Genomic DNA, 253,532 nt, shown 5'->3' on the forward strand with positions numbered 1-253,532 from the left:
CCAGCAGTGTGACTAACAGAGCAAGCAGGGCTGTGTCTAAGGCAGAAGACGAAGGGCCTTATGGGTTAGTGTTTAAAAAAAAAGAAGAGAGAGCGAGAGAGAGGACCCGCTGTCTCCGCAGGGTGGAGAGGAAACGCCAGGACGGAGGGCAGGTAAGAAAGGGTGTTTTTTTTTTTTTTTTTTTTTTTTTTAATTTTTTTTTTTTCAACGTTTATTTATTTTTGGGACAGAGAGAGACAGAGCATGAACGGGGGAGGGGCAGAGAGAGAGGGAGACACAGAATCGGAAACAGGCTCCAGGCTCTGAGCCATCAGCCCAGAGCCTGACGCGGGGCTCGAACTCACGGACCGCGAGATCGTGACCTGGCTGAAGTCGGACGCTTAACCGACTGCGCCACCCAGGCGCCCCAGAAAGGGTGTTTTAAAGGTGGTGCGGGGGTCACATAAATGGTAGGGAACCGTGGAGAATGTGTCATGGGAGGAGGTAGAAACGGGCTGTCCTGTTGCTTCTTGCCAGATGCCAGGCACAGAATAAGTGCACAATAAGTACTTGTTAGAGGAAAGAGAGACTATAGGGAAGTCAGGGAGCATATCAGCTCAGGAAGCTCTAAAGCTGTCTGCCTGAATCAAAATCTGGCTTCTCCCGGTCCTACCGTGCCACTGTGGGTGAGTTATTGTACCTTTCAAGGCTCAGTTTGCTTGTCTATAGAATGGGTAGTATGCTAAGAGCTCCCACCTCCCCCGGTGGATATCAGGGCTAATAAGAAAATATGGTGGGCCGCCTGGGTGGCTCAGTCGGTTAGGTTTCGGCTCAGGTCAAGATCTCATGGTTTTGAGGTTCAAGCCCCACGTCAGGCTCTGTGCTGACAGCTCAGAGCCTGGAGCCAGCTTTGGATTCTGTGTCTCCCTCTATCTCTATGTCCCTCTCCCACTTGTGCTCTCTCTCTCTCTCTCAAAAGTAAATAAGCAAACATTTTTTAAAAATTAAAAAAAAAAGAAAATATGGTGCACTGGAAGCCACTCCATAAATATTATCTCCAACTCCCTCTCTTCCTCTTTGCCCTTCTCTTCTTCCTCTGATAACGATGATAAATGTGATCCAAGTTCAGTTAGAGAGGCACAGCTTAGAATCCCATCTGCCTCTGTTCAGCTGTGTGACCTTGGGCAAGTTACTTAACTCTCTCTGGGCCTCAGTGTAATCATCGTAAACTGGGGATAATAATACCTCTCCATAAAGTTGTTGGAGGATACAGTTGCTGATGAAGTGAGGGGCGTAGCATAGTGCCTGGCGCTGAAGTAGGTGCTCAGTAAATGGTGTTATCGTCATGTTTGCCGATGTTGTTGTCTGACAAGGCTCCTTCTACACTGGAGAGGCAAAAAGGAGCTCCGTGGATCTGGATGACAAGGAAATGGGGTTTATAATCATGCTTTTCCAGGAAGGGTCCTTTTCCCAGGAGGAAGGGTCAGGTTGAAGGTGCAGACTTTTTTCTAGAAGTTCTGTGAATCACTCCATGGTTTGTATTTGCCAAGAGTTCCCAGAATGGAGTGTCAGGAGATTGGATTATATTGCTGCTTAAGGTTATTTCTAGCCACCTCAGGTTCAATGTCCCCAGAGATAAACCCAGGCTGATGCAATGCTAGTCATTAATAGGGTCATTTCTAGAAAGAACACTCCTTATTCATAGGAAAAGGAGTAAGGGCTGGGTAAGATTTCTGTATTTTTACAAATGCCAGACAAACAAGTTCCATATTCTATGGCATTTGATTCAGGGTGGGTATCATTTAAATAGAAGAGCAGAAAGCCCTATTTCTGAAAATAGGAGAAACAAAAATTGGAGATCCAGAGTTGCAGTTCCTAATCTTTCATCTATTAGCACCCCCCTCCCCCCCGCCAATAAATGAAAAATCATGGCTCTCCAAATGAGAGGTGGACATTTTTCCTGTGGCAGACACTTGACTTATAAATTGTACAATCAGAGGGAAGCCCTTAACATGAGGAGGTAGATGGAAATCCCAGGAAGATGGTTTAAGTTGCCCCCAGAACTGCCATTCCTGGGTTGGTTCATGAAATGCCTGCATTGCAGGGTCCTGCCTGCCAGTCTCTGTGGAGCCAAGTCAAATTGGAGCAAAAGATACAAATCAGTAATCCTGAGCCTGTCTTTATTGAAAATGTTGATATTTTTTGTTCACCATGTATTTCCTTTTTTAAAAATATTACACTAAGTTATTATTTATCTAGGTTACTGGGATTTTGGGTACTCTCCCTTAAATCTGTGTCCAGGCAGACTCTTCACTTCACCCTGCTCTTGGCCATGCTACAAACAGCACTGAATCTAGAAACTTCCCAAGCTTAACATCATGCCTACCCAGCATGGGCAAAAAGATGGCTGATCTCAAGATGTGAATGTTAAGCAAATGAGTTTAAAAAGGGAAAATTTGCTTCCTTGAAAGGAAAGGGCATTTATGATGCTGTATTCCACTCCTTCCTGGCTGTGTTCCCTGGCCAGGTTACTGAACCTCTCTGTGCCTCAGTATCTCCCTAAGTAAAATGAGGATAATAACAGCACCCATCAATAAGACTGTGGTAAGAATCTAATGAGTTAATACCCGTCAAGTTCTCATAACAGTGTCTGGCACATACATATTCATTGTTTTGTTATTGGTTTCTGCTTCTTTTTCTTTTTTAATTTTTTTTTCAACGTTTTTTATTTATTTTTGGGACAGAGCGAGACAGAGCATGAACGGGGGAGGGGCAGAGAGAGAGGGAGACACAAAATCGGAAACAGGCTCCAGGCTCTGAGCCATCAGCCCAGAGCCCGACGCGGGGCTCGAACCCACGGACCGTGAGATTGTGACCTGGCTGAAGTCGGACGCTTAACCGACTGCGCCACCCAGGCGCCCCTGCTTCTGTTTTTCTTTATGCAGATCTGGAACCATAATGCTTATGATGTTCTATTATATAATGTTTGTTTAAATAGGCATTATAAGGATTATTATAAGGATCTGAATTAGTCTGGTTAAGAACTAAGCTTCTAGGGGTGCTTGGGTGGCTCGTTAGTTAAGCATCTGACTCTTGATTTCAGCTCAGGTCATGATCTCACAGTTCATGAGTTCGAGCTCCGCATAGGGCTCTGCGCTGACAGCGTGGAGCCTGTTTGTGATTGTCTCTCTCCCTCTCTCTCCCTCTCTCTCTCTGTCTGTCCCCTGGTGTCTCTCTCTTTCGCTGTCAAAATAATATATAGGGGCACCCAGGTGTCTCAGTCAGTTAAGCGTCTGACTTCAGCTCAGGTCATCATCTTGTGGTCAGTGGGTTCGAGCCCTGTGCTGACAGCTCAGAGCCTGGAGCCTGCTTCAGATTCTGTTGTCTCCCTCCCCCTCTGCCTCTCCCTGCCTCACGCGTGTGCTGTCTCTCTTTCTCTCTCAAAAATAAATGAACACTGGAGCGCCTGGGTGGCTCGGTCGGTTAAGCATCTGACTTTGGCTCAGGTCATGATCTCATAGATCGTGAGTTCAAGCCCCGCATCGGGCTCTTTGTTGACAGCTCAGAGCCTGGAGCCTGCTTCAGACTCTGTGTCTCCTTTGCTCGCTGCCCCTCCCCCACTTGTGCTCTGTCTCTCAAAAATAAATAAATGTAAAAAAATAAATAAATAAATAAAATTTTTAAATTTTTTATTTTTTATTTTTATTTTTTTTTTAATTTTTTTTTTCAACGTTTATTTATTTTTTTTTTGGAACAGAGAGAGACAGAGCATGAACGGGGGAGGGGCAGAGAGAGAGGGAGACACAGAATCGGAAACAGGCTCCAGGCTCCGAGCCATCAGCCCAGAGCCCGACGCGGGGCTCGAACTCACGGACCGCGAGATCGTGACCTGGCTGAAGTCGGACGCTTAACCGACTGCGCCACCCAGGCGCCCCATAAAATTTTTAAATTTTTTAAAAAAATAAATGAACATTAAATGAACATATATGTAAACTTAAAAAAAATAAAAAATAAAAAGAACTAAACTTCTAGTCCCAGAGACGGAACCCGAAGGGAGTTCATTTTCCTCTCAAAGAGAGAGGCTTGCCACAGACCTAGAATCACAGGGTATGGATAAAGCCTAACCTGGCTTTACTGTCTCCTGCCTTTCTGAGCTTCAGTGGTCTAGAAAGCGTTAGAGGGTACTAGCCACAGGGGACATTAAGGTCTCTCATGTTCCACTGCTCCTGCTAGGATTCTGAGCAACACATATGGTGGCAAAGGGGATGAGGAGGGGCTTCCATAGCCTATAGGTCTCCAGGAAGTGAGATCTTTGTTGGGTCACAGAGGAGGCTACTCCTTCTAGCAGGTGTCAGTGGGTGCGTGAGCTGTTACATGTGTCTCGCATTGTCTCTGGCTCTCCGAGAGAGGGGCCCTTGTCCTTCTGGGACAGGCTGGAGTAGTTCAGCCATGCAAGAAATCACTGAGCTGCCAAGGCACAACAACCCAGCACCCTTCCCCTCCCACCTCCCTCTGCCTGCTCTTGGCAGCCTCCATTAACTGGCCACTCTGCCGTTGATTCTTCAACCTTGCTACACAGAAGAATCTCCTGGGAAATCTGATAAAACGGCCAATTACCAGGTCCCACCCCAGACCCACTGAATGAAAACTTCTGAGAGTGGGACCCAAGCTAAAGTAGTTTTCCCAGGACTGGAGGTCTCCCAGGATATGGAACTTCCAGTGCTAAAACCAAGAAAGTTCTGGGTGGAGCGCCTGGGTGGCTCAGTCGGTTGAGCATCCGACTTCCGCTCAGGTCATGATCTCACAGTTGGTGAGTTTGAGCCCCGCTTCGGGCTCTGTGCTGACAGCTCAGAGCCTAGAGCCTGGAGCCTGTTTCAGATTCTGTGTCCCCCTGTCTCTTCCTCCCGTGCTCGTGTTCTGTCTCTGTCTCTCGAAAGTGAATAAACACTAAAAAATAAAATTTCTTAAAAAAAAGAAAGCACTGGGCAAACTGGGACTAGTTGGCCACCTAATGATCCACAGGCATCCATCTCCAGCAAGCTCCCAAGTGAGTCTCATGGGCTCCCCCAGTGTGATCCTCTTTGATGTGCTGTGATCAGCCAAGCTTTAAATATTGGAATTTCCTTTAGGCTTTATTCTTCTCTAGACTTGCCCTGCAAATATGGCAGTCCCATAGCCACTTATAGCTATTTACATTAAAATTAATTAAAAGCAAACAAAATTACAAATTCAGTTCCTCACTTGCACTAGCCACATTTTAAGTACTCAGTATATACATGTGGCTAGTGGCTGCTGTATTGGACAGCATAGTATAGAATGATTCCATCATCATCAGAGAAAGTTCTGTTGGACAGTATTGCCCTAGACGATCTCCTCTAGAATGGAGTTTCTCAGGGCACCTGGGTGGCTCAGTCGATTAACTGTCTGACTTCAGCTCAGGTCATGATCTCGCGATTCGTGAGTTTGAGCCCCGAGTCGGGCTGCTTACAGCTCAGAGCCAGGACCCTCCTTTGAATTCTGTGTGTGTGTGTCTCTCTCTCTGCCCCTCCCCCTGCTGTCTCTGTCTCTGTCTCTCAAAAATGAATAAACGTTAAAAAAAAATTTAGAATGGGGCTTCTCAACTTCACCACTATTAACATTTTGGGTCAGATAATTCTCTGTTTTGGGAGACTGATGTTCAGCAGTTCTCTAGTCTCTACCTACTAGATGCCAATATCAGACCCCAACTTGTGACAACAAAAAAGGCTTCCAGACGCTGTGAAATGTGTTATCTGGGGGCAAAATTACACTGATGGAGAATCACTGCCCTAGACGTATGGCTTCCACCAATCACTTTCTTTTTCTTTTCTTTTTTGTAAGTTTATTTTTGAGAGAGCAAGAGCACAAGTGGGGGAGGGGTAGAGAGAGGCAGAGCAGAGCGCGACACGGGTCTGAAACCCGAAATCAAGCGTCAGATGCTTGGGATGCCTGGATGGCTCAGTTGGTTAAGCAACCAACTCTTGATTTCGGCTCAGGTCACGATCTCACACTTTGTGAGATCAAACCCTGAATTGGGCTCTGTGCTGTGAGCATGAACCCTGTTTGGGATTCTCTTCCTCTTTCTCTGCCCCTCCCCTACTTGTGTGCGCGCTCTGTCTCTCTCTCTCTCAAAATGAATTAATAAATATTAAAAAAAAAAAGTCAGATGCTTAACTGACTGAGCCATCTATGTGTCCTTTCACCCATGTCTTTCTAAAAGAAGAAAATCCAACCATACACCCTGTACTTCAAACAGAGTACTGGCACCTGAATGCATGCGCCATCTGGCCCTTGCCCTTGCATGGGTCTGCTTTTCATCTAAAGCCTATGGGCTTCATCTACTTCGGTAACAGTCTTACATACGTGAAAGTCTTGTTACAGAATGTCACGTGCATGGAGAGGGGTTCTGGTTATAGTTAGAGTGAGACTCCTGGAAAGAATTTGCAGGGTTCTGGGAAAGTCTAGAGACTGCTCATCAAGAATGGACTATAGGGCGCACCTAGGTGGCTCAGTTGGTTAAATGTCCAACTTCAGCTCAGGTCATGATCTCATGTTCCTGGGTTCTAGCCCGCATTGGGCTCTTTGCAGTCAGCACACAGTCTGCTTTGGATCCTCTGTCTCTTTCTCTCTCTGTCCCTCCCCTGCTCCTGCTCTCTGTCTCTCTCTCTCTTTCAAAAACAAATAAACATTAAAAAATTTTGGGGGGGGGGTGCTTCTGGGTGGCTCAGTCGGTTGAATGTCCAACTTCGGCCCAGATCATGATCTTGCAGTTCTTGGGTTTGAGCCCCGTGTCGGGCTCTGTGCTGACAGCTCAGAGCCTGGAGCCTACTTTGGATTCTGTGTCTCCCTCTCTCTCTGCCCCTCAGCTGCTCATGTTCTGTCTCTCTGTCTGTCTGTCTCTCTCTGAAAAATAAACATTAAAAAAAAATTTTTAATGGATTGTGGTAAAAAAGGAAGTATTTTAGCCAGTGTAATGAAATTTGAGGGGCTTCAAAACATCCATGTAAATAAAAGATTTATCCCATCCTTGCTTTTTCTTGAATTTTCCTCTGAAGATTAATTGGTGACATTTGCTAGCTCTATCATCCCAAGTTTTCCAAAGTATTTAAAAAAATATGTTAGCATCGTCTTAATTTGGCATTTTAAAAAGCATTTACTATCTCAATGGTAAGTGTAGCACGTTAGACCATTCTCTGGATGGATTTTTCTAGGTGATTTTCCTTCGTGAGATTAAAGTTCATGTTCATTTTCCAGCCTCTAACTCTTTCTTACATATTCAGCAAGCTAGAAACCTTATATTCTTTTTCCATTCATAAAATATAATTACCTTTCTTTAGGAACTAAATAAATGTCTTAAAAATGAAGCAAATTTTTTGGAGAGGAAACATAAAGAACAGAAAGATGTACCCACTTAGTTCTATTTAAATTTTCCCCTCCTGTTCATAGCTTCGATATTGCTCTTTTGCAAGCACAGACCTTATTTTGTGAAGGATCCAAATGTTTGGCTACGACTGCACCTGGGTCAAAGGCGGAAACAGTCTCTGAAAAGTCCTGTAGGGCATGAACTAACATGCCTAGTGACGGGAGGAGGCTTTTTGTTAAATGGGTGATTGAAGGTTTTACCCTCACACGCTTATAACACACTATTTAAGTTGCCTTTGTTTCCGTGTTCTGAACGTTACACACCACAGATAAAAGATTCTAAGGCATTTGTTTGTAGTAGTGTGGATGATGATAGCCACAGTAATCATTAAACTAACATGGCAACAAAGAAGAGCTTGCAAACAAAAGAAATCTACCTCTCGTGGCCCTTGCTCTTTGTGCTGGAATTGTCTTTCCATGATCAGGTGCCTGAGGAAGGAATCAAAGCTTCTAGAACTGCACTCAGGAAAGCCTGGTTGGAATGAGATGCCTGGGAATAGACTGTTTCTTCTTTTAAAATTCTTTTTCCTTCCCTTTCAGGAATTCGTAGAATTACAGACTGGTATTTTGGGTGTGTGAGTAGGGGGTAAGAGGGTAGGATGCAATTATATCATTATATATCTAATGTCTGTTATATCCCGGAATTTAGGCATTTGTGTCCCACCTTCATGATTTTTCCCCTTTTCTTACCACGCATACAAATATTTACCTATTCTTTTTACTTAACAGATTTATTTTAGAAGGAAACATGTCATTATTGTAAATGGAAAATTTCTATCACTTGCTTGTAACTATAGATGACTATATATTTATATATGTACATACATACATATGTATATACATATATAAAACCAAATCGTGTTATTACTAGCTAGATTATGCTGAGTAAAAGCAGTCCGTCTCAAAGGGCTACATTCTGTGTGATTCTATTTATATGACATTTTGGGAAGGGCAAAGCTAGAGGGACAGAGAATAGGCCAGTGGTGGGCAGAGGGTGGTAGGAGGGGTTGATTACAGAGGGGTGGCACAAGGGAGTTTGGGGTGGCGGAACTGGTCTGTATCCTGATGGTGGTGGTGGTTATGCATGTGTTCAAACTTACAGACCTATACACCAAAGATATTTTATTGTATGCTAACTGCAGAAGTAAAGTCTAATCATGAAGGTTGTGAGCTTAGAGCTTTGCTCTGTCTTTGTTGAAAAAGAGACTATGGTAAATTCAGACAGGTGTTAAAGACTTATTAGCATCAATGGAGACTTTACCTAGTTGTTAGTTAGAAATACTGAATGGGAATTAAGAAGGAAGGAATGGTCGCCAGGAGATTCCTTATTATTTTCCACAGGGGAGGTGATCCTTTCAAGAATCCCTGAACTGCTCCAAAACTCTAAATTTATAAGTGGGATATATTTGTGCCAAAAATGGACCCACGCATGAGAAATGCTAGTCTGTATGGACCCTCCCCTCCCCGGCCCAGAATAGTCTGGGTGATCCCAATATAGGTTTGTTTTACCTCCCACTGGTTGAGGGTGGTCATCACCATGATGGACTCCAGGTGACAGATGAGATGAATGAGAACTTTGTAGGACAATATTCATTTATTCAACATCTTTTTTTTTTATATGAGAGAGAGAGAGAGAGCACACAAGCAAGGGAGAGGGGAGAAGGAGAGAGAATCTTAAGCAGGCACCATGCTCAATGCAGAGCCTGACACGGGGCTTGATCCCATGACCCTGGGATCATGACCTGAGCTGAAATCAAGGGTCAGATGCTCAACCTACTGAGCCACACTGGTGCACCCAGTCAACAAATACTAATTGAGTTCCAGGCATGGTGCTAGATGCTGGGGATATAGTGAGCAAAATAGTATAACCTCTGCCATCATAGAGTTTCAGTCCAGTGGAAGACAAATATTGAACAATATAAGACACAAAATTAATATATAATTGCAAACTGGTAAGTCCCATGGGCAGAAAGGTGGCATGCTGTGATAGAGGCTCATGGGGAACTATTTGCATGTGGAGGAATAAAGGAGACCTCTCTGCGAAAGCAGCATTTCAGCTGATACCTTAAGGATGAAGGGTTAGCCTGGCCAAGAGTAGAGGGACAAGCATTCTAGGCAGAAGGAACAGCATGTGCAAAGACCATAACCCAGAAAAACAGGCCAGTGTGTTTAGTCCAGTGCTTGGCAAACTATGCCCCTCAGTTCAGATATGGCCTGTCAACTAAGGATGGTTTTTATATTTTCAAATTGCTGAAAAAAATCAAAAGAATTATTCATGGCATATAAAAATTATATGACATTCAAATTTTGGTGTCCATAAATTGGAACACAGGCACACCTCTTCAATTATATATTGTCTAGGGCTGACTTTGTGACAGAGTTGAGCAGTTGCTACAGAGTTTTTATGATCCACAAAACTTAAAATATTTCCTATCTGGCTCTCTACAGAGGAAGTGTGTCAACCCTTGATTTAGACGATGAAAAACAGGGGAGAGGTGGGCAGGGGCCAGCTCATGGATACTTTTCACGCCATAGTAAGGAGTTTAGATGTTATTCTCCATTCAGTGAAAAGCTATTGAGCAGGGTTGGCATGGAGGTGGGGGAAATATTGAGAGTCTCTCTCTCTCTCTTTTAATTTATTTATTCGTTTTTGAGAAAGAGAAAGAGAGATCGTTTGCACGGGTGGGGCAGAAAGAGAAAGAGAAAGAGAGAATCCCAAGCGGGCTCTGCACCCTCAGTGCAGAGTCCAGCTTGGAGCTCGACGAACCAGGAGCTCATGACCTGAGCTGAAACTGAGAGTCAGAAGCTTAACTAACTGATCCACGCAGGCTCCCCTCTCTTTCTGTGTTGTATTAACTTTGTCTTGTGGTCTAGTTTTTCTGGAGCCCCGGGAAGGCGCCTTCCTCTATATAAGTGAGGGAATCCCCCCACTGTTCTGTGCACCCCCAGGCTTTTCTTCTCCTTTGCTCCTGAGAGTGTCACGTTTGTCAGCTGTCAAGTGCAGGTGGGACTGCAAATGTGTTCAGGATTGTTGGCTTTTCAATTTCCTTGTATTGCTGTGATGAATGCTGTGTTCAACCCTTCAGTGATGATTTTATTGTGCTTATTTTGAGGCTTGAAGTAAGTGGCCCAGATCAAAACCTCAATATGCATTGATTGTAGTTGATTTTGATTTATTTTATTTTTTAATTTTTTTTAACGTTTATTTATTTTTGAGACAGAGAGAGACAGAGCATGAACGGGGGAGGGGCAGAGAGAGAGGGAGACACAGAACCTGAAGCAGGCTCCAGGCTCTGAGCCATCAGCCCAGAGCCCGACGCGGGGCTTGAACTCACAGACCGCGAGATTGTGACCTGAGCTGAAGTCGGATGCTTAACCGACTGAGCCACCCAGGCACCCCGATTTTGATTTATTTTAAAGCTTCTGTGGCTTATTTGGAAACTGGGGGGAAAGAGTCTTCACGCAGTCAGCTTATTCCAGTAATTTCTCTCCTGTTTTCTCTTGGACACAGCGCTTTAGTGTTTTACTTTTTTTTAAAAATGGGTTTTTGTTTTGAAATGACCGATTTGGAGAAATTCTTGCTTCCTTTTTTTTTTTTGGTCTTTATTATTCTTTTTCTTAAATTATGACAAAATACATACAATATTAAATTTATCATCTTAACCTTTATCTATCTATTTATTTATTTATTTATTTATTTATTTATTAATTAACATTTATTCATTTTTGACAGTGAGAGAGACAGAGAGCATGAGCAGGGGAGGGGCAGAGAGAGAGAGGGAGACACAGAATCCAAAACAGGCTCCAGGCTCTGAGCTATTAGCACAGAGCCCGGCACAGGGCTCAAACCCACGGACTGTGAGATCATGACCTGAGCTGAAGTCAGACACTTAACCGACTGAGCCACCCAGGCGCCACATATCATCTTAACCATTTTTAAAGTATCCAGGTCACTAGTGCTAAATGCATTCACATTGCTGTGCACCCCATCCAGAACTTTTCATCTTGCAAGACTGAAACTCCATACCCATAACACAGCAAATTATAATCCCCCCTTTCCTTCTTCTCCCAGCCCCTGGCAACCACTATTCTGCTGCCTATTTCTGTTTCTGTGAGTTTGACTATTCTAGATACTCTCATAACTGGAGTCACATACAATATTTGTCTTTTTGTGACTGGCTTGGTTTACTTAGCATGATGTCCTCAAGTCCCATCCATTTTTTAAAATTTATTTATTTATTTTGAGAGAGAGAGAGAGAGAGAGAACGAGCAGGGGAAGGGCAGAGAGAGAGAGAGAGAGAGAGAGAGAGAGAGAGAATCCCAAGCAGGCTGCACACTGTCAGAGCAGAGCCCAACACGGGGCTGGAACCCATGAACCATGAGATCATGACCTGAGCCGAAACCAAGAGTCCGATGCTTAACCAACTGAGCCACCCAGGCGGCCCCATCCATGTTTGTTTTTTTAATGTTTTGTGGGTTTTTTTTTTTAACTTATTTTGAGGGAGAGAGGTGGGGGGTGGGGAGGGACAGGAGGGCAGAGAGAGAGAGAGAGAGAGAGAGAGAGAGAGAGAGAGACTCCCAAGAAGGGTCCATACTCAGCATGGAGTCCGATGCAGGGCTGGATTTTATGACCTGAGCTGAAATCAAGAATTGAATGCTGGGGTGCCTGGGGGCACTCAGTGCGTTAAACACCCGACTTTGGCTCAGGTCATGGTCTCACAGTTTGTGAGTTCAAACCTCACATTGGGCTCTCTGCTGTCAGCACACAGCCTGCTTCAGATCCTCTGTCCCCCTCTCTCTCTGCCCCTCCCCTGCTCATGTGCTCTCTCTCTCTTTCTCTCTTAACAATAAACATTAAAAACAAAAAAAGTCAGACACTTAACCGACTGAGCCACCCAGGCACCCCAAGGTCCATCCATGTTATAGCATGTGTCAGAATTTCCTTGCTCTTTACAGCAGAATAATATTCCAATTCCAGTGCATGGATACATCAAATTTTGTTTATCCCTTCATCCATTGCTGGATACAGATTGCTTCCACCTTTTCACTTTTGTGAATAATGCTGCTGTGAATATGGGTGTATCTATCTATCTATCTGTCTATCTTTGAGACCCTGCTTTCAATTCTTTTCGATATATGCCCAGCAGTAGAATTACTGGATCAGATGGTAATTTTGTTTTTAATTTTGTAAGGAACTGCCATACTGTCTTCTTTAAATTCTTTTTTTTAAGTTTATTTATTTACTTAGAGAGAGATAGAGAGATAGAGTGGGGGAGGGGCAGAGGAGAGAAGGAGGGAATCCCAAGTAGGCTCCACACTGTCAGTGCTTAACCTGATACGGGGCTCAAACTCACAAACTGTGAGATCATGACCTCAATCTGATAGTAAGAGTCGAAATCAAGAGTCGGATGCTTAACTGACTGAGCCCCCCAGGTGCCCCTGCCATACTGTCTTCTATAATGGCTGCATCATTTTACATTCCCACCAGCAGTGCACAAGGGTTGCAGTTTCTTCACATTCTCATCACCACTTGCTATTTTCTGGGCTTTTGTTTGTTTGTTTGTTTTTTAAAAGTGGCCATCCTAATGGAAAAGAGGTGACGTCGCCCTGTGGTTTTGATTTTCATTTCTCCTGTGACTACTGATGTTGAACATCTTTTCATGTGCTCATGGGCTATTTTGTATATATTTTTTGGAGAGATGTCTGCTTAAGCCCTTTGTTTATTTTTAAAGTCTAGTTCTTTGTTTTGTTGTTGAATTGTGGTAGTTTTTTAATATATTCTGGCTATTAACCCTTTGTCAGAGATATGATTTGTAAATATTCTCTCCTGTTCCGTGGGTGCCTTTTCACTCTTTGGGTTGTGCCTTTGGATGCACAGAAGTTTTTTGTTTTGATGTAGGCCAGTTGATCTATTTTAATTTTTGTTGCCTGTGCTTTTGGTATCACATCCAAGAAATGCTTGCCAAGTCCCATGACATGAAGCGTTTCTCCTATGCTTTCTTCTAAGAGTCTTATAGTCTTAGGTCCTACTTTTGGGTCATTGATACATTCTGAGCGAATTTTTGTATGGTATAAGGTAAGGGTTCAACTTTATTCTTTTGCAGGTCGCTATCCAGTTTCTCAAACACCACTTGTTGATGGGGCATTTGGGTGGCACAGTTGGTTAAGCGTCCAACTCTGGATCTCAGCTCAGGTCATGATCTTAGAGTCATGAGTTCAAGCCCCATATTGGGCTCTGCACTGGGCTTGAAGCCTACTTAAAATAACACCATTTTTTGAAAAGAGTGTCCTTTCCTCATTGAGTGATTTTGGTACCCTGGTCAAAAATCATTTGACCTTATATGCATATGACCTTATATATTTCCTCTGCTTTCCATTCTGTTCCATTGGTCTGTATGTCTGACTTTATGCCAATTCTTGCCTCCTTTTATTGAACTTGTTTACTATTTTCCTTTCTGCAAAGAAGGCTTCTTTTCACCTGGATCGGAATCGAGTTGTTTTTATTTTCTATCTTTAGTAGGGGGAGAAACTGTGCCTCTATTTCCCTTTCTGCTTCAGCAATCTTCCTTGATTGTTGCAAATATGTAAGTAATTTTTTTAAGTTTATTTATTTATTTTGGGAGAGACAGAGAGAACACGAGTGGGAGAGAAGCAGAGAGAGGAGAGAGCGAATCCCAAATAGGCTCTGTGCCATTAGTGCAGAGCCCGATGTGGGGCTTAATTTCACAAAGTGTGAGATCATGACCTGAGCCAAAATCAAGAGTCAGGTGCTTAACTGACTGAGCCGTCCAGATGCCCCTCCGAATATGTAAACAATTAAGTAAATTAAAAAGTGACAAAGCCCGTGTATGTAGGAAGTGGTCAAGTGTAGTAAAGGAACATGTATTCAAATCCCCGTCCCCACTTACTATCTGTGAAAATTCGGAGAAGTTACCAAGGTCTTCTGAGCCTCAATTTCCTCATCTTTAAATAGGAACAGGGAGAGTCCCCATGCTGAATTGAATGAAGATTAAAGGTTTTGCTAATGTTTATTTATTTTTGACAGACAGAGTGATGTGGGGGAGGGGCAGACAGAGAGGGAGACACAGAGTCTGATGCAGGCTCTAGGCTCTGAGCTATCAGCACCTGACATGGGGCTTGAACCCATGAACTGTGAGATCATGAACTGAGCTGAAGTCAGACACTTAACTGACTGAGCCACCCAGGTGCCCCCACTTCTTTCTCTTGAATGACAAAGTCTCTCTTTGTTTTGCATCCTTTTTCCCCCCCTATAATCTTTTCTTCACATCAGTGATTTAAAGAAGTGGAAAAGCCTTTTTAGATTTTCCCACATTAATATCAGTTTAACCCAGCCATTCTCAAATGCAGGGGTGGGGTGGTGGGAGTAGTGATTTGCCCCCAGAGGAGATTTGGCAATGCCTGAGACACTTCTGGTTGTCACAGCTGGGGGAGGTGCTACTGACATCTAGTGGGTAGAGGTCAGGGATCCTGCTGAACACCTTAGGATGCACAGGACAGGTGCCCAACAATGAAGAATTTTCTAGCCTCCGGTAGGAATAGTGCAAAGATTGAAAAAACCTAGTTTAACTGAGGCTAATCCTACTGTTCTTGTTTTTCTATCTTCACATCTTGCACTTGACTTTTTGCAAGCTGCATATGGTCAGACTGGGTGTAATACAGGGAAAGGGAAGAAAGGTCAATTTGGGGAATATTCCCAGTGGTCCATCTCAGGTGACAGTGTGCAGGTGAAAAGGCTACCTACCCACAGTTGTTGGAAATTAGTGCAACTATTTGGGGACTGTCACCAGTGAAATTCAAAACACTCAAGCCAAATGGTTGGTGGCTCTTTAGAACTATTTAAGAATTTCCACAGGATTGGTGCACCTGGGTGGTTCAGTCGGTTAAGCGTCTGACTTCAGCTCAGGCCATGATCTCTCGGTCTGTGGGTTCAAGCCCCGCATTGGGCTCTGTGCCGACAGCTCAGAGCCTGGAGTCTGCTTCAGATTCTGTGTTTCCCTTCTCTCTGCCCCCACCCCCACTCATGCTCTCTGTCTTTCAAATCTGAATAAACGTTAAAGAAATTTTTTTAAATATAAAATAAAAAAAAATAAAAGAAAGAACTTCTAAAGGATTACTTTGGTAATTTTGACTGTGGCTCTTAATATACATGTATCTTATATCATTTATTGGAATGTAGCTAACATAGGCAATATTGATTTCATTTAGGTTGAAAGCTTTACCCTGTCACTTGTTGGCATGACAAAGTTCATCTCTTTAAAAAGATAAAACGTGGGGCACCTGGATGGCTTGTTCAATTGAGAGCCCAACTCAATTTTGGCTCATCGTATGATTCCACAGCTCATGAGTTTAAGCCCCGCATCAGGTTCTGTGCTGACAGTGCAGAGGCAGTTTGGGATTCTCTCTCTTCCTCTCTCTCTGCCCCTCCCCTGCCTGCTCGCTCTCCCTCTTTCAAAACAAATAAACTTAAAAATATTTTTTAAAAAAAGACAAAACATACAGGTGTGGAACACCTTGCTGACTCCGTTGGTTAAGCATCTGACTCTTGACCTCAGCTCAAGTCTTGATCTCACGGTCACAGTTTACCCTCTGCGTTGGGGGCATTGGGCCTGGCACTGGGTGTGAAGCCAAGCTAAAAAATAAATAAATAAATAAATGGTAAAATGTACAGCTGAAATTAGAATTCTTGGTCTGGCTTTACCTCTTATGGGGTGATGTTCTGCATTTGGTGGTAGTCAGATCTGCTGTTTTACAAGGCCCTGGCTTCTCTTTCCTTTTCTTTCAGGTAATAACTGACCTCAATTAGCAAAAGTAACCTTTGCACAGTGATTCACTTCTGCATGGCTACGATTCTAGCCTGGGGCAGGACACAGAAAAAGGAGATTAGAGAGAGGAGCCATACATACTAAGCTATCTTCTCCTTCGTGTAGATCTCAACATTCTTTTCTATAGCTCCATGATATTCCATTGTGCAGATGCGCTGTTACTGACTTGGCCCATCCTCTCTTCATGGTTTCTGGACTGTTTCCAGTTTTTTGTCATCACACTCCAAATTTGGCCTGACAATACTAATGGCTCCATGTCCCTATGATTTGAGGGCCACGTGGTGGCTGCAGAACCAAGCTTGTGGGTGGCTTGCCTTGGCTTAGAGAGTCCTAAGTGTAGAAAGGCCAAGAGGCAGCCGAGATGCAGATAAACAGCCTGAATGAGACTTCATCAAGACTGTAGGATGTAATTCATCCCCCAACATTCGTGGACTAGCTGAATGACAAATGCAGGATTGTTAGGGTCTCCCGTTCAAACCAGGAGCCTTGCAAGATCAAACAGGGAGTCCAGTGCCTAACAGATTTAGAAGGCATCTGCTTTGCTCGGGGATGTGATTGAAAACCGTTGGAACAGTAAAGTGGGAAACCCCATGGGATGATGTCAAGGATGAAATGGATGTCAATGGGATGTCAAAAGGAGGACTCAGAACAGATAGTTCAATAGCCTTTATTGGAAAGTTAGGAGAGCAATACAATTTGGAGGGGGGAAAAGTATCTTAGTGCTGTCCCAAGGCACAAAGCAAAATTATTCTTTTGAAAGGACAGGATCGTTGTTTCTCTAAGAGGTAACAGGAAACCATAAGTAAGGTTCTCAGAAGATTAACTCCCACTTCATTTGACAATCAATACAAGACTATTTCCTTGTGGTTATTTCTTCCTCCCACCTCCTTTCCAGTCCTTATCTGTGGGCTTAGCCTTTTGTTTAGGAATTTGTCTGGGTACAGTTGGTAGTGGTTAGAGCACCATTTGTGCCCGGGCTGTGAAAAACATGTGGAGTAAGTAACCTCTTGTCAGGTGATATTAGTGGAACATAGAACTGTACCAACAAACTTGGAACTAATTGGTGGCTGATCACATATAAAATCTATGTATCTACCTACCTATCATCTACCTACCTACCTACCTATCTATCTTATATGAACATATAATATGTTGTTTAACTCATAAAATTTATTTCTTGCTCATGAAGAACCGTTGTGGGGGGAGGCGCTTGGGTGGCTCAGTTGGTTAAACATCTGACTTCAGTTCAGGTCATGATCTCGCAGTTTGTGGGTTTGAGCCCCGCGGCAGGCTCTGTGCTGACAGCTCAGAGCCAGGAGCCTGCTTCGGATTCTGTGTCTCCCTCTCTCTCAGCCCCTCCCCTGCTCATGCTGTGTCTCTCTGTCTCTGTCTCTCTCTCTCATAAATAAATAAACTTAAAAAAAAAGCTTCCATAAGAGCTATTGTGGGTTGGTGGACGTGAGCGGTGCCCTGCGTAGTCATGCAGGAACCCAGGCTGATGAATGGGGTCCCCATGTGAAATGATAGTGCCATTGCAGGAAAAATGGAGCTAGAAAGTGTGTTTTGGTTATTAAATGCCTTGGCTTGGAAGTGGCACAGTCACTTTTGTTCACAACCCATTGCCTAAAAATAGCTGTGTGCTGCTGCCTTTCTGCAAGGGGCCACTGATCGCCTTACGGTGACCTCCCTCCACCCCCCCGCAACTCAGTGTGTATTCGCTAGAGCTTCTGAGCTCTTTGCTGGTGACTGTGAACCCTGGCTTTATTATGTGGTTATCTGATCCCTTTGGAAACATTCTTATGACACATTCTTTTCAGAAATTCATCCTGGGAGAGAAGTGTGGCCCTCTTGAAAAACTGGTATACTTCCTCTTTTTCACACGTAGTAAATATTAGATAACCTGTCATGATTCCCTTTCAGTCTGGGCTAATAAGAAGCTCACAGCAAAATCTAGTTCATTAGAGTCACTACATCAGCCCAGGAATTACACAGAGTTCTCCTCCCTGTACTTTGTTATAAAACATGGTCTATTTTTTTAGTCAGGTCCTGGTTGAGTGTGTGACTTTGTCCACCAACTCCCCTCTCTGTTGGAAGTTGCCAAGGTTTATATTACACATAAATACAAATAATGGTAGATAATAGCTTCTTTTCAGTGCATGCTTCCTTGGTGCCAACGGCTTTATGTGACTTATCTCGTTCATTCTTTATAATAGCCTTATGAGATATTCTTGTCAGGATTGGGTGGCTGAGATACAGACTCAGAGAGGTTGAATGGCTTGCCCAATTCTGCACAGCCAGCAGATGGCAACTAAATACAGTTATATCTGATGTCAAGGGCTGGGTTCCTGACCACTTTCATTTCACAGCAGTACGTAGATAGATGATTCAATCCAGATAGTGTGTCCTGTCCTTACCTAGCTTTCATTTTCATTAATTCAGATTTTCTGTGGTATATACATATAAGAAAATTGGAAATGTTTGTGAGCCAGATTATTCTTTTTTTATTTTTTTCCTTTCCCCCAACTGCTTTATAACCCTGTGGGAAAACAGAGGGTTTTGTGTTATGGCTTCTGGTTTAGGTCTTTTTCATTTTCCTTTTTAAAATTAAGGACAAATACATTTACAGAGATGTGCACAGTTCCTTTTTTTAATGTTTATTTATTTATTTACTTATTTTGAGAGAGAGTGCAAGCGTGAGTGGGGGAGGGGCAGAGAGAGAAAGAGAGAGAATCCCAAGCAGGTTTCACACTATCGGCCTGGAGCCGGACACGGGGCTCAAACTCACACACCATGACATCGTGACCTGAGCTGAAATCCAGAGTCGGACACTTAACCTACTGAGCCACCCAGGGCCCCAAGATGTGCACAATTCTTAAGTGTCTTTGATGAATTTTCACACACACACGCACACACACACACACACACACACATCACACCATCACACACATGTAACCATCACCCAGATCAACATATGGAACATTCCAGCACCCAGAGGCCCCCTCATGTTATTTCCCATCTCCTCCCTTCCCCAGGGTAATCAGTATTCTGACTTCTGTCATCATTTACTAGTTTGCCTATTCCTGGGCTTTGGATAAGTGTCACGCAGTCTGTCCTTTTTTTGTGTTTGAGCCTTCTAGTCATCCTTATGTTTGTGAGCTACAACTATGTCTTTGTAGTAGAGAAGTTCAGTCCTGTTATTTCTGTGTCGTATTTCATTGTATGAATATGCTACAGTTTATTGACTTCTCTTGCTGTTGAATGACATTTGGTTGTTTCAATTTCTGGCATTTATGGACAAGAAGCAGCTGTGAACACTCTGACTTTTGGCGGACACACTCATTTCTCTTCAGGTGGCATTGTATCAGTTTTCATTTTCTTGAATTTAGAAGGCATCAGTTAGCTTGTTAGATGTAAGAGCTGGGGTTTTGGTAGGCTGTGGGAATCCTAGATCATAAATATATTTCCTCGTGCTCTTACATATAAGCAAATGAATGGGTTCATTTTCCATGTTATGAGAAATAATTTGCATTATCATATAGCGTTTAGTTTTCATTGCCCTCACAAGTGTAGATGTTTCTGTTTGCAAAACTAGACATATTAGTCAAAACTTTTCTCTTTCATTTGCAAATTACAGAAACCCAACTTAGACTAACTTAAGTCTAAAGGGAATGTAATGAGGGGCACCGGGGTGGCTCAGTCGGTTAAGCATCTCACCCTTGATTTCAGCTCACATCATGATCTCACAGTTTGTGAGATTGAACCCAGCCTTGGGCTCTGCTCTGATAGCACGGAGCCTGCTTGGGATTCTCTCTCTCCCTCTCTGCCCCTCCCCTGCTTGTGTACATGCACGTGCACGTGTTCTCTCTCAAAATAAATAAATAAACTAAAAAAAAAAATAAAGGGAATGTAATTATTCAAGTACCCAGTATGAAGCAGGCATGGCTGGATTCAGGTGCTGAAACACTGTCATCCACATTTGATCTTTCTTTTGTTTATCTCTTGGCTCTTCACTCTTCCCTGTCGACATCACTCTCAGACAGGCCTCCTCCACTGATGACCCCTGGCAGCCTCAGTCTTATAGCTTCCTAACTCCATATCCAGCCAAAATAGAGAGCCTCTCTCTTCCCAGCATTTCTGACAAAACTCCCAGAATTGAATCTCATTGACTTTGATGGGATTATGTTCCCTGACCCAATGTCTGTGGCCAGAAAGAAGAGAATTCTGACTGGGTCATAAGTCCACACCTGGCCCACATGGACTGAGAGGGGGAAGAGGTATTACTCAAGGGAAAATATTATCATAAAAGAGAGAAATGGCTGCTAGGCAGGGACAAAATAATGAATAATTGACTTCCACTATGCTGAGGGATATGGAATTGAGTTGGTGAGTGCATATTCTAAGACTACAGGTAATGGCAGAAGATTAATTCTTCAGCTCTGATTACTCAACAGAGTCTAACCTTTTTCGTTTGTATAGAGATAAACTTGTAAACATTGGCTGAACTTTAAAAATGGTCTTACTTCCTTCTTTCAAAGACATCACTACTTATCTAATCACGGTGGCTTGAAACCATGGAGCTGTTTTTGTCTTTTCATTTCCTTACCCTTCACCATTCCCGTATCTGGTTAGTCCACAAATCCTACTGATTTTTCCTTTAAATTTTCTCCTGTACTTATTTTCTTCTCTGTTCCTATAGACACGACACCATTGGTTCTAGGCTTACATTCCATCACCTTGGCAACTTAGTGAAATAAGAGGTCATCTTTCCCAGTTAGTCCAGTCAAGCTCCTGGAGGACGGATCTGGGTTATATACCCATTCCTGAACCAAATCCTGGGTTATATACCCATTCCTGATTGGCTAAGCCTAGGTCATGTGACCGTCCTTGGAGTCAGGAATGGGGAGGGGCAGGTGCCCAGATGAAAACCAGGGCATTGCTGCCAAAAGAAGGGAAAAGGAGTAATAGGCAAGTAAACACAACAGATATCCAGCACACTCAGAAATTAAAATCCCATTATTTCTGATTTGAAAGTATACCCTGTCTATAGATTAGAGCTCAGAGAACTCACAAAAACACAGTTTCAAACTGGAAGGGATGGTAGCAATTGTCTTCCTACCCAAGTCCTCTAGTTACCATTAAGTGTTCTTCTCTTGTGCACTGATACTAATTTATGCTTTAAACCCTACAACCACAAGTGCAATCGAAATGTTCACAAGGTCCTTGTTTCTTCCAGTCTTTTGGTTTATTGTTCTGCTCCCCCCACAACCAAGGGAATATAGTGGTTAGGATGGAAGTTTGGCCACATGTGTCAGAGACCCCCCCAAAAACCGTGGTTTACAGGAGACAAAGGCTTATTTCTTTTATATAAAAGCCCTCGCTGATATGCTGGCACTAATCTGTGATGTCATCAGCAACCCAGGCTTCTTCCATCTTTCGTGCTGCTATGCCTGGGGTGGGTGCCATCTTCGTGTACATGGCCCAAGATGGCACACCATCATTTCCACCTTCCAGCCTATGGGAGGTAAGAAGACTGACAAAGGGAGGAGTGCCCCTTGCCTTAAACAGCACAACCCTGGGAGTTATATATATTGCTTCTGTTCACATCCCACTGACCACTGTCATGGTCACATGTTGGGGCACAGGAGGCTGGGATACATAGTTCTGATTCTGGGCAGCTGTGTACCCAACCATGAAAGAAAGGAGAATAGATAATAATGGAAGATAACCAGCAATCTCTACAGGGAAGAAAAAAAAAAATCTGACCTTTTTTTTTGCTTGTTTTTCAGGTAAAAAAAAAAAAAAAAAAAAGATCCCTGAGTAACTACAAATGCAGGAACATTTTAACATTCCACGGTAAAGAAGCTTTACCAGCATGTCTGCCTACTACAGGAACTATGGCTATGAGGAAGATCCAGATTACCCTGAATATTCAGGATCTCAGAACTGGACATGGGGGGATTTGAAAACTCAGGATTCTCCAGATTCTCCAGGTGTTCTGAACAACTCAGACTACCCTGGCATCAGGAACAACCCATACTCTGAAGACTCCGGAACAACTTCAGACTATCCCAGGTCTCTAGCAGACCCAGATTATCCTAGATCTTGGAGTAATCCAGATCAGCCTGGCACTAGAAGCACTCCATTCTCTACTGGTTCCAGACGAAGTTCAGAGTATCCTGGGTCTCTGGCAGAGCCAGATTATCCTGGATCTCAGAGTAATCCAGGCTACCCTGGCACCCAGAACAATCCATACTCTGCAGGCTCCAGAAGAAGTTCAGACTATCCCAAATTTCTGGCAGAGCCAGATTACATTGGATCTTTGAGTGAACCATACCATCCAGTCTCATTCAGAGAGCCAGACTACTCTAAATCCCAACAAAATTCTGACTTTGCAGGTTCCAGAAGCAGTAGAAACTATGCAGGCTCCAGAACAAATCCTGATTATCTGGACTCTTTGGGAGAACCAGACTACCCGGGAGCTCAGGTAAACTCTGACTACCCTGGCTCCAGAGCCACGTCCAACCATCCAGGCTCTAGAAGGAATCCAGAATTTGCCGGTTCCAGAATCAATCCATACATAGACACTCTAGGAGAGCCTGATTATCCAGGTGCTGAGAATCAACCTAATTCTCCAAACTTTTTTGGGGAACCAGACTATCCCAGGACTGAGGATTATCAGAAGAACTCTCCAAACTTTTGGGGGAAGCCTGATTACCCAGCTGCTGAGGATGGTCATGATTATGGCTCTTCTGAGACTTCAGAAACAACTAGAGAGTAAGTATAAGCATCTCCCTCCATTGGGGTCGGAGCTGCATGCTAGACCATCAGGCCAATGGAACCTGGTTGCTATTGTTCGGGTTAGGGACAATTAAGATGGTTTCTTTGACCAGAAGTTGTGGTGAAATTTTCATATCTGTCTGTAGATAGGGCCATGAACTTTCACCAGGGCCATGGGCTTTCACCAGGGCATGGACTTTCAGCCTGAGGTTTCAACCCCTCACCTGAACATAATCTTTCATCACCTCTTGCTTGGATAACACCCTCTCCAGTCTTCTCCCTCTTCCCATCTAATCCCTACAGGATATTTAGATTCTCACTGTTTTGACTCTGTTACTTTGCCAATAAAGTTAGGGTTAAGACTTGATAGTTATGAACCCAAACATTTTAACCAGAATTATATGCATAGGAATGCATTTTAACCAAGAAAATCTTTTGAAGATCTAACTCCACAAAGTCAATTTACTTCCTCAATTGTGTTTTGTTTTGTTTTTTTTTTAATTCAAGTTGATTCGGCCACTCCTGATTTTTTTCTACTTTCATTTTTATTTTACTCTAAAATTATTGTTTGATCATTTTTTATGTTTATGGCAGATTTGGCATATTGATCTTCTGCATTGGTGTTGTTTTCATCAGATTTTATCAATCATAGTTTCTCCCCATTGTTGGTATTTCTTTAAGCTCGTTCTAAAACACTAAGTCCCATTTTTCCTGGCTCAGGTTCTGTAGATTTAAATTTTGTCAAAAATAGTTTTAATCTTCTAGCAATTTTTGGTCATTGACAAATTTTATTAGGTACAGCTCTGGACATTGACAGTGTTAGTTTGGATGACTTAGTTCTACCAAATCTGACTTTTTTTTCTGGGTTAAGTTCCTGTTGCCAACAAGATGTTGATTGTATAGTCAGGTTATTTTTACTCTATACAAATTTTTACCCTGTGAAAGTTGAACCCTTAGGAGTCTAATTTGGCATGTACTAGTTCTACTAGTAATGTTTATAAATACAACAAAAACTAATGCTTGTATTTATCTTGAGGAATAAGGATATAAGATTTGGGTGCTCAGCAGGGTCACAATGTCTTCAAGATGTAAATAGGACGATTAATAGAACCAGATCAAAAGGGGCTTCTTTGTAGCACCTGGGAGGCTCAGTCGGTTGAGCTTCCGACTTCAGCTCGGGTCATGATCTCTCGGCTAGTGAAGTAATTTGCGCCCCACATCCAGCTCACTGGTGTTAGCACAGAGCCGGCTTCCGATCTCTGTCCCCCTCTCTCTGCCCCTCCCCCCGCTCATGCTGCCTCACTCACAGATAAATAAAACATTTAAAAAACAAAACCCAAAATGGCCTCCTTGGTCTTATCCCCGCCACTGCCTGATTCATCATTCCAAAATATACCTCTGATACTTTGACTCCTTTGTTTCTGCTCTTCCATGTTCTCCATAAGCTTTGGGAGAAAGGCCACATTGCTTTGCTTATGCAAACTTTTAAGAAGGAGGATGCACTGGTCTAATGTGTCAGCCAAAGACCTGCCTGACTGACTTCCTCCCATCTCCCCACCTCCCCTAACCCCTCCCTACCTCTAGTACAGTGGTTCTTGACCTGGACTGAACCTTAGAATCACCCTATTACCTGGAGAACTTTAAAAATAATACAGATGCCTGGGTCCAACCTTCAGACCTTCTGATGTCATTGTCTGGGCTGGGGCCTGGGAAGTGGCATGTGCATAACATTGAGAACATTGCTCCAGATTAATGAATTTTTGTAGTATTCCCTGTATATATTCAACACTTTTGTTTATCGTCTTCCACTTTTATCTATGCTGTTCTTCATCCTTGGAATTCCCTCCTTCTAACTCTTTATGTATGAATTTATCCTTCTAGTCCTACCTGGGATGTTTCTTTCCTTGTAGATATCCCTCCGAACTGCCAGCCAGAGTTCTTTTCTCTTTCCTCTGAACTCCCTGGGCCTGTCTTCTGGTACTCACCAGTTACTACCTGTATTATAATTGCTTAGCTGTATCTAAGAAGCTCTACCAGATTGGACTGAGAGTTCCTTGAGGGTAGACAGCCCATGTTTTTATCTTTGTGTTCTCACCCCCTAGACCATGCCTAACACATGGTTGGCATTCAGTAAGCATTTGTGGAATGAATGAATGGGTGGATGGATGATGAATGGAGGACTGTCCTTACTATGCTACTAGATGAATATTGATCCATCATTTTGGGATTTCAGGGTGTTCAGAACATCTTCAATCCAGCCCTCATTTCGTCGTAGGGGTGATAGCCCCTCGGGCATCCTTGGGAGAAAGAATGATGATTACCCTGAAAGCATTGCAATGAAATCCATGGAGACGGCAAATCCATATGACTCTGTGCCCGGGGCTCCTGGCAGTGGCTGTGGTAAGCATTTGTTGAGATGAAGATCATGTCCTGAGAAGAAAGTAAAATCGGTGGACTTAAGGGAGCAGTCATTAAAGAGTTCCAGGAAGAGAAGAATTGGTTTCTCCCTCCCCTGCCTTCAAACACCCACCATACAAAGGTTGAACACTAAGGGTCTAGAGAAGACCAGCAGTATCATCACTTGTCAAAGCAGGCTGGTTAGGTGTTATGAAAAATGGGGGTGTGTACACCCTGTGCCTACATGAGGTGACTGATGTTCAGATTTGGCCCATTGGGGTTATGCAGGAATGCAGGCTCAGTATGGCTAAATCCTCAGATGTTTCTTTTTTTTTTTTTATAATTATTGATTTTTCTTTTTAAAAATTTTTTAATGTTTGTTTTTGAGAGACAGAGACAGAGACAGCACAAGTGGAGGAGGGGCTGAGAGAGAGGGAGACACAGAATCTGAAGCAGGCTCCAGGCTGTGAGCTGTCAACACAGAGCCCGATGCGGGCCTCAAACTAACGAACCATGAGATCATGACCTGAGCCGAAGTCACATACTCAACTGACTGAGCCGCCCAGGTGCCCCAATCCTCAGATATTTCTAAAGAGGCAAGAAATCTGTTTTTTAAAAAAATGCTTATTTACTTATTTTGAGAGAGATAGAGATAGTGCAAGCAGGGGAGGGGCAGAGAGAGAGAGAGATGGAGAAAGAATCCTAAGCAGTCTCCATGCTGTCAGCACAGAGCCCAACATGGGGCTTGATCTCACGAATCGTGAGATCATGACATGAACACCAAGAGTCAGACACTTAACCAGCTGAGCTACCCAAGCACACCAAGAAATCTGCATTTTTATGTGAAACCTCCCAATTTTTACATGCTCCAAAAAATAAAAAAAAAAATTAAAGCACTGAACTGGGCAAACAAAATCACTTGTGGGCTAGATTTAGTTTATGTGGCTGTCACTGGCCAGCTTTAGTTTAGCACATCCTAAACTATTCAGACAGTCATCACTTGGGTATTCAGAACCTACTGGGGGAGCAAAGGGACGAAGAGGCAGCTCTGTCCTCAAGTTACTTAAAGCATAAGTGGGTGGGTGACACCATCCTGTCAAGACTACACACACACAAAATTAGCAAGCAGACTATGCAAACCCTCAGAATCTGCTATGTGTAAAGGTATAGCTCTGGGAAGCAAAGGAAACTCTAAATTTCTTATCTTTCAGGAGGAAGAGGGACTTGCTGTCTTGTGAAGGAAGCAAGGTCATTACACGAGAGTCAATGTTATAGAAATCTAGAGCCTATGGGGGCCTGAAAAGGGAAGGAGTATTCAGCCAAGAACAGAATGAGGGGCCCAAGTGCTGGTTGGTGCAGATGGAGAATTGCTTACACCTGAGAGGGTGATGGGGAAGAGTTTGAAGCTGGCAGAGAGGAGGGGATGGGATGCATTGTCATGCATTGGTGAGAAACTTGGACTGTTACACGTTTGCATAGAAAACATTCATTTGGGCTATTCCAAACCTTTATGCCATGCAGAATGCCATGCGTTCTCAATGGGGTGGAGGAAGACGATATAAATCCCAGGGGGGTAAAATTTATTCTTGAAAGGCCAGAAAAGTCTTCCTCTTTTTATGTATAAAGCACCGATATACATATATAAGCAGATACACTGTATATCTGTAGTATTAAAATGTCATGGGACAGGGCAATGGGGGAAGAGATGTCCAAATAGACTCCTTAGGGAGTCTTAGGGGGCCAATAATGAAAAAGATTTAGAAACACAGCCCTACCCCAAAGCAAATGTAGTTAATAACGACAAGCAGATTTTGAATGTTTTCTATGTCCTGAAGACTCTGTGAAACACTTTACTTTCATTGTCTTGTTTAAATCTGAACAACCAAATTTCACATAGCCACTACTGATCTCCCTGTTTATAGATGGGAAAACTGAGCAAAGAGGGAAAACTGAGGTTCAGAGGCTCAATGCAAGATCACCCAGCTGCTAAATTGAAAGAGCCAGTCTCTCTAACCCAAAACCTGACTCTTACTTATCCTATATTACTACTGGTTAGGATCAAGGCAAATGCGAAAAGATTCCTGACCACTCATGTTTAAAAAAAATTTTTAAAAGTAGTCAAGTGTGACTTCGTTTTCTGAACTCCTTTGTAGGACCAAGATTGTAGCCCTTGGCAATCACCTGCCCTGTACTGTGCCATCCTGATAGACTCAGGATCTTCATCTCTGTATTCTTTAAGGCTCTAGGTGATTTTCCTAGTGTCACGTTGCCTGGTCACAGTAGGTGCTTAAGCAGTGCAAACTGAATTAATAGTAGCAGTAATGGTAAGGGATGTATCAGTTAGCTATTGCCACAGTAATGCTGCATAACAAACACCTGAAAAGAAAACAGTGTTGTACAATAAAGAAACATATATTTCTTGCTCACACATCTGCGGGTTTGCTTCGAGTTTGATTGAACTAGGCTGTGCTTGACTCCAGGTCATGGATTCTGTATCTACAACCTAGTGCCCTTCTTGGACCAGGGAGCCACCTGGGGGCACTGTTGTCCCATGGCACAAGCTGGAAGTGCTCAAAGTGGTGAGCAAAGACAACACAACATCTCCAAGGTTTTCAGTTGGAACTGGCACACCTTCATTTCTACCCTGTTCCATAGATAAAATTCACATGACCAAGCCCGACTTCAATGGTGTTGTCCATGGGTGGTGGTGGTGTAATATTTGCTGAACAACAGTTGATCTACTACAACAGTTACTATATATATACATGTATACACACACACGTATAGTTTGGTATGTCTCAGGATTACTTTAAGCACATTACATGTGTTAACTGATTGAGTTCCCTCAACAATGCTATGTGAAGGGCCCATCAAAATTCCTGTTTTAAAGACCATGATATTGAAGCTCAGAGAGGTTAGGTAACATGCCTGAGGGCATCAACTGGAAACAAAGCTGGGCATTGATCCCCAGGAAAAGTTCAGAACTTCCTGAAATGTAATTTTGTGCATTGTTCACATCAAAATGTGTTCCATTTTCTCTGTTGAGTTTATCTTGTAATGTTTACTGTGGGTTGAACAAAAATATCCTGAAATATGACACTGTCGTGTAGATGCTGAGAGTAGACTTGGTCCTTAAGAAAATCATGCCATAGGGATGCCTGGGTGGCTCAGTCAGTTAAGCATCTAACTCTTGATTTTGTCTCAGATCATGGTCTCATGATTTGTGGGTTCGAGCCCCGCATTGGGCTCTGTGCTGACAGCACAGAGCCTGCTTGGATTCTCTCTCTCTTCCTCTCTCTCTGCCCCTCCTCCTGCTCAGTCTCTCTCTCTCAAAATAAGTAAATAAACATTAAAAAAATAAAAAGAAAATCATGTCATCTTTCAAATCTGTTCATGCCTCATCATAAAATGCTAGAAATAGAAAGAACTTCTGTGATTATCTGGACAAGTTTGTTTGTTTCATTTTTGTGTCTTAATTTTTCTTAGAGCAGTTTTAGGTTCGCAGTAAGATTGAGGGTAAGGTACAGAGATTTCCCATACAACTGCTTTCCCTGACGTGCATAGACTTCACCCATTATCAACATCTGCCACCAGAGTGGTACATGTCTTAAAACTGATGAACCTACGACACATCATTATCTCCTCGGGTCCACAGTTTATATCAGAGTTCACTCTTGGCACTGTAAATTCTGAGATTGGACAAATGTATAATGACACATGTCACCATTACAGTATCATATAGAATAATTTCAGTGCCCTAAACACCCTCTGCTCTGTCCGTTTGTCCCAACCCCCCAGACAAGTACTTTTCAAACTCTTGAGTTGTAACCCATTAACAAGTTGTGAAGTTAATCCTGAAAAATGAAATGAAAAAGAATGGACTGGAATGAGAATGTACTGGAGAGCCTTTTATGTAATCCAGCAAAGTATTGTTTAGTGAAACTTATTTTTCGGTCATATATGTGTAGGTATGTCTTGGATCTTAGTGTAATAATTTTTAAAAGTTTTATCAAGTTTAAAATTTTAATTCCACTATAGTTAACATATAGTGTTATTATTAGTTTCAGGTGTATAATATAGTGATTCAGCAATTCTATACATGACTCAGTGCTCATTGTGTTAGTTGTACTCTTAATCCCCATCACCTGTTTCACCTGCCCCCTGCCCCCCCCCCCCCCCGCCCCTGGTAACCATCAGTTTGTTCTGTAAAGTTAAGAGTCTCTTTTTTCATTTGTCTCTCTCCCTCTCTTATTTTCCTTTAATCGTTTGTTTCTTTCTTAAATTCATTCTGCATATGACTAGAACCATACAGTATTTGTCTTTCTCTGACTGACTTATTTTGCTTAGCTTTATACCCTCTAGATCCATCCACGTTGTTGCAAATAGCAAGATTTCATTCATTTTTATGGCTGAATAATATTCCATTGTAACAAGTATTTTTAACCATGGCTTGTACTTAAATGAGAACCACTGATCAAAGCTGTTTGTACTTAACAGCATTGATTCCATATTTATGTCGTCTTTTCCACCCAAGCACTCAATCGTTAGTCTGTCAGGATCTCGAGGTCAAGGTTGAGGTCTTACTGACCATCCTACTCAGTAATATCTAGTGTGGTGGGATTAATTGGTGATGTCTCCTGCCCCTTCATTCCAGTGAACCCTGCTTCTGTGGGTGAAAGTAACCCCCGCCCAGTTTATGGAAACCCACCATTGTCTGGATGTGACTGGCACAAGTCACCCCAAGGTAAGGCTTAAGTGAATAGTAACCAAAAAAATCAACCTTAGAGAGGAGTGTGTTCAAGGCAATACAGACATCACCATTTCCTTGTGGCCACTGGTGTGGCAACTGATGCAGTATTTGCTTAATTTACTATAACAGGGTTTCCTTTTTGATATGCAGACTTTTTTCTCTCCTGGATATCAAGGTACCTTCATCAGGACTCTTCTGGTTTCGTGTGACAGAAACCCAACTCACATGGGCCCAAAGTGTATGTACCAGCTTGTGTGGTGGGAAGGACAGGGAAGAAACAAAGAATCGAAGGTAGAATTACCTTCCAGGACCTAGTATAGAGCTTGGCGTATAGTAAATGCTCAGAGCTATTTGTCGAGTTAATTGGTGAATGAGTTACAGGAACAAGGGCCTCTGAGTCTGCATTGATCAAAATTTTTCTGAATAATCATATAATTATATATGATGCTAGAGTGTAGGAGCAGTAGGACTGGGGAAAGACAGAATGCTATGAAATCGGTTAGGAAGCTCTGTAAGGATCACTGTGTGCAGTGATGAAGGTCTGATCAGAGGCAGAGACTGAGAAACTAAAAGGAAACAAAAGAAGAGAGAGGCCAGGGAATGCTAAGAGGCAAATCTATGAACAACAAGGAGTAAACAGACCGATGGGATCCTCTGTACAACAATGTGAATTCAGGGACCTCATGACCTAAAACCATGTCTCACCTTCTGGCACCCTACCCTATATGGCAGCATTTAGCGTCGTTCTTTAGGAGCCTTCTCAAGGAGGGGTATATCTTCGAGGATTGAGTATGGCTACTTGGGAGGAAAACCATGGAGGTATAGACAATCACACTCTCCATTTGGTTCCCACTAGAGCAGAAAATGACTTTAACTACTGGGGAAAAGGAATAGCTTCTAACTTCACTGGCCTGCTCTTTCTAGCCAGCCTGAGGTTGGGGCCTCTGGTAAAAGAAGAGTCCCAGAAGGCAGAGAGAATTAAAGAAATAGAGGACCCAAAGATGAATCTGGTTTTCTTCATCATTTTGCTTTGCATTGGTTTGGATTCTCAAACCACATACAATTAGTTGGTGGACAGCCTCCTGATAAAACATCACTTTGATGGGTTATGCTTTGCACCCAGGAAGCACCCAGCATGTGGTAGGTACTCACAAATGTTCATTTATTTATAAACGAATAAATGACACATCAGCATCTTGTTACAGGAAGGGGCCAGGGCGAAGTGATTAAGACGCCCTGCTTTGGGTCTAGATGGACCTGGGTTTGACCTTCAGTTCTACTACTTGCTTGTTTTGTAACCTTAGGCAAATTACATCTTTGGGCTTCAGTTTTCTTAGCTATAAAAGGGGTTTATCGTTATATATACTGCATAGGGTGATTATGAAAATTAAATTATATACTCTAAGTACTGGGCCTACAGTAATGGCAGGTATTCTTACTGTTAATTATCATTGGTGGGGAGGAGGAATAGAGTTCCAGTCCAATTCTGTCATTTAATGAAAGTGTGATGAAGACGGCAGTCAGGGTGGGGGGTCAACTCATTTCTGTGCACCTCAGTTTCACCAACTATTAAATAAACAACTTGGCCGAGGTGATTTCCAAATCAGGTCTATCGGGTAGAAATCGTGTTCAAGTGCCTTGTTCTGACATAGCACGGCTTAGCAATTTTTTTTTTCATGTAACAAGAAGTGTGGAGGGAAGGGATTCACAGTTTGTGTGGCAGCTCTGTCAGGATGCTCTCAAGGACTGAGCTCTTTCTATACCTTCTTTCTCCACCATCCTTCTCAGGTGAGCATTTGTCCTCTTGTTTTCAAAATGGTGGCCTTTGGTGAGGAAGAAAGAAAAATGGTGAAAGGTGAAAGGTGAAACTAGGCAGACTGTCACCTTTTGAAAAGCATTCCTGGAGCTCTATGACTCACTGGCCAGAATGGGGTTACAAGTCCATCTTTAACCACAAAGGAAGCCAGGAGAATTTTAACTGAGCACAGTGCCTACACAGGAAAGGTGGCTTCTGGGGGTATGGGAAAAATGGAGGGCAGATATGAGGAGGCAGACAAATGGCAGGGTTGGCTACCCAAGGCAGTCAGGAGATAATAATTATATTACTATAAAATTTTTTTTTTCAACGTTTTTTATTTATTTTTGGGACAGAGAGAGACAGAGCATGAACAGGGGAGGGGCAGAGAGAGAGGGAGACACAGAATCGGAAACAGGCACCAGGCTCTGAGCCATCAGCCCAGAGCCCGACGCGGGGCTCGAACTCACGGACCGCGAGATCGTGACCTGGCTGATGTCGGACGCTTAACCGACTGCGCCACCCAGGCGCCCCTATAAAATTTTTTTTGAGAGAGAGTGCATGCATGAGCAGGGGAGAGGGGCAGAGAGAGAGAAAGAGAGAATCCCAAGCAGGCTCCATGCTCAGCACAGAGCCCCACACAGGGCTCAATTCCACAACCTGAGCAGAAATCAAGAGTCAGACACTCAAATGACTGAGCCACCCAGGTGCCCCATTAATTGTATTACTGTAAACCTGTCTGGATTTATATAGGCAGGTAAAATTATATACATATAAAATATAAGTTTTAGGCCGGGGCACCAAATTAAAAAAGGAAAATCTTGCCCTTTGATTATGAGTCACTTAGAAGAATCTCTGCCTTCTGTTTCTAGAACCCTGTTGTCTTTAATGAAGGATTCTGTTTCCAATTTCTTACCTAGTTACCAAGACAGAAGTCCTACAGGAAAACACACCTCTTCATGAGGAGACCCCTCTGTACAGATGTAGGGAGTTATGTTATGATTTGTGTAGGACTGGCTTTGGCAATCTCATCCTTGTCTTTTAAAAAGTGTGAATGGGGCATCCCTCTGTGATCATCATTTTTCCTGGTGGCTCCTGATGATGTCAGTGTGACTGCTCTATGAGGTCTTTGGAAGGCCACTTCAGGGGAGAACAAGCCTTGGAGGAGGCAAGAGATGCTTTCTGATGACCAACTGAATGAAATCATCGTCGAGGCAGAGAATGTTCCATCTTGGGTTGTTCTAGAAAAGACACCAGTGAACTCAAGCTTCAGTATGGTCTCATCCATTTCTGACATCGATGTGACAGACTCTCAGAGTTTTGGCAACCCAGATGACAAAAAGAGCAAGCAGTTGTTGAGGTTTTCCACATCTTTGAATGAATCATTTCTTCAGACCCTTCATCGTAGCCCAGGAAGTGTGGGCATAGACACTTCACATGAAAACATTCAAGGTGGTGAGACACTGGGGGAAAGGAGTTAGGAAAGGCATGAGGAAGGCCTCCAAGCTGTCCACAAGGTTTTTTACTTTTAAGACATGAAATAGATTGAAGTTTGGTGGATGATCTAAGCACGCTACGGATGGACCCAGGAAGGGGTCACTTTGGGAGCACCTAACACCTAAAAAGGAGTTTACCATGACCAAGCTCATTTTCTTTCTTCTTATTTTTTTTAAGTTTACTTATTTTTGAGAGATCACAAGTGGGGGAGAAGCAGAGAGAGGGGAACAGAGGATCCGAAGCTGGCTCCGTGCAGACAGCAACAAGCCCAATGTGGGACTCGAACTCAAGAACTGCAAGACCATGGCATAAGCTGAAGTCAGACGCTCAACTGACTGAGCCACTCAGGCAGCCCCCCCCCCTCTGCCCCCAAGCTCACTTTCTGTGCCTGGCAGTCTGCCAAGCACTTCCTTTTTTTTCCATCGAATTTAGTTTTACTTATTCCCCACACTTTGAGGCTGGCACATTTGTCGCTTCCATTTGCTTGATGAGGAATTAAATGACCTGGCAGAACCAGGGCCCAAATACAGGTCTGTCTGGCCTGATGCCTTAACTGCTGTCCTGCTTTAGTCCATTTCCTCCCCACCCTGGATTTGGCAACATAGGATGGCCCTTATTGCCAAGTCCGCCATGACACCAGGTCTTAGCTGATACTGTCTCCCTGCCTTTCTGCTCCTGAGGCCAAACAGTGGTTTGTCAGCTGCTTGTGTCTGTTTCATCTCATAATGCTCCAGTCATGAAGTCCAGGCATTGTCAGTGATTTCTAAGAGGGGAAAAAATCCATTCTCACTAAAGCATTTTGTGGGTTTAGCCCCTTTATTGAAGACTGGGGTGTCTCCTCTCTTGCTGCTGTCTCCCCACATCACTGTCTTCTTTCCTCCTCCTCCTAGTCCTTTCTTCCTCTCTGTCTAGCCCCCCATCCCTCTCAGGAGAGACACAAATTCCTTGTCTTCAGCAGAGTGAGTTGGTGGCCCTCATTTGGGGATTTCCTTTTCACCCCAACTAGGTCAATTGTGGAGTTCCAGCTCCATAACTCAACCAGGGTTCCAGACCATTCTGTTGTTACCCCAGTGGTAGTCCCCCAACTGGCTTCCTCATTGTTACAAGATGGTGACAGCAGTTCCAGGCTTCACATGTGGCCACAACAACATCCAGAGGAAGAAGAATCTGTCTTTTTCTTGTTTTTGTTTTTTCCTTTTTGAGAAGGAAGAAGCCTTTTCCAAGAAACTCCTCAGCAGACCGTGCATCGCAGAACATTGGCCAACATCTTGTTACATGCTCATGCCTAAATCAGTCACCTGCAACAATCAGTTTGGAATCATGGGACTCATGCCCTGTGTCTGAAGATGGGTCCCACCCTGCAGAAGCTCAGGGCCTTGGGACAGAGGGGGTAGATTCCCAAACAAAATCCGTATTCTTTTAAAAAGGAGAGATAACTTGGGTAGATGGCCAGCAGTATCTGATGATACTGAGAAGATGGGGGACTCGTTCCAGGAGGCAGAAGAGCATATATGACAAAGTCAAGAAATGTAAAGAAGATAATGCTCAGTCCATTAAGCGTCTGACTCCGGCTCTGGTCATGATCTCGACGTCCATGAGCCTGGGCCCCACAACGGGCTCTGTGCTGACAGCTCGGAGCCTGGAGCCTGCTTCACATTCTGTGTCTCCCTCCCTCTCTCTCTTTCTCTGCCCCTCTCCCTGCTCTTGTGCTCTCTCTCTCTCAAAAATGAAAAAACATTAAAAAAAATTTTTTTTAATGTAAATAAGATGCCTGGGCCTAGAATACAGGGGTCAAGAGAAAATGGTGCAGGCAATCAAGTGAGGGAGGACAGTGAGCCTGACCAGATGTGCAGGGACTTGTTGGCTTCATTGGATATTTCTTGTCATTGAAAAGAAGGAAAATATCAAATGTTGCATGCAAACATTATCATTTGCTTTGACTTTGAGAAATACGCCATGTTGCCATTTTGTTTTCATTTCTGGCTTTTGAGATCATTGAGTCCATATATTCTTTCCTTATGCCCTTATAAAAACATACTCTAAGTTCAGTGCTATCTTTTGAAATGCTGATATTCTGTGAAAGAAACAGACTGAAACTCCATTTATTTTCCTCCACAGGACAAAAGTTAATCGCATCTTTGATACCAATGACCTCTAGAGACAGAATTAAAGCCATCAGGAGTCAGCCAAGAACCATGGAAGAGAAAAGGAACCTTAAGTATGGACCCAAAGCTTTTCTTCTTTCCCAGATTTCATGTGAACCTCAGTCTTCTACTTTTGCCCCATCTCAGAAAGATAAGAAATAAATTCAAGAGAAAGGACAGTCTTGCTACAGAAGAATTCCAAATAATCTGTATAGATACTCCTCTGTCCTCTCAGCAGGAGAGCAGGCTATGCTTAGTGATGTGCTTTGAAAGGGTGGAGTATGAAAAGCAAGGGAGAGAAACGTTCCAGTGATGAGGTCTAGTTTGCACTCCCCTTCAGCCAGGCGATCAAGGTTAGCATTGCCAGAGATATGTGGTCAGAAGAGCACATTCCCTCTGTGGTATTCTCTCCTAAAGACTGTAACCCCAGTGTCACCAGAGGAAAAAATCAGGCAACCCCTAATAGAGGGACATTCTGCAAAATACCTGACCAGTATGCCTCAAAATTGTCAAGGTCATTAAAAATAAGGGAAGTCTGGGGCACCCCGGTGGCTCAGTCAATTAAGCATTTGACTCTACATTTCGACTCAGGTCATGATCTCATGGTTCATGAGTCTGAGCCCCTGCATCGGGCTCCACACTGTGTGGAGTCTGCTTGGAATTCTCTCTCTCTCTGCCCTTCCCCATCTCTCTTTGTCTCTCAAAGTAAATAAGTAAACTTAAAAAAAAAAAAAAAAGTACCCTCTGCCCTTCCCCCTGCTGTTTCCATTCCAGCCATCCTGGCCTCCTTGGGGGTCTCATGTTGGCTGTTCCCTCTGCCACGGAGCAGTCCCTTATCCATACAACTAACCCCTCCCCTCCTTCAAGATTTTGCTCAAATATCATGCTATTTCAAATTATAACACAGTCCCCATCCCAGTATTTCCCATCGCCTTATCCTGTTCTATTTCCCTTTTTCTTTCCATAGTATAAATCACCGTTTCTTTATTGTCTTTCCCTTCCAACTAGGATATCTTCTCCATGAGGCAGGGAAATCATTCTCTTTGTCTCACTACCTGGGTTGTGCCTAGTACACCATAGACACTCAGTAAATATTTGGGGAATGCAGCGATTACAGCATTGGTATCTCTCCCTTTCTTCTGGCATTCCCCACAGGAAAATGGTTGACAAAGAGAAAAGTAAGCAATCCCACCGTATCCTTGAGTTCAACTGCTGTGCTCAGTGTCTGAACTCCGTTTCACAGGTAAGAGGCCTTTATTGCAGTCAACAAAATGGGCATGATAAGGGGTAAAAAGGTACCCCTTGCAGAGTGGGATGAAAGGTACCCAAGGGGAAGAGGAACCAAAATTCAGGGCTGTTTCATTGAAAGCCATAGAAATTGGGTTGGTCTAGGTGCAGAGAAACCAGGTGGGCATGCAAAGGTGTATAAGAGGTTGCTGAGTTATTTGGACAGCATAGCTATTGTGAACGTCACCTTCAACAGCAAACCTGGGATATAGGATAATAATATAGGAGAATAATAATAGGAGAATAATAGCACTCACCTGGAAGAGTGGCCTGTCAGATTAAATGAGATAACGTTTGCAAACACACTGAGCGCGTGCCTGGCACGTTCTAACGCTCTGGAAATAGTGGCCGTTTTTGCTAGGATGGGACCTTCCTTCTCATAGGTGTTTGTTGAGTGACTGTCTACCACATGCTTGCCCCTACCCCAGGCTTACCGTAGATCTAAGAACAGCCTGTCAGAACTGCTCAGTTACATCAGCCTATGGCAGAAGACGTTCAAGGTCATTGGAGGCAAGTTTGGAACGAGTGTCCTCTCCTATTTTAACTTTCTGAGGTGGCTTTTGAAGTTCAACATTTTCTCGTTCATCGTGACCTTCAGCTTCATCATCATCCCTCAGTTTACTGTGCCTGAAAAGAACACCCTCCAATTCACCGGATTGGAATTTTTCACCGGGGCGGTAAGTTCTCCATTTCCCCCCACCTGGAAATCCACCACCTCAGAAACCCCCAGACATACCTTCCAGACCCCTCATTTTGCCTGGGAGTCAACTGATAGGCAAAGTGGGACTTTGAAATGTGTTTCTTTTTTTCCCTAAAAGTAACATATACACAACACAGGAGACTTTCTGTCTCTAGAGGTAATCATATTAATAGTTTGTGTTGTTCACCGTCTCCTTTTCTGTGCACACACGGACACATGTATACGTGTACATATATATCCCTTTCTTCTGTTTCCACTTTCTTTTGTTTTTTAACAAAAGATGAATCAATCACATATACCATCTATGACTCACTTTCTTTCATCTGCTCTGTGGAGGATATGTCATATTGGTGTTTGTAGAGCTACCTTTTTTTTCTTTTTTCTTTTTCTTTGTACAAAATACAATGCTCCTTTTGAAAAGTTCCTACTGTAAATTTTTTGAAAAATGTTTATTTATTTTTGAGAGACAGAGCAGGGGAGGGGCAGAGACAGAGGGGGAAAAGTTGCTACTGTAAAAGAAAATTAGGTGAAGGTCCACATTAGTCTTCTTCCCTTGTCTAATGGCCTAGCTTAGAGCCTATCTTTGTCCACTGTTTTTCTTCCTTCTTCTTTCCTAAAGAAAACAGGATACTACAGGTTTTTGCACATTTTTTTTGTTTTACTATGTATCTTGAGCATCTATATAGATCCACAGTACTCTTTTTTTTTTAATTTTTAAATATTTATTTATTTTTGAAAGAGAGAGCGTGAGTGGGGGAGGGGTAGAAGAGAGCGAAACACAGAATCCGGAGCAGGCTCCAGGCTCTGAGCTGTCAGCGCAGAGCTGGACTCAGGGCTCGAACTCACTAGTCGTGAGATCATGACCTGAGCAAAAGTCGGACACTTAACCGACTGAGCCACCCAGGCGTCCCAGTCCATAGTATTCTTTCTAACAGCAGCTATAATTTGTTTACCCATCTCCCTATCGACACTTATAGCCCCTGCCTTGTGAGTTTACCTTCTAGAAGAGATTTCTGCCACTAGCATTCTGTAGACCAGGGACTGACAAACTATAGCTGGGGCCAAATCTGGCCTGCCACCTAGTTTTGTACAGCCAATGAACTAAGATTGGTTTCTACATTTTTAAATGGTTGAAAAAAAGTCAAAACAGGGATGACATTTTGTGAAACATGAAAATTATACGTGAAATTCAAATTTGTGTCCATAAATAAAGTCCTTCTGGAACTCGGTCACATCCATTTGTTTAGGTGTCTGTGATGCCTTCCTACTACGGTGGCCGAGTGGAGTTGTTGCTATAGCTACCAAGCCAGATATTTATTATCTAGCTCTTCACAGAAAAAATTTGCCGACTCTTGAAGTAGAATGTTCAAAATCAAGTTCTCCCATTTATCTTTTTAAATTTCTTTTTCTGTTAAAAATTCTCCCTTGTGTTAAGTGCATTAAGTGAGAATTATTATTATGTAAATTTCTTCCTCATTTACTTTCATTCTCCTTGTTGTGATGTATATTTTTAATTTAATTAACTTATTTTTTAGGGCTTTGTTTTTATTTTTATTTTTATTTAAAAAAATTTTTTTTGGGGCGCCTGGGTGGCGCAGTCGGTTAAGCGTCCGACTTCAGCCAGGTCACGATCTCGCGGTCCGTGAGTTCGAGCCCCGCGTCAGGCTCTGGGCTGATGGCTCGGAGCCTGGAGCCTGTTTCCGATTCTGTGTCTCCCTCTCTCTCTGCCCCTCCCCCGTTCATGCTCTGTCTCTCTCTGTCCCAAAAATAAATAAACGTTGAAAAAAAAAAAAATTTAAAAAATTTTTTTTTAACATTTACTTATAATTGAGAGACAGAGAGACACAGAGCATGAGCGGGGGAGGGGCAGAGAGAGAGAGCGAGACACAGAATCTGAAGCAGGCTCCAGGCTCTGAGCTGTCAGCACAAAAGCTGATGCGGGGCTCGAACTCAAAAAATGCGAGATCATGACCTGAGCCGAAATCAGACGCTTAACCGACTGAGCCATCCAGGTGCCCCTAGGGCTTTATTTTTTAAAGTTTATTTACTTATTTTGAGATAAAGCACAAGCAGGTGAGGGGCAGAGAGAGAGAGAATCCCAAGCAAGGCTCCATGCTGTCAACACAGAGCTGGATGCAGGGCTCGAACCCATGAACCGTGAGATCATGACCTGAGCTGAGATCAAGAGTTGGACGTTTAACTGAGCCCCCCCAGGCACCCTGATCTATATTTTTTATATTTGTATATATGTAACATTTTATTATGAAAAATTTCAAACATACAGGAAATAAAGAGTAGTAAATGAACACTCATATGCCTACTATGCAGGTTTCTAAATTGTTAACGTTTAGCCACATTGTTTTATCTTACTATTTTTTGGAAGCATTTCACAGTAAATTAAAGACATTAGGACATTTTACTCCAAATTTCTTCAACATGCATCTTTGCAAAATAAGGACACTTTCTGCAGTTATCACACCTAGCAAAATTAAAAATATTAAAAATCCAGACTATATTCAAATCTTCCCAGTGGTCCCCAAAAATGTCTTTCATAGCTTGTTTGTTCAGACCAGGATCCAATTAAAGCCCCAGTTTGCATTCAGTTGCTTTTTCTCTGAATTTGCAATTAATCTAGAATGATCTCTCCGGGGGCGCCTGGGTGGCTCAGTCAGTTAAGCAGCCAACTTCAGCTCAGGTCATGATCTTACAGTCCATGAGTTTGAGCCCCGCATCAGGCTCTGTGCTGACAGCTTGGAGCCTGGAGCCTGCTTCAGATTCTGTGTCTCCCTCTGTCTCTGCCCCTCCCCTGCTCATGCTCTGTCTCTCTCTGTCTCAAAAATAAATAAAAACATTAAAAAAATTTTTTTAAATAAAAAATAAGAAAAAAAGAATGATCTCTCCAGACACAGCCCTCTCTTTTCTTGACATTGGCTTGTTGCAGAAACCAGGCCAGTTGTCATACAAACTCCAACATCCTACCTTGTGGAATCAATTGTTTCCTTATAGTCTCTCTGACTTGTTCCTCTGGCCCGTATTTCCTATAAATTGCAATTTAGACCTAACAGCTTGATTTGTTTCATATCAAACATGTTTGACTATAATACTTAACATGGTCATGTTAAGATGACAGAGGCCCATCATGGTTGGCTGTCCTGGTTTTAGTCATGCTTTGCTTGGTCACTGGGTTCAGGTGGTGACAGCTGGGTCCCTCCACTGTAAGGAGGGTTTGAGAGTACTTTCCCAACTCAAAGAGCCTAGTGATAAAATGACTATTTTTTTTTTAATGTTTATTTATTTTTGAGACAGAGGGAGACAGAGGGAGACAGAGCACGAGTCGGGGAGGGGCAGAGAGAGAGGGAGACCCAGAATCCGAAACAGGCTCCAGGCTCTGAGCTGTCAGCACAGAGCCCGATGCCGGGCTCGAACCCATGAGCTGTGAGATCATGACCGGAGCTGAAGTCAGACTCTTAACTGACTGAGCTACCCAGGTGCCCCCAAACGTCTATGTTCTCAGTGACCTTGGGTGCCCTGCCAACAAAATGTCAAAACTGACTGATGCAAGTTTCTTGCAGATGGAAAAGGTGAAGGGTGCTGACCATTGTCATTGTTTTCTCAAGAGACCCACCTGACCTCTGGCTTCTTGCCTCTTTCAGGGTTATTTTCAGGACACGGTGATGTACTATGGCTTTTACACCAACTCTACGGTCCAACATGGGAGCAGTGGGGCACCCTACAACATGCAGCTGGCCTATATCTTCACAATCGGAGCGTGTTTGATCGTCTGTTTTTTCAGTTTGCTATTTAGGTATGGAGTATCTGCATTTCTCGATCCTAAGCTCATTTTGGATTTAGGTAAAATTCAAGAGACTGAAATGTTCCCCAGGAAATAGTTTCTCTGCAATTTTGACTTTCTATTGCTGTCTGAGCATTCCCGTTTTATAACACAAACTGTAAGTTTGGGTAAAGAAGAGAGGTTTTTGTGTGCTTTCAAGGAAATTGGTCAGTCTGAAAATAGGGATGCAGTGACCCCACTAGTTATATGGAAGGAAGGGCATGGATAGGCAATTGTCCCTTGACAACTGTCAAAGAGGAGGTACAGATGTTCAACCTTTGTATTCGTTTTCCTAGGTCTTCCTAGGACCTTTCCTCGGTCTTCCATAACAACGTACCACAGACGGGGTTGCTTAAACAACAGAAATATATCTTCTCAAGTTCTGGAGGCTAGAAGTGTAAGATCAAGGTCCTGGCAGGGTTGGTTTCTCCCGAGGCCTCCCTGTGGCTTATAGATGCCTGCCTTCTCATCGTGACCTAACAGGGTCTTTCTCAGTGCATGTCTGAGTCCTAATCTTCTCTTCTTATAAAGACACCAGTCATATTGGATGAGGGCCCGCCTTGATGACCTCATTTTAACGTCATTGCCTCTATAAAGATCCTATCTACAAATACTGTTGCTTTCTGAAGGTTAGGGGGTTAGGAATTAGGCTCTCAGCATAGGAGTTTTTAGGGTGTATAGTTCAGCCTATAACAACCTCACTGCCAGCACACAGTTCAGAGTAAAATGAGATTTTGTTTTGTCCTATCAAACCAGGAAAAGTTCCTAAAGCTACTGTTAGTGGTGGCAAATTTTGGAAAGGTATTGACTCAGCACTTTTTACATGCCAGGCTCAGTGCTGAGTGCTTCCTCGGCTGATTTCACTGAGTCCTGCTGACGTCTCCATGATATTAGCATCTGCCTTTATCAAGTGCTTACTGTTCTAACCACTACCTTGATTCTTGTGGTTGGCTGAACAATTCCCCCCGCCTCCCAAAGATGTCCAAGTCCTAATCCCCAGAACCTGTGGATATCTTACTTTACCTGGCAAAAGGGACTTTGTAGATGAGACTGAGTTAAGGATCTTAAAATGGGCCAGTTAATCATAAGGGTCCTTGTAAGTGGGAGGCAGGAAGGTCAAGGTCAGACAGAATGGAAGCTGCAGCTCTCCTGGCTTTGAAGACAGGAGGGACCATCAGCCAAGGAATGCAGGCAGCCTCTAGAAGCTGGAAGAGGCAGGGAAACACATTTCCTGCTGAAGGATAGGAATGAACACAGCTCTGCTGACACCTTGATTTTAGAAACATTTTCTGATTTCTGACTTCCAGTAAGAGAATAAGTAGACATGTGTTGTTTTAAGCCACTTAAGTTTGGGACAGTTTGGTACAGCAGCTAGAGGAAACTAATACAACTCTCATATAAGCTCTGTGGGTGGGTACTATTATTATCCCCGTTATATAGATGTGGAAACTGAGGCTCATTGCAGTTAAAATAACAAAGATCTCCCAGCTGGCAATCCAGGATTATAAGACAGACCTATGAGATCTTGAAGCCAGTGCTCTTAACCATTATGTTTGTGATCGCACTGTTCCAGTAGAACCTGAGGTTGACTGTTCCATGTTGCCTGTCCCTGTTAATGGTAGGACTCCCCTTTGTTTAATTCCTGCACTCCCCAATGCCTGTTTCAATAACACTTGAGTATTTTGGTTTCTGCCTTCCCTAGCATGGCCAGGTATTTCCGAAATAACTTCATTAACCCTCACATCTACTCCAGAGGGATCACTAAACTTATTTTCTGCTGGGACTTCACCGTCACTCATGAAAGAGCTGTCAAGTTGAAACAGAAGAATCTTAGCATGGAGATAAGGGTAAGGCAGGCTTGCTTTATACAACACCTTCCCACAGCTAAGTTCCTTTACTATGTCTGTAACTTTTCTTTTTTTTTTTTAATTAAAAAATGTAATTTATGAAAGAGAGAGCACACATGCGAGCTGGGGAAGGACAGAGAGAGAGAGAGAGAGAGAGACAGAGGATCTGAAATGGGCTGTGTACAGACAGCAGAGAGCCTGATGCGGGACTTGAACCCATGAACCATGTGATCATGACCTGAGCCGAAGTTGGATGCTTAACCAGCTGAGCCACCCAGGCGCCCCTACAGTGCTTTTCAACTCATAACAGTTTTTGCCCCTCAGGGGACATATAGTAATATCTGGAGACTTTTTATTTTTTTTTAATGTTTATTTATTTTTGAGAGAGAGACGCACAGACCATGAGCGGGGGAGAGGCAGAGAGAGAGGGAGACACGGAATCTGCAGCAGGCTCCAGGCTCTGAGCTGTCAGCACAGAGCTTGATGTGAGGCTTGAACCCACACACTACAAGATCATGACCTGAGCTGAAGTCAGACGCCTAACTGATGGAGCCACCCAGGCACCCCATATCTAGAGACTTTTTCGATTGTCACAGTTAGGGGGAGGGTGCTACCGGATGTTGCTAAACATCCTGCTGTGCACAGGAGAGTTGTCACCATACAGAATTACTGGCTGAAAATGTTAATAATGCCGAGGGTGAGAAACCCTGGTCTATAGAAAAAAACTTACTAAAAAGAAAGAAAAGAGAGAGAGAAAATCAGAAACAAATATACCCAACCCCAGACTCTTAAATACAGAGGACAAACTGGATGTTGATAGAGGGGATGTGGGTGGAAGGATACGTAATAGGAAAAAAAAAAAAAAAAGAGGGAAAATAATTTGTAAGCAAAGAGGCTTTGACAAGAGGTTTGAAGATGTTAAATTCGTTGGTGTAGATACCCAGCCTTATTCTTCAAAAAAGAGTTTCTTGACACCTCAAAGTGCTTTCCTCAAGAGCACAGTCCCACTCTGTTGGGCCTGTTTCTCTAAGATGGAAAAGGTGTTTGGCACAGTGATAGAGGTTCTTGGTCCATTTGAGATTTCCCCATGAGTCTCTCATAGTCCACCTCCATCATGAACTTCCCCCTGTCTCTCTCCTGTGGATCTGGGGTGGGTTGTGTCTCAGAGTGGCCTAGATTCACCTGCTGAGTCTCTGCTAACAGGTGATAGGGTACTGTAGGCCGACCTGACTTCCTTGTGTGTATAGGAAAACCTGTCCGAAATCCGTCAGGAGAACGTCAAGTTAACGCTCAATCAGCAGCTGGTCCACGTGTCGGCCCACCTGGCAGCCTGGGTCGTCTCTACCGGAGTGGCCATTGCCTGCTGCGTAGCTGTTTATTACCTGGCTGAGAACAACTCAGAGGTAACCAGAAGGGCAGGGACACTGGGGGCCCGAGCACAAAACCAGGTGAAGGGATGAGATACTGGAGGGAGGCGGTACGGAGCTGCTACTGAACTCAGACTCTGTGGCGGGCAGCACTGGCATCAGCCGGAAGCTTGTGAAAAAATGCAGAATCTTGTGTCCCTGCCTGGGCTCACAGCCTCAGAATCTGTATCCTGACAATGCCCCCTGGTGATGTGTATGCACGCTTCAGAGTAAGAAGCTCTGGGTCCGTGGAGAGATGGGAACTTTGGGCAGCAGACGTGGGATTAAGTTTTGGTTCCTTCCTTTATTATTATATTCCTAACACCTCCCACTGCCCCTGGCACTGAGCAGACACTCTAAGTGTTGTGATCTGATGGACTCTGGTGAGCCATTTAACCTTTCTGAGCTCTGGATTCCTCCCTTGCAAACCAGGAATGATCGTACCTGGCTTTGTAGGTGTGTGGTCAGGACTAGAAAAAAGTTATGTGAAGAGTCTACTCCATGCCCAGTATTGTGACTAATAAAGGAATATTACCTTTTTTTTTTTTTTTTTGCAAATGATATAAACTCTGAGACTAATTAGCTGGATGGTCTGGGCAAAGTACTGTTTTTCTGTAGGTTTCAGCTTTTCCCCTGGAAATGGAACTAAGTGTAGCCAGTTTGCCGACCTCTAGAATTGTGGTACAGCTTGGTTGGATTATTTCACTTTCTTTAATGACTTCCTATTTTTACCCTCAATATAAATTTATCCTCCATGGCATGATCGACAGATCTTGTATGATCTGATCCCTGCCCACATCTCTAGCTTCAACACCCCACAACTACCCATATCCTACACTAGCAACACTAAATGGTGTGTCCACAGTTCCCTGAGCACACCATGTTTTTCCTTTTCTCTCAGTAGGAAAACATGCAGTTCATTCTCTATCCAACCTGCCCTAATTCCCTCATTGGGCAAATTCCTGCTCCTCCTCCTCCTCCTCCTCCTCCTCCTCCTCCTCCTCCTCCTCCAGACCTCAGCATGGTGCCGTTTCCTCAGCAAGTTTTCTCTCACCCCCACCACCCTCACTAGACTGTGTTGGGTGCTTCTGACTCTGCAAGCTTTCCCTGTGCTCTTGTCATGTGTGGTATTGAAAATACCTGTTTATGCAGGTATCTTTATGTATCTTCAAAAGATAGTAGCAGGGCTCCAGGCCCAATAAATGGATGACACATAGTAGGTGCACAACCAAATGGATGAACAAGTGAAGGAGAAGCCAGCAAGAAAATGGGTGTGGGATTATATAACACTAAGAGTTTGCCATTAACCATGTTGAGATGTGCCCTCAAATAGGGGAAATTAAGTCTCAGTGCTTAAGGGCCTGGCAATGCCTACCCAGGGTAGAAACTGTGACCAGGCAGCTGTAGGCATAAAGAAGCCTTCTGAGTTTCTTCTTCACCTGGAAGGTTTTCTCCACGCCCACCTGAAGTGCAGGAGGGCAGCTAAGGAGGTGAGGAGGCAGAAGTGGAGCCTATTGTTTGAACATCTGCTCTATGCCAGGCAGGAGCAACCCTTTGTACAACTCTAGGGGTCACATTCATGGGCAGCTACAATCTTCTGTGAATGATGTCTCACCTATGTTGTTGAGGGGCCAGACCTGGCCTTATTTGGTTTCATTCAATTCTTTTATTTTTATTTATTTACTTTAATGTTCATTTATTTTTGAGAGAGCGCAAGCGGGGGAGGGGCAGAGAGAGGGGGACAGAGGATCTGAAGCGGGCTCTGTGCTGACAGGCTGACAGCAGCAAGCCTGACGTGGGGCTCGAACTCGCAAACAGGAGATCATGACCTGAGCTGAAGTCTGCTGCTCAACTGAGTCACCCAGGCGCCTCAATTCTTTTATTGTTTTTAATTAGGGCATCAACTGAGAGAGAAACAGAGAAAGAGAGAGAAAGAACATGCACTTATGTGCGCATGAATAGGGGAGGGGAAGAAAGAGAGGGAGAGAGAGAATCCCAGGCAGGCTTCACGCTGTCAGTGCAGAGCCCGACTCTGAGCTTGATCTCATTCTCATGAACCATGAGATGATGACCTGAGCCAAAATCAAGTCAGAAGCTTAATCGACTGAGCTACCCAGGTGCCCCTCATTTAATTCTTGCAATGACTCTGTGGGTCACATGGTAATCTCCCCATCACACAGACAGGAAAAGAGGCCCAGGGAAGCTATGCATCTGGCTTCAGACCTTATAGCTCATAAGCATGGGAGAGGGGACAACATTTGAACCCAGGTTACCCTGGCTACAAAAATACTTCCAAAAGTGCAAGTGGGGCTTTCGAAACCACCCAGAGATAAAGGGAGGCAGGGTCAGGCCTAGGGGTGGGAAGGAGGTAGTGTGAGACCAGAAGATAAATCCACTGGAATCCCTGACTCCAAGGATTCCTGGCTGAGGGCAGCCTTCACCCCACCATTCACATGAAGGAAGGGGGTGCCTCTTTGGACCTCATACGAAGGTGTGCCATGGGCTAACAGAGGCTCCCTTTCCCCTGATTCAGCACCCAAGAAAAGCCTGGTGAAAATGAACAGGGCCACACAGGAGACAGGTGGAGAAAGTCTGCAGTGCTCAGTACCCTTGTGCTATAGCTTCCGTGGATTCAAGCTTTTGTTCCAACAGCCAGGAAACACGTTCTCATTGCTGCAGACCTCTTGCTAAGGACAGTAAAGTCACAGAATGGCTGTTTTGAGTTCAGGCCCCTGAGTCAGATGGACCCAGTTCAAATCTGCCTCAGTGACCCCACGCAAGCATTTTTACCTCTCTGAGCCTCCATTTGCCAGTCAGTCTATTAATACCCACCTGCTGGGCTGTAGTGAGAATTAAACGTGATCACGTCATCACGTGATCACGTGGGTAATGCTGGGCGCAGGGTAAGTGCTCAATAACCGGTAGCGTAAGAGCTAACCCCGGTGGAGCTACCACTGGGGTTTCCCCATTGTGTGGGGTCTTCTGCGTGAGGCAGAGAGGAGTTCCGTGCACGCTTGGCATCTCGATTCTCTCCCTGCATCCCCTGCAGTTCCTGAAGAACCACCAGAACCCTGGAGCAGTGCTGTTACTGCCTTTCCTCGTGTCCTGCATCAACCTGGCAACGCCACGCCTCTACTCCCTATTCAGGCTGGTGGAGAGGTATGAGACGCCGAGGCGCGAAGTCTACATCCTCCTCATCCGGTAGGTGTGTCTGCCACGCCCACCACCAGCCTGTATTTCCAGGGAGGGAAGTGAGGTGGGAGCTACAGAGGGTTATGCTCGAGTACCAGAGTTCTGTTTTCCAGAAAGGATTTCAAGAATAAAGTGTGTTTGTATGGGGTGGGTTAATAGCCATAAAATCCAAAACGCTCTCAGGTATACAATTAAGTACATCAGTCTTTTGCTCAGAGTAATAGCTTACCTTTCCAAATTGCTACCGGCCTGAGGATTTTCATAGTTTTTCTCAGTTATGAGATGTACAGATGTTCATGTTGTATACTGCAGAAGGGTGCCTGGTTGATGAGTTGTGTAGGGACTGAAATTCATCTAGCGTTTGCATTAGTCAAACGCTGTGAGCCTTGGTAGCCACTGCCTCAGCTGGGAGAAAGAGGTGCATTAAAAAAATTTTTTTAATGTTTACTTATTTTTGAGGTAGAGAGAGAGAGAGAGAGCACAAGTAGGGAGGGGCAGAGGGAGAGGGAGACACTGAATCTGAAGTAGCCTCCAGGCTCTGAGCTGTCAGCACAGAGCCCAACACGGGGCTTGAACTCGTGAACCACGAGATCATGACCTGAGTCGAAGTTGGACGCTTAACCGACTGAGCCACCCAGGAGCCCCAAGAGGTGCATTTTTGTAATTCAGACACCCAAATGGAGGTAGGGGGGTGCTTCTGGCAATTAGTTGGCTGGGAGGGGGTGCCTTTTTGTGCTAGAGGTGACCCCAAGGTTTCGGTAAACAAAGCATAAAACAACCCAAATTTTGTCCTTGCTCCTTCCTGGCCAGTTCCCTGACCAGTTCCTGTTTATGGTGTTTATGACAACAGGTCAGTACAATGTAGACTGAGTTTCTTTACTGATCAGTTCCAGAGCCTTTGCCTTCTATGGCCTGGGAGATCTGGCTCCTGGCCAGCTCTCCAACCTCATCTGGAGAGTTTGGATGAAGAGGTGGTTAGACATGTATGCTCCGTGGGCCATTTTGAACCAATAAGTTTGCTCTTTGTGTTTTTCTGATCATTTAAGAGTTTAGTTAATATACATCAGCCCTTTGTACAGCTTCAACAAAATATTCAAAATCTTTGCATGAAGAGAAAATGGGAACTCTCAGAAATACACGGTTTTTTTGATCTGAGATGAGATTTTTCTCAGCGTAGAAGAGTGTGTTTTCAAGTTTAACTTGAAGCTACACTGCAATAAAGGTCTCCTGATGCGTTAATCCAGTAGACAGTGAGGGTGTATCACAGGCTAGGCACTAGGCAAGAGATTGGGGATCTGGCACTGAGAAAGATCTAGTGCCCTTCCTTCATGGAACTTCAGAGTCTAACACAAAGGTTCTCAACCTTCAGCATACATCAGAATTACCTGAAGGCATTTCTTGGTCCTGTCTCCAGGGTTTCTGATTCAGTAGGTCTAGGGTGGGGCCTGAAAATTTGCCTTTCTAGCAGGTTTGCGGACGAGGCTGATGCTGCTGGTTCAGAGGACACACTTTGAGAACCCCTGGTCTAGTGGCACACAGTTCTTGGCACACCAGGGCTGAAGCCCTATTACAACCAGCAGCTATTGACTTTGGCAAAGTGACTAGGTTTAAGAGATGGCCCTCAGTTTCAGTCTTTGTCATGGCCCTCACAAGCTGTGTGCCCTTGGACACGTTGTGTCATCTCTGAACTTCAGTGTCCTCATCAGTAAGATAGACATAAAAATTCTATCTACCTGATGACAGAGTTGTAGAAAGTAAGAATGGCAGCAAAATTGTAAACATTAAGCTGTGAAGATTAAGGTGATTCAGTGAGGTTCTTAGCACAGTGTACTGCCCATGCTCAGCACCCAATTAAAAGTATGTACATTTATTATTATTACAATGAGAAGCGAAATCAGATAGTTTGGAATGCACTGAAAGAGGGTATATCAGTTGAAATAAGTTAGGTTATGCTGCAGTAACAAACATCCCCTATCTCCCTAATCTCAGTGGCTTCGAACACAAAGATTTAGTTCTTGCTCATATTATGTGTCCATTGTGGATGGCAGGTGGTTTTGGTCATGTCATTCGTTCAGGGATCCAGGCTGACAGCAGCAACCGTCTCAAATATTGCTGATGGCCATTCCAGATGGAAGACAGTGAGTTCCGGAGAGCCTCGCTAGCATTTCAGTGCTCCAGCCTAGAATGATGCAAAGTGACACACATCACTTCTGCTCACAAATTACTTGCCAGAACTAGCCATATTGGCCCCAGTCAAACCACACGGGAGCGGGAATTTCAGTCCTACCATGTGACCAAAAGGTATTATTAGCAAACAGTACTAATGACTGTCATGGAAGGTAACAATAGTTGTTTTATCTTCTGTTATTTAGAAACATCTTTCTGAAAATATCAATCATTGGAATTCTTTGTTACTATTGGCTCAACATTGTGGCCCAGGCTGGTGAAGAGGTGAGATTTCTGTGCTGTTCTGCCTTGAGTTTTTTTCTTAACCTTTGAATACAGGGAGGAAGTGAATTTCTCTGGTTTCTCAGAATTTCTAGTCATGATCTTAGAGTTGATATAATATTCTTCCTTCCTTCCATCCATCCATCCATCCATCCGTCCGTCCATCCATCCATCCTTGGGCTGTGCACTCAAAACATCCCTCTCCTCGTTCAACCAAATCTAAAAGCTCCCGGTCCATCAGTTCATAGCACTGACTTCCTGCAGAGGTAATTGATCACCAGTTTCATGAACTAAGTCAGCCTTCCAATTTGTGCCAGCCTGCTAAACCTCTAAGCCACTTTCTTAGTCAAATAAGTATTAACGGATTTCCATAAGGTTAATAAACAAAGAGTAAAGGCATTGTTGCCATTGATGCCTTCTGCTAGCCCTGGCTGAGAAATGGGCTCCAGAGGGCATAGGACAGGGATGAAAAGTTTTAAGAGGAGAGATAGTGAGAAGGGAAAGTTTGGGGTGCACGTGGAGGGCAAGCTTTAATGGGGGGAAAACAACACAGAAAGGGAATAAACACCCTTGAAAACAAACTCAACAAATTAATGGTGCGTCCCTGCCCAGAGTGGTCTGCTTTTCTGGATGTACAAGGACCCAGTCACATTGGACAGGACAGCAACCATGTCCTAATGAGTGTAGGGTGCCAGAAGGGCACTGGGCAGAACCAACAGCCCCTCCCCACATCCTGACTCTTGTTTACCTTACAGTGTTGGGAAACTCTCATTGGCCAGGAAATCTACCGGCTCCTTCTGATGGATTTTGTGTTCTCTTTAGCTGATTCCTTACTGGGGGAATTCCTGAGGAGGTAAATATTTATCAGCCTTGAGTCATTAGTACCTGATGTTGGAACCAGAGCCAGAGTCTTGGCTGAGCCGGAAGTATGGGTATCCCTTACGCTTACTATAGTTAGCACATAGGCGTCCCTTATTTATTTCAAGTATGCACTGTGACAAGTCTGCCTGTTGTTCTTTGGGACGTTGCTTGCTTCTGAAATTAACCAAAATTTCACTTTGACCTGACAGTCCTGTTGTCCAAGTTCATTCAGCTAACCCTTTACAAACCTCTCTTGAGATAAAGACATTACTGGATGCAAAACATAGAAAGTGAAAGTCTTTGAGGACTTTCCACCACAGATCATTTTAATTGTAGTGTATATTCTTCCAGATTTTTCTGTGCACATATTGCTTTGTGTGTGTGACTGTATTATATAGTTTCAAAGATAAAAATTGGGTCATGCTGAAAATCATTGTGGACTTTGCCCTTATTCTTTTTAACATTATGCTGTGGCATCTTTCTATGACGACACCTATAGATTTATCTCATGATCCATTTAATTGACTTTGATTCATGTGCTAATTGTGATTTTAGCCACCAGGTGTACAGAACTGAGACAGTGTTATCATTGGCCCATGTATAGTCCTCTTCTATTGATCTGTTCATTTATGTGTTAATAATATGATGAGCATCTCATATGATGAACATCTCATGTATAGACATGTACATATTTCTGTAAGCTGCCCCAGTGATAAGATAGCATAACAAAATAATGATTCTTTCCTCAGGGGGTAGGTTGCGTGCCCTATTTCTACACTCAGTCTGCCCAAACTCACTTTTATTACAGGCTCTGTCCAAGGTCTAGATGTAAAGGTTAGGTTTTTTGTTTTGTTTTTGTATCTTTGACGGCATTTTTTTCTTTTTATTATTAGCATCCTCTCTGTCTCAAGTTTCCTCAGGATAAATGGAGATCTTGGTTTCCTCTTGTGGATTTAGAAAATGGGGAAACCCTATTAATCTGATAGCAGTAACCAAACATGGGAAACTTTTCCATTTAGGGGGGTTAGGAAATGCTGAGTTACCTGGTCCTGAAAAACAGGTTTAACAAGCAAAGAGTGATAATAGGTAGGATAACTTTAATAATGATCTCATTTATATAATATCTATTGTTAAGTTATAGTTAACTATCTATTTAAATAATATATGGGATAACTTAAATAATGGTCTCTAGAATTTTTTAAAAAATCTTTATTTATTTTGGGAAAGAGAGAGAGAGAGCCCTCACGCAAGCAGGGAAGGGGCAGGGAGAGAGAGAGAGAGAGACAGAGAGAGAGAGAGAGAGAGAGAGAGAGAGAATGAGAATGAGAATGAGAATGAGAATCCCAAGCAGGCTCTGCACTGTCAGCACAGACCCTGACACCAGGCTCTTACTCACAAACTGTGAGATCATGATGTGAGCCGAAATCAAGAGTCAAACGTTAAACCAACTGAGCCACCCAGGCGGCCCTAGAATTTTGTAAACCACTTCAGCAGTACCTCTGCTTGAATGCATTGTGATAGTTCCATTTTCCCTCAATTCCTTCAGTTATTTCTTCAAAAATACACTTACACTTGGAACTTTTCAAAAATTTGCAAAAGAACTTATGACTTTATTCCAAACTGGTGATGCTCTACTTTGTTGATTGTGGGGAATCTTCTGAAGGAGAGGGTTGATGGTTGGGGCACTAAACTCAGCGATGTTTTCACAGACTCATTGGAATGCAGTTTCCAACGAGCCTTGGTTTACAGGAGTTTGACATCGCCAGGAACGTCCTAGAACTGATCTATGCACAAACTCTGGTGTGGTAAGTTTTGAGAATCTTCAGACTGACTCAGAAATATTTTCTAAGTGGGGATATTGTGGCTGTTTGTCACCCTTATGAGCACCTTTTAAAAATTGTGGTAAGAATATACATAATATAATATTTATCATCTTAACCATTTTTAAATGTATGGTTCAGTAGTGTTGAATACATTCACATAGCTGTGCCACAGATCTCCAGAACTCTTTTCATCTTGCAAAACTGAAACTCTATACCCATTAAACAAGAACTCCCCATTTCCTCCTTCCCCTACCCCGCTAGCAACCAGCATTCCATTTTCTGTCTTTCAGAGTTTGACTACTCTAGATACTTTATGTAAGTGGAATCACACACAATTTATCTTTTTGTGATTGGCTTATTTCATTTAGCATAATGTTCTTCAGGTTCATACATATTGTAGCATGTGTCAGCACTTCCTTCCTTTGCAAGGCTGAATAATATTCTGCTGTATGGATATACCACATGTTTATCCATTCACCCATGGGTGGACATTTGGGTTGCTTCTACCTCTTGGTTATTGTGAATAATGCAGCTATGATTATGGGTGTGCAAATATCTCTCTGAGACCCTGCTTTCAATTCTTTTTTTTTATGCTTATTTTTTAGAGACAGAGACAGAGTGCCAGTGGGGAAGGGGCAGAGAGAGAGGGAGACACAGAATCCAAAGCAGGCTCCAGGCTGTGAGCTGTCAGCACAGATCCCAACGTGGGGCTCGAACTCATAAACCACAAGATCATGACCTAAGCCAAAGTCAGATGCTTAACTGACTGAGCCACCCAGGCGCCCCTCAGTTCTTTTGGATATATACCCAGAAGTAGAATTGCTGGATTATACTGTACTTATGAGCACTCTTAAGTTTTTTGTTTTTTAATAAATGATGTGCATAAATCAGCTGATGTGGTAATAACAATATGGCTCCATTTATTGAGTGCTTACTTTGGCAGGTTTTTGAGCCCTAGAAACCAAGCCCTCATACTATTGACCATTAATGAAGGTTCCAAAGGGAAATGTTAGCAGCAAGGGGGAAAAAGTTGCAATCAGAGATGGCCATTATTACTTCTGGGTCTTTATGGTTTGTGTTAATAAATTGCAAATAAGCACAATTGAAAACACATGTGTCTTTTCTTTTCTCCATGGAAATTATAGATTTAACTTCTGTGGGTTTTAGGAGAATGTTGCCTTTGATGATGAGCTTTAAAAGAAGATAACAGGGGCGCCTGGGTGGCTCAGTCGGTTGGGCGGCCGACTTCTGCTCAGGTCATGATCTCTCGGTCTGTGAGTTTGAGCCCCACGTCGGCTCTGTGCTGACAGCTCAGAGCTTGGAGACTGTTTCGGATTCTGTGTCTCCCTCTCTCTGACCCTCCCCTGTTCATGCTCTGTCTCTCCCTGTCTCAAAAATAAATAAAACGTTAAAAAAATTTAAAAAATAAAAGAAGATAACAGGGTGACAGAAAGGCAATGTATGTTAGGGACAATGGTAGAGATGAGGTGAGGTAAGTGTGTCCCAAACTTCAGCCTTTTGCACACCAGCCTGCCTACTTTTTGGCTTATCTACATATCACCGGTACTGGTTTTTACTTAGTATTATCTTTTATATAGTTTGCCTTTTTAAAAATGTTTTATTTTTTATTTTTATTTTTTTTAATGGTTATTTATTTATTTTTGAGGGAGAGAGGTAGAGAGCACACAGGGGAGGAGTGGAGAGAGAGGAAGAATCCCAAGCAGGCTCCATGCTGTCGGCACAGAGCCTGGTGTGGGGCTCGAACCTATAAACCGTGCAATCATAACCTGAGCTGAAATTAAGAGTTAGATGCTTAACTGACCGAGCCACCCAGGTGCCCCTAAATACATTTTTAAAGGAGTCTTTATTTTACCACCAGAATGGAAAATCAGAGTCATTTGAGAGAAACTGCAAGTAACTTAAAAAATAAAACAAAACCCAGGGCACCTGGGTGGCTCAGTTGGTAGAGCATCTGACTCTTGATCTCTCTTGATCTTGGGGTCGTGAGTTTGAGGCCCATCTTGGGTGTAGAGATTACTTAAAGAAAAATGTCGGGGCGCCTGGGTGGCTCAGTCGGTTATGCGTCCGACTTCGGCTCAGGTCATGGTCTTGCGGTTCGTGAGTTCGAGCCCTGCATCAGGCTCTGTGCTGACAGCTCAGAGCCTGGAGCCACTTCGGATTCTGTGTCTCCCTCTCTCTCTGCCCTTCCCCTGTTCATGCTCTCTCTCTGTCTCAAAAATAAATAAAAAACATTAAAAAAAATTGTTAAAAAAAAAAAAGAAAAATGTCAGTCGCTTTAGAAAAATAAAATAAGGGGTGCCTGGGTGGCTCAGTTGGTTGAGTCTCTGACTCTTGGTTTCAGCTCAGGTCATGATCTCATGGTTCCAAGGGTTCAGTCCTGCATGGGGCTTTGCTCTGGCAGCATCATGGAGCCTGCTGGGGATTCTCTCTCTCTCTCTGTCCCTTCCCCACTCAAGCTGTCTCTGTCTCTCTCAAAATAAATAAACTTTAAAAAAATAAGAAAAATAAAATAAAATAAAACCAAGCCAATCACCAACAGTCATTAAATTCTAGCTGGATGCTCCCGTCTGCCAAGGCTCTCAGTTTAAAGCTTTACCTCCCCCCTCCCACCTTTCTCTTGGGAACAGAGGGAGGTTGGCAAGTGTTAGGACCACCAAAGTGAGATTTTCTTCTCTCGGCACTCAGGAGCATTGGGGAGAATTGAGAGAGAATGCCCTTCCCATCTGTAACTCAGTGCAGTTTAATGCCTCTCCCTGCGGGACCTCAGACCTTCTTGAATGCCATGGAGGAAGCAGGAGGACATGTCCCGCATTCGGGACACCTAGGTTAGGGCTTGCTGAAGACCATTTGGTGGTGTGTGGGTGGTGCTTTCTGCAAACTCTCTTTTCCAAAGCTGGGAAGGGAGCAGCCGGGTATACTGGGTGTGCTGGGAACGCTCCTGGTCTACAGCCATAGAGCACGCTCCCTCTGTATTAGTCTGCTAGAGCGTCCATAACAAATACCACAGACTGGGTGGCTGAAACGACAGAAATTTATTTTCTCACAGTTCTGGCGGCTAGAGGTCCAAGATCAAGGTGTTCGTAGTTGGTTCCTTCTGAGACCTCTGTCCTCGGCCTGTGGGATGGCACCTGCTTCCACAGTCTTCACATGGTCCCTCTGTGTGTATCTGGGTCCTAATCTCTTCTTTTAAGGACACCAGTTATATTGCATTAGGGCCCACCCTAGGGACCTCCTTTTACTTTAATTACCTCTTTAAAGGCCCCTTCTCCAAATAGTCACATTCTGCGGTACTAGAGGTACTAGGACTCCAACATACGCGTTTTGGAGAAGCACAGTTCAGCCTGTAACACCCTCTTTCCCTTCCCTCCACATCCCCTGTACCTGCCCTCCCCCCACCACATTCTCTGTCTTCATGTTTCCCCTGACTTTTGACACTCACCCTTTTTCCCTCATAGGATTGGAACCTTCTTCTGCCCTCTGCTGCCCTTTATCCAAATGATTACTCTTTTCATCATGTTTTATGTCAAAAACGTGAGTCAGCCTGAAGGTGGAACGAATTAGCTTCTCCCAGTCCCATGTGGCCCCGTGGTTGGAACTGAGTCGGGGGGCAGTGGGGAGGGGTGCTGGGAAGGGTTATTGGGAAGCCATTGCCTGGCTGGGGTCCCTCTGGCCTGTCCCTCTGGCCACAGATAGGAGGTGTCTGCTTCTCTCTCTTCAGATCAGCCTGATGATGAATTTCCAGCCTCCGAGCAAAGCGTGGCGAGCCTCACAGATGATGACTTTCTTCATCTTCTTGCTCTTTTTCCCATCCTTCACCGGGGTCCTGTGCACCCTGGCCATCACCATCTGGAGGTAGGAAACCATGGCTTGTGGAGAGGTCTTAGAGATGGGGTGAGTGAGTGTTTTAAAATGTAGGTTTTGGGACACCTGGGTGGCTCAGTCGGTAGAACATCAGACTCTTGATCTCAGGGTCATGAGTTCAAGCCCCACATTGGGTGTGTAGCCTACTTTAAAATAAATAAGTAAAATGTAGGTTTTATTATTATTAAGGTTTGGTGAGGCCAGCAGATCAGGAGATGAATGTCATTGGAAAGATGATTTATTTTGCTCAGATCTCAGTAGAAGTGGTAGTGGGGGTGGGGATGCCACACCACAGGGGGCCACATGAGGGAATCCCAGGGTTGGTCAGGACACAGCGGGAGTGAGGAGAAAGTGTGGGCAAGAACCTTTATTGTGGTGGGGGCACCTGGATGGCTCCTTTGGTTAAGCGTCTGACTTCAGCTCAGGTCATGATCTCTCAGTTTGTGAGTTGAGCCCCGCGTGGGGCTCTGTGCTGACAGCTCAGAGCCTGGAACCTTCTTTGGATTCTGTGACTCCTCCTCTCTCTGCCCCTCCCATGTTCATGCTCTGTCTCTCAATAATAAATAAACACTAAAAAATAATTAAAAAAAAAAAAGAACCTTTATTGTGGTTTCCCTGGGAAGGAAAGGGTGAGGGAGGATAGGCAGGTTTAGGATTGGCTCGTTTGAACAATTTCAGTGGCTTTGGGGGGCTGTCTGGATTTATCTGGTTACCTGGTCCTGTGGGGATCAGGGCAGGGGGAGAGTGACCCTGAGTGTGAGAGCCTGATGGAGGAGGTGGAGGGTGGGGTGTGGGCTCTGGGTTGGTTGTTTTGCATGGAAAAGACATACCATGTAGGGGAGCTCCCCGGAGGGGCTATCTCTCCAGGGTCTGTAAGGCCCCAGATGTCAAAACATCACAGTAAGAAGACGTGCTTAATACAGTATTGAACCCAAGTCCCCTTGGTAACCAGCAGACACAACATCCAAAGGAGCGAATGTGTCTTAGTTTGGTCATCACCCACCAGGTGATGGCAGGGCTTCCTCACTTCCTAGAGGCCTGCAGTTTCCCAGAATGGGGACTAAACTTCCACTAAATGAACCGAAATGCCCTGTCTGAGCTGGTTCCCTCCTTGCTCTCCAACCTCACCCCACGTTGGCTCCACCCTTCCTTCATCCTCATGACTCTTGCTCCATTCCTGGGACCCTGTGAGCCTCTCCCAACACAAGGTGGAGTCCTGTGTGTGTTCTCCCCACTCCCTCTGCCTGGCGGCCTTCTGTCCCCCACTCTGGGTCTCAGCTCAGAAGTCATCCTCAAGATCTAACCTTCATGACCATGCTTGCCTACTGTCTTTCCCACCTCTTCTCCCTCTAGGGGCACTTTCTTTTCTTCACTCCACCGTTCACAGTCAGAAATGCCTTCGCTTGAATCTTTGTTTAATCATTAGCTCATTAGTTGTCCATTTTTCTTACTAAAATGTAAACCTGAGAGGACAGAGACCATGTCTGTCTTGTAGCTATGGAATCCCCAAGGGCTTAGTATCTAGCACAGCACTTGGAACAGGTGAAATAAGCTTTTATAGAATGAATGAATGAAGCAAACAAACAAGAGTTGATTTTTTTTAAGTTTATTTATTTTGAGAGAGAGCAAGTGGGGGGAAGGGCAGAGAGAGAGAGAGAGAGAGAATCCCAGGCAGACTGTCAGTGCAGAGCCTGATGTGGGGTTTGAACTCACGAACCGCAAGATCATGACAGGAGCCAAAGTTGGACACTTAACCGACTGAACCACGCAGGTGCCCCAGGAGTTGATTTTTAGGATACAGATAGAACTGGAACCATCAGGAACTCAAGTGGCTTCAGGGCAGGCTACTCTGTTTTATGATGTCTTTGCTTCTCTCTTTTCTCTCTCTTCCTAACCAGTTCTTAGTTTCCTGCTAGATTCTGCTAATTCATAACAACTGACTGCATGTGGCCCTCATTGCCACAACCTCACCTTCCATAGATTGCAGGGTCCCTTCTTCATATGTCTTAGTTCAAGTTCCCAAGAAAAAGAATCTGATCACCCAGTTCATTTATTCAAGCCAGGATACCACAAAGTTCACTGCCACTCTTGGGATCGGCTACCATTAGATCAGATGATATAACCCTGTCTAGGAGCTGAGCCTCAGTGGGGTCACACAGACAAAACATACCTGTTGAGGCCGTGAGGGAGAGGGCTTCCTTGGGAGGGAGGGTATGGGTACATCAGGCAGGCATTGCTGCTTCCAGGTCCAGAACCCAGAAAGGACAGTTTGGTTTTAGAACAAGCTATACTAGAGACTCACGCTACAGATGTTTTCCTGTCTCCCGTTTTACCAGATTGAAACCTTCAGCTGATTGTGGCCCATTTCGAGGTCTGCCCTTCTTCATTCACTCCATCTACAGCTGGATCGATACCCTGAGTAAAAGGCCCGGCTACCTGTGGGTTGTTTGGATCTACCAGAACCTCATCGGAAGCGTGCACTTCTTTTTCATCCTCACCCTCATTGTGTTGTAAGTGGAGTGCTTTGGGAAACTGGTGGAGAAAACGTGTCATTAACAAGACACGTGGATAGTCTGGGGAATGTTTCCCAGGAGAGCAAACGGCTACAGTGTAGCTCAGTGTTGTGGATGCTCCTGACTTTGCCCTTGAATTTTTTTTTTTTAAATTTTTTTTAACGTTTTTATTTTTGAGACAGAGAGAGACAGAGCATGAATGGGGGAGGGTCAGAGAGAGAGAGGGAGACACAGAATCCGAAACAGGCTCCAGGCTCTGAGCTGTCAGCACAGAGCCCGACGCGGGGCTCAAACTCACGGACCGCGAGATCATGACCCGAGCCGAAGTCGGACGCTCAACCGACTGAGCCACCCAGGCGCCCCATGCCCTTGAATTTTTAAGAGTTGCTTACTATCATCTTGTCCCAGGTGTTTTCATTTTTTGTTTTTCGTGAGCTTTTTTTTTTTTCTTGCCTGTTTTATGAAGAAAGCAATACCTGCTGTGTCCCCTTTTAAGAAATAGCATGAAAACAAAATGAAAATTTGGGTTTGAGAATGCTTAGGAAAATTATATGTGTGATGCTTTCTAAGATTGGCATTGTGTTCAAATGGGTTGGGCATTGTTCATATGTGTGATAGCGTTCTTTTGTTTTCAAATAAAAAACAATTATTTCTGGCCCCACCGCCAGGGGTGGGTGCCAGACGCCTGAGGTGGAGCGGACTCCACGGTACTCTTTGGCTTTCTGTCTTTTACTCCTCTGCACCTGAAAAGATGCCGGAGTCATACATGTGACTCTAATTTTGATGAGCTATGTGAATTGCTACATCAAGAATTTAAAGCCATCAGATCTACAGGTTTCAGTATGGGGTGGAGATGTGGTTCTCAGCAAGCTCGAGTTAAAGGTAGATGTTCTGGATATAATGGAACAGGAATTGAAATTACCATTCACTTTTCTTTTTTTCTTTTTTTTTTTTTTTTAATGTTTATTTTTGGGAGAGAAACAGAGTATGAGTCAGGGAGGGGCAGAGAGGGAGACAGAATCTGAAGCAGGCTCCAGGCTCCGAGCTGTCAGCACAGGGCCCAACGCGGGGCTCAAACTCAGGAGCCGCGAGATCATGACCTGAGTTGAAGTCAGATGCTTAACTGACTGAGCCACCCAGGCACCCCAAAATGATCCTATTTTAAGAAGATACTTTGAGTTTCATATTACCCACTGGGCACATCTTTTTTTCCTTTTATGAAATTTTTGATTCCAAGCCTTTATTATCCAATTTAACTGATATAGTTTCTGGAGGTAAGGATATTCCATATGAGAATTTATGCTATATTCATTCTGTATTCTTGTGGGAATTTATTTTGTAAACTTAAAATACATGGGAGATTGATTTAGAAGTCTGTGAGATAGTTATATTACAGCCAAGTTTTATTTTACATTTATATTTGGCAATACTTGAATGATTCTTAATCATCATCTGTTCCTGGAATTTAATTTTTGTGTTTTTTTTATTAAAAAATTTTTTTGTTAAGGTTTATTTATTATTGAGAGACAGAGAGACACAGAGTATGAGCAGGGGAAGGGCCAAGAGATGGAGAGACACAGAATCCAAAGCAGCCTCCAGGCTCTGAGCTGTCAGCACAGAGCCCGACACAGGGCTCGAACTCACAAACTGCGAGATCATGACCTGAGCCGAAGTCGGATGCTTAACCAACTGGGCCACCCAGGCGCCCCTGGAATTTAATTTTTGAAGACAGGTCTGGATGTGGTTATACTACCAATGGAGTGCTCCATATTAAATAGAAAGAAAATAAGGGTGCGTGGATGGCTCAGTCGGTTGAACGTCTGGCTCTTGATTTCAGCTCAGGTCATGATCCCAGGGTCGTGGGATGGGGCCGGCATTGGGCTCGGCACGGACATGTGGAACCTGCTTGGGATTCTCTCTCTCTGCCCCTTCTCCAAGTGTTCTCTCTCTCTCTCTCAAAATAAAAACATAAACATAAAAAAAAAAATACTATTGTCTGGCCCTATGCCCAGAGATGCTAGTTAATTAATCTGAGGACAGGCCATGGAATGAGTCTTTTTTCCATCTTTCATGTGATTCCACGTGCAGCCAGGTTGCTCGGATGTATTGAACCTGCAATTCATCCAGACACAACTTTTCAGGAAAACTGTTGGGACAAAATCCACTTGCAAGAGAATATCTCAGTTCTTTTGAGACCAGTTGGAATTTGGGGCCTGCAAAATATTGGCACAGGTGTCTGTCATTCTTTCTTTTCTTCTCCAGAATCATCACCTATCTTTACTGGCAGATCACAGAGGGAAGGAAGATTATGATCAGATTGCTCCATGAACAGATTATTAATGTAAGTTCAGTTAGCTCCTCTGGTATCTTTTTTCTTTTTTTTAATATATATATATATTTTTAAGGTTTATTCAGTTTTCAGAGACAGAGAGAGACAAAGCTGTGAGCGGGGAAGGGGCAGAGAGAGAGAGAGAGGGAGACACAGAATCCGAAGCAGGCTCCAGGCTCTGAGCCATCAGTACAGAGTCCGACGCGGGGCTCGAACTCACAAACCGTGAGATCGTGACCTGAGCCGAAGTTGGACGCTCAACCGACTGAGCCACCCGGGCGCCCCATCCTCCCACTTTTCTGTAAACATTTTATAATGCAAACTTGCAGTTATACTCCAAAAGAGAATAGTACAACGAACTTACATCTGCCCCCCCACCCAGCACCAACTACCGTCAACATTTGTATACTCTTGGGGGAGCCTGGGTGGCTCAGTCGGTTGAGAGTCTGACTTTTGATTTCAGTTCAGTTCATGATCTCACAGTTTGAGAGATTGAGCCCCAAGTAGGGCTTTGCACTGACAGCACAGAGCCTGCTTAGGATTCTCTCTGTCTCTCCCTCTCTCTGTCCCCCTCCTGCTCATGCACACACTCTCTCTCTCTCAAAAATAAATAAATAAGCTTAAATTTTTTTTTGTATATTCTTATTTTATCTACACTAACCCTTCACTGCAAATATCTGGATTGTTTTAAAGCAAACCCTAGACTTTATATCATTTTATCTGTAAAAATTTCTAGGGGCGCCTGGGTGGCGCAGTCGGTTAAGCATCCGACTTCAGCCAGGTCACGATCTCGCGGTCCGTGAGTTCGAGCCCCGCGTCGGGCTCTGGGCTGGTGGCTCGGAGCCTGGAGCCTGTTTCCGATTCTGTGTCTCCCTCTCTCTCTGCCCCTCCCCCGTTCATGCTCTGTCTCTCTCTGTTCCAAAAAAAATAAATAAACGTTGAAAAAAAAATTAAAAAAAAAAATTTCTATGTGTCTGAGAGAGATTAAAAAAAACATAACCATAATACCCTCATCATACCTAAAAGAAAACTTGATAATTCCTTATTATCGTCTCACATGCAATCAAAGGTGAAATTGCCCCATTGGTCCCATGAAGTGTCTTTTTACAGTCAAGTTGTTCGAATCAGGGTCTGGGATAGTGCCACATGTTGCATTTGGTCCATATGTCTGTTGTTTCCTTTAATCTATAATTGTTCACCCCTCCCTTCTTCTTTGCCATTTATCGTTGAAGAAAACAGGTCCTTTGTCTTGTAGTAGTTCTCACATTCTGGATATATCTGATTTGCAGCCTTGTGGTGGTATTTGGTATGCTTCTTTTTATTTCCTGTACCCTGGCAATGAGATTTAAAAACCCGACTAAATCCATTTCAGTGTTTTAGCCAGATCACTTCATAGATGATGCTATGCACGTCTTACGGTATCCCCTTGAGACATAAAATGTCTACATGTCTCTTTTTGTGTGATGTGAAAAGTGATCAGTGGGTCCATGCTTTGTTAGCCTGACCCATCCATCAGAAAGCTCCCCACTCTCCTTTCACCTGATGGATTTTGCAGCCTTTGAGGAGTATTGCCTAGAAGACCCACTGATTTCGTTAGAAATGACAGAACAGTAGTACTCTAATCCTACCATTTCTTTTGCATTTATTAGCTAGAATTTTTCTATGAAAAAAATAATTTTTGCTCAACTATTTGATTACCTTGAAATATAGTTTATAGAGGAAAGAGAAATGCATGATTTTTTCCCCCTTCATTGACCAGTTTTTGAAATGCTGAGTTGATACCCTAGGGTATTCATTTCCTAAGGCCTGCCATGGCAAATAACCCCGAACTTGGTGGCTTAAAATAACAGAAAATTGTTACCTCATAGTTCTGGAGGCCAAAGTCCAAAATCAAGGTGTCAGGAAGTTGGTACCTTCTGGAGCTCTGAGAATCTGTTCCATGCCTCTCCTAGCTTATTCTGGTGGCCACTGGCTAACCTGGCTGTTCCTTGGCTTAGGGCTTCATAACTCCCATTCCTACCTCCATCTTCACAAATTCTTTTTCTCTGTGTGCCTGTTTCTCCTTCTCTTCTAAGGACTTGTCATTGAATTTAGGGTTCATCCTCATTCAGAATGATCTCATCCGACAATCTTTAATTATGTCTGCAAAGACCTTATTTCCAACAAGGCCATATTCACAGGTACTGGGGTTGGTTTAACTTGGACAAATATTTTTACAAAGGAGACTCTATTCAACCAACTACTCCTAGCAACCCCCAAATGTGGCCAGTGAGGATTTTTAAATTATCATTATGAATTCATAGATTTAAGTATACTTTGCTTCTTTCAATTGTAATAATTTGTTTATGCTTAAATGGCCTCATTGATTCATTGCTAATCAAATTCCTTTTGAATTAGTTCCCGGGTTCTTTTGACATGACCCCAGAAAGTCTTCGATAGTTTTATTGCTCTCTGAAAGGACAAGATGTTCCAGGCTCTTCTTGTTTATTACCTGTCCCAGAACACCAGTCAGACATTTATTCAAGGAGTCCTGGTGAGATGGTATTTAGAGACCACAGTCTGCGAATACGGATGCTCATTGATACTGGACTCGTTCTCTCTTCTAAATAGCAATGTAATTGTGACATGAACACTTACATCTAAGAACTTGGGGAAGAAGCAGGATTCCTCAGGGTTCTTTTGTTTTTTAAATGTTTATTTATTTATTTTGAAGGAGTGAAAGAGACTGCACCAAGTGCATATGTGAGTGAGCAGGAGAGGGACAGACAGAGAGAGGGAGAGAGAGAATCCCACGCAGGCTCCATGCCCAATGCAGATGGAGCCTGATTTGGGGCTCAATCTCATGACTATGAGGTCATGACCTGAGCCAAAATAAAGAGTCCAACGCTTAACCAACTGAGCCACCCAGGTGCCCAAGATTCCTCACGGTTCTAGCTGCTTGAACCTTTGGGTTTCAGATCATTTGAGTTGGTCTTTTAGATGGTGTAAAGAAAGGGCATGGTTTACTTATGATCTCCCCTGCTCGTCTCCAGAAGCATCACCTGTATTTTTCTGATGTAGCACTTTGAATTGTTTTGGGCAAGTCTTACGGAGATCTTACCAGGGGAGAGATTTGTTTCTAAAGCCTTCTATTGTAAGGGCAGTACCAGGTAAACTGGGGAGGAATTTAGATGGCATCATTTCAGGGAGGCACCAGAAGCATCACTGCAGGCCTGCATGCTTGGGAATCTTGTCCAGAGGATGCGCCACAAAGACAGGGACATTGTCTCCAGAGGAACCCAGCCTAAGGGGCTGGGAATAGGCTAATAACAGTCCTTCTCAAAGTGGGATCACCTACATCAGTAACTCTTGGATGCTTATTAAAAATGCAAATTCCAATTACCCTGATCTCCTCTAACCAGCAGTGGCAACAGATAACATTTGTTGAGCACTTACATGATGCCTGACATGTGCTAAATAATGAACAAAAATTCTGATTTAATTTTTATTACTCGCACTGGGACATATACATCTTTAATCCCTATTTTAAAATTAAGGATTCTAAGGTTTACAGAGCGAAGTGAGCTGCCCAAAGTCATGGGGCTAGTAAATGGTGGGATTTGAACCAGCTAACCCCAAAGTTTGTGCTTTTAACTAAAATGCAGGTTTATCTCCCTGAGTCAAGATGAGTTGGATAAATCCTGAGTTTGCATTTTTGCAGGCTCTCCAGGTAATTCTAATTGGCATGAAAGTATGGAAACAGCTGTTACAGACCAGCAATTTACAAACAGGTTGGCTATATCCAAGGCTGCTAGCAGACTTGCTTTAAAAAAAAAAAGTTTATTTTATTTTTGAGAGAGAGAGAGAGCACAAGCAGGGAAGGGGGAGAGAGAGAGAGAGAGAGAGAGAGAGAGAGAGAGAGAGAGAGAGAGAGAGACAGACACAGAATCTGAAGCGGGCTCCAGGCTCTGAGCTGTCAGCACAGAGCCTGACACAGAGCTCAAACCCACAAACTGTGAGATCATGACCTGAGGTGAAGTTAGACACTTAACCAACGTGAGCCACCCAGGTGCCCCTTGTGGAGTTGTTTAAAATGCCATTTCCCAAGGACAGCTCTTCTTTGCAGAATTCCAGTGAATAAAAGTAGAAAGAATGAGGGAAATAGAAAATTATTATGAAGCAAATACCACAGCATTAATTGTTGGATGCTAAATAATAATACTAGCTAATTGCTAAAATCAGTGACTGAAAGTTGAAGGAGAAACAAGGGTGTGAGAAATGGAATTGGTCTAGACCAGGCAGCCCATCAATGGTGCTTGCTAGCCCACTTCAACACTGGTGGATTATACCGCCCTCTCATCTGCAACAGATTCACAGGGAAGTGAGTCATGCTCCTGGGGAGGACATAGCCCTTTCCTTTGTTCCTCTTCCCAGTTTGGGAGGTGTTTATCTGGTCTACTCCATTAACACTGATAACTTTGCCAGGTGAAATATGTTTGATGTCCCTCGATGCAGAGCTATATAAGCTTTGACATTCTCAATGGGAAGACAGGGCCAGCCCAGGCAGTGCTGGGTGCCCAGACAGGGTTCTGAGACGGAGGGCATGCCGAGAAGGGGCTGCTATACACCATTTGTCCTGGGCCTTCAGACAGTCCTGGGCGTGTAAGTTACTTCTAGCTGCGGGATAGAGAAGGCTGCTACTTGAGCCTGCTGGAATTGCTTTAGTGGAGAATGTGCCAATTCAGGAAGGTATGGGTTAATTTGGCTTTGCTGGGAAATGTTCCTACTCTTTCATCAAGAGAAAACATGGTGGCAGTCTCTATCCTGTGTCTGGAACCCTACCGCCTAAAAAAAAAAAAAAAAAAATCAACCTTCTTTCCATCGTTTGCTCACACCAACCTCCACGTTTTTGTTCTTGTTTTTGCTTTCCTTCTTGGCAGGAGGGCAAAGATAAAATGTTCCTGATAGAAAAGTTGGCCAAGCTGCAGGATATGGAGAAGAGAGCAAACACCAGCTTGTTCACCATGGAAAGGAGGGATGTAGAGGTGAGAGTGAAGGTCGCCTTCGGATCCCTGTGACACAGACTTGCCTCCTTGGGAAAAGTGCATCAGGAAACTAGAATGACATGGGGCACTTCACTTTTTATGTTTAAACATTTCTCTATTTTTTATTTAACAAATAATACTCATTCTTTCAACCTGTCATGGTGAAGGCCCTCATGGAGTTTGCACACATCTTTTCTATAATCCAATCATACAGAAGTATATCCCACTGAGAAGGAAAATGCCCTCACCCCACCGTGTGAATGATTCAGTGTACATTCTTCCAGATCTTTTCCCCTGGGCATCCACAAATATACATGCATCTACTAACATTTTTTGTTTATTAGAAAACTGGGGCTTTACTATACACATAGTATCATAATCGCGTCCCTCATCACTTAGTACTGTATTTCAGACATTGTTTCGGTCTGTACATATATGGACATTTGGGTTGTTTTCAGTTTTTTTTAAATACTAAAAACTGTGTAGTGAAATATTTTTGTTTCAATTATTTTTATGTGAGTATTTTTGCCAAAGGGCGTGCACATAATGATGTTAATAGATAATTGCCATATCATGCTCTTAAAAAGATTTTACCAGTTTAATTCCTGTTCTAATTCCAAAGCCCTTGCTGGCATCCTTGGTGTCCTGGAAAATATGAATAAACAGTAAACCCATCTTTTTAAAAATATTTATTTGAGGGGCGCCTGGGTGGCTCAGTCGGTTAAGCGTCCGACTTCGGCTCAGGTCATGATCTCGTGGTTCATGAGTTCAAGCCCCGCGTCGGGCTCTGTGCTGACAGCTCAGAGCCTGGAGCCTGCTTCAGATTCTGTGTCTCCCTCTGTTTCTGCTTTCCCCCCACTCACACTCTGTCTCTCTCTCCTTCAAAAATAAATAAGCATTAAAAGAAATTAAAAAAAATATTTATTTGAGGGAGAGAGAGAGAGCACATGAGCATGGGAGGGGGCAGAGGGAAAGAGAGAGAGAAAAATCGTAAGCAGGCTCCACACTCAGCATGGAACCTGATGTGGGGCTCGATCCCATGACCCCAGGATTATGACCTGAGCTGAAATCAGGAGCCAGATGCTCAACTGACTGAGCCACCCAGGCACCCCAACCATAAACCCATCTTAATTCAAATGCCACTGATTTAAGAAGTTAGAACCTTGTCGGAAGAGACTGCCAGGCCATTCACTATCTGTACACATTGATATTGTCAGCACGAGGTAGTTATGGGATCTACAGGCCCTACTGCAAATCTTATGCAGGCAGAGTCTTGATCTGTACCCTGACAGCCCCAGGTCCTAATATATTACTTGGCATATTGTCGATGCTCAGTAAATGTCTGTAAATGAACTGATAAACTAATGGAATTACTGTCCCTAAAAGACCAAACCAAACCTTTTTGCTGTGTCTGTGGCTGAGCTTTGGTCTTCATCTGCCATATCTTAATTTTAAAATGGTGGGGGCTCACAAATCCCACCAACGAGGCAACAGGAGGTGGGCCTGTATTCTTTTCCAGTGATGAGGCCACTGCTTTTCTCTTTCAGCAAACAAGCCCTTTGCATGTCAGGGAACACAATGCTGCTCATGGTGAGTAAGGGTGTTGGCACTGAAGACCTCATTTAACCAAATGATGTATCTCAAGGTAGAGGGTCAGAACTGCTCATGTGTCAGTTACTCGTTCAATGAAAAGAACCCACCCAAGCTGGCTTCAGCAAAAATCCAAGAATAATTCTTGCTTGAGGTGCGGCCAGAAGCTGGGATGTAATATGTTACCAGAACCTGGTTTCTTTCTGTTCCATTCTTTTCCATGTTAGCTCCTTTCTCAAATAGGTTCTTCCTAACAATTGCAAGACCCTTTTGTCAGCCTCTTGTACCTTCTCAGGTTCAAGTCTAGTGGGAAGGAATGAGACACCCAGAATTCTCACTGTGTTTCATTGGATCCAACTGGGTGACATGTGCACCATGAACCAGTTGCTGTGGCCATGAAAATGTGATGATTTCATTTGCCAGATCAGAGATCTGTAAATAGAGGTGGTACAACCTAACAGACCACGAGGACTGAGAATGGGGAAGAGGGGCTTCCCAAAGAAAACCTGGAGCTGAGGCCAGAGGGGAATGAATACTGGGGAGGAACCAAACAAACCCATTCATCGTTTTGGGATCGCATTTACTGATGGCATCCAAATGATGGACGTTCCAGGGGAGAATTGAAGAAACTTAGCATGAGTAGGCAGGAGGCATGAGAAGCTGTGTGATTTTGAATTTTGTCTAACCTTGGAGATGTGAGGCAGGGTATATATCTGTGCTAACGACTCTTTTCTGTGTCCAACCCAGACCTGCGATTTAGGCGATCAGTTCAAGAAGAGAATCCAAAGGTGTAATGTTTATTGCGGCAGCCACACACCCATCAAATGAAAATACCAAGATGGAACAACTTCTTCCATGACCCCTGGGCCTTTTGGAGCTTCCCAGGAGAGAATTTAAATCATTAGCCAGGAGCAGAAACTGACCACAGTGTAAATGCTGAAGTAAATTTGGCCATTTCCTGATGGTTTTTTATACCTGGATTGCTGATTTCCCAAGATAAAATATTTGGGATTTTAAAATAAAGACTATTGTAACATTTAAACTGGTTCACAAAAACCTGGGAGAGATAGCCTGGGAATTATGCATTTAGTCTTCAAGAGATGTGCATATGAATTATTGGTTCTTAGAAATCTCTGCTCCCAGACCTGACAAAAGTTTGGAAACTGGTGCTCAAATAGTCCAGCCTGAATAAAAATGGGATCCTCAAACAGAAATGTGAAGTTTCTGAATTGGGGAACCTGCATTTGTTCATGGTTTTGAACAAAAACATCCCATGTTACCCAAAGGTAAAATACAACGAGAGGCCTTGTCTACAAACTTTATTGCGTATCAAGTACAAGTCTTTGTGGTTGGACTGGGGTGGGGGTGGGTGTGGACTGGGACTTAGCCCCTGTGAGGTTGACACATAAGTCAACATCTAAGTCTTGTTGAATCAAACATGAATCCAGCAGTGATGTGTGGAACATATGTTTGTGTGTGTGTCTGTGTATACACACACACACGCAGTATATATAGCATTCTTTTTTAAAAAATGTTTATGTTGAGAGAGAAAGGGAGTGCATGAGCAGAGGAAGGGCAGAGAGAGAGAGAGAGAGAGAGAGAGAATCCCAAGTGGGTTCTGTATTGTCAGTGCAGAGCCCAGCTCGGGGCTCGATGTTACAAACTGCAAAATCATGACTTGAGCTGAAATCAAGAGTCAGATGCTTAACTTGACTGAGCAACCCAGGCATCCCTAGCAGTCTTTTTTTTAATTTTTTTTTTTTTTATTTAAGTAATCTCTACACTCCATGTGGGGCTTGAACTCACAACTCCAAGATCAAGAATGGCATGCTCTTCTGACTGAGCCAGCAAGATGCCCCAATATATGGCATTTTTTTGCAGATTTGCCAAATGATTCACAAGGCATGTGACGGTACTTAGAACTGAAGCATCTAGCAGAAAGGTGCAATTTACCAAATTACTCAGGGGAGACATCCCCTCTTGAGTAATCACTACTGTGAAATCTTATTGGAACTGAATTTTGCAAACATTTAGCATACATTTGAAACACAAGCATCCAATCAGTGCTCAGTCACTGATTCACTTTTTCATTCACTTATTTATTCGTTAATTCATTTCATCAACAAAATTTCATCAACTGAGTTAAAATTTTTTGGTATCATCCCTGCTAGCAGTTGGTGGCAGTATTCATTCATTCATTCATTCATTCAACAAATATGTGCCAAGTGGTTATAAATAAGATGTTGAGCAAGTCAAGACACACTCTGCCCTCTTGTGCTTCATTTCTAGCAGATTAATTTAGACAATTTAATTACTATTGAACAGTAATTAAATGTAATTGTGACAGGTGCTGTGAAGGAGAAGCCCAGGACACTATGGGAGACTTATCTGTGGGGTTAGTGAAGGCAGCCCATTGAACTGATGTTTGAAGTAATTTTTTTTCCCTCTCAGTGTCATCTTAAAGCTGTTTTGTGCTTCTTTGGCTTCTGCATTGAAATATGGACTCGCTCCGAGAGCAACATTTTTGCTCACTTACCATATGCTAAGAGCCTCTATCTGGAATGCCTTTCCATGAACCTCCATTGCTTGTGTTAACTCCTGTTTCTACTGGATGTATAAACAAAGGAGAAAGATCTACTCTGTAGGTTTCACATGCATTCGGATATGAGGATGCTTTTGAAACTTGGGCTTGGGCCTGGGTAGTTCAGTCAGTTAAGCATCTGACTTTAGCTCCGGTCATGATCTCATGTTTTCATGAGTTCAAGCCCCATATGTGCTGACAGCACAGAGCCTGCTTGGGATTCTCTCTCTTCCTCTCTCTCCCTCTGCCACTCCCCCACTCAACTGTCTCTCAAAATAAATAAATAAACTAAAAAAACACCCCCAAAACAAAAAAACTTGGGCTTGAGATAGGGGATGTATTGGCCTGCCAAGTGTTGCCATAACCAAATACCACGGACTGGCTAGCTTAAACAACACAAATGCATTTTTCCACAGTTCTGGAGGCTGGAAGTCCAAGGTCATGGTCCTTGTCAGGGTCCACAGTTTTGGTTTCATTCTGATGCCTCCTTGGCTTGCAGATGGTCACCTTCTCACTGTGTCCTCACCTGGTCTTTGCTCTGTATGTACCTTTACGTGTCCAAATTTCCTCTACTTGATAAGGACACCGGGCAGATTTGATTAGGCCCCACCCTAATGGCTGTAATATAACTCACCTAATTAAAGGCCATATATCCAAATATGGTTACATTATGAGGTTTCGGGGGTTCAGATTTCCAGCATATGAATTTTGGGTCAATACAGTTCAGCCCTATAATAGAGGCCAACTCTCCTCCAGTCCTCTCAGGGCCTCCCGTTAGGCTTCCGGGTCAATGCTGGCTATGCTCAGAATCAGCGGGGGGAGCTGATCGACAACAGCCAGGGCCAGGCCCCAGTCTAGACCAACTAAATCAGGCTCCTGCACTTTTTCTTTAGAGCTCCCCAAATGGTCTCAGTGGAAAGCCAGGCTGAGATCCGAGCCAGGATCTAGAGAACCTTATCCATGGTTTCGCTTTTCGAAGTTTCAGTGATCCACAGTCAACTGCAGTCGGGAAGCAGATGACCCTCCTTGTGACCTTGTCAGGAGGTCAGAAGCAGCCTAGCGCTAGGTCACAACGCCTACATCACTCGTCCCACTTCATCTTGTTATGTAGGCATTTTATCGTCTCACGTCGTCACAAGAAGGTCAGTATGGGGCAATATTTTGAGAGAGATTACATTCCCATAACGTGTATTAAAGTATATTATTGTTGTGAATCTCTTACTGTGCTTGACTTCTAAAGTAAGCTTTGTCACAGGTGTGTATGATAGGAAAAACATGGTCTGTATAAGGTTCAGTACTATTCATGGTTTCAGGTGTCTGCCTGGGGATAAGGGACCACTGCTGTAGTTCTTCCCAAACTTGCCTGACCATAAAAGGCATCAGAGCGTGCCAATGAGGAGCATCAGAATATTCAGGGAATATTCCCCATCCTCCTCTTCAACTCTAATTTTAATTAGTCCGAAATGATAAAAGGAACATATGCTTTCCAACAGTTACTTGAAAGCTGGATAACCCCTATAGTTTTAAGTATAAAAAATAGGTAGCCGCTCTGAAATTTCTGCAGGATCAGATCCTTTATGTGGCTGCGGTGAATGGCTCAGTTCATTTTTGGGGCAATGAGATGATTTTGTGTGAAGTTCAATTGAAAAGGAGTGACTAAAATAGCACATGACTGATAATACGTTTTTATAATCTTTGAATTGAGGTCAGGTGGCAAGAAGTCAGCTCATTAATAATATGGATTGTCTCAGTACGGTAGCACTTCACAAATACCTTCCTAAATTCTCAAAGTTGGAACTTTTCAGAACATTTACATATCTGATCCACCATGAGATAGCATGAGATGGAGGAGCTCAGGTGTGGAGCAAGGGGGCCCCTCTGCTTGGCTCATTACTGCACCTGTCCCATACAAGTAATGCCTTACACCTGTGTAGATCGTTCTTCACCTTAACCACCTGGGCTCTTGATACGAAGCAGTTTCTAATTTGTGAGTTCAGGGATCGGGGCTGAGACTCTGCATTTCTGTCTAGAGCTCCTGGGTCTGAGCACCACACCCTGAGTAGTTTGGTGTTCGAGTGCCTCCACATTTTTTTATATGCTACACTGTTCACACATTTTTCAAATCACTTCCATATTTTCCCCTTCATTTGAACCTCATAACACTATTGCTATGAGACAATTGGTGCAAATATGGTCTCCATTTGACAGATGAAAAGTTGGGCACACCTAGGTTAAATGATTTGTCCGTCTCATAGCTAGTTAGTGGTAGGATTGAGGACTTCTGGATTTTTCTCTGGCTCAGGTGTTCTCAGACTTGAGCAAGTAACAGAACCACCTGGAGGACTTACTGAAACAGAGCCAGCCCAGAGTTTCAGCTTCAGTAGTTCTGGGATGGGCTTTGAGATGTGCATTTCTAACAAGGTCCTCCTTAGGCTGATACTAAATACAGGTCTCAAAGGACAGCGTCCTTTGAGGACCATTGTGCCTAGCTGATATCTGACCTCTTTGTAATACTTGGTAATACGGTAATACTCTGCTGATCAGATTGTGAGATTTTAGGCATAATTTAGCTTGATAAGAGAACATACAAGGTTATCAACCCTTAGTAGTTTTGATTAAAGAAACCAAATAACCTTGTACTGTGGTAACCATCACTCCATGCTAAAGGTTTGCCTGCATGTTTGCAACGTCATTAATTCATACCCTCATTTGTCCTGAGAGCTGTGGTTTATTGTCCCATTGAAGGACTATTCCCACTGTAGGAAATGGTAGGTATAATTTTATTTAGAAATTTGAATCTAATAAAAATAGAGTATTTGTTTTGGTGAAATTCTTATCAAAACAGGATTGCAGACACTGATCTCCAAATAAGAAAACGAGCATTGTTAAATCAGCAGTGGATTTCTTAAGTCTTTGGAGGTAGTCTTTCCATATTACCTGTCTGGGGCAGCCTGAGGACAGAGGGGCAGTTGAATGAACAGCGGAGGATGTAATTTTCATTTGTATTGACTTTCTTGGAAAGAATGCCATCTATCGTGACTTTAGATGACCCCCCGATCTGCTGAATTCTGAATCATTTATCTACAACTCCCACTGCACACTAGGTCTGCATCTCCAGTTTCCTCAAGAAGTTTCCACTTGGCTATCCCATAATTCATTCCTCCAGCAAACACTTACTGAGCATCCATTATGTGACAGGCACCATTATAGGGTTGGGAATGATTGTTCCTCATTAGGGAGTCCTTGCTATGGGCTGGACATGAGGATAGGCAGAGGTATGAAGTGTGAGCTCTGGAACTATATAACCGGGACCAAATCCTTACACTATTACTGTTGTGTGACTTTGGGCAAGTTACTTAACTTCCCTGTGCTTTGGTCTCCTTTACTATAATGTGGGATTGTGATGGTAGCAACCTTATGGTGGTGTTGCAGAGCAAACACATGGAAAGCATTTCAAACAGTGTCTAGTGTATGTTAGGGAGTTCGTAAATGTTAGTTATTTAATAAGCCTTTTACATGCACCCTGTCATTTAATCAGCCACTCCCTAGGGTGGTACCAATACTGCCCCTATCGTACAAATGAATCAAATAACTTGCCCAAGGTCATGTATTAGGTTGCTAAACATAAAATTGGATTTAGTTTTCTCTGATCCCAAATACTATGTTTTTAAGCCCTATACTAAGCCATCCAAGTGCTCAAGAGTAGTACTAACACTTTCTTTCTTCATCCAAATTCTCCAATCTTCAAGGACCTTAGCACTGGATCTAAATCCTTAATTGGGCCCGAGTCAAGGGCAAAATGGATTTGGGACAAAGGTCAAGAGGCTCTCAAGAAGTCTTCCCACAACAGAAGGGAGGTTAATGCTGTGCTGCCTCCAAGAGAATTCCTCCCTTGTTGGTTGCTGTGCAGTCTGTTTGCCAAAGTGGGGATTCAGTCTGCAGACGTTTTCTTTGGTCACCTCCTCCTCTTGACATTCTAGTCATGATGGGACATGAAAGGACATGCAGTTATTTGTTCCATTCATTGGATCTTTGTCCTGTTGTTGATCTTAAGATTCGAGAAAATGTCTTTGTAAATGTTGATGAAAACGTCCCCAGCCCCATCTATCATGCTCTTGCCAACACCAACCGTAGCAAAACTCGGTGTGCTTCTCTCTGCCATCTAGCTGTGCGGACTGGTGGTCTGGCTGCTGTGAATGTGAGGCTGGTGACCCACTGGGGCTCAGGAGGAAGTCATGACTAAGCTCAGGGCCTGTGGTCAAGACTGCAGATGGGGCTGGAAGGTGGGAATACGCAGCTATGGGAAACAGATGACTTTGCAATTTTTTAAAGACTCCAAATCGTCTTAAATATTGCCACTTAAGTTCACAGTTAAGACCACTAGAAGCTTACGTGGAGGAGCACAGAGCTGGGAATGAAGGGCTCTACGTTGTAAAGGCAGACAGGGCAAATGGTTAAGAGCAGGGGCTCTGGAGTTAGATTCACTTGGATTTGAATCTCAACTGCACTGAAGACTTGGACAGCTTGGGTAGGTGACTTTAAGTTTGCATTGCCTTGGTTTCCTCATCCATAAAAGGAAAATACCCCTGTAGGATTCTTCTGGGTTTTGAGATAGGCATATTAAACCATTAAAAAGTTTGTGGCAAATAGTTAAGAAATTTTAGTTTTAGGAGATCAGGCTCTGCTATGTCACCAGCTGGGTCATTTCTGAGGAAGACCTTTTCCTTCTACAGGTTTGAGTTTTCTCATTTGCCAAATGAGGGTAAGTCTAGATGTTCTTAGATGGTTCTTGCAGTTCTAGTGTCATGTTGTACAACAGCCCGAACGAGTGTAACTCAGCCCCCTAGTGGCTCATAGCTCTTATTTCAAGATACCATAAACAATCCCTCGGACTGGTATCAAGACTTACCTACGGTTTTCTTTGCTTCGCAATTAAGGCTCACCAGGGGCTGTTGCCTCTGGTCACTGGATTGCAGAGAGCGGCTTCCCTGAATTCCTAATGTCTTAGGACATTATGCTTGGTACACAGTTTTCCCTTAGTGCTCCTTTTAATGATTTTATTAGTATGGTCACAAGTTTGCTGTCTATAGTACATTGATAATGTAGCTGAATACAAATATTTTAAATAAGTAAATTACATAAGTGTGTCAAGTTTTAAAATGTCAACTTTTGAGTGATCATGCATTTCCCATGCATTTGCATCTGCAACCCCAAACTGCACAACTCAATCTGTGCTTATCCTCACTGGGTTTCGGTGTACCCATCAGCTAGGGCAGGAACTGTTGTGCCTTTTTTGCAGACCCAGATTTTCAAGAGCAACAGTGTTGAACTCAGGCATTCCATGGAACAAGGTGGCAAAACCAGGTTTTGCTTTGGTTCAGGTAAAAATGCAAATACCGACTATTGCTTGTATGAGCCACCTGATCCCCCAGGGCTTGGGCTAGCACAAAGGGTATTTTGATATCCCTGCTTAAGGCCAGCAGGCAGTTTCTGTACCTGGATTTCCTCCCTGGGGGAAAATTCTAGAACTGAGATGCACAGTCTTCCAACATGCTGTCAGTGATATAACTGGAACCAAGATGCGATTCGTAGTAACTTTTTTCATCAAAGGTATTAACAGTCCAAGCAACAACCTGAATGCCTTTAGCCGACCACTTCTTCAGGTAGTCCCTGGAGAAAGAGGACAAACCAATCCTGTCAGAACAATGACCAACTGTTCCTGGTATTCACTGAGTACTAACAGTGCCCAAAAAGAGCCTCGTAACTGGTGTCTGTGTGCAATCAGAGGGAGTGTTTCAAAACCCAGCACCAGAACCTCCTCCACGTTGTTCCAGCTTACACTTCAGTGACTTACTAAAGACACTCTACACCAAAATAGAAGTCATACTGGAGGCCATACTGGCTTGCCCCCACCCATCTCCTTGGCCTCATCTTACACCACGCTCCCCCTTTCCTTTTGGTGTCGCAGAATATGGATTTTCTTTCAAGTCCTTGAAAGAACTAGGCTCCTTCCTGCTGTACCACATTTTTGCATGTGTTTTCCCCTGTGACTTGGATCTCCACACTCCCATTCCTACTCACCCTTTTTGTTTTTAAAATGTGTATTTATTTATTTATTTGAAGAGAGAGAGGGGGGCAGAGAGAGAGGGAGAGAGAATCCCAAGCAGGCTCGGTGCTGTCGGTGCAGAGCCCGATGTGGGGCTCGATTTCGTAGACTGTGAGGGCGTGACCTGAGCCAAAACCAAGGGTCGGACACTTAATGGACTGAGCCACCCAGGCGCCCCCTACTCACCCTTCTGATCTTAGCTTAGTTGTCACCTCCCTGGGGGATGTTTTCCCATGATTAGGTCAAATTACACAGTAAATGGACACTGTTCTCTCCTACATAGCGTTTATCTTAATTGTAATTTTATGTTTATTGCATTTGATTTGATTAGCAACTTCTCTTTTACTTGACTATAAACTCCATGAAGGCACACCATGGCTTTCTTTACCACAGCATCTTCAGCTTCTTAGTAATACCTTGCAAATCTGTAGGCCTACATCAAATATTGACTGACTTGAATGCACACATACCTGAAATAACCCAAAACTAACAACTCTAATCAGCTGAAATACACAGCTATAATATTACCACAATAAAGGTCAGAGACTGCTAGTAGGTTAGGGAATGGAAAGTTTTCTGGGAAGCAATGGAGCAGAGCCTATAATGTAGAGCAGAGAAGGAAGGAAAGTGGGAGGGGTAAGGTAGGTGCTCACAGGATGTCTTCACTGGGGCTCTGCCCTGCATCTGTGTTGGTTTTCAAAGGGAGCCAATCACAAGGACTTATAATCTATCTCTCATCATAGTTTGGCAGGTTTATTTTTTATTAGGTTTTTCTTTAAAACTAAAAACTGAGAATATTTGATCAACTTATTTTGGAAACAGTGAAGTATGTCTGAACTCTTCCCACCTAAGAAGCCAGTGGCATTCCAACTTAATAAAGCTATGGTGGGCGGGAGCCTGGGTGGCTCAGTGGGTTAAGTGTCCACTGTTGATTTAGGCTCAGGTCATGATCCCAGGGTCATGGGATTGAGCCCTGAATAAGGCTCTGCACTGTGTGGAACCTGCTGAAGATTCTCTCCTCTTCTCTCTCTCTCTCTCTCTCTCTCTCTCTCTCTCTCTCTCCCCCTCTCTCCCTCCCTCCCTCCCTTCCTCTGCCCCTCCGCCCTGCTCACCCCCTCTCTCTAAAAAAATAAAATAAAAAAAAAAATATAAAGGCATGGCGGGCTTTGCGGGTGAAACCCAATTCAGGCTGTCCACTGTTAATCCTTCCTTTCCAAGAAGAGCATTCCAGGAAATTTGTCAGAAGAAGATTAAAAAAAAAACCTTTCAACTTACGGGGATACAAAATCCTTTTGTATGAGGAAAGCTGAAATTCCACACAGGTACCACAAGATATTATGCATGCTCCAATCGAGCAAAATGTCCATTACCACAAACATGGACTGTTTCCAGTAAGTATCATAGCGTGGTTTCCCATCTCCTGTATGGCTAAGGCTCCAAGGTCTATGAGTTAAAGCTGTCACTACATTCTGATCTGTTTGTCTCATCTGAAAAAGAATTTTGGAAATTAAAATAAGTATCATATCTAAAATCTAATACCTCTCATTTTTCTTTGGATTTAGCCAATCTACTCTTTCTGATGAGGTGGCCATAACGGCCCCCATGTCTACTAAATAGATATAAACCTTTTGAGTAAATAACGTAAGGGATGTAAAGCATTTACTATACAGTATACATAAGAACACTTCCTTCACAATCTCTACCTTTAAAATGAGTAAATTACAATCTCAGGGTCAAATTTTCATGTCACAAGAATAAACTTTCCGTTGGTTATCAATTTAAATTCTGGCCAGAGATAAGTAATTAGAACTTAGTGAGGATAGAACCATGATCATTTCCAGATGAGTTGGTTAGCTTTTGATTCTTTCTAGAGAAAATGGCTGAGAAAGAGTTGTGGGGGTGGGGAAGTGGGGTGAGAAAGAAGTGAGAAGGGAGAACAGAGAGAGAAGTAGGGGTGGGGGTTGGGGACGGACAAGGAGAAATGGGGAGATGCGGATGTAATTCTTTCTGTCTGTGTTCTGTGCTCCTCTGGACAATGTAGCTTACATTGTGAAGTCCTCTGTGGTCAAGTAAGATTGGGAAACACTGACCCAAATGTCTGAAAGCCCCATGACGCTATTCATCTCAATGATAGTTTGTATCTGGATAGGTTCCACTCTTCCTGTAAAACTTTATTATTTTTTTTTTTTAATTTTTTTTTCAACGTTTATTTATTTTTGGGACAGAGAGAGACAGAGCATGAACGGGGGAGGGGCAGAGAGAGAGGGAGACACAGAACCGGAAACAGGCTCCAGGCTCTGAGCCATCAGCCCAGAGCCTGACGCGGGGCTCGAACTCACGGACCGCGAGATCGTGACCTGGCTGAAGTCGGACGCTCAACCGACTGCGCCACCCAGGCGCCCCTCTTCCTGTAAAACTTTAAATGCATGCTCTGTTGGTCACTGTGAACAAGGCTACAGAACCAACTCAATATCTTGGAAACTGGTAAGTGAAGTTAAGGATTAAGCATTTAATTGCCAATTGCATAACTAAATAGTAGACGAGAATTTTTATAGAAGTATTCTAGCTAATATGTGAAGAAGTGATAGACTAAAATGAGAAGATTTTGCCAGTAAATGGAGAGCTGGCTGCTGGCATCAATAGCAGCTGTAAACAACAACAAAAGAGTCAATCAGATATTTTGTGCCTTCTGATGAAAAAACTACCCTCACCTTTGAGATTCTCTTGCCAAGAATAATTGAACCTCCACTGATCAAGTCTTTTGCTCTCACTACCAATTTATAGGAAATATATACAGGGGAGGAATGTGTTAAACTGTATCATGGCATAAGGAGCAAAATCTGGACTTGGGTAAACTCTACAAAACAACCTGGATTCTTCAATAAATACATGCAGGGAAAAGGAGAACTTACAGGTTCTAAGATTTTATATTACAGAATGTAGTCTTTATTTGGGTCCTGATTCAAATTAACAATTATAAACAACAAAAGCCATTTATAATATTTTTTAAGACAAATGAAAAATTATATATTCACTAGATATTTCCTGATCTTAAGGGCTAAATGGTTTTAGATAGGATAATGGTTGTATTGTGGCTGTATTTTTTAAAAAGGGGAATAACTTTTTAAAGATATTTAATGCAATTTTTATGGGTGAAATGATGTGTGGAATTTACTTTGAAATAATTCTGGGGTACATAAACGGGGGTATGGATGAAACAAGCTGGGTCAAGGTTAAAGGGGGGCTCGTTATACTACCATCTACTTTTGTGCATATTTTAAATTCTCCATCATTAAGAGTTTTTTAAAAAGTTTATTCTGTTACTTAGCGAGATGAAGAGGTACATAACTCCTTGTTCTGAGAGCACTTACTAAAGTAATCTGAATGAGCCTATGAACAACATAAAAGAAGGAACTTAAAGAGGAATCATGGTGTCTTAAAATAGGGTAGGAGTTCGTTCCCCTTTCTGAATTTCTCTTGTTAAAAGAGGAGTCTCTTAACTGAAATTCAGTTCAATTTCACAGGCATCTAGCTTATGCTTACTTGGGCCACTTCTATGATCACCATCAACTAACATAGTATTATGTACAATAAAAATCCTGAATTTACCTTATAGATGACTTCTGGCAAGAAAGAGCAGACGATACTATTATTGTATAGTTGAGGAAACTCCATATATATTTTCTTTAGAGCATCAGTAGCCTGTAAAGCAGAGAAATTCATGTATTTTAAATTTACTTAAATGCAACAGTCTCAGCTAATAACTATTACCTATGAAGTGCAACCCTACTGAATAAATTAGAACTTTACTAATATATGGGGATGTTGAAAGGAATATGGGTAGATTCCATTATCCATTAGGAAACATCTTAAACTCACACCTACAGCAGACAGAAGGGAAACTGAGGTACTGCTGCTTTACTATTTGTTGAGAAGCTCACCTCTTTGGTCATGCTTTTGGAAGGTATGGCAGTGGAGGCTGAAAGCAAAATTTTACACCTTTCCCTTATAACCTAGTTTAGGCACTAGGAAGAGTCCTTTTATACCCATAACTCTATCACCCTCTGCCTTTCCTAGCCTAAGCATGAGCCAACCAGCCTGGGTACTACTAAGAGTACATTTGCTTAGTCCAGGGGACTGAGAGGAAATGGCATTCATCACCAACATGGAGGCAGAAACAATGGGACAAGGAAGGAACTGTGAAGAGCTGAAAGTGTTCCAATTCTTCCCAAGATGAGCAGAAGTTTCTTTTTGTAGTTGCCAGATGAGTAAATGAAGAAGAAATGATGGAGCTAAAACACTCATACTTTGTAACCTCTAGTGAATTAATAGATTTGGCCACTGGCATCAATAGCAACTAACAACAGAGGTGACTAGGTGGAGTGTAATGTTGCTATATCATAATTCTTGAAATACCAATAAGTTCTGGAAAGTCACACATACCTATAACTAAATATAAGTAATAAAATGCATTCCAGAAAAGAAAAAAACATAGAAACTATTCATGTCATGTTTCCCCTTCACTAATGTGACAGAGTGTGAGTTATCCAGCCAAAGTTTTCTTGTTGTCTGAACTAATGTATGCTTTATGTGTAACGCTTCACCAACATTTATTTAATTCTCATAACAACCCTATGTAGTTGTTTCTTTTATTATTCCCATTTTATACATGAGGAAACTGAAGCATATCAAGGTTAAGGTTACATTTTAGTAAGTGACAGAGTTTAATCATGGTCTATTGGACTCCAAAGCCCATAATCTTGGCTCCTGGGCTCTACTAGCTCTAATTTACTACACCTGTTACTTTATACTCCCATTTTGTGAATTAGATCACTATGTTCTATCCATTGTTGACAAACCACCTGTGAGCACCAAATCTCAAATAGCTGAATTTAAAAAATATATGTTTTCTTCTCCCTCCCCCCACCCCTTATTTTAAGAGAATAAGCATGAAGGCCAGTACACCGTGGGTGAGATGTAGGACCTATCAGGGATCCCAATGTAGGCAATATCATCAACAAAACCTGAGGTACTCATTAAAAATACATGTTCCTTGACCCACGACCCCAGACATTTTCAGAATTTCTTCTCTAGGTGATATGGCCCAGCAATTAGTATTTTTAATAGGTATTCTTGGTGATTCAGATGTGGGCTGACTGGGACACTTACATGCATACAACTATCAGTAACATAATAATAAATGAGCCAGAGCACCATTTTCCTTTCTTCAAAAATGAGAGTCTACTGTGCTACAGTAAGGATATATACTTGGGCTCTTATTTCTGGTTTCAATGTTTCAACTATAGGCTGAAATTAAAAAAAAAAAAAAAAAAAGACATCATCAGAATGGTGGCCATTACTGATTATAGCTTTCAAGGGAGGAAAATACCTGTAAGTTGTCCAAATGCAGAAAAAAAGCATTTGTATTTGAAAAGCTGGTTGTAAGTGAACAAATGTAATCTAAATCATATTTTCCCATTGATTTTCCATTGCAATAATATATTTTTATGAATAAAAGTATATGTTATATAATATAAGCTAAATTTTACTTAGGAATGTCATACATATTTGAAGAAATTATAATAATTTTATCATAAAAGTTCATCAACTCAAATCATAAAATAACAAAACTATACATAAGAACAGAAATCATACAAGAAGGATAACTCTAAGTAAAAGATAAATATCCTATTAGCTATCAGAAACTTTATGTATAGGAGTTCTCTTGAAATTCAGTTGATAGTTATCCATCTAAAACCATTAACTTATCAGCCAGATGCAACTGGTCTTGTGTCTGACTCCTGAATTCTTTCTTACGAGGTTAGCCGAATGGTTTGTTCACGAAGTGCCTCTTTATGGTTCATCTTTTGTAAATGCTTTATGCAAGGAAGAGAAACCTATTTTGTGTTAGTTGTAGAATATCGGAGTTGTTAAAAGGTTCCATCAAAGGTTAAAAGTTCCATAATTTACTATTTCCCTAAAGATGTGGAGCTGTGCATTGCACACTTCCAATAAGCAAATATAATTTATAAAAATAAGAAGGATAAGTAACAAAATATATAGTTAATTTTGGAAGTGACTAGCGATTAAATTGTGAAGTCTATGGTATAAACTGTACCATATTTGCATGGCCCTTGACATCAAAGAAGATTGTGAGGTTATAGTTTAGGCACTCTGCAACGGCTTCTCTCAGGGTAGGGATCTTTTCATCAGGGAAATCATTCCTATAAGAGAGGGAAAAGGAATAGTGTATTGCAGGAAAAAGACAAAGATAAAAGTTTAGTGAAACAGACATTTGACAAATGTCTCCCAACCAACAGGAAAGTGTGTTTTCCCTGACTTCCTTTCTTTAACCATACCGAAGTCTAAGGATACTTTGCTTTAAGTCCTTAAACCAGACTAGATATTCTTGACCAAAGAACAGCAACAAGAACAAAAATCATTTAATTTTTATGAAATTACTAGTTTATGATATAATTAGTAACTCTACTCACCGAAGGGCAGAATATAATGCCACCTCTAGAGAACTTGAAACTTAAATTTAAGACTGTAATTGCCCTAATAGAACCTTATGCAGGAGAAATTCCCACGAATATATAAATCTGTTCACTGTATTGTACACTTATGTGCAACTGTTTAAAATAATCTTCTATACATAATTTTCTGATAAAAGAAAGTTAAGTGCCTGATATATAAGAAATCTGCTTTTCTCAGATAATGAAATTTCATTCTGCACGATTTAACTTATGTTTATTCGACCGTATCATTTCAACTGTAGTATCTTGGCTAAAAAAAAAAAAAAGATAATTTAAAGAGTATAGGCAATTCTGCCAGCCATTCTACTCAATGCCTATTCCATGGGAGTGAGAGAAGAGACATGAATTTGCTATTCCTTTGGCCAGTCTTAGTTTCCATGTCCCTTCTCACTATGAGCCTCTCACAGCATTGAGGACAATTCTAGAGAAAATACCTATTTTTCCTATAACATGGTCCCTAAACACAAGCCTATTACTTCATTTGGTGTTCAAACAAAGAAAATGCAACAAGTTCCAACTGTAGGATAAAGACTGGCTGAGTTAAAGACATTGAGATGGTATACTGACTCCAAGAGCGTACCTTTTTTCCCCTGAAGTTAGAAAGGTGTTTCATTAGTTCTTAGTGTCTGTTTTTCATTAGATTAGAAAAAAAAAACCCAAAAAACAAAAAAAACCAACTATGTACAGTGATGTAGTGTAATACAGTAATGGGGGATGGTTACCCAGAGGATATTTCTCATTTGATTTTCCTTTTCTGTCTAGAGGTTTTTTGTGAGTTAAAAATTTTTCACATATTCCTTTCTTTAGAACGCACTGGAGTATACGGAAAAGTGAACGTTTTTTAGGCATGTTAATGAATGAATAGTTTTCTACACATGTTCTGTTGTAATTCCATTAAATGAAAGCACTAAAACAAATTAGTATATTATTTAATGTGTATATTAATACAGTCAAGCCTATTAACATACAGAAAGTCAATTAGCAAATCAAGACTTAGAGCAATGCCTTAAAGGGGATTGTAAAACTTTTCTAAGGTTCCTCCCTGCATCCCCTCTCCCTCTGCCAAATCATTCAACTTCTCTAACTTGGAAAGTTTACAGAATTATGGAATATGATCATGAAGAATTTAGCCATTGGTCTTTTTTTTTTTTTTTTTTTACTAAACTTGTCGCCCTACATTTAGCCCCTTGTAATTATAGACATTCTCTAGAATCCAGAATTTGGATTTTATTTAAGGGTAGCAGCTTACATGATAGACTCCAACATTTTCAAACAGTGGTTTCTCTCCTCTATGGATTTCCAGAATCATTAAGGTAATTTTTGATGACTCTGGCTGAAAGTTTATCAATTTTGTTTATCTTTTCAAAGAATCCTCTTTTGGTTTCATTGATCTTTTCTATTTGTTTTTTTTGGTCTCTAGTTCATTTGTTTCTGCTCTGATGTTTATTATTTCCTTCCTTCTACTCACCTTGGGCTTTGTTTGTTCTTCTTTTGCTAGTTCCTTTAAGTGTAAGGCTTGATTGTTTGATATTTTTCTTTTTCTTGAGATAGACCTGTATTGCTATAAATTTCCCTCTTAGAACTGCTTTTGTTGTGTCCCAAAGATTTTGGACTGTTGTGTTTTCATCTGTCTCCATATATTTTTAAATTTCTTCCTTGATTTCTTTGTTGACTCATTAGTTGTTCAGTAGCATGTCATTTAGCCTCTACATGTCTGTGTATTTCCCAATTTTTTTCTTGTGACTGATTTCTAGTTTTATACCATTATGGTCAGAAAAGATGCATGATATGAATTCTTAAATGCATGATATGATCTTCTTAAATTTACCGAGGCTTGTTTTGTGGTCTAACGTGTGATCTATCCTAGAGAAGGCTCCATGGGCACTTGAAAGAATGTATATTCTGTTGTTTTGGATGTTATGTTCTGCATGTATCTCTTATATCCATCTGACCTAACGTGTTGTTCAAAGACTGTTTCCTTGATTTTCTGCCTGGATGATCTATCCACAATATCATACCTCCTTAAAGGATTTTAAAGGTGATGATGACCCTAAGCATTTTTTCCTTTAATTGTTGACTTTGAAGCCAACATCTTATTAGCTACAATGTCACTGCAGTATTAAAACCTGCCTTTCTCTTGCATATAGCAGAACAATGAAATAAAGAGCAATTCCAGAGCCTGCACTTAGAGCTTTCAACCATTAACAATATTCTTTCTTGATTAAGGTATAATTTCCTTTGTTTGACTTTTCTTTTTTTTTTTTTTTTTAATGTTTATTTATTTTTGAGAGAGAGAGAGAGACAGACAGAGTGCAAACAGGGGAGGGGCAGAAAGAGAGGGAGACACAGAATCAGAAGCAGGTTCCGGGCTCCTAGCTGTTAGCACAGAGCCTGATGTGAGGTTCGAACTCACAAACTGTGAGATCATAACCTGAGCCGAAGTTGGATGCTCAACTGACTGAGCCACTCTGGCGCCCCTATCTGTAATTTCTTTCAGATCCTAGGAAAATAAAGTCTAAATCTTTTATAGAGGACTATAACATAATCACTGGGTTGAATACTCAAGGAGTATTGATCATTGTCCAGAGAACTGATACAAGATGAGCAACAATGAGCACACATTTTGGGAGGGATTTAAATAACCACATTCCAAAGTTTATTACCCAGTATACTAATTCCAATGTGTTTATAGCTGTTAATGGTGGGAATGGTGTGTGTTCTGTGATCGTTCACTTTTGGGAAACATTAAATTGAAGGTAAGAATTGTTGATGTGGACTGTCTGTCCCCAAGGGGAACATCTAGAGTATAGTGCTTGATCTGAGTTAATCACAGAACCTTTTTCTTGTGGAATATCTTACAGGACTAGTTCTGATATATATATGTGTGTATACATATATATGTATATATATATTTATACATATATAAATATACAATTTTTTGTATATATATGTATATTTTATATATATAAAATTTATATGACAGTACAGAGTAATTGTCTAATGTTAGTAATGTTAGTGACTAGATAGAGTATTGTCTTGAGAATAATTCCAAAGCCAAATTTGGCCTCAGTGGGAAAAGATGAAAAACATCCATGCCTTATTTCTGTTGTTTCTGGCACCGTGCTCATTACTTGGGAAACCTGTATACAGTTCAAAACAAAACACAACGAAACAATTTTCCTGGAGAAGATGTGATTAGAAGGTGCCAGTGTCTTTCTGTGATCTCCAACAAAGCTGAAAGGTACATTTAAGTGACAACGAACCACTTACCTTAACCTGTGATTTGCTGCAGGATTAAGCTTCCTAATTTGTTCAAACGTCAAGTCACACAATCGACCAGTACCATCGGTCGTCCTATCAACTGTGTTATCATGCATTAAGACAGGAATCCCGTCGGAAGTAAACTCAATGTCCAACTCCACACCTGTTGCTCCATTCTTAGCTGCCTTAACAAAAACATCAACAATATTAATGGCAAGTGGCCAAGGTCACTTTACAATCTAAATGCTCCAGACAACCAACAGGGCTAGCTAAGGAGACAGCTTCTTTTACCGATTCCTTCCCCTTCCTGTAACAAATAGCAACCCATCCAGTTCCAGTTTCTACTTTTCCAGATGATATAACCTTCCTTCAACCTGCACACTTAGGGATTCCTCAAACGCTTCAAATTCCCCACCCATGGTAGTAGACGGAGAGGTTTCTGGAACTAAGTTTTCTTTGGTTGCTTTAACTCTTTGGGCCATTAATGGCTCACAATTACAAATATTTAGACAAATTCCATGTTTACCTACACTCTGTTTGGTACAGCATCTCTGATTACCCTGTGTTTGTTGATTAGCTGTATATTGCACTACTTCGGCATAAACAGGATGAGCCAGGGTTTTGTTGGTTTAACTCTACCTTCTGTATCAGAAACACCAGGCCTGCTTCTAGGGGACATTACATTTGTTTATGTGAGCAGCACTGGCTGTTGGCCAACAAGCTGGTAAGCATGATAAGGTACACTAGAATTTATCTACAAAGAGAACGTGAACATTAGAATATATAAAAAGAGAACCTGAGCACGCTCCTCTGAGACATGCTAGCCCACATTTGCTTCCTTGGTTGTCACAATGAAGACATGAAATGCTCACCACGATCAAGATTTTAAATTAAAAAAAAAAAATTAATTATGCAAACACCCAAAGCAGTATACAGCAAAAAAGACTTCACAGATGTTAATATTTTGCCGTATTTCCTTCTATCTCTTGCTGCCCTAAAACACAGTAATAGTTACTATTTAATAAGCCTTTTCTATATAGTCAGGCACTATTCTAAGTGCTTTAAATGTATTAACTCATTTGATTCTTGCCATATTTGGGTAGGTACTATTGATATTCTCATTTTCAGATGAGGAAACAGAGATTAAGAAACTTGCTCTGGGTTGTACAAACTAGGACACAGTAGAGGCTGTACTCTTAACCACTAGATGTTTACTACTGACCCTACAGATAGAGTGAAATTTCTCCCCCTTCTTCTCCATCTTCAAGTTGATGTGCATCATTCCTGTGCCATTCCCTTACAGGTCTTTATGTATTTGCTACATACATAATTACAATTAAGTACCTGGAAATGGTGTACAACTCTGTACCAGTGCACAGTAGACATTCAATAAATGTTAGCCGTTGCTATTTATTGTGTTCTTTTTAACACATTTTTAATTGTAACATGGTTGAATTTATCAGTCATGTCCTTTATGGGCATAGATTATTCTACCTTATTTAAATCCTTTCCTACCTCTATTTATAAAGATATAACACAACTATATTTTCTTCTAAGCTTCAAAGTTTGACGTCCACATTATGACCAAGATTTCCCCATCTAAAAATCCCAATTCTATCACTCACTGGCTGTGTCATCTAGTTACTTATCATACTCTAAACTCAGTTTCATCCTTTTAAAGATGATACTTTTCTAATGATCCTAAGAGTTGTGAAGATTTAGAAAGAATGCATGTAAATTACCAAGCTTGGTGCCTGGCTCGAGGTTGGCTCTCAACGTAAGTTTTGATTCAGAAAACACATCTCAGAGAAAAAGCCATTACAATAATGATTTCATCTTATACTGGTTAAAAAGTTTATCGTTTTATAAGATTAAAAGATATCTTTTCTAAATTAAAGACAGAATAGTACATTGGGAAATCAATATGGATTATATCATTTATGACATAAAACAAGATGACATTTTCAGTATTCACAGTGCAACTGTCTCACTGTGACACAAATGTTCTCCTTAGTCCTTGAGGCGGGCACTATAATTAGGTTCAATTATATCTGTATTCATTAGGGCCATCTTTATTTGGTTGCAATACAAGAAATAACAATGGGGAGACATTGTATCTTAGCAAGATTACTAGAACTAATGAGTTCATTTATTTGTCTTTTCTAAGTAGTTTATGAAGGCCCAAACAAAAGCTTTATAAAAGAATCACCATATTAGAGTTCCTCAGACCAGATCTTCTAATGGCTGCATTCAACTTTCTTTACCAGGACTTTTATGTTATTCCAGATACAGAGGCAAAAAGGTAAGCTCCTGATTCTAATTCATGTATCAGTATATAATTCGTACTCATCTTTTCATTTATAACAATTCTTTATAATAGTATCTTTTCTTCTATACATACAAAATTTCACATAAAACATTCACATAAAATTTCACACAAAAACATTAAATTTCACATAAACAAGTTTATAAAAACATTGCAATTTTATTAAAACTTTATTTTGTTAAATGTATTTATTTCAAAAAATTAAAAATTAAATTTATTTTATTTAAAATGAAATAATTTAGGGGCGCCTGGGTGGCTCAGTCGGTTGAGCGTCCGACTTCAGCTCAGATCATGATCTCACGGTCCATGAATTCGAGCCCCACGTCGGGCTCTGTGCTGACAGCTCAGAGCCTGGGGTCCGCTTTGGATTCTGTGTCCCCCTCTCTCTTTGCCCTCCCCTGCTCATGCTCTCTCTCGCCCTGTCTCTCTCTCAAAAATGAATAGACATTTGGGGCGCCTGGGTGGCGCAGTCGGTTAAGCGTCCGACTTCAGCCAGGTCACGATCTCGCAGTCTGTGAGTTCGAGCCCCGCGTCGGGCTCTGGGCTGATGGCTCAGAGCCTGGAACCTGTTTCCGATTCTGTGTCTCCTTCTCTCTCTCTGCCCCTCCCCCGTTCATGCTCTGTCTCTCTCTGTCCCAAAAATAAAATTAAAAAAAAAAAAAAAAACGTTGAAAAATGAATAGACATTAAAAAAAAAAAAATCTTAAAAAAAAAAATAAAATGAAATAATTTATTTTAAAATTATACTAATAGTTTAAGTAATAGAATAGCACAGTGTAGTATAGTAATAGCAATCAGATCAATAGTTGCCTTGGGGCAGAGGGGTGAGTGGGGGATTAACTCCAAAGAGAGCACAAAGGAACTTTCTGGGGTGATGGATATAGATTAAGATAGTGGTTACCCAGGTGTATGTGTTTATCAAAACTAATCAAACTGTACAATGAAAATGTCTCTTTTATTAATGTAAATTATACTTTGATAAAGTTGGTTTTAAAACTATTTGCTTTAACAAATTCATTATACTTATATGACTTTTTAACTGTTTCATTGAAAAGTACATTTTAAATATCCATCACTATACTGTAACTTCACTTAAAGAACTTCATTTGTGTTGACTGATAATGAAAACCACAGATTCCACTACTAAAACACGGAACGGCAGAGTGCTTTTTGGTGTATAATTCATCCATGTACAATTCAGTGGTTTTTATTATATTCACAGAGCTGTGCAACCATCACCACAATTTTAGAACATTTTCATCACCTCAAAAAGAAACCATGTGTCCATCAGCAATCCACATTCCTGACCCCTCTAAGTCCCTCTATCTCTATGGATTTGCCCATTCTACACACTTTATTTATTTATTTTTATTATTTTTTATCAACGTTTATTTATTTTTGGGACAGAGAGAGACAGAGCATGAACGGGGGAGGGCCAGAGAGAGAGGGAGACACAGAATCGGAAACAGGCTCCAGGCTCTGAGCCATCAGCCCAGAGCCTGAGGCGGGGCTCGAACTCACGGACCGCGAGATCGTGACCTGGCTGAAGTCGGACGCTTAACCGACTGCGCCACCCAGGCGCCCCTATTTTTATTATTTTTTAAAGGTTTACTTATTTATTTTGGGATAGAAAGAGAGAGAGAGAGGGTGAGAGAGAGAGAGAGACAGTGAGCACATGAGCAGGGGAGGGGTAGAGAAAGAGGGAGAGAGAATCCCAAGCAGGTTCTGTGTTCTGTCAGCACAAAGCCTGATGCAGGACTCGATCTCACAAACCATGGGCCCAAATCAAGGGTCAAATGCTAAACAGGATGAGCCACCCAGGTACCCCTAAACATTTTATTTAATAGAATTATATGATATGCAGTCTTCTGTGACTGGCTTTTTTCACTTAGCATGTTTCTTTTCTTTTTAATGTTTATTTTTGAGAGAGAGACAGAGCGCCACCAGCAGGGGAAGGGAAGAGAGAGAGAGAGGGAGACAGAACCTAAAGCAGGTTCCAGGCTCCGAGCTGTCAGCACAGGGCTGGATGTGGGGCTTGAACTGACAAATCGGGAGATCATGACCTGAGCCGAAGTCGGACGAAGTCAGATGCTTAACTGACTGAGCCACCCAAGCACCCCTCACTTAGTATGTTTCTAAGGTTCATTCATGTTGTAATATGTATCAGGACATCATTCTTTTTTCTTGCCAAATACTATTCCATTGTATGGACATATCACATTTTATTTATCCATTCACCAGCTGATGGATATTTCTGTTGTTTGAATAATCTACGAACAAGTTTTTGCATGATGTATGTTTTAAGATGATAACTCTATGTTTAACCTTCTAAGGAACTGCCAGACTGTTTGCCCCACTGGTAGTGTATGAAGGTTCCAATTTCTCCACAACCTTGTCGAAACTTGTTATTGTCTGTCTGTTATAGCCACCCTAATAGGTATTTCATTGTGGCTTTGATTTCTATTTTCCTGATGGCTGATAATGTTGAGTATCTATTCTTATGGATTTATTGGGTATTAATACATCACAATCCTACCAACAAATACTTACTGAGTGCCTATGAGATAGGAGATACTGTTTTAAGAAGTGAGGAGACAATGGTGAACGAGAAAGAAAAGGATTATGGATCTTATATTTCAGTAGGGAGAAACAGATTACAAACATGTTACATGTAAATAATGATGGTGACAAATGTTTTGAAAAAGAAAACAGAGAGTAATGTGAAGGTTAAGGCAGGTGAGGGTCACTAGACAAGGCCGCCAAGGAAGGCCTAAGAATATGACATCTGAGGGGCGCCTGGGTGGCTCAGTCGGTTGAGCGTCCGACTTCGGCTTAGGGTCATGATCTCATGGTCTGTGAGTTCAAGCCCCACGTCGGGCTCTGTGCTGACAGCTCAGAGCCTGGAGCCCGCTTCAGATTCTGTGTCTCCCTCTCTTTCGGCCCCTCCCCTACTCATGCTCTCTGTCAAAAATAAACATTAAAAAAAAAAAGAATATGACATCTGAGCTGAGGCCTTAATGATCAAAGGGAGAAAAACCATACAAAGAGTTTCCAAGTAAAAGAAATAGCAAGTATAATAGAAAGATCACAATGTAGGATGGAGTCACAAAGTGTTGACTGTGTACCCAAATCTAGTCCCCTTCTTCCCTGCTCGTAGAGACCTATTCTTGCCCCATTTTTCAGCTTTCTCTTGTGTTTGGAGTAAGTGAACTAATTCCAAACCCTCTGTGTGTGTGTGTGTGTGTGTGTGTGTGTGTGTGTGTGTGTGTGTGTGTAGGATGGAGGCTTCTGGGAAAGAGGGCTTGAGAGTGGATGGTGTAATGTGTAAGAATGGGGCTGCAATGAGGAAGACTAGTAAATATGCTGCAGATGGCGGAGCAGACAGATCAACATAACCTGAGTCCCATGATTACAAATTGAAAAGCTGAGGGGCATCTGGGTGGCTCAGTTGGTTGAGTGTCTGACTTCGGTTCAGGTCATGATCTAGCAGTTTGTGAGTTTGAGCCCCGCTGCTGTGCTGACAGCTGCTTCAGATTCTGTGTCTCCTCTTTCTGCCCCTCCAACACTCTCACTCTGTCTCTCTCAAAATAAATAAACATTAAAAAGTTTTTTTCAAAAAACATAAATTGAACAGCTGAACAAACCATCCTAGAAGTCACCTCTCCCACATATTCTTGTTATGTGAGATACTAAGTCCTCTTATTGTGCGAGATGTTTGAAGTTAGAGTCTCTATTACATGAAGCCAAAAGCATCCTAATAAGCACCCAGGGTGGCTGGAACAGAGAACAGGGGCTTTGAAAAAGATATAAGATAGAAGGTGTTCAAATTTTATTTAATTCCAGTAGAGAACCACTGGAGGATTGTAAATAAGAGCTGGACATAATCTGATTTATACTTTTAAAGCTGCACTCTGGCTCCTGTGCAGAGAATGGACTGTGGGTATAATTAAATTCCTCAGTCACTGTTTACAATCATGTATCTGTTTTTGCAATACACTTATTTAACTTCTCTCAAGTTTTTCCTTCTATATCAATTTTATAATCTACCAGAAATTCTACCATTCTCAGAATGTCTTTCCTGATTTTTTACATAGTAAGATGCTTGAGAATATAAATATGAGCTGCAAACATACAAAGGGAGGAAGAACAGGACAAAAAACAAACTTTGATGGAAATAAACTACATGTTCCTTTCGAAGCTGAGAGAGGATTCGACTTTATCTTCTGCAGTCTGTATTCAGCAGCTAAATTTTGTTATAGATAAAAAGTTCATCGATATTCAAACAAGTTGAACTAACACAATTCATTTCCTCTTAAGACCAGGAATCAACTTGGCACAATGTTTATTACACATATTAAAGATATGCACAACCCAAACATGAATGGAAATTACTATAATTCCCTTAGAACACAACAGGATATGAAACACTATATGTGTATGTGTATTTCGCATACATACTTCCTCGTTTAATATGATTAATATTCAGTCAAATGTGTTCCTGGCCAAACCACTACAACATTGATAAATACTTAGGAATGCCTTCTGTGTTCAATTAACACTGAGTTACACTTTAAGGCAACTTATATAAAGGTTAGTTGAAATGGAAGCCAATGGAAATTATGTACTTTTTTCCTTATAATTATCGTTCTTTTCATGACAATTCACCTGTATAACTATGTTACTTCACCTGACCTATTTGAGTGTAAGACAGAATGTAAAATACATTCTTCAATATCTTTATATTTATGTATTTTTAAGGATTTTATTTATTTATTTATTTATTTATTTATTTATTTATTTATTTATTTTAATGTTTATTTATTTTTGAGGGAGAGAGAAAGAGCATGAGAAGGGGAGAGGGCAAAGAGAGAGGGAGACACAGAATCTGAAGTAGGCTCCAGGCTCTAGACTCTGAGGTGTCAGCACAGAGCCCGATGCGGGGCTCAAACTCACCAACTGTGAGATCATGACCTGAGCCAAAGTCGGACACTTAACTAACTGAGCCACCCAGGCATTCCAGTATTTTATTTTTAAGTAACCTCTACACCCAGCACGGGGCTGGAACTCACAACCTTGAGATCAAGAGTCACATGCTCTTCCAAATGAGCCAGCCAAGCGCCCCTTCCCTTGGTTCTTTGTGATGGAAGGGAGACAGAGCACCTTTTCTAGCTTTCTATTTAAAAATAAATAGAAAGATATTAAATCACCTGGATGACTCTGTCGGTAGAGCATGCTACTTGATCTCGGGGTTGTGAGCTTGAGCCGCACGTTGGGTGTAGAGATTACTAAAAAAAACAAAAACAAACAAAAGCCCCACAAAGAACCAAGGGGAAAGAAGCATAAGAGAAGTCTAACTTGGTTTACTAACACAGAGTCAGGTGTCCTCCACTAAATTAAAAGCTGCCTTCCTGACCCCCTTCCTTCTTCAAACTTAAAATTTTTTACATTTACACTGAGCTGATTTAAAAAAAATTTTTTTTAATGTTTATTTATTTTTGAGACAGAGAGAGACAGAGCATGAATGGGGGAGGGTCAGAGAGAGAGGGAGACACAGAATCCGAAGCAGGCTCCAGGCTCTGAGCTGTCAGCACAGAGCCCGATGCGGGGCTCGAACTCACGGACTGCGAGATCATGACCTGAGCCGAAGTCGGACACTTAACCGACTGAGCCACCCAGGCGCCCCACTGAGCTGATTTTGAAAATGAAGGCCATCTTTAGATTATTGGCCTAAAGAGTTTACATTTGTGGAGGTTATCATGGGCCAAGCACTTTCTGTGGACTACCTCACTGAATTATATAGCCTATTAGGTGGATACCAATATCACTCCCATTTTACAGATAGGGAAACTAAGTCAGGCGGGGAGGGTAGAGTGAAGAAAGGTGCCCTGATGGTGTCGTTTCCACACCCTACTGGGGACTCCGATTGGGACACAAAAGCTTAAGTAACTTGCTCGTTATGTAATACTGTCTGTCCCTAGCTAGATAGCGAGTCCAAGTTTTTACATCCCGGAACACGGTCTAATCTCTGACAAAGAAAAGCACTGGGTCTTGGAACCAGAAGGCTGAATTCTAGAAGGAGCTGCATGTGTTTGAGTCAGTTTTCCTACCCATTCAGTGTTAAAATAATCTCTCAAAGAAATGTGAGGAAGAGATGTACTTCCACAGATGCAAAAGCGCCTGTATAAGTGTAAATCTCTCTTACTATGCAAACTATCATTATGAAGTCAGGAGGGAGACTGCCAGGAGCTTGGAGGGAGCAAGAGTCTCAGGAGAGCTTGTGAACAAGAGGCAGAAATTGGATCAGGAGTCCAGCTGCCGGGGCTGTCTGGCATAAACTGTGTGTTTGGAGAAAAAGGTGATAAGGAGAGAGAGAATTTGGAGGACAAGCAAACACAGCTCCTGTGAATATGATCCATTTAGAATAAACTCAACTACTGCCAGAGACTGTACTTAATTTGGCCACATGTCCTGCTTCATTTGCTAGTCTTTGTTCTTGTTCCTTGAAGTCAGATCACATAGTGTATAGTCTCTTACCTGAACGTTCCAACATCGTCCCCACCTCCCGGCTTTTGCACTCGCTGTTCTCCTTTCCTGGAACACATTTCTCCTAGATCTAAGGCTGGCTCCTTCTCACAATCCCAGCTGCAGCTCAAGACAGGTCTTCTGAGAGGATTTTTCTGATTATCCAAAATAGCCCAAGTCCTCTTCCCAGTCATTCCTTATCCCGTTACCCTATTTCTTCATTACACTTTTCACTCTCTTAAAGTATCTCACTTGTGTGTTGTTTAAGGCGGATTTTCCCCATCCCAGCGCAAGCTCTGTGAAAGCCGAGGCCCTTTCTGTCTTGTTTAGGAGTGTGTCCTCAGTGCCTGGCATATAGCAAATATGTAGGTATTTGCTGTGTGATATAAATAAGTTGGGAGATTTCTGACTTCAGAGGGATAGACGGCCACTGGGATATATTCCCTGTGTACGAAAGGTATCATGAGAATACTGGAGAACCTTCGGAAGGTCAAGCAGAAGTACAACCTCCCAGGAGGGGCGGGGGTGGGGGGCGCGAAGCGTGGGGGACTCACCAGCCGAATGGCCGCCAGCGTGTTCTCGGGCGCGTCGTGGCTGCCGCCGCGGTGAGCGATGGCGGAAACGCGGTCCCGCGGCTTGAGCACCTGCAGGGCTCTGCGGGAGGGCACAGGCTCAAAGCTGAACAGGTGCAGCAAGAGGTAGAGGCTGCCGGTGAAGAGGCAGGCATTGAAGGGACTACGCGTTACCAGCAGGAGCAGCAGTAGCAGGAAGGAGAAGGGGCCCAGGAGGCCCCCCTGTTCCTCCCACAGCCACATGCCGGCGCCCGCACCGGCACGGACGGGAGTCCCGGACCCGCCGGGCTCCCGGATAAAAGCGAGAAGCGAGGGCGAAAGCCCAAGACACTCGCCGCAGAGGGAACCCTCTTAGGGGACCAGCGCCGCACAATGGCGGCGGCGGCCCCATCCGGAGAGGGAGGCAGCTGTTCAGCCAATCAGGGTGGGGGATCTGCAGAGCTCGGGGGCGGAACCGCTGCCATGGCAACGAAGGTGGACCCAGGCGCTAGGCTCACGTTCCAAAATAGCTTTGGATTATTCGGGGGTTGAGACCTCAACCAAGGTTTTCAGACTCCAGAAGCGGGTGGGATACAAAAGCGGTCTCATGGTTGTACAGCTGGAAGGGATCTTAGTGACTCTTCAGTCTGCCCTTGAGGAAACTGCCCAGGAAGCCTTGCAGGGGCAGGACACTTAGACTACTTATTTATTCAATTCAGGATGTGCAAACAACAGTCCAGGCGCTCAGGATACAGGAATGAACAGGACCAGCAGGGTCTCTGCTCTCCTGGGGTTTACATTCTCGTGGGGGGACGGGCGGGGGTGGATAATAGTGCTTAGGGAGTACCGCTCACATTTGTAGAGTGCTTACCATGTTCCAGGTTCTGTGCCAGCAAACGTTTGTCTTATGCATTATCTCATTTATTCTCACAACAGTCTTCGTCGATAAGTATTATCTCAAGAGATTGAATTCAATCGACTTTAGAAGGATTTTTCAGATTCTGAGGGAATGAAAGAGCATAGCAAAAGACGCACAATCGAATTATAAAGGTGGAGGGGATTTTAATGATTCTTTCATTTTAGAGATGAGGAAACCGAGGCCAGGAGCGGTGAAGTGAATTGCGCAATTAATGACAGTCAAGACTGACATCAAGCCATCCCAGTTTTAATCCTGTGGCCCTTCCACTCCTCCTCCTCCTGATCTTACTTCTTCTACTAAGGGCTAATAGTGAGACTTTTGTACCAGGCACTGCGTAAGAAATAGATCTCATTTGTTCTTCACAACTACCCTTGTGATAGGCGGTGTGTGTGTGTGTGTGTGTGTGTGTGTGTGATAGGCACTCTTAAAACTCATTTTACATGTGCAAAAATAGGCACGGGAAGAATTTTCAGCAAGAAAAGTAGAAGGTAAAACAGAGTTAGGAAATGGAAAGGGGCAACTAACTACCTCATATTTTGGGGAAAGCTGGTAATATGTTTAGATAGAAGATTTTGGTAAAACATTCAGGGCTTTTTGGGCCATCTTGAACCTGTTACTTTTTGTTCTTGGACGTGTTTTCCCACCGATTTGCAAAAGTGTAGGGATGTCTTGAGGCTTAGAGTTGATATCTGGGATTCAGCAATTTTTTATTTACGGGGAAAAAAAATTTGGTAAGTGTTGTATGTTTTCCAACGACCACAAATAAAGAGGTTATCTCTTTACAGATAAGTAAAAAGTAGCAATTACAAGGAACACTTCAGGGGGTTCAGACCTGAGGGGCGTTCTTACAGTAATACATTAAAATTTTACAGGCCCTAGCTTGCAGTGAAGACTACGTTTCCCCGAGTGCACTGCGCCGCCCGCAAGTACTACGCCTTCCATCACTAGGACAGGGCGCGTACCGCGGAGCGCAATGCACCTTGGGGATTGTAGTTTTTTGCAGGCCCAACCGTTCCAACGGCCCCGGAAGCAGCCCCCGGAAGTGCCGGCCCAAAGAGGTGGAGTCAGGGCGGTGGCGGCGGCAGTGGCGGTTGCCAGGATCCCGCGTTGCCGCCTGAGACCAGTAATATGGCGGGGAGGAGAAGGAGAAGGCGGCGGCGGACCGAGCTGCGCTCTGTCAGTACCAATTGAGCCGTTTGCTTCCTGACAAGGCCTGTGGCGAGGGGGAAAAAAAAAGCTGACGAGGCCGTGGGAGATCAGGTGTGTGCTTAAGGAGGGAACTAGATCCTCAGCGGGTCCTGGCTTTTAGGTCACCGGGGGAGGCGGAATTGGCGCCCTGAGAGCTGAGGGTGAACTCTGTGCCGAACCCGCATGCAGGTGGTGGACCCCTGAGCTTCGAGTCTCTAGAAAAGCGCCGAATGTGAGGAGACAGGTGCCCGGGGACCAGCGACACTCGGCGCGGAGGTGATGCTCGGATGCTGGTGCTGCCTGGGCCCTCGGGATGGAGCCCCATCAAAGGAGCTGGGGGAGGTGGGCGTGGGGCGCTGGGGTCAAGGCAGAGGGTCCCTAGCAAATAAACTCGAGACAGAGCCGTAATCGCCTCACGTTGATAAAACTAGACCGTTTTTCTTCTCCCAAGATACTGGCGAGGGAGCATCCTCAGGGTGTGCACTGGACATTCTGAAGGCCGGTTACCACAACCAAAGGCCCTAGGAGTGCTGTTTACTCTGCCTTTGCGACCCCGGGGAATAAGCTTGAGGCTAATAAAGCAAATTCTCTTGATTGCCCCTGATACTGCTAGGTGATTCCTATTCTGCAGGGTTATAATCCCGGTTCCCTACCCCCAGTTTAGGCAAGTGACAGGCTCCCAGAAATTGATTTGATGGACAGGGGTCTGGAAACAACGAAATTAGGACGGTGTTGTCCCCCTTTCTGTGTTTTAAAGTTACATTTGAATCCTACGAGGAACAGAGCACCGTCGCTACCCTCCCGATATTCATAACCTAGTGACAAAAATCATAATAATCATCATCCTCTTAATAATAAAAGCAGTCCCCTATACTGGTCCTTTCAGCGTGTCCTGCATTATGCTAATTGCCACACACGTTTTAGTTCATTGAATTATTGAGACAGATACTCTGATTATCCCTGCGTTACAGATGAGGAAATTGAGGCATAGAGATGGTAAGTAAATTGCCAAGAACACACAGCTAATATGTCCCCGAATAAGAAACTTTCCTCTTTATTGCCTATACAAAAAGTTTGTCTTTGGGAGGACTAGGGGCTAAACGAGCAGCTAGCATCTGAAAACACAGCAAGATCTGTTCTGTTACTTGCACTATCCCCTTTAGTGACATTTCTGGTAGAACACTGGTGAGGAGCACCCGTCTATGGGGTTTGCAAAGAGACTCATTTGGAGAAGGGTCATGGTATAAATGGAGAAGACAAGGCATGTCTGAACTTGATGCAGCTGAAAATTGTTAATTCAAGTGGACTGGTAATGCCTGCTGGTAAACTGTGGGTCGTTAGATTTGTGGTTGGAGTGGCATTGTAGTCAAGGCTCTGTTCAAAAAAAAAAACTTTGCTGACAGGTAATTGTGTGAGAAATGAAGTGCCTTCTTGCTAATCATATAGGATACAATGCTCATTTTTTAAATGATTGCCTTTGCAGTTGAGAGGTACCAGTTTCTTTGGAGAATAGGATCATCCATGAAACTACTAGTCTTTAAATTCCATTCTTCCTCACTAGCTTCTTTTTTATCTGGTCCACTCTCTCCTTTTTTTCTTCTCTCCTGGTTTGCATTATTGTTTGAGCCAATTACCCTAATTCATTTATTCATTACTTTTATCAAGTGCCTACTGTGTGCTGACACTGTTCTATGTAATGGGGATTCAGTGGTGAGCAAGACTGAAAAGGTACCTGTGCTTATGGAGCTTACATTTTGGTGGAGGAAGACAGACAAAACCCAAGGAGATAAACAAGATAATTTCAGATAGTGGTAAGTGCTATGAAAATTGGGAAATAGTAGGGTAATGTGATAGTGAGTAAACACAGGATTAATTTAGATGGGATAATCAGGGATGGCCTCTTTGAGGTCAGGGAAATTCACATTGAGGCTGAAGGATAGGAAAAATTCTTTCATGCTCTAGGATCATTAGGTAATTTCCATAATCAACCATATTTAGCACTTGTATTTGGGTATTAAAAGCCCTATCATATGCCCTAGTTATGCTGTAATAAAAAATCTAACACGGTACATCTGCAATATGCATGACAAACGTGTGCTGTTTAAGAGATTTGAATTTAACTTTCCAAAGCAATTGGCATATCTGTATGAGGTTGTTGAAAGAAAAATAAAACTTGCCACAAAAACATTTTATTCATTCTTTACATTTCCCAGAACTTTAAAATAGAATTTCATACTTTGCTTGTGTATACATAGAAAGTAAATATTTCTTATAATTGTATAGTCATCTATTTACATGCCCTATAATGCTGAATGCGTGGGTTGTGTTAAAAAATATTTTTAAGTATTTTATTCGAAATGGAGTTGTTTGAATTTCTCTTACATTTTAGCTTCTGCATATTTTGGTTGTTAAGATAACATAATGGGGGTTGAAATCCAGACTAAAAAATGAGGCCTTGGTATGTCATGCAGAAAGGTGTTGTGGTTTTTTTGTTGTTGTTGTTTGTTTTGTTTTTTTTACTTTTGCTTGTTTTATGAATAAAAGCTTGAAAAATAATCTCATTCACACTCCAGTATAATTTTCTTTGAAATTAAACTCACACTTTTTATAAGTTGAATATAGAAATAATTAGAATTGATGGGATGGTAGGAAGAAGTTTTATTAATAAGAAGACTACCAGTTGGTCAAAATTAGCAATATATCTTATTTTTCATAATCAAATCATAATATGCTTTTTCTTCATTTCTAATTATGCTATAATGTGTCCCTGACATTTTAGTGTACTACATTTTTAAGTACCTTAATGCTTAAGACAGTATCATATTCTATCTTATTTCATTGCTGCGTATCCCATATCGTCAATTAAATTTTCCATCTCCTGCCTTTTTTGGTTAATTGTTTTAAAGTGAACACCTAAGGGAACATTATTGTATTTTTCTGTTTTCACAGTTCATACCCTTGCTGGTTATGAGTCTGATGTCTCTCTTTTCATTTTCTCTTATTTAAAGGAAACGATGCCAGACATAAAGCTATGGAAACAGGCAATCAAATATTTAACATTAGCTAAATTAATGAACATGGTGGCTAATCCTTCCTGTTTACCTTGCATTTTCATAGCCATCATCACACTTTTCCAGAAGTTGTGAAATTACTGGGCTGATTGTTTTAAGTAGTTTGGTGATGCTTAGAATTTTCAACAATAAGATAGTATTATTAAGAGAGCCAGTAGATACTCTGGTTTCCACCTGTGACTGATTTGTCTGGTGACTGTGGAGACCAGATATATTTTCAAGATGTGAAAGTACTAATAGACTTTGAACTTCATGATAACAGAAGAATTTTAAAAGGTAAATATCCTCTTTTATGTAAATAGCCTTTTTGTCTTTTTTTTTCTTTTGGCATTTTTACCTTTGTGTGATTTAGTTTTTCTTGTGTAGATAAGTCCTGCTAAGGAAACTACAATATTCTAGTTTATAATCTGAAGTGAGTAAAGTGGTGTAGAACTTTTGTTCCTTTAAGAATTTTTCCCTGGTGAGTTCTTAGTACTTTTCTAAACAAATCATATTTAAAGGTTGATTTATATACATATGTTTGGAAATATTTAATATAGGAAGCAAGGCTTCACTGGGTAGGATCTTGAGGTGCTTACCTCTACTTAAGAATTCGCTGTTCATCAGTGAAAAAAAAAATTCTGGGGGCCAGTTCTAGGAATTGTGAATGCTAGAAATATTTAAGTGCTCTATAAAATTTGCCAAATCATGAAGATCTGTTTTTCTCAGCACATTGCAAGTGACATTTTTCTCTCTGACAGTGTAATTGTGGGAAGATGGAGGAGTATGAGAAGTTCTGTGAGAATAGTCTCGCCAGAGTCCAGCAGGCATCACTGTCCACGGAGAGCTTTCTACCTGTCCCATCTGAAAGCGTCTCACTTATCCGCTTCCATGGAGTGGCTGTGCTTTCTCCACTGGTAAACATTCTATGATTTTTAAATAATCTTTTTTTCTATACTGAGTCACTAAGGTAAGCTTACAGAAAAGCAAAAAAAGGATTATAAACATTGAAAAAATGCTTCGTATTCATAATTAAATATAAAAGAGTTAGCGTTTTTTCATCTACTAGATTGGCAAAAATCTGCTAAGACCTACCGTTCCTTAGGTTGTGGGGAAAAAGCACTTATCCTACATTTTTTCTGAGAGAATCAGCTGATTTTATTTTTTTGGAGATCATTTTGGTAGTGTTTATCAGAATTTGAAAGTATATGTAACCTTTGATTTAGCAATTCCATTTTTGGGAATATCTTACACTTATACTGCTCTTTGTGCCCGAAGAAAGACATACAGGTTATGGTAGCATTGTTTGAAATATCAAAAGATTAACAAACAACGTAAATGTCCAGTAGTGGACTAGTTTAAAGACTGTGGTCCATTTTATAGAAATCTCATACATGCCATTGAAATGAGTACAATAGACCTACAAGTGCAGGCATGGAAGGATCTCCACAGTCTATTGTAAATCACTGCACACATCATGCTCTCTGGAGCAGGGTAAAATAGTGCTTACAAGCCTGGCTCTGGAGCCTGCTGTCCTTGGTTTAAATCACTGCTCTGCCACCTACCTGCTGTGTGAACTTGCAGGTCCATTTTCTTTTCTTGTACTTCTTTTCTTTTTTCTTTCTTTCTCCCTCTCTCTCTTTCTCTCGCTCCCTTGCTCTCTCTCTCTCTGTCTCTCTCTCCCTCTCTCCCTCCCTCTCTCCCTCCCTCTCTGCCCTCCCCTTCCCTGTTTATTTAGTTATTTTGAAAGAGAGAGCATGAGCATGAGAGGGCAGAGAGAGCAGAAGAGAGGGATAATCCCAAGCACGCTCTGCAATGTTAGTGCGGAGCCCCATATAGGACTTGAACTCACAAACCATGAGATCATGACCTGAGCCTAAATCAAGAGTCAGATTCTTAACTGACTGAACCACTCAGGCCCCCCGCATTTTCTTTATTTTTGAAATGAGAAAAAAAATAGTGTCTACTTTAATAGGACTCTTTGGAGAATTAAATGATCTAATACATGTAAAATGCTTAGAACACTACTTGGATCATAGGAGGTACTCAATATATGTTATATAACAGGAGGTTCAATATATGTTAACTATTTGGGTTTTTATATAAGATTCTTTTTCTTAGGAATGATAAAGGAATATAGGATGAGAAGGAAGACACACTTTTCATTGTAAACTCTTTCATACTGATTGAATGTTTTTAAAATGTGTGTGACTTTATTTCAAACCAGAAAATTAATATAATTGAAAGAAATTGCATGAAAAAAATTTTTTTATATAACAGGAGGTAAAAGATCAATATTATCTGCCAACTTTTTGTAATGACATTTTCAAACATACAGAAAAATAGAAAGGGTAGTGCAGTGACTCCCCACATGTATACCATCTAGATTTAATAATTTTTAACACTTTTGCCATCTTTGCTTTATGGTGTTTGTGATTTTATATATATGTAGATGTGTATATACACATACATGCTCTTTTTTTTTTTTTTTTTGCGGAGCCATTTAAAAATTGAAGCCATATAACAATTTTCTCTTAAATGTTTTGGTATAAATATTCTAAAAATAAGATATCCTCCTACATAAAATCCCCAATACCATCATCACATCCTAAGAAGATTAGTAATAATTTTAATAGCATCTAATATTCTGTTCATATTTAGATTTCTCCATTTGTGTTCAAAATGTCTGTTATACTATTTTTTTTCCTAATCTGGGTCCAGTCAGAGTTCAAAGATACCATTTGCTTATTGTGGTTTTTTTTTTTTTTTAAGTTGATTTATTTATTTTGAGAGAGTGAGAGAGAGGAGAGAGAGAGAGAATCCCAAGCAGGCTCTGCACTGTCATCACAGAGCCCGACCTGGGGCTTGATCTCATGAATTGTGAGATCGTGACCTGAGCCAAAATCAAGAGTCAGACCCTTAACTGAGTTACCCAGGAGCCCCCAAAAGGGCTTATTTTATTTCTCATTTTAGAGCATTGGGTAAGTGAACAGGTTTTTTTCTTTCTTTTTAACTTTTTTATTCAGTTGAGAATAATTTACATGCAGTAGAATGCACAGATCTCAAGTTCTAATGTTCCATGAGTTTTCATATATGGCGTACATCTGTATAACTCACACCTACACAGAACATTCTTGTACCCACAGAAAGATCTCCCATGCCCCATCCTCCTCATTACCCCTCACTACTGCTCAGATATCTTTCCCTGTGGTTTTATCTGTTCCATGTTTTAATCATTCTGATTCAAAGCTTTCTGATTTTATGATATTTTTATATTTATGAGAAATAATTATATATTTATGATGTTTTGCAGCTTACCATTGAGAGAAGGAAGGAAATGCAACAAGAAAAGCAGAAAGCACTTGATGTAGAAACAAGAAAGCATGTAAATAAGAAGAAAGATTTACTGGCTCGTGTCCAGGAGATTCTTGAAAATGTTCAGGTGTGTAATGTAGGCTTTTAAAAATTATAATTAAGAAATCATGAGGTAAGCATTGATGATAATTTTTCAGAAATATATTTGCACTTACTAGTTAGTTACCAATATATTTTACTATAATGTTTGAGAAGCTTTGTAGTTTGTAATATTCCATTTCAGTTACTCCAAAGAACACTCACTTGCTTGTTAGTGATGCCTAGTACTTGAATCAGAGGGTACTTAGACAATGGAGCCCTACCCTGAATATAATTGCTTATTGTCTGTGTCTTATGACTCTAAAAACATGGAATTCTCAGTGACAAAATGATAGAATCGACCATTGTGGTTTACCTCTGAACTAATCAGACTATTGACTCAATGACCTTATTCTCATTCTCTGCTAAAGTAAATAACTGCCCCCAATTTTTTTTGGTGAAAATTACCCTCTTAAATACACAAATGCAATTTAGATTAGATAAGTAGAATTGTCTACATTCATCTTAGATCCAAATAGAAACCATTTAAACAATACATTCATGCCGTTTGCAATTATTTTTATTTAGCTGAATTTAAATTTGTATAAACAATTTGAGGTCTGGATCATACTAAAAAAAACCCAAATGAATTATGTTGAACAAATTATGTCTACCATACATAGCACTGTTCTGCAGGCTACATTTAAAATTTTCTTCATAATCTTAAGGGTTTGCAGTCTGTATAATTCATACTAGATGGCACATGTATAATGAACCTGAGACTATTTCCCACCAACTGCTACCTTCATTTCTCCGTGGGTAGTAATTTAATTTGCAGATTATAATTACTGTCCATATTAAGTTTAAGGCTCATATTAGTAGTGTACAAAATCATAGTTGCCGTATACACAAATGTGAAACGTGAGGTATTTTAAGAAAACATTTTATTTTACTTAAACCTATGAATATGTTCCTGGGTTTGGTGAGTATGTGTCACTTTTGTTTTATTTTGATCCTGAGGTTGTGACTAAGTATACTTTGTTGTACTGTTTATTGCATTAGTACCTGGAAACCATTATATGTCTTGGGATTTGTAAGGTAAAACAGGAGTGCCATATGGTCTAGGGAAAAAACACATACACAACGACCTAAAAATCTTAAAAAAAAAAATTTTTTTTTTAATGTTTATTTATTTTTGAGACAGAGAGAGACAGGGCATAAATGGGGGAGAGTCAGAGAGAGAGGGAAACACAGAATCCGAAGCAGGCTCCAGGCTCTGAGGTGTCAGCACAGAGCCTGATGGGGGGCTTGAACTCACAGACCATGAGATCATGACCTGAGCCGAAGTCGGACACTTAACTGACTGAGCTACCCAGGCGCCCCTAAAAATCTTTTAATATTCAGGATTCTGGAGTCTGTATTGATAATATAATAATTTCTGTCAGCTTAACATATACTTGTATAATCTTTAAAAACCATCCTAGTTCACTTTTTATTCTTTTTTTTAACGTTTATTTATTTATTTTGGGGGGTTGGTGAGCTGTGTGCATGGGGAAGGGATAGAGAGAGAGGGACAGAGATAGAGAATCCCAAGCAGGCTTTGCACTTTCAGTGCAGAACCTGATGCAGGGTTCAAACTCACAAATTGTGAGATCATGACCTGAGCTGAAATCCAGAGTCGGGCACCCAACCGACAAGCCACCCAGGCACCCCCTAGTTCACTTTTTATTCTTTTGCAAAGTCAAATGATTTAGATAGAAAGTGTAATTTTAATTTTTTCTGTTGGATCTCTTGTGTATCAGTTGTTCTCTTAATTTGGATTTTTTTTTTTAATGTTTATTTATTTTGGAGACAGAGCACAAGTAGGGGAGGGGCAGCGAGAGCCAGAAACAGAATTTGAAACAGGCTGCAGGCTCTGTCAGCACAGAGCCCAACCCCGGGGCTCAAACCCACGAACCATGAGATCATGACCTGAGCTGAAGTCAGACACTTAACCAACTGAGCCACCCAGGTGCCCCTGGAAAAAAATTTTACATGTTTATTTATTTTTGAGAGAGAGAGAGAGTACGTGTGAGCAGGGGAGGGGCAGGGGAAGGTAGAGGATCCAAAGCAAGGCTCCCATCTGACACCAGAGAGCCCGATGTGGGGCTTGAACTCACAAACTGCAAGATCATGACCTGAGCTCAAGTTGGACACTTAACTGACTGAGCCACCCAGGTGCCCCTTAATTCAGAATTTTTTTTTACTTTTGCTTGTTGCAAAACTCATTAACAGGTTGCTGTTTAAAAATGGCCATCGGTTAATCAAATTGAAGTTTGCTTTGATGATTTGGATTTTAAGTTGAAAATTTTATTTCTAAGTAACTTAAGCTACATGGCTGAGCTTTCATTTACTACAAATTTGCCTCATCATATAGAAGGATTTTAGTTACAATGTTTAGTTTTAGTTACTACAAAATATGTTAGTCTTTGTTAAAGAAGGAGTCATCTATGTAAGAAATTTATTTGCTATTTTAACTCATACCTTGGTATGCTTCGATGACAGCTTTCATAGGAGGAACAGCTGGTGACATTAATAACATGTAAACCAAAAGAAAGTTAATGAGACTCCTTCTATTCCAAGATTAAATTGCACATGGATATATGAATATACGTGTATACCCATACACATACATACATATTGTATCAGATTAGATAATCTCCTTTTTTTTCTTTTAATCTTTAAATAAACAGGCCAGAATGACCAATGGATATTTTTTATAGTAATTTGTGCTCCCTGTGATATAGGACACAATAGAAAAAGGTTATCTTAGTTTTTGTTTGTTTGTGTTTTCAAATATTAGAACTCTGAATTTTCTATTTCAATTTTATTTTAGAAAACAAATCAAAGGCTTTTTTTGTGTAGTAAGGGAATATTAATTTTTAAATTTCCTTTTTCAGGTTAGAAAAGCACCTAATGCTAGTGATTTTGATCCATGGGAGACTGAAACGGTTTACTCTAATTCAGAAGAGAGAAACCTGAATGTCCCTGCTATGTTTCCAAATATCTTGCCAAGCCCTACTGAACACTCTACTTTAGGAAAGTCTGAAAAGATAACTGGAATTTTGCCACTGAATAATGAGGACCGATTTAAATTCAATGGGATAGACTTAGCTAGGGACTCAGAAGAATTTAATTCTCTGAAGCAGTGTGATATTTCAGATATTAGCCCTGCGGAAAACGAAGCTTCTGTAAAACCCCCCTCAGCAACTCCACAGGAGACTCTTACATCTGATGGTCTCTTGCCAACACATGAAGAACCGGATCCATCACTTTCAGAAGTTACTCCAGATCCCTACATAATGAGTCTTCAGAACCTGATGAAAAAGTCAAAGGAATATATAGAAAGAGAACAGTCTAGACGCAGTCTGAGAAGTAGTGCAAAGAGGAGTGTTAACGAGAGTCATTCAGATAAAGAGAATGATGCTGGTAAAGTGACTGACTATGGAAAGGAAAAGGCACAGTTGACTGGCAAACACTGTGGTTCAGTTATTCCTGACAAACCAAGCCTTAATAAATCAAATGTTCTTCTCCAAGGTGCTTCCGCTCAAGCAAGCAGCATGAATACATCAGTTTTAGGTAGCTTTTCTAAAGTGGACATACCTGTACGAACTGGCCATCACACTATTTTAGATCCTGATTCTGATTTTAAAGTCATTCCCACTTTTGTTACCGAAAATAATGTTATCAAAAGTCTTACTGGTTCATATGCCAAATTACCTACTCCAGAGCCAAGCCTGAGTCCTAAAATGCATCGAAGGCATTCTAGACCATCATCAGCATGTCATATACTTATAAATAACCCAATAAACGCCTGTGAGTTAAGTCCTAAAGGAAAAGAACAGACGATAGACTTAGTTGTTCAAGATACTGAGGAAAAAACACAAATACCTGAAACTGTGCCAAAGTTACCAGTTGATTTAGGAGTTTGTTCAAGCAAGGTTTATGTCACCAAAAATACATCTGAAGCCATACAGGAAGTGGTTTTAGGTAAATCAAATCAGGTATGTCAGTCTTCAGGAAATCACCTAGAAAATAAGGTTATTCATGGACTTGATGTCATGGAAGGTCACTTAACATGTGATGGGAGAGGACCACACAAAATGGATAGTACATGTACTGCGATGCCAAGATCGCATGAGCCGTATGCCACCGGTCAGTGTGTAGTGAGTCAAAACTTTGGACCCATGAGTGCACTCAAGTCAGCCAATGTGTTAGAGAAAAACTCCTGCAATTTACAGATGGAACTGAATAAGTCTTATGATGTAAAAAACCCATCTCCTTTACTGATGCAAAACCAGAATACCAGACAGCAGATGGACACCCCTACAGTGTCCTGTGGAAATGAACAATTTTTGGATAACAGTTTTGAGAAAGTTAAATGGAGACTTGATTTAGATATTGATAGTTTGCAAAAAGAAAACTGCCCTTTTGTCTTAACAACCGGAATAACTGAACAGGAAAGGCAACATTTGCCAGAAAAAAGATACCCTAAGGGATCTGTCTACATCAACAAGAATAAAATGTTAGAAAGTAGTTCCAGAGGTAAGGAAACTCTGAAGTGTTTGATACCCTCCCAGCAGATGGCCCCTGTATTTAATACTTTTAATTGACATTTTGAAAAACAATAATTGTCTTCATTTGTTCATCAGGATATTTAATTTCATTTCTCTTGTCAGAGAACATATCATTAGCTATAGTTTATTGCCATTTGATAGGCTTTCTTAAAGGATTTTCTTTTTTTGAGAGAGAGAGAGAGAGAGCAAGCAAGCACACAAGCAGGGGAGGGTCAGAGGATGGAGAGAGAATCTTAAGCAGCCTCCATACCCAGCTCTGGCTGACACAGGGCTCGATCCCATGACTGAGATCATGACCTGAGCTGAAATTAAGAGTCAGAAGCTTAATGGACTGAGCCACGCAGGCACCCCTCTTCAAGGATTTTCTTATTTAAAATGTGAATCTTTCACAGTTCACTTTGTATCACAGAGAGTATTGTTAATGACTGGAGGAAAAAGTTCTTGCATGAAACATCACTCACGGTTTTAATCTAGTGTATTACTATGATATTTTCTTTTTGGACTGTGGTTTCTAATATTTTCATCAGTCCTTTCATTTGTAATGAGCTCCTCATGTAATTGGTCCTTCAGGGAACACCTGAACATCAAATTATTAGAGAAAAATCACAAGTCCCTGTGAGTAGCGTTTCAAGAATGGCATCTTTATTGATAAAAAATATTTCAAATTTCTTTCTCATCTAGTGTCATATTAACAGCAACTTGTTAAAACATGCCTTCTTCGTTAATCCTTATTTTGTTGTCATGGTTCATCCTTCTTCATTACTGATACGGAAGATCTGAGTCAAGTAAATGAAGTTCTTGGACATAAACATTTCAGTTCTAATGTGATAAATATCTTCCTAAAAAAACCTTCACATTCTGTAAAGTTGCACACTATGACAGGGTTTATAGGACAAATAGGGTTTTAAGGCCTGTGTAACTTTATAAGAACTTTAATAAATAAACATCAGTCGATATCTGGGGAGCCAACCTGGATAATCCAGACGGACAGTACGGCATGGCTGGAGGCAGACACCCACAAAGCCAACCATGGGGCAGTTCTGGCAGTGCTTTAATAGGGGTGAGGCCAGTCATGGAGGTAGCCGGCTTGCTGTCAGATGAGCCCCTGGACAGTGCTCATTTATGAGATTCTTAAGGTAGAGCTGAATGATCTCTCACTATTGGTTGTGTGGTTGGGCTAAGGAGCTTTTTCCTTTTTTGCTAAAAGTTGTAATTCTAGCCCTGCTTTTCTAGTCCCTTTTGCCTATGAAAAATTGCACATGAGCAAATGCAAACTGTTGTAAATGAGTACAGCGTATTTAGGAACAAATTATGGGGGTACCATAGAAGATAGACAGTATGCTTATCTTCAGTGAAAATCATTGACTGTATATTCGGAAAGAATAATTCTTTGAATTTTGTTGAATCGTGATGGATCCATGAATATGTGCTATGTCTGTGTAATACTTGGTATTTCAACATTTCAGAGTGGCTTACCCCTTTCTATTCAGTAAGTTGTATAGTTGTAATGATTTAATACATTTTTTAGTTAGTAATTCTGATATATGTAATTTTAATTTCCGATGTGTTTTGGAACCTGAAGCTGAGAAGCTTTGCACTATCAAAGGAACATTTATTTAAAAAACCAAACCAAAACAAAACTACAAGCCACAATACCAGAGATCCTGGGGAAGAACAAGAGTCAGAAGAATAAACAGATGAGAATCACATCTTGAGGTTAATTTGAGTGAGGAGAATCCAGACTGAACACATGGTCTTGGCTCCATCAGTTCAGATCATGATGCGATCTGTTGAGCGTGGATGGTGGTGACACACAGGCCTTTATTTGGTAGCATGCAGTGAGGGGAGGGGCAGAGGATGTGGTTCACAGTGGGGACCTGGCTGTGCCTTGATTGTGTCATGTCAGATGTCGGAATGCTCTTTGGTCAAAAGCATAATTTAAATTGTGTATCAGATATTAGTAAATTTTCTAAATTTGAGGGTATGTGTTTCTTTTCAGAAGGCGAGGAGATATTAAAAAGCAAGATGTTAGCTTTTGAAGAAATGCGGAAGAGACTAGAAGAACAGCATGCCCAGCAGTTATCACTACTCATAGCTGAGCAGGAAAGGGAACAGGAAAGATTGCAAAAGGTGAGGAATTAAAATGTAAGGACATGGGGCTGGTAAGTGGAAGTTAGCCCAGGATATGTGTGAGTTTTGGTCACACGTTATGTATAGGATACTTGTAGTTTTTTCCCCTGTATATCTTAATCTAAGGGGGTGATTGATTTTGATACGTGGATATTGCCGAATTATGAGGTTTGATATTTAGCTTATCTAAAAATAAATGCATAATTTATCAAAAGGAGACTTCCGATTCCTTGACTCAAAACGTTTAATATTTTTCAAAGGTATTTTATACATAGATGCTGAAATATGCATTCTGCATGAGTGTATTGAAGGGGAAGGATACTTGTTTTAAGATTTCACTTGAGGTAGGAAAACTTGAAATTAATCATTTGCTGATAATACCCCATTACTTTTAGCTAAGCCTAAAATGGTGGTATTTTGGGATATAATTAAAAGATATAGCAGGTTATAATACATGGTTAATCTACAGGAAATAGAAGAACAGGAGAAAATGTTAAAAGAGAAGAAGGCAGCTGAAGCCTCTGAATTGGGCATTCACAGTGCAGTGGACTTAGAATGGAGAAAAGTGAGTGACTCTGGTTTGCTGGAAACAATGCTGTCTCAAGTGGACTCACTCCATACTTCAAATTCAAATAGTTCTGGTAAATGTTTTTAGAATTCTCTTCCATTTGGGAAAGTTATCCCACAGCAAGCTATTTTATTTGGCACACTTTAAGGCTATAGCTCTGTTCTTTTTTTTTTTTTTAATGTTCATTTTTGCGAGAGAGAGAATGCATGCATATGCAAGCAGGGGAGGGGCAGACAGAGGAGACAGAGTAGCTGAAGCCAGCTTTGTGCTGACAGCGGAGAGCCTGATGTGGGGCTCAAACTCCTGAACCATGAAATCGTGACTTGAGCCAAAGTCAGACACTTAACTGACTGAGGCACCCAGGTGCCCCCAAACTGTAGCTCTTCAAGTAATTCTATTTACCAGTAACTAGTGAAAAATGAAATGATGGCAGATCAAAGACTAGTGAGCAGGTGTTCATGAGAAAAGCCACCTCAGTGAGGAAAATACTAGGAAATTTGACTCAGAGCCCAGGCTTTGTTTATTCATGCAGCAGGTGATGTGCTTTAACTGAAAACACAGTTTGCCATCTCCTGAGTGATCTTGAATTACATCTAATTCTTCAGACCCAGCAAGAGCATATCTTCACATCTTCAATTATCCAGAGATGCTGTTTGTGTTGAGAAGCTCCATCTGGTGCATAAGCTTAAAGTCCATAAATATTTTAAGTCTGCACATGGATTAGTTTCAGAGGCGGTTGTTCTTCTTAGTGAGTCATAAGTGTTTATTTGGACATTCTGCATATTCCGATTATATAATATCAAGTATAATACTCTATGTATATTTATTTTTCCAGGTTTCACGAACTCTGCCCTACAGCATAGCTTTGGTTCTGCAAATGAAGCACCCTTCTACCTCTGGGGATCATCAACTAGTGGCTTCACCAAACTCTCAGTAACAAGGGCTTTTGGAAGGGCCAAAACTAAATGGTCTCAGGTGGGCATACTTCATGATATTTGTGTATCCGTCTGTCTAGCTATATTTTTTAAAGAGGTACATTATCTTAGGTTGTACAAATGGGGACAGATATTTTTGCCATACATCAAATAGCTTAGCTTTTGTCAGAGATGAAACTACACAGAGCACACATATGTAGAAGAATTTAGCTTATTGTAATAGATTGGGAAAACATCTTGAGTATAACGCTCAGATCCTCAAATAATTGTGTCTGTCTTATTTCTTCCAGGTTTTCAGTCCAGAAGTACAAACAAAATTTAACAAAGTAACTGCAGTGGCAAAAGGATTTCTAACTCGTAGGCTTATGCAGACAGATAAGCTAAAACAACTTCGCCAAACCGTAAAAGTAAGAAGCTTGTCCATTGTTTGTATTTCACTTCTGTCTCAGTCTCCCAGTTCAGTGATAGCTAGTCACTAGCTGGAGTTGACCAATTCGTTCAGAACTTAGGCAGATCCAACATTTTTTTAGTCACTGCAATAGAGGCAGTTACAGAAATCTGATTAATCTCAGTCTGATAATTTTTTTAAATATTTAAATGAAGTAGTTTGGGTATTTTTGTCTTGCTTTAGAGAGTGCTGTTTGCCTTCTGATAAGTAATAGTTTTATGTTCTCACTGATTTTGAATTGGCTGAGAAAAAATCAAAAGAAAATTCCAGTGATCATCAATCTTTCTAGAAGAGTGGTTTTTGAAGGAGCATTTCTTCTTCCAGGACACTATGGAATTCATAAGAAGCTTTCAGTCAGAGGCACCATTAAAGAGAGGAGTTGTCTCAGCACAAGATGCTTCTCTTCAGGAAAGAGTGTTAGCTCAGGTAAATGCCCACATCCTGTAGGCTTTTAGGGAATGGACATTTATATCTCTCCCTTCATTTCACCACTGAAAATAGGTTTCCATTAAAACTTTAACCTTTTTCTCTAAGTGAAAGTGCATAGAATATTACTAAATTCTAATCTCATCTTTTTAAATGGGCACAATATTTTCTTCTTTTGAACCTAGTTGCGAGCTGCCCTGTATGGTATTCATGACATATTCTTTGTAATGGATGCAGCTGAGAGAATGTCTATTCTCCATCATGACCGAGAGGTTCGCAAAGAGAAAATGCTCAGGCAAATGGTATGTTATCTGATTTTTTAATGAATGAGTGAAAAAGAAAAACTCTATTTCTTCTATGCTCGCAAGACACTTCTGATACCAAATGTGTGAGGTTTTCCCCCACTCCAGCAGGGTGTCCTACAATTCAATTCTGATTCTTTCTACTTGGAGTTAAGAGTCAGATACTACAAAGTAAGGAGGCAGTTAAGATTCCCCCATCCAAAGTCTCAGGTTGTCACTTATACTTCTGACCGACCAGCTTTAAAACAGGGTTCCCACAACCCTGTCTTTGGGTTTGATAATTTTCTAGAGTGGCCTACAATACTCAGGGAATTTACTGGTTTATTATATAATAAAGGACATAATTAAGGATATAGATGAACCACCAGATGAAGAGATAGATAGGGCAAGGACTGGAAGGGTCTTGAGGGCATGAGCTTCTGTCTGCATAGAGGACATCTTCCTGGCACATGGATGTGTTCACTGCCTGGAAGCTCTCTGAACGCCGTATTTTAGGTGTTTTTATGGAGGCTTTCTCATACAGGCATGATCAATGATTAACTCAATCTCCAGCCCTTCTCTTGTCTCTGCAAGATAAGAAGCTAAGGCTATGTTCCAAGCTTCTACTCAGGCTTGGTCTTTCTGATGAATAGTCTGCACCTGGGGGCCCCCCAAAAAGTTGTTCGATTAGAACAAAAGATGCTCCTGTCACCCAGAAAATGACAAGGGATTGGGGCTGTGTGTCAGGAACTGAGGTGAAAAACCAAATATTAGAACAAAAGATGCTTCTACCAGGGCACCTGGGTGGCTCAGTCAGTTAACTGACTGTCTGACTGTTGATTTCAGCTCTGGCCTTGATCTCAAGGTTCATGGGATTGAGCCCTGCATTGGGCTCTGCACTGACAGAGTGTAGCCTCCTTGGGACTCTTTCTTTCTCCTCTTTCTCTCCCAAAATAAATAAGTAAACTTATTAAAAAAAAAAAAATGTTTCTACTCTTTCACTCTCAGATTTGCAAGGGTTTTGGGAGCTCTGTGTTAGGAACAGGTGTCAAAGATCAAATATTAGCAGGAACTAGGGGCAGAGACCAATATATTTCTTATTTCACAATGAGGTTCTTCTGGGTTTGGGGTAATTGATACTAAATCTCATTCTCTCTCTCTTTTTTTTTTTTTTTAAGTTTATTTTGAGAGAAAGAGTGGGGAGGGGCAGAGAGAGAAGGAGAGAGAGAGAATCCCAAGCAGGCTCTGGGCTGTCAGTGCAGAGCCCTGCGCAGGCCTCAATTCCACGAACCATGATATCGTGACCTGAGCCGAAATCCAGAGTCTGACACTTAACCTAACCGACTGAGCCACCCAGGTGCCCCTCATTCCCTATTTTGACTTCAGCAGCTTCCCTGCAGTTCTTAAGCACAGACAATCCCCAGGATTACCAGCAACATGCAACTCTGATGACAGATTTAAAAGAATTGCATATTGGGGCGCCTGGGTGGCGCAGTCGGTTAAGCGTCCGACTTCAGCCAGGTCACGATCTCGCGGTCCGAGAGTTCGAGCCCCGCGTCAGGCTCTGGGCTGATGGCTCAGAGCCTGGAGCCTGTTTCCGATTCTGTGTCTCCCTCTCTCTCTGCCCCTCCCCCGTTCATGCTCTGTCTCTCTCTGTCCCAAAAATAAAAAAAAAAAAAAAAAGAATTGCATATTGTTTTGTGATTGGATTTTGGAGTTGAAGCTTTGACTGTTGTTTGGATGGCTTATAAAAAACTATCACTGGCTCCACATTGAATTTCCTTGAAACTATCATGTAGATTTTGCCTTTTTGGGAAACCAGAGTTATTTGAAATATATCAGGGTGTTGGAGGAATGTGGTTTGAGTCATTGGTCTTCATGTGGTAGCCAAAAGAAAAGCCAAGTTTATTACTTCATTGGGAAAAATCATTGTAATTATTAACAAATTGGACTGTTTCAGTTCTAAAGACAGACTAAAATTCAGAATGCTAGTAAGAGAAGATTTTCTGTGCAGTTTGAGATCATCCTATATTATTTTAGTGGTATTACTGGTACCATTAAAGCTTTTTGTTTTGTATTTTAAAGGACAGAATGAAAAGCCCACGAGTGGCCCTGTCAGCTGCGACACAGAAGTCTCTCGATAGGAAGAAGTACATGAAGTAAGTGTACTTCCTGTCACATCACATTAATCCAGTTATTGCCAAACCAATTAATTTTAGTCATCTATTGGTCTCTTTGTGTATTCAAATTAGAAAAAAGAACAGTTCACGTTTTGACAGCTGAGCTGAGAAATCTCTTTTTATATAAATAGTTTTATTACTCAGGTGATAAAATCTGATTTAATCTTTAGGTAAAACATATAAACTACTAAATTTGACAGTGTTCAACTTGTGTAATCGATAGCCATTCAGCCTTAAAAATAGTTAATCTTTATATTCACTGTCAATTTTACTTCTTTTGGATATATTCTTTTTTTTTTTTTTAATATTTATTTTTGAGATAGTGCCAGCAGAGGAGGGGCAGAGAGAGAGGGGGACAGAGGATCTGAAGCAGGATCCCAAGCAGGCTCCATGCTGACAGCAGTGAGCCTGATGCGGGTTTGAACTCACAAATTGTGAGATCGTGACCTGAGCCCAAGTCAGATGCTCAACTGACTGAGCCACCCAGGCAACCCTGTAGTCTTTTTCTAATATGCGAAAGACTTCACGGGAGGGAAACCTAATGCAAAGTGACTATTGTTGCAAGCTGCTTCTTTCTGGAAAGTAGTCTCTGGTGTGCTTAGTACAGCTGAGTAGTACAAAACTTGTAAATGATTTGTTTCTGTCATCGTGTATCACATCTGTAAGGGTTTTCTCTCCCTTTCTAAATACATTGTGTGTCCTTATTTTTATGTTGTGTTAGAGCTGCTGAAATGGGAATGCCAAATAAGAAATTTCTGGTTAAACAAAATCTTTCTGAAACAAGGTGAGAAAAATTACTTCATCTCCGTGAGAAGCTATTTATTTATTTAAAAAAAAGATTTTCTTTGTAAATGCCAAGCTTGCTCTTTGTTGAGTTATTTCTAACTTGACATCAGCAGAACACTCCCAGCTGATTGGAGGACTGAAGAATGGCCAAGATCCATATTAACACTACGTCATGTAGCTGGCTATATGACAGACCACATGTCTCAGGACCTTTCTATAGGACATGCTGTCTTGTGTAGAAATTTGAGCCCCCGATGTCCTGAGTTCAGCTCACAGTCTAGGACTTATTTAGGATAATTATTTAAAAACCTTAGAAATCTAGCTTAATATTTCAGACCTGTTTCCTACTTTTACAAGAGTGATGTTACTTCCCTTGGATGTTTGAAAGGAAAAGTTGGTTTTTGTGAAGCGTATAAATAAACTATCTAACACACAAGAATTAAACACTTGAGACATCCAGACAAAAACCTAAGATTTGGGCTCTTCGTGAAAAAAATATAAGTACCCTATTAATATGCTTCAGTCATTGTGATTTGCTCCGTGGTATTACATTGGTATATCTGCATAGATGACCAGTGTCACCTCACTGTTAATCATCTTTCACCTATTTAAAAAATGGGGGGGGGGGGCGGGGATAACTGAATTTATGTCAGTCTCTTCTGAATTAATTTTTTACTTACTTTGTTAACAGAGTCCTTCAGCCAAACCAAGGACAGAATGCACCAGTTCATAGGCTACTTAGTAGACAAGGGTAAGAATGCCACCCCTGGGTATTTAAAAACATCTCAAGCAAGATGAGCTTTGAGAGGGAAAAATAATTTAGTATCTTTACAGAAAGGATATCTATTTTACAAGTGTGATTTGTTTTATAGCATTGCAAAGATCTTTTAAGTTTTGTGCTCCAAGATAATCCTTTGGTGTACTGTTGTGTATTATATCTTAATTACCATCTTATGTTGGCATGCTTTTACTTTTCATTTCATACCATTTTGCTCATTAAGTATTGTAAGCATCCATATAGTAAGTTCAGCATCACCAAAGTGATCCTTCCAACAAAGTATAAGCCTTGGTTCTAGTCTCCCGATGAAGGAAAGTGTAGCTTCCTTGCTGTGCGCATTCGTGAGACTTAAGTTCTTTCCAAGCATATTTGCAATTTGAACTGTTGCAGTATGGTTGCTTTCTTTGAATGTTGAACATTTAGATCTTGATGCAAGTGACTTATTAATTCTTTTATATTCAATTAGAACCCCTAAGACATCAGTGAAGGGGGTTGTGCAAAATAGACAGAAGTCTTCACAGAGCAGAGTGCCTAACAGAGCGCCTGTTTCAGGTGTGTAGCAAATGAGTTCTTCAAGCCCATTCAATAGAAGGACGTGCACGAGCTGCCCCATGATGCAGGCCATACGAGTGCAATGTCTTGTCTTTCCTTGCCACCATAATTTGGGCATATTCACAGTCATTCCTGCTAATGACCACCGTGTTAGTATTTTGTGGCGGTCAGGAGACCTTGGTAAAACTGTGTGTCCAATCTTGGCTTCTGTAATAATCCCGTGGAAACGCTATACATTTTTTTAATCTGAAAAATCTGTAGAATTGTATGTGCCTAATTGAGAAAACCTTTTTATAAACGAGTAAAGTATAATAATCTGATGCCTAAATCTGTGCATGTTTGTTGAGCTTTGGGGCAGTGTATCACCCAGGAATATTTGTATCTGCACATAAAGTGATGAAAAATTTCTCCCTCTGGCCACAAGATCACATGTGAATATGCCAGGCGGGAGGGGGTAAGTTTTGTTTCTGTTATTTTGTGGACTTTAAATTCTGTTTATGGTGGCAAGAAGACAAATTTAATATGAAACTCATGCCAAACTTTTAAGCTAATGTTTTAATATTTGGTAGGTGTCTTTGTTAAGATACTTTGATAAGCTCACCAAAAATTATGTGATCCATTAAACATACTTTCAAAATGCTTTGCTTTAACTACACTTCTTTCTAAACATTTAAAAGAAACCAAAAATTAATCACTAGGCAATGAGTTAATCATTTTAATCTTCCCATTAATATACAATTAATTACTAGGCAATGAGTTATTTAATCAATTCTAATCTTCCCATTAATATACAATTAGGCATATGTAGAGCTTTTATTACTAACTGATTTCCTCCAAATTAGGAGGGAATGAACAACATAAGAAATTTTTTTTTGTTATTGCCATTTGTTCACATAAGTTCAAAGAGGGAACAAGATACTGAACATAGCTTTGAAATGATTGCTGACTTTTTGCATGTATGTAGTGAATTTAATTTATAATGTTGCACTTGTAGAGGATAATGTAAAAGGTCATCTTTTGGAAGCCACTGTGAGTGACAGTCAATGGAGGTGTTTTAAAGGGGGTTATGTAGTTGAGGATTCTGCTTCCTCCAGAGGTGGTCAGAATCACCTGGTTTGAAAGGTAACTAGGAGAACTCCAAGCAAACACCAGATCTGCGGCTTGTGAAGTTATGTGGGATTTCAAGACATTTTCAATTTTTTCCCATATTAGAGTCACATATTGTGATAAATTCTGGCCAGCTGGCAGTTGATTGAGGAGTTAGTACTGTTTTGCGTGATATTATTTATTGCCACAGTGACTACTCTCCATGTTCTTGTCTCATGCATTTCATCTCCACTGTTTGTCCCTTGTGAATTTGTAAGAAAAAGAGCCAAGTAATACTCAACAGTATGAAGGATGAATAGGAAGTCACATTAGGAACGGAGTAGTGCAGTTAGTCAGGTCCTCAAGTTCGATGTTTAGAACTACTGTGGTTTAATTGCATTGCAACATAATTATAAATACAAATGAACTTAACTCTTAAATGAACATGTACAATTACTATGTATCCAAACAAGTACAAAATTTCTTTCCTATTTTTCTAAAGATTTATTTATACCTCAGTGCCTACACAATTGAAAAAGACTAACGATTTTATCATTGTATGTAAATTGAAAAATTATGGTATGACTGATTAAGATTCTAAGTATGAATCTCAACCCAGGGACCCATAGTTGCAGTTGAAAAGATTTTTCTTTCCTGCTTAGATTCTTAGTGGCTTGGATTGTGTTACAAACAAACTTGAAACTTATGCTTTAGTTTGATCCGCATGGAGAATGAATGTTTGTTAAGCAATTGATAGAAAGCTAGTTTTTTTTGTGATGACAGACTTTCATACTCTAAGATTGGAGTAGAATGCCAAGGGCTTACAGCTTGCTGCAGAGCACTTAAAGTTTATAGTTCTTACAAACTCAATTGCAATCACTGATCGTATGTTTTAAGACCTGTTTGGCTCATTTGATGTCTGGTGCTTGACTCAGGAGTTTATAATGAAATTCAGAAACCACTAATTAAAGCAGAGTCGGAAGCAGTATGGCACAGTGGTTATTGGGTCAAACAGCAAATCAGGTGTAACTGGGTTCTCAGAATATCTGTTACTTAGGCAAGTGACTTCCTCTCCCATGTCTCGGCTGTATTCTTAAAATAGTAGTAAGTTTCTACCTTGGGATTATGTTATGTAAGGATTAAATATAATAATGTACATTGCCTAGCTCAGTGCTTGGCATTATATAGTAAACACTCATTAAACAGTATTATAAAAAAACTGACATTGAGAAATAATATTAGTTTTGCTCTATTTTTAGGAGCATATGCAGGAAAAACCCAAAGAAAGCGGCCAAATGTTGCGACAATTTAAGAAGACAACATTCGTTAGGATAACCAAGGGGTGGATGGGAGGTTTCATGCATATGGTTTTCCCTGCCCAGGACTTTTTATTTAAGCCTGGACTGTTTACACAGGCAAAGTGACATCAAAGGGCTGAGCAATTATCTGGGCAACTTGATCAGTCTGGTTAATTCCTTCCCTACACCGTCATTTTCCTCTTAATGTTAGGTTTGGGTGAAGGCACATTAGTATTTAGTAATTGACCATCTCTTTGCTTAACCTGTACAAACCTAAGTTTGTTTTCTGTAGCCAGATGTCTGCAGAGAACGTTTTTGTAAACTTAAAGGGCATTTGGATTTATTTCTATAAAATGTCAAAAAGGTGTGATAAATTACAAATTAAGTTCTCAAATATAAATTTCATTCATCTCTGCATACTGATTGCTAAATTTGATAAGTTAGATACTGTTGTATTTGAGGGGAAATTACTGCAGAAGGATGTTTTTCTCCTGGTTTATGTAACTTTAAAAACTGATTAATCTCTCAGTCTTAATATTCTTGGATTTACGGGATAACCACATAGGAGAAAACACTCACCTGCTGATTGTGGTCCACCCCAACTTTACCATAGAAGTGGTTGGGGGCCACTGCTTTGATCAAAAGTACATTCCTCTTAACAGCTAGTTGTCTTGTGCAGATATGTTAGGTTTAATGTATGTTACCCCAGTACTCTTGGAAACACTTCTCCTAAATCATAAAATCTTTCTATGGAGGGTAAAAAATTAGGGGAGATAGCACAATCTTCTGGAATGTAGTAGCACCTAGGAGTGAATCAGTGCATCCATTTCTGTAAAATAGAGTAACGCTGCATGCGCTTCTGTTTTCTTGGTGGTCTGCGTCTTGTCTTTCTTCATGGTCTGCTCTTTGTAGCTTGCTTGATTTAGGAGAGACTAAAGGGCTATATAACAACAAGTTCAGATTTGCAGATGGAACAGGAATATTGTCAGGCTGAAGTTACGCATTACTGAGAAGGCACTGTCGTTTAAGGTTTTCATCACTGACATATTCATTTAAAATATAAACCAAAAAATGTTACCAAGGGAACATGATTTTATGAAAGTGAATGCCACTGTTAATTTATCATACCATTTCCAAAAAGGGCTTTGTGCTTCTCACATAAAATCGGGACTGTGTACATTTACTCTTTCTAACTTGAATTTTAAAATGATACTGGTATTTTGAAAATGCAGACTGTATATATTCTTAATATCCTTTGAAGAAGGTGGAGATAAAGATTGTTTTCTCCAGTTTTCGGCCCTCTTTAAAAGTTAGCTATTACATCCAGCTGTAGACCGTAATAATCTACCCAGGGTGTAAACTTGATTTTCTTTATTGAGATGTATCATTTGTTGAGTGAGTGAGCCAGGAAATCAGAAGGCGGTCAAAAATGTCTGAGTTACTGATATATTCTTTATAAAGTATAGCAAAATATCTTAATATGATAAATTGTGCTTTATCATTCTGAAAACTCAGGATACAGCTTACTCATATCATTGTGGGTCTTTCCAGAAAGACAGATACTTCCAAATTTTGTGTGCACTAATGCAAATTAGCTAAAAAAAAAAACTGTTTTGAAGAAAGTTAAAACTAGCTTTAGATTAAGGTTGACAAACTTGAGTGTTGTTTTTTTTAAAGATAAAAGCCTGTGTGTTTTACACATATTTTAATGTTCACAGCCTTTCCTCATAAAAGTGCCAGACATCGTTTTGTGCTTTTGATGGATTTTTAATTTATATACATTATTTTTGTTACTTTTACTTTGAGTGGAATGCCCATTAATGTAAATTGTATTTATTTTTATACTTTAATTTTCACTAGTTTTGCTTCTAGGCAGAAGGCAAAATAAACTTTTCATCTTAAAAGAAATGTAGTTTGATCTTCTTTATTTACCAATGGAAGGACCGTTGATGGATGCTGAAAAGTATCTGGCCAAAACAATCCGTAACATGATCTTTTTTTTAATCATTAAAAGCCCCACGAAAGGTATATCCCACCATTTAGGGTGTAACCTATACCAGTGCTTCGTCCAGCATCCGAGTTTTGCACAAACTGTACTTTGCAGGCGGTGAAAAGGTCACCGGGGCGCTAAGGGGCTTGGCTTTTTAGGAGCCGGCCGCCTGAGCGGGGCCAAAGGGGAGGGGTGCTCAGCTTGCCGCGCCCATCAAAGCCGTCAGGTGCACGGCTTCAAGATCCGGCTCTTGGTCCTGCGCCCTCGTCCCAGCTGAGCGCAGCGCGTGCTCCTCGTTTTTACTCCCACAGAGGAGAGGATGCACCGCCCAGTCCGCAAGGCAGGGTGGAAAGAGCCCCTCCCTTTCCCTGTGGCCACCCTTGAACTCTGGTTCATTTCGTGCGCGGGGAGAGGTGGACGTGAGGGTATGACTGGGAATCCTTCTTACTCATTCTGAGCTGAAAACAAGGACCCGTTTGGGAGAGGAAGATCTTTTTTGCCAGGGGCCACCGGCCCATGAACAATCACCCCAATGAAAAGTAACAGTTACACGCAAGCAAATGGGAGGTGGATTGCTTTATCTCTGAGGAACCGGAGCGGGCGTAGGTAAATGTCATAAAAATCATTAAAAATAAGGGAGAATCACTGCACTGTACCCCTGAAACTAGTATCACGCTGTATGTTAACTGGAATTTACGTAAACATTTAAACCCAACCTAGAAACAAACCTGGGGCGTTGCTGAATACAGCGAACCAACTGGACTATGGGGTAGTGGAGTCCCATTCTCCATCAGCTCTGAGGGCAAAAATCGTGTCTAACCAAAATTATCCTGGACAATAAAATACTACCTTTTCACTTGTCTTCCTTTATTGGCCCAGTTTCCCTGTGACTCCCAATTCTTCAATTTCTTGAGGTGGTTTGCTTCTTGGCCCCCGTGGGTGCTAACAGCCCGCTCCGGAAGCGCGCGGTGCAGCGGTGCACCTGGCGCTGTGGGCGCTGCACCAGCCGGGCCGCCCCCGGCCCCGGGCCCCAGCGGGCGTGTTAACGCGAGCCCGCGCCGGTCCGCACGCGCAGGCGACGGCAGGTTACCCCGGAGAGAAAAGCTCTGAAGGCGCAACGGGCTCCTTTGCCTGCCTGCAAGCTCAGCTCCAGCCAGGGGCGTGCTGACCGCGTGCCAGGCATTTCAGAATCTCCCCACACCTGAGTCTTGAACTAGTTCTAGAATGAGTTCTAGACTAATTTCCCAGGTGAAGACACCAGGACCCGGGGTGCGAAACTCCATGTGCCGTCAGAGGGCCCGGAGTATATTATTCCGTTGTTTCCTGGGAAAGTGGTTTATGTGTTGTCAGACCAGGCTCTTGCAAAGAAAAGGGGGATGAGATGCCGCCTCGAGATTGAGCACGTCCTACCATCAGGTCGGTTAACCCGCAGTCACTCCCGCTAAGGGCACTTCCTGGCTTCAAGCAGTGCACCTGCAGTGGTTCCCGAACAGGTGGCCGTGGTAGTGACCTCAGGTTTGCGGTGAGGGGCACGTGAGATGCCCGCAGGGCGCCTGGCACAGCAGGCGTTCAGTATGCGGTAGTTGCTAGGAAATTATATATATATTATATATATAGTAACCCGAGTATGTATGTGTGTACATATATACGTATGTATACATATATATATATATATATGTATGCGTGTGTGTGTATACATAGTAACCCGAGAAAACACGACAACATAAGTTCTGGGGTTGAAACGGGTGTCCACCTTTACAGAAACGTACAGCTTTGTCAAGCTGGGTGAGAAGCTAGCCCCAACTTCCTCATGTGATTTTGCTCCAGATGAAGGCGGTCTATTCGGATCCAGGGCAACCCTTAGAGACGCGGGGAGGGAAAAGCGTCGGCATGGTTTACCCCAGCCAAACAGCGAATTAGCTGTAAAACCGCACGAACCCCACAGACCCTTTCCCCACACCCAGCCACGGCTAGCGTCTTCGCTCCGCCTGTCTCCGGATTCTTGCTAGCACCCAGAAGGCGAAGGTGGGTTAGGCAGCCTGCTGCCCCTTCTCAAACACGCTGTACATTAGTGTTGCAGACACGCCTCCGGGGGGGGGGGGGGGGGGGGCTGTGTCTGCCCTTTACAATCATGGCAACTGGCGGACGACACAGGCGCCTTGCCCCTCACAATCATGGCATCGCGCACGACGCAGGGGAAATGCGTTCGCCCCTTACTATCATGGCACCACAGTAGCCCACCAGGAAGGGCGCGTGCCCATCACAATCATGGCGCCATAGAGGCCCTCAGCGAAAGCACGCCCACCCCTCGTAATCATGGCGCCGCGGACAGCTCTCCGAAAGTATGTTCGCCCCTCATAATCATGGCGTCGCAGTGCAGCGGCAGTGTCTGCCCATTGCGACAACGGCGCTGGCAAACGACATAAGCATCGGTTTTTCGACACTGGCGCCCGCCCCCACAACTAAGTGCTGGCTGACGGCGTTATCTGGGCACCGAAGGCGGACGTTTGTCCTCACAACCATGGTGGCACAATTACGGCCTCTAGGATAGTGCCCCGGAAGTTTACCTGCCCTTCACAATCATGGCATCTGGGGAGGCGCTCTAGAAGTGTATGTACCCTCCGGAAGTGGTGGACGGGATGGGGGTGGGGAGACGTATGCCTGACTTTCACAATCATGGCGTCGCGGACCACTCAGCGGAAGTTTGCCTGCCCCTTAGGATCACGGTGCCCACAGCGTTGGCTCTTCGATGCTGGTTCCCGTCCCCATAACCGTTTTTGAGTGAGGGCATCTACCCTTCACAATCATGGCGTCACAGCACAACGGAAGTGCGTTTGCTACGCACGATCATGGCGCCGACGAAAGGCTAGCAGACGTGCGTTGCCCCTCATGATTTTGGCGCCGACGAACTGCTCAGCGGGTCCGTCCGCCCCTCACAATCATGGCGCTCCCAAGGCTCAGCTGCTGAGTATCTGCCCCTTTCAATCATGGTGGCCAGAGCGGAGCAGGGCGGAGCAGGGCGGAGCAGGGCGGGGCGGGGTCTGGGAGGGAAAAACGGGCTGGCGGTCCTGGTGCAACTGCTCATGTGACTGAGAAGATGGCCGTCTTTCCCTGGTAAGGAAGAAGTGGTGGTTGGTTTGGGAGAGGGACTGTATCTGCTGTCTCTGCGAGTGTGAGCTTGTGTGAGTCAACGGGAATTGCTCTCTTGGTGAGGTGCTGGTGGAGCCTCCCATTCCGTACCCGGTTTTTTTGACCGCAGAATCCCCGGCCGCTACCCTGGTCCACAAGAGGTCCCTGAGGCCCCACGGGTGGTTCCCTCCCGGCTACCCGTTCCTTGCACCTTTCACGCTCCCCTCTCCATTCACTCCTTAAAGAAAACTCAAGTTCCCCGGCTTTCTGTGTCCCAGGTTCTGGGGGCGCTGCGTGCAAAGAGTGGTGGACTCAGCTCGGTCTGGATGATAGGGGACACCTAGCTGTTTCCAGTGCTACTCGGCTCACCTGGACGACACTCGATTGCTTCTCTGTGAAATGGCTGCCCTTCGTCCCACTGTGTGCAGGGCTTCCCGCTGGGCACTGGGGATGCACAGTCTGCGGACGTACCCCTTGGCCTTAAGGAGTTAGTTTAGTGGAGCAGACACACCTAGTAGAAGGGTCATGAGATGTAATTTCACCTGGGGCTTGGGGAAGGCTTGAGAAAGGCAGACCCTTACATTGGGTTTCGGAGAGTGAATAGGAGCTCAGAACAGGCGGGGACAGCGTGTGCCCTGGCTGACCGGCCGGGCAGGGCTCTTGTGGTTGGAGTAGCTGGGAGTGGCTCGTGCTGAGGGTCCAGCCGTGCTGTGTGTGCGGGAAGAAGTCAACAAGCTGTGATGGTTCTAGTGGGTTTATTTGGGAAATAGATGGGAGCTCTACCCTGCATCTCAGAAAGGGAGAGGAGGGCTTTTTTTTTTTTTTTTTTTTTTAAATCGAAGCTGATTAACATACAGCGTAGTAATGGTTTCAGGAGTAGAATTTAGTGATAACAGCAAGTGCCCTCCTAATGCCCATCAGCCAGTTAGCTCACCACCCCCCCAACACCCCTCCAATAACCCTCAGTTTGTTCTGAGTTTGAGTCTTTTCTGGTTTGCCTCCCTCTCTGTTTTTATCTTATTTTTGCTTTCCTTCCCCTGTGTTCATCTTCCCCTATGTTTTGTTTCTTAAATTCCACATATGAGTGAAATCATAGGATATTTGTCTTTCTCTGACTTATTTTGATTGGCATAATACATTCTAGTTCCATCCATGTTGTTGCAAATGGCAAGATTGCATTCTTTTTGATCTTTGGGTAATAGTCCACACACACCCCACATATTCTTTATCCATTCATCAGTTGATGGACGTGTGGGCACTTTCCATGATTTGGCTCTTGTTGATAGAACTGCTATAAACATGGGGGTGCATGTGCTCCTTCGAATCAGCATTTTTGTATCCTTTGGATAAATGTCTAGTAGTGCAATTGCTGGGTCGTAGGGTAGCTCTATTTTTAATTAAAAAATTTTTTCTTTTAACGTTTATTTGTTATTGAGAGATGGAGATAGACCATGAGCATGGGAGGGACAGAGAGAGGGGGAGACACAGAATCCAAGCAGGCTTCTGTCTCCCAGCTGTCAGCACAGAGCCCGATGCGGGACTCGAACTCACAAACCGCAAGATACGACCTGATCCGAAGTCGGACACTTAACCGACTGAGCCACCCAGCTGCCCCTCTATTTTTAATTTTTTGAAGAACCTCCACACTGTTTTCCAGAGTGGTTGCACCAGTTTGCATTCCCACCAACTGTGCAAAAGTGTTCCCCTTTCTCTGCATCCTCGCCTACGTCCATTGTCTCCTGAGTTGTTCATTTTAGCCATTCTGACAGGTGTGAGGTGGTAGGGAAATCACTTTCTGATCTTTCTTTCCAAATGTGGTTTCCCGTGAATGAGTAAGTGAGCAAATGAAAGAATATACAGCTCTAGACTCTTGAAATACTGACAGTTAAGCAGCTTCCTTCCAAAGGAAGGAATCCTCAAAAGCCATTTTTCCTCAAAATCCATTTTTTAATCCTCAGAACCCATTTTTCAGATGAGGTCATGGAGGCAGACAGGTGAAGCAGTTAGTCTTTTTTTTAATGTTGGTTTATTTTTGAGAGAGAGCGAGCGCGCTCGTGAGCAGGGGAGGGCCAGAGTGGGGGGAGGGCAGAGCGAGAGGGAGACATAGAATCTGAAGCAGGCTCCGGGCTCTGAACTGTCAGCACAGAGCGTGACGCAGGGCTGAACCCACGAACCGTGAGATTATGACCTGAGCTGAAGTCGGACACTTAACCCACTGAGCCAGCCAGGCACCCCTTTCCAAAGTCTCGATACACTAAATCTGGATTGAATGCCACTGAGTTTCCTTGGATCTAGTGATTCGAAGCACCTTTTAGGGAATCATTAAAGTTTAAACACCAAGAACAATGAAAGACATCTGGCTTCAATTAACTTGTCTGGAATTTTCTGATCAGAAAACGCGGGGAGATGTCTTTTAATCTCTGCTTCCCAGAACATTTTTACCTGTGACAGTTTTACTTTAAATCACAAACAGAGGTGCCATACGCCTTTTAACTTGTAGGGTTTCCAAAGTTCCTAAGCTGACTGTGCTCTCGACATTCCTGTGGCAGCCCGTGTTCACCCTAAAGTCTCCCAAGACTTGTTGTTCTTCAAATTAAAAGAACTGCGTTTTAACCCTGGTCGTGCCTGGCATGGGGTTTGGCAGAAAGGAGGGGCAGTAGTAGTCTGTGGGATGAGTGAGGAAACAGAGAAGGTCTACAGAGGAGAAATGTGTTCCTGTCGCTAAATTTGACATTTACAGAGACGTGTGTGTGCGCACGCCAGGCACGGTGTTAAGTATTGAATGTGCAGCATCCCATTTAATCCTCAAAACCCATTTTTCAGATGAGGTCATGGAGGCAGACAGGTGAAGCAGTTAGTTTCCTTAAAGTGGTACAGCCTTCGAGGAGCAGTGAGGTGTGGAGTCCAGAGGCTGTGATCCTAACCGTTCCCAGCAGCTGGACCTCCCACCCATGCCCTGGGCTGCGGGGTCTGGGTTGCAGGGCTCCCCAAACCCCACTGCGTGGTTGTGGGTCTCCCCAGAATGCCTCTTTGCATCCACATGTTTTGATATCTCTGATAGATTGTGTCCTGGGCTAACAAGTGATGTCCAGCAGTCCCCCCTCAGATCACCTTTTCTGTCTAATCCCTGTGACAATGGCGCCCTTAAAACTACCAGCCTTTGGGGCACCTGAACGGCTCAGTCGGTAAGCATCTGACTTCAGCTCAGGTCATGATCTCGCAGTTCGTGAGTTCGAGCCCCACATCGGGCTCTGTGCTGACAGCTCAGAGTCTGGAGCCTGCTTCAGATTCTGTGTCTCCCTCTCTCTTTGCTCCTCCCCCACTCACACTCTGTCTCTCAAAAATAAATAAACATTAAAAAAAATTAAAAAAACGAAACAAAACTACCAGCCTTTGAGTCAGGCATTTCTACTTCACTTCAAGACCTTTTTATGAGGGGGTAGGTAGGGAAGAGGGGTATGTCGTGATTGTGGGAGAAGAAACTATGTGGCCAGACTATATATCATGAGCTGCTTAAAAATCACTTGAGAATGAAAATAGCCAACAAAAAGCATTTGGTGGATTTCGGTATTTCCAGTATAAGGAGATTAACTTGATAACTGGTAATGCAATTTCTATGCATCCATGTTATCAGATGTAAATAACTTAAAAATAGGGAGTTGTCAACCTTTAACGTGGGTATAAATCACCCGAGGGAATTTGCTAATGTGCAGACCCTGATCTGTGGTATTTCCACAGTTCCCTGGTGATGCCCTTGCACAGTGATCTGTGAGCCACACTTTGAGTAGCCAGCGGCCAGGCCAGGAGTGGAGGTGGGAAATGTTGGCCTTTTTTTCTGTGGCAGCTGCCAAGGATGCACACGAGCCTTTGGAAGCTGGGATGATGGGGGATTTTTACCAGCTGCTGTGTTCTGGGGGGAAAAAAAAGCAAGGTAGGGATTTCTAGAAAATGCCCGCTGGGGGGCGCTGTTGGCATTAGCAGAGACCCGGGCATTGACAACCAAGCTTTTTAGCATCTCAAACATTGGGTAAACCGCTGAGCCTGACCGGGAATTTGAGGGAATAATGGAAGAAGCGATAGAAAGATCAAAATATAGCTGTTTGATGTGGAATTTCTTTTTTTTTTTTTTAATTTTTTTTTCAACGTTTTTATTTATTTTTGGGACAGAGAGAGACAGAGCATGAACGGGGGTGGGGCAGAGAGAGAGGGAGACACAGAATCGGAAACAGGCTCCAGGCTCCGAGCCATCAGCCCAGAGCCTGACGCGGGGCTCGAACTCATGGACCGCGAGATCGTGACCTGGCTGAAGTCGGACGCTTAACCGACTGCGCCACCCAGGCGCCCCTGATGTGGAATTTCGAAAGGGTTAAATGTTTCCTTTTTTTTTTTTTACATTTCTCCAGAAACAGTATTTATTTTTTTTTTCCCCATGGAATTCCTTCCCTTCAAACTTGTAAACAAACAAACAAACAAAAAACAAAAAACTATTTCGGGGTGCCTGGGTGGCTCAGTAGGATAGGTGTCTGACCCTTGGCTTATGCTCAGGCCATGATCTTGTGGTTATGGGATCGAACCCCATGTTGGGCTCAGCACTGAACGTGGAGCTTGCTTGGGATTGTCTCTCTCTCTGCCCCTCCTCCCTCATCCAAATAAAGAAATAAATTATTTCAAAGCTTGGTTCTTTAAAAGAAAAGACAAAGGTAGACAATTGCTTAAGGTTCTTAAGATGACCCATGGATGGTCTCCAGAGCTCCTTCCTGCATGAGAGTCAGGCTGCCTTGATTTTTGTGTTCCTGTCACGTGCTGCTGTCCCCTCAACTCTAAGCCTCAGCTTCTCTGAAAAATGGGCGTAATGATAGCATCTTAGCATTAGGCAGTTGGTTAAACAAGGAAGTGCAGGGAAAGGGCTTGGCCTGGGTCCTGCTGTACAGCAAGTCCATTGTAAACGAGAACTATTATTTGATTCTGTGTATCCAGTCACCCTGTTCTTGGGATACAGTCTTGCTCAGCTGTGGATTGATTTGTTAATGATTATTACAGGGATGAAAAACATTTGCAACTGAATTTCAGGTCCAGTTACATTTCTACTCGTTCCACTAAATTAACCTTTCAGAGTTCTATTGATAAAGTTAAGAATGATCTGAAGAGAGAAAAAGCGTAATTTGATTTTTAAACTCCGTTATGGCCACTGATAACTGTTATTCCAGTTTCCTTATTCTTGGGTGGGGGTCTTTGTTTATTTTATAAATCAGGGATTGGCTGGCAGCATATTAAAGGGAGTCGGGAGGTACTTGGGGGGAACTGAGTTGGTTAAGCGTCTAACTCTTTATTTCAGCTCAGGTCATGATCTCACAGATTGTGAGTTCAAGCCCTGCATCAGGCTCTGCACTGACAGGGTGGAGCCTGTTTGGGATTCTCTCTCTCCCTCTCTCCTCCTCCCCTGCTCATGCTCAGTTGCTCTCTGTCTCTCAAAAAAAAAACAACAACAAAAAACCTTAAAAAAAATTAAAGGGAGTCAGGAAGAATATTTCATATTTTTGGAAGGGGAGGACTGGGTATGCTTGGTAAATGTGACCCAGAGAGACCAGGCAATATATTGTGATAGGGATTTTCCTTTCCAAAAAATAAAGAGTAGTGGGGTGCCTGGGTGGCTCATTCGGTTGAGCATTCAACTCTTGATTTCAGCTCAGGTCATGATCCCAGGGTTGTGGGATCGAGCCCCATTTTGGGTTCCATGCTGAATGTCAAGCCTGCTTGAGATTCTCTGCCCCCTCCCCCACCAAAAGAGGTTAAAGCAGTAGTTCTTTAAAAAAATAAATAAAACATAAAAAGTAGAGATGAATTTGTATTGTTGACTGGCCTTCCTCCTTTCGTGCTCACAAAGCCACATTTATTTAGAAAGGGATAGAAGTCAAATGACCTGGGATCTCTGTTCTCTCATACTGAGTAGGTTTCTGGGTGGGTGGGCTCACCCATAAGGCTGACTGCAGGGTGTAGTTGGATTTGGGGTTCCTTAAGTGCTAGTGAAGGCACACAGCTGTGAGTGGGGCAGAGGGTGAATTCAGGGGACTCTCAGGCCGATGAACAAAGGGGACCGGCTTTACGCTCTTTGAGACCTAATTCTCCACGGGGTTTTTAAGGCTTTTTTTAATATTTATTTTTGAGAGAGAGAGAGTGCGCACACGTGAGTGGGGGAGAGGCAGAGAGAGAGAGAGAGGGAGACAGAATGGGAAGCAGGCTCCAGGCTCCAAGCTGTCAGCACAGAGCCTGATGTGGGACTCAAACTCACGAACCCCGAGATCATGACCTGGGCCGAAGTTGGACACTCAACTGACTGAGCCACCCAGGCGCCCCAATTCTCCATGTTTTTAAATTGTTTCCCTTTTGATGAGCCGAGCCAGCTTTCAGTCATTTCTCTCTGGTCGGTTTTTACTGTAAGTAATCGGAGAACGGCCAAGCTGCTCCCTGCAACACTTAAACGTCCTCCTGCAAATACCCCGTTCCGTCGCATACAAGTTCTGCCGTCCACAGGAAACCAGGGCGTGAGCACAGTCCCGGACGCCGGGTCCTGACCGGGATCGCCTCTCCGTGTCCAGTAGCACAGTCCCCGTTTCCGTCTGCAGCGTCGCTGGTCTGGCCTAGGCCGTCTGTTCCACCAGCTTCTGTTCGCAACCCCTGGCGTCTTCTCCAGGAGGGCTGAGGCTTTCTCTGCAGCTCTGCTGTGCGCTCTCCGAGCCCTCACCGTCATCGCCCCTGACCGTCCACTCGGGGCGGTGGCTTTTCTCGCCGGTCTTGGAAAACTCTTCCAGCCTGTGCCCGTTACGGTTCCAGACTCGCTTCCTCGTTTTTAGGTATTTGTTAAGGCAGCAACCCCACTTCTCAGTCCGAGGCTTAGTCCGTTCGAACTGCTGCTGTAAAAAAAAAAAAAAAAAAAAGAAAAAAAAAAACACAGATGTGGCAACTTACAATAAAAAATATTTGTTTCTCCTGGAGGCTGGACGTCTGGCCAGCCCGGTGAGGCGAGGCGCCTCCTGCTTTTCACCCAGTGCCTGCACTGCGTGTCTTCACGGGGCGGGGGCTCTCTGGGGTCCCGGTTATCATGAGGCTCCTCCCTTGAGACCTCATCACCTCCCAAAGGCGAGGTTAGGATTTCAGTCAGTGAATTTGGGGGGTTGGGGGGGGGTGGGGACAAACATTCATACCATAGTGCCTCTTCTGTGCTGATTGACCTGAGTTTTAATTCTACCTCTGTTTTATTTTATTTATTTTTTTATTTTAGAGAGCAGGGGAGAGGGGCAGAGGGAGAGAGAGAGAGAATCTGAAGCAGGCTCAGCGTGGGGCTTGACTCGGGGCTCAATCCCACAACCCAGGGATCATGACCTGAGCGGAAGTCAAGAGTTAGACGCAGACACTTAACCCCCTGGGCCACCCAGGTGCCCCCTACACATATTTTAAATACTATAAGTTACTGTTTTTTGTGGTCACTAATCTCTTTTTATCCACACCTTTACCTTTTTTTTTTTACTCTTCGATATGTATGCATAGCCTATACATATGTACATACATGTATACCCAGTGTGTATGCACATATATACTATGTATATAGTTTTTTGTTTTCAGCTGGGATCATTTTGTTTCTCTGTGTAGCTTTTTTTATTTTTTATTTTTTTATTTTTATTTTTTTTACTACTTTCAGAATCACACTACAATTAAATGTGCTTCTATTTATTTTTTATTTTTTATTTTTTTCAATATATGAAGTTTATTGTCAAATTGGTTTCCATACTACACCCAGTGCTCATCCCAAAAGGTGCCCTCCTCAATACCCACCACCCACCCTCCCCGCCCTCCCACCCCCATCAACCCTCAGTTTGTTCTCAGTTTTTAAGAGTCTCATGCTTTGGCTCTCTTCCACTCTAACCTCTTTTTTTCCTTCCCCTCCCCCATGGGTTTCTGTTAAGTTTCTCAGGATCCACATAAGAGTGAAAACATATGGTATCTGTCTTTCTCTGTATGGCTTATTTCACTTAGCATCACACTCTCCAGTTCCATCCATGTTGCTACAAGGGGCCATATTTCATTCTTTCTCATTTTCACGTAGTACTCCATTGTGTATATAAACCACAATTTTTTTACCCATTCATCAGTTGATGGACATTTAGGCTCTTTCCATAATTTGGCTATTGTTGAGAGTGCTGCTATGAACATTGGGGTACAAGTGCCCCTATGCATCAGTACTCCTGTATCCCTTGGGTCATTTCCTAGCAGTGCTATTGCTGGGTCACAAGGTAGGTCCATTTTTAATTTTTTGAGGAACCTCCACACTGTTTTCCAGAGTGGCTGCACCAATTTGCATTCCCACCAACAGTGCAAGAGGGTTCCCGTTTCTCCACATCCTCTCTAGCATCTATAGTCTCCTGATTTGTTCATTTTGGCCACTCTGACTGGCGTGAGGTGATATCTGAGTGTGGTTTGATTTGTATTTCCCTGATGAGGAGCGACGTTGAGCATCTTTTCATGTGCCTGTTGGCCATCTGGATGTCTTCTTTAGAGAAGTGTCTATTTATGTTTTCTGCCCATTTTTTCGGGTGTGGAGTTTGGTGAGCTCTTTATAGGTTTTGGATACTAGCCTTTTGTCCAATATGTCATTTGCAGATATCTTTTCCCATTCCATTGTTGCCTTTTAGTTTTGTTGGTTGTTTCCTTTGCTGTGCAGAAGCTTTTTATCTTCATAAGGTCCCAGTAGTTCATTTTTGCTTTTAATTCTCTTGCCTTTGGGGATGTGTCAATAAAAAATCGCTATGGCTGAGGTCACAGAGGTCTTTTCCTGCTTTCTCCTCTAGGGTTGTGATGGTTTCCTGTCTCACATTCAGGTCCTTTATCCATTTTGAGTTTATTTTTGTGAATGGTGTGAGAAAGTGGTCTAGTTTCATTCTTCTGCATGTTGCTGTCCAGTTCTCCCAGCACCATTTGTTAAAGAGACTGTCTTTTTTCCATTGGATGTTCTTTCCTGCTTTGTCAAAGATGAGTTGGCCATACATTTGTGGGTCTAGTTCTGGGGTTTCTATTCTATTCCATTGGTCTATGTGTCTGTTTTTGTGCCAATACCGTGCTGTCTTGATGATGACAGCTTTGTAGTAGAGGCTAAAGTCTGGGATTGTGATGCCTCCTGCTTTGGTCTTCTTCTTCAAAATTACTTTGGCTATTCAGGGCCTTTTGTGGTTCCATAGGAATTTTAGGACTGCTTGTTCTAGTTTCGAGAAGAATGCTGGTGCAATTTTGATTGGGATTGCATTGAATGTGTAGATAGCTTTGGGTAGTATTGACATTTTCACAATATTTATTCTTCCAATCCGTGTAGCTTTTTTTTAAAGTGTAGTTCTGTACATGCTGTTGTTGGTTTTTCTTTAACAGGAAACTCTTTCCTTCATGACTGAAGGACCGTTTCACTAGGTGCAGGGTTTTTGTCTGGCAGTTAATTTCTTTGGTACTTCACCGGTACGATCCCTTTGTCTGTTGGCTCTCCTCTCTGCTGAGACAGTAATATAATCGTCACCCTTTGAAAATAAGGTGTCTTTATTAGTTCTAAGAAATCCTCTATTTTTTAGCCATTTTACTATGAAGGCCCTAAGTATGGTTTTTGTTTCTTTTTTGTGTGGGTCCTGCTTGGGGCATGCGTGTTTCTTGAATCTATAGCTTGAAGTCTTTAGTTTGGAAAAATTCTATTTTGGTTTAAAAAATTTTTTTTCTTTTTTCTTTTTTAAAGTTTATTTACTTAGAGAGAGAGAAGGCGTGTGTACAAGCAAGGGAGGGTCGGGAGGGGGGGTAGAGAGAGAGAATCCCAAGCAGGCTCCACACTGTTAGCTCAGGGCCTGACGCGGTGCTCGAACCCACAAACTGAGAGATCATGACCTGAGCCAAAACCAGGTGTCAGAAGCTCAACCGACTGAGCCCCCCAGGCACCCCTAGTTTGGAAGAATCCCTTCAAATACTGGTGCTGCCCATTCCTCTTCCCGTTTTTCCCTGCCTGTTCTGAGACCTTCCCTTCCGCCCCGAGGCCTTTCACACTGCTCTTCTTCCCATGTGTTTTCCTCTCGTGCCTCAGTGTGGATACTTTGTCCTCTTGTCTATCTCGTGATCCCTTCACAAGACCCGTGAAATCGGGTGCTCTTTGTCTACTTCCCGCTCAGCTACTTTCTCTGGCTCCACAGCGTTCGAGAACTTGGTGGGGAGAGCAGGGCCGGCTTTCTCCCTCCCCCTGCACGCCCCTCTCTTCAGCTCCTCCTTGGGCGCTGGCTGTCAGGGGGAGAACAGTGTGTGGGGGAGAGTTGACCTCACTTCATCCAGTGCCCTTGGTTCTGGCGTCTGGCCTCACGGGTCCCAGATCCCTGGGTGGCATTGTGCACCTTCAAACTGAGTGTTAAAATTCTCTGCAGCGTTTCTTGGGCTCGGTAGAAATACTGTTGCGCCGTGAGCCGCTGTAGCCCTGAGAAGGTCTGAGCAGATGATTTGAATGTGTTCTGTATCCCCTTCAACTGATGGTGGCGGTCTGGGATTTGTCCGCCAGGCACTCCCGGGGGAGGAACTACAAGGCAGAGTTTGCGTCCTGCCGGCTGGAGGCTGTGCCACTGGAGTTTGGGGACTATCACCCGCTGAAGCCCATAACCGTAAGTTTTTTTTTTTTTTTTAATTTTTTTTTTTCTTTTTTTTTTCAACGGTTTTTTAATTTATTTTTGGGACAGAGAGAGACAGAGCATGAACGGGGGAGGGGCAGAGAGAGAGGGAGACACAGAATCGGAAACAGGCTCCAGGCTCTGAGCCATCAGCCCAGAGCCTGATGCGGGGCTCGAACTCACGGACCGCGAGATCGTGACCTGGCTGAAGTCGGACGCTTAACCGACCGCGCCACCCAGGCGCCCCAATAACCGTAAGTTTTGTCACGAGGCCCTCTCTAACCTCTCTAACCTCTCACTCCTCAAAATGACAAGCCGGGTTCCTGGGTCTTTCCCACTTGCCGGCCGGAGCTGCTTTTGCACATTTCTATCGGCCACTTTGTTCCCAGGCCCTGGTTTTCGTGACGTTGACCTCACCCACCGTCATGTTCGTTGTGCCCTTTCTCACATTTGCAAGGTTGTCACGAGCGGGTGATGCCTTTGCTCCTGATGTGGGCGTATAAATGAAACCCCTTCTTAAGTTTGCCTGTCCTGAAGATGCTGTTCTGAATGGCGTCTTCATCTGTGTGAGTTATTTAAAAAGCAAAGTGAAAAGCAGGCCAGTGATATAGATGGTCCCTCTCTTCTGGGTTAGCACTATTTCACCAGCAGATAATAGAAGCTGTGTGGCTCTCATCACGGGTGGGGGTGAGGGTGACAGACACATACCTTAGAATGCCCAGAGGCCATTGCATAAAGCAGGAGGTCACAGCTGGAGTGTCTGCCCTCCCCCTCCCCCCCAGGCCCTGTGGGCTTGTAGAGTCACAACTGAGACACCAGTGGGTCGTTTCCAATCTGAGAACTCACTCCCGTGGACACAGACCAGCCACGTCAGCTCCAGGCTTCCATCCTGCAGCTTTCGTGACACGAGAGCAGGGAGTTTCTCTTTTCTGGTTCTGTGTCCCTCCCTGACCCAGGCTGGTGCCCCGGGGAAGGGAATGTGCTGACTGACTGGGTTGGGGTAGAACCCCTCCACCCCAACCAGGCCTGTAGGAGCCGAGAGTCGGGGAGGGCCGCTTTCCCAAAGAAAACAACTGCCAAGCCTGGGAGAAGGGGGGACAGATGCCAGGCAGACAAAATGACAATTGTGTACCAATAGGAGGCCCTTTGCCAGATCATCCGGGGTTGGTGTCAGACCCTACAGGTTTAGGGCAAGCTCTTCAAAAAGGCAGTCCTTGCTTCAGACACCCACTGCAGATTTGGGGGACCCCAGGCCACCCGCTGATCAACTGTCTGCAAATCCAGACCTCCCCTCAGGCTTGATAATATATATGCTAGGAGAGCTCAGACAACTCAGAAGCCCTGTGTTTACAGTTTTATATGAAGGATACAAATGAGCAGCCAAATGAGAGACAGCTGGGTGAGGCCCGGGAACGTCCTGAAGACAGAGCTCTCTGCCCTCTGCCTATGGAACAGTGTATCACCTCCCGGCACATGGTGCAGCCACCAGCCAGGAAGCTCCACTGAGCTTTGGTGTGTCCACACTTTGTGTTGGGGTTTCATTACACAGCGTGATGCAGTGATTCCTTGGCCACATGACTGGACCTCATCTCCAGCCTCCCTCCCCTAAGGTCAGGCTGATACCCCCTGACTGTGCTCACAGGAGTGGTCTTTCTCATGACCAGCCCCCATGCTGGTCTTGTTACCATCAAGTCATGTGTGACTGAGGGGCGTGTGAATGACAGACACTCCAAGGGCCGGACCCTCCTTTCCCAGAACCAGGACAAAGGCTGGTCAAGTTCTCTTTTATCCAGCCCTTTCTTTCATTCTGTCACATCCCGTCCTCTCTGAAGACGGGTTTTCTCTGCCTTCAGAGAAAGGATATGCCCAGAGTGTCCATTACTTCCCTCAGCCCCTGGGTTTTCAGAGCTTCCTTGTTTAAGGAGGAGAGTGGAGCCCAGCCAGCCCTTCTGGATTTTGTGCTGCAATTTCAGCAGAAACACTGGTTGGATCCTCTTGGCTCAGGGGTTCACCCCTGATCTGGTCATCTGAAGTCAGAAAGTGTTGGGGGCCAGTGGAACAAAAACATGGCTTCACACCCTGACACCCCACCTGTCCCTCAGTGCTCAGCAGGATGTGGCATTCGAAGTTCTTCGAAAAGGAAGGAGATCGTGTTAAGTCGCAGCTTCCGATGCAGTAGATCCAAGGTGGAGCTCCAGAGTCCGTGTTTTTTGACGAGCTCCATGTGATGTGGCTGCTGCTTGTCTGGGGACCTGCTTTGTGTAAGAGGACCCTACCAGGGTGCAGTTCGATCCCACCTTCTAATCCCTTCCTCCATAGCTGGGATTCCGAGTCCTCTCGGTTTGTCACAAAATGTAAGTGTCCCTGCCACAAAGCAATGGTCACTTCAACTAAGGGAATGAGGGAAAACACATTGAGTGTTGGGGGAAGGTCATAGGAGATTCCCGCTTTACCTGCTCGGGTTTTCCCCACAGGTCACAGAGTCCAAGACCAAGAAAGTGAGCCGGAAAGGCAGCACTTCCTCCACGTCCTCCTCGTCTTCCAGCTCCGTGGTGGACCCACTGAGCAGCGTGCTGGATGGGACAGACCCCCTCTCCATGTTCGCGGCCACGGCTGACCCTGCAGCCCCGGTAACACTCCCTGCTTGTGGTCAGTCCTGTGGGGGCAGGGCTGGCGGCTTTTCTTTTTGTTTAAAAAAAAAAAAAAAATTCTTTTTTTTTTTTTTAACATCTATTCATTTTGAGAGACAGAGCACAAGTGGGGGTGGGGCAGAGAGAGAGGGAGACACAGAATCTGAAGCAGGCTCCAGGCTCCGAGCTGTCACCACAGAGCTGGATGCGGGGCTTGAACTCAAGAGCTGTGAGATCATGACCTGAGCCGAAGTCGGTTGCTTAACTGACTGAGCCTCCCAGGGTGCCCCCACCTTTCTGTTTCCAAATGGCACAGATCCCACATTGTCGTTGCGACAGTTTTCAGGATCCAGACACCCACAGGGTCCCCCCTTACGGAGCCCTCTTCTCCCCACCCCCCAACCCCCTTTGTGAGAGGCTAGTGCAGATCCTAGAAGCTTCTTCTTTTCTTTATTAAAGCATTTTAAAATTCATTCTTGATTTTAATTTCACCCTTTATTCTTTTTTTTTTTTTTCATTTATTTTTATGTAATTCTGTAAGCAAACCGCTGATTTCTCACGTAGAAGAGTTAAACGCTGGGCTAGGCAATGTGTGTTTAAGGTTGTGATGGCTACTCCCAAATCATTCTCCAAAAAGGCTTCACCATTTATACCACCCCCAGCAGAACTTCAGAGTGTCTGTTGTCCTGCCTCCTTGCCAGCTGGGACATTACCAGTCATTGTAACTTGGCCATTTTGGTGGTTGAAAGATGATCGTTTGCCTTTCCTTGATTCTCAGTGAGCCTGAGTGTCTTTTGATCTGTTTATTGGCCCTTTGGGGTGAATTGGCCTGAAAACATGTTATCTAGTAAACCTTTAGACCTATTTTATTCTGCACTGGGGGACTGTCTGCCTTTGCTTCTACTTCCTTTTCTTTAGCTTTTCTTTAAGTTTATCCATTTATTTTGAGGGAGAGAAGGAGAGAGAGAGGGAGATAGAATGCGAGGCTGGCTCTGCACCGTAAACGCAGAGCCTGATGTGGGACCTGAACCCAGAACTCTGGAGTCATGACCTGAGCCAAAACCAAGAGTCAGACGCTTAACCAACGGAGCCAGCCGGGCGCCCCTTTTCTTTAGCTTTATGAGATAAAAGTGACAGAGGAAATTGTGAGACTTTTAGAGTGTCAACATAATGACCTGGTATTTGTATGCACCTGTGAAACCATTCCCCCCTCGAGTTAGTACACCCATCACCTCACGTATTTACATTTTTTTAATTTGATGAGAACATTTAAGTTCTGCTTTCCTAGCACATAATCAATTTTACCCTGCCATGTTATCAACTATTGCGTTTGCTTGTAGTTTTTGTTTGTTTTTATTTTGAGAGGGAGAGAGCGAGCAGGAGAGGGTCAGAGAGAGAAGGAGAGACAGAATCCCAAGCAGGCTCTGCACTGTCAGCACAGAGCCTGATGTGGGGGCTCAAACTCACGAACCAGGAGATCATGACCTGAACTGAGATGAAGAGTCAGACCTTAACTGAGCCACCCAGGCGCCCCTATACTTTGTGGTTTTCAAAAAATTTTTTTAGCATTTTATTTATTTTTGAGAGAGAGAAAGAGAGAGAGTGAGGAAGAGGCATAGAGAGAGAGGGAGACAGAATCTGAAGCAGCTCCAGGCTCTGAGCTGTCAGTACAGAGCCCAACGCGGGGCTCAGACTCTCGAACCATGAGATCATGACCTGAGCTGAAGTCAGACGCTTAACTGAGCCCCCCTGGTGTCCCTATACTTTCTTTTTAAAGATGAAAAGGATACTGCTGCTGAGAGCTTGTCTTGCCTTTCCATAGGACAGCTCTAGAAAGAGACGAGACCGAGATGAGAACTCCATCGTAGGATCAGACTTTGAGCCCTGGGCCAGCAAACGAGGAGAAATCCTTGCCCGGTACACGACCACAGAGAAGCTGTCTATCGTGAGTACCAGCGCACTCTTCTCCCAGGGCCTGCTTCCCATCTGGTAGGGATTTGTTTTTGTTAGGATTCTGCCCCCAGGTGCCTGTACAGGATCTCCCCACCCCCCACGCCAAACAATTCTCGGACACCGGCTGGGTGTCCTGCAGCTCAACTCAGTTCTGACACCCAGATCCCTGGAGCTCATGTCCATTCCTGCAAGTCAGGCGCCTAGTCCCTCAACCTTCTCTCCCACTTCACATGTCCGCTGTGAGTCCATGTTGTCACCTGTGCTTCTGACCGTCTGGCTGTGCGTCAGACTCCCATGACCCCCTCCTTGGGTTCGGTGAATTTGCTAAGTGGCTCACAGAACTCAGGAAATCCGTTTACTCACAAGATTACAAGGATATTAAAGGCTGCAAATCAACATCCACTTGAAGAGAGACAGAGAGCGAGGTTCTAAACAGAAGACCTTCTGTCCCCTTGGAGTTTGGGGTCCTGCTGGATGGCATGGACATTCTGTCTCACCAGTCAGGAAGCTCTCTGAACCCAGTCCTTTTAGGTTCTTAGGGAGGCCTTAATAAATAGACGTGATTGATTCAATCTTCCTCCCCCCCCTCCCCTCCCTGGAGGTCAGGAGTGGCACTGAAGGTTCCAGCCCTGCAATCAAATGTTTGTTTCCCCTGGAAACCAGTCCCCATCCTTAGGTGTGTCCAGAAGTCACTTGATTAACTTAACAAAGTCTCCTTGACCACTCTGAGGGCTTAAGACATTCCAAGGGTAGTAGGAGCTTCTGGGCCAGGAACAGGATCAAGACGCAATATATATTTCTTATAAATCACAATATCACAGCTAATGTTGCCCAACTCCTGGGCTCTGTGAGTTTGGCTCATTATGTCCACGTTAGTTGGGAGCAAATGTGCCGGTTGGTTTCTCAAAAAAATGTGTTAAGAATCCAGGATCTGGCACCATTCAGAGAAAGAATCGGAGCCCATCTCTGGGGAGGTTTGAGTTGGGAAGTGAGGAGACTGACGCCCCAAAGAAGGTTTACTTCTTCCTGTGGCTCCAGTTTTCTTCCATGGCCTCAAGTTCACCAGGTGGCCTCTGGACCAAGTCGTTGGCTTGTGCCTGGGGATGTGAGGGAGATGAGGCCGACGATGTGTGGGGGTAGGTTGCTCACGTGATGAAAGGCTCTGAGCTGAGCCGGCCAGGGAGAACAGGGCAATGCCTGGGTTACTGAGGACGAGAGCTGGGAGCTTCTGACCAAAGCCCTCACTGATGACATGATGACGTATGCCACAGTGACGTTCCTCTCTTGGCCCTGAAAGGAAGTCGAGAGGTGGGTAGTTCAGGCTGGCGTGGCGGCTCCAGAGTCATCAGGGGTCTGGCTCTTCCTGTCCTGCTGCCCTGCTGTGTTCAGGGTCACCTCACGTCCAAGTTGTTGGAGGAGGAAAAGGGGAAGTAGGATGCACCCTTGCTCATATGAGGACCCTTCCCAGTGTCCCATCCACACACCCAGCTGCATTTGTCCTCCCAGTGTCGCCACCCACACACCTGCATTTGTCTTGAAGGTCGTCATGGGCCATATGCAGATGGAGGGGATGCTGGGAAATGCGACAAATGTGCCCATCAGAAATCGGGGCTGTGAGTACGGAGGAAGGGGTGAACTCGGGGGGCAACCAGGAAGGCTCTGTGACGACGCCTCTCCTCCCCACTTCCTCTCAGGGTTTGCGCTAGGTGAGCAGTGTGCAGGCAGAGTTGCTGGACCGATAGTTTGGTTCTGATTTTCTGAATGCACGGAGTTAATTTAGAGCAGTGATTTTGCAGCCAGGAGTAATTTTACCCCCCAGCGGACACATGGCAATGTCTGGAGGCAGTGTTGGTTGTTGCACTGTGGAGGCATTGCTGGCAATCTAGTGGGTAGAGAGCAGGCGCTGCTAACACCCTCCATGTACAGGACCGCCCCCACGCAACCGGGTTTCCCTGCGCGTAACGTCAGTAGTGCCCAGATTGTGAAGCCCTGACGTAGAGTAAGCTAACTGCTACCTCCTGACGCCGTTGTCCTCAAAATTTTGCTCTTTGTTGGCTCACTTTGAGTGTCCTGAGCTGAGTGGAAATTTGACTCTTCGGTAGTTTTTGGTGAGCTGTGTTTTCCTCCTTAGATGAAATAATTGTTTTGCATTTGGATAAGTAAGTAGCTTTGCTGGAAAATAACAGATCATGTGGCCTTAGTGTAACTTGAATATTTATCTTACAAGTTTTTTTTTGTCATAGGAACGGTATTAAGTTTTAAAAAATACTAACAAATTGTTACTTGCCTCTGCAGAATCTGTTTATGGGATCTGAAAAAGGTGAGTTTGGGTTGTTGTTACTCTTGATGGGGAATTGGCTCATTACCTTTAGTATAAAAAAGTTTGCAGTATCCAGACTGGTGTTTAATTCCATTAAAGCTGTTACTTCCTAGATTGTGTACAGACTTAGCAGAACTGAAATACATACTCATGTGATGAATGGGGGGAAAAAGACAAAAGTTATTAAAAGTACAACATGAGCTCACTGTTTGAATTTAGGCAGAGCAGTAGCATCTGCTCCCCGTCCCCTCCTCAGCAGCTGTAGAATGGTTAAAATTCTCCTTTTTAGAGATCCTTTACTTTGCTTTAAGTCTTTATCCCTTGTGAGAAGGCAGACACGCTAGGGATGTGAGCCACAGTCTTACCGGCCACGGGTCCCTGGACACGGCAACACGGCAGTGCTGTTTCTTCAGCCTGGATACACGGTCAGAAGCTCTGACCAGCGTGCCTCAGACTAGCTGTGCAACCTTTATAGACATAAAGACCATGGGGCCCTGTTCCACTTGTTGAATGTATCTTGAGGAATGGGACCCAGGAATTGGTGTTTTTTTTGTTTTGTTTTGTTTTGAGGCTCCTAGGCGATTCTGAGGCAATGGACACAGCTCAGGTACCCACGGGGTACAGATGAGCATAGCTGTGGTTTACGTGCAAATCGCGAGTATGGCAGCTGCGACTCTCCCCCGTTGTCTGCAGGTGGGGGCAGCACCTGAGTAATCAAGAGAGTGGGAGCACCTTGTGAGGGCCATAACTTTGACCCCAAACCGTGAAAAAGTAAATCCTACTGTTGCATAGCCACCAGTTTGGAGGGATCAGAAAGATGGACGAGATCGCTTGCTGGTGGGAACGTAGAGCAGCAGGAAGGCTTATGTTGCCAGTAGGAGGTTAAAACGATAAAGCCACCGTGTAAAGAGCACTTTCGCGTTATCTGTTAAAATTGAAGTTGGGCCAACCCTTGGACCCGACAATTCTACTAGGATATACTCTAGATCAGAAATTAGCAAACTACATCCTGCAGGGCAAGATCTGGCCCCCTGTTTAAGTTGGGAAGTAAAGTTTTATTGGAACACAGCCAGGCCAGTTTGTTCACATATTGTTTGTGGTTGCTTTTGTGCTGTAATGGCAGAGGTGAGTAGGTGTGAGAGAAACCACGTGACTCACAAAACCTAAAATATTTATGAAGTTTATTTTGAGAGCGAGCATGTGTATGAATAAGTGGGGGAGGGGCAGAGAGAGGGAGAGAGAGAATCCCGAGCAAGTTCTGTGCTGTCAGCACAGAGCCGGTCACGGGGCTCAGTCTCGTGAATTGTGAGATCATGACCTGAGCCGATATCCAGAGTCTGATGCTTGACCAACTGAGCCACCCAGGCACCCCATAAATGTAAAATATTTCTATCTGACCCTTTAGGGAAAGTGTTTTTCCAACTCTACCCAAATCCATGTTTTTTTGTTTGTTTGTTTGTTTGTTTGTTTTGAGATAGAATGTGGGTGGGGGAGGGGCAGAAAGAGAGGGAGACACAGAATCTGAAGCAGGCTCCAGGCTCTGAGCTGTCAGCACAGAGCCCGAGGCGGGGCTCAAACTCACAAGCTGTGAGATCATGACCTGAGCTGAAGTCGGATGCCCAACTGACTGAACCACCCAGGTGTCCCCTTGTTTTTCTTAAAGTGTGGTCCAAGGGCCAGCTGCATTAGTAAGGCAGAGTCCCAGGCCCTGCCAGGCCTACTAAAAATCAGTCTGTGTGTGTTAATTCATCTGTAAGTGACTCCTCTGAAAGTTTGAGAAGCGCTGCCCGCTGCCCTGAAGAAATGTATGTGTATACAAACCAGAAAACACAAATGTTCACAGCAGCATTATTTACTGTAGCCCGAAATAGGAAACAACCCAGACATCCGTCAACAGAATAAGAAGTACATTGTGCTGTATTAACACAGTGGAAAATAATAAACAGGGAAACAGCTCTGTGCAACAACCAGGGTAAAATTCATGAACTAAAGATAATGGTTAACAAAAGAAGTAAGACGGTATGTGAGCAAGGTGGTGGTTACAAAGGTTATGATTATCTGTTAAAATGTACATATGTGCACTTTCTGTACATATTTCAAAATAAGAGGAAAAGTGGAAATGAGGTAAAAAAACAAAAACAGAAACCAGTACTGGGAAACTTAAATAGTTGTTTTTTTAGCAAATAAATAACTGTGCCTTGCTCTCAGCTGATCCCAGACAAATCGGTGAGTTCGCAACAGATCTAAGACGCTAGTGCCTTAAAAGAATGAACTTTCATTCCTGAGTTTGGTGGGTGGGAGCAGGGGGACCTCAGAGCTAGAACAGAAGCCCCTTTCAGATGGGGACAGGGTTCTGAGATAAGAGTCACTGGAGAGCCAGCTGGACAGATAGCCTCGCCCTGTGGTTGGCCCACAGCCCGGAGGGTGTCCCTTCATCTCTGACAGGTGATGGAAGGAGGCGTGGCCAGCCCTGTTTTCTTGAAGAGAGGCCTTTGAAGCCCTCGTGCTGGGCACACAGTGACGTGGTTGTAGTGGTATCAGAGTGCTTCGGTCCTGCACTGAGTGCGAGCCTGAGAGGGCCTTTTGTTGGTAGAAAACAATCACATGATGGATTTTTGGCATCCCCTCTGGACTGCCTTTCTTTAGCAAGCGAGTGATGCAGGGAAAAGTTTGTAATACCGAATGGAGTGGAACCATGGAGGCTGGCCCCACCGAGCTAGGGGGGGCAGCTTTTAAACAAAAATGTTTCCGGTGGAACTTTGGTTATGTAAGGACGTTGTTTTCTAAATCGTGGAGCTGTCTCTAATGAAATTGTTCCCTGGCCTCTTTATTCACAACAAAGCGTAGAGTGAAAGATGCCTTTCCCTGGGGGGGAGTTGGTGTCCGAGAAATCCATTCTGTGTGACATGAATCTATTCTGTTTAGGCAAAGCGACCGCCACGTCCGCCATGTCGGAGAAGGTTCGGACCAGGCTGGAGGAGCTGGATGACTTTGAGGAGGTGAGCAAGTCATTTGCTGAGCACAGGGAGGATCATGCTTTCGTTCCTTCTTCCAAGTGAGATTTGTCTTGGTGGCTGCTCTTTGATTAATTCCCAAGCCGCACATTTTGCTCATTCCTCCTGAGGCACCAGCTGATCAGGGAAAGGTGCCAGCCGTGCAGTTGGCCGAGCTCACAGGAGTTGCCGTGGGCTGGTTTTCTGAAGGCGTCTTCTCACTGTGAAGCCTGAGCAAACCCAGATTGTGTGGGGGGACAGGATTTGACGTAAAATGCAGCGGGAGCCATCTCCTAGGGAAGCCGCCTTGCATAGATAAGGGTCCTACCTTGTGCAGAAGCTGCATACCGCTGGTCTGCTGGCTTGCTGTGGCCCCCAGGACTCATTCAAAAAATACGCTTTTATTTTTTTTTTATTTATTTATTTATTTATTTTTTTAAATTTTTTTTTTTCAACATTTATTTATTTTTGGGACAGAGAGAGACAGAGCATGAACGGGGGAGGGGCAGAGAGAGAGGGAGACACAGAATCGGAAACAGGCTCCAGGCTCTGAGCCATCAGCCCAGAGCCTGACGCGGGGCTTGAACTCACGGACCGCGAGATCGTGACCTGGCTGAAGTCGGATTTCTTTTATTTATTTATTTTTTTTAATTTTTTTTTTTCAACATAAAAAATACGCTTTTAAAAAACATGACTCACTTGCCAACTCTTAAAAATGGGTAAGTTTCACATATAAGTCAGATTTTTTTGTTTTTAATTCCACCTGATAATTGTGAGTCCACCTTCCTGCAGTTAACCAGGGCACGCGCCATCCAGGGTACACAGTCCTCCCTTTCCCGATTGACTCATAAACACTACTAGCCGGGCCCCCGGAGGCAGGTGGGTTTGTGTCTTCTGGGATGGCGTTTAGAGAGGCAGCACAACATTGCGAGTAAGACAGACTCGAGCCAGACTGCCTGAGTTTGAATCTCAGCTCTACCATGTGGCAGTTCTGTGATTTGGGGCAAGGTGCTTAACAGCTCTGTGCCTGAGTTTACTTATCTATAGAATGGGGATGCTGCATAGTACCTTAATGTATCTCAAGTGCCTAGACCCAACAGCCAGCACCTGTGGGATGTGCTCTGCACGAGTTACTTGGTGTCCTCACCAGCTCCACCTGAGTCTAGAGGCTGTAGCTCAACTGCTTATTAGTAGAGTGCCCTTGGGCGTTCCCCCTTCCTATATCCGCTTCCCTGACTGTAACATGGGGATAAAGAACATAGGTGTGTGGACCCAGTGCTGATGTTTTGAAATCCTCAGAGGGCCGTGTGATGGCAGTTGCCATCGCGGTGTCCTGCCTCTTGGCCCTTGGTTCAGGGTCCTTCTGGCTCTGAGACCAGAGTTCGGTGCCCAGCAAAGTCTATTAGTCCACATCTATTCCTCAGTTCGGAAAGGACACGTTTTGAATTAGGGCGACCGGGAGCCTTGGTCTGCATATCCTCAGCCAACCTTGGCTGGTACGAATGGACTTGCTGAGCATTTTCACCAAAGCTCTTCCATCTGAATGTCACTTGAGCTGGCTTAAGTTGCAAATGGGGACTCTGTTGCAGGATACGGGGGCACTACCCTGAACCCAAGGGCACAGCAGCCTGGAACCAAGAGCTAAAGAATCGCCCAGATGGCTACCAACTGTCCTCTGCCTCTCTCTTTTCCACAGAGCCTCTTGTCACTGCCTCTCTGGTTCTCTATTTTATTTTTCCCCCTGCAGATGGATTTTCTTGCTTCTCCGTGCTCATAGCAGCAGATGGCTGCCCCATGGCTTCCAAGCAAACATGGTGTATTAGTCAGGGCAAGGCTAGGTGATACTGCGGTAACAAGTGAACCTCCATATCTCAGTGGCCTAATGTAACACAAGTTTATTTCTTCCTCACATTACTCATCCTGTGAAGGCAACAGACTCGCCATCATCATGTAATGCTGCCATCTCAACAGATGGTTCCCAGGTTCATCACAGTAGGAGCTGAAAAAGGGTCACTTTTCACTGCCTCAGCCCAGAAGGGACACAGGCAGCTGTGCTCATGGCCCATTCGCCCAAGTTAGTCATGGGGCTCCTCCTACTGCCGAGGGATAAGGAGGACCCTGTCTCGTAGTTCAAGTGACCAGTTGGGATCAATCCAAATTTCCTGAACATCCTACATGTATTTCCTTAGTAAAGAGTTCTTGGGATTCCAGGGAAGATTGATAGAAAAGAGATTTGGTTCCTGGTCTCATGTGGGTTAGCATGACACTCACTCCTGTGAACTTTGTAAATAGCATCTTAACAGTAGCCGAGGATTAATGAGCAGGTACCACGTGCCAAAGGCTGTGTTGAGTCTTTATTTTTAATTCATCCTTGGGATGGTCTACCTTTCTTTTGCCAGAGCTTTTTTTTTTTTTTTTTTTTTTTTTAATGAATGCCAGTATTTTTTTTTTTTTTAATGCTTATTTAATGTGTGGGTGCACAACTTGGGGAGGAGCACAGAGAGAGGGAGACAATCCCAAGCAGGCTCCACCATGTCAGCACAGAACCTGATGAGGGGCTTGATCCCACGACCCTGGGATCATGACCTGAGTCAAAATCAAGAGTTAGACATTCAGCTGACTGACTGAGGTACCCAGGTGACCTCACCACAGCTTTTTGATATGGTCTCCTTTCTGCCCTGAAGGCACTCTCCCTGGTCTAGGTAAAGCCCCTGCCCTCCACTTTCCACATTGTCCGTTAACACCTGCACACCATGGAGCATCTGTCCCAAGTATCACTTCCTCCAGGAAACCTTTCTTGACCACCTGTCTAGAGGCCATTCCTTTGTTACCATATTTCTTCCTTTCTGAGAGAAAGCCTTTCCCCCACATTTGACTATCCTTGAGATTGAGCTGTGTTTCTTATTGATGCATGTCCGTGACGGGTATTTTTTTCTTCCTTGGTGGTACACCAAGAATTGTGCTTCTTATAATTGGCACCTCAGATTCAGTGAACCGTGCTATAGGTCTGCATAGAATTGTTTCCTCTGGAGCCTTTACCTCAGTTTTCATTAATACCCATCTCATCCTTTGTGCATTAAACTCTGTTAGCACAGAAATAATGTCTTTTTGCTCACCTTTGTATCTCAAGCATATGGTGGCCCATGCCTGGTCCACGGTAGGTCTCAATGAGTATTAAATAAGGTGGTGGATCCTGTTGTCCTGGTATAGATGAGGCTCTGGGAGGAGAGCTGCTCACCCAGAATCACATGGCCAGTGAGTGGGTGAACAAGGGGGTTGACGTAGGTCTGACTTGCTCCAAGGCCCATCTCAGTGCCTGCACTCTGTCCGTCTTTGCAGAAAACTCAGAGGACCTCTTCCATCACAGGACAATACTATCAGTCCTGGGGGGTTGTGAGGAAAACTTAGACACTGAAGCTCAGTCAATACTCAGTATTGTTCATGGGGTTGGTGACCAAATAATGTTTTTCCTTTTGTGTCGACACCTTCCTACTTTCTGCCCACAGGGATCCCAGAAAGAACTGTTGAACTTGACTCAACAGGATTATGTGAACCGCATTGAGGAGCTCAACCAGTCTCTGAAGGACGCATGGGCCTCGGACCAGAAAGTGAAGGCTCTAAAAATAGTCATCCAGGTCAGGTCTAGTGATTTTTTTTTTTTCTTTTTCCCCCAGAATTTCCTATGTAAAACTTCTTTTGTAGATAATTAGGGTTTATCAGAGGCCTGCCTTCAGGGTCTTACCCTACTTTTTTTAACCTGTTCCATTTTCACATACTTACTGTGAAAGGCCATGATTATGAATGTTTTCTTGAGGGCCACCATGTAGAGCTGCACGGGTTGTATAGTGCACCATTCCAGAACATTCAGCTTGGATTACAGAATTAATGATTCCCTCTGGATTGTGCAGTTCAGTGGCCTTGGTACATCTGACACAAGTCACAATTTGAATTTTTTTTTTTTTTCAACGTTTATTTTTGGGACAGAGAGAGACAGAGCATGAACGGGGGAGGGGCAGAGAGAGAGGGAGACACAGAATCGGAAACAGGCTCCAGGCTCTGAGCCATCAGCCCAGAGCCTGACGCGGGGCTCGAACTCACGGACCGCGAGATCGTGACCTGGCTGAAGTTGGACGCTTAACCGACTGCGCCACCCAGGCGCCCCTACAAGTCACAATTTGTACAGACTAAAGATTGACCAACTATCTTGGGTTTCCTTGATCAAATTTCCTTTGTATCTTTGGGATTAATGGTTGTGTGTCGCTGATATATGCATTTCTGGCTCATTCTACATAATCACGTGACGAAACATGTTCACAGTGTTAGGAGACGTACATTTGTTGAACCCTTTGTTGATGAATTTGTTGATTCATGACAACTCTTGGATCACAAGATCAAATTCTGTAAGGAAAATAGCTTATTCTGTTTCTTGACCCTTCAGATCATCTTGTCGTGGCAAGACATGCTGAGAAATACACTGTAAAAGGACTAATGTGTGCATTATGTTTCAGAGCAGAGTTCACAAAGAATTTCTGAACAGCCATTTTAGTTCAAAAGGATAATCCTGTTCTTGGTCAACATCATGGCAATATAAAAAAAAAAAAAAAGAGAAAAGGAAAAAACATATCTTGGCTATGTGACCTTTGTTTTCTCCTCTGGAGTCTTTACACTGAGTGCTTGAAATCTTTAAAGACGACACTTTGTGTGGCAGGTGGTTTTGTGTGTGTGTGTGTTTCAAGACCGGCAAACCTGGGCTCATTTCCCTGCAGTCACTGTTGTTAGTTTACAAAGTAAATACTCCCAAAGAAGAGTCCTCTCATCCTGGATGCACATGATGGGGGTTGCTTGCTGAGTGGCTCAAGTAAGAAAATATCTAAACTAATAAGCGCTTCTTCAAAATATTTTCATTGGCCACATCTCCCCAAGAGGACTGGAGTATAGAGAACTTGACTTCCAAGAGTTTGACATCTGGAGAAGATTTAATTCATGTCTTCTCAAAGAAAATAACCATGAAAGTGTTTCATTAACTCCACATCTGGTTAATAGTAACTCTTTTACTTTGGATACTTTAAAGAGTACTTTTTTAACCAAAAAAGAGAGTCAAGGGGCAGGTAGAGAGAAATGAGCCCAGTTCACCTTATTTGCTCTGCAGTAAAGTATTGTGTTGTGTGGTAGTCTTACTGGAATATAGTTCAGTGATTTTTAGTAACAGTTACTTAGCTATTTACACAGCTCAGTTTTAGAGCATTTTTATACCCCTTCCCCCAAATTCTCTCAAGCCTGTTTGCACTCAGACCCTGTCACTTCCAGCCCCAGAAAACTACTGTCTGCTTTCTGACTATAAATCTGCCTTTTGGAGACCTTTCATGTATCAGGATCATTCTTTGTGTAATCTTTCGCCTCTGGATTCTTCCACTTAGCATAATGTTTTTTGAGGTTTGTCCGTGCTGTTGTATTGATACCCTGTACCTTTTTGTTGCTAAGTAGTAGCATTGTATGGATGACCATGTTTTTGTTTTTGTTTTTTTAATTTTTTATTTTAACATTTATTTATTTTGGGGAGACACAGAGACAGAGTGTGAGCAGGGGAAAGGCAGAGAGAGAGGGGGAGACACAGAATTTGAAGCAGGCTCCAAGCTCTGAGTTGTCAGCACAGAGCCCGACATGGGGCTCGAATCCATAAAGCGTGAGATCATGACCTGAGCCGAAGTCGGACGCTCAACTGACTGAGCCACCCAGGCGCCCCTTGAATGACCACATTTTTACTTAACCATTAACAAGTTGACGGACACAGGTCATTTCTACTCTGGCTATTATGAATGATGCTACTGTGAACATTTGCATAGAAGTCTTTGCATGGACCTATGCTTTGATCTCTCTTGAGTAGATTCCTAGGGGTAGAATTGCTGAGTCTATGATGAGGGTATGTTTAACTTTTTGAGAAATGGCCAACCTGCTTTCCAAACGGCTGTTCTGTTTGCATCCCTACCAGCTTGGTGTGTGGGTTCCAGGTCCTCTATATCTTGTCCAGCACCCGTGTTACTGTTATTTTGATTGTAGCCACCCCAGTGGGTCTAAAGTGATATCTCATTTGTGGCATTAATTTGAAATCCCTGTGGACTGATGATGTTAAGCCTCTTTTCCTATGCCCATTGGCCATTTTTCTCTCTGTTAGTGAAAAATGTACTTAATAAGACTGGCCTATTTTAAAAATCAGGTTATGTTCTAGTTGAGTTGTAACAATTCTTTATGTATCCTTGATACAAGTTCCTTATCAAGTGTCTCCTGGTCTGTGGCCTGTCTTCATTTTCACACTGGTGTCTTTTGAAGGGGAGGAGTTTATAATTTTAACAAAATCAAATTTATCAATAGTCTCTCTTTTGACTCATGCTTTTGGAGTAAATAGCTAATAACTCTTGGTCTAATTCAAGGTGGTGAGAATTTTTTCCTATGTTTTGTTCTAGTAGCTTCATAGTTTTAGCTCCTACGTCTAGGTTTATGGCCCATATTGAAGTGATTTTTGTGTGTAGTATAAAGGTCTAGACTTTTTTTAAAATTTTTATTTTAGTGTTTCTTTTTGGAGAGGGGGAGTGAGTGGAGGAGGGGCAGAGAGAGAGGCGGGAGGACAGAGAATTCAAAGCAGGCTCCACTCTGTCAGTGCAAAGCCCAACGTGGGGCTTGAACTCAAGAACCGTGAGATCATGACCTGAGCTAATGAGCTAAGTGGCATGATCAAGTCTGACGCTCCGCTGACTGAGCCACCCAGGCTCCCTTAGATTCATTTGTTTTGCATGCCGATGTCTGGTTTTCTCGCCAACATTTGTTGAAAAGGCTCTTTTCCCTATTGAATTATTTTGGCATCTTTATCAAAAGTCACCTGACTGTAAATGCAAGGGTTTATTTCTGGGTTCTTGAATTAATTCCTTAAATCTGTGTAAGTCTCTCCTTATGCCATTACCACACTGTCTCGATTACTGTAGCTTTATGGTAATTTTTGAAACTGGTCAGTGTAAGTCTTTTACATTGGTTCTTCTTTTTTTTTTTTTTTTTTTTTCCAAAAATGTGTTTTGGCTATCCTGGGTCCTTTGCATTTCCATGTGATTTAGAGGATCAACCTGTCAATTTCTACCCACCCTCCCCCCACCCCCCCAAAAAAAGACCTTGTGGGATTTTGGTAGGGATTGTGTTGACCTTGTAGATGAGAGAGATTTGCCAACCTAACAGTAATGAGTCTACTGATGCATAAAATATGTATCACTCTTTCTGTTGGTGGGTATCTGGTTTTTCCCTTTTCTCGTTGTTATGAACGATGCTGCTGTGATCACTCTTGGACATGCCTGCTGGCCTCTCTGGGGATGAGGGCCCTTACCTGAGAGTGGGTGTGGGGTGTGTGTGCCTCCTCAGCTTTATCAGACAACGCTGAGTTACTTTCCAGCATAGCTGTGCCAGCACGCACTGGTAGCAGCGGTGGGATTGTGGGAGTCTGTGTTGTTGAGCGTCCTACCAACATTTGGTGTGAGCAGACTTTCTATTTTAATTTTTCCAATTTAAGAGATAATAAAATCATTGTATTGTGGTTTTAATTTGCAATTCCCTGATTATAATAAGATCAGGCATCTTTTCACTTGTTTATCGGCCATGTGGGTTTCCTTCTCTGGAAAGTAGCTTTCATTGATTCCTCTTGTTCATTTTTCCATTATATTGTTTGGATTTTTTCCCCACATATTCTCAGTGGTAATTGTCCTCTGATTGATTAGTCTGTTTGCTTGCTTCCTTTGATCTGTCTTCCTTTCTTAGTATTCGGCTATCAGTTATCTTTATCCTTTTGTTTTTGGTTATTTGGGTGTGTGTGTGTGTGTGTGTGTGTGTGTGTGTGTGTGTGTATTTATATGCCTAATTCCTAACTGAATTCTAGAAACTGCTAGTGGCCTTGTAGAATGTTACTAATTGGAAACAAATGAAAAACACCATTTTAGTACTTTTCCAGCAGTGCTGATAAGTTCCATAGCAAGTATTTCAGGCAGAGTAATTTATCAGTCAGTTGTTCAGGAAATGTCTGCCTCGGTGGTTCTCTACCTCACCTGCACGTCAGAATCGCTTGGGGGCTTCAAAAAGGTCCTCAGTCTGAGCTGCCCCCCAGACCAGCTTAATTAGAATCTCTGGGATTGGGACCCAGGTGCCATTATTTTTAAAAGCTCCCAGATGATTCCAAAGCTGAGAACATACAGGCTGTAGAATGCTTAGTTAGCAGAGTTAGCTGCCGATTATGGATCTCATGCACCCAGTGCGTTTTGGGTTCCGTGGCAACAGTCACCTGGAGCCTTTGTCAAAAATGCCAATGACCTGGCACCTCAGCTGGAGGTTTTGACCAGTAGGTTTCACATGGATCAGGGACTCTGTATTTTTAACACCTTGGGCTGCCTCATTTTTATTTAGGAAACTGCACCAAAGCTTTAAAAAAACAGGAATCTTCAAAATAGTGATTTAAAGGCGGGGGGGGGGGGGACTTCAACTTATGACATCATTATGACTTGAACTGTGGATTGAAGAAATGCTGCTTCCTGTTCCCTTCTGGAAAATGTCTGTTCTGTGATACCAGCCTGGGAGAGCACTCCACACACACAGATGTTGGGAAGTGCCAGCTGTGTTTAGTTTGAAATCTTCTGTTTGAATCGTGTCTTCTCACCTCACTGCTGGGTGCAACTCCTCTCTGAGGAGCCCTGGGTGGGAACTCGGGAGATGTCACACCCATAGGAACCAAGGGCTGTGTATCATAAACAGTCTCTAGGATTCAGAGTTGTTTGCTTTTTCCAAGCAAGCCCTGAAATCTCACGGGGCTGTTGTTTAAGCTGGAGCTTTCCCGAAGGGCGGAAGACGCACAGCAAGTGAGGCCTCAGGAAGTGGATTTCTATGAACATCCAAATGCCACATTTGGTGTCAACACCATTGTTTTAACGCCTTACATCCCCCTCACCCTTCTGCCCTCCTGCCCCTCCCCGCCCCCCCAATAATACTTGGGCTGTAAGAGGTTGTTTTGCACATTAGACACTGTGTTTATTTTTAGGCTCAAATGCTGTGGAGAAACTTGGTGAATTTAACAATTTAGAAATTGGGTGACCACGCCAACCTGAAAACCCATGCCAGCCTACCTTTTGATAGGTTGCACATTATTTCCATTCTCTGCACGTCGGAAATGCATATTAAAGGACTCATTCCAAATGTCAAGTGTCTTTTCTTTATAATGTTTCTTTATTTATTTTGAGAGAGAGATACAGCGCGAGCAAGAGAGGGGCAGAAAGAGAGGGAGACAGAGAATCTGAAGCAGGCTCCAGGCTCCAAACTGTTGGCACAGAGTGTGAGTTCACAAACTCATGAACTGCGAGATCATGATCTGAGTCAAAGTCAGACACTTAACCGACTGAGCCACCCAGGCACTTCAAATATCTTTTGTTTTTAAGTGACGTATTTGTATCTGAAGGTCAAGCGTTTAGTTGTTTGCATGGACTTGGAAAAGATTTCAGGGCATTACATTTAGTTCTTCAAAGAAGAAATAGTTGTGGGTTTTTGTTTTTTGAGAGAGAAAGAGAGAGGAAAGGACATAGAGGGAGGGAGAGAGAGAATCCTAAACAGACTCTACACTGCTGGCACTGAGCCCAATGCAGGGCCCGAACCCATGAACTGTGAGATCATGACCTGAGCCAAAGTCGGACACCTACCAACTGAGCCACCCAACTATCCCAAGAAGAAATAGATATTTTGCTTTTGATCATAAAAGATGACTTAATCTGGGGTGCTTGGGGCCATGTTGTGTGGCTGCAGTCTTCCATTAAGAGTTCCGTATGTGTCGATGGCCCTCTGGTATGAGTGATATCGCACGGGGACTGAGCGATTCCCTGCAAAGCCGGAATGTTCCCCGTGTTGAGTATCACAGTTGCAGACAAACATGTGCTCTCTGAAGCTTGTCATCTTTGCTTTTAGAGGGAAGTTTGGAAGTGAGGATAAATCATAGATGTTACGGGGATAAAACGTACAGCACAGGGAATGTAGTCAGTGGTACTGTTTTATGGTGACAGATGGTGGCTACACTCGCAGTGAGCTTAGCACAATGTTTTTATATAGTGTACACTTGAAACTAACGTACGTTGTGTGTTAACTGTACTTCAATTAAGGAAAAAAAATAGATGCTAGTTTTAGAAGCCCTGGAGATGTACTGATGGGAACATTTCATAGAAGAGAACGTTAACGAATCAAGACCGTTGTGAAATAAACCACAGGAGGCTGTGCTGAAAAGCCGTTGGAACAAAGATGGAGTCATCTGTGAGGACACTGATGGGAGAGGTGTCCTTGACTTCTCTTGGTGACTTTGATGCTGGCCCTAGTTCGCTGTATGAGCAAAGATCCTTCTGGATGAGATTCCTCAGTCCTGTGGCTTTCTTGGAGGGAAGTGACGGTGTCTTTCCATAAGAGGCTCTGTAGAGAGCACAGTCTGGCCTCCTTTGTCAAAAGGACAGTGGTTTTGTTTATCATTATATCTCCAGTGTCTAGCATGGGGCTTGGCACATGGTAAGCATCTGCACTTGTTTATAGAAATTAATTTTCCAGTCCTGGAGCATTCCAACCAAGTCAGACACGATGGAGTGAATTTCCTTTTCTCTTCTCTTTTTTTAGTGTTCAAAGCTGCTTTCGGACACAAGCGTTATTCAGTTCTACCCAAGCAAATTTGTCCTTATCACCGACATACTTGACACATTCGGTAAGTTCTAGTTCTGTTCATCTTAGATCTAGAAAAGACATCTATTTTGTTGGAAGGCTGGATGGTAGCAGTGCTTTAATTTCTTTTGAGGTTTAAGTAGTTGGGTAGACCATGAGGGAGACCAGACCACTCCCCACCTCTGCTCATTAACAAGGATGCTATTTTTGAAAGAATCTTAAATTTCATGTTTTCTAACCTTCTGATAGGCTGGAAGAGCAAGTGAGTGAAGCCAGGGGGAACTGGGAAGCACACTTCCTATCTGAACCAGCTCCTGTCTGTTGCCCTATTATGGCGTCTGGAACTCCCTTTGTCAGAACTGAGCATGGCTTCTCTGCCCAGCACTCCCAGTGGGTTTCTCTCCTGGGGAATATGGCAGCATCCTCTGTCCCATTGCCCAAGCTGGAGATCTGAGAGTCTTTTACCCTGTGCCCCATGTCTCATCCAATATGAGGTTCTTCAGTATCCTGAGTCCCTCTTTTTTTTTTTTTTTTTTTTTTTTTTTTTAAATTTTTTTTTTTTTCAACGTTTATTTATTTTTGGGACAGAGAGAGACAGAGCATGAACGGGGGAGGGTCAGAGAAAGAGGGAGACACAGAATCGGAAACAGGCTCCAGGCTCTGAGCCATCAGCCCAGAGCCCGACGCGGGGCTCGAACTCACGGACCGCGAGATCGTGACCTGGCTGAAGTCGGACGCTTAACCGACTGCGCCACCCAGGTGCCCCTCCTGAGTCCCTCTTGAGTTCGTCCATTTTTATCTGTCTTCACTATGATCACCTTAGTCCAAGCCACAGTGCTCTCCTGCCCAAATGACTACTGCAGCTCTTGTGAGCTTTCCCGTAGCATCACGGCTGCCCCTCATCCCGTGCTCCCCACCTCAGGCAGAATGATCTAGACTGAAGAGAATAACCTGGAGCTCCTCTGGAGAAGTAGGAGGCCTTTGTGCTCCTCGGTGGTTGTCAGTGGCCAGGACATCAAACCATGCAGCTCTCAAGGCTATGTTTGATGTTCAGCAGTGAGGTGCCCCAGGAGAGCTAGCACATGGAATTGCCTTCTGAGAGCTGAACCCCTTGTGGACCAGAACAGAGACATTGGCTGTCTTACCAAGGAGGGACCCGTGGACTCCCAAGCAGCAAGTCTCATCTGTAACCCATAGAAAGATCTAATGTGTCAGAAAACAAAATATCAAGCAGAGATCCCCGTCGTCTTCACAGGAGATCGGGGACTACATGTATTGGCTGGAATAAATGATAGAGAATCTAACTCCTACTAGTTATTTATTATATAGGGGGTTATTTATTATTGTCGTATGCTGAAAAGCCCAGGGGTGGTTTCTGGATTCAGGAACTCAAACAGCTGTGTTGGCATTTTCTAGTAATTTGCCTAGGATTCACTTCATTCTCACTCTGCAAGGTGGTATCAGTTCTTTTGCTAGTAGTCCCAGGATGAGGAGAGAGCTTCATCCCGTCATTCAACAAAAAGTTCCAGAATTCCATTTCCTTGGCCTGGTTCGTCCACAGGTTAGTTTCGGAGTCATTCATGGTATCTGCGGGATGAGTATGCAGATTATCCAGGTCCCCGAAAAGCAGAAAGGTGATGCTGTTCGCAGAAGAAAGGGGAGTGGGAGCTAACTGGACTACAAGAAGAGATGGCCTGGTTGGGCAACGACCCGTCGGCCCAGGAGCTCTGCTGAGTACAAAGGATGTGTCAGTAATAAGAGACAAAAGTCCTCACCTTTGTGGGCTTATGTTCAGTGAAAGGGTATTTGCAAAAGAAGTAAACCCAATTATGTGTTACATGATGATCAGCTCTCTGGAGAAAACAAAACAAAAAAATAGAGCAAGGTGAGGGGAATTGAAGGAGGGTCGGTGAGGGGTGATGGAGACTGCAATTTTAAATAGGGTGGTCACAGGAGGCCCTGCTAGAAGTTGCTATTTGAGCAAGTGCTTGAAGGAGAGGAGAGATGAGCCACATTCTCTCTGGGTATGGAAGGGATTCGGCCATATTAGGCCAAGGGACCGCTGGTGCAAAGGCCTTGGGGTGGGAGTGTGACTGACAGGTTTGGAGAACGGAGAGGCCAGGGTGGCTGGGAATGGGGTGTACAGGGTGGTGACATGGGAGCTGAATGGGTCAGAGATCATGGTGGGCCTTGTAGGTCATTGGAAGGGCTTGGGCTTTGACTCTGAGGAACCACTGAGGGGTGTTAAGCAGAGAAGCAATGTGATGTGATTTGTTTGTTAATGCTTGTTAATTTTTAAGAGAGAAGGGGGAGGGGCAGAGAGAGAGGGAGACAGAGGATCTGAAGCGGGCTCCATGCTGACAGCAGAGAGCCCGACACCGGGCTCGAACTCCAGAGCCGTGAGACTCCTGACCTGAGCCGAAGTTGGACACTTAACCGACTGAGCCACCCAGACGCCCTGTGATGGGATTTGTTTTAGTGGCTGCTTGTTGAGACTAGACTGCAGGGCGGAGGTAGGGCCGGGAGCCTGGTTAGGAGGCCATTGTTGCACTTGAGGTATGAGGCCGAGGAGGCAGTGGGGATGGAGAGAATGAATGGATTTTCAGAATGGACGGGTGAGTTAGGCTCTCAGAAGAGATACCAAGTCATACAACTTTTGGGCCTTGCCTTGTCCTCTTACACAGCCTGCTTTCAGAAGCGAGGACTTCAGTCAGGGAGAGGGGTCGGTGGTTGTGTCTGGTTCTCACAGTGAGTTAACATGCTGGCCTCTGGTTTCCCTCACCTGCCTCTTGCAAGTTTCTTTTGCATGAGTCAGCATCCTGAGTGACACTAGCTCGGGGACACCAGTGGACCAGTTTCTAACCTACAAGCCTAGCTGGATGTGGACATTAACTTCGTGAAAATTTTGCACAACCATTTTGCCAGCCTCCAATGGTGGCACCCCAGTCTTCTGCCTTGGCAGGCTCAGGATACAGTGCAGGTGCCTGTCCTTGCCGCATCCCAAAAATTAGCTGGGCCGAGAGTTGGTAATAGCAGTGATCAACCCTCAACAAATAATGTCCTTGGTCCTGACTCCATTCTGGGTGCTTTAGAGATAATAAATCACGTCCTCGTCATCACAGCATGTGAGGCGGGTTCTGTAATTAACCCCATTTTACAGATGAGGGGCGTGAGCCACAGCTTGCCAAAGGTCACAAGGGGAGTGAGCGGCAGAGCTGGGACTGTGAGTTCTCTCTGCAGTCGAAGACCTGTTTTATTTCTCTTGTATGTGGCTTACAGGGGAGATTTTACTCTCTGTGAAAATTACAAATGGGTATACGTTTGACCCAGCAACCTCACCACTGGGAATTCATCCCATTTATGATAGCAAAGCCCAGCAACAACCCAGGTGGCCATCGGTAGAGGACCAGTTAAATAAATGACGGTCCATCTGTACGCTGGAGCGTAGGAAACCCATAAGAAAGAGGGAGGGTGTGCTCCGTTTTCCGCTGTGGAGGGATCTCCAGGGTATATGTGTCATCACGAGAGAAAGTCAAGATGCAGAATAGGGTATGTTCTCTTTTGTGTAAGAAAGGAGACGCTGGAAACCTTGTTGACATTGACTTGTATTTGCCTGAAGAAACGTTAGAAGGATGTCCAAGAAACTAAGTAAAGTGGGAGCCCTCAGAGGGTGGCAGGGGCAGTGAGGTTGGACAGGGATGGGCCAGAGACAACCTTCCCTCAGTACCTTCCACAGCCTCATTTGAATTTTGAATCAGGGGAATGTTTTTTTCCTGTTAAAACCAAACATTCAGATGAGGTACCGACTTTCAACACTATTCTCCCTCCTCCGCTTCCGAACCGTGCTCCCAGTGGTGCCCTTGTCAGGATCTGTTACGGATGATATTCCTCAGGACTATGAGGCAGCCTGTGTCTGCAGGTGCTGAAGGAGACTCTGTTGTGCTGTGGGCACAACATAATGGACAGTTTTCGCCTTTTACAAAAGAGGTGGGAGATCGGAGTGCTGAGATCCACTTGGAAGCATGGTCCTAACACTGCTCCTTAGGGAGGTGCGTGACAGTATGGGGGCAGGTGCTTGGTGGTTGACCTGGACAGCTGTAGGTTGGAGCATCTTGCTGGGCAGGGATATGGGACACAGCCCTGAGCATCTGCAGCGAGAAGGCGCATGCTGGCCTTCCAGTGGGATTTCACTGGAGGCACCAAGCACGGAGCCGGGCCCTGGAGTCTATCTGCCCATGTCCCATGCCTGCGTCTCCTCTTCCAGAGTCATGTGTACCTGAGCCTTGTTTTTTTTCATCTGTAAATGGCATAATAGACCCTGTCTCTGGGGGGGGGGGGTGTGGGACAGAATTAAGAGAATGCATAGGAAGCATATAATGTTTTTCCTCTTCTAAGAACTTGCCTGGCAGGATCAGCGTAGACAACTTTGAACGGTACTTGGTACAGAGTAAGTGCTCAGAAAACATTAGCAGCTCTCACTGTATTCATTTTAGTGTTACTGACTGAGAACATTGTGAGTCAAGAAGGGAAATCAATCTAGGATTGGGTATTATTTCTCAAGACAAAGGAAAAAAATAATTCACCAAACTCGCTTGGCCAAAAATGATTTAGTAGTTAAAAGGCCCCTTAGCATATGAATGTGAAACGTAACAATTACTTGTGGTTTCGGAGGGGTGGCAAGCTTTTTGTGAAGAAAGTAAAGGTGTTGTGTGCTCGTAAATCTGGTCCATGCACCGTAGGAGGTGAGAAGTTATACAGCTGTCCAGCATGGCCTGCTGTGTGATGGCCCAGGGTAAAATTATATGAAGTCCTTAGTGCCGTGCTCTGTGGTCCTCACAGCGGAGCCCATCCTGGTGCCGGGTATGGCTGCCACGGGAGCCCAGGGCCGCACATAAGGAAAGCACTTCCTGCCAGAAGGCAGAAGGCGGCTTTGAGAACTAGGGTTTATTCCCTAGGTTTCCCGGGACCTTCTCAGTTGAACTGACGGTACACACCAAAGATGGGGAACTTTAAAAACTTGCCCAATGTTCAAGCCCCACCTCAGACCTTTTTTTTTTTTTTTCTTTTTTAAGGTTTATTTATCTTTGAGAGAGACACAGAGCATGAATGGGGGAGGTGCAGAGAGAGAGGGAGACCCAGAATCTGAAGCAGGCTCCAGGCTCTGAACTGTCAGCATAGAACCCAACGCGGGGCTCGAACTTCATGAACCGGGAGATCATGACCTGATCCGAAGTCAGACCCTTAACTGACAGAGCCACCCAGGCGCCCCAAGAGACCATTTTTATCAGAATCTCTGAGGACAGACACAGACATCAGCTTATTTTCAGACATTCCAGGTGGCTTGAATGTTTAGCCAAGGTTGGAGACTCCTGGTTTAGAGGGATGATGGAGGCTTGCCACTGTTTTTAGAGATTCCCATACGCAAGACAAGTTATAGCTCGTAGACTCGTGCTTGCCTAAATCCATGGTTTTTACACGTGGTGTATACAAGAATTTCCTAGCAAGGTTATTCAAGATTCATATTGCTAGTCTTCACCCCCTAAAATACTATTTTTCACTAGCTCTGAGGTGAGCCCCAGGAATGTGATTTTCAACAGGTGTCTTTATGTGATTATATCGTAAGTAGTCCACACTGGGAGAGCCACCTAGATGGCTCCTCCATTTGGTTGGCTTTCTGCCCTTCATCTTAGCCTTGTGTCATTTCTTGGTGAAGTCATTGGATTTCATGTTCTTAGAACTTCCTGTCTCTTTTTCCGTGTATGGACAGGATGTGTGGTTCTTTGGTGCCCTGAACAACAGGGTTATGGGGGCGGGGGGGAGGGGGTGTGTGTGAAAAAACAAACACATGAACTCAGGGAAATACTTTGAACATTAAAGGTGATTTGGGAGTCTCTGGGAAATGAATAGAAGTGTAATTTTTATCCCTTGGATATGGATAGCATTTTCCAAAATACACAGAATAAATAAAGTTTTAGTGCTAGATTAGGGGGTGGCTTGTAGACTAAGTCTACCCTGCCCACTTGTTTTTGTGAGTAAAGTTTTATTATTATTGAAACACAACCACGGCTGTTAGCACATTGTCTGTGATCGCTTTTGAGCGACAACAGATTTGAATAGTCGCAGCGGACCTGTGACCCACATCACCTGAAATACATTCATTTATGCATCTAAGAAAAATGGAGCCTCGACAGTATGCCAGGCACTCATCTAGTCCTGGGGATATACCCATGAACAGATCAGACACAGATTTCTACTCTCGTAACACTCGGTAGTTGAATGTCAAATGGGCAGATCACATAAATGAGTGAAGCAGGCAGTTGCTGAGAGGCACAGAGTGGTGGAGACTGGGGCAAACTGGGTAGTGTATACACCATTTGAAGGGGCAGCTGCTAATCTGTTTTAGCTCATTTTTATCCTATAGGGATGTGGGCCATTTTTGGTAGATCATTTGCGAAGAGGCAGGAAATCGGGTTTTTCATGTAAATGAAAGTTTTTACCTGTTGGCAACTAATTAAAAAATGTTAAAGCACTTTGTGTTGTGGGCCAAATGGAATGGATCCCTGGCTGCCCATTTGCAGCCTCTGCCTTAGAAATAAAACGTGGACTGTTGGCCTATTGATCGAGTGAATGGAGGTGCCTAAGGTCCCTTTGGCCCTACATTTCCCTCTCTAAGGGGAGAAGGATTACTTTCCTGGATCTCAGAAAGTAAAAAGCTTCCCTCATTTTATTAAAAACAAAAAGAAATGGGGCTCAACGTTTGTCCCACTAGGTGGCAGCATATTGTCACGAATTGAAGCGCTCTGGGCGATGCCATCTCTGTGCCCCTAATTAACAAATGTTTATTTCGTGTTTGCTCCTGAGGAGCGCGATGCTAACCCCTTATGTCCTTCTCTCCCCAGGAAAGCTCGTGTACGAGCGCATCTTCTCCATGTGTGTGGATAACCGCAGCGTCTTACCAGGTGATGTTGAAGCTCTTCTGCCTCTGTCATTCTGCCCTGGAGTTGTGATTAGAAGGCTTACATCAAGTCAGGATTTATTGAACTCAGTATAAGATTTCTTTTGTGCTTGATGTGTTAAAAGTAGAAAAAACACCTCTACAGATTTCTGACCGTCTCCATTTCCTAAAAACACTAGAAGGTTTTCAAATGGCCCAAATAAGAATTTGGGGCAAGTAATTTGAATCTAGGAGACCGAAAAGGTATTACATCTAGATTTAAGTGAATTTTTTTTTTTTTTTTTTTTTTTTTTTAGTGTTTGTTTATTTATTTTGAGAGAGAGAAAGAGTGTGCTAGCACATGCATGTGGGGTAGGAGCAGAGAGAGAGGAGAGGGAGAATCCCAAGCAGGCTCTGCGTTGTCAGCACAGAGTCAGAGGGCTTGATCCCATGAACTGTGAGACTACAACCTGAGTTGAAGTCAAGAGTTAGGTGCTAACCGACTGAGCCACCCAGCTGACTTTTATAGCAACTTGAATTCCTTTGCTGCTTGGCATTTTTTCCTCCATAATGTTCCCAAGAAGCAAGTTGCAGAAACCAAGTTTATATATATTAAAGAACAATGACAAATAAATCAATAATTACAGATGCTTTGAATTTACAATTGGTGCTTAAGTGATGTTTGCATTAAATTTATTGCCAATCCATTTTACATTCTCAGGAGGTTATAATGGGACAACTTGATTATGAACCTCTCTTATCACATAAATGTTTTTAGAGCTGCTGTAAGGAAACCTTCTCATCCATACAAATTAAGATAACGAGCCTGCTCCAACTCTGCCTGGTCTTGGCCAGATGATGGCATTAGTGACAGCAGCCCATAATTGACCTGTTCACTTATCCTTTCTTTCATCCGTCTGTGTTATCTGTTATTTTAAAATGATTTAATGCAGTTATTTCTCAGGAAGAAGAGACCTGTGGGGTTCTAAGAGTCATCTTGTGTCAGATGATCAAACCCACGGGGAAGAGCCAGGGACTTGCATGCGGCCCTGCCGCCAGCTAGTGGGAGCCTTGCTCTTATGCTGAATCTGCGCTGTCCAAGATGGTGGCCACGGGTCACATGGGGCACTTGAGACCTGGCCAGTCCAAACTGAGGCATGCCGTGTATATTAACAATACACTTGAGGGCACCTGGATGGCTCAGTCTTGGTTAAGCAACTGACTCTGGGTTTTGGCTCAGGTCATGATATCGCAGTTTGTGAGATTGAGCCCTGCGTCGGGCTCTGTGCAGACAGCTTGGAGCCTGTGTGGGAATCACTCTGCTTCTCTTTCTCTGAAAATAAATAGCTAAGCATTAACAGAAAAATACACTGGATTTCAGAGACTTAATACAAACAAAAGACCAGGAAGTATCTCACTAATGATTTTTTTAAATTGATGACATGTTGAAATGACATTTTGGATGAATTGGGTTAAATGAAGTATTGTATTAAAATTTCACTTGTTTTGGGGCACCTGGGTGGCTCAGTCGGTTAAGCGTCCGACTTCAGCTCAGGTCATATCTCACGGTTTGTGAGTTTGAGCCCCGCATCTGGCTCTATGCTGACAGCTCAGAGCCTGGAGTCTATTTCCAATTCTGTGTCTCCCTCTCTCTTTGCCCCTCCCCCTGCTCATGCACTCTCTCTCTCTCTCTCTCTCAAAAATAAATAAACATTAAAAAAAAAATTTTTTTTTTAAATTTCACTTGTTTTATCTCTTGGAACATGGCTTACATGATATTTCCATTGCAAGGTGCCGTTTTACACCCTCCCCTTCACCACATCACAGCTGTATGTTTTTATCAGCTCTTCCCATATTCTAGGGCGTCTCAAGATTGGGAGGTGGTGAGCCTGGAGAGGTAGGCAGGGGCCAGCCAGAGTGCAAAGGCCTTCTCTGTCAACTTTAAGGATTTGGGAAATGTGGGTGCACTTACTTAATTGATACTTGCCAACTTGTACACTATACCAGCAGCGACAGATGCACGCTTGTAGGCAGAATTAAACCCAAATAGACGTGTTCTTTGGCGACAGTAGTATTTTTTTTTTAAGACTTTATTTTATTTTTGGGGCGCCTGGGTGGCTCAGTCACTTAAGCGTCCGACTTCCGCTCAGGTCATGATCTCACCATTGGTGAGTTTGAGCCCCACATCAGGCTCTGTGCTGACAGCTCAGAGCCTGGTTCTTGCTTTGGATTCTGCCTCCCTCCCTCTCTTCCCCTACCCCTGTCAAAAATGAACATTAAAAACAATTCTTTTTAAGATTTTATTTTTTTCCTAAAAAAACTGCTTCAAATGTTTATTTTTGAGAGAGAGACTGAGTACGTGTAGGGGAGGGGCAGAGAGGGGGAGACACAGAATCTGAAGCAGGCTCCAGGCTCTGAGCTGTCAGCACAGACCGCAATACGGAGCTCGAACACAGGAACTGCAGGATCACGACCTGAGGCAAAGTGGAACGTTTCACCAACTGAGCCCCCCAGGCACCCCTTAAGATTTTATTTTTAAGTAATCTCTCCACTCAATGTCGGGCTCAAACTCAGAACCCTGAGATGAAGAGTCACATGCTCTGCTGACTGAGCCAGCCAGGCGCCCCCACAACGGTATTTTTAAAAATAATTTTTGGTAGGGGCACCAGGGTGGCTCAGTCGGTTAAGCGTCCCACTTTGGCTTAGGTCATGATCTCACAGTTTGTGAGTTCCAGCCCCGCATCGGGCTCTCTGCCCTCAGCACAGAGCCTGCTTTGGATCCTCTGTCTCCCTCTCTCTCTGCCCCTACCCCACTCGCACTCACTCTCAAAAACAAGTATACAGTAAAAAAAATAAATAAAAAGAAAATGCTTTTTGGTACATGTTCTGCTACCCTGTATGGTACACCTAACCCTTTAAGAACATAGATGTTACTTGTCTAATCCCTAGAGGTATTTGAGTTTGCATCTACTACAGTAATTTTCCTTCTTCCCAATTTTCACTAAGTATACAAATAACATTTTAGAGCCAATTCGTGAAAAGTTATTAACAACTTCCTCCCTCCCTAAACCGTAGAAGTTCAAGATGAAAGGCTATTGTCCTATTCTTTTCCAGTCCTTGTCTAAATTTATTAATTAGCACTTACATCACTAAAAACTCTTCCTTCCTCAATACCTTTTTTTTTTTTTTTACCTTTAGCAATGCAAACCAGGTTTTTGCTTTCTGCAAGTAATTTATTCATTTATTTATTTTTCCTTTCAGTTAAAATCTTCATCTGTGTTCTGTGGTTCCAAGAACCTGAAAGAGAAGGGCAAATCTCTCTCAAAAATGTCAGGGATCTTGGGGATGTCTTTTAACAATAATTATGCAGAAAGCTTTTCAAATCTACTGTGCAGAATTCTGCCCAAAGAGATTATGTGCAGAGAGAAATCTGGTGGCATGTGTACTCATTCTTTCCATTTGAATCAAGTTCTGACTGGTGAATTTCACTTTTGAGCCCTTCACCTTCCGGAATTTTAACTAAGGCGTACCTCTTAGGAGTTGAGGAGGATGCTGGTGTCCTTTGGGGTCATGGAAAGTATGTACTACTAGATGGGGTGGTTTTCCCCCCAACATTTCTTAATCCAGCACATTCACGGAGAGACCATCTACTCGAAGTGATAAAGGAACTTTATTTCCATCTTGGGAGAAATAACTTGGGTTTATCGCATTGTGGTTCTTGTCAGCTGTGGGCATCCCCATCTTCGGTTTTTCCCCGAAGGCTGCATCTGGGTAAGCAGAGTCCTTAACTGACCTGGCCTTGGAGGCCGGTACCAAGATGACATCCCTATAAACACTGTTATGTAAAGAGACCTCTTGCTGCTAGGGTAGAGACTTGGCAAATTAAAGAGAACTAGACTCCTCCCTCCTCCTGAAATATCCACAGAAGTTCAGGGTTGAAGGAAGAAGCACCATAAAAGAAAAATAAGTGGGAACTAGAAGGGAGACTCTCTGCTCTTTGTTACATTGAAGTCTCTGAATTGATTTCCAAATTCTGAATTCATTCTCCGTGTCTCAGCTCAAGTGCTAAAGTATAAATGGTGCCCCGTTAAGCCATTCCTCTGCTTAGACCTCCTTCATGGACTTTGCATTGCACCTTGAAAAACTCTGACTCCTGGGGCACCTGGGTGGCTCAGTTGGTTAAGTTGGTCTGACTCTTGATTTCGGCTCAGGTCCTGATTTCACAGTTTCGTGAGCTTGAGCCCTGCATCGGGCTCTGCTCTGACAGCGCAGAACCTACTTGGGGTTCTCTCTCTCTCTCTCTCTCTCTCTCTCTCTCCCCCCCCCCCTTCTCCATCCCTCTTTCTCTTTCTCCTTCTCCCTCCCTCTCTCCTTCCCCCTCTCCCCTGGCTCATGCCATCTCTCTCTTTCTCTAAATAAAGAGAGAAAGAAAGAAAAAAAAAAGGAAAAAAAAACCAAAACTGACTGCTCACCAAGGCTGTAACCAGTGTGACCTGGCTTGTAATGCCTGCTTCTCCTCTTCCTGCTCGCCACATTGGCTTGCTTTTTTCTTCTTTGACCTCCCAGACACCATATCTACCTCAGGGCCTTTGCCCTTGATGTTTCCTCTTTCTGGAATATATTCCATCCACATTTAAACATGGCTGGCTCCTTTTTATATAATTCAGGGCTCAGCTCAAATGCCACTCTGGCAGAACCTTCTCTGACCACCCTAATGAGTCTGCACCCCTAAGTCACTCTCTAATTAATACTTAGTTTTATATCTTTCATGGTATTGACTATTACCTGATATGTTTGCTTGCTTGCTTTTTTTTTTTTCCCATTATGTTTTTGCCGCCACTGGAATCTAAGTTTCATGAGGACAGGGTCTGTCTTGTGTATTGTTACCTCCTTAGAGGCTAGACTCCTGCTTTGAGTTGGTTCTTAAAACATTTGTGTTGAGCAAATGAAGTCTAGGAATGCAAGATCTACTTTGCTACAAGGTTTTATTTATTAAGTAAGTCAACACTATACTTAGTGTGGGGCTTGGACCCAAGGTCAAGAGTCACATGCTCTACTGACTGAGCCTGCCAGGGCCACACTTCACTATAGGATTTTAAAGTTCTGCATAACATAGTTTTTTCTTAATTTCTTTGTACTGGCATTTGCAGACGATTGTATAGCTTGCAGTCAATGTGGACATGCAGGACAGCTTGCCTTTCTGTGCCTCTGAGGTCTCCAGTGTCCAGCCCTGGGCTTCACCAGAGAAAGCTCTTGCCAGGGCTGGTAGGTAATGGCTTATGGTGAAGCTCTCTTCTGGATCTCCTTTCCCTCAACTGTAGAGTGAGGGGTTTTTATTAGTTGACTGCAGAGACTTATTTTTGTTTTTGGGTTTCAGGTCCCATGATTCAGTCGGTCATATGAAAGGAAAGGAATCCCACCCCTCCTTTTTCCACAGAGCCTGATTGACAAATGAATTTAGGAATATCCCTTATCTTTTCCTGTCTGGATCTCTTGGAACTTGAAAAGTTACTTAAAGTGCACGGGTTCAGGGCAGGAAAGGGAAAATGGTAATTTCCCTTCCCTCTGGAAATGGCACTGAGAATAGTTCTTGAATGAATGAAGCATTCCATGATGTCCAAAAATAGATAAATACTTGAGATTGCAGTTTCAGAATATCTGCAGTTGTGAGTTGTGACTGTTCTCTGCTGGCAAAGTACCTAGAGGTTTATCTTTTTGCTGATTCTATCAGAATTTTGATCACCCTAATCGTGTGCCACTCAGTTGCAGAAAGCAGAATCAGGGACAGAAAGTGATTCTGTGCCCAGCGCATTAGGGCAGCAAGCTAGGGTTCGTTTGCTATATTCTAAAGTGATTAACTTCTCCCTTTTTGATTGAATCTTATTTATTTATGTATTTATTTAGTAAACTTTACACCACTCATGGGGGTCCAGCTCCCCACCTCCCGATCAAGGGTTACACACTCTACCGACCGAGCCAGCCACGCGGCCCCCCTTTTGATTAAATCTTAAAAGTATAAAGCATATCCAGCAGTGGGATAGGGATCTAATATGTGGAAATCATTTTGAAGAAATCATATATTTTAAGTTTATTTATTTTGAGAGAGAGAAGAGGGGAGGTGGGGAAAGGGAGAATCCCAAGCAGGTTCTGTGCTGTCAGCACAGAGCCCGACATGGGACTTAAACTCATGAACCTTGAGATCATGATCTGAGCCAAAATCAGAAGTCAGATTTTCAACCAACTGAACCACCCAGGTGCCCCTAAAAGAAATAACTTCTGCCCCTAGAAGAAACCAGTGCCACATGATGAGTTTGTGGGGCGGGCGGGGGGGGGGGTGGGGAGGTTGTTTTTGATTGTTTTCCTTGTTCCCTACTCTCTTCCATTCCTTACTAAGATGCATGTCAAGACTAGGCTTGGGTGCCAGTTCCAGAAAACTCAAAATAATAATAACAAGGTCAGGGCTGGTGGGGCAGCCAGCCTGGTGCCAAGGATCCTGACTTGTGTCCTGTCGCTCTCATGGCTCGAGGTCGTGATGCAGGTTGTGGCATCGCAGTGGCATTCCATCCAGCAGGACGGACAGAAGGAAAGAAGGAGTGGAGGTGTTCCCTTCAAGACATTTCCTAGAAGTTGCACTACTGTTCCTATCCTTGGACCAGAAGCTGGTTGCGTGGCCATACCTAGCTGTGGGGATGGCTGTGTGCCCAGCAGGAAAGGGCCAGGCCTCTTACTGAAGAGGAACAGCACAGATAATGGGGGAAACTGGCAGTTTTGCCGCAAGACGACTCAAGTCTTGGAGGGAGTATTGAGCTGTCAGTCTAACTGGCAGGTTTCTCACCTTGCCGCTTGGTGTACCTTCAGTTGTGGCCCAGGTGATACGCAGAGCACAAACTTGGATCACGTGCCACATTACAGTTGTAGGCTTGTAAATCATCTGGAATTCCCAACCATATCGTCATAGTTACTGGCGGGTATACCAAGAATCTCTGGCTTGTGTTAGAGGCGGTGGCTAAGAATGTAGGCTGTGGAGCCAGACAGCCTGAGTCGAACTGCAGCTCTCACATTTGCCTGCGGTGTGCCCTTACCATCTCTGGGCCTTGGTCTCCACATCTATCAAAGAGTAAAATGGAAGTATGTATCGTGGAGGGCTATTGGGGCGATGAGGTGACCTGATATGTGTAAAGCACTCTGAGCATCATTTAGAAAGTCTCGTGTGTAAGCTCTCACTGTCACGGATTGTGTATTAATAAGTGGAAGGAAAGACCCAGGAGAACTGGGTAGGGCACGCTTTCTGCTCCATTGTAACGTTCTCCTGTCTCAGGACTCCTGCTGCTGTAACGGATCCGAAGAAACAGCGGGGCTGATGGGTATTGTTTTTGCATTCCAGATCACTTCTCTCCAGAGAATGTCAATGACACGGCCAAAGAAACATGCTTAAATTGGTTTTTCAAGATTGCTTCCATCAGGGAACTCATTCCGAGATTGTATCCTTTTTTTTTTGTCTGATGGTTTTAAAGATAGGCTGAAAGAGTTGCACCACTAATAGAAGCCATGTGATGGGGCGCCCTGAAATTCCTGTGGAAAATTTGGTCCCGTTACGGTTACCAGCCTGAAAATCCAGGGCCAGCCACATCGTCGAAGCCTTTGGACTCCTCTCTCCCCAAATGGTGTTCTGTTTTCTTACTTTGAATATGATGCCATGTTCCAGGCTTTTGTTTCCTAGAGGAACATTCCCACATTAATTCTCTCAATTAAAGTGTTTCATCTTTATGTGTTTTCCCTGGTTTCAAAAACTTGAAAGGAACAGGGTCAGGGTTCCCTGCACAAATGCAAGTTTTGAAGAACAGAATTCACCTTATACACAAACGAATCTTGGTTAGCTAAAGTCCACTCTTTCCCCCTAAAGCCTTGATTGGAAATGCTCAAAAGGCAGCTTAAACTTCAGCACGCCACCGTGAATCAGCCTGTAACATTTTCCAAAATTTATTTTAAATAAGTATGAAACTTTGAAAACCAAGTAGGGAAGCCACAAGCCGTTAGCTTAGTTCTCTGGACTAGTGAGAGCCATTGTGCCTCCCTGTCCTGAAGTCCTGCCTCTGTTCTGTTCATGAGTAGTCCAGTCTTTTTGCCATAGGGAACAGGCCATCTGGAAAATGTCTTCCTTAATGGAATGTTTTCGTAGTTATGTGGAAGCATCCATCCTGAAATGTAACAAGTTCCTCTCCAAAACGTAAGGCTCTTCTGATATATCTAGAATCATAACATTTCCAAGAAATCTCATACTTACACTAATGGCAATATGATAGCTATCATTCGCCGAGTCCTTAGCATGTAGTTAATTAGCATGTAATAGATCTAGTGCTAAGCACCTTCTGTGCATTTTCCCATCTCATCTAAATGGAAACTTGTTGAGGTAGAACATTTTATTTATTTATGCATACTTTTAAAAATTTATTTTTGAGAGAGCGTGTGTGTGAGAGCACAACATGGGGGAGGGGCAGAGAGAAGGGAACAGAGGTTCCCAAGCGGGCTCTGTGTGGACAGCAGCAGGGGCCCGATGTGGGGCTGGAACTCATGAACGTGAGACCATGACCCGAGCCGAAGTCGGATGCTAAATGGACCGAGCCACGCGGGTGCCCCAAAGAGAGCATTTTTGTTGCTGTTTTATGGAAGAGAAGACTCCAGCTAGGAGAAGTTGGCTGAGTGCCTCATGGAAGAATCCTGACTCTGTGTGGTCTTGGCAAGTTATTTAGCATCTCTGGCCCTCCATCTCTGTGAACAAGTCTGTAAGAAGAGCTCTAGGAGGGTTTGTTGAGAGCATGACTGGCCCACAGCGGGCTCATGCTCAGCTCAGTATTTGCTGGCGCTGCAGACGACAGTGATGAAGCTGATGTCAGAAGCAAAAGTCTTTGCCCCTGAGCTGCGAGTTGCTCTGGGTTACCTAAGGCGTTGTTTGATGCAGATAATAAACTCCCTGAAGCCAGAGGCTGACTGTTGGTGCTCGGTAGCGATGTAGTTTGAGTTTGGAATATGTACCAAAGGTGTTTCTTTTGGATCTAAGGGCACCTGGGTTTAGTTGTCGGGGATAACCTTGGTGCTAAAGAAATAGTTGTTTTGCCTCACCGTTCAGGGAGGATGAGGCCCAAGGCAGAGGGAAGTGCCATGTCGCAGGAGAAAGAAGTAAGTCACAGTTCACAGTGATGGGGATCATTGATGGCAGCCTGAGGTGCCAGGAGCTGGGTGCCAGGACGGAGTGGGGCACAGAATAGGAAGTCAGTGCCAGAGGAATAATAGCTATGGCGAGAATGTCAAGAAGGTCAAGGAGTAGCCAGTGGATGGAAAATAACTGGGGGACAAAACCTGTTAAATTAATAAAATAAATGTGACCTCAAACAGGCAAAAAAGTAAAGGTTAGACTCCAGCACTGAGCAAATGGTAAAGACTTTAGCAGTGAGTGAATTGTGTCAAGAGAGAAAGACTATTGTTAGGTTGCCTCGGAAAATGCAAGGTTTGGCCTTGGTTTGTCTCTGAAATTGGATTGTTCCCCCCCCCCCCACTACGTTTAGGAAGCATATGTTCCTTTATCTATATTTTAAAAGATATGGAGTTTTCCCAAGGGGTATAATGCTGCCCTCTTTTTGTTTCTAACAGGGGGATTTCAGAATGTCTGCCCCGACTGACGTGTATGATTCGAGGGATTGGAGACCCGCTGGTGTCTGTGTACGCGAGGGCCTATCTGTGCCGGGTAGGCCACGCCGGGTCACTGGGCGCTCACACGGGCTGCTTACATGCTCACGTAGGCTTCTCCTTCCCCGGCATCTCACGAGCCACCACAAGAAGGACTTCGTTAGCTGCTAAATTTAGAACACGGCTCTTCCACAGAAAGCACAGCTGTAGGATTTCTCTCAAAAATTAATTTTAAAGTAGATCCACTTAATAACTCTAATTAGGGGGCGTTTAAGGTTATCTTCTTACAAATGAACTGGTTTTCAGAATTAATTATTTCTCCCGTTTTTGCCGGGAAGGAGGCTCCCAAGGCATTTCGGCTGATAGGTAGGTTGCTTTTCATTGAATTGAAGTCTGCTTTCCTTTTGTCTTGGATTGGATTGTGTTATTGGTTTCTCCCTTCCTACATTAAAGAGTTGGTGCAGGGTGAGAGTGGTGGGGGCAGCCTGGCAGGGTGAGGTGCTGATAAGTGTCAGCAGCCACGGAAGGCTACAGGCTACGAGAGCCTCTTCTTGGAGCTGCTCTGATGGAGGAGGTGGTCCCGATTGTAAATCACTTAACTTTTTCCTCTCTTAAATTAAAAAATTTTTTTTTAATGTTTATTTATTTTTGAGAGACAGGACACATGTGGGGCAAGGGCAGAGAGAGAGGAAGACACAGAATCCAAAGCAGGCTCCAGGCTCTGTGCTGTCAGCACAGAACCCGATGCAGGGCTCAAACTCACAAACCAGGAGATCATGACCTGGGCTAAAGTCGGACGCTTTACCAACTGAGCCATCCAGCCACGCCAGCCTTTTTCTCTTTTAAAGCACCATGAAGCTTCTACTTGAAACTCTTTTCCTTTAGAAAAGTGCAACCCATGGAGAGTTTACAGTTATTTTTCGTCAGCTCCTAGGGAGGCTGAGCTGCTGTCAGCTTGCCCAGGGAGTCCTTGTTAGTCCCATCAGCATTATTTGCCTTGAAGGAGGGCTTATTGCCCCTTTTATCTAGAGTCCTCATGGACTGCAGACTTCCTGGAGGACAAAGCTACGGGCCTCCCCCAGCTCTTGCTGGTGATCATTCATATTTAAAAAAAATTTTTTTTATGTTTATTCATTTTTGAGAGAGAGCACAAGCAGGGGTGGGGCGGAGAGAGAGGGGGATACAGAATCTGCAGCAGGCTCCAGGCTCTGAGCTGTCAGCACAGAGCCCGATGCGAGGCTTGAACTCACGAGCCGTAAGATCATGACCTGAGCCAAAGTCAGATGCTCAACTAACTGAGCCACCCAGGCGCCCCAGTCATTCGTATTTTTAAATCAGAATGGTGAGAACCAGTAGTCTTGGACCGACTTCCTTTCCAGGACATCTAGCAAATGACAGAAGCCCTGTGGTCTCAAGTGTCACAAAGAAATCAAACAGTCGATGCCCTTGGAATAAATAGCAAACATCCTTATGAAGGACACTTTTTATAGGTCTGCTCCCTAAGAAGGAAAGAAAACACTTTTCATTTAAGGGCAGCATACTCCCTGTTGGTAACAGAGGCTAAAGCGTTGAGGCATTGCCATCTACTTGAAACTTGGTTGGAATTTTTCTTACAGGAATATCAGGTATGTTTCCTAGAGCTTCAGCTTTGGAATGTATTGAAGCTTGAATACTCCTTCTGAGTCAGGGTTTGTTGAGGGCCTATCGTGTGTGGAACAGTATTGGGTCCTGTGGGGGAAATGCCGGCTTATCGTCATTTGCATATCTGCACTCCACTGCCTTTCCCTTTTTGAACACAGCACATTATTCAGACTTCCCTTGACATCTGTTGAATAATAGAGTAATAAAGATCTAGTCACTGTGCTTATTAATGAAGATGATTCTGGTCGTTAAAGAGAAATCAAAAAGGTGGAACTACGCGTTCTTTGCAAATCCATTCAGTTGTAAAGCTTGAAGTTTAAAGTTGGCAAGGTTAGGGAAGAGATATCTGTTTCTGGCATTTACAACGGCAGATGCAACTTTAAAACTTAGTGACAGTGAAGAGAGACTGCAGACCTAACCCGGGAAGACCGGTGACAGAATGCAGTTGATCTGTTGAAATGATGTTTGTTAACCCAGGTTTTGCATCAGTTGCCCACGTTGGGTAGTTAGCCTGTGCATCCCTAAGGATTCTTGCAGTCGCAAGCGGCAAAAACCCAGTTTATTCTATTTTAAGCAAAAAGGAGGGTTTGTTGGCTCATGTGTCTGAAGGATCTCGGGGCAGTACAGGCATGGCTAGTTCCAAGGGCCTTCAGAGTGTCATCGAGAACTGTCCTCTCCTTCATCACTCAGCTCTGCCTTCATCTGGGGTGACTTCATTCTGTGCCTTACTCAGCAGCTCCAGGCTTCCATCCTCCCAGTGGAAAGAGAATGCCTTTTCCTCAGAAGTGTGGGCCAGAGCCTCATGGCTGACTCTCAGTGGACCATCTTGGGTCACTTGTCCCTCAGTAGGCCAGTCATTGTGGCCATGGGATGAGATCTGCCACCTGAGTAAGCCCGAATCTTGTGCCTACCCCTGGAACTCAGGGTAGGATGGGTCCAGCTTCTCCTCAAACCTAATGCTGTAAGAGGGAGGTTTGCTTCCCCAAAGATAAATCCAATTTGCTGATGCCAGAAATAGGGAATGCACGCCAGGCAGGCGGAAACAGCAGGTGGAAATCATGAGCTACTACCCTTGCTACTCTGGGTAGAAATCTTTTAGACCCAAGCAGATTTCCAAGCTGCTCATTTGTCTTGATGGAAAGAGAAACAAAACACAGAAAAGCAGTGAGTGGGTAGGGCGTGGGCGGAGCTCAAAGCTGTTTATTAAAGGAAAGTATGATTAACTCCTCTGCTAAGTCACGGCCCCTTCAGCTCATTGCTGTTGCTTGTTCACTGGGCCTTCCGTAACTGTTGCCTAACAGATAATTACTGCCTTTTCTACGGTATGATTAAGTGGAAGGGAAGACAGTAGAACACAGTAGAACTGGATCTGATGTTTGTTAGTATTTTTTTTTTTATCTGCTGCTTGTCCTTGAAAACCTCAACAGCCACGGAGCTGCCCTTGGAAGTCAGCGCCCCATAGATCGCCCATGATTCTTCTCAAAGGGACTCTTCATGGTCTCTAAAAAATAGCATTATCGTTCATCTTCATGACCTTGAGTAGGGGGAGGTGAGCGGGTGGAAATCTGTCCCCGTTTGAGGAAACCGGGTCCCAGAAAAGCACCTTCTCGTACAAAGTTGTTTTGTGCTTAAGTAGCAATTGGAATTGAGATATATCCGAGAAGCTCAGTTCAAGAAACATTACGATGCTTTTGTTTTATTTTTTTTATTTTTTAAAAATTTATTTATTTTTAAGAGACAGAGACAGAGTGTGAGTGGGGGTGGGGCAGAGAGAGAGGGAGACACAGAATCAGAAGCAGGCTCCAGGCCCTGAGCTGTCAGCACAGAGTCTGATGCGGGGCTCGAACCCACCAACTGTGAGACCATGACCTGTGCTGAAGTCGGACGACGAACTGACTGAGCCACCCAGGCGCCCCACTAGGCTTTTGTTTTAAACCCATGAACTCCCCTCCGTAGCTCATACCTTCACTTTTCCATCCGATCCCAGGGCTCTGGCTGCCTTCTCTATGATTAGCAAAATTTTTCAGCTGGAATGTTCCACTGTTTTTTAAACAACAAATGCAGGAGCCAATGGGTTATAGCATTGTTCCACCACATGCTGGTCTTATATAAAATTGCTTAAAATACGTTGAAAAAACCTTGTCTGCTTCCATGACTGCCCAGCAAAGAATGAATCTGTAGGTTTTCACAATGCACCGGTGAAATCCCAGCTGACTCTCTTATACCAAAGTCTTTTTTGCTTCATCTAGTAAGTGCGGCCACATGTGTGTTTCTTTTTTTTTTTTTCTTTTGAGAGGAAGAGAATATTGTATACACAATCCTGAGGGTACTTTCTTCCTTTGCACTGTATTGATTTGTTCTCTTGGTCATCTGTTCAGAAATACATTCATTACCTCTGGGAAATTGCAAAGATGATTACTGCAAATGTTGCCTCTTTTTCATTAAAAATAGCTTCTGTGGTTTTTCTTATAAAAGCATGCATGCTTATTGAATAAGAAAACAGATAAGCAAAAAGAAGAAAAATTAACTTTCTGGACTCAATGCCTGCATTTATTCCTGTGTCTATTTTTAATTTACAAAAATGGGATCCCACCGTATATATTATTTGCAACCTGTTCGTCCAGAGTCAAGGTAGTTTTCTTTTGGTTGGCCACAGGTGGGGATGGAGGTGGCTCCACATCTGAAAGAAAGCCTGAATAAGAACTTCTTTGACTTCCTCCTCACATTCAAACAGGTAAGAGAACACTGTCGGCACAGCTAATTGATATAACAGTTATATGATCACGAATTCACAAAACCCAGTTGGATTTCCAAGTTGAGATTGCCTTAAAGCTCTTTAAATGTGTAAACCCCACAAAATTGTACTTGCGTTTGTTACAGATAATTAAAATGTGTTGATTGTACTGAGGAAGCGGGGAGAATTAATATGCATGTGTTAACAGGAAATGTCTCTAGTTGATCAGCCTTTCTTCCTCACATCTGCTGGGTCCATTTTTGTCAGGTTACTTCTCTGCACGGCGCGCGTTCCCAAAACAGCTCAGCTTGGCGACATGGGAAACTTTCTGTGTGTTTTTTCTAGTTTAAAAAAAAAAAAAACAAAAAACCTGAGAAACCAGGCTATTTCTCTTGAGGCCACCCAAATGCTTACAAGTATGCACAGTCTGTGAGTTACTTGCTCTTCGTTGATTATTATTCCCCTCGTTTTCTGAGTGTTTATTTGGTCTCCTATAGATTCATGGCGATACAGTCCAGAACCAGCTGGTGGTCCAGGGAGTGGAGCTCCCATCCTACCTGCCCTTGTACTCGCCTGCCATGGATTGGATCTTCCAGTGCATCTCCTACCATGCCCCCGAGGTAACTGCCAGGTGGCTTCGGTGTGAAGTTCACACAGGAGGAATGCTGGGGCTCCCCTCCCTTCCATTGTGTTGTCACAACCTCTACACCGTGGTGCTCGGGGATGTAAACAGGGCCCGTTGATAATGGCCACAGCAACCCCAGTGCTAGCCAGCCGTCTCAAAGGGTAGGGCTCACCATGGTGGCTGGTTCTTTGCTCAGCACTTTTCCTTGGTTGTCTCATCTAACAACTCTGGGAGGGAGGCTCAGAGAGGCCAAATACCTCTGAAAGGTCACGTGCCTCAGGTCATGGTGACTGGACACCAACCCGTAGAATGTGGCTACGGGGCCAGTGGGTTTCATTGCTTCTTCACTAAACTTCATGGCCCCCTTTCGTGTTTACAGTAATCTAAGAAGTTGGTAGAACAGGTAACAGTTGCCCCGTTTTACAGAGGGAAAGTGAAACTCAGGTTATTGCATTTATAAGATTTTTTTCCTGTTCCTTCTTTTTTTTGGTCTAATCGAAGTAGCGTTAGGAATTCAAGTACAATCAGAATACTAGCAGAAACATTCTTTTTCTTACCCGAGACTGAGAAGTAGAACACCAGTTCTACTTGGCCTGGTAACTGTGGTAGATGAAGCTACTTCAGCAGATGGTTCAGAATTTAGTCTGTGGGGAGAAGGAAGAAGGGGTCTTGCTACTAAACACGGATACGTAGTGGAGAGCAAAATTCAAGTATACCTCCCTTTTCCTGGAAGCTGCAAATACCTTGACAGCCATAAAGAAAGAGATAAAAGGATACGACTTTGACTAAACGATCCCTCTTAAAGAATATTGCAGAGTGGGGGTGCCTGGGTGGCGCATTCAGTTAATAAGCATCCCACTTCGGCTCAGGTCATGATCTCACAGTTTGTGGGTTCAAGCCCACATCAGGCTCTGTGCTGACAGCTCAGCTGGAGCCTGCTTCAGATTCTAGGTCTCCCTCTCTCTCTGCCCGTCCCCTGCTCGTGCTCTGTTTTTCTCTCTAAAAAATAAATAAAAACATTACACAAAGGGGGAGGTTATCATGTAGGGGAGCCTGGGTGGTGGCTTGGTCTCTTGGTTTCGGCTGAGGTCGTGATTTCACGGTTTCGTGGATTCGAGCGTGGAGCCTGCTTGGGATTCTCTCTCTCCCTCTCTCTCTGGCCCTCCCCTGCTGGCACTCTCTCTCTTTCTCTCTCTCTCTCTCTCAAAATAATCAGTTTTTTAAAAATGGGCTTAAAGTTTCAATTAAGCAAGATGAATAAGCTCTAGAGATCTGTATAACACTGTACCTGTAGTTAACGATACTGTATCACACACTTAAAAAATGTGTTAAGAGGTAGATCTCATGTTAACACTCTTACAACGGTAAAATTAAACGTAAGGGGTGCTTGGGTGGCTCAGTCGGTTAAGTTTCTGACTCTTGATTTCAGCTCAGGTCACGATCTCATGGTTTTGTGGGTTCAAGCCCTGCGTTAGGCTCCGTGCTGAACTTGGAATCTGCTTGGGATTCTTTCTCTCTCTCTCTCTCTCTCTCTCTCTCTCTCTCTCTGTCTCTCCACCCCCCTCTTTGCCCCTCCCCCACTCATACTGTCTCTGTCTCTCTCAAACAGTAAACTTAAAAAAAAGAATAGCATGTAGAAATAATTGGACAAGTGCGTAAAGACACAGGCATGCACACGTACGTCCAGGTGTATGGGTTCGTGCTGGCACAGCATTGGAAGCTGTCATCACAAGGGATTGGTTAGATTTGGGGATCCATGTAGGTTCAATGGGGTGTTGCAGGGCCCATTTAAAACGATGGAAGACCATGATGAAGATCTGTACATAATGATGTAAGGGTGTTCGCAATAACCAGTGTGTCCAACAAGGAGGCTACGTGCCTTGCTGTGTGTATTCTAAGTGATAGCATGGCCCCGGTGTTCATGTTGGGCCCTGGAGTCGGGGTGCCTGGGTCCGAATCTCAGCTCCATTGCTTCCAGCTGTCGGGACAGAACAGTCAAGTCACTCGTCCCTACCTAACCGCTCTGAGTCTTTTTTTTTTCATCTTTGAAACGGAAGCATTAATTCCTGTTTTTGGGGGTTTTTTGCACAAATCGAATAGGACAATCGATTTGCGTTGCTTGGTGGAGTCCCCCAATCGTAGCACTGGAGTGTTTGTTGTGTTTTCAGGACTGTGGACATGATTTTTATATCTGTATGAGAGAACTGGGGAGGGGGGATGTCGAAATAGCACCGGAAGGTGAGATTTTGTGTCGTCTTAACTTCCTTTTCTTGGCCTATCTGTGTTTTCTAACTTTTTCAACCAAATATAATGCATTACTTCCATTTCAATTTTCCTGAATCCTGAAGTATGAGGAGAAAAAAAGGGGCATCTTAAATTTCAGGTGACTTTTTTCCCATTAAGTTTATTTTAAATCAAGTCAATATGTATGGAAGATTGAAAATTTGCTGGTTGATCTCTGTGATCTTCGGGAGTCTCAGCAGCCACACGGCGGCCCAGGCTCCTGGGAAGAGGTACCGCAAGCCTGACTAGAAAGAGAGGCGCCCCCACCTGTTCAGTTGAGTGACTAAAGCCTGTGAGCAGGCTTGATGGGTTTGAAAATTTGAAAATGGGAACACTGTTTTTTTTTTTTTTTTCCTCCTTATTTTAATGAAAAGGACAAATCGGATTAAAACAAAAGGTACATGTCATAAGGCATTCTTCCTTTTATTTTAAGCACCAGTAATCTCAAAGGATGGCGGAAGCTGGGAACACAGCTTTCCCAGGGAGTAAAACTCTAGGAAATCATTACTGTGCCAGAAGAAGTGATTAAAAAAATTAGGTCACCCGAATAATAATAAACTCTGATTCTTCGGGCACTTAAATACGGGACTTGCAGCATCACGTTAAAAAAATGTTAATCATTTTCAAAATGCAGAAGAATCCATGTCATTGTGGAAGGTGGTGTCGAAAATGGGTGTGTCTCATGCCTAAAAACTCTGAGTGGCTGGGATGTGTCATTTGGGACATTAGGCCATGCCTCCCAAACAGGGGGTTGTCAGTTTGGCCGAAAATATACAGGGCAGGCAGTAAGATAGGGGACAGGAGAAATGACTTCAGCCATGAATATCTACCATATGAAATTTCAGATTGAAATTGAAATAAAAAAAAATCAGTCATTATTTAGAAAGACTTTTTTGTTGTTTGAAGACAGGATCCCTGCCCCCCATACAACTGAAATAATATTATAGTAAGTAAAAAAATGGACTTATGCCCTCAATTTCAGGCACATTCTGCATGGAAAAAAGTAACCATCTCTTAAGATCTGTTTTTGGGCAGTGAAAACAAATCCCTTGGTAAGCTTTTCATCATTTTCAGTAGCTTTTCGTTTGCCAGAGGTGGTATGAGAGGTGTAGAAGGAGAAAGTTCTGGTCCCTGACATGAGTGATGGGTCTTGTCTGATGGGGAATCCATGTGGTCCCTTGCTAAGCTGTGCAGTGCGGTTTGTAAATGTTGGATGAATGAAGAGGAAAGTGCATCTTTAGAGGCCGGACAGGCAGTTGGGCAGTCCTGGGTTCAGATTATGGCTGTGTTGCCTTGGGCTCCTTGATCTCTTTGTGCCTCAGTTTTACGAGCTGTAAAATGGGACCAATGCTAGAACCTTCCCTGAAGGGCTGTCATGAGGTGACCGTGATAATACACATCAGTGCGTGGCCAAGAGATAGGGACACCAGGCAAAGCAAGCGGCTGCCATCCTTATGTTTGGTCTCTGCGGGACTCACTGAGGCAGATGGGGGTCTGGGCTGACCTGCAGGTCAGGAAACAAGTAGGGGGCGGGTTCAGGGAGTAAAGGAAGGGCCCAGGGAAGGAACTGTACACGTAGAGGCAGGTAAGAGGCATATTAAGGAGACCAGCATTACTGGAGAAGAGGGAGAAACTGGGCTGGCTGGATGTGGACCGGGTTACAGAGTCGGCGAACGTGGTGTGGTGGAGATCAGGCAGAGCTTGAAGAACTTCCATCAGGAGGACGATGGGAAACAAGCAACACTCGAACCTCAGACTGGCAGGTGCAGACCAGGTGGATGAGAGAAAGAAGAAGGGTTGGTAAGCCGCGGAACGGGAAGGAGAAGATTTCTGTAATCAGAAAACCTTAATAAAAATACATATACTGGAAAGAATTTGGAAAAGACAGGTGAAAAGGAGAAAAAGAGCCACCTAAAATCCTGCCATGTTAACATTTTGATATGTTTCCATACTCATATTTCTCTGTCTGCTCCGGTTCTTGCTCTGTATTTTTGTTTTAGAGGTAAGGATTTTGTGTGTGTAATTTTGTGGTGCTTTTCCCTCACTTCACATCAGAACAAATACCTGTTGTTAAGTTCTGTGACCCTCAGTCATGTCAGGAGGTGTTCAGAGTCGAATTTGTTGGATGTGAGGAGTAGAGGTGGGAAGTGAGTCAGAGATGCTAAGCCCTGGAGCCCTTCACATAATCACCTTTTTCTGAGGCTCTCTGCGTGCCAGACCCTGCGTTAGTTCCATTGCCTGGTCTGCCTTCCTCATGCTCGGCTTTCCGAGGCTAGGTTTTGTTGTTATCCCTGTGATACAGATGAGGCCCACGAGGCTTACAACTTGGTAAGGTCACACCACTACAAAGAGTCAAAGCCATGTAGCCATTTTATCGGTAACTCTGAACCCAGGAGATCTCTCAACTCCTAAACTCTTTCTAGAAACTGCTGTTAATGGCTATACCTGAGGAGGGATTTAAAGGCCCTAACAAACTGACCCATGGGACTGTTACCTAATGGGCATACTACGAGTTGCCCTGTAAATTCTCTAACACGTGATGCGGCTGGCGTTGCACATGTAGCACTAGCCTTGGCCATTGCTGACTTCTGCCGAAGCGTATAGGCGTATCACTTTCATTCTTTTGAATTAGGAAAAAATTGCCAGTGAAAGAGAAATAATATGAGAAATTAAAATTTTCTCCTTGTAATGTGTGGGGTATAGGATTTCTTTTTATTCACTTTGAAATACTTTCTTTGAGACCTGGACTGTTGGGGGAAGGGCATAAGATCAGTTTATGATTTTGCCCACCCATTACATGTTTGCTTCATTCAGAGAAATAAGGAAAATAGGATATGTATATATTCAATCTATATATATATTTTAATGAAGCAGTACTTGTAAACACTGGTTGGAAGGTTATGTAGCAAAAGCAGAAATACAAATCTGGGAGCACTCTTAGCTGCATGAGAGTTGCTCTCAATTTAGAAAGCTTTTAGAAACACGGTATTGGTCCAACTTCTTTTGCGTTTCCCGTACTTTTGAAGTAGGTAAATAACCCTCATCTGGAGATGACATTAAAAATCCAATAGTTAAATAAGATGGTGGTTATATAAACTCATATATATTAATGAATTGTCACAAAGATCTCCCCTTTCCCCGCAATAAAGCGTGAACAGAAAACCTGGTAGAATAGTCTAGTTAATGGTATTCTACCAACGTCAATTTCCTGGCTTTGATAATGCAATTGTAGTTAAGTAAGATGTCACCATTGCGGAGAGCTGGGGGACAGTTACCCAGGACCTCTGTTATTCTTACAGTTTCTTATGAGTCTGTAATTGGTTCAAAATAAAAAAACTTTTAAAGTGTATCAGCAACAATCAGAACAATAATGTTCTATGTGTGGTAGGGATTCCTCAGCCATTAAGAATAAGGTAGATGTGTGTGTACTGACATGGGAAGAGGGAGGCCCATGCTAGATTCTTGAGTAAAAAAAGCAACTTGTGACCCCCATGTGTACAAGATTATTCGTTTTTATAAAACAAAAAATCCCAAGCTGGGCTTTTACAAAAAAAGCTATATATTCACAGGGTATAGATAAAGGTCTAGAAAGATAAACACCACACTGTCAACACTGGTGATTTCCTAGGAAGCAGGAGTTAGGAAGGAAAGCATTCACATTTTACTTACTGTAAGGTGGTATGGTTTAAACTTTTTTTTCCATAATCATTTCTTATTATAGTGTTTTTTGTGTTTTTTTAAGTTTATTTGGAGAGAGAGAGTGGGAGCAGGGAAGGAGCAGAAAGAGACAGGGAGAGAGAATCCCAAGCAGACTCCGTACTCTCAGTGTGGAGCTCGACCCGGGGCTGAATCTCACGACTGTGAGATCATGACCTGAGCCGAAATCCAGAGTTGGACGTTTAACCGACTGAGCCACCCAGGTGGCCCCAATTTTTATAGTTTTTATGAAAAAACGAATATACAAATAAATGTAGGGGCCCTCTGAGTCTCCTGTGTCCTCTAAGTTCTGATGTGTGTGTACGAGCTAATATGCTGAGCTGCACATTTTCATGGTTTATCCCAGCCAATAGGCTTGTTTCGATCTCATTCTGGTTTGAGCTATTGTTCCTCTTGTTCTTGCCAAAGATAATCAATCCTGTCACTTCTCAGAAGAAATGTATAACCTCTAACAGACCTGCCTGAGATCTATATCATTTAGCTCCGTGGGCACTTGTGGGCATTTTCTATATTCCTATATTATCACAGAGCTTTTAAAAATTTTTAAGTTACATTTTTTGATACATTTTTAATGCATTTGTATCCTGTGAAAAAGAGAACTTTTGACGCACTTGTTTTAATGGCCAGGATGTTTTGTCCATATGTTGGCATTTGCCCTAATTCATCTTGTCAAAGGTAGTGGGCCAAGAGCTCGTGTGCATGCACATGGGTGTGTAAGAGAATAAGCCACATGAGGGCATGGTTTTCTGATTTCTTCACTGCCTTGTCCCCAGTGCCTAGAATACTACTTAGTGTCTTAAAGTTTCTCCATAAGTAGGTATTGAATGTGTGATTATTTGTGTGTGTTGGGAAGTATCAGTCTGATAATCCTGTAGAATCTCTCTTTCTCAATCTTTTCCAGAAACCACTTTGATATTGGTCACCAAGAATGACTTTTCAAGTATAAATATCCCATGAGAGGGTTAGGGAAGCCACTTGTGACATTGGCATCATCAGCTTAGATGCTTCTGACTATAAGAAACAAACACCTAACTGGCCCTACAAAAATAATTCAGTGTGTTCTCTGACACAACAGGTAAAGGCCGTGGGCGAGGCAGGTTCTGTCCATCATCCTCAGATAGCAAAGTGGCTGCAGCCGTTACAGTCATCACATCCAGACATGGCAGCATCCAGAGGCAGAAAGATGAGGAGCCTTCAGTTCCTTGGGTTCCTGTTTAAGAACAAGGAAACCTTTTTTCATGCGTCAATTGTATAAATCCCCCATTAGCAAAGGGAATGAGACCACTGTGATAGGTTTCGATCTGTGTTAATTTGCTCAGGCTACGTTTTAATCCCTTCTGACTGTTGTAACAAAATACCACAACTGAGTGACTGATAAGTAACAGGTATTTCCCACGGTTCTAAAGCTGGGAAGTGCAAGATCAAGATACCAACAGATTGGTGTCTGGTGAAGGTCTGCTTCCTGGTTCGTAGATGGCTGCCTTTGCTATGCCTTCATGTGGCACAAGGGAGCTTTCTTGGGCCACTTTTATAAGGGAATTAATCCCATTTGTAAGAGCTCCACCCTCATGACCTGATCACCTCTTAATATCCTCGCCTTGGGAGTTGGGTGGTCATTCAGACCATAGTACGTTGCCCTAACAGACTGGATGGCTTAAACAAAAAAAAATATTTTCTCGGGGCACCTGGGTGGCTCAGTTGGTTGAGCATACAGCTTTGGCTTAGGTCATGATCTCTGGTTGGTGGGTTCGAGCCCCGCTTTGGGCTCCATGCTGACAGCTCAGAACCCGGAGCCTGCTTCAGATTCTGTGTCTCCCTCTCTCTCTGCCTCTCTGTTGCTCGCGCGCTCTCTCTCTCTCTCTCTCTCTCTCAAATAAACATTAAAAAAAATTTTTGTTAATGTGTGGAAAATTTATTTTCTCACAGTCCTGGAGGCTAGAAGTCCAAGATCAAAGTTCTGGCAGTGTTGGTTTTTCATGAGGCTTGCACTGCCTTCTCACTGTGTCCTCACATGGTTGTTTCTCTGTGCATGTGTGTTCCTGGTGTCTCTTCCTCTTAAAGAGACACCAGTCCTATTGGATTAGGGCCCCACACTTGGGACCTTATTTCTCATTATTACGTCTTTAAAAGCCCTACCTCTAAATGCAACCACGTTGGGCTTTAAGGCTTCAACATAAGAATTTGGAGGGGACCTAATTCAGTCCATAACAGCACCCAGCCTGATATTTGTGGTGCAGAGACAGAAACCTGAATGAAATCAGGGTTCTGGGGTACAGCCAGTATCTCCATCATCAGCTTTTACCTTAATTATTCAAGCAACACTAGGACACAAAGGGACACATCTGGAAGGGGTGCAGTTGCACTAAAGAAAACTGGGGACCAGAATGCTACAAATCTCATTTCCACCCCTTACTAGGAAGTGACTTAAAGTCAAAGTATCTGAGTTTGGACTTTCTCTTCTGTGAAGTGGGAATGACTTAGGCGGGCCTCCCAAGGATACTGTGAAGCATAAGCAAGAAAAGGCAGCAGTGGTGCTTAGCTGGGAGCCTGGTGAGCACTCTTTCTCCTTAGTTCTACTGTTGACCTTGTCTGTGCCATTCAAAACCTTACCCAAACCACTGACCTAAAGGATACCTCTTCCATTGATTTTTTTTTTTTTTAAAGAACAAGAGCTCTTTGATTAGAAGGACGTAATTGTCTTAAGATAGCTCTGAAGCCATTAACAGTATTCCAGTGAGTTAAACATTTACTTCCTTTTGGAGGAAATATATGCCTCAAAATTCGCTGGGAGGAAAAGTGATGAGGTTAGCCTTTGGTGCCAGGCTGCCTGGGTCACGTCTGGCCCGCGGTAGCTCCGTGTGTCACCTTGGTCCAAGCAGGCCACTCACTGTTACATGGCTCGGTCTCTCACCTGTGCAGTGGCAGAATAGAGAGCCTGCCTCCTGGCTGGTTGTGAGAGGGGGGATCATGAATGCAGAGTGCATCTCACCATGGACAGTGGGTGCTAGCAAATTCTCAGTGAAATGGGGAGGACCTGGAGGGGGACGGTGCATCACAGGAGAGGTGGGGAGTCAAGAAACTTCCATTCTCATTGGTGTCTAGGGTTCAGGAGACCCCTCACCATCCTGGGGTAATCTTGCACGTGTGATGGTAGCACTTGGGTCCTCTGGCAAAGGGGGAGGAGACCCAGGCTTCACCAAGTCAGGTGACTGGTCCAAGGCCCCATTGTTGGTAGTTGGTGAGACTGGATTTGAGCCCAAGTGTGCCTGATGCCCTAGGGCATCAGGGCCTGAGGTCTTCACATGATGTTTAGTGCCATACAGTTGAACTCCTCCCTGCCCCTGACTCCCTATCTTCGCCAGACTCAGAGTTCTGGAAATGGGCATGTGGCTACATCTGTTTTAGAGTATTACTTTGGAGATGTCTTTGTGAGAAATGTCATTTCAGATTCTCCAAGTTCATGACTTTCATTATTATTTTTAATTAGGCCCTGCTAACTGAGATGATGGAGAGATGCAAGAAACTAGGAAACAAGTAAGTATTTTTAAATTCATAAAGCATGGTTTGGAAATGGAAGTCATTTGTTTTTGTTGTGTTTTGTTTTGGTTTGGTTTTTGAGCTTGGCATGCTCACGTGGGCAAGAGGGTCAGCAGAGCGCCAGGATGGCACAGAGGTCAGGAAACTGGAGTCTGATTGCCTTCCTGTGCCTGGCTCTACTCTTTCTCAGCTTTGTGAACTTGGGTCACTTGAGTTCTCTGCCTCAGTCTCCTCATCTGTAAAATGGGTTTCATAATAGTCCTTTCCCCATGGGGCTGTGGTAAGTGGAAGGGTTGAGATGAATTCCATCTTCCTGTCTTCCAGGCACAAGAGGTTTCCCCTCTCTTTTCCCTTCTGTGGTAGATGTCCCTAAGTCACATGTCCCTAGGTCCCAGAACAGTGCTTTTTGTAAGAGATGGGGGTATATATTTGCAGCTTGGATCAATATTATTACTTGATGTTTAGTTTTATTAGTGCACCCTGCTCATTTTGCATCTGTTTAAATGGATGTGATTGCTTGCTGTCCGTCAATCCAGCTAGCCGATTCAACATTTATTGAGTTCCAAATAAGTACAGAACACTGTGTTAGTCTCTAGAGGTTGCCTTTTTACTCCAGCCTTTTAAAATTCTTTTCCAGCCTTACCTTTAAAGAGCTTTCATTCATCCTTCCCAGCAACATATGAGCTTAAAATTAAAGCACCTTTCATTAAGAGGAAGTTCTTCTGACATGGGGCACTTGGGTCTTGCAGCGCCTTGCTGTTGAATTCCGTGATGTCCGCTTTCCGGGCCGAGTTCATCGCCACGAGGTCCATGGATTTCATTGGCATGATTAAAGAGTGTGATGAGTCGGGTTTCCCCAAGGTAGGCTCTTGACCAGATGCTCAGTGGGAGAACAGATAGGCACTGTTTACCCGACAGCTCTCGAGGGAGAGGGTCCTTTGTGGGGGTTCTTGGGCCAACAGAGAAAACAGGCATTGTTTCCGAAGAACATGCTGGAAGGTGAGTTAGTGATTGGGATTGTTAGACACATGTAAGTTGCTGCCAGTGTCTATTGAACTAAGTCTATTGAATTAGCTCGCTGTGAAGTATTTAGGAAAGGCTTGGGCTTCCATCTTTTAAAAATGTATTTTCACTCATGATTTATAAAAAGCTCTGTCCACAAGAATGTTGTGTCTCATGAATCAGAGCAATGCACAGAGCCAGCTCTTTGTTTTGAGTGTCTCTAACTTGCATGTAAGGCTGCGGTAGAACTTCAGGAAGATGTTGGAAGATTAGCCATGAGACGAGCTAAGGGTTACAGCCTTTTCCTCTAAGCCTCAAGGTGCTCTGATTTAAAATCTCTAGTATTGCAATGGTTTGCTATTCTTTTTTTTTTTTTTAAGCATCTTCTTTTTCGCTCACTGGGGTTAAACTTAGCCTTGGCTGACCCTCCTGAGGGTGATCGACTCCAGATTCTCAATGAAGCTTGGAAAGTTATCACTAAGTTGAAGAATCCACAGGTGGGTGACCATTCAGACCTCAGATAGACTGCCTTTTGTCCAAGTCTGGCAGTAAATTCTTGGTTTAAAAAAAAAAAAAGGTATTTTCACTAATCCTACGTCTGGGTTTTTATTTTGTTTTAAGAAATAATACTATTAAAAAAAAATTTTTTTTAATGTTTATTTACTTGGAGAGAGACAGACCGTGAGCTGAGGGGGTGGGGGGGAGGGGGCAGAGAGAGAGGGAGACACAGAATCTGAAGCAGGTTCCAGGCTCTGAGCTGTCATCACAGAGCCTGACATGGGGCTTGAACCGACAAACCATGAGATCATGACCTGAGCCAAAGTCAGACCCTTAACCGACTGAGCCACACAGGTGCCCCAAGAAATGATACTGTTTTAAATTATTTTCGTTAACCTATAGTGGAGAATTGATAACTCTAAAGATATATTTCTTTGATTTTTCTATCCTAATTATGTCTAATTCTTTAGGCTTCAAGATGTAGTAAAAGTGTAAAGTGAGAAAACATATTTGAAACTTTGAAAGACCTCTGCTCTGACTTAGCAAACAGCTTCCAAATGCAGCTGTCTATAGTATTTGGATTTGAAAATATCAACTGAGTAGGATATTCTTAAATGGAAGCTCAGCAGTCAAACGTATAATTAGCAAAAGGGAATTCTAATTGTTGCCCCTTGGACGGAGGTGTGGAAAGATGGATCCACTGCTGTTAGGTGCTGGAACGGTATGCAGTGATGGCCATAGTCTGGTAGAGTTTGGGTTTCACGTCTCACCGTCCTCGTGGGCGACACATCAGCAAGTTACGTGGCCGCCACTGGGTAAATGGCCCTGCCTGTCTTCGGCTGAAGGACCAGCTGGTCAGACTTCACCACCCTTCAAACCATTCCTCTCCTGCCAGCAGCATATCTCAGCTTGGCTGCTTTAATGGCACCACAGACCAGGTGGCTTGCAAACAACAGAAATTGATTTCTTGCCCTTGTGGAGTCTACAAGTCTGGAATCGGGGGGACACCGTGGTTGGATTCCGGTGAAGGCCCTCTTCCGGATTGCCGACTGCCAGCTTCTCCTCCTCCCTAGGTGGAGAGGGAGTGAAGGGGAGAGGGTGTTCTGGGGTCCCTTTTATCAGGACATTAATCCTATTCATCAGGGTTCAACCCTCATGACCTCATCACCTCCCAAAGGCCCCACTCCTAATGCTGTCACATTGCGGGGCTACGATTCTCAACATATGCGTTTTGGACACAAACATGTAGACTGAAACGCAGTAAATAATTGAATGTGGGTGTGTAGCATTTGACAGTCATTTACCAAGAAGGAAATATTAGAGTTCAGTTATAACCTTCTTGCCAGTCACCGCATTTACAGTAGTGTGTTGAGAATACTGATCTTAGAAAAATTAGAAGCTTGTTTACAAAATCACATACCTATGTTAAGTTGAACAAAACCCTCACTAAACTTCAGCTGTTGAAATTCTGTTTAACCCGAGTGGCTAACTAAAAAGCTTCTTTAGGATGTGGAAGTCCAAAGTCTCTGGGCCTGTGGGGTCTGTCCCTGAGTGCTTCAAAGCACCCTTGCATCAAAAGCCCATGTTAATGGTTTCCTTCAGTCTATAACTTCACATGGCCTCATTAAGTTCACCTTCTCAGCTGGCTTTTCTTGTGTGAATGACATAAGTGTTTTCTTCCCTCCCATTTTCTCTTTTTTTTCTTCTCCTTAAAGTGTCAGAGCAGAAGAGATACACTTGCAGACTGTATTTTTCCTCGAGCATTTTTTTTTTCACATGAGTGTTTTCCAGGGAAGGCAGCTCTATTTAGCTGTTAACTGCCATTTCCATGACCATCCCGGTGTCTCTCCGTGGGTCCCCCACCCCCACTTGAATCTAACACAGAATTTCCTACCTAAAATCTTCAGTGCTTTCTTAACCTTTTTACGACCTGTACATCACCTCTCTATCAGAAAAAGAGTTTATGTTTTTTGTTTTTTAATTTTTTTTTAACATTTATTTATTTTTGAGACAGAGAGAGACAGAGCACGAACGGGGGAGGGGCAGAGAGAGAGGGAGACACAGAATCTGAAGCAGGCTCCAGGCTCTGAGCCATCGGCCCAGAGCCTGATGCGGGGCTCGAACTCATGGACCGCGAGATCGTGACCTGAGCTGAAGTCGGACGCTTAACCGACTGAGCCACCCAGGCGCCCCAGAGTTTATGTTTTAAAGGCAGGATGTCTGTTTTTTTTTCTCAGAACCTGCAAAAATCACATTTAAGCAAAGCTCTTCAACCAGATCCACGATCAGTGTCTCTGTTGAGGTGTGGCCAGGACTCCTGACTTTGATCTCCGCTGCCCTTCAGTTTTTCCCAGATTTCTATTATGGCCCAAGTAGTTATTCAGAAATGGAAGTCTTGTTAGTTTCCAGCAACTCCTGTGTTTCTATATAACTTTTGCTTCTTAGGGTAAGATAGATCAGTGGACTAGACTTTTCTGTAGATGAGCCAACAAGTCTTGGAATTCCTATCACTTGTCATCTCTAGTGATGATCAGAACCCTTGAAGGGATCTGCATGTGATGAGCTTTCACTCTAGGGTTAGCCATGGTGTTCCTGTTGTAGACACATCTTTACTTTTTCTCTGTAGGACTACGTTAACTGTGCCGAGGTATGGGTGGAGTACACCTGCAAGCATTTCACGGTATGTGCGGCTGTGGGATCGTTTTGGGAAGAATTATGGGTTTTTTTGTTTTTTTGATATCTTTTAATGTTGGTTTGTTTTTGAGAGAGACAGAGTGTGAGCAGGGGGAGGGGCAGAGAGAGAGGGAGACACAGAATCCGAAGCAGGCTCCAGGCTCTGAGCTGCCAGCACAGAGCCCGATGTGGGGCTCAAATTCACCAACTGTGAGATCATAACCTGAGCTGAGGTCTGATGCTTAACCTACGGAGCCACCCAAGCGCCCTTGGAAGAATTATGTTTTTATTCGTGTTTATAATAATGAATAAGGCTAGAATAGGCATTTAGGCATTTTACAGTGGTAATCGTCCTTAATTTATAAAAATGGCATCCTTTTATACTATAGTGTGGTGGAGGGTTGATATGCGTACTGTCACAAAAGTGTCATGCTCACGTGCAAATTGGGGAAATACTCCATTACCAAGGGAAGCAGTTTTTCCCCCATAGGATCCCTTAGATGCTTACATTCTAAAGTGCATTGGGACTCTTCCTGGGGGTCCAGGAAGTAGCATTTCTCAAACATATTTGACTTACGTGTAATTTTTTTCTAAGCAGAGGGACTTCTTTCCCTGTGCCCAGACCAGAACCTCAGTCTGGGAAATACTGTGTGTGTCAGAGAGCAGATCTTGGAAGCAGGCAGGACTGGGTTCACATCCTATTGCCAAAATGCTTATTTTCATCAACTGTTAAAAACTGAATTCAGGCATTCATGCCAAAAAATGCATGTATTTGTGAATTTGCTACCTAATGAATCTTCAGAAAGTATATCCGCGTGATCGTGGTCCATATCAAGAAGTAAGGAATAAGCCCCCAAGCTCCCTGGACTCTCCTCCTAGTCACAGCCCCCAGCCTTTGGGGGCCACCATCCTGCCCTCTAACTTGATAAATTGGTTTTGGCCTCGTTTTAAATTTTTTTTTTTTCAACGTTTATTTATTTTTTGGGGGACAGAGAGAGACAGAGCATGAACAGGGGAGGGGCAGAGAGAGAGGGAGACACAGAGTCGGAAACAGGCTCCAGGCTCCGAGCCATCAGCCCAGAGCCCGACGCGGGGCTCGAACTCACGGACCGCGAGATCGTGACCTGGCTGAAGTCGGACGCTTAACCGACTGCGCCACCCAGGCGCCCCTTGGCCTCGTTTTAAACATTATATAAGGCTGGTCTGTTGATTTTGTTTATTTTGTCCAATTTTTGTTTTATCCTTATTTTGGAAATTTCAAACATATGATTTCCCTTATAATCCTCACCCAGAAATGACCAACTCGTGACAAATCTTGTTTCATTTATATCCTTATCCCTGGATTATTCTGAAGAAAATCTCAAACATTGTGTTTTCATCTGTCAGTTTTCAGCACATGTGTGTTAAATATAAGATTCCCTTAATCTTATCCCAACAAAAAAAATTAGTAATTAATAAAAAATTAAAATCATTCAATGTTCAGATTTCCCCAGTTGTGTTTTTTTTAATTGTTCAGTCAGGATTAAAATAAGGCCCATACATGGCAATAGACTCCTAAGAGTTCTTTTAAATTACAAATTCTCTCTCTTTTCCCCTCCTCCTTCCCTTCCCCTTTTATCCTCCGTCTGTGATTTATTTGTGGAAGAATTTGGGTCTTTTGTCCCGTAGAGTTTCCCCATCTGGTCTGGCTAGTTGTGTCTTGTGGTGGTGTCCACTGTGTTCTTCTGCTGTCTATTTCCTGTCAGTGGGCAGTTAGTTCTAGAAACTTAATCAGCTTCAGATTCGATTATTTTTTGGCCCTGCGGGTGCTGGTTTGCTACTTCTCCTGGGAGGCTCATGGTGGCTGGTGGCCTCCCTGTATCGTGGGCAGCCGCCGAAGCTCATTGCATCTCATAGTTTCTTAGGAGCTGCAAATTGGTGATCCTTGGAATTATTAGCAGCTTTTCTTTGTTTATTAGCTGGGATACTTGTAGAAAGACGACCTCCTCATGTCAGGTATTTGGTTACCCTGAAGTGCAAGTTTGTACAGAAAAAGGCAGGATTGATGCTGCTTTTTCTCCTCTGCTAGTTGTAGGATAAGGATTTGATTCCTCAGCATCCTCAAAGGTGACCAGTGAGTAGTTGTTGGTATCTTTCATGGATTTAAATATACTTGAGTTACATTATTCTTGCTGTTGCTCATTTGTCCCCTTTGCCCAGTGGGTGTGTCATCAAGTGGCTCCCGAGTCCTTCTGACATGCTCTCCATAGTCTTTGATGCCCTTCTCACTTTCTGTTATAAGATGTTCCAGCTGCCCTGGCATATTTCTAATCCCAGTTTCAGAATCACCACTAAGCTAAATTACTTAACTTGTCTGAGCCTCCACTTCCTCATCTGTGAAATGGGGATAATCCCGTTCATGCCAAGGAGATGAATGAGCATTAAGTGAGAGAGTAAATATAACGGCAGCTCTTTAGATGACAGATATATGTGATACAAATACCTTAAGTAACAAATACCAAGCACTTTACCTGTGAGCTGTGCAGCCTCATAGAGACCTTGCCAGGAGGCTTCACTGTTCCACGGGTCAGTGTACCTTTTCTGTGGAGAGGCAGATAGTAAATATTTGATGCTTTGTAGCTCATACAATCTCTGTCACAAGTATCCAGCTCTGTCATTGTATGTGAAAGCAGCCACAGACAATAAGAGTGAGCACAGCCGTGTTCCAATAAACTTTGTGCACACTGAAATTTGAGTCTCATAATTTGGGTCATGCAATGTTCTTTTGTTTGAATGTAAAAATCACTTTCAGTTCATGGGCTGTACAAAAATAGGCACAGGGCTGAATTTGGGCTGTGGTTGGCCGACCCCTGATAGAGATGACAAGAGTGAAGTGAGCATCAAGGTCGCTCAGCTCGGAGGGGCTGACTCTGTGCACTTCCCACAATGCCTTGGTGCTCCTGCCAGTGCCTGGGGAACAGCCTGGACAGGCAGGCAGAAAGTGGCACGGCTGATTTTACCAGCATCCAGGGAAAGCTGTAACACCCCAGAACCTTTGAGAACAACGTTTTAGTCCTGACCTGGTGCAGAAGCAGTTCCCTTCAGGGCTGTGATACAGGTGGAATTTCTTCCCTTATACTATTTCCTGCAGAATATTTGAAACTATTTCCTGGAAGGTATGTGATATATTCTGAAGTTATTTGTCCTTGCCACCAGAAAAACAGCGACTGCCTTTCAGTGTCTAACACAGGTTTGTTTTCCCTTCTTAGAAACGAGAGGTGAATACCGTTTTGGCTGATGTCATCAAGCACATGACTCCAGATCGTGCATTTGAAGACTCCTACCCTCAGGTAACGGATTTGCTTCTGTCATTTCCACACTGTTAGAAATTTTATTCTGTTGAATCAAATAGGCATGTTGCATGGGTCAGGCTGTAAAGTCAGATAATCTTTCGTTCGAATCTTAGCTCCGCCGTATCCTCGCCATGCTCACTTTACTCAGTTACTTAACCTTGTGCCTCAGTTTCCTTACCTATAAAATGGGAATAATAGTCCTACACTCAGAATGGTTGTGAGGATTAGGTGAGATGTCATATGGGATCCTCTGGCACATTTGCTTGGCACCAGTAAATAAAGGGCCTGTGTTTTCCAGTTAAACTAACTTTTTATTTGGAAATAAGGTCCAGCTTCTTGGAAAATTGGAAGAATAGCTCGAGAACTCCCATTACTCTTTACTGAGATTCACCAGCTGTGAACATTTTCCGTGTTTGCTTTATCATTATCTTGTGTACACACACACGCACATCAATATGTGTTTACATTTTTTCCGACTCCTTTGCCTCTGAAGAATTCAGTGAGTGTTTCCTAAGAAGAAGGACATTCTCCGTGTAACCACAGTTTGGGAATCGACTTCAGGGAATTTGACACTTACATTTTCCTCTTGCCTACTCCACAGTCCATACTGTAGTTTTGTCAGCGGACTCAATAAAGTCCTTGATATCAGGTATTTTCCCCCCTCCAATACAGAGTCCAGTGAAGCTTCATTTAAAGTAACTTTTGACCTAATTAATAATTGATTTTGTATTTAATAATGTGATGTTCTGGCATTTATTGCCTGTGATCAATTTCTAGCTTAACTTAATACAAGAAAATTAATTACATGTGTTTGTGAGAAGTTTAGAATTCTCTCTAACATTTTGGTAAGAATGTTTTCACCATTTGCAGATTAAAATAGTTCATCATTAGAATTTACTGAGTAGGCACTGACTACCTGACATTTTTCTAGGTGTGATGAAAACAATATATAGTTGCGCACAACAGGCCCTTGGTAAGCATCATTGAGTGAATAAACCATGTGAGGGCAAAGGTCGTATCCCTTGTGGGTCATCAGGATCTTGGGCGCAGATGAAGACTGAGTTGCATTAGAATTTTTGTTGAGGAGCATTTGGTAAGACTTTGATCCTAGGGACCCATTTAATTGAAGACTTTAACACAGTAATTTTACTATAGTCCATTCCTAAGAGAGAGGTATAATTACACTGTACAACTCTGTCATATCTAGAAGCAACGTGTAAAAGGTACCCCAAGGATCAGCCTGTATTCGGGACAGCTGCCCATATGAGTTGTGAGCCCCTTGTCTTAAGTGATTTAAAGAAATGATTTAAATAGCGGTGTTTTGAGTATAAACACAAGTACTTTTCAGTGAATTCTCTCTTCTTGACAGTAGCCAAGGGCAAGGATTTATATTTTCCTTAGAAAAAGCACCTCTGTGGTTCTCCCTGTCAGCAGGACTGGGTACATCTCAGGGTGAGGGCTGGTGGACATCGGTACCTGGGTATTTGGGTCCGACCTTACGGACTGTGCACCATCCCGGGGTAGTGAGTGACATGGCCTTTGACTCCACCGGCAAACTCAGTTCATTGCCTCTCCACAGAAGTAGTCAGTAAATACAAGGTCATGATGGGCTAGAACAGGGGTCTGTAAACTGACCCATTGGCCACATGTAGCCCATCAGTTGTTTTTGTGAATAAAGTTTTATTGGAACCAGCCACACCCACTCGTTCACATGTTCTCTGGGGCTGCGTTTGAGCTTCCATAGCTGAGCTGAGCAGTTGTGATGACTCTGTGGCCCTTTGAAAAAGAAGTTTGCATATTCATAGCTGCCTTGAATGGAGAGCTTCCCGAAGATACACACGACACTGCTCTAAGGCTCTTACGTGAACTGTCCCATTAATCCTCACGGTGAGCAAGACACTGCTTTGCTCTCCATCTTACAGAAGATGATGATGAGTCTGAGCAGTGGCTTCCGCAAGACTGCAGACTAATACAGGGCCTAACCCACCCTAATAATTCCCCTTTCCTGAGTGATCCAGGTTTCCCTTATTGTGCTTGTAATTTCAAATAATGAAAGAAGGTTGCCTTTTAAAAATATCTAAGTTCTGGGGTGCCTGGGTGGCTCAGTCGGTTAAGCGTCTAACTTTGGGTCAGGTCATGATCTCACGGTTCGTGAGTTCGAGCCCCCACGTCGGGCTGTGTGCTGACAGCTCAGAGCCTGGAATCTGCTTCGGATTCTGTGTCTCCCTCTCTCTCTGCCCCTCCCCTGCTCACACTCTATCTCTCTCTCACAAATAAATAAACACTTAAAAATTAAAAATAAAACTAAAAATACCCAAGTTCTATTAAATAAAATGTGTTTTCTGTGTGATTTTGCAGCTTCAGTCGATAATTAAGAAAGTGATCGCCCACTTCCATGATTTCTCCGTTCTCTTCTCAGTGGTAAGTAACGTGCCTTAATTACCTTTGGAAATCTGTTTCTGAGTCAGAGGTGTCCCAGGCCAAAAGAAATACTTAATGGTTCCTTTTATAAAGTAGTTAGGTCTAAACAACTTCAGTATTTATGGCATAACAACCTAATCAGCGTCTGAAAAATTAGTACACAGACTGAAAGAAAAATATCATCTGTATTTCTTTCATGACTCACTAATGGGATGTGTGCCTGTCTTGAGCATCACACAGCCTCTCAAACATTGGAGTCAGACTGGACATTCTCTTCCTCCTCTCCTCTTCCACATTGATTTTCATAGGTGACCTTATGTCACACGTGCAGTCTAACATCGAAACCATGAAATGGTGTTGAAATAATAGTTGTCTCAGTGTCTGACAGAATTGAGATTTTTCTGTTTCCTTCAAACTTTCAAATATCCTATGATGCCCCTTCAAGTTGGCTCTGGTGCCCTGGGCGAGTACAAACCTAGGGGATCCGCTTCCCTTCCACTCCCCCCTCTTCTGGCTCCATTCATGTGCACTCACAGGAGTGTGTGTGTTTTTAATTAAAAATAGAACTTGTTATTTTTTGGACATTTGCCATATTCTTCAAGCACCGTGCTGGACCTTGGCATGCATTGTCTCGTACCGTTTTCACAGCACTGCTGGAAGTAGGAGCACTTAGGATTCCCACTTTACAGATGGGAAAACGGATGCTGGAGGAGGTGGGGTAATGTGAGTGAGGTTGCACAGTTAGTAAATGCACAGTCGGGATGTGGAGGTCACTCTGAATAACTGACTCTTCTTTCTCTGGTCAGTACAATTGTAAAAAAGACTGAAGCCCACCTTGTGTTTTCTGGAAAAGTCCATGGTCCTCTAAAGATTGCCAGATGGTTCCCAAAATGTTAACTGTCCCAGCCCTGACCCCTGGGAACATGTAAGTGGTTTTAATAGTACTGGGCCCTCTCCCTGCTTTCAGGGGAGTTCTCTTCTGAGCTGCCTTAGAGAGATGAACAACTCTTTCTCTGCTTTGACCTTCGAGGAAAATGTGACCCGCAAATTCCTTCCAGTAACTTGCGTAAATTGCATGTAGAGTGCTTTTTTTTTTATTTTTAGGAAAAATTTTTGCCATTTCTGGACATGTTCCAAAAAGAGAGTGTGCGGGTGGAGGTTTGCAAATGCATCATGGAAGTTTTTATCAAGTAAGTGTAACACGGCATAACCAGGAGCTGGGATTCCCGATGACCTTGTGAAACCTGTTGATAAGAAATTGGTTTGTGTACTTTTGAAGCCTAATGATATCGATGTATTTAACATCCAAAATAACATTGAAGGGACAACCACATAAAAGGAACAGTCATGATAGAAGTTTGTAATTGGTGCTTAAGAAGACAGACTAGTAAGTATTAGCTGGAGCCCGGCCATCACCTACGTTGTACTCTGATATGCATTTTGGAAGGAGCATTCTGTTAATGAACTCCTTACGGAGTAACATTTTAAAAGATAAAAATAAAGTCATACTCATCAAGGTCTCAGGACTAGAGAGCTTTCCATCTTCAATGTTTAGATTTGTGATCAGTTTTCCTATTTAGTTGCTTTCCTTTGTTGACGAAATCTGTGTTTCCCCAAACTGCCATATTGCTGGTGGAACATAAAATTATTTTAGGTGGCACATGGAGGAGAGATTTTGGTTTTGATTTTAAAAGTTGTAAATTTAGGGGTACCTGGGTGGCTCAGTTTTGGTTAAGCATCCGACTCTTGACTTGAACTCAGGTCATAATCTCGGAGTTCGTGAGTTTGAGCCCCTCTTCAGGCGCCACACTGACAGTGCTTGGGATTTTCTCACTCTCTCCCTCTCTCTGCCCCTCCCCTGCTCATTCATTCTCTCTCTCTCTCTCTCTCTCTCTCTCTCTCTCTCTCTCTCTTTCTCTCTCTCTCTCCCTTTCTCTCTCAAAATAAATAAACTTAAAAAAATACATAAAGATTGTATATTTAATTTAAGGTATATTAGATAATATAATTAGTTTAATTGGTGTTTTCATGTATTCTGTTAGGACAAGGTTAAATTTAAAAAGTTAAAGTTGCTCTAAAGATTAATATATAGATATGGCAAAATAAAATGTATTAAGATGGTACCTAAAGAACCTCAGTTTGGAAAACGGAGTTAGATGTTGCTTGAATAATGTATGTTTTAGGCTTTCCTTATGTTGTCTTCCTAAAAGATTAATTCCATATGCTTGGAACAAATATACCTACTTTCCCCACATAAGGACTTGTTATAAGACCTTGTCCTTCTATATTATTTGAAAAGCCAAATTAATAATTTTGCCTGGCACTCAACACAGTTATAGACAGGCTGTAGACTGCTTTAGAGGGTTCAAGAAGTGTAGTAAAAAAACAAACAGGTTTGCCCTTTGCCTGGCTTAGGAATTGCAGCAGTTTTGTAGGATTTACCATAATTTTAGGAGAAGGTAGAATATGTGTAAAAAGCAAACTTGTTATTGAAAGAAGAGTTAAGAGAAAAACAGAATATTGCCCATTACATGTTCAGTGCCAGCTGGGTAATTTGCTGTTTCTCATATATGTGCAGATGAGAAATTCATCCATATTTTCATTGCTGTGGGTGGACATCGCTTTTACCATTGTCTTTAAATGTCTTGTAGGCATCAGCAGGAGCCCACAAAGGACCCCGTCATTCTGAACGCCCTTTTGCACGTTTGCAAGACCATGCATGACTCTGTGAAGTAAGCCACGCTAAAGGCTGAAACATAACATGGATTGGGTCTTAATACCACGTAAATAGTACATTGGGGAATTACTGCTTTAAGCTGCCACTGTGAATAATATCATTTTGTGGGGTCTATTAAAATTCTTGCTAATGAGGACATTCCAGCCCAGGAGAAGAGAGAGTGAGGGTAACCTTCCTGCAAACATGAGATGGCAGATGTTTTTACAAAGGGATTTCTGTTGAGAGAAAAAGACTGGTTTCATCCAAGTGAACTCAAACTCCATGTCTCCTGGAGACTTGAGAGCAGCAGATAGGGGAGTAATGAGTTCACTCATCCAGTAACCTAAGCTTCAGATTTCTCTCATTATTAGCCAGCTATTTGAAATTCAAATGAAATGGCATATATTCCTTACAAGAAGGGCTCTAGTTGTTTGGCAGACTTGAGGCCCAGTCCTGTCCATCCATTGGCCTTACCTTTTGGGTCAAAGGCCAAATTATGACTCCTTTGCTTTCTAGTTGTTTTTTTCCTTACGTGTTTCCACTTGGTTGTGTTTGAAGCAGTTCCTGCTTATTTGTGGCTTAAATTTTAGTCCCCAAAGAATTTTTAAAGCACAGCAGCTTGATTCAGTGGAAAATGTTCTAAGAATTGAGAAAATGGTTTTGGAACTTAACCATCAACAAGATGAATTGTATTTCTTTTTTTTTTCTTCTGAATTTTGGAAACTTTGTTTTCATGGCTTTGTGTTTGCAACCTCAGGAAGAGTTATAAAAGTAAAAATATCAAGACTTTTCATAATAAATGGAACCAATGAACTTTTTAGTTGAGCAAAAATAGAAATAAAGGCACAAAACATGTCCAGAAAGGCACTCTTATTGGTAGGATCCTGGGTTTTAGCTTCAGTAACATGGCAAGTTTACTTCTCTCTTGCTAAAGGTGTGAGACCAGAAGGTTGGGGTAGGTAGGTCTGCTTTAGAGCACCAGCCAGGTCCCTGCTGTCTCATTGCTCTGCTATCCCTCGGGGATGTTGTCCTTGTCTTCCTGGGGGCAGCTGGCTTACCTCCACCATGGGCATGTATAGCCCATGGGCATTGATGGACAGTAGTTTTCTTTCTGGGAGGAAACTTGGAAGGCTCACCACCACTTGTGCTTCCATCCCATTGGCCAGAACTGTCATAATGGTCACACCCAGCTACAAAGGAGGCTGGGAAATGGGAATCTCAAAGAATGAAAGGGACATTGCTTTGTTAGCGGGTGGTAAGCAGTCTTTGCCAGTACTTTCCCCTAGAATGAACCAATACACAAGAAACTTGGCTCCTGTTTGCTGTAGGCTCTTAAGTTTTCTTTAAAAATAAACTTGGGGAACTGTTAAGAGGCCTTCACACGTGTAATGAAAACTAAGGACATGGCATTTTCTTATTTATATTAGTATTAATATTGCTATTAAATAGAGGTAGTTGCCATCTGTAATGTACTTTAAGATGCCTCCCCAGAGTGAGCTGGATTGATGGATGGAGAGGGAAGGGGATAGTTATGTGATAGAGCAGATACTGTAAAATGATAATTGTGGGATCTGGGTGCTGGATGTATGGATGTTTGCTGTAAATGTCTTTTGACTTTGCTGCATGTTTGAAATTTTTTACGATGAACTGTTGAACTAAACTCCTCTGAAATATAAAATTTGAAGTTGGACCTTGCTGTCCAAATTCCAAGGGAAAGAAAGTGAACGTTTCTTGGAAACACCGTCTTTGAGACAGATGAGAAACACACATTTAAATTATGTTCATTTAGATTATATATTTTCACCAAAAGAAACACAGCCTGTTGGGAGTTTTTTAAATCTAAAAAATGCACAATGTTCTTACCTGTTACATTGTTTGCTTCTTCTGTATCCTTTAGAAACTTGCATTTATTACCTCGATGTTAATTATGTACAATTATTGATTTTAGTGCACTCACTCTTGAGGATGAGAAAAGAATGCTGGCATATTTGATTAATGGATTTATAAAAATGGTAAGTCTTGGGGAAAAAGTTGCAGTGCACTTGGAATGTGATGTAATTGTTTACTCTTACTCCGGGGAAAGCAGTTAACATTATGTTCCCTGGTGCTTTTCATTTTTATTAAGATAAGATGAAATTAGAAAACATCTTACATTAGCCAGCACTCCCCTGGGGGCAAAGAGAGCCAAGACAAACTGGCTTAAGGAAAAAATAAAGGGGAGGGTGGGGTGGGGGACTTATTGGCTCATGTGACACGAAGTCCAGGAATGGAGCAGCTGGACACGGGTGTCTCTGTGGTGTCGTCAGGACCTGCCGTCTGTGTGTCTTTGGCCCGTGGATCTGCTCTCGGGATGTCCTCCCAGGCAGCCTCACTCCCCTCAGGGGCTCTAGGTTTCCATTCCTTCCAGCGCTGCAGCCCAGCAGGAGGGGTTCCAGCAGAAGTCCTGGGACTGAGTCTCTAGATTGATTTGGGTCACTGGCTCATCCCGCACGAATTGCTGTGGTGAGGGGGAATGAGCACACGGACTGGCCAGGCCCGGGAGACATGCATACGCCTGGGCAGCCCAAATCACGTGGACCGGGAGTGGGGACAAGGGGCTCCCTGAAGCCCCCGATGTGCTGCTCATCAGGTGATGGTAAAAAATGGTTTGGGCGGGGGATGGGTGTGGACACAATGCCAAGCACCTGCTCTCCCATTGTTTTAGTTACCTGTTGGTGCGTAACAACTCACCCCAAAACTTAGCAGCTTTAAATATTGGTGTTTTATTCATTCGTAACGATCCTGTGGGTTGAATGTGTGGCCAGGCTGCTCTGTGTAGGAGGATTGGGGCCACGGAGGATCCACACGGCCTTGCTCACTTGTATAGGGTCTTGCCGTTTGGGGCCTCATTTCTCATCCGTGTGGCCTCTTACTCTCTGCTCTTCTGCCATTGTCCAGCTGTCTCCGCTGAGCTCTCTTACGTGGTGCAGGCACAGAGGGAAGCCGCAGGCCTTTTAAGACCAAAGTTAAGAAATTGCACCGTGACCGGTGCTGCCTCCTGCTTTGTTCTCTTGGTCAGAGGGGTCACAGGGTTATCGCCTTGGAGGGGAGGGAAGAGTCCACGGGGATCCTGCAAAACCACAAGCCGTGTGGGAGCGATTGTTCAGCCTTCTTTGGGAATGACCCACCACACCACCCTAGCCAGAACCACCTTTGCTTTAATCCTGGGTGCGCAAAGCTAAAATACCAACTGCTGCCAGTACCCTCTTCTCATACGAATGTTAAGACGAAAGCTGACCAAGATGAAAATCACCAGATCCCTGTGAAAATAACCTTGAACATGTGACTGGTTCAACAAGAGGGTCAGTGCTAATTGTTCAACTGACTCTGTAGATAAAATCCATTTCGATGCAAAATCAGAATCAGCCTTCCAATTCCCATGTTAGGAAATGCACCTTTTACCAGGTGACTCTCCTTGCTCTTGACTTATATGCTGATCAGGTGGCATTTTAGCCTTTTATGGCTTTGTCTGAAAGCCACCAAGTTATAGTGGAGAATATGAGGAAATAAGATGTGAAACCTGATAGCTATAATGGAAATAGCAATGTTAAACCCCCTCTGGACAAAAATGATTGCTGTAACAGTAAAGTTTATCCTACTAACCAGCTGTTCATAAATTGGAAGAAATGGGGGGGAAGGGGATTTTTATTGATGGAGAAACTTCCATCTATGGCTCCAGCAGCCACCAGTAAGTTGCTGAGGTTGGATTCCCCATCAGGAGGCAGAAAGGTGTGGCTCTTATTAGGGAAAACCCTCTGACAAATGGTGCTCACTAACCAAATTGATGTTCCGTGAAAAGGCCATAGCCAACAAACACAATTCCATTATTTCCTTTCCAGTGGTTTCCATCTAGCCTGGGAAACTCTATTTACATTCTGAGATTCTGCTCTGAACCCTTTGGTCTTTTTATTTTCTAGTCCAGTGCTCATGTCATAAAGATGAGGTGGTAATGGTAATATTTCAGTTACACACTGGGCAAAGTAATGTAAAGTCTAATTCGAGTAGATTCCAGCATGCTCGTGTGTGTTTGTGTACCCCTGACGTTTCCACCTATTCATTGCTGTTGGCGGGAATTTTGATGACTTCTCATCTCAGCACTTTCCCTCCCACACAACGCTCAGGGAAAACTCTTTTTTTTAATTATTAAAAAATTTTTTTTTAACATTGATTTATTTTTGAGAGAGACAGAGCGTGAGCAGGGGAGGGGAGGAGAGAGAGGTAGACACAGAATCTGAAGCAGGCTCCAGGCTCTGAGCCTAATGCTGGGCTTGAACTCAAGAACGGCAAGATCGTGACCTGAGCTGCAGTCAAATGCTTAACAGACTGAGCCACCCAGGCACCCCTCAGGTAAACTCTTTTCCATGCTGTGTGCTTACAATTGCCTAGAGATAACACTCTCAGCATCGTTTTCCTTGCTTCTAGGTGTCCTTTGGCCGTGATTTTGAACAGCAACTAAGTTTTTACGTTGAGGCTAGGTCAATGTTTTGCAACCTGGAACCTGTTCTTGTGCAGTTGATTCACGTAAGGATTTTCATGTATTCGTTTGTTTTCTCAATCAAATTTATTGTTTATATGCCAGGCCTGGAGTTTAACCTGGGATTCTTGTGGCCTCATAACACTCCTGTTCTTTAGGGCATAAAAGGTGGTTTTTCAAAGATTAATCCAGTCTGCAATTTTGCTTAAGTCTTTGGATGGTTTTTACTGACCTCTTTTGCTCTGAAATTAGCATATTCTCATTCCCATATGCCAGTGGCAAAGTGAGTTACATGATTAGTTACTTATAGAAATAACTAACCTGTGGTCCTTGTAGCTTAACCAGAGTCCTAACATTGTTAGATCATGGTAGCTTTTCATGGGGCCCTCAGGCCAAAAGAAAGAAATAATGGTTCTGTTTATTAGACAGTTAGACTCAAACAGTTTGAGTATTTATACCCTAACAATTGGATAGCTCTTTGAAATAACACCATGTGTAAATTGAAAGAGAAATAACATATCTTTATTCTTAAATAATCACAATTACTTAAGTGTGTGTGTCTACTGGGCAGTGCACAGCTTCTCAAACCTTAGAATCGGGTTGGCATCACTACCCTTGTTTCTTGTTCCACATTGATTTTTTTTTCCACATTGATTTTTGCACACTGCTTGCTTTTGATCAGAGCAGCTGCTGAAAACCCGTTTCACAAAGATAGAATGTCGCTGTAAGCAACAGTGCGGTCCAGTGTTGAATCTGTGGGCCACCTCATACCCGTTCTTGACACAGTGTTCAAAAATTGAACATTGCTCTGTTGCCCTAAAATAATCGCACTACCCCCATGAGTTTGCTACAGCCCTCGAGGATGTCACACGACACAGTTTGGGAACCATAGGACCGAACTTCTCAACTTGTGGAAAGATTCCTCAAGGCTCTTGAATTGCTTCACATAAACTCAAGGAGAGCAACCTTTTTATTTGGTTGCTGGTTATCAGGGTATGTGAACTTAAGTTCTAAAGGTAGAGACCTCATCTGGAATTTAGTGGGAGGTAATAGTGCTCACCTTGTAGGGTTGGGGGGTTAAGTGACCTAATGAGGGTACTGCTCTTAGAACAGCACCCAGCATCTGTGTCCTCTAAGTTCAATGTAGGAGCTATTACTTCTGTTCTTATGGTTCATGTTACTGTTGCATTGCTGACTTGTGTGGTTTGCTCACAGATTTGGAGATTTCTTTTAGGATCTCTAAGATCTCAAGCTTTGTGTGTGGGATTTCTGGAAATGAAGTGAACCCTGGCTATTCATTAAACCAGAAAATGGCCATTCCCAGTGCCGACTGATAGGCAGGAGTGCCTTTTGTTCTTACCGTCTTGGAGATGTTTGCTCAAGCCGAGGGGGAATCAGGCCTGATGGCCCCTCTGGCATTTCAGGGTTCAGCATTAGCCAGTCTGGGCCCCAGATAGCATGTTCTTACTGACTTGTATGCAGTTAATATCCAGATCTCTATGGGAGACGTGAATCTGAGCCAGCTATCATTTCATAACCATTTCTGTTTTGTTTTGTTTTTTAATTAATAAACCCAGAGTGTAAACCGGTTGGCAATGGAAACAAGAAAAGTAATGAAAGGAAATCATTCCAGAAAGACGGCTGCATTTGTGCGGGTATGTTCTAGAGAGAAGACTCAGACTTTGAACCCTAATGAGTTGTTTGATTTGTAAGTTTCTAAATTGCTCAGACAAGTGTGTCCTAAGGGTGGTTCAGTATTGATTTTCCAGATGAACTTTTCCTTGAGTATCTACTGACTCACCAATTTTCTTACTATTTTCAAAAGAAATGATCAAAGATGTCTCACCTTAGATATGTGTTATGGAGGAGTGGTTGAACGATGGATTGCAGTTTTGTGCCAGCTGAATTATCTCCTGCTTATGCCTGTAACTGGAAGGTCTACTACCTTCATCCCCCTTGAAAAGTTCTCAACTGTGAAAAAAAAATCCACCTTCTTGAGTGTGCCGCTCAAAATTTTTATCAAAGTAATACATATCTGTGTTTTTAAAAAAATGGAGTTGGACCAAAAAGAAGGCAGCAAGAAAAAAAGTATACCATCCCACCCTGACCTCATACCTCTTTCCTCAGAGACAACCACCTCAAACCCTCTTTGAGCAATTTCTTCTTGTAATTACCTCCATATTTTTAAGTAATTGGTTTCAGATTCTGCTTCTTATTCAACGTCGGGTGTTATCTATTTCCTTCGATGATGGATGAGGATTTATTTTTCTTACACCCTTACTCTCCTCACTTGCCCCTCCCCCTCCTCCCACAGACACATCTGGAGTGTATGTCGCAGACTCAAGAGGGGAAAGTTGGGGCTCAGAATGAGGAGACTAATTAAGTGTTTTTGCTTGAAAGTACGTGACGGATGAGAACAGGAGGACCAGTCTGCCGTGATGGTACTGCTGATGTAACCTGTGGTGTTTCTTCCCCTCCTTCTAGGCCTGTGTTGCCTACTGCTTCATTACCATTCCCTCCCTGGTGGGCATCTTCACGCGCCTCAACCTCTACCTGCATTCTGGTCAGGTTGCCTTGGCCAACCAGTGCCTTTCCCAAGGTAAGCCTGTCATTGTCACCTCTGAGCATTTCCTGGCTGCTTAGGAAAGCTGGCTCAGCTCTGTGTAGGTGTGCATGCGTGTGTGTGCGTGCGTGCATGGGTGTGTGTGTGTATGTGTGTGTGTAAAGAGAGAGATTCTTTTAAGGAAAGAAAAAAATAACTGATCAATACCTGATGAGTTTTAAATCTGTTTCTTTAGCAGGAAGCACATGGGACATACACACCTTTATAGAATCAGACAGATTACAGAGGGAAGTTATTTGCCTGTAAGGACCTTCTGAAATCTGTCTCACACAGGCCAGGTCAGGCAGCTCAGGATAAGTGCACGTAGAGAATGTTACAAGTTAGAACTACTTCCTCACAGTAGATGCCTGTTTATTTTTTGTTGATGTTTGTTTGTTTGAAACCCCAGAGACCTACACATAGAATCTAATAAGTATGGAAAGAATACTCTCCACAGGTAACTTTTAGTGATAAAAATGGTGCTCAAGACCCATTCCTGTACTAGGTATAGGAGCCAACTGGTTTATTTGGGAGGCGTTCCCCGAGAGTGTCCGTAGAGTGATGGGGGCGCTGAGACAAGGAAGGGAAGGAAGCCAACAAAAGGTGTGCTTCTGGGCAGGTTACTGCTCTGGGCGGCTGAGGTACGTTCCCCCTGGGGACCTCTGGGACGGGTGTCGAACGGCCTCGGCACTGCCTTGCCAGGAGAATTGGGTTATTTACTCTTTATTCGGCCATTGACTGAGGGCTGCTTCTGGGTCATCAGCTGCACCCTGCCCTGTTCTCCACTTGACCCAAAAGAAAGCCCTCAGGCGGAGTGTTGGAGGTCGCACATATTTGTTACAGGATGCGCTTGTCACTGTCCAGGACAGGAGGTATCCATCCATCAGGCCGAAACACAAAGAGTACAAGAGCTCCATTTATGGACCATTTTTATGTGGCGAGCTCTTGGCACACACTCTCATTTCAACCTCCCGACGGCCACATGAGGCAGGCCTGGGGCTGGTGCCTGCTTTCCCAAGTGAGCCCCCAGAGCTCCGTGGCCAGCACTCAGCCCCTCATCTGTCCGACTCAAGGCCGTGCCTCTCACTGCTGACAGGGCATTTGCAGTGCCCACAATTGGGAGGCTTCAGTGACTAACTTGAGGGCTTCTTTGACACCGGTGGGTTGATGTTTTCAGTCATGGTCTGCCCTCCACTCCCATCTCCCACCTGACCTCACAGGATAAAGCCAAGTTTCGTGATCCACCACGTGGTGCCTTTGGTTTGGATGGGCTCCCTGGGTGGGTTGGAGAGTCGTCCTTGGCATGGCAGTTCTGGTATGTTGATCTGTATTTTCATTCACCTGGGCACTGAGGTCTCCAAACATGATCGCTACCCATGAGCCTTTTCAAACTCCACTTAGTTTTGCTTCTGACTCCTGAGGACTCCAATAGCCTCCCACCACATTTGGAATTGCATCCAACACCCTGCCTGTGAGTCCTCGTGTGTTCTGGTGCCTGCCTGCCTTTTGTCCTCGTCTTCCACCACACTTAAGCCACACTGGCCTTCTTCTGTTCTTTGAACATGCTAAGCTGTATTCCAGTTCAGAGTCTTTGTACTTGCTCTTCCCTCTTTCTAAAATGATCTTCTCCCAGGGGCTCCTGGGTGGCTCAGTGGGTTGAGTGTCTGACTCTTGGTTTTGGCTCAGGTCATGATCTCAGTGGTGGGACCAAGCCCCTTGTGCTGGGTGTGGAGTCTGCTTAAGGTTCTCTCTACAAAACAGATAAACATAAGGGAAGGGAAGCAAAAATAATATAAAAACAGGGAGGGAGACAAAACATAAGAGACTCTTTTTTTTTTTTTTTTTTTTAACGTTTATTTATTTTTGGGACAGAGAGAGACAGAGCATGAACGGGGGAGGGTCAGAGAGAGGGAGACACAGAATCCGAAACAGGCTCCAGGCTCCGAGCTGTCAGCACAGAGCCCAACGTGGGGCTTGAACTCACGGACCGCGAGATCATGACCTGAGCCGAAGTCGGCCGCTTAACCGACTGAGACACCCAGGCGCCCCAAGAGACTCTTAAGTATAGAGAACAAACTGAGGGTTGCTGGAGGGGTTGTGGTTGGGGAGGATGGGCTAAATGGGCAAGGGGCATCGGGGAGAACACTTGTTGGGATGAGCACTGGGAGTTATATGTAGGGGCTGAATCACTGGGTTCTGCTCATGAAGTCATTGCACTATATGCTAACTAAGTTGGACGTAAATTTAAAAAACAAAACAAAACAAAACACTGGTCTGGCTGAATGCAGCTTCCTAGTCTCTCATGCTCTGTACCGTCCTTGTGATCGTCATTATGCTGTTGATCTGTGTTTTCTTATTGCATATGTTGCTTATTGTCTGGACATCCAGTCTCCCCACCTGCCCTTGTCATGTGTGGGTAAACACTTCTCCTAGTGCCTGCTTTGGTAAGGATGTTGGGTTAGCAAGAAACAAGTTAAAACAAAAATGAACAGGCACCACCAAAAACCTGATGCCATGCAAAATGAAGAGTAGAGTGGATTAATTAGCTTAGGTGCTTAGGTTGATGTATGAAACTTAACATCTTACTATAAACTGGCTCCCTCTTAAAAAGTTCAGGAACAGTACAGTTAATGTAGGAACGCTCAAGTTTGGCCTAACTTGAAACATTGGGAACAGATCGTGAACTGCAGGTACCAGAGCAGAGAACTGTAAGTGGGGGCTCTAGAAGCCTCGATCTTTCTCCTCCCAACTTACAAACTAAGACCATGATCTAAAATATTGTAGATTCCAGGCAAGCTTATTATGACTGGACTCCATATGGGGCTTCATGCAATTTTTTTTTTTTAAGGCAAAAATTCTTAAGCCAAATAAAGTCTCCCCTATCATCAAAGATTTGCTGCTCTAAGAACTGTTCTTCAAGAGCCCTGGGTGGCTTTTGCTCTCCTGTGCTGCCCTGTAACGACCTCGGTCCACACCAGGAGATAAGCAGCATCGGAACAGCCTGGTACCCGCTGTGCGGGTGATTAGTGCCCTCGGTGTTAGAGTTCTGGACCTCCTCATCTGCCTCATCCCACACTTCAAGCCACTGCAGGAGGAGCAGGAATGTGGCGTCCACTTCATGTTTAATAATTTATCTGATGATTTTTACTCTAGTCTCTAAATGCTATGGCACTAAACCTTAAAAGCCTATGATTGTGGTTCCGAAAGCCACATGCAGCGGTTGTGGCCAAAATAAATAATACATTCAATTACTGAGCATGGGAAGGCTAAATATAAATTAAATGAAGCCTGTGGAAATGGGCCACTGTTGTTCACCTCCCCCCACCGCCACCTTAAACACCCTCCCTCTCAGCTGGTTAGAAAACAATTCTCTCCCCCCAGTCCACTTTCTGGCCTCCCTTGATCCAGCTTCAGTGGTATGTATCTTGTTTATCGGACGGTGGCTTTGCCAGCACTGGGTCCAGCCTGACGTTAAACTCCCATTGAACTCTCAGCCAGCGCTGTGTGGGATGCTGATGGAGGCTTTTTACAGGGGAGGCCCAGTTCTGGTCCCATGGACGTACTGAGGTAGTACATAGAGTGGGATGTGAGGGGGATTTGTTTCAAAGCCACCCATTGTCCCAGTAGTGAGGAGAAATGGGGCTTGTGCCCCTCACCTGGAGATGCTTGTTTATCTTTGCTTTCAGCCACTTCATTAGATAAGTGCTTGCTCTTGTTTGTGAGTGGTTCTTCCCAGAAGATTATTACCAGGCCACAGCAGGAACAAATTCTTTTGCCCTTTATTTTTGTCTTGGTACCTTTATCTTTACAGTTTCTAATCTGAGAAAGGAGGGTGGTTTTACAATGGAAGTCATGTTTCAGATGGGGCTTAGAAGGAGAACTTATCAGGCGGAGATGGGGAGGAGAGAAGGAACAGTTGGCGTTCCAGGTGGGGCAAAGGGCTTGAGCAAAGGCATGGGAGGTGGGGAAGCCCGTGGTGTATTTGGCCAGCAGCAGGATGTCAAGATGAGTCCCTCACTGCTGGTCTCCCAATCTGGACTCTGCCACTCACCAGCAGGGTGCCCTTGGCCAAATTGGCCTTTTTGTGCCTCAGTTTCCTCATCTGTCAGGTGGAGGTGATGGCTATGGTACCTGTCACAGATTAAATGAGAAAACGTACTCAGAGAACTTGACTCACTGGCACACAGTAGCTGCTCAGTAAATATTAACCTCATAGAATTGTCTCTCAAAAGACAAAAGTATGCTGTGGAGTTCTCCATACAGTGCCACCTCTGTGGTTTCAGGCTTCTGAAAACAAACTTGTCCGAGGCAAAACCTTGAGAAATCCACAGGAAAGATGATCATTCTTTGAAGATTAACCTGCTGAATTACCCTGGGGGAAAAAATCAAAACGGGTATGCAGTTCCCCCAAAGACAAAACAGTAGAGAAAACAAGCAAAATGGTTTTGTTCTTTTATTAATAATAATGCTTTCCACTCCTATAGAATTGTCTCCCCCTCCTTTTAAATTGTACATTTTTATTTATTTTTTGCATCTTTATCCTTCAGAGCTTACTCACAAGCCAGTTCTTAGGGAAAACCAGCCTTGGCCTCTCCACCCCTAAACAAACTAAGAGTGAGATCAGGTTATTCTAGATGTGTTATCTTGGCACTTTTCCCTCACTGGAATTACTGCTGTTTTATTTAGCAAGTTAATAAGTAAATGTCCACTTTTCTCCCTTGCAAGAGTATCCGCTCCATGAAATCTGACGTGTCTTGTTGGACGTTGTGTCCCTGGCTCCTGGCAATCCTACGATAATAATGGTTGATAATTCTTAATAATATCAATACATGTAAAATGGTACCCAAGCTTTTCATGGTACGGAAATAACTACTAAGTAACCCTGCTGTTGAGAAGAGAGTCCCATCAGAGCCTTCTAGTAGGTTTTACATAACTTCTTTTCATAGTTTTAGGTGAAAGAAAACAAGTTAGGCTCAAACATATGCCAAGCTGTATAGACCTGTTGAATGAAGCTATTTTGCTGGTTTTATCTATGAGGAACCCAAAAAAGCAGAGGAGAGGCTGTGGCCTGCTACTAGGAGGCCCACTGACCACTGTGAACCATCACGGCTAATGGAGGTGGCCTGGACGGCAGGGTGGAGGAGAGAAAGCATTTTTTATCCTCCTGGAGAATGATGGGTGGCTTGTGATGGAGAAAAGTATCCTCTATCCACTTACCAAGTCACTGGGGTTTATGCTTAAGGTCACATTTACTAGTTCTCTTGACAGGCCATCCTCTGAAGAATGTGTTTGATGTGACTGTTCGCACAAACCCTCTGGTGATCATGGACAAAGCAGGTTATTTTTGCCAGAACAATTTACGTGGGCACGTGGCATGAAACTCGTCATCCACGTTCACATGGTCCATCCACCTTACAGAATATAAGGGCCTGGGATGGAGGGCAACCCATAGTGCAACCCACAGAAAAGGAGCAGGGCAAGAGTCTCCCCGTAAGTTCACTTAGCTGTTTATATTAGTAAATATCAACGATTTTCTTGCTCCTGCCAGCATTTCTTGGCCATTTTTTACACACAAGCCACTGTGCCAAGCATTGTGCCAGAAAAGGAATGCACTTTGAGACTGTGTGCTAATAGGGGAGAGTGAATCTGTTTACAGTTAAACAAGGCAGCTTGTGATAAATGTTGTGCAAGATTTCATAAAACGTGCGATAGAATTTTAAGGGAGAGAAAGCTGACCCTTTGGCTTAGAAGAGGAAAAAAAAAAAAAAAAAAGAAAGCTTTTTAAAACAGGTGGCATTGAGGAGCCTGGAGGGAAAGGAGGATCTTTATATGCTGAAATGAGGCAGAGGGCATTCTAGGCTGAGACAGCAGCCAGGTGCAAAGGCCTACAGGCTGGAAACAATGCATCTGGAAAGAATGGGTAAGAGATCAAGTTAGGAAGATAGTTTGGGGCCTCATGAGAACTGAAAATTCCTGCAAAGCAATCTAGTCTTATTCAGTATGTAGTATTTGCTCGGTGGTTTATGTTCATTTTACAGATGAGGATACTGTGGCTCAGAAGTGTGACATGACTTGCCCAGGACTGTCCAGCTAATAAGTGGCCTGATCTGACTTCAAGTGCTCTTTCCACCCCTGAGCTTCCCTGAAATGGGTTAGTTCCTCTAAACCCTAATACAAAGTATTATTTCTAACCCTGGGTGTATGTGGTTGCTGGAGACCAGTTGTTACAGATTGAACATTAGATGAGTTTATGTAGAAAACAACCAGAATTAAGATGAGAGTGGGGCGCCTGGGTGGCGCAGTCGGTTAAGCGTCCGACTTCAGCCAGGTCACGATCTCGCAGTCTGTGAGTTCGAGCCCCGCGTCAGGCTCTGGGCTGATGGCTCAGAGCCTGGAGCCTGTTTCCGATTCTGTGTCTCCCTCTCTCTCTGCCCCTCCCCCGTTCATGCTCTGTCTCTCTCTGTCCCAAAAATAAATAAACGTTGAAAAAAAAAATTAAAAAAAAAAAAATAGTAAAAAAAAAAAAGATGAGAGTTAGTTAATCTTTTCTGCTTCGGGAAATCCAAACCTAATATCCGCAGAGACATCTTCACAACCTCCTGTGAGCCATTGCAGAGGTGGTAGGAAGGTGTGTTGACTGTGCATTAGCCCCAAAGACAGGAGTCCGGTGACATGGGTAGCACATTGGACTGAGAAGTCATTTCTATGACCCCAGTGGACTTTCACAGTGTGTTGATAATCGGTGAATTGAAAAGGCATTCTGCATAAACCACATGGCAAAATCAAGGTTAGATTAAGCTGTCATTGATAACAATTAAGCATTAATGAATAAAGTATTTAATTGTTTCTGGGCATTCATATTTCTTTAAATCTTACTCTGTATACATTACATATTATCAAATTAGTGGCTCCTTCAGTCCTCAAACTTAACTGCTGTAATAACAAGTTCTATTACAAAAACACAGTGTAGTCATAAATAGTGTTAAATCTCTATGGATAACTCACCTGTGGACGATCAATTGGCCATTTGGACTCTGAGGTTTTACCCAAAGGCAGCCCTGTCACTTGGTGACAGTGCATCTTCAGTGCAGACCAAAGTTCAGCCTGCTGAAACAAAAATCCCATGGGCTGAGTGACTTCAGTGACAAACATTTGTCGCTCAGGGAAGCCCAAGACCAAGCTACCAGCAGATCAGTGTCTGACGAAGACTTCTTGGCTCATAGACCGCCATCTTCTCACTGTGTGCTCACATGTGGAAAGAGAGAGTTTTCTCTGGGGCCTCTCGTATAAGGGCACTGATCCCATTTGTGAGGGCTCCACCTCATGATTTCACACCTCAGTGTTCCCACCAGTACCATCTTTGGGGGTAGGATTCCAGCATACGGATTTGGGGGTAGGGTGGAAGGACATTAACAGTCCAAAATACAAAGTTTGAGGCGGTAAGCTGCGTCCTGACATTACATCTGTACAGTAGTTTCCATTATATTGATGTTGTCACTCCAAGCCTACACTCATCAAGAGACGGAAAATGTTGAAGACTGGTAAAGATGTTTAGCAACAGGGTTGTTACAACTTGTGGAGTGTAGCCAGAATCCCGCTTTGATCAAGTATATTCAAGGGACAGGAAGGAGTCTTTCACCTTCTTGTGATATTTTGTCCCAAGAAATCACGATGCCCCCTTTCTTAGAGAGCTGGACCCAGGGCTGTCTGTCTCATGTGTCCAGGAGGGCATGTGATTTTGAAGGTGTGTTTGGGAGTGGAGTGGCTTCTGAGCTCTTGTTTAGCCCTGGGATTTTATGGCTCTGACAAGTAGTATAGACTTCCATTAGCAGTGACCTAATCTGTTATTTAAAAAACCAAACGCCACCTCTGAAAGTGGGTCATCGCTTCTTGACTGTGTGTTTAGATTCATGTGCTGAATCCTAGTCTGTGTTGACAATGCTGGGGACCCAAAAGGATCACCTGACTCTCAGAGGTCACAAGTCTTGAGTTTATGTTACCATGTATGGAGGGTGTTTGGGGTACCGACTTGTTTCCCACTGAATAATAGCTTGTACGTTACTTTAAATCTTAATGATTTTTACTAAAAAAATTTATTTCACGCTCATTTGAAAAAATTCCCACAAATAAAGAAGTGTAGAACTTAACAAACTTAAAAGGCCTCAAAATAAAAGTCATCAGTAATCTGCTCTGTTTCCTCCCTTCGAAAAAACAGCCATTGTTAACATCTGGGATAGTTTTCTTAATTTTTTTTTTCTATAGGTTCATTTAGAAATATTCCTTCATTCTCATGCTTTACCTCTCTTCTGCTCTCCTTCCCTTCACTTCTATCTATATTCTTATATATACACGCAGTCCCCACCACCCTTAGGAATGGGATTGTGTCTTCCGCAATGTTTTTATTTTTTCTTTTAAAAATTTTTAATGTTATTTTTGAGAGGGGGGTGGGTAGAGAGCGGGGCAGGGGCAGGGGCAGAGAGAGAGAGAGAGACACAGAATCCGAAGCACGCTCCAGGCTCTGAGCTGTCAGCACAGAGCCCGACGTGGGGCTCGAACTCACGGACCGCGAGATCATGACCTGAGCCGAAGTCGGCCGCTTAACCGACTGAGCCACCCAGGCACCCCTTCAATTTGCTTTTTTCACTTAGCAGTAGATATTGGTCTTTTCTCCCCCTGCCCCTTCCCACTTAACCCATGTCAGTACATAAAGATCCACCCCATTCTTTGTAATGGCTGTCCAGTGTTCTATGTCATTTCCTTTTCTTTTTGGAAGTGCTATAAATTATTTCCCCAGCCCCCCTCCATTTTTCTCCTAAACTCCTATTGAAAAATATTTGGACCCTTTCCAGTTTTTTTGCTCTCGCCAACAATGAGCAACTGGCGTCTTAATTCTGAACATTTTGAAGGTTTTCAGTAGTTGTCGAATTGGTGGATATTTTAGTCTCTGAGAATGTGGAACCCTATCTGTCGTTCAGACAGAGTCCTATGTAGAGCCTTGGTGCACAAAACAGATAGGAATAGTCTATTCAGGCGAGTATGCCTGTGGGAGGCCACTAGCTCTTGAGTTGCCTTCGGGGATCTGGAAAAGGCTTCAGAGCACAGGCTGAGACCTTCTAAAGCCTCCAGAAGAATCCATTCAAGTGGAGCTGTCTAGAGAGCTTGAACCCTGAATTATGCCTCACTTCATCAAGCAACTAATCAGAGAGGAACCTTCCTGGCGCATTGGCTGTGGGGAGCAGGCCAGTACCTGGGCCTCTGGAAGGTGTGTGCCACCCTTAGTGCCTTGCTTGATGTACACGAGGAGGGTGGATGTCCCTTGGAGCAGCAGGAGTCTGGAGTCCCTGGGCTGTGGGTGGGCGCCCACCCCTGGTTAAGAAGGAAGGGGTTACTATTCAGATACCCCCTTTGATCATCTGCCTTGTCTACCTTACAGCCTCACTTGTTCTTTTGCACATTTCTGTGATTGAAAAGTTTAAAACATTACATTGCCTTTGTATGTATGCTAAAGAATAATTATTTTTAGAAATGTAAATTAAAATTCCAAGCAGCAACTTAGCGGTAAGTGAAAGATCCCAGTTTCTTTCACCCTCAGCCACAATTCCTATATCACAGTTAATACTTTGGCATTCTAGTGCCTCACTTATTTTTATGCACCTACATAAGGATATACCCGTTTTTCTTACAAAGATAGGATCCTGCTGTACACAGGTATATAACGATTTGTGCTTAATATATCATAGGTATCTTTACATAGATGTACCGTGTTCTGTTTATTAGCCACATCATTTCCAGGATATGACAATGCAACAGTTTGTTTTTTATTTTTTTAACATTTTATTTTTATTTTTGAGAGAGAGACAGCATGAGTAGGGGAGGGACACAGAGAGAAGGAAACACAGAATCTGAAGCAGGCTTCAGGCTCTGAGCTGTCAGCACAGAGTCTGACACGGGGCTCGAGCTCGTGAACCACAAGATCATGATCTGAGCTGAAGTCAGATGCTTAACTGACTGAGCCACCCAGGTGCCTCCCCTGACCCCATTCTTTATCTTGGGTAATGTGGTTCAGTACATTTAAGGCAGGACCTAGGAATTCGTATATATTTTTTAAGTAACAGCTGAGTGAGACCTGATAGGTTCATGTATCATAAAATCCATCCTTCTACTAAGTGTACAATTCACTGGTTTTTAGGACATTCACAGAGTTGTGCAACTATCATCACTAACTCCAGCACATTTTTATCATCCCAAAAGGAACCCTGGACCCACTGAGTAGTCATTCCTTTTTGCTCCTCCTTCAAGCTCCAGGCAGCTGCCCGTCTACTTTTTGTTTCTATGGATTTGCCTGTTCTTATTATTTTATATAAGTGCAGGCTTACAATACAGGTCTCTTATGATTGATTCCTTTCATTTAGGATATGATTTTAAGGTTCGGCCGCATTGTAGCCTGTATGTAACATGTGTACACAGCATCCATGCACACTTAAAGTTGGAGGAACTGCCGGCTCCTGCAGAGTACGTTCCCATCGGCCATATTAGGCCTGGGAACCTGTATTTTTAGCAAAGCTTCTGATGCTTCTGCTAAAGCAATTTTGGAAAACTGGCTTCGCGAGCAGCTCAGCCCCTCGTACTGAGAGCAGGGACGGTGGCTCTGCTTGCCCTTCCCAGAACCCGGCAGTGCTGAGGGACATGTTGGCTCTGGCACAGAAAACAACAGAATGCTGCTCTGCAGAGGAGTGGACACCCCACGAAGAAGGATCTCGCAACAGAATGGACATGGGTCCGGCCAGGCAACCCTGAGTGGTAGTTTTGGTTTTTATTTTTAATTCCTTTTTTAAAGTAAGATGTGGAAAAGAAGCCCGGTTGTCCAGTGAAACCTCAGAAGATCCAGTGGAAAAAGATAAAGCATAGGGAGGCTGGTACATATGCTTGCTTTTCCCTCCCCACCGCCCCTTACTCCCCCCCCCCCCCCCCCCCCCCCCCCCCCCCCCCCCCCCCCCCCCCCGTGAAACAGGAATAATAGTGTTTATGGATTGGAATCGGATTTCTCCTTTTTCTGTAGGTCTTTTACAAAACAAAACAAAACACATGTAGCCCATTTTATCTTGGATTGTCTTCCAGGGCTTTTAATAGCCACAAAAGTGTTCTATGGTATTGACGTCATTATTCTGAACTCTAGGAGGAAAAACTTTTCATATAAAATAGGATTTGAGCTCTAATTATGAGATCAAAATTGAGAAGTCTCCTAGATAAGATTTTGTATATGGAGTAAGTCTTCTAAGGATAGAAATAAAAATCTGCTTTGGAACACTCTGGAACATTGCCCCAACCCCTAAATAACTGTTTATTTTAGCCCTCTCCTTTGGAATGGGAACTGAGTGGGGGGCGTTTGTGAGGAACAGGGTGCCCCGCACAAAGCTGCGCCCTCTTTAATGAGGCATAATAATGGGCACTTTTCTCATGGCCACTTGGTAACAAGCACATAAATAGAATAAATAAATGGTCTTTGGCGTTGTTCTGAGCAGAATTTTCATTTCCGCTGAGAGAAGCTCTTCACCTTGTTCATTACGGACTTAATGTTTTCACCAGAAAGCAGTTCCTGTAGAGCCATGGGGACAGAGAGCTTTTCCCACAGAAGGAAGACAGCCAGAGCCGGCGTCCAGGCCTGCCTGTTCCCAGAGAGCTGAACCTCAGCGCTCGATTCAGCTCTGTTTCTTGTGTGGTGTGGTTACGAATGAGGAACATAAAATGTATCATTGTAAGCATTTTTCAGCGTACAATTCATTGGTTTTAGGTACATTCACAATGTCATGCGACCCTCACCACCATCCATTTCCAGACCTTTTCATCCCTCCAAACCCAATGCAACCTGTACCCTTTGCACAGTAACTGGGGAGAGGGGAATATTCTACTTTCTGTCTCCATGCAGTCAATACTGCCTCATAAAAGCGAAATCCTACAGCATATGTCCTTGTGTCGGACCTGTTTCACTTGGTGTAATGTTTTCAGGTCGGACCTGTTTCACTTGGTGTAATGTTTTCAGGGTGCATCCATGTTGTCGCATGTATCAGAATCTGCTTCCTCTTTAAGGCTGCATAATAATCCTGTTGTATATATGTTCTACGTTTTCCTATCCGTTCACCTGTTGATGGACGCTAGGGTTGTTTCCACCTTTTGGCTAATGTGAATAATGCTGCTGTGAACATTCATGTACAGGTATCTGTTTGAGTCCCTGCCTTCATTTCTTTTGAATGTGAACCTAGAAGTAGGATTGCAGGCGGAGAGCATAATTCTATGTTTCACTTTTTGAGGGACCACCAAAGAGTTTCCCACGGCAGCTGCACTGTTCTACTTTCCCACCAGCAGCTTCTCTACATCTTTGCCAGCACTTGTTACTTACTGGTTTTTGTTTTTGTTCTTTGTTTTTTTTATGGTGCCCATCCTGAAGTTTTCTCCCAGTGATGAAATCTCTGGGGGATTGCACTGATTTGCATTTTCCCAATGATTATTGATGTTGAGCATCTTTTCATGTGCTTGTTGACCATTTGTGTATTTGGAAAACTGTTCAGGTCCTTTGCCCATTGTTAATCAGGTTACTTGTTTTGCTGTTATTGGAGAATTTCTTTATATATTCTAGATATAAACCCCTTATCAGATCTATGATTCATAGGCTTGTGTTTTTTTAAAAAAAAATTTTTTTTCAACGTTTATTTGTATTTTTTTGGGACAGAGAGAGACAGAGCATGAACGGGGGAGGGGCAGAGAGAGAGGGAGACACAGAATCGGAAACAGGCTCCAGGTTCTGAGCCATCAGCCCAGAGCCTGACGCGGGGCTCGAACTCACGGACCGGGAGATCGTGACCTGGCTGAAGTCGGACGCTTAACCGACTGCGCCACCCAGGCGCCCCTAGTAGGCTTGTGTTTTTTTAAAAAACATGAATTTGGGGCACCTGGATGGTTCGGTCAGTTAAGCATCCGACTTTTGATTTTGGCTCAGGTCATGATCTCATAAATCTTGAGATCGAGCCCCTGAATCGGGCTCCAGGCTGACAGCACAGAACCTGCTGGGGATTCTCTTTCTCTGCTCTGCACCTCCCCCACTTACACACGCGCATGTGTGCTCCCTACCTCACTCAAAATAAATAAAACATTTTTAATGTTTATTTATTTTTGAGACAGAGAGAGACAGAGCATGCACGGGGGAGGGGCAGAGAGAGAGGGAGACACAGAATCGGAAACAGGCTCCACGCTCTGAGCCATCAGCCCAGAGCCCGACGCGGGGCTCGAACTCACGGACCGCGAGATCGTGACCTGGCTGAAGTCGGACGCTTAACCGACTGATCCACCCAGGCGCCCCATAAATAAAACATTTTTAACAAAATAATGCAAATTTTATTGTATTGCTCAGTGCGGGTAATGGCCTTTAAACTCTGCTCAGCTCAGTCTTTGACCATCCCTGGGCTACTCTGATTTGGCCACCCCCTTTTTGAGCTTATTTCCTCATGTGGGCATTGAAATCATTGTGCCTTTCCCATTAGACTGCTGGGGACTAAGAATACAAACTACCTAAAACAGGGCTTAGGAGTGTCTGTGGTCCCTTTAGTAGTGTCATTTACTACTATCTGTAGGCAGAGATATCAAGTGTCTTTTCCCAGCGCCCCTGTATTTAATCTCTTTCTATACAACAAGATCGACATCAGCTGCTTTGTGTCCTCCCCGTCCCCCCTCCACCCCCAGACCAAAGGGCACAACAGGTTCCCCGTAGGTAGGTGTGAAATAGTGTGATCAGGTCAGTCTCATCACCCTACTGATGTTGTCAACTTTCACCCCCTTTTCTCCTTGTGTGTCCACAGTGTCCGGTCACCATTGGTGCTTAATAAATTTGCTGAGGTGAACGTAAGAGTGTGAATTCAGTGTGGGAGAGAGCCTGGGAAGGGAGTATTCAGGACCAGAGGTAACTTTATAGAGAGAACTCTGAGAGAATGGTTTTTCCTTAACATTGTTTGATTTTGGGTTTTTTTTTTTTTTCTTTGAAGAAGGAAGGGAGGGAAGACCAAAAAAAAAAAAAAAAGCCCACATCGAGCTGCAGACACATACTCTTCTCATTAAGTGCAGGGCTTTGTTCCCAGAGGGCAGGCGTTTGTTGTTGGGTTTGCCCCTCTGGGCTGCTGGGTGGGGCTCCCGCTTGGGTTCAGGATGCTGTGTGCCAGCGCAGTGTTCTCTCCGCATCGCTGGAAGTCGTTTCGGAGTGGAAGTATATTTATGTGGACCATGTAAACGTTTGATCTTGTTGGGTAGTTTAAAATTTCACTTGTCAGGTCAGTGTTTTGTCTGTTTCGACCTTGAGGCTTTTTCTTATGTGGAATACTTTGGCAGTTCTCTTAAGAACTCTCTCCCTCTCCACCCCCACCTCCAGTCCTTGCTTGTCTCCCCGTCCGTTCCTCCCTGTCTCTGTCCTCCTATTGCTGCCTCCCTCCCGTCTCCTCTTCCATCCCTCTCTTCCTCTGCTCGCCCCTTCCCTTGCTTTCTCTCACCCTTTGAGGTCTTCTTGTTTTATAGACAATTTTGTGATTTAAAAAATATTTGGGGCTCCAGGGTGGCTCAGTCGGTCAAGTGCCGGATTCTTGGTTTAGGCTCAGGTCGTGATTTCAAGCCCTGAGTTGTGCTTGGTGCTGACCGGGATTTGCTCTCTTTCTGCCCTTCCCCTGCGCACTCTGGCTCTCAAAGTAAATAAATAAACTTAAAATATATATATATATATATATATATATATATATATATATATATATATATATCTTTATCTCCCAAGTGATTCTCAGAACTATTTACCTAGTCAGAAGCCTCAGAAGCTTGTGTGTGCATGTGTATGGGCGTGCACGTGTGGATTCCTTCAGAGGGTTCAGTTACTTTAACAAATATGGTGTAACAAATATGGTGCTGGAGTAGACCCAGGCAGACCAGAGTTTGCACCCCGCTCCACATCCCGTGCTGGCACCTCGAGCATACCCAGGACACTGCTGAAGGAGCAGGCATGTGGCCTTCCTCCCAAGGTGAACGGGAGGGTTTGGTGAACCAGTCTGGGTTGAGCTGTCTGCCCCGGCAGCTACGATTTCTTGGCTTTCTGTAAAAATTGGCCACTTGTTTATTTCACTTAATTATCAAAGCCACCCTGATGGAGGTTCTTTGAGCTGAATTGCTCAGTGAAGGAAGGAGGGAGAGAGGTGGAGATGTGAGGCAACAGCAGTACCCTCTCCACGGAATGTTCTACGAGTCGGTTAAGGTTGCAGAAGCCCTCCAGTCGGACCTGCCCACTGTATCTGGCCCTCAGCATGGCCTGCCTTCCATGTAACTCGCAGGACAGGCCTGGCAGCCAGGTGAAGAAGAAAGCAGACCCTGAATTTTTCAGAGTTCTCATACACAGACTTTTCTTCTGTCTTGCAGCCGATGCCTTCTTCAAAGCCGCTATAAGCCTCATTCCGGAAGTTCCAAAGACGATTAATATCGATGGAAAGATGCGGCCGTCAGAATCATTCCTTCTGGAATTCCTCTGCAATTTCTTTTCTACTTTATTAATAGTTCCGGTACGTTTCGCCAAAAGAGCCATAGGTGATGTCCTTCTTTGATCTGCCTCATGTACATCTTTAGCCCTAAAAGTGCAGGGACATTCTATCTGTGTCTATGTGCTGCTTTTCTAGTCAGAGGTTTACATTGCTCAGTGTTTTGTTTACTTTTATTTAGTAAATAATCTTCTCCCTCAACACGGGGCTCGATCTTAAGACCCTGAGATCGAGAGTCACATGCTCTACCAACTGAGCCAGCCAGGCATCCCTAAGTTACTCAATGTCTTTTCCATTCATTTTGTATCCTGGGTGTATTAGTTGTGGTTCTGTACATAGTCAAGTGGGTGCCACTTAGGGGTTAAGGACTGAGGCCTCGGACCAAGATGCCTAGGGTGGAATCTCCCCTCCCCCTCTTCCTAGCCCTGTAGGCTCAGGCAATTATATAACATGTCTGGGCTGCAGTTTCTTAATCTATAAAATGGGAGTAATAATAGTGTCTTCATCTCCAGGTCATTGTGAGGATTAAGTGAGTGAGTATACACATGTGGTTAGAATAGTCCAACCCTGTAAAAGGTGATGGTGATGTTCTTTTGATGGCAAGTGCTAGAAACCAAAATGAGATAGTGGAGATCAAAGAAGACATTGTTGGAAGGATGCTGGGTTTTTTTCTGGAACATTCTGATGTGTAGTCAGGCTTGGGCTGGCAGGAATCGGGCTTCTGTCTCTCTAGACCCAGCACCAGGACCCTCACCCTAGCAGAGGTTCTTAACCCACGGTCTCCCTGCTTGCTTCCTGAGGGTCTGGCAGGGCAACCATGAATTTAGATGAGAAAAAAAAAATCTCAATTTTTACAAATCTCTGTGAAACTGAAATTGGCCCTTTGCTCCCTTGTGAGTTTTTTGGTTTTTTTCCATCGTGAGTTATATAGGCAATGAGCCACAGTAGCAGGTAGTCACAGGGCTAGGAATTTGTCACCAAAGAAATCAACCGTTTGTTCATATCACATTTAAGGTGACAGATATTTCAGAAGACTTAATTAAACATACTCACCAAGAAGTAATAGAATACGGTATAACAAATACATTGAAAAAATATTTTGACAAGTATATTTTAGCATAATTGCTAATCAAACATACTCATCAAGAACTAATAGAATACATTATATAACAAATATATTGAAAAAAATATTTTGATGAGTATGTTTTATATTTCTTTTGTGGTCTTGCGTATTTTATTTTCTGCATTTATTTTGTTTTTTTGTTCTTATTTATTGTATTTTCTGTATTAAAAGTCACATCCTGAGGAGCCCATAGCCTTCACCGAGCTGTGACAGGGTCCAGGTACAAAACATGGTTGAGCCAAATGTGTACAGGAATCCGGGATCCGTGCTAAAATACAGATTCTTGGGGCCCCCTCCCAGAGAGGTTGACTCAGTAGGTTAGGACGGGGCCCTGAATCGGCACTTTTGAAAGCCTCCTGAGTAGTTCAGATGTGGATGGTCCAGGACCGCACTTGAAAAAACATCCCTCTGCACTCAGGCCAGGAAGCAACTCTCTCTCATGAGTACACAGTTCCTTTTTGGGGTGACAGAAATGTTCTCAAATTGATTGTGGTGACAGTTGCACAGCTCTGGGAGTATACTAACCACTGAAGTGTGCATTTGGAATGGCGTGTGAATTCTCAAGTGGAGCCGAGGAGACAAAGAGCGACTTAGCTTCCAAGTGTCCAGGTTGAAATCCCAGGTTCTGGGGAGACAAGATGGCTTGGTCAGGAGGCAGTGCTCAACGCCTGACCTCAGTGTTTTCAAATCACCTTCTTAGTCCTGTGTATAAACAGTTTCTCTGTATTTTGGAGAGTCTAGTTGTCAAGTGAGGGAACCAAAAAAAAGAAGAAAAAAACCCCAGCATTTCTAAGGAGTAATCTAAGCTGATCAGTGTCATTGTTTGTTGGTTAATTGGGATGCATTTTCCTTCTACACATGAGATTTTCTTCATGTTAAAAATCATCAGAGACTGGACGAAAGCCTTGTGCTTGGAGTCAGAAACTTGAGTGCCATCTGACCCAGTGACTCAGCAGCCTTATGGCATTGGGAACGTTTTGTAACTCTTCAGAGCCTCAGATAATTGTCACCTTTCTAAAATGTCACCCAAATGCCTGCCTGGCGGGGCTGCTATGAGGTTGAATGAAACAGTTGATCTGAAAGTACTTTTGACCCAGAAGCTCTGTCCCTGGGGTTGCATGCTGATGACCAGTGGGTGGCATCCAGCCCAGAGACACGGTTTTTGGCCACACAATCATGGAAAACATTTGGTATGAATTACCCACGTTTAAAAATTGGTAGATCACAGAAGAACCCAGCTTTTTAGTTCCTCTTGAGAAATCAGATCCTGCCATGTGGGGCCCACATTCTCCGACCCGCGGCAGCTGGCCCATGCTGTGGAGGGAGGAAGAGGCATGTGCACTCTCTCCAATTCCCATGGGTGCCTCTGGACCCATTTCTGTCGCCTGCCTGGCCCGTTGGCATTCACCAGAACGTCCCCCTGGCCTCAGCGGATTGTCTCGTTCCTGGTATCGGTGTGCACGATTCTGTGGGGGTTTAGTAATCAGGAGATGAATAGCCTGTGTGACTGCCTGCCCCGTGTCCTGTGCTGTACTGCAGACCTTCAGCAGCCTTCAGTCTCTGGGACTCCTCCTCCAAGCCCTGCAAAGTAGGAATCACTGTGCCTTTTCCACGAGAGGCGCCCATGCTGGAGAGCCCGTGCAGCTTGAGGTTGTACAGCTAGCGAGCAGCAGAGCAGCAGGTCTGTGCTGCTCCGGAGTCTGTTCAGCACCATCTGAGCCTGAAACGTTGACAGGGCACTTTATCACCTCAAGGCTGAGCCTTAGCAACCCTCCATCCGTCCTGTGGGATACAGCATTAGTAATAAATATGGAAGATGTTCAGCCTGAATAGCCGAGGCTGGGGGCTCCGGGGCCCCAGGATGCGCCTCACGTGAGGCACGTCTCTTGTGAGTAGGTTTAGTATGAAGGCAACTCCCGCATCCCGCTTTTACCTGGTTCAGATCATATCCTTTCGTGTCACAGCTTTTATTTAATTTTTTAAATTTAATTTTATTATTGTAAGAGCATTTAACAAGAGATCTACCATCTTAACACATTTTTAAGTGTGTGATACGGTATTGTTAACTACAGGCACCGTGTTGTACAGCAGCTCTCTAGAGTGTCTTCGTCTTGCTTAATTGAAACTTTAAGCCCATTTTTAAAAAACTGTTTATTTTGAGAGAGAGAGAGAGAGAGCAAGCGTGCAGAGACAGAGACAGAGCGTGCAGAGACAGAATCCCAAGCAGTCTCTTTGCTCTCAGCACAGAGCCTGATGCAGGGCTCGATCCCATGAACCGTGAGATCATGACCCGAGTCAAAATCAAGAGTTGGACACTTAACCGACTGAGCCACCCAGGTGCCTCATAAGCCCATCGATGAGTAACTCTCCATTTCCTCCTCCTCCTAGCCCCTGGCAGCCACCATCTATTCTTAATTCTGTGAACATAACTGTTTTAGATGCCTTATGTAAGTGGAATCATGAGCATTTCTCTGATTGGCTTCTTTCACTTATTGGCTTCCAGGGTTCATCCATGTTGTCATATTTGACAGAATTTCCGTTTTTTTTAAGGCTGAATATTAATCCATTGTGTATGTATATCACCTTTTCATTATCCATGCATCCACTAGTGGGCGTTTAGGTTGTTTCCACATCTTGGCTACTGTGAATAGTGCCACAGCGAACATGAGAATACTGATACCTCTTTCAGATCCTGATTTCAACTCTTTGGACAAATACCCAGAGGTGGGATTGCTGGACTGCTGAATCATATGGTAGTTCTGTTCTTTTTTTTTTTCTCTTTTGAGAGAGCGTGAGCAGGAAAGAGGGGCAGAGTGAGAGGGAGAGAAAGAATCTTAAAACAGGCTTCACTTCCAGCCTGGAGCCCAGTGTAGGGCTTGATCTCCCAATTGTGAGATCATGACTTGAGCCAAAATCAAGAGTCAGACGCTTAATTGACTGAGCCATCCTGGCACCCCTGGTAGTCCTCCTCTTAATTTTTCAAGGAACCTCCATGCTGTTTTCCATAGTGGCTGTACCATTTTGCATTCCTACCAACCGTGTACAAGGCTTTTAAAAGACTTCATTTTATTTGTTTAGAAAAAAAATTTAAAGTCATTTTAAATGCAGAAATAAACATTTCCCCAGGCCAGCCCTCTCTTCAGCAAACGGTGTCACTTTCGGAGCATTTTGAAGTAATCTGCTGTGGTGTTAGCAGCGGTCAGCCTCTTGGCGGACAGCCTTCTCTATAACATTTGGTAGGACATACAGACTTAATTGAACAGGTTTAGTGTTACCACTTCAGAGGCCTAATTTTGATTCAGTTAAAAATTGTAGGCAATGGAGGAGCTCCTGGGTGGCTCAGTCGGTTAAGTACCCGACTTCAGCTCAGGTCATGATCTCGTGGTTTTTGAGTTCGAGCCCCCTTCGGGCTCTGTGCTGACAGCTCAGGGCCTGGAGCCTGCTTTGGATTCTGTGTCTCCCTCTCTGTGTGCCCCTCCCCTGCTCACGCTCTTTCTTGCTCAAAAAAAGCAAAGGTTAAAAAAACAATAGTCACAAAATAGCTGGCTTACATGTAAGGCTTCCCCTAGTTAGCCAGCTCCATAAAGTCAGAGAGGGGCAAGAAAAATACAGTATTAACAGTTAGGAATCTCTGCTCTGGAGCCAGACTGTCAGAGCTCAAGCCCTGGTTCCTCCACCTACCAGCAGTGCCACTTAACCATTCTGTGGCTCATCTGCCATCTGTGAAATTGGGGGTGGGGGGGGGTGGTCATGATCATATGTAACTGGAACACAGAAAAGCTACGATAGCCACCATAAAACTTAGCTACTGTTATTCGTCTTTGTAGCCACCTCAGCGCCTGGTACACAGAAGGTGCTCAAACTGTAATCCAACCACCATGACTTACTGGGTGCTTGCCTGCGCCCAGCACTGTCCTAGAACCAGGGACAGGGCGGGACACCGTTCACACTGTGTTCCCAGGGCAGTCCTGGCTGTGTATCGGCAAATACGGCAGATGAAGTGTCTGTCGTGCCGGGTTACAGGTGACGATGAAAGATAAGCGTAAACAAGAGATATTGTGGGGCAGTTCACTGTGGGAGTGAGGAAGTCACTTGAGAACTGCACTGCAGAATTACAGACAGGACGGTCTGTGATGGAGACTGGGGGCCGGCGGTGAGCAAGGCTCTGGCTGGCTGATCGGAGAAGGCCTCGCCTCGCTGAGGAGCTGGCGTCTACGATGGGATCTGGAGGCTGTCAAGGAGCCAGTGTGGCCAAGTCCTGCAGATGAAGATTCCAGTCGGGGGGTGCGGTAGGGCCGGGAAGCCAGCCATCCTTGGCACGCGAGCTGCCGGCCGCAGCATCCTCTGCGCTTCCGTGGAGATGTGTGTGGGAGACCAGCCCCTGGGGACCGCCTCACCTGGGCTCCCTTCTGGTCTCCGAGTCGCTCAGCCAGCGGCAGGACCAACAGCAGACTGGAAGGCGGGAGGAGGGCAAGTTTGGGGCATCCGTCCCCTGATGCGGCCGTGGGTTGGCAGCGGCCTTGTTCTTCTACCCGAGGCTGTGGCTCCTGCTAGGTGCCGTCTCCAGCTGCGGGTCTTGCACTTCCGGTCACGCCCCTCCCCCCCTTGTGCTTTCAGTCCAGGGTCGGTAAGGGCTTCCTGCTGTCTTGAGGCCCCAGGTGCCTCGCCTTTCCTTCCTCTCCAGCTCCCTTCACGCTGCCCCTGTCTCGATAAATAATCCTTCTTGAACTGGTCGTCACGGAACCATTTTGAGCATGCCCACTGTGTCCTGGCAGGATTCTGAGTGGTCCAGCTGGGCCCAGGAGTCATAAAGGTGCTGGCCGGAGTGAATGAGGGGCAAGGTGTGGCCACCGGGTGAGCAAGACGATGGCGGCAGAGCTGGGCACTGACTTGGCGGTAGGCCTCCATGGAGCATGTTCAGAAGGGGAGCCACAGAAATGCAGGCAGCTTGTTGGAAGTGAACTAAGCTGCTGGCTTCGTGGCATCCGGCACTCTCTTCCGATTCATTTCAGCATCTGAGGAACACCATTCTCCGCTCTGCCTCTTGGGTTTTTTCCTCTCCCAAGAGAGCGTCCTCACTTTAGCTGTTAATGTCACTGAACGCCCTGAAGAGCAAGGCTATATTTAACGCTGGTGCCCTTGCTGGTGACAGTGATCACTGGGGGCTTACGCAAAGCAGGTGGCTTCCGATGTTGGATCTGCTACAACACCCACAATCTTGCTTTTGGAGTCGGAGGAGCAGGACTTTTTACTGCTCTACACATAGAACCAGTGTGTAATTTTGGAAACAGGCCATTAAGCTGACAGGTAACTTAGCTCCCTCATTCCTTGGACCCAAAGAGGCTCTCCAAGCTCATCTCCCCAGACTGGGGCATGCTCGTCGGCGGGGTGAACGTTATCCTGTCCATTTTCTCAGTGGTGTTTGAGCAGGCTTGTGAGTGGGCTCGCCTGCAAAGTAGCTGGCACTTCCATTCCCTGAGAGCTGCTAGAGGGAGGGACCCGGCTTCTGTCCTGGTGGATTTTTTGTTTTTTGGTTTCTCCTCCTGCTTCCTATCTAGCATTATTTATCCTTTTTTGGCTTTCCGCTAGGATCATCCAGAACATGGGGTCCTGTTCCTTGTCCGAGAGCTTCTCAACGTGATCCAGGACTACACCTGGGAGGACAACAGTGACGACAAAATCCGCATCTACACCTGTGTCCTGCACCTCCTATCCGCCATGAGCCAGGAGACCTATCTCTACCACATAGACAAAGGTAGCGGGGGCCCCTCCCACTGGACTACACGGAGCTGGAATTTCACGAAAGTCCAGTAAAATGTTTTTGTTTTTAAATCCCTTAGTGTTTTACGAACCAGAAACTTCTAGTCCAGGGTCTCACTACATGTGCCCAAGTAAGAACCTGAGCAGATCCCTGAGCCCCATCCTGCCCCTTCTCAATTGGGAACCCCAAGAAGAGGCCGGAGAATTTTGTCTATAACAAATATCCAAAATCATTTTGACGACCTGACAAGTTTAGGGGAGCACTCCAAGCACTCACTCTGTGCTCTCTCTGGTGTGCCACAGAATAACCTAGAAAGGTGGTTTGATGTCCACAGGCATGAGCTTCTCCCAGGCCGGCCCCTAATCACAGACTCAGGTGGGACCCTGGGTGTTTTTACCTAGTTCTTCAGGTGATGCTGAGGCTCAGGGAACCCCTATTTCAGATGCTCAGGAGGAAGGAGGTGGCCTTGCCTCCCCCACGTGCTACCAGCAATTCTGCATCTGCTGCCAGGAATTTGAAAGCAGACTTCTCACATCCTGGATGTAACACAGGACAGTCCCAATTCCAGACATCTGCCCACTGAGTCCAAGTACCCACCTGCTTGTCAGACCCTCCGTTCTAATTATCGGTTTTCCCAAAATGGCCCTATTGTTGTGAAAAGTGCGTTGGCCAGTAATTGCATACTTTAGGGTTTAAGCAACGGTCTCTCCACTTGGAAATTTCTGGAAACACATTTGCAGTGCTAAGGGAGGGCCTTCTGCTACAACTCTCAGGCTTCCTCTAGCTGGCATTTGGGGGCTAATAGTTAAGATGTAACTTAGGGAGGCAGGTTGATGTGGATGATGACAGCACCCGAGACTTGAGCTCCTACTGCGTGCCAAGGCCCACCCCAGACTCCACGGATCTTTCTTCTGTACTCCTTAGGGCCCTGAAGCGTGTAAGACAGGCATTTACATCCCCATTTTATGTGTGAGCAAGGGGAGACTCCGAGAGACGCCATGGTTTACTCCAGGGCCTGTGGCTGGTTATTGGTGGAAGTGCAAGTCACACCCTGAACTGTGGAGCATGCGTCATGCTGCCTCCTTTTATAAAATAACAGTGTTTTAATTAAATCATAACATATGTCAGACATACAGCCAGCTGGAAAGCTCAATGAATCATCACAAAGTGAACACACCCAGGTAACCCGCACCCAGATCATGCCCCCACCCAGTCATCGCCCCCACTTTCCCCTCCAGGGCACACCACTCTGCTTCCAGCATCACAGATTAGTTTCTACGTTTTCGACTTTTGATGTCAGTGAAATCGTTTAGCAAGCATTCTTTGGTGTTGGTCCTCTTCCACTCGATACTGTGTGTGTGTGAGATTCACCTGTGCCGTGCATAGCTGGAGTGCATCCTTTTGCATTGCCGTGTAGTATTCCACCCGGTGACCATACCAGAATTTATTCATTCCCTCCGGGATGAACATTTGCATGTTTCCAACGGTCCTGGTTCTGGCTGTTGAGGGTAGTGCTGCTGTGAACACATTTATATGTGCTCTTGGTGTACATTTCCACTGGCGATATGCCTACGGGTGGAATTGATGGCTCATTGGATTTGCTTATGTTCGGCTTTGGTAGATACTGTCTCACAGTTTTCCAAAATGGTTGTACCAATTGACATTCCCACTAGGCATGAATGAGTGTTCCCTTTGTTCCCTCCGTGTGGTCAGTCTTTTTCATTTTGGCTGTTTTAGTGAATGTAATTTGCATTTCTCAGCAATGAGATTGAGCACCTTTTCCTATATTTGTTGCCTTTTTTTATTTTTGAGAGAAAGAGAGAGAGAGCGAGAGAGAGCGAGCATGAGTGGGGGAGGGGCAGAGAGAGGGAGACCAGGCTCCAGGCTCTGAGCTGTCAGCACAGAGCCTGATGCAGGCCTCAAACCCACAAACCGCAAGATCATGACCTGAGCTGAAGTCGGACACTTCACTGACTGAGCCACCCCGGCTCTCCTATTGGTTGGCATTTTTATTTTCTTTTTTGCCAAGTGCACATGTAACAGTAGAGACACTTCTGAGGACCAGGCACTGACCTGGAATTGGGTCTGCAAACTTTGGGCCCGTTAGAGGGGTAAGCCCTTTCCTGTCTCCTGTCCTCTCCTCATCCTCCTATTTGAGCAGATTCGTTTAACCCTCTGTCTAAACTATACAGCTGGCAGACTGGGAGCCAGAGTGCAAGCAAAGGGAGTGTGGCTATGTGCAATAGACAGGAGTCTGGATTTCTGGCTTTTAGAGAAGAAAATGGAAGGCTGGGTGGGTTGTTTTCCTTCTTTCTTGGCCCAGCTGTGTTTACTCTGGATGTGCAATTGTGACCTGACAATTGTCTTAGGAGGAGAGAGGCCCAGGGGGCCAAGGGAGGCGCTTCGTTTCCCCACCCCTTTCTTACTCTAGGCAGCCTTTTACAGTGTTGAAACAGGTTAGAACTTCTCAAGAACTAGGGTCAAATTTTTTTGCATTTACAAAGAATTCCTTTGCTACTTTCTTTCTAGATTAATCCGATGACATTCTGAGACTTCCTGGAGCAAGAACTCCAGTGCTCTCCTACAATTGTGAGAGAGTAGATGTGTTTGATGTGTGAGGGAAAGTTTCCTGTGTATGGAGTGTTCCTTTTTTATTTACTTTTTATTATATTCTTTTATTTGAGAGAGCGCATGCAAGTCAGGTAGAAGGGCAGAGGGAGAATCTCAAGCAGGCTCTACGCTCAGCGCGGTGCCTGACACGGGGTTCAATCCCACGACCCTGGAATCATGACCTGAGCTGAAATCAAGAGTCAGACGCTCAACCAGCTGAACCACCCAGGTGCCCCTGCATGTTGATTTAATATGCAGATAGTGTGTATCCAAGCTAGTTGGAAGACCACAATCCAGGATGCCCCTGTGAAGCCAGTGTAGCCCCTTTGCTCCTCCATGTCACCTGCCAGGCCCTTGAAGCGTTCAGGGTCGTGATCGCAGGGCAAGACAGATGCAGGGATTGTGGGCTATTCTTAGTGGCCACCTGCCAGGGATATCATGTCTCCCTCAGGGGACTCTCGGGGCTACTATACACACTGGTCTGACCGACTTCCTTTTAATTCTCAACTTGGCCCTTTGCTCCCTCCATCATTATCAAGTATGGAAAACTCATCCTGCCCCCTAGCCCCTTTTTCCACTTGTCCAGTGAATTCAAGCTGTGGAGCTTAGCCTGTCCTTGTTAATTCCAGAGTTCCATCCCAAGCCTAGATTTCAGGATCCCATAACCCCTTGTACTGCCCCCTTCTGACATTCAGTACAGGCTTTTCAGTTTGCTGGTCTGCATCTGCTAATGGTCTGTGAGCTCTCTGAGGCAGGAACCAAATCAGCCTTGGCCCCCACTGGGTCCCCAGCTCCTAGCGTGGAATCTGGTGCAGAGCAGACCCTTACCCAGGAGGTGCAGTGTGTGTGTGCGCACGCGAGCAGCCTGCTCTGAACTCACGCCTGGCCCGCCTGGGGAGTGTTGGCCATGGGCAGTCTTAGACCTTCTCTCTTTTCCAGTGCTGAGCTAATCAGAAAGAGTAGGTTCCAACCCGGAGTAAGACTGAGAATTTATGCCAAGAACTATTCTGGTCCTCAGCAGTGGATGTGAGAAATTCCTTCACCAGCTGCAGTTTTGCTGCCCTGCAAAATCAGGTGGTGGTGACTGGCTGAATCACATTCTTTTACAAGAATCACAGTCTGTTACATTCTTTTAAGAGAATAGCTGTCATCCTCTGAATGGTGGATAGTAGTTGAGACATAGACCCATAAACAGGCAGAATTGGATGAGAGATTGCCTTTGGACAGAGAAGCCGGGGCGCAAGCAGACTGCTGGGGAGCAGTTGTTCATTATTCTTAAACAACAGGTCTGCAATCTGCTCACAAATGGTTTGGCTAGAAAAACCCATTATGTGTGAGTGTGTGTGTGTGTGTGTGTGTGTGTGTGTGTGTGGAGAGAGCAAGTGAGAGAGCTTGCACACAAGGAGCAAAATGGTGTCAGCTGGTGTTTCGAGGGGAGACAGGCAGGTATTCAATGTACTGCTTTGAAACAGCAACTAGAAATGTACATAAGACATGTCTGAAATTATTTTATCAATTAATTACTACATGCTTATTATCTGTCCCGTTCTCTTTTTTTATTTATTTTTGAGAGAGAGAGAGAGAGAGAGAGAGAGAGAGAGAGAGAGCGAGAGCACGAGCAGAGGAGGGGCAGGGAGAAAGTGAGACACAGAATCCAACGCAGGTTCCAGGCTCCGAGCTGTCAGCACAGAGCCCAATGCAGGGCTCGAACCCATGGACCTGGAGATCATGACCTGAGCCAAAGTCGGACACCCAACCAACTGAGTCACCCAGGCGCCTCTGTCCCATTCTCTAAAAGATTCAGACAAATTGTAAGGAAATAATTAAAAACTGGTTCTTAAGCAACTATAAATTAGGAAATATACATGGATATATGTATATCTGTGTGCTATATTTATATAAAGGCTCTACTATGGATACTGTTCTGTCACTTTTTAAAAATTAATAGTAGCTTGGGGCATCTGATTGGCTCATTCCATTGAGTGTCCAGCTCTTGCTTCGGCTCAGGTTGTGATCTCATGGTTCACAGGTTCAAGCTCCACGTCCAGCTCTGCACGGACAGTACAGAGCTTCCTTGGGATTCTCTCTCTCCCTCTCTCTGCCCCTCCTCCACTCATGCACTCTCTTTTCAAAATAGATAAACTTAAAAAAAAAATTAAAATTGATAGTATCTTGTAACTCTTACTAATAGTATAACATAGTATATGGTAATTAGCAACTATAGATCACATCGTTTATTATCCTCCTAGTATTTAATATTGTAACAGAGCATTTAGTTAAAACTCTGTTGATCGACATTTACATTACTTCTCATTTCACCCTTTTAAACAAGTTTACAATGAACATATAACGAATGCTGCTGTTTACAGCAAAACAACAAACATCACATATGTGCATCTTTGGGCACCTGCTGGATTATTTTCTTTAAAAAAAATTTTTTTTTCAATATTTATTCTTGAGAGAGAGAGAGGGACAGAGCATGAGCATGAGCAGGGGAGGGGCAGAAAGAGAGGGAGACACAGAATCCAAAGCAGGCTCCAGGCTCTGAGCTGTCAGCACAGAGCCTGACGTGGGGCTCGAACTCACGACTATGATATTATCACCTGAGCCAAAGTTGGATGCTTAACTGACTGAGCCACCCAGGCACCTCTTGATTATTTTCTTAAAATAAATAAATCCTTTGGAGTGGTCTCTGTAATCAGAGATCTTGACTTTTTTGTACTAAGACTTTACATTAAAAAAAACTGTTAAAATACACATAGTAATAAAGGTTACCATTTTAACTATCATTAAGTGTACAATTCAGTTTTATCAAGTATATTCAATGTTGTGAAGCCATTACCACCGTCCATTTCCAGAATTTTTTCATCATCCCAGCACTCTGTACCCAATACACAGTGACTTCCTGTTCCCTCCCTGTCTCCCCAGCCTGTGCTGACCTCCATTCTACTTCCTTCTATGGATTTACCTATTCTAGTAGCTCGTAAAAGAGGAATCATGCAGTATTTGCCCTTTTGTGTCTGGCACATTTCACTTACAAAGATTTTAGGATTCATCCATGTTTTAACGTGTCAGAATTTCATTCCTTTTTATGATTAAATGATATTCCTTTGAATGGGCATACCACATTTTGCTCACTGCTCTGGTCTGTTCCATCAGTTGACTCCAACGACAGCCTCTATGGGGGAGACACCAAATTTCTGGCTGAAAACAACAAGCTGTGTGAAACGGTGATGGCTCAGATCCTGGAGCATCTGAAAACCTTGGCCAAGGATGAGGTAGGTGCCCTCTGCCTGTCCCCCTGCTGCTGCTTGCTCTGAGTGCACAAGTTTCTAGGGCAAACGTTGGTTCATTCTGGAAAGGAAACTCATTCACGTGAATAGTGTGTTTATGTGCAGACATGATGAGTGCTCCATCCAGGGCTTTTGCTCCTACTTTACTTGGTCACTCTCTGAAATGTTCTGCTTATTTCAGTTGTTTGCCTCTCCCACCAGAATTTAAGCTCCATGGGGACAGGGACCTTGCGCCATGAGTTTTGGAGACCTCCTTGTGCCTGAGGTTAAGTCTCTAGGGTCTGTCACTCACCACAGCATCCCCACACCCTGAGGCTGGCATACAGCAAATCCTTGACCACTGCATACTGAATAAACAGCCTGTGCTTTGCCTGCGTTTTTTTCATGCCAAGGTGCAAGTGCTGTGTTTGTTCTTACTGTACAGAAAAGGAGATGGAGGCTCAGAGAGGTTTCTCCACAGCCCTGGGTTTCCTCTGGTGAATGAACACCAGGGTCCCCACCTACAGACCTCCCAGCTTACAGTAGTAGTTTTTTAACGACTGCATTGCCCTCCTCAACCAAGGCCTTTCTGCTTATCTTGTAAGAAGTGGCATGTGGTTATTGTCCTCCTATGATGGTAAGTTCTGTTTTTCCAGCCTTTGTTCTACTTAAATGTGGTGTTGACGACTCTGCATGCATTGTCTCACCTAAACCTCAGGACAGTCGGGTGAGGTGGGAACAGCTGTGCCTTTAAACTTTACAGGCAAGGACAAAATCCTGGAGTGGCAGCCACACGATATGTGGTCAAGGCAGTCTTCTGGAACCCATGTTCTTACCCACAGAATACACCAATGTATCAGATGCTAGATCTTTTACATTTTTAGAGCAGTTTTTCCATGTTCTCCATAAAGTTAGATGCTTAACTGATTTTAATGTTAATTTTCACTTAGTCCAATCTACAGAACTACCTGGTTCCCTTCCCCTGTTAGACCAATCATGACTTCCTTTTTTGCAGCTTCAACCCAAACATGTGGGTGACAGATGGATCCCAGAAGCCCGTCTCAGGTTTGGCCGAGGCAGTTAGTTGTTCAGACCGAGGCTCATCTCTGTTACTGCGTTAGGGGGTGGAGGCCAGCAGTACTTGAGGAGTCAGAGCTGACGCCTGACCTTTCTCTGCATTCTGTGGGTCAGCTGGCACTTGAATTTGTTTCTGCCTCCACATGCTCCCCGGGGTCTTGCTCTTTACTACTCCAAGCTGTCAGCTTGAAGCTCTGAGCATTTTGGGTTTTTTTATTCCCAAGTGTCAAGAGACAACCTGACGGCTCGTTCCGGATTTCATCATGGCAGGCCCTGTTCTTGCCTGTGTCCTGCTCAATTCCCTTTCCCAAACCTAAGGCAGATTTTGGACTGCCTGCTTCCCAGTAGCTTTCCGAGCCTTCCCCTTCCTTCCCTTCATCAGATTCTCTGGTTCTTAGTTTTTGCTGCTGCATCCCCACCCCATCAAATCCTTTGAATACAGGGTAAGATCAAACTGGATTTCAAGTTAAATTATTACTCATTTCCAGGGCTATATAAAACACCACCATTGCCCTTATCCCTCTGCCCCACCAGAAGACCACAGAATATTACACAGCTGTGGGTGTACGCATGTGTGACATACATCTGTGTTCTGGGTTCCCATCATCCCCAGGGTGTTCAAGCAGGTGCTAGAGAGAGAGGTATTTTTTCTGGACTCCATTCTCCAGCAGCCCCTGCCAAGTTCAGGGCCAGCCTTAGGGTTAGCAGTCCAAGAGGCAGAAGGAAAATACAGAACTGCTGCCCTGGGTCCAGAGTTGGTCACAGTGCCCTTTCTAGGGAGGGAGTGTACTTTGGGGGTGTCCCGCCAACCTGGGGACCCTTCTGGACACAGGGCTACAGAACTCTGGAGAAGTTAACACATTGAGGGCGCCTGGCTGTCTGGGCAAGGGGCAGAATCAGAACCCCAGTTTCTTCAGAGAAACTGGTTTATCAAACCAGTATTAGAAGAGGGCTTTTTCAAACACTCTTACGGTTAAAGACCCAGCTTTCCTTTGCACAAATAGGTGGTTTTCAGGCGAGAGCTCTTTCTACCCCACAGAGTGGAGTCCTTCACCTTCCACTTGCTTCACTAGTCAGGTCCCCCTCTGCTCCTCTGCCGTGAAAAATTCTTCTTAGTACCTTTTCCTGATTTTTAAAACCCAGGGCCCTCAGAGCAATGGTATGTGTTTAACAGCTTACACTCAAGAAAAATTTGCCACATGGCTTGAAAATAAATACATTTCTTCAACTTGATGCAACAGGCTGGGTTTAATCACAGGTGGCCACCAACAGCATAAACGACCATAGCCTAGAAAAACCCCAAGCTCACAATAAAAATAAACCTGAGAACTATATATATATATATAAATATGTAGTTATGTCTGGTCATCGTCCTCCCACCTCCCTGCCCCATCATGCAGTTGCAGGTACCTGGTTTCAACTACGATCCACAAGCAAATTATCCTCCTCCTGACATCTCATTAGAATGCTGGTAGTAGCCTAACACTACATCATTCACCTCATCTCATGTAGGCATTTTATCACCTTACATCCTAAGAAGAGCGAGTACGGTACAATATTTTGAAGACCACATTAACATAACTTTTATTATAGAATTCTACTTTGTTAATTTCTTACTGTACCTAATTTATAAACTGCCATAGGTATGTATGTATAGGAAAAAGCAGTATATATAAAGCTCGGTACTGTCTGTGGTTCCAGACATTTACTAGGGTGTCTTAGAATGTATACTTGCAGCTAAGGGAGTGGGAGGGGACAGTGCTGTAATTTAATGTTTATGTCTCTTTTTCTCTTGAAGGAGGGAGCATTGATGGTGATAATGACTCTGAATCAGGGTTCTGAGAAAACAGCAAAGTTGGAATTTTTCAAAAGAACGTTTTAACTCCCCATAAATACCAGGGACATTAAATGAAAATGTCCTTCTATATATGCACGTTTATTAGAAAAATATGGGTGGATCGAGCTAAAATGGAACAGATCATCCTTTTAACAGTGCAGTGTAAAATTCAGCACAGACAACCATGTCATGGCAGGATCCCTGGAGATGGGATCCTCTTGAGTCTGGTCTCTGGGAAAAAGGGGTCAGATTCTTCTACCTAGTGGAGAGTGAAGCTTCATGCTGTTGAAAAACCCCAATGCTGATTGATGCCAGTCCTGAGTATCCCATCTCTCGTTGCTGGTAGCAGACCTACTTCCAAAATTGTCCCCTTAATCCACATGGAGTTGGCCATTTTACTCCTGAGTATGAAGTTGTTTATTTGGGTGTGGTGAAGCTGGGAATCATGCCAGACCCATGGAGCTTCCTGGAAATGACATTTCTCATAGGCAAAGAATGAAAAGCTCTTTTCTATTTAAAACCGTGGAGAAGAGGAGGGGGGCTCAAGGCCTGATTTGGTCCTCTCATAATGTGTTTGTGGTTTTCTGGGTCTTTGCTTGTTGGCTGGCATGACTTCTCGTCCCTCAGATCTGTCTCTAATAATTTCACTTTTAAGGGGCTATGCACTTAAACCACATGTCGATTGAGCTTTTTAGGGTAAAATGTTTACTGGGAAGATCCAGAATGGAAAAATAGCCACTTGTTAGATATGGTCTCTCTTGTTTGACTTTAAAAAAAACCTCTCCCACTTCAATGAAATGTGGTTCAAGGGCCTCTCTCAGGGGTGACTCTTTTAGTTGTATTTGAAATAGAATTTTCTTTTAGCTTCCTCTTGTAAGCAGAAAGGGTGCACTCTTGTAGTCCCAGCATCAGACCAGGGCCAGTTTTAAAAGGCAAGAAGGTTGGGCTGGAACTCAATGAATGGTCATCTCTGCCCAGGTTCCCGGTTGGGGTAGAACTGTATTGTCTCATTAGATTAAAGACCCCAAAGCAGGCAGTCAGGAGTTCCCTGTGCCTGCAGGCTTGGGCCCTGCACAGGATGACCCCACTCTTTGACTGTGATGTTGAGTCAGCTCAGCTTCTAGGACTGTCACCTGGTCCAGGCTGTTGCCAAAGCAGACTCAATGGGGGGTGGGGGGTGTCTCTTCCTTGCCATTCAGCCACCGTCACCCAGCTGTGCTGCTCCTTGGTCATTATTTTTTTCCTCCACCAAGATATTTTAAATTCTCACTTGGGAGAGGATGGCAGGAGGGGTTAAGTTGGTTCAGCAGTTAGCAGAGTCCAGGCCCCATGAATATTTGTGAAATGATGGACAGATGCATGATTAGTAGGTTGGTTTTGTCCACCTAGAGTAGTCGACAGAGGCAACTCTTAGCCTCTTCAGAGTCTGGATTCCTAATGTGATGCCAGCACTGAGTCTATGGGAATATCTTATCAGCTGGAGTGGGACAACGGGACCTCTGCGCTGTCATCTGTGAGCAAATTCCCCAAAGCTTTCTGAACTTGGAGGCCTCTACAACAACGGGAGTGGACTGGGTTCCTATTGCAGCCTTAAGAAAATTGGCACAAACTCAACAGCTTAAAACACTCATTATTTCATAGTTTGAGTTGGCGCTGGCTGGATTTTACAAGGTCAAAATCAAGATGTTGACTGACCAGCTTATTTTAGGGTGTTGGCAGACTTGAGTTCCATGCAGTTGTAGGACTGAAGTCCTGTTTCTTTGCTGGCTCTTGGCTAGAGGTTCTTAGCTTCTAGAAGCTGTTTTTTTGGCTTTTGGCCCCTCTTCTTCCCTCTTGAGACCCATTAATGGTGGTCAAATGCTTCTGATCTCCAGTCTCCCTCCTTCTGCCGACTTGTCTCTCAGAAATTTGTTTAGGGCTCAAGTGATTCAATTGGCCCCACCCAGGTAATCCAGGACTCTGTAAAGTCAGTCCATAACTTTACACCTGCTAAGTCCCTTCACCCCAGCACCTAGCATGATGCTTAAATAACCAGGGGTTGGGATTCCTGAGAGACAGTGCTAAACATGTGCTTCATGCACCTGGTTAGAAGTATGCCTCCCACAAAGATCCGCTGTGTAGGTAACTCTGATGAGCTCTGTAAAGCACAGAGCAGAATACCTGGTCCCCTGTAAGGGCTCCATTCCCATTAGCCACCAGGGAGCAAAGCAGATGAATGAGGCTCTGGGCCCAGTGATGTTCTGCAGTGTGAGCCAAGGGCATTCAGCAAGGGCCCAGGTCATCAACTGTCCAGGGTCCACATGTATACATGAGTGAACTTGGCTCCTGTCAGCACCCTCCTATTTATTTGGCTTTCCATATGCCTCTGTTTACCTTTCAGAACTTGTATCTTTTCTCCTAGGACTGTTGTTGCATTTTGGAGATTGACTTTCTCTTTTTGTCTTGTACCATGCAAAGCTGGGATTCAGGTCTGGTCTCCTTTAACATTTGGGTTAGGCTTTTTCTTATTTAGGGTACTTGTAATCAGATTAAGAGAGGCTAGATTTGGAATCAAAGTATACAATGGTTCTTATAAAAGCTGGGCCTGGCTGTTGCTCTTGGGGAGCTGTTGTCATTTGGCCTTTATTTCTGCCCTTTGGTTACTGGGTAGTGACTGCATTTTGGGTGGCTTGAGGACACAACTGAAAGACTTATTTTAGACTTTTCGTTTTCATCTGTACTTGAGTAATAAATGCCCATGGAGGCACAGGGCAAAGGGCTTTATATGCATCATCTCATTCGGTCCTCAGCCTGTGAGCTGGCATTACCTTCCTGTCCTACAGATGAAGGTGGGACTCAGAGATTAAGCAGCCCCTCCAGAAGATCCAAGGTAGAGCTGATGTCCACGCGGGGCCCCCGCCTGTGCCCCACTGCCTGATCCTGATCTCTCTCTTCTATTTCAGGCCCTGAAGCGCCAGAGCTCGTTGGGCCTTTCCTTCTTTAATAGCATCTTGGCCCACGGGGACCTGCGCAACAACAGACTCAACCAACTCTCTGTCAACCTGTGGCACCTGGCACAGAGGCACGGCTGTGCAGACACCAGGACCATGGTGAGGCTCTGGGAGCATGGGGGTCCTGGTGAGCGACACAAACCCACTGGCCAAAGCACAGCTGGCCTCAATACCACATCAGTGCTCATCTTCCTTTTATTCCCTCTGAATAACAGGGTGCCTGGTGGCTCAGTTAAGCGTTAAGTTTCAGCTCAGGTCATAATCTCATGGTTTGTGACTTTGAGCCTCGCGTCATGCTCTCTGCTCTCCGCGCAGAGCCCCTTCGGATCCTCTGTCCCCCCCTCTCTCTCTCCACCTCTCCCCTGTTTGTGCCCTCTCAAAATGAAAACAAAAAGACGTATATAGAAATAGCAGCTTTCCTGGTCATACCAAAATCTGATTTTATAAGCAAATTGTAAACAAGAAGTTTTACTTTAACACTTTTTTGGTTTCTTCCCCTCCTTTATGCTTCAAAAGACTTTAGCTGTAAGACAGCATCAGCTCACAATACGGTTGATTTGTTGGTGCCTAGCTGAACCAAAAGGATACTGATCTTTTTCCTCCTAGGTGAAAACTCTGGAATACATCAAGAAACGAAGCAAACACCCAGATATGGGTCATCTGACTGAGCTGGCCCTCAGGCTCCCTCTGCAAACAAGGACCTAACTCTGGGACTGTGAAGCCAAGTTCAGAAAGACCTGTTTTGCTTTTTTTATTTTTACGCACACAAATTGGTTTAAGCTTTGGCCTCTACCCAGATGATTGTGACATTGAAGAACTGGGAAGTGTCAGAGCAAAATCCAATCTTGTTCAGAGTAGAGCACTGTTCTAGTGTTTCTTTGCAGAAGTGGCCTTCAGATTGGCATTTATAGAGAAACAGAAGAATCCAAGTAACATCTCTCAGTGTGTCTGGGTTTTTTTTGTTTTTGCTTTTGTTTTTTTCAAATAGAAGAAACCTTGAAAAGGAGTCTACTTTTAAAGAGCCACTTTCCCTCAAGTCTGGAATTGAATGTTGCCTACCCTGTCATAATTTATAAAAGGTAGATGGCTCAACCTTTATCTATCAGGCTCAACCTTTATCTATCACAAGCAGCTCAACTGGACTCAGGATATATAGGTATACACCTAGCTGTAGCCAACACCACAGATGCAGGTGTGGCGGCACAGGTGAGGAGGAAGCACATGGTGTGTGCGGGGACCCTCTGCATCCACTGGGACTCCCAGGAAGATGGCAGAGTAAGGAGGTTCTGAGCTCAGCTGCTCGCAAAAACACACCAATGGTGCAGCTATACGAAGTGCAACTCCCTCTGAGAATGACCCAAAGACTAGCCGCACAGCTCTTACACAGCCAAAGGTACAAAGAAAAAACTGCACTGAGAAGGACAGGAGGCAGAGATGTGGCCAGGAGGCAAATCCCTGGTGCAGTGACCCGGAAGAGGGAGGGATATCACCCATAAGTGTGGACGGTCAGTCCCCTCCCTGAGTACCCCCTACCTTGGCGTATGCACCAGGAAGATGCGCTCCCATGATATCTAGCTGTGAAAATCTATGGAGCTTCACTCCAGAAGGTTATAGGAAACCGAGGCTCTACTCAAAAGAGCCCACTCAAGAGGCAGCAGATTGAAAGTGCCTAGTTATTTACTCAGTTTAGGGCATGTACGGGAGGGGCAACAATCTGTAAGAATTTTTTCTGGGAATGGAAGACTCCCATCTTTTAGCCTACTTGGACCGAGGCTGGTGGGTGCCAGATGTGACACTTTTCATCTACTTTGCTGGCACCACCAGCATGGCCTAGACATTACCCTTTGGACCCACCTTCCCAACGGGCACAACCCCTGTACCACGGCACAGGGTGGAGCCACGCCCACCACAGTATTCACTGCAGCTGTGGCCAAACCTCACAGCCAGTCTCACCAGAGGCTAGCCCCACTCCCCAGCACACACAGCCCACACAGGGGACACAGCTAGGGCACCTGATTCTGGTGACCAGGGGAGACAGCACTGCTGCCCCCATAGGACGCCTCCTACATAAGGCTGCTACCTTCCAGACCTGCCGCAGCTGACCTCATACAGAGTCAGACAAAATGAGAGGAGTATGTTCCAAACAAAAGAACCAGAGATAAGCCATCTACCTAATAAAAGGGTTCAGAGTAACAATCATAAAGATGTTCACTGGACTTGAATTCATTTTTACATTTATTTATTTTTGAGAGACAGAATGTGAGCAGGGGAAGGGCAGAGACGGAGACACCGAAATCTGAAGCAGGCTCCAGGCTGTGAGCTGTAAGCACAGAGCCCGATATGGGGCTCGAACCCACAAACCATGAGATCATGACCTGAGCCAAAGTTGGACGCTGAACTGACTGAGCCACCCAGGTGCCCCTACTGGACTTGAGTTCAGGGAGTACTTCAACAAAGGGAAGATAAAAAAAAAAACCAACCAGACCTGAAGAATACAATAACAAATGAAATTAGAATTAGAATTACAGAATTAGAAGATACAGAAAAATGAATCTGGAGCACAGGGTATTAGAAATCAAGCTGAACAGCAAAAAAAAAAAAAAAAAAATTTAATTTGAGAGAGTATGAGCAGCAGAGGGGCAGAAGGAGAGGGAGACAGAATCCTAAGCAGGCTCCACACTGTCAGCACAGAGCCCCATGTGGGGCTCAAACTCACAAACTGTGAGATCCTGACCTGAGCCGAAGAGTCAGATGCTTAACCAACTGAGCCACTCAGGTGCCCCCCAAAAAATCTTCTTTAAATGACAGATTAAAGGACCTCTGGGACAACATCAAGCATACAATATTTGCATTACAAGCATCCAAGGACAGGAGAGAAGAGAAAAAGGGACAGAAAACTTATCTGAAGAATAGGTGATAACTTTGACAAACTAGGGAAGGAAAAAGACATCCAGGACCAGGAAGCACAGAGAGGCCTAAACAAGATGAATCCAAAGAGATCCACACTAAGACACATACAGATGGCTTCTGTACAACACAAATCTACTTATATGTGTATTTTTATTCTTTATAATACAGTACTATATTTTCTGATTTTATTAATTTTTTCTCTAGCTTTACTGTAAGAATACAGTGTGTAATATATGTAACATAGAAAATGTGTTCAGCTCCTTGTTGTCAGTAAGGCATCTGGTCAACAGTAGGCTATTAGTAGTTCAGTTTTGGGGGAGTCAAAAGTTACATGCAGATTTTCAACTGCACAGGGAATTGGTGCCCTTAACCCCTGCATTGTTCAAGGGTCAACTGTAATTACAATGTCAAAAATTAAAGAAAACCAGGGCATAGAGTTGATTAGGCATCCAACTCTTGATTTCAGTTCAGGCCATGATCTCACAGTTTGTGGATTCGAGCCCCATGTCAGGCTCCATGCTGACAGTGTGGAGACTGCTTGGGATTATTTACTCTCTCTGCCCCTCCCCCACTTGCCCTCCCTATCTCAAAAATGAAGAAATATTAAAAAAACAAAACAAAAAAAAAACTTAAAAGCTGCAAGAGAAAAGCAACTAATAACATACAAAGGAAACCCGCACAATGCTATCAACTGAGTTTTCAGCAGAAACTGTGGGCTAGAAAAGAATGGCATGATCTATTTACAGTACTGAAAGTAAAAAACCTACAGCTGAGAATACCTATCAAGACTATCATTCAGAATAAAAGAGACATAAAGAGTTTCCTAAACAAAACTTAGAGCTGATCACCACTAAATCAGCCTTGAAAGATTATGTTAAAGGGACTTGTTTTAAAGGACATAACTAGGGGCGCCTAAGTGGCTCTGTGTCAGTTAGGCAACTGACTTCGGCTCAGGTCACGATCTCTCAGTCTGTGAGTTCGAGCCCCAAGTCAGGCTCTGTGCTGACAGCTCGGAGCCTGGAGCCTCCTTCGGATTCTATGTCTCCCTCTCTCTGCCCCTCCCCTGCTTATGCTCTGTTTCCCTCTCAATAACAAACGTTAAAAAAAAAAATTTTTTTTAAATAAAAGGACATAACTAGAAGAAAATTAGTAAAGAAAATATTTCCCTGGTCAAAGTAAACACACAGTAAATATAGTAAATCAATCACTTATAGGGTTAAAAGACAAAAGTAGTAAAATCTATTATATCTATAATTATTAGTTAAGGGATACACAAAAATGTAAAATATGAAACCAAATATATCAAATGTGGAAGGGAAGGGCAGTAAAAATGTAATGTTTTAGAATGTGTTCAAACTTAAGTGACCATCAACTTAAAACAGAGTACTATAATACATTGTTATGTAAGAACCTCATGATACTCACCATAAATCTGTAACAGACACACAAAAAATACAAAGGAATCTAAGCATAATACTAAAAATTAGCAAACACAAGAGAGCAAGAGAACAGAAAAGGAACAACCAGAAAACAATTAAAAAGGCAGTAAGTACATCTGACCTTAAACAACATGGGTTTGAACTGTTCACGGTTTTTAATAAACACAATACTGTAAATATTTTCTGTTCCTTATGATCTTAATATTTTCTTTTCCTGAACTTAAAGAATACAGTATGTAATACATATACAAAATACGTGTTAATCAACTGTTTATGTTCCCTAGCAAGGCTTCTAGTCAACAGTCAGCTATTAATTTTGGGGGCAGTTGTATGTGGATTTTCAACTGCATGGGGGTCAGCAACTGCATGTCAGAACAGGACCTTGTTCAAGGGCAAATGTAGGTACTTACCAGTAATTAAATTTTTTTTTTAATGTTTCTTTTTGAGAGTGAGTTGGGGAGGGGCAGAAAGAGAGAGAGAGGAAGACACAAAATCTGAAGCAGGCTCCAGGCTCTGAGCTGTTGGCAGAGCCTGACGTGGGGCTCAAACCCATGAACCGTGAGATCATGACCTGAGTCGAAGTCTGCTAGTAGCTCAACCCACTGAGCCACCCAGGCACCCCACTGTAATTACTTTTTTTTTTTTTTATTTTTTTTTTTAACATTTATTTATTTTTGAGACAGAGAGAGACAGAGCATGAACGGGGGAGGGGCAGAGAGAGAGGGAGACACAGAATCGGAAGCAGGCTCCACGCTCTGAGCCATCAGCCCAGAGCCCGACACGGGGCTCGAACTCACAGACCGCGAGATCGTGACCTGAGCTGAAGGTCGGACGCTTAACCGACTGAGCCACCCAGGCACCCCTGTAATTACTTTAAATGTAAGTGGACTAGGGGTGCCTGGGTGGCTCAGTTGGCTGAGTGTCTGACTCTTGATTTCAGTTCAGTCATGATCCCAGGGTTGTGGGACTGAGCCCTATGTCAGGCTCTGCATTGAGCGTGGAGCCTAAGATTCTCACTCTCTCTAGCTCTCTCTCTCTCTCTCCCTAAAAAATAAAAAAATGTCAATGGACTAAATGCTCCAATCAAAAGACATAGGGTAACTGAAATAATGATTTAAAAAAAAAAGATCCCTCCGTATGATGCCAAGAGACTCACTTCAGGCCACAACACTCCCTTCAGATCACAACAGGTAGCAATCAAAAGAAAAAATTAGAAAACCACAAATACACAGACGCTAAACAACATGGTACTAAACAACAAATGGGTCAATGAAGACACCAAAGAGAAAATTGAAAAATACCTTGAGACAAATAAAAATAACAATACAATGTTCCAAAATCTTTGAGACACAGAAAAAGGAGTTCTAACAGGGAAATTTATAGTGATCGAGGGTCTACCTCAAGAAACAAGAAAAATCTAACACAATCTAATCTTAGACCTAAAGGAACCAGAAAAAGAACAAACAATCCCAAAGTTAACTAGAAGGAATGAAATAATGAAGATCAGAGTGGAAACAAATGAAATAGAGACCACAAAACAAACAAACAATGAAATTAAGTGCTGGTTCTTGAAAAAATTGATAAACCTTTATAGTCACATCAAGAGAAAAAGAGGACTCAAACATAAAATCAGACATGAAAGAGAAGTTACAATTGACACCACAGAAATACAAAGGATTATTATATATGAGACTACTACAAAAAATTATATGCCAACTGGACAAGCTAGAAGAAATGGACAAATTATTAGGAATGTACAGTCTTCTAAAACTAAATCAAGAATACACAATCTGAACAAAATAATTACTAGTTATAAAATTGAGTGAGTAATCAAAAAGCTCCTGGGTGGCTCAGCTGGTTAAGCGTACTGACAGCACAGAGCCTGTCTGGGATTCTCTCTCCCCCTCTCTGCCCCTCCCTCACTTGTGCTCTCTCACTCTCTCAAAAAAACAAAAAACCAAACCTCCCAACAAACAAAAGTCCAGGATCTAATGGCCTCACAGGTGAAGCTAAACATATAAAGAGTTAATACCTATCCTTTTCAATTACTGTAAAAAATTAAAGAGGAACTGCCAAATTCTTTTTATGAGGCCAGCATTACTGATACCAAAACCAGATGAAGACACTACAGGAAAAAAAAAAAAAAAAAGATAATTATAGGCCAAAATTATCCCTAATTAACACCAATGCAAAAATCCTCAACAAAATATTAGCAAACCAAATTGAACAAAACACTAAAAGGATTACTCACCAAGATCAAAAAGGATTTATTCCAGGGATACAAGGATAGTTCAGTATCTGCAAATCAATGTGATGATACACATTAACAAAATGAAGGATTCAAAATCATGGTCTCAATAAATACAGGAAAAAACATATGACAAAACTCAACACCTGTTCATGGTAACAACTCTCAACAAAGTGGGTATATATGCTTCAACATAATAAAAGCCCAAACCCACAGCTAACCTCATACCCAATAATGAAAAGCTGAAGGCTTTTCCTCTAAGATCAGGAACAGGACAAGGACATCTGCTCTCACCGTGTTTACTCAACACAGTACAGAAATCTGAGCCATAATGATCATATAGTAAATAAAAGACATCCAAATTGGTAAGCAAGAAGTAGAACCATCACTATTTGTAGACGACATACTATTCTATATAGAAAATTCTAAAGACCAAAAATACCATTCTAATAAATGAATTCAGTAAAAGCTGAAGGATACAAAATCAATATACAGAAATATGCTGCCTTTCTCTAAACTAATAATGACCTAGCAAGAAGATATATTAAAAACACTGTTTATAAATGCTTTAAAAATAGAACAGGGCAGAAGAGACTCTCCACAGCTAAACGTAGATTAGAGTCCACACCGAAGAGGACAGGAAAGGTAGAGACCTGGTTGGAAGCTAAATGGACCACAAGACCATTCATGCGAAGGAGGGATGCCCCAGATATGGAGAGGGACAAGAAACAGACCCTCACACCAGGCACCCCAGGCACAGGAGCCCATACAGGGAAGATGAATCCCATAACATTTAGCTTTGAAAATCAAAATAGCGTAATTTCACTAGTTCTCAGAATCAGTCTGAACTTTAAATATCAGAGGGCTCAGCTCTGGGAGAGGACAATAGTCAACTGACTCCTTGCCACTAAATAGCATAACAAACAGCCCTGTGGAGATAGAACATAGAAGCAGCAGTCTGAAAAACACCTGGGTGTACGGGAGGGAGACTCGTTTACTAACCTCAGAGCATGTTCTGAAGGCGCAGGGCAGGGATTCTTGGGAGAGTCCTTCAAGAACAAAGGAACTGGTGAATGCTATTTCCCTCCTCCACCCCCCAGCCTAGATAAAGGGACAGCTGCAGGAACCAGCAGAGTACAACACTCTCCAGCTGGCTTGATAACAACATGCACCCCATCCCCACACTTCTGTGGATCTGCCCCCTCCAACCCAGAGGCCTCGGCAGGGATTTTGGGTGGCCACAGGTCCCCTCCCAAGTGCACCCCCACATTCTCCTGTGGACCTGCTCCCTCCAGGGCACCCTTGGCCAGAGCCCATCCAAAGCAGTGAGCATTATAAGCCTGACAATGTGCATGCAGCCCAGACAGGGAACAGCATTACTCCTGCCCTAGGGAAAGGAGAAGATAACCACACACACCACTCTGACTATGGTCCCAGCAATGGGCTGGGAACAGTTATTTGGTTGGATTGCAGGCCCTAACCACCAACAGAAGCTTCTTGGGACAACACAAGGAAACTGTCCAGTAGTTTGGTGCTACTGCATCTCTGGCAAACACCTGGTCTGACTCAACTCAAGCCAGATGCGGCCCCAGACTGGCCCACTGACAACTCAGGGACCAAACCCTGCCCACAACAGGCATCACTGCAGATGACCGGACTGAAGCCACTATAAAAGGGCACTCACAACATACACAGCAGACATCCCCTAAAGCACACAGTTCTGGTAAACAGGGGAAACTGCACTGCAGGGACCACAGGACCTCTTCTTCACAAGACCATAACTTTTAAGAGCAGGAGAGGTAGCGGACTCTCCTAATACCCAGAAACAGGCACAGAGAGACAAAATGAGATACAGGAATATACCACAAATGAACAGGACAAAATCATAAGAGAGCTAAACGAAATGGAACAAAATAGTATATATTCCTGATGAAGAATTTAAAGTAATGGTCATAAAGATACTCACAGGATTGGAGAAAAGAGTGGAGGACCTTAGTGAGACCCTTAACAAAGAGAAAACATAAAAAGAACCAGTCAGAGATAAAGAACTCAGTAAGTGAAATTCATAATACAGTAGATGGAATAAACAGTGGACTAGAGGAAGAAGAATGGATCAACGACCTGTAGGACAGAATAATAGAAAACAATCAAGCTGAACAGAGAGAGGAAAAAAACAACCAAAAATGAAGATAGACTTAGGGGAACTCAGCAATACCATCAGAATAATAACATCCACATTACAGGAATTCCAGAAGGAGAAGAAACAGAAAAAGGTGCAGAAAATTTATCTGAAGAAATAAACCTCCCAAATCTGGGGACAGAAACAAATATCCAGATCCAGGAGGCATACAGAGCCCCCAACAAAATCAATCTAAGGAGGTCCACACCAAGACACATATTAATTAAAATGCCAAAAGTAGTAATAAAGACAGCATTTTAAAAGCTACAAGACAAAACAGACAAGCAAACAGTTACATACAAGGGAAACCCCTTGAGGTGATTTTTCAGCAGAAATTCTGCAGGCCAGAGGGAGTGGCATGATATTGTTCAAAGTGCTGAAAAGAAAAAACCTGCAGCCCAAAATACTCCTTCCAACAAGGCTAGTATTCAGAATAGAAGGAGAGAGAAAGAGTTTCCCAAACAAAGGAATTCATGATCACTAAACCAGTCATACAAGAAATGTTAAAAGGGACTGAGTAGAAAGAAAATAAATAGGAATAAGAAAAGCAGCAAGGATAAAAGTAGTAAAATTAAGTGTATCTATAAAAATCAGTCAAGCGATTCACAAAATAAAAGGATGTAAAATATGACACCATATACTTTAAATGTGGGAGGGGAGAAGAGTAAAGAATGGATTCAAACTTAAGTGATCATCAACTTAATATAGACTGATGTAAACATAAGATGTTATATACAAGGGGGCACCTGGGTGGCTCAGCTGGTTAAGCAGCTGACTCTTGGTTTCAGCTCAGGTGAAGATCTCATGGTTCGTAGGTTCCAGCCCCACCCTGGGCTCTGAGCCTGCTTGGGATTCTCTCACTCTGCCCCTCCCCAACTTGCGCTGTCTCTGTCTCTCTCAAAATAAATAAACTTTAAAAATTAAAAAAAAAAAAAAAAGATGTCATATACAAACCTAATGGTAACCACAAATCAAAACCAGTAACAGACCTGCAAAAATAAAGGAATCCAAGTACATCACTAAAGAAAGCCAGCAAAGAGTGAAAACAGAGCAAAAGAAGAAAGGAACAGAGAAGAACTACAAAACAACCATAAAACAAGTAACAAAATGGCAATAAGGACATACCTATCAATAATTACTTTGAGGGGCGCCTGGGTGGCGCAGTCGGTTAAGCGTCCGACTTCAGCCAGGTCACGATCTCGCGGTCCGGGAGTTCGAGCCCCGCGTCAGGCTCTGGGCTGATGGCTCAGAGCCTGGAGCCTGTTTCCGATTCTGTGTCTCCCTCTCTCTCTGCCCCTCCCCCGTTCATGCTCTGTCTCTCTCTGTCCCAAAAATAAATAAACGTTGAAAAAAAATTTAAATAAAAAAAAAATAATTACTTTGAATGTAAGCAGCCCAAGTGTCCATCAAAAGATGAAGGGATAAAGATGTGACACACACATACACACACACGCTGGAATATTATTAAGCCACAAAAAGGAAGAAAATTTTGCCATTTGCAACAACATCATGGATGGATCTAGAGAGTATAATGCCAAGTGAAGTAAAGTCAGAGAAAAACAAATACCATAGGGTTTCACTCAGATGTGGAATTTAAGAAACAAATGAACAAAGAAAAAAAAAGACAAACTAAGAAACAGACTCTTAACTATAGAGAACTGATAGTTATCAGAGAGGAGGGAGGGGGATGGGTAGAAACAGGTGAAGGGGATTAAGAGTACAGGTGAGCACTGAGTAGAGAATTACTGAATCAGTACAGCGTACACCTGAACTAATATAACACTATGTTATCCAGCATAACACTATATTGGAACTTATAAACAAAAAAATAAATAACCCAGGAATACATTTAACCAAGAAGGTGAAAACTCTACTGATTTATAAGACACTGATAAAAGAAACTGAAAATGATGTAAATAAATGGAAAGATATACCACACTCATAGTTTGGAAGAATACTATTAAACTGTCCATACTGCCCCAAGCAATCTACAGGTTCAATGCAATCCTATCAAAATACCAACAGCTTTCCACAGAACTAGAAGAAATTACCCTAAAATTTGTGTGGACCCACAAAAGACCCCAAATAGCCCTAGCAAACTTGGGATAGAAAAACAAAGCTGGAAGTAGCACAATCCTGGATTTCAAACTATACTACAAAGCAATGGTAATCAAAACAGAACAGTACTGTCACAAAAACTTTATCAACAGAACAGAGAGCCCAGAAATAAACCCACACCTCTGTGGTCAATTAATCTAGGACAAAGGATCCAAGGATCTAACAATGGGGGAAGACAGTCTCTTTAATATGTATATAATATGTGTTGGGGTTGCCTGGCTGACTCAGTTGAAG

The 253,532-nt window shown here is 43.5% G+C and overlaps 4 protein-coding genes across 13 annotated transcripts; 3 read left to right on the plus strand and 1 right to left on the minus strand.

Annotated features, from left to right (window-relative positions):
- The first annotated feature begins 22,051 nt into the window (after window positions 1–22,051).
- Window positions 22,052–69,852, plus strand: TMC5 (transmembrane channel like 5). Its single transcript, XM_032591651.1, has 20 exons — window positions 22,052–23,036; window positions 25,273–25,439; window positions 30,091–30,180; window positions 35,597–35,696; window positions 36,778–36,865; window positions 37,338–37,586; window positions 41,263–41,414; window positions 43,144–43,288; window positions 44,536–44,691; window positions 47,744–47,895; window positions 50,259–50,337; window positions 51,090–51,187; window positions 52,905–53,000; window positions 56,495–56,570; window positions 56,758–56,891; window positions 59,237–59,410; window positions 61,676–61,754; window positions 66,662–66,766; window positions 68,314–68,356; window positions 69,104–69,852. The coding sequence occupies exons 1-20, from the start codon at window positions 22,135–22,137 to the stop codon at window positions 69,148–69,150; spliced, it is 3,132 nt and encodes a 1,043-aa protein (XP_032447542.1). The 5' UTR covers window positions 22,052–22,134; the 3' UTR covers window positions 69,151–69,852.
- Window positions 69,853–75,966: 6,114 nt separating this feature from the next.
- GDE1 (glycerophosphodiester phosphodiesterase 1) lies at window positions 75,967–96,673 on the minus strand. Of its 2 annotated transcripts, none has more exons than XM_030300268.2 (6): window positions 96,243–96,673; window positions 86,850–87,025; window positions 83,162–83,267; window positions 80,653–80,745; window positions 78,319–78,530; window positions 75,967–76,607 (listed from the first exon to the last, which is right to left on the minus strand). In XM_030300268.2, exons 1-6 carry the CDS (start codon window positions 96,501–96,503, stop codon window positions 76,460–76,462), a joined length of 996 nt encoding a protein of 331 aa, XP_030156128.1. In that variant the 5' UTR covers window positions 96,504–96,673; the 3' UTR covers window positions 75,967–76,459. The 2 variants fall into 2 exon arrangements, with proteins under 2 accessions (XP_030156128.1, XP_030156129.1); XM_030300269.1 differs by having other exon boundaries at window positions 86,850–87,021; window positions 96,243–96,326.
- A 1,537-nt stretch (window positions 96,674–98,210) lies between these two features.
- CCP110 (centriolar coiled-coil protein 110) lies at window positions 98,211–122,777 on the plus strand. Of its 6 annotated transcripts, none has more exons than XM_030300263.1 (17): window positions 98,223–98,418; window positions 98,536–98,622; window positions 100,012–100,157; window positions 102,158–102,313; window positions 104,710–104,838; window positions 107,729–109,373; window positions 111,405–111,535; window positions 112,005–112,176; window positions 112,939–113,078; window positions 113,329–113,445; window positions 113,811–113,912; window positions 114,098–114,214; window positions 116,279–116,352; window positions 117,095–117,157; window positions 117,851–117,910; window positions 118,404–118,489; window positions 120,835–122,777. In XM_030300263.1, exons 4-17 carry the CDS (start codon window positions 102,173–102,175, stop codon window positions 120,885–120,887), a joined length of 3,030 nt encoding a protein of 1,009 aa, XP_030156123.1. In that variant the 5' UTR covers window positions 98,223–98,418; window positions 98,536–98,622; window positions 100,012–100,157; window positions 102,158–102,172; the 3' UTR covers window positions 120,888–122,777. The 6 variants fall into 6 exon arrangements, with proteins under 6 accessions (XP_030156127.1, XP_030156126.1, XP_030156123.1 ...); XM_030300264.1 differs by lacking the exon at window positions 98,536–98,622 and adding an exon at window positions 101,355–101,693; XM_030300266.1 differs by lacking the exon at window positions 98,536–98,622 and having other exon boundaries at window positions 98,222–98,418; window positions 111,408–111,535.
- A 3,137-nt stretch (window positions 122,778–125,914) lies between these two features.
- Window positions 125,915–243,349, plus strand: VPS35L (VPS35 endosomal protein sorting factor like). Of its 4 annotated transcripts, none has more exons than XM_030300189.1 (31): window positions 125,915–125,977; window positions 136,560–136,659; window positions 139,140–139,295; window positions 141,118–141,240; window positions 143,544–143,568; window positions 146,494–146,567; window positions 150,068–150,196; window positions 157,227–157,311; window positions 164,168–164,227; window positions 171,587–171,683; window positions 172,382–172,429; window positions 173,851–173,944; window positions 178,184–178,261; window positions 178,759–178,881; window positions 188,374–188,420; window positions 189,173–189,284; window positions 189,806–189,922; window positions 192,550–192,603; window positions 195,845–195,925; window positions 198,287–198,349; window positions 199,454–199,539; window positions 201,001–201,081; window positions 203,014–203,077; window positions 205,527–205,625; window positions 207,156–207,233; window positions 208,063–208,177; window positions 223,619–223,758; window positions 230,447–230,612; window positions 236,388–236,506; window positions 242,357–242,503; window positions 243,011–243,349. In XM_030300189.1, exons 1-31 carry the CDS (start codon window positions 125,961–125,963, stop codon window positions 243,107–243,109), a joined length of 2,877 nt encoding a protein of 958 aa, XP_030156049.1. In that variant the 5' UTR covers window positions 125,915–125,960; the 3' UTR covers window positions 243,110–243,349. The 4 variants fall into 4 exon arrangements, with proteins under 4 accessions (XP_030156049.1, XP_030156050.1, XP_030156052.1 ...); XM_030300190.1 differs by lacking the exon at window positions 125,915–125,977 and adding an exon at window positions 138,768–138,926 and having other exon boundaries at window positions 136,600–136,659; XM_030300192.1 differs by lacking the exons at window positions 125,915–125,977; window positions 136,560–136,659 and adding an exon at window positions 138,933–139,019.
- Window positions 243,350–253,532: the final 10,183 nt, after the last annotated feature.

Source organism: Lynx canadensis, chromosome E3, assembly GCF_007474595.2.
Source record: "Lynx canadensis isolate LIC74 chromosome E3, mLynCan4.pri.v2, whole genome shotgun sequence".
Taxonomy (NCBI): Eukaryota; Metazoa; Chordata; class Mammalia; order Carnivora; family Felidae; genus Lynx; species Lynx canadensis.

Bases quoted from the DNA above. Each gene is read 5' to 3' on its own strand.
- TMC5 (XM_032591651.1), top strand. From the start codon at position 22,135: ATGTCTGCCTACTACAGGAACTATGGCTATGAGGAAGATCCAGATTAC. The intron at 25,440-30,090 runs GTAAGCATTTGT...CCTTCATTCCAG, and splicing joins GGCTCCTGGCAGTGGCTGTG to TGAACCCTGCTTCTGTGGGT. The intron at 36,866-37,337 runs GTAAGAGGCCTT...CCCCTACCCCAG, and splicing joins GTCTGAACTCCGTTTCACAG to GCTTACCGTAGATCTAAGAA.
- GDE1 (XM_030300268.2), bottom strand. From the start codon at position 96,503: ATGTGGCTGTGGGAGGAACAGGGGGGCCTCCTGGGCCCCTTCTCCTTC. The intron at 80,746-83,161 runs GTACAGTTTATA...TCTGCTTTACAG, and splicing joins TCAAGGGCCATGCAAATATG to GCTACTGATGCTCTAAAGAA. The intron at 78,531-80,652 runs GTAAATTCAGGA...ATTCTTTTTCAG, and splicing joins TGCCAGAAGTCATCTATAAG to ATGAGACAAACAGATCAGAA.
- CCP110 (XM_030300263.1), top strand. From the start codon at position 102,173: ATGGAGGAGTATGAGAAGTTCTGTGAGAATAGTCTCGCCAGAGTCCAG. The intron at 112,177-112,938 runs GTAAATGTTTTT...TTATTTTTCCAG, and splicing joins TTCAAATTCAAATAGTTCTG to GTTTCACGAACTCTGCCCTA. The intron at 117,911-118,403 runs GTAAGAATGCCA...ATATTCAATTAG, and splicing joins AGGCTACTTAGTAGACAAGG to AACCCCTAAGACATCAGTGA.
- VPS35L (XM_030300189.1), top strand. The intron at 139,296-141,117 runs GTAACACTCCCT...GCCTTTCCATAG, and splicing joins CGGCTGACCCTGCAGCCCCG to GACAGCTCTAGAAAGAGACG. The intron at 189,285-189,805 runs GTAGGCTCTTGA...TTTTTTTTTAAG, and splicing joins ATGAGTCGGGTTTCCCCAAG to CATCTTCTTTTTCGCTCACT.